At 39.7% G+C, this 276,288-nt stretch overlaps 2 protein-coding genes across 5 annotated transcripts in view; both read right to left on the bottom strand.

Moving 5' to 3' along the window:
• The window catches only part of dhx8 (DEAH (Asp-Glu-Ala-His) box polypeptide 8), a 65,840-nt gene extending 50,322 nt beyond the window's left edge, over positions 1–15,518 (bottom strand). Inside the window, exons 1-22 of the mRNA XM_042508194.1 lie at positions 15,368–15,518; positions 14,976–15,061; positions 14,789–14,861; positions 13,498–13,589; positions 11,920–12,026; positions 11,284–11,718; positions 10,508–10,652; positions 9,936–10,142; positions 9,325–9,412; positions 9,067–9,164; positions 7,952–8,099; positions 6,591–6,772; positions 5,941–6,135; positions 4,989–5,174; positions 4,691–4,901; positions 4,408–4,589; positions 3,693–3,833; positions 3,412–3,567; positions 3,023–3,160; positions 2,673–2,801; positions 1,385–1,581; positions 857–1,036 (exon numbers count right to left, since the gene is read on the bottom strand). Of these exons, the coding sequence (XP_042364128.1) occupies positions 857–1,036; positions 1,385–1,581; positions 2,673–2,801; positions 3,023–3,160; positions 3,412–3,567; positions 3,693–3,833; positions 4,408–4,589; positions 4,691–4,901; positions 4,989–5,174; positions 5,941–6,135; positions 6,591–6,772; positions 7,952–8,099; positions 9,067–9,164; positions 9,325–9,412; positions 9,936–10,142; positions 10,508–10,652; positions 11,284–11,718; positions 11,920–12,026; positions 13,498–13,589; positions 14,789–14,861; positions 14,976–15,061; positions 15,368–15,476 (3,485 nt within the window). The 5' untranslated portion in view covers positions 15,477–15,518. The remainder of the gene's footprint in view (positions 1–856; positions 1,037–1,384; positions 1,582–2,672; positions 2,802–3,022; positions 3,161–3,411; positions 3,568–3,692; positions 3,834–4,407; positions 4,590–4,690; positions 4,902–4,988; positions 5,175–5,940; positions 6,136–6,590; positions 6,773–7,951; positions 8,100–9,066; positions 9,165–9,324; positions 9,413–9,935; positions 10,143–10,507; positions 10,653–11,283; positions 11,719–11,919; positions 12,027–13,497; positions 13,590–14,788; positions 14,862–14,975; positions 15,062–15,367) is intronic.
• A 31,133-nt stretch (positions 15,519–46,651) lies between these two features.
• On the bottom strand, positions 46,652–237,353 carry LOC121958714 (thyroid hormone receptor alpha-B). 4 transcript variants are annotated; one of them, XM_042507811.1, is made up of 12 exons: positions 237,047–237,353; positions 205,876–205,958; positions 155,587–155,665; positions 97,643–98,006; positions 76,919–76,980; positions 76,408–76,464; positions 71,339–71,439; positions 69,066–69,213; positions 67,523–67,728; positions 54,316–54,462; positions 49,504–49,762; positions 46,652–48,167 (listed from the first exon to the last, which is right to left on the bottom strand). In XM_042507811.1, the coding sequence occupies exons 4-12, from the start codon at positions 97,696–97,698 to the stop codon at positions 47,917–47,919; spliced, it is 1,287 nt and encodes a 428-aa protein (XP_042363745.1). In that variant the 5' UTR covers positions 97,699–98,006; positions 155,587–155,665; positions 205,876–205,958; positions 237,047–237,353; the 3' UTR covers positions 46,652–47,916. The 4 variants fall into 4 exon arrangements, with proteins under 4 accessions (XP_042363745.1, XP_042363747.1, XP_042363746.1 ...); XM_042507813.1 differs by lacking the exon at positions 76,408–76,464; XM_042507812.1 differs by lacking the exons at positions 97,643–98,006; positions 155,587–155,665; positions 205,876–205,958; positions 237,047–237,353 and adding an exon at positions 86,036–86,149.
• Between the last annotated feature and the right edge of the window lie 38,935 nt (positions 237,354–276,288).

The following is a 276,288-nucleotide window of genomic DNA, read 5'->3' as shown; positions in this document are numbered from 1 at the left end:
GGGTTTTAAGTAGTAATCAACTTTAACATGTTTATTATGATGTTAGCAGTATTTAATACTTTTAAATGAAAAAACTTATTTTTTAAAATGAGAAATCAACAAAAAACTGTGTGTTCATAAATATGGTAATCAAATACTTAATTACCATAATTATACACTTTTTTTAGGTCGATAAACCAAACAAGGTTTCCACATTATCTCAAAGAAATTCTAAATTGTTACATAGTTAATTATCATATTTATGAACAGATGATTTAAGTTTTAACTCATAAAAAAGGTGTTTTTTTTCATTATTTAGAACTAATTTTTAATTATTAAATTTGAACTCAACACTTCCTGTATGCATTTCAAATTAAAAGCCCTCTAGAGTTTCTGCAGACACAATCCCCTCATTTATTGACTTTTTATATGAAATAAACTAGCTAAAATGTTTTTATATAATCAGTTTAAGTGTGCACGTATTAGAAATATTGTCCCTGTTTTACGTTGCCGTTACACCGCCCTTTTCCGCGGCATCCTTGTCTACCGCTGCTTTGATCAGTGTGTCATTGTTTTTGTCAGTGGGGTCTTGCGGCTTTAAAAAGAGCGCTGGAAACAGCTTCTCAGTTGGAAATCGCCTTCTGACAGCAAAGTAAAGTGTTGAAAATATTCTTAATGTAGCGTATAATTAAAGTGATATTGTTTTGTCTGCTGCTCCAAACTGAAGGTCTGCCCTCTCACGTCTATGTGTGTAACACACTGACTGCGGTTAAGTACCTCAGACAACCCCACTTAAAAACTGTCCTCTTAACCATCGTAAAAAGGACATAAATTCCTTGTTTTTGTGCTGAAAGGTTGAACAGAGATGCTGTCGTACCACTCAGGCTGGCGGTTGAACAGAGCACTGGAGGGGTGGATGTAAACAACTTGCTGGTCTATCAGGGTGCGGTAGCCCTCCTGAGGATCCTTTTTGGCTGCGTTCCTGAAGAAACCGCTGCAGATGGCTTTCTGGACCCGGACGGTTGCTTTGCCACAAGAAACCACGTCCAGTTTATGTCTGAGGAGAAGAGAGCATGTTGGAGGTTCATGAGAAACATTAAGGATAATAAAATAGTTACACACTCAGTTGTTAAAAATGAACCCATACAATAAATGAAATTGAACAAGACAGTTAAAATGTTGATAAACTCATTCTCTCGGCATTCTGTGCACATAAACAATAAAAAAAAAGATATTTTAAATAATGTCTAAATTTAACAGGACTATATTCATTTCAAGGGTCAAAGAAAATGACTTTATAACTCCACCAACACAGAATCTGAATAGTTTCAAACTACAACAGCCTGACTCAATACTCAATTTTGTGGCCTGTGTTCAGAAACTTTTAACCTCAGCAACATCTTACCTGTCCATGATCCCCAGCATCTGTTTGCGGATATCCTGTGCTCGGCGCAGAGAGCGAGCCTGGATGAAGTTCTCGTAACACCAGGGGTTTGAGAACTTGTTGTTCTTCCAGGAGTTATAGACCGCCAGCAGCGTCAGGTGATCTCCCTCAGGCTGGTGAAACTTTGCCTTCTTCTGGTCCGCCAAGGCCTGCTTGTCCTTTAACACAGACAGAAGAGAGAAAAACAATTCAGAAAAACTAGATCTGTCAAAGTTGTATGCCTCCGTAAACCAGTGAAATTACACACACAGTTGACCTTTGAAACACAAACTGTCATTGTTTTATCCTATTAAACATTTGTGTGAAATTATGTCATAACTAGCATATTGATTCTTGCGTTATGGCCAAAAACAAGTTGTTTTTTTGGGTTGAAGTGACCTTCAACCACCAAAATCTAATCAGATCACTGTTGAGTCCAAGTGGATGTTTGTGACAAATCAAAAAAAAATCCCTCAAGGTGTTTTTGAGATATCACATTGAGAATGGGACGTACAGATGGACAACCTGAAAACATAATTCAGGCATAGATATCACCGGTACGGAGAAATAACAACACAAAGTTATTATTATTTTTTATCTTTTTATATATTCATATATTTTTAACAAAAACTATCAAAAAATAAAGAACATTCTCCGCTGATGACGCATATGATGAGACAAATTCACATACTCCGTCTCATTCACATCTCCGGTCAACATGTCAACAGAAAACCACCGCTGTAAACCTGTAAAAGTCAGCTGAACATGCTAAATAAAGACTGTAACTGCAGCCACGGCTCCCTGCTTTTCACAAACACAGACTCAAACTCTGGCTGCATATTTACTGCCTCTTTTGCTCCATTTGCCAAAATAAAACTGGATGTGACTGGCATGCTGTCGCTAAAACTATTTTTCTTGTTGGTCCTAATGGAGACACTGCAGAGTTCTGTCAACTTAAATAGTCAATAAAGAGGCAGAGGACACGTTGAAGGTCCAGTGTGTAGGATTTAGGGGCAACTATGTCAGAAATCATATGAAAATAAGAATCTTTATATCGACGCGGCGAGTGGGTCCTCTCAAAGTCTCATAAACAGACAAAAATAAATTACTGCAACCACGAGAGTTGTGTTCACACAGGCAAAACTGTCTATTACTCTATGCACAGACACAAAGCAAATGAAAACTTTTTTGACAATGACCAGCAATAAAAAAAAACACAGCACAGAAAGTGTTGTTATTTAGTCATATTAACGTTTAGTGGTGGACGTACCTTTGGTCTGTAGAAGACGTTCTGCACAGACAGCATTGACACGATGGTGAGCATCTCCTCACTGCAGCCCAGATGGACGGACATGATCAACATCTTACACAGCATGGGCTCCAGAGGAAACTCGGCCATCTACAGGACAGAAACGAGGAGAGGAAAAGATTATAAGCGGGGCAATTCTGAAAAATGATGATAAGAAGGAAGTGGTGGGGATAACACAAAAACTAAGCAACCAAATACTGGTACATAATTAGATTAATCAAACTTCAAAGTGCATAAATGTGATTTAATATAGATTTATTCTCTTCATCTTCTTAGAGGAGGGAAAACTACTGAGTGAAAGTATTCCTCACCCTCCTGCCGAGCCGTGTGAGTAAGCCTTCATCATCCAGAGCGCCCAGCGTGTAGAGCTGCTCCATGGCTGTGATCAGAGTCTCCATGGGAGGAGCGTCCATGAAGTCAAAGGACAGGAGGTCATTGATGCCCATGGCCTGGTGGAGGAATTTAGGAAGATACAAATGTATCACAACGTTAACGTGAAGGCTAACAAGTTTTGGTCTTTATTTTTTAATAATAAAATGATACTGCACTGCAAACACAAGAGAGGGAAATTCTCCGAAATGAACTAGTTACTTTATTTAGCTGATTCAGTGGCACAATACTGGAAACATGCACACATTTTGACTGCTGTCACAGTGAAAATGGGAATGACATAATCCGAAAATGCTGACTGACTGTTTACCTTCAGAGAGAGCACAGTGCTGGCTAAGTTGGTCCTCTGGATTTCGGGCACGTTGGTGGTCAGCATCTCGTCTCTGTAGGCTCTCTCTGTGTAGAGTCGGTAACATTTCCCCGGGCCTGTTCTGCCGGCTCGACCTGCCCTCTGCTTCGCCTGAGCCTGAAAGAGACATTTTAAAACAATTCAGTACGGTAGCCAACTGCTTCCATATATATCACAAAAAGTTCAGGAAACATTTGGTGCTGTTCTCTCGCAATGTCGAGTACATCATAAAAATGTTGTACCTGTGAGATGGGAGTCACCACCAGCTGGTCGATGCCGGTTTTAGAGTTGTAAACTTTCTGCTTGACAAAACCAGGATCCACGACGTAATAGATTCCATCGATGGTCAGAGACGTCTCTGCGATGTTTGTGGCAATGACAACCTAAAGAAAAAAAAACATTAAAAATGATTCAACATTTTACCAAATAAATAAATACAAGAGCCTATTAAACTCAACCTAAGTCTCCTCTTTTTACACTTAACCACATATTTTAAGAATAGCCTGTAGGTGTTTTAAGTGGCTTTCATGAGACTGTAAAATGAAAACAAACAAAAAAACAATTGTAAGCATGGGTAGGTTCGTATGTTGATCTTGTGTATTACCAGTTGACCTTTTTTCTTTCTCTCTTTTTTTAAATGAGTTGCACAATTACTGTATATTTATGAATCTTATTCGGTAGTTTTTATTTAATTTATTTATCATTACTTTGCTCTTATGAGCAGGGAGGGGATTGTTTTTCTCCAACTTTAAATATTGCAGAATATTTTTAAGGCTTATTATTTATCTATTATTATGACAATTTGTCTTTCTGTGTATAAAAAATCAATTGTAAAATGACACAATTCCCACTGGAGACCAATGAAGATGAATTCTGGTACAGTGCAGCATTGCCATAGAAACTTATTACATATGTATATTTCCATATGTTTGGAGGACTTCAGTTAAATGTAGGCACCTTTCTGCTGCCTGGGGGTGCAGGGTCAAAGATCCTGGTCTGCATCTCACTGGGCAGAGCCGAGTAAACTGGCAGAATAATCAGTTCGGGAACATCAGGCCCGAGAGACTTCATCCTCTCATACAGGATCTCACAGGCCGTGTCGATCTCTTCCTGTCCAGTCAGAAACACCAGGATGTCACCTGGACAGAGAAGAAGAGAGAAACAGATTTTAAGGTGGACTTATGTTTAAATCTACGGGTGAAAGGAACATCTGTGTGTTTTAAAGACGGTAAAATCGTACCAGGAGGTTCAGTCAGATGGATCTGCATGACTGTGATGAGGCTGGCGTCCAGGTAGTCCGTCTCAGGCTCTTTAGTGTAGAGAACCTCCACCGGATACGTCCTTCCCGGGATGGTGAAGATGGGCGCTTCGTAGAAATACTGGGAGAACTTCACGGCATCGAGTGTGGCTGATGTCACAATCAGCTTCATGTCTGTGCGTTTCTGTACAGTCTGAGAGAAACGAAAATAATTTTACTTTCCTGAAAAACCAACTTAGTTCAACTGAAAGTATGAAAAACCTCGACTCATGTTGCTCACCTTCTTGAGTAGACCAAAGAGGACATCAGTGTGGATCGTCCTCTCGTGAGCTTCATCCAACATGATGATGGCGTACTGTCCCAGTTCAGAGTCGATCAGACACTCTCTCAGCAGCATACCGTCTGTCATGTACTTGATCACCGTCTCAGGGCTGGTGCAGTCCTCGAAACGGATGGTGTAACCCACCTGGAGCAAAACGATATTCATATAAGCCCTCTAGTGATAAAACCAAGTATTTTCCAAAACATAAAGTAAGCTGGTCGACATGCTCTCGTCCAAACAAATTGTTACTGACTGGACAATCACTGGTGTTACTCTCATGAGGCCACATCCCCCAAAAATCATTTTTTTCCCATCTGAAGACAGTCTGTCTTTGTGGTGTTCCTCCCCTCCCTACAGTTTGGCAATATTTTACCAAAAAGTTGAACACTTTTCAACTTTTAATTAAACTTTTAATTAGAAAAAAAGATAAATTATCACAGAAGACAATTAGTTTCTGATCTGTCTGTATTGATCAATGTTATTAAGTTTCCAAAAAGACGCGTTGGAGCAGCTCAATGGTTCGCCTCTGGGCAAAGAAGTCAGTCATTTTCATATTAGGTAAGATTGATTCATACTGTGTCCAAATATGACTGCAGGAGCATTAAGGCGTTCGTCTACAGAGCAAACAAACAAGAGGACGATGGTAAACACATGCATGAGAACCGACAGCTTTGTCTGCACAGATGATGAAGTGGGACTGTTACTTTGAGTGACGCTACTCGCCATTGTTGTTATCGTTGTCCTCCTACTCGTCGTAATGTTCACCGTTCTCATAGGATCCGCACAATGCCAGTTTACACGACACATTGATTGAGCAGTACACAGAATTTCCGTTAAGCAATTTTCTTCAATTGCCTTCAGCGCTATAATCATCATCCAATAGGAAATCAATACATGATGAAGAACTCACCTCTTGCCCGAGACAGCAACCGTACTCCTCAGAGACTCTCTTGGCCACTGACATGGCGGCCACACGACGGGGCTGCGTACAGCCGATCTTCCCCCTGGTGGTGTAACCTGCCTCCGCCAAATACTGAGTGATCTGTGTGGTCTTACCGGAGCCCGTCTCTCCAATCACAATCAGGATCTGGTTGTCATGAACAGCCTGTGAGGGATTAACGGAGAGCAAATGTTATTAACTGGCACTTAACTTGCAGCCATTCCCTCTTTTGCATTTTATCTTTATGAGCAACAGAACAAAGCTAACATCCGTTAAAAAGTAATGAAATTAGAGATGATGCATCTCCCTGCGCTGCAGCATTGGTACTGTATTATTTCTTTAGCCACATTTCTGCAGGGGACATCTGAAATCATACTTACAGCACCAGAGAAAATTAAACAAAATTGAAGAAATCTGGTGATTTGCATTTCGCAGATGTTTCCATTCAGCACGTCTCAAAGCATAAATGTGCTTTAAGCATCAACATCTGCTTGTTAAAAGGATAATTACATTTCCAACAGAACCCAATCAGAATTAATTATAAACCCCCATGTGAAGCATTAAACCAAAATCTGTGAACGGTCCCCCTTTGGATTTTTTGTTTCCAAACTGTGACGGACCTGAATGAGCTGCTCCTTCAGCTTGTAGATGGGCAGACTCTCCCTCTGCTCCAGGATGGAGAGCTGCGTCTTCTTTCCATAAGAGGCCTTGTTGCCACCAAAAGCGTGCTTCTTCCACTCTGGGATGTCGTTGGGCATCATGCCAATACCTCTCATGTTAGCGGCAATCTGCCTACCATCAACTGTAAAAGAGGAGAAGAAGAAGAAGCAGAAGCGTGCTTTAAAATTTAGAAAAACTGTGTTCAACACTTCAATTAATGGCACATTCTCACTGCACGGTTCAGCTCCAACGACTCAACTCTCTTTTTTTGCTTTTCTCTATCTCATTTTCCACTGTGGATAGTGCAGCCTCAGTGTAGGCAGGATTTAAAACTGATTGCCATAACAACGCTGCACAAAGCTGAATCTAGAGTCTTATCATGAATTCATGAGCAATAGCCAAAAACATGTTTTCTGAGATCATGGTGTCCTTGATCTTTGACCCCCAAATTCCTATTAGTTCATCCCCGAGTCCAAGACATTTGTGCCAAATTTCAGGAAATTCCTTCACAGCCTTCTTGAGATATTCAATGTTCATGAGGAACATGTGCCTCTGACCTTTGACCTTTACAATACAATCAGTTTATTGTTGAGTCCAAGTGGACGTTTGTGTGAAATCTTAAGAAATTCTGCAGCGTTTCAACTCAATGTTAAAGCTAATTCGCCTGGAACCTTGACCTTAAGGTGATACCAAAAAAGTACCGAGTCCTCAGGTACTATACACAACTTTTAATGACAGAAAACCCCCCAAAAGACACCGCTGAGTTAAGAAGAGCCATGCTGCATCATGCTTTGGAAATTCTGCAAAATCTCATCACATCAGTAGCTACATCACTGTCAGATCTGCACGGTTCTAGCAGGATAATGCCCACTTTTGGAAACTGCCTGGACCACCTGGGGCCATGGAGAGGATACAAGAACACTGAACCGCAGTAAGATTTTTTCATCCGGACAGATACGGAGGCTGCAGGAAGCCAGATTAGCATCTCCAGCACTGGCAAGCCTGAGGGGGCAGCCTGCCATCATGGAGCGAGTTTCGTGTCTGACTCAAACTTGGCTGCGTTTTTGATAACGACGAGCAAACACGCAGATTGTGCTCCAAAATGGATTCAGATATTTAAAGTTTTGCTGCCAAAAGAACAGATAAAACTCAAATATATATTCAAATCAAATCTGAAGACGGAGGATAAGATGATCAGTATGCAAATTTCAAGCTGGCAGATGTTTTTTATTGCATACACAGGGATTTGATAAATTGTACTTCACCGTCAACATCTGTGACTTAGAAATTACTTAATGAGCACATCTAATGGATTTCTTACCGTCTGGCAGCGGGTCGACCCAGTGTTTATTCAGCCCCATGGGGATGGAGTCCATCTCTGCCTCTCGTGCAGCCTGCTTCAGCTCCCGTCTCTCCTTCGCCAGAGCGCTTTGCATCATGGCTGCTTGAGACAGAGAGCCATCTGGATTCTACAGGCAGAGGAAACACAGGGCCACGCTGCTTAACTGTATATTTTATAGACTATAGATGCTCTGAACATATGCACACCCACCGAAAAACATGCTGAACGGCTCCTCAGTCAGTTAGACAAACAAATTATTTTTCCAGACAAGAATTGTTCTACTACATATTTCGGCATCCTCGCTTAAATCATCAGTTGACACCAACGGATCAGATGACATTTCAGACTATTAAAATCGATTCTAAACTGTAGTCTCTCCTCTGCAGAGGCTGACAAGGTCAAACGTGCTGCAAGAGCCCAAAACAGTTTTAGTTTTTGTGCCAGAGGTTGAGGGTGGGTGGGAAGCTAGGAGTAAATTCTATTTGGCATCCGTAACATTCATTGTATTTTGCTCTTATCGTTGAAAATTCAATACAGATATCAGACAAAAAATAAAAAATAAAAATACAGAAACAAAGAAACACAAACCCCCAAAACAAATACAAAAGAAAAAGAATAACCATATGAGTGAATTTGTTTTTTAAGTGGGAAGAAAAGTGGAATGAAGAGCAGACATAAAAAGCTATGCATCCTTTTTTTTACATTTGAATTTAGGCTTTTACAATCATAAAAAAGCAACAGATCTCTGAGGCTATTTAGGCGAGGTCACGCAAATGTATTTAGAAAGCACATTTCATACCCAAAGGCAACCCGAAGTGCTTTACACATTAATCAAATCAAAGTTTATTGTTGTCCAATCACAAAGCATGCCCCAAAGGCCTGTGCAAATAGTAAATTCAATTCGATTTCAATTTGATCTTTTAAGTCCGACGTCACAAATAATAACTAGCCTCAAAGGGCAACACACGACATCACGACACACGAAAGCTGCACGACGTTTCTCCTACTGGAAATGTTTTTTCCTTGTCAGACACAGTACTCCTCTGCGTATTTAGCAAACTTTGTGATAACATGTTCAGACATATGTATCATACCTTTACAATCTTGACGGGGCTCATGTCCATGCTCTGTTTGGTGTGTCCCCTCAGGAATGGGGGCTCCTCTTCAACCAGCTCAATTTCCAAATCTTCATCTGAATGAACGAGTGAACAAGATCAATGAGCAGCAGCACCAGCATATTAAAATACTCGCAGTGACAATGCTAACATGCTATACCCAGTTGTATAAAATCGCAGTAAGGTTGGCCTTAATTTTTTAAACATTTTTAATACTTTAAGCAATGAATTTCTTACCCTCTTCATCATCGACTTTAGGAAGGATCCCTGTCTCGTCGTCAAAATCAGGGAACTCTTCTTTGGAAAGGACGTTGGCAGCAATCATCTGAGGGCAGACAAAGAGTATTTTGATTTTTATATGATTTATTTTGAACATGTAAAAAATAAAATAGAGAAATGATTATACAAACAAGCAGACAGAGTGAAGAGAGTTGCAAACTTACTTAATTCAACCTTTTCTTCTTGAATTTTAATTAACCAGCTTCCTTATTTATTTAAATCTACTCTAATTAACTAAACATATCTGCAGTGACCGACATACCAAAAACCAAACATCTCCGCTTTTACATTATTTACATAAAAACGAGGAAGATAAACTAGGAAAAAATAAACATTAAGTAAATAAATAAATAGTAACTCCTGTAAACACTACTGATGTAAATTAACAGTCCTGCTGACTCTCACATATTTACATTTGTATTTTACACTGATGTTCATTAATAAGCTGTCTCCTTTTTAAATAAAAAAATAAATCACAAGTGATTAAGAGAAGCTCACAAAACAATTCAGAGTTTTTCCTCAAAGATTTATGTGGCCTTAATGTGCAGAAATACACTGTGCAGACTCACCTGTTTTATCTCCCACTTCTCTGGGTCGGAAATTTTGGTGAGCCTCTTGCGCTCCAGCGTGTCGTCCTGCTCCAGCTCGGGGGCGTGGCCCAGGTTCAGGTTGCTCGGCCGGTCGGGGTTCCTCATGGAGATCTCCTCCCCTCCGTCTGGGCCAACGTTTCTCCTCCTGTTGGGGTTCAAGTCTTCTCCAGTCTCCTGATCCACATCCTGGCAGAGAAAAGAAGGAAAATTTAAACCTTTTACATGCTGAAAATTCAAGAGATAACCTGAGAGAAGATCCCAGGACAATAAAACAGTACATACTCTCTGAATATCTCAGGAGAAATTCAGAGCAGCTTAATTACTAATTTAGTTGATAATGACTCACTGGCTCAAACAATTACCTGTTCTGGTATTGAGGGAATATCAGATTCAATTAATCACACACACAATTTTAAATCAATTAAGCACTAATGCAGCAATCAAGATCTCAATTTTCCAACCTGGGTCACTGTCAGATTTCAATTACTCTGTTCTACTTCTGATAAACTTCACAGAAAACAGTTCAGAAAGTTGCTGTTTGCTCTTCTCACCTTCATACTGAGGCTGGTCTTGGAGCCGGTGAATGACAGCACCTTGATTTTGACTCTTTGACCTTTGCTGACGACATCGGCCACATTGGCCACTCTGCCTTCTCTACGCAGCTCGGAAATGTGGACCAGACCCTCCCATCGTTTCCTGCACACATACGACATACAACATGTTTAGTATATATGAATATGCGTGTATGTGTAAATTCAGTGCAACAAATATATGTACATGTATGTTTATATGTACATGTATATTGATATGTGTGTAATCCTGTGTGTTTAATTATGTAAGTGTATGTATATATGTTAGAGATGAAGTTCAAAAAATATTTTACTGATAAGCTGAGAAGGGGAAGGAAATAATGAAATAACGCATCCTCCTACTTCAAACATGTAAGATGCAATTTCTTGTTAATTATTAGAATCTATTTATTGGGTTTTTTATATAGGTTATGATCCATTTCTGTTGTAGCCATTTTGTTTAATTTTTTATCTTTTTCTGTTTGTTTTACATGTTTGAAATAAATATCTATACATCCATCATCGAATGGACAACTTTGCTGGCAGAATAACAATAAAAAAATACATTTTCTTTCTGGTAATTTGCGCTTCTTCGCCATGCTTGTTATCGCAAGAGAAGTCGCAGAACATCACTCAGTGGAAAAGCAGTCATCTTACAACTGTGTTTCACTTAAGTTTTGTGCAAATCTGTTGTGGAAACTACTTCCACACAAAAAGTTCTAGCTTGAAAAATACCCAAGTTTTCCTTTCATACTGACCTTAATCCTTCCAGCTGCACAAAGCATCCAAACTGCATGATACTGGTGACTTTGCCGTTGTAGATGTCACCAACAGAAGGTTCCTCTGGCGGCGGGCGGTCCACATGTTTGTCTTTCCAGCGGTCAGAATCTCTGTCTTGGTCTTTTCTGGGGCTCGGTGAGCGCTCGGACCAGCGAGAAGATTTGTCTCTTCTTTTGCCTCGATCTCTGTCTCTGTCTCTATCTCTATCTCTATCTCGATCTCCGTCTCTATCTCTGTGCCGATCTCTGTCTCTGGAGCGAGATCTGGACCTGGAGCGAGAGCGATGCCGTCTCTTCCTGTCCTTTTCCCGATCTCTGTCTCTGTCTCTGTCTCGATCTCTGTGTCTGTCTTTTTCTCTGCTTCTGCTGCGACTTCTGCTGTGGCGTCTGCTCTTTTCTGACCGGCGAGAATCACTGCGTAAAAAGTGTGATGAAGTAAAAACCATGAGCCACTGATGACATGTTACAAAGAAAAGGTGAATTCACACAATAAATTTCATGGTAGAAGTACATATGTTTGCTGGTGGTGGCATTTTTGTTTCCTATATTTAACAAAGCAACAACATTCACATGTTAACTTTCTATTTTAAGACTGCAAACAAAAATTGGTCTCACCTGCTCTTGCTGCTCTTGGTATCTGTTCCACTGACACTGGGCATAAACATCTCCAGCTCCTTCATGGCATCAGCTGCTACTTTTACGTCATCTTCATCTAGTAGCCTCTGAGAGAGTCAGTCAAATAAAACAATTATCACCACAGAACTATTCAACTTTCACAAGGTAATATCATGTTTAGTTTTCACATCAAATTATTTTTTGATATTGTTCACAAAAGCAGATTTTAATATAAAATTTTAACCACCACAGCAATGCTAAGAGCCTCAACATACTGTACATGACTCCCATTTCATTGTAAAGAATCTTGTTAAAAACTATTTTAAAAACAATTTACCAGATATTTTTAGCTTCCTTGGCTTCGTGAGAGTGACGTCCAAAGTTGTTTCTGTTATCTTATATACAGTTCATAGATCATTTGTTTGACTTATAGATCGCCGCAGACACGAGCATACAGGACATTAATCTTTTTCATCTAATTGAGGCAAACAACACAAAGTGCAATCAAGAGCGCAGTGGTGGTAAACCGTGTAATCCGTGTTTAAAATGCAGGCATCCCACCCGCCTGTTAAGGAATCACTTATCACAGATTGTCAGTGGGAGTGTTTTGAGTCGGCACCAATCATGAACAATCACATTAAGTCCTCTCGTCCCATTTAACCCCAGGCAGCAGTAGTTAAAATGACAAAGTGATTATGAGGAGAAGAGTCAAGTTCAGCTTCTCACATGAGAAAGCTTTGCTTGTGCTGGATGTGCAGAGATGCGACATGCAAACTCACAGGAGTTCATAAAGAATAAACACAATAAGTGAATCACAAATGATATCGGTGGTCTCATTTTTATGCATAAATGTGCAATATCTAATTTTCTGCCGCTGGGAAATCTCTCAATAGAAATAATAACAAAAGATGCTGTCGTTGCAGTCAGTTTCTCTTGGTTTGATTTCCTTCAGTTTTCACTGCTCAGGAGGTTTTTTACCAAGAACTGAATTATCCGCACAGTTCTTTTGCGAAGAAACTGTGAGATTTAAAATATTCAATAAAAGTTTCTCTAATGCTGTTAAGCATGGCAGGGGCTGCTGTTGTGTTGCCACTAACATTTGCTCAGCTTGTTTCTCTGAAATCTTAAGATCCAAACATCAAGTGACTAAAATCCTTAATTTGGTCCATACCTATTGTTCTGTACAACCAGGATCTAATAAGTGTATTGTAGAAATCTGGCTTAAAACTGGATAAAAATTAAATTTATGACAGTTTCCCCGCAGACAGCTAAAACCACGGTGTGTACACACAAAGTTGGATATGACATCGCTGACAGCCAAATTCAGATCCTGTCCTTGATAAAATCCCCAAATTCTCTGAGTTTGAACACAGACGGATAAGTTTGGGAAAATGAAAATACACAACTCACAAAACAAATATCACTGCTCGAGTGATTTTTCAACATATCAAAGCAGAAGCGTTACATGTTGTATCTTTAAGTCTCTGTTTTGGGTGAGTCCATGTGTAAAGATCATTTTTTACATTGATAGTGGAATTACAAACACATACTACCAGATAATGTGTTTAAGTCACGCACCTTTGGTGCTGGATCATTTGGTCGACACAGCGCAGGAAACAGCTCTTTCAACCTTTCCTTTTCCGTCTTCGGCTTGACCAAAGCCTCTGAGGCTGAAACAGACAGTTGATCATAATTTTAATTATTCCCAAGGAAGATTTTTATAGAAATCCCACTATGTGACACTGTACGAGGAAACTACAGGTATGAAGCAGTTACACAGCAATACAGTAAAGGACACACAGTAATTTGACTGAAAATGTCTCAAGGTAAAAGGTGCTTTTTGGCTCTTATAGGGGAACAGAAACTACATTGGGAATTCCATTATGTTATTCCCATTGCCTAAAAAAGTCGAATCAATATTTGTCAACATGAGCTACTCTTTCAAGGTCAGAAACTTGAAGAGGAAGTCTTGAATTTTTGATGTCATAGGGTATAACGTCTCCAGCTGCTCCATAGACAATGAATGGATGCCTGATTTTGTGGACCCACAGAATGTTTGTTTTCTTTTTTGTACCCAACTGAGCATTATTTTATGGCAGTGTTCAGTCCAGAAACAAAACATACAAATACACTGAATATTCCCCTGGCTGCTCGCAGTGCCATCAAGAACCTCTTTCACTGTTCTTTGTCTATGGAGCAGCTCCATACTTAACACCTTATGAATGAATGAATAAATCTTTTTATTTTGGTTACATGCATCATACAAAACAGCTTTTTTCACACATTTTTTCAATCAGTAACTGAAAAAAGGAACAGGCTGAAGCCCAAGTCTTATTTTTGCCTATTTTAAATCAACCAAAGGATGACCCCAAATAACACCACCAAAGAAATGAAATAAATTAATGAAAAATAAATCATTTTATTCTCCCTATGACATTTCAAATTTGAGTTTTAGCACAGTAGGATGTTTAGCTTGCTTATAAATACTTTGGAACTTTCTTAGCACAAGTCCACCTTTTACACCATGTTCAGACAAAACAGTACCCAATCACATGTTTACTAGTTAAAATATGAAATTAAAATGTTCCCCTGTGTAGCAGAGAAATTATTTACTGTGAATATTACATGATATTTTCAATAGTAGCCAACATAACATGATTAAAACGTTTCTTTTGTGAAGTCAAGATTTATTTAAAGTTGACTGATATATTTAACTACAGTACATTTATACTCAATACTATTATTATTAGTAGTAGTAATAGCAATTGGAGTAGTATTGTTATTATAATCTTACCATGTAGCACTTTGAAATTTGTTCCAAATGTAAAGTACAAATAAAATCTATCATTATTATTATTAATGAACTTACCTTTACTCGTAGACGCTTTGGATGGAGGTCGCATTGTCTGAATGAGTCTGAGCAAATTACTGATGAGAGAATCCTACAATAAAAAATAAGAAAACATATTATTTACCAAGTAAAATTAGTTAGCTGTTTACGTTAGCTCGCTACATCACTTTAAGACTGTTAATTAAGTGCTTATCGTTAAACTTACTGTGAATTCTGCTCCATTTTGGAGCAAAAGACCTTTGAATCCATCAAATGTCGGTTGTTTTTCGGCAAGGTCGATGACAAACTCAGCTGCGAAACAACACAACAAACACATTACTTTTGAACAGGACATTAGCAGCCAAGTTAGCTAGCTTTCACGAACTTTGTTGTATTCAGAAAACTAAAGAAATAAAAACCAATGGTTTCTCTCAGTGTTTAGGTAATATAACAAGTAACGTTGCTTTAAGTGCTTAAACTTGTCGTAAAACACACAAGTTTACAGTGTTTACGGACAACTCTGAGGCTAGCTAACAACAGCGAGCCAGTTAGCAAAAGCTAGCTAGCTATCCCGGATTCTCTGTCTCGAGCGGCTACTTTCGGCCACAAAACACTCACCCAAATCTTTGTCACTTATTCCCAGATGGTTGTCAAGCTCCGTGCACACTTTAGACACCAAAGACAGATATTCAAGCTGCGAAAGCTCGTCAACTCCGCCGTCTGCCATTCTCCACGAGTCCTGTTTTGTTCAGAGAAAGTAGACAACGGTAGCCATATTAGATTTGGGCAACTTCCGCTTCCGTCTTTACGTCATGTACGTAACCAGTCTTGCCCCAACTCGCCGCACGATGGCGATAAAATTACTAACAATGAACGTACAGTATCAACAACACTAGTGACTTCAGATGTGGGTTGTTTACTGTAAAATATAAATCGATCATTTAGGATTAATACAGTACGCATCAGTATTTTCAAAATAAAAGCGGAGGTTTATCCTTTTATGACAAAGTAAAATGAAAATAAAGCCTGCTGTCTTTGTCTTCTGAATTGTATATTGCCTTTGTAAATGTTTAATGCAGATTTTAAGCACATTTGGGCAAAGATATGATTGTGTGCAACATCTCCTGCAACTGTGTCCAAAAATATTCACATCTCAACTCATTTCATGCTCCATGTTTTATGTTCTGTCTGTGTACAGCTCCAGCTATAGCCCCTGGGATGCATGGCAAGAGCTACATTATGTCTAGCACAGCCTTGTTTCCTAAATAATTTGTTACAGTGCAATGAAGAATTTATTAACACTGATGGGTTTAAGTTATTTTAGACGTAGAAAAAGCATGTTGCAAATCCCGTTTTGCACAGATGGGATCCACGTGAATTTTACTGTACAGTAGGGGCAAAAGTATGATGACAGGTGTACTGATTTTCATAGTTTGGCCTAGTTCCAGTTCAGTAAAATCTGTTACAGCTTAGATAATATTTAAGACATGGGTGTGCTTCCAACTTTTAGGAAACTTTTTGGGGAAGACCCTTTTCTCTTTTATTGTTACATTGGCCTAATGCACAAAACAAGCCCCATAAAAAATATTTTTAGAGCTACAGTGGTACACAGAGCCCTGATCTCAATGCATCCAACCCCCTTTGGAATCAATTGTGCCCCAGTTGTTCTCGAACTTACTAATCTCTGCAAACAGGCTCCAAATTCTTCCCAGGAGCACCATATTGTATCAATGCCCATGTTTTTCTAATTAAATGTAAGACAATCTGGCTGTAATTTTTAAGGGATAATTCAGATTTTTTTGAAGTGAGGACGTATGAGGGACTTATCCATAGACAATATATTAAACACAGCAGATGTAAGTCGGCACACCCCAAGTTTAGAGAAGCAGGCTGAAATCCGACATGGAAGCTTAGTAATGTATTGCTGTGGTGGGGGGCAGCAACAAAACATATTTTAGCCAGCTAAAAAAAGAGTCATACTCAAAAAAATCAATATCAGTTTAAGTGTATGCTATATTGAGAATATTTTCACAGCTTTGCCTTAATGTCAGACAGTGATTTCTAATTGGAAAATGAAGCCATTATATTGCTCTCTTCAAAGCCAGACTCCTAAAAAAAAAACAAAAAAACAGTCATTTAATACACTGATTGTACACAGGAGCTGCTGGCCCCACATTGCTTAATTGGTTAGTTTGTTTGTGTTATTATGTGACTTTGGTGTTTAAAGTGGTTAGTTCAGATTCACCAAAGTCACAAAAATAGAAAATAACTAGCCGATAGACTCAGCAGTAGACCAGCAGTTTCCCTGTTAAGTGAGTTATAATCACTGTTTTGTCGATGGAGTCTGGTGGCTTGACGAGAGTTGGTGAACTAAAGTGAGATTGTGACTGAGATTTCTCATAAATGGAATATATTATTTACACGCTCAAACAAATAAACAAAATACAACAAAAAAAACGATCATTAATGGGTTATCCATGCCTATGTTAACGCAATCGATATTTTTAAATAGCATTCTCCTAACAAGGGAAAGAAGTTCTGGGAACACTTTAAAATATTTCAGTAAAATTTAATAATGTTAAATCAAACAATGTAGGAATGCTTTCTTTTAAAGTTTAAGAACATTGGAAAACTTTAAAATCTTGCCACAAAAAGTGTTATTGAAACAGTCAGAGGTAATGTTTTCATAACCTAATGGAAATATAAGGGCGATATTCTTGGAACATAAAATTATCTGCCGGCACATCCGCAGCAGTAGTATCTGTACTCCTGCTGCTTCTCCAAACTGAGGGCATGCTAAAAGACATTCACTATATGTACTATGCTGACTATGGATGAGTACCTCATGCAACCCCACCTCAAAATAATTCGAACTATCCCTTTAAGGAGTCCACATACTTTTAGCCATATACATCAAATTCTTATTTAGGAGTCACAAGAGACAAAGTGTTGAGAAAAAAAACAGAATTATTAAGACGTATGAACTCTACTGTGCACAGTTTACAGTCATGAATCAACCCCGTGCAATCTTGAGCACTTAGTGAGGGCCTCCACTATCTGTTTCTATCTTGGCCAGTATACAAAGTGTCACTGCGTACAGTCATGATTCATGGTTTTGTGCTCCCTAACAGGTTTTTGACTCATGGAGACTTGTTTTACTGTGGGAGAGGTGCGGACCAGTAAATCAAGACTGGATCTTGTACCACTTTGTGTGTGCTGTCAGGGTCAACGCAGTGAATTGTATAAGACGTGTGGTGTTTATGTTGGGAGTGCATGTTGGTATGCAGGACGTGGGTGATGTCATTGCTTCCCTTGTCCCGGGATAACCTCCATATACCTCCCCGACTCCATGATCTCATGTACTGGCCCCTCCGATACACACTGTCCTCTGTTTGTTTATTCGACATATTTCCCTCTGTCGGCGTCTAGCTGGCACTCTCCTCTCAGACCCCCTACCTCTAATCTCCTTTTCAAATTTAATCCTCATTACAGAGCCATAAACATGCCACTTATTTACTGTAACAGGCTACTGCTTAATTTCTGATCTAGTAACCCTTTAATGAATTCTTGCATGACTTTGTCTTCCCTCTATTTTATCATTCTTGTATTTAAACCTTTGAACCCTGAGCAAATCTTCTTCTTTCAAAAACAACAGAACTGCAACAGAATTATTATAAATGTTTACACTATTTCCAGGTCATCTTTTTTTTAACTCTCTTTTTCTTTTCATTTTCTTTATTATTTATTTATTTATGACAAATTTAAGGTAATTTTCTTCTACTTTTTACTAATTTTGGAGTCATGTCTACTTCAGTGCTGTCTTCAAGTGTGTTTGAAAGAAATTAATCATATTTGCTCAGCTTTCAAAGGGTTAACCCATGAGATTATGTCTGCGTGCGTCTTGCCACCGTATGTAATCTTAGATAAGCGCTGAACTTTTGCAATCTTTGGTAATTATTTTGCTTCACTTGCTTACATTCCCACTTCCTGCAACTTTAAAAGCATACATTTTACATTTTTATGTCGTCCTATGTTGACTCAGGCAGTAATGGATTCTCTTGGAGAAGCTTCCATCCCAGGAGGTCGTTTTCCTCCACAATCCCACATGATCTTTTCCAAGTCGGTACATTTTTAATTTTTCAAATGCTTCACCCCCTTGTTCTGTCAGAAATACAATCTGGAATTTATTTAGCTGTTGGATGCATGGGTACTGTCTGAGTAAAGACAATATATTTTGACTATAACTCATGAACTCCAGTGTTAATAAACCCCAAATTTATTAAGTCCTTTTGCTGCCAAGATTCATATTAAAATACTGCTAAAAGCTCAGAGCACATACACAATATGGCCAAAAGTATGTAGAAACTTAAAGTGCCTCTTTGACGAGTTTTAAAGTAAATATAAATACTTTACTATGATTAATATCGAATTTAAAATAGTTTTCCCTCATAAAAAGTAGAAAAACATAACTGACAAGGGGCTTAACCTGCACCCAGCAAACTATTGCTGCTTGTGCTAGGTCTCGCCTTTGCGTCAAGGTGGCTAATGTTAGCATTAGCAGAAAAAATTGGAAAACTCCAGCCATACACGTTTAAGTCTCAGTCAGACCCAGACTAAGATGTGGAGGCTATTGTGCACCAAAAAAAACATCCAGAAAGACTCACAAAAAGACCACAAAGCAATGCAAAACTTCTGCAAAGAGACCCAAAAAGACCACAAAATGACACAAAACAACTACAAAAGGCGCAAAATAACCACAGAGATGCAAAGTGACAGCAAACTTGTAACGACTAAAATATTCACCAAAAGCCCATAAGGAAACACAAAAAGCTACAAAGAGAGGCAAAATAGTTGCAGACACAAAAAGACACAAAACAGCTAAAAAGCAATGAAAAACAGCTACAAAGAGACACAAAACAAATACAAAAGACATAAAACAACTACAAAGCGATAAAAAATAAACCACAAAGAGACTCATAAAGGCTATGAGATTGGGCAAAATAACCATAAAGAGACAAAAAAGTACCTAAAATAAACATAAAACATCTGTAAAGAGAATAAATAAGACCACAAAAAGACACAAAATAACTACAAAGAGCAGCAAAAACACCACAAAGAGACAGAAACAACTACAAAGTGATGCAAAATGGCTGCAAAAGACACACCGAGACTCACAACAACTACTAAATGGTGTGAATTAACCACAACGAGACACAAAATAACCACAAATAAACTGCAAAGATTCACAAAAAGACCTCAATGACACATAAAACAACTACAAAGAGATGCAAAACAGCTGCAAACAGACACAAAGAGATTCACCACGACTACAAAATGGGGCAAAACAACTACAAAAAGACAGAAAATGAGCACTAAAAGTTGAAAAACAACTGCAGGCACGTAAACCCTGCAAAAAGATACACACACACACACAAAAACACACACAAAGAAACACAAGATCACAGAGAGATGCATAATTACCACTAACAGATATAAAACAACAACAAAAATGGGTGAAACAACTCTGAAGTCTGTGTGTATTGCACCTACGAGAGGTGGGGGGACCTTCTGCATGTCTGTGCCCAGGGCCCGATTGTCTCATAATCCACCCATGGTTGTAACAAAAGGTTCACAGGGTTCTCATAGGTATCGAAGGTGTAGGCTTTGAGTTATAGCTGAGCATTGGATTTCACCCGTCAATATCGCCACTGCAACACTAGACGCATGCATTGTACCCAAAACACAAAGCCAGGTCCACAAACAAATGTTTTTTTTCACCTCGACTGACCTGCAGAGACCTGACTTCACCCCGTGCAACTACACCAACAGCGAGCCAGGCCTGATCACCCAACATCAGTATTTGGATCTCATCAATGCTCTTGTGGCTGAATGGAAGCAAATCCCAGCAGCCAGGTTTAAACATGTGGTGGAAAGCAGAGCCTGATTAATGCCCATGGCTTCTTAATGAGATGTTCAACAATCACATATGGTGTAATGTTTAAAGTCCCTCTCCACTCAAACGCGTTTTTCTTTTATCTATGTCCACTAAAATGTTCCATTATACTGACTTGTATCAGTGCACGGTTTGTCAGTAATACGAAAGCCAATAATTGTCTTATACAGGAGACACACAGTGAAGATGGAAAAAACTTCAACACAACATCAGGAGAGACACCTGAAAAATCCAGCAGAGAGTGGACTTGCCAGAACGGGGAGCAGATCTAGCATTAGCATAGTTAAAGTTTTGACAAGCAAACATGGTGGAGTGAGCAGCTTTTGGGATGTAGCATCTCTTTGTAATTGTTTTGTCTCATAATAGTTGTTTTGTGTATCTTTGCAGCTGTTTTGCTTTTCTTTCTAGTCGTTTAGTGTCTCTTTGTAGTTCTTTTATGTGTGTTTGTAGTCTTTTTGTATGTCTTTGTAATTGTTTAATGTTTATCTTTATCTGTTATTGTGTCTATCTTTTTGTCTCTTTGCAGTCGTTTTGCATCTCCTCATAGTCATTCTGTCTCTTTGTGATCTTTCTGTGTCTTTGTGGTTGTTTGGTGTTTTTTGTCTCTTTGTAGTTGTTTTGCCTCATTTTAAAGTTTATGTGAGTCTCATTGTGTCTCTTTGTAGCAACTTTAGTGTATATTTGTAGTTGTTTTGTCTCTCTTTGTGGTCAATTTGTGTGTCTTTGCAGTTGTTTTGCACCATTTCATAGCTGTGACTCTCTTTGTGTGTGCTTGCAGCTGATTTGAATCTCCTTGCAATTGTTTAGTGTCTCTTTGTGGTCTTTTTGTGTCTCTTCATGGTTTTTCTTCATGGTCGGCATTTGTTAATTTGAGTAACATTTTTGTATATTGTGCATTTTTCAACACGGGAGAGAGCCAGGAAAACTGTTTTCAATCTTTATGCTAAACTATGCCAACCCCTGACACCAGCTCAAAAATGCCTAAGTATTCTTTCAAGAATTCCCCTAACATGAACTAAGAGGGACAGCCCAAAACCATGAAAAACAACCCAGCAGTGTCCATATACTTTCGGCCATATTTGGAAGTATTCAAAATGTCCATTTCAAATAACATTGTGTAATCGAACAGAACCACGATGTTGAAACAGGTGGCACCATGCTGCTACATTAGATTAAACCTTTTACGATTCATACAGAACTTATTTATTTTTTCTCTCTCTTTTCTCCTACTTTTACTCACGTTGCTACGGATCCAGCCAATGTTTATGAAAAACTTTCTCTCAAATCCACCCCCCTCCCCTTCTTTCCTTTTGCCTCCCCTGAGTGGTGTAGGCTTCCAGGATCATGTGTACATTTTCACCAACGGGGCTGTTTAAGGGCAGTCCTCTCACTGTGCCGTCCTCACCTGACCTGATTTGAGAGGAAGGCAGGGAAATGTATGGGCAACGGGGAGGGGCGGGGGAGTGAGCTCGGGCTTACATAAGAGGCCTCTAATGCATACAGAGCACATGCTACATACGCATGGCTGTCCTTGATGTTCGGTGATGAAACACAAAGAGGGGGAGACTGGGAGGATTAGACAGACTGAGAAATAGAGATGAGAAGCGAGAAAAAGGGAGCTGCTGTTGGAGCAGATCCATGTAAGATTCTTTAGAGTGAAAGAGACAGAGGGGGGAGAGACGAGGGGGGAGAGGTATTAGTAGGCCGTCCCGTCTCCCCTGGGCCCCTCTACTTGGGCTTGCATTCTTGTGCTCCACTGTCCTGGTAAACACACATGTTTCGTTCTTTTTGGCCGTTTTCATGAGGACTAAAGCGGACGAAAACAAAACTGCTGGCTCCCATGCATGTTCAGTACACCATGTACTTTGTGTGCATGCGTGGAGCCGAGCACGTGAGGGAAGCCAGGGGAAAAGTGGGTTGGAAGAAAAAATGGCTGTCTGCAAACAGTCCTAGAGATTCGAGCATATACTGAAATTGACAGCACAGCTGGCTGCAATGTTCTCCCGCTGCTGAGTGGAAAATTCCTGCCATGACGGAGCATGAAGTGTGTGTGTGTGTGTGAGGGGAGAGGGGTGTGTGCGCATGACACACACATGAGAGAGAGAGAGAAAGGAGAGGAGGAGGGTGATCCGACAGGGGGGTGGGGGTGGGGGGGGGCTGGGCTATCGTCCAAGCAGCTAGCGAGGGATTGGTTGGCGGAAAAGCTGCCTTTGTGAGATCACAGCCCCCACAACAGCTTCCACCCACATGGCGGACTTCATGTGAAAAGATCCACCCTGCCCACATCAAGTTAATAAAAAAACACAAACCTGTGTTCTTGAAGAACCTTCAATTCAGTCACGTCACCTTATGCACACTAAGAGACCCAATAACACACTTCTTTAGATGAGTCAGAGCGGACCTTTCACTGGCAGCTATCACCTAAAACTGCACAGAGGTGAGGCATGAATCATAGCTGTCCTATATTTAGTTAAAGGTACAGTTCAACCCAAAATCAAAAACACATATTTTTCTTCTAACCTGTAGTGTTATTCATCTATCTAGGTTTTCTTTGAGTGAGTTGCCAAGTGTTGTAGATATCGACCGCAGACATGTTTGCCTTCTCTCCAATATAATGCAACTACATAGCACTCAGCTTAAAGCTTAAAAAAAAGCAAGAAAAAAAAAACATTTGAAAAAACTCAACTGCAATGTCTCTTTCTAAAAAAAATTACCAAGATGATCTACAGACTTTGTTGTGAGCAGTTTCATGCACAAACTAATTTTTTTCTACCAAACTAAATTCACCAACTGTATCACAACGCAAAAACAGCTTAGCTGAGGAGGATGCCATTAATGTTTACATCTCACACTCCAGCATGAGTAGATGCACACTTCCTTCTGCGCAGTGATACAGTTGGTATATTCCAACACGTTCTCATCGCAAGTTATCACATGTTGCTGCCATGCAGAGGACTAACAGGTCTACATATTACGCTCTTGGTTCTGCACCTGTCGTTGACGTTCTGGGATGCTACTACCATGATGTCAACAAAAGCACATGGTTGGATGACGCTACATGTGGTTATATTTAGGCAACAAAACATGATTAGGATTAGGCAACAAAGGCACAGATGGGTAGGTTTAGGCAAAAGAGGTATATGGTTTGGTGTAGAAAAAAACCATCACATCCACATGTGAGGAAAACACCGGACTCCAGCATACAAGTCTGTGGTTTGTTGGATCCATCCACTGCTCCTCCTGTGCTGCCAAGACAGGTGGCTTTTGGTGCCGGGTTGTTACACCAAATTCCCTGCAAAAGCGGCGGTATTTGACGATGGAATAAGAACAGGCTAATTCATGACAGCGCAACATGTTAATGAGATTCTCCTCAACTGAGCTGTAATATTAGCTAATTCAGTCATGCTAGATAAGCTAGTTTGGGAGAAAACAAAACTGCATGAAACTGCTTGCAACAAGGTCTGTGGATTATCTTGAGTAACCCGGTCATGATTTCTGGAAAGAGACATTGCTGTTGAGCTTTTCAAATGTTTTTTTTTTTTGGCGCTGTCTAGTTTCATTATGTTGGAGAAAAGACAGACATCTCTACAGCGGATATCTCCAACACTCTGCAACTCACACCAAAACAATTTAAATTGATAAATAGCACCACAGGTAAGAGGGAAAATATGTGGTTTTTTGACTCAGGGGTGAGCTATCACTGTAGAGTTTAGACACTAGAAATGTTGTATTTAAAAAAAACCCACTACTTTAAAGCTGCACCAATCAGTGTTTAAGTGCACATTATATAGGAAAAGGGTCCCTCGCAGTGACAAACCCACTGAGAATTATTAGTTGACTCTTTAGTTCCCCTCAGCTCTAAACACTTTAGTGTCTTTTAGCTTTTTGTTTTTCCCTGCTGAAAAAAACCCAGCTTGACCAGCTTGTTTGACCAGTTCAAGGTAACATGCTTAATTTTTTATGGTTTTGCTGGTCGTCTCAGCTTGTGATGGTCACTTCAGCTGGTTTATCCATTAAAATTCATGTTATTGAAACCAAAATAATTTCTTTGAGTATGGAGAAATAATAGTGTCAGGAGGGGGAAGTATGAAAAGCAAAAGAAAAGAAATAAGTTAAGTCTACTGTAATAAAATGTGCATTTAGATAAATGTGCACAGCTAGATAGACTGGACACACCAGCGTGTCTGGCTGGTGGCCCAACCAGTTTTATTCAGCAGGGTTGTTTTATGGCCTGTAGCTTTACCAGTTTGCTTAAATCTTAATGCTTTCATCAGCTCTTTCTGAAATAGTAGACAGCTAATTTAAGCAACAACAAAAAGCTCTGACAAACTAACTGTACGCTATCTGCACTGAAGCAAACGGCACAGTGACAAAGTCATGACTATCTGGTGAACAAAGTTTAGCTGCTACAGAGGGAGATATTTCCCTTGAGTTGGTGGAGACCAAAAAACAGAGCAAAAAGATCAGATCATATCATATTAGGTCAGTCATGTGCCATGAATAACACACATGAAGTTTGTCAATTAAAAAGTTAACTTTGCAAGTCAGTTAAGTCAAAGTTTGTTGTAGTACTATTTAATTTTGCGCAAACTGCTGGGAGCTACATGTTGCCATTAAATATCAACTGTGGGTATTTTCACAGACCATAATGCCCTTGACTTGCAAAATTATCTTTTAGATTGACAAACATCATGTGTCGAATTCATGCAACAATTCAAACTTGAAAAAAAAAAATTCTCTCGCCATTTATTACAGAACATTTTTTTTCTGAAATGTGGTCAAATAATAATGACAAATATATATATATTTTTCAATTTCATTTACTATTATCATTATGTTTGCCATGTAATAGTATTTTACATATGTTCAGCTGTTTCTGCAGATATGAATTTATATTTTTATACCCTCCTGCACAAAGTTTGAACAAAAGGTGTTTGTCTTAAAAAGTATTGAAAAATTATATTTTAATGTTCCTTATTATTCGCTCTTTACCATCTGACCACCAGGTGGAGATAAACTGTCAGACTGGACAGTGTCACCCTCAAGTGACCCTTCACAACCTTTAACCCACATTTTCATTTTTTGTTGTCTTTTGCCACAGTTAAGACTCAAACCTTGAACCTTGTTTTTACCTGAAAACCATGAGAACTCCTCAACCACAAATCCCATGGTGCATTTTCTGCCTCATAAGGTTTTTGGAAAGACATATTACTGCATCTTTGTACTGTACGAGTTTAAGATGTCACAGGGGAGCTGATGAGAGGCTTTCCACAATTTTCTGCGCTGCTGGGCTGCTAATCCAAATTGTCCCATCTTGCAGCAAAAGCATGGATCACACACCAATGACACGAGGATTTACAAGGTAGGGGTAATAATTTGAGGGTTTTTTTCTACCCTGAGAATTTGAGTGTAACAGAACGGGCTGGAGCTCACACACAATCGGCAGAGAGATTTTTTGGGGGAAAAAGCGTGCAGGCCAACAGCCTTCCCATCTGTGGCGACAAATCATTGTGGGTTGAAGAATTAGCAGTCATAGCCTTGTGACCAGCTGTCTCTCACCGGGAAACCTCACAGCGCTCTGAGAGACATCTGATTTGATCTGTCAATAAGTCAGACAGGATGCGGCGTGACGTGTGCTGATGAACTGAGCAGTGCTGCCAGCGCCCGTCTCTCCCCCCGACACTGATTCGATCAGACAAACCTTGTTTACTCCTCATCTGGCCATTATTTCAGCCCACTGACTTTACATCCTTCTGTAACTGTAAAGAACACTGTTTGTCAAATTTATGCAAATATTTTTTTTTCACCAAATGGTGCTCGCATACTGCTGGCAAACATAGCTGTCCTCAATTTAAAGTAGGATTAAGTGCTCATCTTGGATTATGCTACATGGGGACATTTACATTTTTATCTATTATTACTGAAACGTGACTGCAGAAATGTTTTACAGCGTTGATGCAGTGATAACGTAATCTGACGCTCTGCAATAAATATGAGTGCCGTTTCCGAAACAGAGTGTTATATAGTGCCTCTTGTGCAAGAGCTTGTCGACTGTGGATGAACACATCGCTCTGCAGTGGACTGAAGCGTCTACATATTACGCTCTAGGTATCCTTCTGCGTCTGCTGATGTTGTTCCAGGATGCCACGACATCAATGAAAGCACATGCTGACACCGATAGTAAAGTTTAGATAAATGAGGCACACAGTAAGGTGTACAAAAAACACCACATTCAGATAGGAAGCGAACACATGCCGCGCTGGAGGTCGATAGCTCAGAACTGGTCACGGTGTTATACGTTGCCAGATGGACAAACATGAACAAACATCGCCGAAAACACTGCAAAACCGTCAGTATTCGATCATTTCTGAATAAGAACGGGCTGGGAAAAGGCAAAAAGTTATCAATATCTAGAGACAGTGTTTGGGTTGTCTGTTCTGTGCTACTGTAGAAACATGGCGGTGCAACACGGCGATCTCTGTAGACAAGGACCAGCTCCTTATGTAGATACGGCTCATTCTAGGGTTACGAAAACATAGCAATTCTTATTTTCAGGTCATTATAAACTAAAGAGAACATGCTTAATATATTTGATTTCTGCCAATACATCCCCCGACAGCCTACACACTAGAGCTTTAAGAAATCCTAACTATAAGTGTAAATATGATTCTTCGGTCGGCATTTGTCCCGTCATGCCTGTATCTATGTTTAGAGTGTTTTGGCAGGCTGCTCGAGGTAGAGAGGCCTTGTGGGGAACATATATGTTGCGGCACCAGAGTACAGAGAGTTCTGGTGACCTCTCTGAGGTTGCATGAGACGCAAAGCTGTGATGTTAAAGACAGATCTGCAACCTCAGTCTGGAGGTCACCCTTAGCAAGAACAACAAAGTACATTTGTGATGTGTGTGTGACCGCTGGCAGAGCCTCGTCTCCAGAGCTGGACGCAGCACGGCGATCAAAATCAAAATTAATCGTCTTGGTAGTAGGTTACGCATTTATACGTGGTCTGGGAAATGTGAAGTCTCATCATGCGGTTTGAGTAGCCTTTCAATCTTTATATTTCTGTGGTCATATCGTTTCCATCTTCATCGTTATTGCCATGGGCAGTTTATGAGACAATGGAGCCCTGAGCACAGATGCAAGAGGCCCCACCACCAAAACTGGTTTTGATAGTTTATTTTTTGTTGTTTGTTCATTTTTTGTCTATTTGAAGGAAATTTGTGTCCTTGTGGGGCAATTTAATGTGTCTTTGGGTAGGGTATTTTGTGTATTGTTTTGTCATTTTTTGTCTTTTGGGGGTAATTTAGAGTCTCTTTTAGGTTATTTAGTGTATTTTGGGGATAAATGTGTATCCTTTTGAGTCTGTTAAATTTGGGGGTTTTCTTTTTTGGGGGGGTCTTAGTGTTATTTTGTGTGCCTTTAAAGGCATGTTGTGTCTTCTTTTTAGGTTGTTAGGGTTATTTTGTGTGTTTTTCTGGTTGTTTGGGGTCTCTTTGAGATTATTTCCTGACTTTTGGTCATTTTTTTGTACATTTGAGGTTATTTTGCGTCGATTAGAGGGAAGTTGTGCTGTTTTTTATGTCTCTTTGTCTTTGTTTTGTTTTTCTTTCCTATTCCAATATAAGATTGGATTTTTCCCCCTACAAACAGTTTCTGCAACACAAAAAATCCTGAATGTCACTCTAAACGGAGAAAATAGAAATTTTCATACCAGAATTTTGTGCAGCGAGGAATTATGAATATTTGCAATCCAGACAATTGTCTGGATTGCAAATATTGTCTACAATCCAGACAATTTTACTAGCCTGGACTGCAGATATGATACAGAGATATGACAGAGGAATGACATTTCTTATTTATTCCCATGTACAGCGACCTCATCAGTCAACAAAAACTCAATACACAACTGCAGATAACAGAGACAATGAGGTAACAAGAAGACGTTTTTTTTGTGGGTTTAATTTATTAGTCCATTAATGAAAACCCTCCAGCACATGACGCAGCTGGCTGGAGAACTGAGAGCCAATAACAGCCCAAAGAGCCAGTGAGATGTAAATTTAGTCACATATTTATTACATAAATATATAGTAAAATAGACCAGCGACAATTACCATAAAAATATCTTCCTTTAAAACCCTGACCATAAACAAAGATTTGAAAATCACACATTGACATTTACAAACACGCTGATTGTCTGGACCTGTCGTAAGCAGCCCACCACAAAAACCTGACATCACACCACCCACCGGACTGGGAGGAGGACAGGGAGGTAAAGAGGGGGAGAAGGAGGAGGTGGTGGGTGCTCGGGAACAGCAGGGGATCGGGTAATCACAGGGAGGGAGGACAGGTCCAGGTGAGAAGGTGTGATGGAGGTGTGGGTGGTGTGAGAGGAGATCACAGTAGATATTCGGAGGTTTTCCTGCGCAGGTGTGTTGTTTGTTTGAGACAAGACAGAGTGTTTTTATTTAGCCCAGAGCGTCGCCTAAAGCCTGACTGTGTGTCTTCGAAATGAATCCTAAATACTGTTCCTTTGTTTTGCATGACTGTGACGTCATCTGAAACAAAGAGCGAGATGACAGGAACAAAACTTGGAACTTAATATAAGATATATATATATTGTCAGATACTTTTTATTTACCTGGTTCAACCTGCACCAGACACCAGGAGGCTGGGGTTTGTAGTATCAGGGCCTTTAAATAGTATCCTGTATGCTGTCACTCACAGAAACTGAATAAACTTTTAAATACTTTCTGCTACTCTTTGTATAACCCTGAAAATATATGAATATCTGGCACATCTGGATAGAGACTAAAGCAGAGATCTCTACTGTTAGTACAGTGAATGGCCATGTGTTTCCCTGCGTACGGCATCCTGTGTTCACTGTTTTGCAGCAGACGCTAACCTAAGATGTACCTGCAAACTCTGCAATGTTTTACGTGTTACCATCTGGATTTGTATTTCCTTTGGCTTCTTATTCTCTCTAGAAATCTCCATTTGGCATGTCCTGATCCAGGACCGTGACAAACCCAAACATTTCAGTCACTCAAATCCACCAAGGGCAGGACAGAAAGTAATATTCTTAGTAAGATATAAGGTGGTAAAAAGTGTTAGGCGAGTGCAAAGTTACTAAAATGTTTTACTGATCAAGAAAGCCTGTAAAAGTCAACAAGATCAAATTCTGATAGTGAACCGAATTATTTTGCGGGATTGTGACACTCAAAAAAATGTATACATTGACGTAAAGACATCTCTGTCCCAATTTAAGTTTATGGGAAAAAGTATTTTTGGGCTACAGAGCATCACCTGATGGAAACGGGCCACGATGTCAAATTGGCCTCCAAGACTGTAGAAAAGAAGTGGAGGTAACTACCAAAAATTCATCAACTATTTTGTTGAAGCCTCCAGTTTGGCAATTTGATGCTGTAACTTGTTGTTTTTTGGAGTCTGAAATGATCCAAATTGGAGGTTGGATACGCATTTGAACATCTCTATCTGGATTGACAGGTTGCCGTGGTAACGACTTATCAATCACAAGGTAGGAATGGCCTAAAGCATATCCCTTTTAATTCCTACAAAAGATGATTAGTGCAACAAGAATAAAAAAAATCAACTTCTCTGGTCTTTTCCAGATCTTTACAGACTTTTCTTGGTGAATGTTGCTCGGTGCTCGCCTAATACCGATATTAGGTAAGGGACCTTCCTCTGTGGAAGTAGATCCTGATTTTTTTGTACTTTAACATATTTTTTGTCATCTTGTGAGTCGCTCAGATTGCCTTCAACCTTTTTTCCCATACTGAAGTTTATTCACCGCTGAGTGGCTGAAATATGCAGGTTTTAGAGGGGGTCCATCCAGGACCGTTACACGTACAATGACAGTCCTGGATCAGGACGAGTGACAACCTTGCGTCAATCTCTTGCACTTTGTTGTTCCCAGTTGTCTCCAGAGATAATAGGACTCGCCTAGTTTATAGTTTGCACGGAGAGCTGTAACAACAGGTTGACATGCTTTCAACACAACTAACAAAAAACACCTCACATCCATCTTTGGCACCTTTCCTAACCCTCATCCTGAGTGGACAGGTCATGACCCCTGAGTGTCTGCAGAACACATCATAGTTTTCCAGCAGCCTCTGCAGTCACAGTGAAGCAAGGAACTCTTGGAGGAGTGGTATAAAAGTAAGAAAGGTAGCTGTATTAGCTGTTGTAGTGAAGGTTTTTTATAGCTCATTTGCATGTTTATTTTTTGTAGATTCTGTAAAACATCTGCTGGCTTGGAGTCATGAAGTTATACTGTATATATATACTGAGCAGGCTGAACAGGGTCCTTGAGAAAATCCATGAAAACAAGACAATAGAAAAAGGAACAACAAATCAAAACCCCGAGAGAAACTCCACCTCCACAGATTTTGCTCCTCAGCATGCTTCTATTGGTTTCTGAAATATCTAAACACACAAGGCTTGCAAAAATGTGTTTAAATGCACTGTCCAGACCTTCAAACTTTTTTTTATGTTAAATCAAGACAAAGTTAACTCCTGCAAACTGTCAATCAGTACGTTTACATGCACAGTTAAGTGGAGCTACGGTTGTAGCTCAATTGGGCCATTTATTTGGACTATTGTCCTTGACCCAGTACCGGGAGAGAATCAGTTTATTGACAGAAGTATGCCCGACTCCTCCACGGTATAAAGCGATATGCCCCCTTTCAGATAGTTGCTGTTGGACCTTCTTCAGGTTGACCTATTACGTCACATACCAGACAAGTTAGAAAGCGGTAAGCAGGTTCCATGTCAAGTGGTGAAAACATGGATAACTTTTCATACGTACTCTATGCTTTCCTTTGTACCTTTGTCTTCTACAAATTTATGCTGTTTGACTTCCGTGTTAAAAACCAGCACCGGGACTATAGAGCATGCACAGTACGCCCAGGGCAGTTCAGGTCTGACTGCGGCGTATACATAATGGAGTAGTTCGATTTCCGACCATGTTATCTAGGTGTGTTAGTCGGACTTTGACAAATTCGACGTTTTTCGACGAATAACATGTTACATGTATTTTAAAAGTCTAGTTTTAGTCTGACTAACACAATAATTCGGCTTTTTCTAACATCATGTAAACATACTGAGTACTTACGGCCAATTCATTCAGGTTCCACGTAACCTTCATCATTTACATTTTCTTGATTCAACATAAAATAAATTTCCATTTTCTTACCATCTAACTGGACAGTGGGTTATAGAATAGTGAATACAGACACATTGACAGTTCATAGACATTTGTACAACATAACCCCATCTATAAATAAAGTCTGACATGGAAACATCGACCAGCACCAGCTGCTGCATACAAGACATAGAACTTGTCACCAGGTTATCTGCTTTAAAGCGAAACTCTGGTCCTGCTGTTGAAGAAACCACTTTGAAGCTGTTTTACTAAATGTTTTTTTAACACCATACTATAAGCATGCTAAGCTTTCTGTACATGCAACACCGAGTCCTTTCTGTTGTAAACTATGTGAGCAATAAAAGGGTGGTAGAGTAAAGAAGACGTTCCCAGTGGTCATGAAGCCTTAAAGAGGTTGTTGGTGTTGCTGGTGCTGTGTAAAGTGGCTTGGACCTGCTACAGAGTGGATAAGTTGATCCCTTTCTTTAAGGTTTGAGCAGAGAGCATCTCCTCTGGTTTTGCATACAACAGTGGGCTTGTGTACTGTATGTGCCGAGAGAGCTGAAAGTGTATGTGCTCCGAGGGGCGTTTTGACAGAACAGACAAGGGAAGCAGAGGGAGGAAAGAGGACGGACGGAAAGCACCCTTTGAGGCCGGTTTATCAAACCTGAGCAGTTCTGAACCAATTCAAAACCTTATTTTCAACCTGACAAACATTGCATATTTTTCTCAAAAGCACAGATCTCCCCAAACTACACAATATCATAATTTATCTAATCTCTGATCTATATCTCTGATTGATAGACTATAAGTAGAAGAGCTAATTTGTGTACATTCTTAGCTGTCTAGGCATGCGATTATTTTTTCCCCCGTTTATAAAAATATCCTCATGACTTTAAATCTCCTTGTAGATCACCCAAGCAGCACAAAACCGCCACAACACCACCAATAAGTGCTCTTAGTTCTGTCTCGGGATTTGGTCTAACTAGGCAACAGGACAATGATAGTGTCCGCTCAAAGCTATTCATAATGTCAAGTGGCCAGAATGTAGTGCAGAGCAGCTCCATGTGCCTTTGGATACGGGACGGGGTGAGGTCAACCCAAACGCCAGAAAAAATGTTCTTGTATTGTACATTTCTGCAAACCACAGGTATGTTACATTTGCACACTATTGCAGAATTCATACATTTATCTTGTTGTTTTTTTTTACTTGCAATTTGAAGTTTGGCGGCAGATCTCTCCCTGCACGGAAATTAGGGATGTCATGGTAAAGAGAGACATGCAACCATGTCTCAGCAGAGAAAAACCTCTTTTCATGCAACAATTTCTGCAGTTAAAGCAGCAATGTTTCACCAACAACAATCACTTTTCAATCCACATCGTGGCAGGAAACACATTATTGACTTGGCAAAAACAAATGCTCTTAATGGCATTATCCCAGGAGGAATAGCAAACTACTGCTTATAATGGCATTATCCCGACAAGACATGCAGCAAAGTCTGCAAAAACAATTACTTTTTGTGCCACTATCTCAGCAGGAAACACACTGATGTTTTAGCAAATACAACTACTTCTTGTGCACCAAGCAACAAACACAGTGACGACTCCACCAAAAACAACCACATTTATTGCCAAAATCCCGGCAGGGAAAGCGACAATGTCTGGGTAAAAAAAAATAACTGTTTGTGCCATTATCGAAGCAGAAAAAGCAACAACATTTCGCCAAAAAACTTTTCATGCCACAATCCCTGCATATAACACGCTGATATCTAAAAACAAATATTATTTGTGGCACTATCCTGGCAGCAACAATGTCTTGGCAAAAACAGTCACTTTTTATGTCATTATATCGGCATGAAACACATGATGTCTTGGCAAAAAAACAGCTGCTGTTTGTGCCACAGCATGGGCAGGGAAAGCTCTGATGTCCTATAGGAAAAAAACATTTTTCTGCCATTATCTAGGCAAGAACAGCAATATTTTTCAGCCAAAAACATCTGGTTTTCGCTCCATTGTCCTGACAGGAAATGCAGCAATGTTTTGGCAAAAATAACTGCATTTTGTGCCACAATCCCAGCAGGAGAAACTGTAACGTCTCTGCAAAAAAAAACGCCTGTTTTTCGTCACTATCCCGAAATCAAAAGAAAGCAACATCTCAATAAACAACTGCTTTTCATGCCACAGAAACTCATCAATGTCCCGGCAAAAAACAACCGCCTTTCGTGCCAATATTTCAGCAAGAAACCAGCCACGAAAAACACGAGCGTCCGCATTAAGCACTTAACACATCTGACACGCGTCTGCAGCGCTTTACACGATAATAAAGGCAGAACATGTCAATAACAATAGTTTACCTTCTCTGTCACATGACAGCTGATCTCGTCCTCTGCTCGGAGGTTAAGGAGCTCCTAAATGTTACTGTTTCCCCAGTTTTTGTACATTTACGGCCGCTGTTCTTCTGCGTGAATTAGCCGCGATGTTCACAGCTGCTTTTTAAATCTCCCGCTGCGGGTCGCGCGCATAAACACGTCGTCAAAAACGTCACACTCACGCCGCCACATGGTGACGTATTTCCGGCCATGTGATGTAAACTGGCGTGCGGATGCCGCGAGCCGTGGTTGGTGACTCTAAACCAGATTTTGAAAAATGTCCTAAAAAGTGCACCAATGTGAAACCACGATAAAAGGCATAAAAAATTAATTAATAAATAAAATAAGAAAGCTGTTGAGCCGAATGTCACTTTCAAGAAGTTCAATATGGACTCAAATTAAAATGAAATGTAGTATTTTTTTATAATTGTAAATAAAATGTAAAAAAGAAAAAAAGCTGTTTTTAATAAGTTATACAGTTATACAAAAAGCGGCTTTTCCACGATGATTGACAGCCAGTCTGTGGCTCATATTCAACTTAGCTGCTCGCGATTGGTTGGATGGGTGTTTTGGCATCCGGCTCTCAATGACATCACCACTGAAAGATGGCAACACCCGTATCTCAGATATTTTAACCTCACTTATGCATAGCGGGGAGAAGTGGGGGCTCATCGTCCATCTTTCTCTACAGTCTATGGGCAGAGGCGAGACCACTTTGTCCGCACTTTCCATGATCGGATTTATGTACAGAACAGTGAGGCGGCATAACGGAGTGATATTCCCGCCTCGAACAGGCGGTGATCCCATGTACTGTTACTTTATAAACGTTGAAATGAAGCGTATGAAACGCACAAATGTAACGTATTTGTGGTCTGCAGAAACGTACTTGCCTACATTTTGTTGTGGCGACAGGGCAGATGAGGTGGTGTAGTGTAATCTCATGATCAATACAACTCTATATTCACACAGTGTCTCCTACTCAGCCTTCAACACACACTGACGGCTGCCAAACAGTATGTCAACAGTCACAATTTAAACCACAACAGTCTGAGCACAAACTGTGTCATAAACACCTGAGGTGTTGATGGTGCGCCTGGTGAGCAGATTTGGCACTTTGATTACATTATTCAGCTCACTGGGGCTTAAATATTCTCTCCTTTTTTTGTTGTTGTGCTAATGTGGTCACAGAGGGGGAGTTGTCTTAGATTTAGCCATTTAATATCAAGTATTGCGATAACCTAAAAATCACTCTCGGGAGTCCTAAACTGCTAAAACACTAATTCATTTTCACCAAAGAGATCCAACTCTCCACAGCACGCATTCTCTAAGTGCAAGCCTTCATAATAAATCCTCTGGTGCCCTATGAAACAAGCTGGAGAACAATACCTCACAGGAGGGAAACAAAAGCAATCAATAAGGCCATCATTTGGAAAGAGAAACAAAATTGCAAAAGCCTGGAACTGCAGGCGCGGCAGTAATCTGCGGGCAACAGTCCTGGCTTTTTGTGGGAATCCTCGCGGCATCTTTTTTGAGATATTACCCACTCTTGCAATTCTGGTTTCATTTCCTGCAACCCCGCCACCCTCACGTATAAACGGCTCCCCTCGTTTTTTACTCTCCGTTACACAATATTAGTTACATTCTTCAAAGTGAATAAAACGACAGGACTCTGTTTTACAGACTTCTGTCATGTACCGCGGCCTAAAAAGGTGCTTTTTTTAGGGGGGAATTTGGGAGGGAAATCGGGTTGCAAAGCATTTAAACACACACACACACACACACACACACACAGTTCTCTCACATGAACATGGACAGGGACACTCACATGCACACACCTTTAGACATGCACAGCCGTGGATGAGCCATGCCAACCTTTCAGCGCATCACAAAGTTAAACAGTAAGCACACTGAAATAGAAACAGGCCTGTGGACGGAGGAACAAAGCCAGACCGCCCCCGCCCCCCCCCCCCCCCCCCGGTGGACGGTGCCCTGCTTGGACGGCAGCCATGTACTGCTGTATGTACGCCATTAGCCAACTGGGTGAGGGAGAACTGGATATTGCTGCTGGCACTTTGACCGTAAAGGGAGAAAGTGCAAAGACTCGACTGCTGCTGACAGGAAGGGCTGAATTTGCTTTTGAACGCTCTGGCACGTGTTTCTGAGACAAGTCAAAATGTGTTTTGTTTAGGACCAAGCTGGACTTTTGAAGTAAAAAAAGTCAGATTCAAAGTAAATTTAAAAAAATAATAATAGTGTGTTTTCACTGCTGTATGGAAGCCCATTTCCGCCAGTAAGAGGTGAGTTAGGGGGATGGTAGGAATAACAATGGTATCTCCAAATCATGAAAAACAAAAAAATATACTTTTAATTTTAAGTTTATATGCTGTGTAATTAACAGGACAAAATTTAGGGATGACAAAATGAATTATGACAATTATATCATATAATTAATTAATTCAAAATTATGGGATTGCAAGTCAGAAATGTGACTTTATAAATACGGGTTTTGGATTTGTAATTCATGATTTAGAAATAAGCACATTTTTTAATTTTGACATAAAAATATGCAATGGTGTGTAATGAAAATAAATGCACTTACAGCAAGTCAAAAGTATGAGATTGTGAGTTAAATATTTTGTTTTAAATCAATGAAATTCTAAATCAAGATTTTAAAAAAAGTCAATTTTATCTTTAAGACAGCGTGTAATAACCTTTAGATAGTGAGTCTTAATTATGAGGTTAACCTATAGAGTTTGTTTATGAACCACTAAGTCAAAATTTTAACTTCCCTTTTCATATTTTTGGGTAATAGTACCTCCATTACCATTAGCGTGAGATAAGCATCACTAACTAGCTGCTGTTTACCGTCTGTTCAGGGTAACTCCCTGAAGTACTCGTAAACCACCTGGAGCTTATTTCCAATTTTTAGACAAATTTGGAGACTCGATCTCAGAATGTGTTACTCCTTCTGATAAGGTTTTAATTTTTGGTGATTTCGATATCCACTTGAGGCCGTATGATGCGTTTCCATTTGCACCAGGAAGTCGGAATTTCGACTGAAGTCGGATGTCTTGCCGCGTCCAAATGAAACTTGTGTTTATGACATGGGAAATTCGTAAAGTCGCAGAAACCTCACCAACCCTGACCTAAAAATCCACGATGGCTGCTTCGTGCATCAACAGGACTGAAAGCTGTGGTAAGTCAGCACTACTGTCTTATTTGTGTCTCATTAAAACAGTCATACTGTCCAACTTCTATCCGTGGACACGTTACTACGGCGTTTAAACTGGCAAAATACAGCACAACGCATTGTTATCGACTGGTATTGCTACCATAACTAACCTGACTTGAACTGGTATTGCTAAAAACTACTTGGTTTTCCAACTTGTTGCACTGAAACGCAATCAAATCGGGCACAACGTCGTCCTCAGATCTGCCTTCCAAAGTAAACAGGAATGAGAAAACCTTTGTGGCTCGACACTTGTGGTTTCCTCCTGTATCTCTGCGGTCACATCCGTGGCGTCAGATCTCTTTCTTACTAAAATTGAAGCGGCACGAGCCCGTCCTTGTACTGTCGTTAATGTATTTACCAGTCACCACATTGGTCCGTCAACTTTACTGCGCTTGGCGAGCGGCTGCCTGTGGTCCTGGTTATTTTCACTGGCACAACAGGAGCTGTTGACAGTTGTACCAGTCCAGCACTTTCCAGTCTACTGGATTCCAGTCTACTGCTAAAGCTGCATATTTCTCCCACTTAGTCACTGACAATAAAGATAATTCATAGTATCTTTCACTGTAGCCGAACTTCCTTAATGCAATCGTCCTTTGGCCGCTCTCTCTCTCTGGCTCATAATGAATGAATGACGCTTAGTGCTTATAGTTTGCGTCCCTCCTGTCGATGAGAGATTTGCAAACTTTCTGAAAAAGGTTACATCTCTCGAACACTTCGTTTCTTTGTCCCACAAGCACAGGAGCATCTATGCGCCTCCTCCTCTCACGGTTTCTTTCCTTGTCCTTTCTTTCACTCAAGCTTCTCTGTGCTGGACGTCTCGAGACCTCTCCGTCTCTCTCTTGGCTTTCACCGCATCATTCCAGATGTTTGGATCTGCATCTCCGTCCTCCAGGAGACTCAGACTCTCCTCTTTTCTCTCTCTGTTTCTTTTCTCCTGCCTGTATGAATGGTTTGCTTCAGCTTTCCTTCTTGTGTTTGTATCCTCTTTCCAGGTCTCCATGGTGGAGAGGAAGTCATGTGGTTCAAGTCCTAACTGTTTGGCGGCACCTGCAAGTTGCTACAGTCCTCCCTGATCCATAATCTTCACAATATAACTGTTATTTTGTCATCCCGATGCTGTAATTTTACTGCGTGATCTATTCTAAAGAAAGACATCGACCGCATGTCTGTCCGTCCAGAGAGAGCGATCCCTTCTCTGTTGCTCTACTGAGCTTTCTTCCATTTATTTTTAAACTTTTTAACTGTTAAATGGTTTTCATATCTGAATCGAGGGTCTTAGTTTGGAAGGTGTATGCTGTAAAGATTAATTAAGATTAAGGCAAATTTGTGAAGATATAAATAGTCGGGCTGTAATCAACCAGAGAAAACCTATTTAGCTGGTCGACAGGCAAAAAAATCTGCACTTTATTTCTAAATTAAATACATTTCCAAAGGTCACTGAGTGCACTCTACATGGTTGCATTGTGTGTCCACCAAAGCATTTTTTTTTCCTGCCACAGGGCTAGACATTACCATTTGCCCCGGGGCAAGTAAAGTCTGTGCTCAGGCAACTGAAATGCCTCGAGTGAAAAATAAATGTGTTGTCCACTGTTATCCGAAAATAAACTGCACTGTTTCCAGCGGAGCTGCGAGAAGTTAACTCTGGGGTTGAAAATCTCATACACAACGTAACATTACGAACATTAAATATCTCTAACGCTGCGATGCAAGAGAGACTGACTACGCTGGCCATCGAGCTGTTTTGTGTCTTTTTGGAGTCTTAGTAAAATACTCTTCTATTATTATTTATGTTTTCTGATTCAAAATGAGAGTTCAAACATGTTTAACTTTGGGAAAAACGCTGTGCTCGTCACTGTCACTAGCTGTCCAATCACAGTGCAGAGGGGACGTGACAGATACCACAAAAACCGTCCATCACAGTGGACAAAAACAAGCGCTGAACAACAACAGCTGCCGTTATTCAGCTGGGAAAAGAATCGCTTTAGTGGACACACGGCCTCGTTAAAGTTACACCAGCAAACAAGCGACCAATGAGAATTTGGTTGGACAAGAGCATATCGACCAGAAGTTTACAGCCCAAATAAATAAAATTGACTTTTCTTTTCCTGGCGGGAATGGGTTTCCATACGGTGCAGCACCAAATCAAAACAAACACAAACTCCCGAACACTTCCAAACCAGCAGACAGACGCATCACTCTCCCACCTCCACACGTGAAGAAATGTGTTTTCATTTAGGGCTAAGAAAGCAGTGAGGGCATGACTCTGTTTTTGAAGTAGACTCAGGATCCAAATCCTTGAAGCCTGGACGTCTACACCTTTTCAATCTGACACTTGTCAAAGAGCACAGAACAGAAAAAAAGGGCACATTACTGATTTCAAATTGAGAAGACAAGAAAAAAAAGATGAGCTAACAATGGGTTTTCATCTAAGGTTCATCATCATTTATTAGAAAATGTTCTTTTACCTGAGAGAATCCTTCAATAGCTTCCTTTACCCAGTCACAAAAAGTGGTCTGTGTTTGTGTGTGTGCGTGTGTGTGTGTGTGGAGTGGGTCTACGCTGATGCTCTCACGGGTGGGCGCGCATTTTTAAAAGCAATCGATTATTTTCCCACAAAAAAAAAAAGATCTGCAGAGACAAGAAATACGCCAAAAGGTTCACTCACTCACTTATTGCACTTCATTAAAAAGTAATTGTAAACTTTATAATTATTTGTTAACTGTCTTCGCCTAAAGGCTGTTTATTTTCAGGGTTAAACTAATTTAAAAAACATTAAGTGGTGCAAAAGGCATTTGGATTGGGTGCAATTTGTTTTTTTTCATTTTGTCAGAGAAGGTTTTTCCACGTGTCGTGGTTTGGGCCGTTGAAAGTGCATTTTATAATTAAGTGCTCATGTCAAACTGATAGTCAGCAGGTGGTGGATGTTGTACTCAGTGGGATAATGTAATTTTTGAAGATTTGTGATTCTGAATCAAGTCAAATCAGTTTCTAACATCTTAAAAGCAGAAGTAATGGGTAAAGTAAACTTGTTTATACGCTACAAGCATCCCACTGATGGACATCCACCTTCTCAAATACTCTAACGTTACATTAAGTTGGTCGCAGGGAACAAAAATTAAAGCTTCACACACATATTGCAAAAAGGGGGTACATTTCGGGGCTTGTCTAAATCTTGAAAATCGAGGCCTTAACGATCACCAAACAATGAGAGCATCGCATCAAACTTCCAAACGACACACATACACATTCACACACACCACTTTCTGAGCAGTTTACAAAAAAACAGCACATCTCGTAGAATCCTTATTCTCCACAACATCCCCAGTACCCCTCCTACTTGTTCTCGGAGACCCCGGGCTACCGTGAAGAGTAACCGACCCCGAGGACCAGCCAGTCAGCTGGGCCAAAGGCCAGCTCACCCAGGCAGTCCCAACCCTCGCCCACACGGAGCAGCACGGGTCTTCAGGTCACGCTAAGAACCTCTGGAATACAAACCAGGCCGAATTTGATTTCACAAGCGAGACTGGCTCGTTGTTGTTGAGCTTGTCTTTTTCTTTCGGAGGGAGCAGGAGGGAAATTGCATAGACATCTTGCTACTTGCATGTCTTCACAAACTCTACATTTGGCATAGGGGGGGACCAAACACAACCATGAAACCAAAAAACATCACAGACAATCTCCACCCTTGTCCAATGTGTCAACATGTGAGAATAATCCAGGATCATAGTATCTATGGAGGGATGGGCTCGGAAAGCCCCCGCAAAAGCCAGCCTTGAAAACCTTCACTTTGCTTGTTGTGGTCTGCCAAGCGCAATTTGCTCGAGCTAAGGGTGTAATCATAGACCGAAATTACTTTCAGCTTTAACCAGTCGGAGCTGAGAACCAAATATGGTGTTCAGTTAAACTGTCATCATCATCGAAGACTCCATTTACACTTCATGTGTCTCTGAGCAGATTGGATCTCAAAAAAAAGTCAAGAGGCATTTGAGATGGATTGAAATCTGATTGCTCAAAACTCAGGAGGTGTTTTTTAAATGCTTTCAAGCCAGATGTTGAGAAAGTGTGAATGCATTCGTGATTTTTACTCCTGCAAACTGTAATTACATCATGGAAGCAGACTTTAGAGCTTCTGGTGTTTTTTGGGAGTTAAAACAGTACTTTCTTTTGACTGGAGTTGGGCTTGCTGACTTGTACTCGACATAATCAGGCCAACAGAGGCGCAAGCATGTGCGGCTCGGTGTAAAGGAAAGTCATAAATCAGAAGTAGAAAGTACATATTTTTACCTGAAACTCTGTTTATCAGTCTGGATTTTTTGATGTGATTTGCAGAGTTGGAGATATCGACCATAGAGATGTCTGCCTTCTCTCAAATGTAATGGAACTAGACAGCACTCGGTTTGTGGTGCTAAAAGCGCCAAAAAAAAAAACATTTGAAAAACTCAACAGCAATGTCTCTTTCTAGAAATCATGACCCGGTTACACAAGATAATCCACAGACCTTGTTTTGAGCAGCTTCACGTCAGAATTGCTTTTCATGTAGAAACTGCTGACAACAAGATCTGTGGATTATCTTGAGTAAGCGGGTCATGATTTCTGGAAAGAGACATTGCTGCTGAGTCTTTCAAATGTCGTTTCGAGCATCTCAAGCTGAGTGCCATCTACTTCCATAGCAATGCATCGATGTCGGACATCTCTCCGACACTCTGCAACTCACAGCAAAACAATCTAGACTGATTAACAGCACGGCAGGTTCGAGAAAAATTATGGATTTCTGATTTTAGTTAATCTAGATACAAGACACTTGGGATGTAAATGGGGCCTGTGTTAGTCCCTGTAGGAAACTGGTCCAGGTTTGTGACAATCTCGTATCAAAAACTGAGCTGTAAAGATTTTTCGGCTGGCTTCTCGGGGCGAATGGGGAGGCGGACAAATCCATTTTGGCCTTTTCCAACTTTGATGTGGGTGGTGTTGCAGCCACGTTAGCTGACATTCACGCCAAATAATATCTTGCTTACATTCTATACAGGCCTCCCACCTCCCACTTTAACCCATTAAAGCACATCCCTGCTCTCTTAACCTTTAGCCACTGTGGCTGCTGGCAGCACTCACATCAACAGTTGGTAAGATCTGATACCATAGTGAACACACACACGACTCTAGGCATTCATGTGTAGCGTGTCATGTCGTTGTGAGAGTATGAGGGGTACGAATCTATCTCTTTGCAAACAACAGGAGGCACAGGGTTCATGATTAACGTCACGGGGCACTTCTGAATATGGGTCGGCATGCACATGTGAGAGAGTGCACACATACACATGTATGAAGCATTACACATTACTTTGCTTTTTTTTGTTTTTTCTTTACAGGAGAGCGGGATGGAGAGGTTAAATTTGCTGCAATAAATCTCGAGTGTTGTATGTTTTTGTATTTACATCCTTGGTTATGGCCAAAATAAAAATGCAACGAAAATAAAAATCAAAACAGAAAACATACAAAAATACATAACATAGTATTGCACCTTGCAGACGGGCAATATATATATTCTCAGTTTTGTTTTGTTTTGTTTTGTAACGTATGTGTGACACCACTATCTATTCTGCTGGTGTGTGGAAGTTGGGTTGTGGGTGCCGGGCTCAGGTCCAGCCCCCTCCTGTCAGCTACATTCAATACCATAAAACTCTCATCCATTACAAAAGTCGTAATCCCTCAGTCTCTGGGCCATTCACATTTTAAGATTACTGTCTAAAGACTGTGCCTTTAAGTTGGAGAAGTGCTCACATTAGCAGATGGCCTCTAAAGTCTCACAACCGAATAAGATAAAGAGCACAAAAGCTTGAGGGAAGAGTCCTTTTGTAACTTCTACTGATGCGTACACACAAGCACATATTATCTTAACATATACATTTTTAAATCTATATATGCATCTCTGAACTTTCACATGTGCCTGCAAAATATGACTCCTCCCAAGTTCCTTTGAGTTTTGTGTTGTGTGAGGTATGACGAGATTGTTTCAGTTTTTTTTTGTTTTTTTTTGTATTTTTCAGTTTCTGTTGCATTATTTTTCCTGTTTGTGTTTTTTTTCCAAAGTTGTTTTTCATAAAAAAGAAACAAATATATAAAAAAAAGAAAAATTCCTGTTTTGTTGGTTGTAAATTCCTCCTGATAAAAGGGGACGGACAACTTGGACAGATACACAGACAAACAGATCAGTTGGCTTATCAACACAAAGTATAGATGTGAAAAAGAAGTGAAATAGTTTCTATGTTACACTGCACGCATGGTCAAAAAGTGACTACAGCTGTTGTTTTTTCCTTTTTTGTTTTACACAGAGCAGTTTTAAGCGTCAAAAAACAAACAGAAAAATAAGAAAACAATGATAAAATGAAAAAATCTCCAATAATTTTTGTTCAGGAGTCTTTTTTTTAAGTCATCTCTTTTAATTTTTGTTTTGTGGATTTATAATCATTTCATATATCTTTTTTTTTTCTTAATCTAAATCAGACTCAGAAGGTAAAGCAGCATTATAACCCCTACTGTCACACACACATACCCAGTCAGCTCACGAGAACAAAGGACATCGATAGGTTTTCTGTTTTTTTTCTCTTTTTCAGTTCTTTTACAAAGACGTGTTGGAATTCCAAACCTGCATCTCCGGAGTGACGGATCTCTTTCTGATCCGCACCACATGAGAGTTGGAGGTTATCCTTTTGGAGGGAGCTGAGGGGACATTTTGGGGTTGTCAGCTGGCATGGGAGCAGGGGCTCATATGCGGTTGTTGTGGGGAGCCGAAGGGGAGACATAATCCAACGCCGCCGTCTCCCCGTTCCTCCGAGTGTTTGTAATCATCGTCTCTACAACCGGCCACATCGCCCTCTCTCACCCATGTCAATGATGGCAGTGAGGGTCGGGCCCTCGGCTTTTTTTTTGTATCCTGTCCCGCGCTGTCTTTTTGTCTTTTTCCTCTCTCGCATCAGACAAGTCTCTCGTTCCCGTCGCTGCTGCTTTGCCGTTCACATTCATTCGGTGGCGCCACTCTAAAGGGCAGTTACGGCCAGCCTTGTCTCACAAGGTAGAGGCCTGGATCCCGTTTGGTGTCAATGATTCTGGGCCAAACTGGGGGGGGGCGTCCCCTCTCTGCGGGGACAATAGCTTGGGTGCTTAGGGAAGAGGAGAGGAGGAGAGAAGATGACGATGGAAGGGAGGGCTCTGAATTTCAAATGTCACCGGGCTGACTCTTCAGGGCGGCGACGGGAAAACGGTCAGGGAGATTTAATAAGTGCTACACAGCCCTCGTACGCAGGGGTCTCTCTGCACCCCTGGTCGTGTTGGTGAACAGGTGAGGGTCATGTGCTGTTGGTCTAATACTGACAACAGGTCAGGTTTGGGACTGAGCCCACTGCGACTGCCAGCCTCTGTTACACAGAGCAGCCAAAACTCCAAAAAATCTGAAGCCGCCCCACCAAAACTCACCCACTTTTAATCTCTTCACCAAAACTCGCCCTGTTTGAGGTGAGTTTGGGTGGAAGGACTCACCAACTAAAACAAGAGTTGGTTTGATGAGTAAAGGGCTGAAAGGAGGACCGCTGCAGTAGTGCAAAAACTCCCACCAGCCAGGCTGCAATGGGGGCAATGGGTGGGGTGCAATTTAGTCTGAGCTAAGCTCCAGAAAAAAGCGCATTGTCGTGGGTAAGGCAGGGCAGGGGGGTGGATCTCTGATAAGTGGTGACGCTTGTGACGGGGGAAAACGGGGGGATTCTTCCGGGAGTCAGACCAGACTCCACCACTGTGCCCAAAGGTGGCGCTCCAGTTCCTCTCTCCTCCCTGCGTTGCTCCAGACATCGGAGCGCTGCGGCTCGGCCATCCGTGACGACTGCCCATGATCCCTGCCACGTGTTGCTCTGCTTAGGTACTTCTGAGGGGTGCAGATTACCCATCCTGTACAAGTGCCCAGTATCAACTACTGCTTGGCCTTGAATATAAAATAGATTCTCTTAGTCTGTCTTTTCTTTCGCTCTCTTCTCGTTAAGAGTGGTAAACCCAGTTAGATTTGGCTTGGCCCCAGAATTGGAATGAACAGAGCGGGCTTTTACTTTTAATCTAATCAACTTTCTTGAATGGTCGTTTGGCGAAAGCACACTATGATACCTGCCATGGATGTTTGCCGCGAGAAATTACCGTTTTAGTGGTGAGCATTGGTAAAGTGCACGAGACTAAAAGAGCTTTGCCTCTGGAGAAGCTTAATTTCGGTTGAGAACATTCTACCGTTTTACGTCTAATGCACTGTCCATGCATGAAAGAAGCTTATCTAAATGATTTATCAAGATCCGATGGCAGCCATCATGAGCGTACTGTGGAAGATCGCCATGATGCAGAAGGAAAAGGCCCTTTCTCTGCACGCTAATTCATCGGGCGTGGCCACCGAGGGGGTTTCCGGGAACTCTGTCATCTATCCTCTCGTTACTCTCGTGAAAAGGGTGTCAGCTGGGCTGCACATCTGCACTGTCCTTTCACCGCTTCTGTGAGTCAGGTTTCTGTTTTGACAGAAACTGGTAAATCCAAATTTAAAAAGATGACACTTGGTCCCATATAACAAAAAGAGATAACCCGAATGTGATGGGTACCATTCCCTGGAGTCGGTTTAACCCTCCGAGGGGATGGCTGGCCCTCCTGTCTTCAATGGTATTTCATTTCAACCAAGTGATAGCACTGAGGGTGTGTGTGAGTGTGTATAATTGTTTGTGTGTGACGTGAGTGTTTGTCTTTCCAAGTGTGCACCTACGTAAATATCGTGCACAGTTGTGTGTTAACCTACACATGCGCCAACTTGAATGGTGTATGTCTGAGTGTGTCGGCTGCGGGCAGCTGCCCCGTGTCCACAGAGGTGAGGTAGTGCCTGATACCACGGGGGCAGTATTGCTGCCCCAGCCTGGGGGTGTATCCACTTTGAGGTAAATGGTAGCCTTCTTGGCATTTGCCTGCTCTCAGTGGTGCCCATGGTTTAAAAAAAGGCAAATGTGTATGGAAGCCTGGAGGGGCCACACTGAGCTGAGTCCGTGAGGAGAGGACTCGGTACAAACCCTGCAGGTTAGGGCTGTATATTGACACTGCTGCGCAGTGCATACAGTAAAATGAGGCATTCACGTTACTCTGAGGTGAAGTTGTGTTTTCATGTTGTGTGTGTGTGTGTGTGTGTGTGTGTGATGAGCTTTGCCGTCTCGCTGGTGGTTGCTGCTATTGAAAACCTCCTTGGAGGCTGCGTGTGGGAGATTTACTTCTGACCCTGGCTCTGACTCTGCAGTCCAGCTATTAAATCTTGTTTCCACGCTCTCTATCTCCTCCTCTCCCTCCCTCCCTCCTTTCTTTCTTTCTTTCTTTCTTTCTTTCAATGCAGTGCCTCCTAAGAGAGGAGAAGGGCTTAAATGTCATTAACACGTCAGTACGCTGCTGGCACGAGCAGCACGGGCAATAACAAGGCAAGTCTGCTCATATGTGTGAGTGCGTGCGTGTGTGTGTGTGTGTATGTCACAGGAGCCGGTCCGATGACAAAACTGAAGGTAGATATGGAGCCATGGTCTGCACATTGTTTTCAAAGGTAGACAACACAATTTCATAAAACTGGAATAGCCTTATATAAATATAGCACCGGTGTCACTGGGATCTAAGAAGAAGCTCCAGAAACAGCTGTAACGGCTCAGATTGAGTTGAGGAATCGATAAAAGACTATAGGTCTGGTAGCTCTGCTTTACTGCAGCCATTATACACCAAAGTGATGCTTTGAGAGCATCTGCAGAAATTTGAATGTGCAGTGTTTTGCTGATTGTGTTGTGCCTGCATGACTGTGAGCTATAATGTGTCACTGATGTCCATATTTTCTGAATTACCGCCTTAACACTTATTCAGAAATAATACTGAGAGGTGCTAGCCAGCCGGGGAGCTGGAAACATGGGCTTCAAAAGGTGTGTAAATCTGTGACCGCTTAAAAAAAAAAGAGAACCAGACAGGGGGAACGGACCCCTGCAAAGAGCGCTGCTCTGAAGAACTGAGGTGAAACAGGCTGTATGTGTGTATTTGTGTGTGTGTAAGCGGTGTGTGTCGGTGTACGTGTCTTGGCAAATGGCTACAACTCTTACTAGATAAGACATCGTGCTCAGACAGAAGGGCCCCCACACGGATTTTAAAACAGGGGTAAGTAAAAGGAGGAGAAAGAGGTGGAGGAGAGGGTGCTCAAAAAACAAAATCCTCTGTTTGCTTGACTCTCCTGTTGCTGGTGTGTTGTTTCTGTTATTGTTGGTTCCAGTTTTTAAACCACGTACTGTAAATGCGATGTCGGAGAAATGCAGATTCCTGACGAGAGGACTCTCCCTCCATCCTTCCCCTAGAAAAATGATGGCCCTTCCCATCTCCCAGTTTGTCCCAACTTCCTCTTCCCTTTGCGTGGTGGCAACTGTGTGTTTCACACCTCCTGGTCCTCGAAGACCTCCAGGAAGAGCGGCGGGAAGAGTTCGTTGGGACACTCCACCTTCATGTGAAGGAAGCGGCTGGCGTGGCACGCCCCGATCATCCGCAGGTCCGTCACCTTCATCAGGAGCTTCGGCCAGAAGTGAGGAATGTTGTGCTTGCGGTAGTTGATGTAGTGCTCGAACGCCAGCAGGTACGTCTCCTGGCACTTCTCGATCTTGTCCATGCAGGTCAGGCCGGAACGATCTGGTGACGGGAGGAGACGGAGGGAGGGAAGGAGGCGAGACAGGAGGAGATAAGTGGGAGATTTAGAGAGAGGGAGAGAGGAGAGGAGGAGGGGAGAGCGTTTGAAAATGAATGCATGAGAGATCATCAGCTCAGTGTTTTTCTGGCTAAATGTCAACAGTCTTGCTGGAGATTGTGACCGTTTTTCGGCTCGGTGAACTTTTCATGAGTTATTACGGACAATTTCCAATTTACTCAAGTACTGTACTTAAGTGTCAATTTGAGGTACTTGTACTTTACTTGAGAATTTTCTTTTCATGCTGCTTTATACTTTTACTCCTCTATATTTCAAAAGGGAAACATTGTACCTTAACTCATAATCTGACAGCTTTAGTTAAACCACAAATTCATTATTTTTTTCACATAAAAATCATAAAAAGAGTTTACAAAATATCATGTTTTGTTATAAATTACCAAACAGATTATACAGGTACAGATGCAAGGATTAGTTGATCAATCGATCATTTGATTCACAGAAAATTACCAATTATTTTGATAAAGATCTAAGTGAGTTTGTGAATTTTGTTTTGCTTTCTAAATATGATAGCTGTTATTTATTTATGTCTGTCTTTTCCTTTTAGGTACTGTTCTTGTCTTCTTGATTTTAATATAACTTATCCTGTAGTTTTCCTTTTGTATAAAACTGTGATAAATAATGTGTTTAAAAAAAAAAGGACGTCACATTACTCGTAGATCAGCATCATGACAACGGAAACTTTCCACTTTTGCATTTGTATTATATCCATTCAAGCATTAAAAATATCCATTAACAATTGTTTTTATAAAAGTGAAACTTTCCTCCCAACCCCTAATGCATTCCCTGAGAATCCTTAAATTGCTTTTCTTTTTTTTTAACAATAGTGCACAATTATTACATTGCACGATCATACACATCCTCTATTTGCATCCTATGATTTCAAAACCCCGAGCACGTGTCCTAAAACCCCAAAATAAGTCTCATGTTAAAGTTTCTACAAAGCACAAACTAAGAGCTAAAGCTTTTTAATCAAGTTTAGGATGAAATTTAGATTTGCTCTTTTCAGTGCTGAATATGTATGTGGACTTTAATCTTCAGGCCATAATTACATTCTGATTCACAATAGGCTACAGTATAGACTGTGTAAAGCGGCGGGTAATGAATATGGACTGACATGGGATTGTGTCTCCGAGGGCACAGAAGAAATTTACATTTACATTACAATAAGCTGGAACTGTTAGACTGTGAATGTGATGAGCGAGCGAAGTCTCAGTCACAAGTTTTGGAGAAAAAGTCAAAAGTTCGTGCATCAACAACAACCTGAGCTCATGAGCAGCACGGCCTGCAACAGCGCCACCTCCGTGTCGTCCAGGTTGAACTGTGCCAGGCTCTTGCCCAGATCGAAGATGGCGTCCGACACCACGCCCAGCCCGCCGTTCTTCAGCTGCTCGCGCTTCACGGCCATCTCGCCGCTCAGCGTCAGCGTCTCGCTCTCCGGGTCGTAGCGCATGGCGGCTCGCAGGGACATGATCTCCATGCAGCAGCCCTTCAACAGGATGATCTGGTCTTCACAAGGTAGCTGAAGAAAGAAATTAATAATATTAATTAAAGTTATTCTCATCTCTAAACAATTATTTAAACACATTTTACATTTCCTGGCTGAAAAAAACTATAGAGAAAACTAAGGAGGAAATTATGGTGGACAACTTCCCCAAAATGAACATTTTTCCTATGAAAACAGATGATGTGGTTACTGCTTTTTATTTTCTTTGAGTGTTTGGGTTACGGATGTGGAACAGATGGATAAAAAAAGGAGAAGAAAGCAGAAAATGGGAGAGAAGAGACAGAAATGGAGGAGGGTTTGGGTATATGGCCAACTATTTTGATTGTAATTCTATTATTGAGTCTGTTTTTTATTGCGTCTTGTATCTGATTGTTGTTATTTTATTTATAGTGGTAACTTCTGCTCTAAAGTGGTCTCTGTCTCTTCCAGAGACCAGGCGGAAAAACTAAAGGGGACAGAAATTTTCCGAGGAAATATGGCTGTCTGAGTCAGTCTTTGTCTTTTCTAAAAAAAGTATGTATATCAGACAGTATATGCTGATTTATTATTTTTTTATTTGAGGGGCTTATTTATTTCTTGTTTACTTTACTGGTCTTAAATTTAATTTTTATTATTTTTTGATTTTGCCCTTCATTTATTGTTTTTTGTTCATTTTGGTATTTTAATTAAATTTCATGATTATTATTATTATTAACTACAAGAAGATTATTGTACAAAACCTTTCAAAAAAGCACTAAAACCATTAAGGGCAAAAACATAATTAAAAAAATAATGCTAAAAACATTTATAATGGCATACTCGAGGAGAAATAAACAGGATCAAACAGTAATTTGTGAAAAAAAGGTAGTTTCTATTTTTTTCTAATTTCATTTTTTAATTCTTTCAAATATTTTTTTTGCTACTGTGTGCTGCCATTTACAAGTAAATGAGAGTTTAGAGTATAGATGACAAATTGTAAATTCACCAAGTAGTCTGAAAAAAAGATTAATTAAAAAAAATAAATGTAATTGTAATCTAATACAGAGAAAACTTGTAACTAAATTAAAATGTAGCAAATTTAAAAGGACTAACATACTAATCTTTTTTATTTTTGGTCAAAAGTTTATATGTAGAATAAAACATTCATTCTGCTGCTTTTCGTGGCTCATTTCTTGAAATTTTTTTCAGCTTTGTGGCCAAGTTCAAAACATTTATTTAGACAAGTAATCAAATGTAATAGGCTACATTTCTTTGATGAAGTAAATACAATAAATACAGTTATCTGTAATCTACAAAAAAATAATCAAATAAAAAAGCCAAAATGAGATACATTATGTTCTCACACTATTCCTCCAGAGAGAAAAAAACCAGACTAACGCCTCGTTGTACAGACGGAGCGAAAAACAATTAAAAAGAAAACGAATTCTTGTGTTCATTTATAAGTCGACTAGAAATGGATACTGACGCATTTTGATGATCACAGATGTGGTGGAGAGGACGGGAGGGGGAGAAACATGAAGCCGGGCTGAGCGGCGTCCGACATGTTTTTCCACTGATGAACACAGATTATGACTAATACACCCTGATTTACATGGATATTAGAATCTCTGGGTTGAAACCCATTTGATTAAATCTACAGACTCTGCTGTGCTGAATTAAATCTCACCTTAATGTAACTCACTGCTCTTGACTGCTGAGCAGATTAACTGGCATTAATTGTCTTGATTTGTCTTGTAAATGTGTACCTGGAGGGCATGCTTAATTTTTAGTGACTCAATAAAGGCCGGCTTTGTTTCTCTGCATTCTTATCGGTAATTCACCGCAGCGGCGTGAACGGGTCCGTCGAACAGGTTCTCTCCCTCTGAATCCTTCGTCAGATTAAAACTGCTTCTTTCTTAATACATCTATTATACTATGAATAGGAGATAACGTATTAAACACGACTGATTATCTGCTCCGGTGTGTGGAATAAACTCTGCATCCTTATCTGCTGCTGATTTAGTTTCTTCATCTCTAAAATTAATAGAAGATTCAGTTTTGTAGTTTATACTCTCATTTAAATAAAAGCATCCATCATAATGGATCATAATGGTTGCATTCGTAATAATAAAACAAACGGAATGAATTCAACTTTGAAACATGCTGATTAAGAAAAAGTGAAGCCCCCTGCTTTCCAAACTATCTGTGATTTATGCTCTCAAAAAGCCTTAATGTATTACCATCATAACGTTTCCTCTCTGCAGCTGTCCCATCAACAGTAACGCTGCTACCCCGATAATTATCCAATCTGAGGTCTTATTACGAGCAGCAGAGAGAAAAAAAACGTGATTACATGTTGCTAATCAAGGCGGGGCGAACAGGAGAAATCTCTGATTGTCAGCAGCAACAAAAGCTGCGTCTGGTTTTATTTTTAAAGTCAGACGTGAGGTGTGAGCGTGTGAATGATCTGCATATTTACCTGTGCTTTGTGCTTTTTTTTTATTATACAACTTAAATACAAATTAACAACAAGATCCAAAGAAGCAATTAACCATGATTAAATCAGCATGACAGCACACCGTCCTCATCACTAAAAATACGTCCCCGCCACCGCCATGGCAACATCGTAACCTCAAAAGCTGAAGTGCAAAACTGATACAAAATTGATCCTTTTGTTATTATTATTTTTTTTAATTCATTTTTGGCCTTTACTAGACAGGACAGCTATAGTGTGAAAGGTGGAAAGAGAGAGGATGACGTGCAGGAAAGGGCTGAGGGGAGAATCGAACGCGTGTCCAGTACAGTAAGGTCATAGCCTTTGTACGTGGAGCCAGTGGCGGGCCTTTCTTTGTTGTTAAATTTGATGTAAATCAACTGAAATTTAAGGTCCTGTTAGATGTCAGGTGCATGCCTTTCTTTGTGTGCGGGGGAGCAAATGTTGTTCTTTAAAGGCTTTAATGTCGACTGAATCGGAACATTTCTTTGGATCAAAACGTTGTGGATTTCGGAAATTGTTACATCCATCTTTTCTTCAATGAACTTTGACATTTGGACTTTCCAGCGCTGTGGAGTTGACTGTTGATGGAAATGTTTGGATCACATCAGCTGTGCTGGTGAGCTGATGACACGAGACTTGGTAAAAACTTATGTGGCTGAACTGTGTATAAAACATGAGAGGGCTTTTAATTTGAAATGAGGACTTTAAATTTGCCAGTAGAGAACTCCAGTAATAAGTACTCAAACCAGAAATAAGTTAGTACTGCAGGATATCAGGTTCCCACATGTCAAAGTCAATGTTTTTTTTTTAAAGATATTTTTCGTGGCTTTTTTGCCTTTATTATATAGGACAGATATAGCGTGAAAAGGCTAGAGAGAGGATGACATGCAGCAAAGGGTCGAGGTCGGACTCAAACCCGTGACTGCCACGACAAGGACACAGCCTTTGTACGTGGGATGCCCGCTCTTCCAGCTGAGCAACTGGGCGCTGTCAAAAGGTTTTTTAAAATGGATTTTTGATGAGAAGCCTGAAATAAAGTCTGCGGTTCAGACAAGATGAGGAGACTTTCACGTTTTGTTCTACGACATAAAATTAGTTAGTAAATAGACAAAGAACGTCATTATGAAGAGCCACGTCAAACACAGCTTCACAGCCTCGTAGCTATGGCGACGAGCTGTACCGTGGTTCCTTTATAGTCAAGTGATAACTTTTTAATTGTGGTGATTGCATTTAGGCTTCAAAAATCCTGAAAGTGGTGTTCGTTTGTGAAGATTATCTTGCTGAACAAAACGTTCATAAATGTTTATTACTACAGAGCTGTTTTACTGCACTAGCTCAAAATCCAACGGAAAAATCCCATAGGCCTTTTGACAAGTGAACTAGGGTGACACTAGATTTCACATTGGTTAGTTTGTTATTTTTCACTCTGACCAATGATGAAACTTCATCACTCACTCGTTCACACACCAACTTTAGTGTTTATATAGCCTACATGTGAAGTGTGTGGTAGCTTAATCTGTCCACAAAAAAAAAATATTTTTCCGCCAATATCTTAGTTGCAACAAGATTGAGCTAGTGAGGCAGTTTTGTGTTTTTATGAGTTGTATAACATTAGCAATAGCTCAAGAAAACCGGCGGCTTCAACAGGAACTAGACGTCATCTCTGTTGCTATGTCGTTGTGAAGGGTCGGTCTACTTGCTGGAGGAGTAAACTTGGTTTGATTACACGGGACTGACTGTTTTTCAGTTATGAATCAGACCCCACGTATTTCCATGGATACCAGTAGCAAAAAAGTTTGAGAGCATATAGCCCCGCTATATGAAAACATCATTCTACATTTTTTTACTTAGTTGCTCACTATTCTATAAATGCAGTATTACACTTGAGGGTGAGGTGTTTTTAGGTTGTAAATATTGGTTGTAACTCTTGCAGCTTCTTAACAAGAGTAATGGCTAATCCTGCGAGACAAATCGACCTCCTAAATCACACATTTCCTCACCTGACACACTCACAGGACCAGAGAGGCTCGGCTGTGTCTGCTTTGTGTTATTTTTCTTTGCATGTCTCTCCCACACTCGCCCTCTGCCCCCGAGACCATTAGCCAACACTTACCTCAGAGAACATGGGCAGTTTTTTGGCAAAATCGACCACACGGGTGATGGCAGGAGTGATGATCTTGGTGAACTCACTGAAGGCCTCCAGGTCCACCTTGTCTCCGTCTGACGTGGGGGCAACCGGGGACTGGCCGATTTTTTCTGGCTACACGGGGGAAAAAAAACACGGGCTGATTAGAGCGCAGTCGGAAACGACAGCAGACATAAGCAAAGGGGTCAGAACTGAATAGAAGACGAGACCTAACTGTATAACTCATGAACGCTGCTGCTATGCTTCATTTTTACAAAAATTCTGCCTTCAACTGTACACTGATAATCTGGCAGGCCTCACATGTGTTTATTCTTTTGCTTTTTGTTGTTGCTGCTGTTGTGTCGTTTCTTTGTTTGTTTTCTCAGCCTTGACCATCCTAGTGAAGGGGCAGCCTCTTGTTCGGTCATTATTATTGTCAACCGACAGCTTTGGACTGGAGTTCTTTCTTTCTGTTATTTTTTGTAAATGATGTTGAGTGCTTTATGTCTACTGTGTCTGTTGTTTTATTGTTAAAAAAAAAACGTGAAAAATAAAAAAATAATGAAAAATATGAATTGACTAGAGGACAAGCCAAAGTGTTTGTTTTTGGAAACAAATCCAGAAAAATACAAAAACAAAACCAACAATAAACTTAACCTATTAATAAGTAGAAGGACAGTGAGAGCACAGACCTACGCCAAGGCCACATACCCAATCTCACAATGTTAAAAATAATTTGTGTGTCCGGTCTCTTGATTTAGTTGTACTCCAAAATATAATACGTTCTTCCTACACCTTTCCAACAAGTTTTATGAAAATCAGACCAGAGAGTTTTCCTTAATCCCACTGACCAACAAACTAACCAACAAACTAAACCAAAAACACGAAACCAACATGTTTCCAACATGTTTCGAAAACTTTCAATGTATTTAATAGCATAAAAGTACTTTTGATTCTTAAGTACAGCAAATATCTGATACTTTAAGCCTTTTACTCAAGTAATATTCTAAAAGGTGACTTAAGTGTTGCTTAAAGGTTCTTTATTCACCACTGAAAACATCACTGTGACTCCCTCGTCAACACTGTAGAGTCCGCCCGGCTCCGTCGTCACACAGGACCTCTTGTGGGAGCCTAACATCGTCAAAAAAGCACATCAGAGGATGTCCTTCCTGCAGCCGCTGAAGACAATGACCGTGCACTTCTACACGGCGCTCACTGAGTCCATCACCATCTGGTACGCCGCTGCCACTGCCAAGGACAAGGCGCGTTTCATTCGCTCTGCGAGGAAGGTAAGTGACTGCAATCTGTCATCCCCCCAGGACTCCAAGGACCCTCCAGGACCCTGGGGCACGATGGAAAGACTGCAGCTGACCCCTCCCAAACCTGGACACCGACTCTTTGAACCACACCCCTCAGGCAGGAGGCCTCAGGGCCAAAACCTCACGCCACAAAAACAGCTTTTTTAAATCTGCGGCTGGCCTCAATATGACCCCTATGACATTTTTATTTCATTTCTATTTCACTTTAATTTTTATTCAGATATTTTGTAAATATTTTTACAGTATACTTTGTTTTTTTGTTTTTCTCTAAATATACTTATGTCTTGCACTTATCCTCTAAAGCAAATCTCTTGTAGGTTGAAACATAGTTGGCATTATATTCTTTTTAATTCTTATTTCTCTCAAAAATTGTGAGAAATTAGTTGATTCAGAAAAGTATTTTAAAAAGATAGGAAAAAAATTATCTAGGGAAAAAAACTGGGTATTATTAATTATAATAATCAAATATATACAGTTATGTTACAAAATGTTTATACATTTCAAGCACTTTTTCCAGGTTATTTTTGAAAAATTAAAAAAAAAATGTTTATTTAAAAATAATAAAATAATAATAAAAAAAAATATTATTTTTTTTAAATTAATTAATTAATTTATTTTACAAATTTCAGGTTATTGTCTTGCATTATTTACCAATTTCTTGCTAATTTTTGGGTCATTTCTTCTTCCATCGCTCACTGGCATCTTCACATGCTTTTGAAAGAAATCTAGCCAGTTTGCTCAGGTTTTATGTAACATTTAAGTGCTTATACTCTGGAAGAGCAGGACAGCAGAGCAGACTTGTGCTTTGGTAGAACAAAGAAAAGAACAAAGTGCATGGGGAAAGACATAGAGTGCACTACAATACAGCAATATGTGTGTTTTTGGAATTGAAGAAGACAGAAGAATAAAATAAGATTATAGAAAAATCAATAAGAGCGGCAAGGGGCTTAAAGTAAAACATCGCAGAGGAGACAACACAGTTTCAAACAGTTTTATAGCCTTTTTGCTCCTTTCTACAAAGTGCTCACTTGCCTTGGGAGACAAATTAAAACCAATTTATCTGATAAGGACCGCAGATTGTGCTCAGAGAGAGGAATGGGACATGTCACCCGACAGATAACGCTTGCTTAGAGCAGGACTGCAGTGGGGAACTGCAGACCAGTAATACATATGTTTACCGAGTTGTGTGAGGGAAGACTGTGACCATGAAAAATACTGTTCCACGCTCCGGTGAATAAAGCGCGTGTCAAGGCCGTCGTCATTTATTCAAGTCGGGCTGAGATAAAAGTATAGGAATAATCACCTCACACAATGAAGCATCAATCTTCATCGAGAGGGAGACGGATACCGCGGATCTGTGCAAACGTAGCCAACGCTCTGATGTGCAGCTGAGAGCTGAGCCATTACGGAAAATTTAAATAATCGTAGTGCTGTCTTTGAGGGACCGTAACTCTTGTCATGTTAGAGCCAACACAAAGTATTGGTTTCACTGGTGGAGGTCAGCGGCGTTTTTCATTTCAGCGTTGAGAAAACAGATCTCCGGAGAGAGAGGCTGAGGTTCAGAGCTGCTGAAGGCACGCCACCACACTCTAAAGTGGAGGAGGCTTAGAGACAAACCGCGAGATTTAGCTGCACGTCACGAGACAAAACCGATGACAGAAATATGGAGTCCATAACTCAAACTGTTTAAGGTTGCTTATGTTGGAGAATCACATTTTCTTCCTTACCTACAGCGGCACGGAGCCATGAAGGTTTAGGTTTTATTTGTCCAGGTTTTCAAATATCTGAGCCTCTGTATCCACCACAATACAAAAGTGAAAAACGGCATTAAAAAAACAGAACTTTCTCTTTACAGAAACTGTCAATAATCTCCACAGCCCTCCTTTTTAACACGATTTCATACAGAGCATTTCTTTACTTGAATGCAGTCTCGAGACACAGTCATGTTTGTGCATCACCCAGGTTAGCAGGGACAGTCTCTGAATGTGGAAATTTAATTTTTTTTTCATGCAAAGAAAACTTTGTTCAATTGCATGGATGTGACTGCAGAAATCTCAAAGACTGACACCTCAAACCAACGCACCTGTAATTTGGGTGTAGTGACACTTTACAGGGTTCTCACAATTATGCAAAACCTGTTAAAGTCATGGAATTTGGAAATCTCATTTTCCAGGCTTGGAAAAGTAATGCATGTAATGAAACTGTTACAGTAATTTTGTGTTTATAATGTAACGTAACATAACGGCAAATTTATTTTCTGTAGCTTTTGATGTAACGTAGCTCTAATATGAGGCGATGTGTAATGTTTTGCTCTTCATCATGTACGTTTCTTTATTGTTTTCCCCAATGTGACTCAGAGACTCAGTCAGCTGATGATTTTTTTTCTATTCTAAAATGCAAAAATTGTTCGTTAAAGTGGTGTTCCCCGAATCTCTGCCTCACACGTACTACTCAGCTTGGGCAGCTCATTGGCAGAGAGCAGAGGTCAGCAGGCGTTGTGTTTGATTATGTCGCAACGGCAGCAGATTGAACATTCCTCAAGTCCCGTTTTAAGTTTTTGAGATGAAGAATGATTTGTATCGTTTTAAGGGTGAAGTGTGTAAAATTTAGAGGGATTTGGTGGCATCTGGTGCTAAATTGCAGATTGCAACCAGCTAAACTTTTTCCTTGTTAGAATTCCCTCTGTGTTCATTGTTTAGGAGATTTGTACCGTGAATTATCCACAAAGGTCTCCTCTTTTCCAAAACAAACCAACCAGATGATTAAAGTTGCTAAAAAACACTGAATAAAGCAGTTTCACACTACGCTGTCTGGCATCTAAGGGACACGCAGCTTGCTCATCACATGCTAATTTGTGCTCACCCCCTTTCATGATGAGTTAATATGTGCTCACTTTTTACTAATTCAGATGTTCAGGGTTTTTTTTTTTTTTACCAAATTGTCCACAGAGGTCTCCTCCTATCCAAAACAGTGGTTTAAACTGGTAAAAAACACCGAATGAAGCAGTTTCGCATTACAAATCCATGTATTTCCGACACTGTTTGGCAAGTCGCTGTGGGCAGCTCGGCTAACACATGTGGTCACCTTTTTTGCTCCGATAATTTAAGATCCAGATGTCCAGGAGGTTTTCACCATAAGTCCATATTATTCGCAGAGGTCTCTTCCTCTCCAAAACAAACAGAGCAGGTGATTTAAACCGCTGAATAAACTGAATAAAGACGTTTCTCATTACAAATCAGCGTAACTCTAGCGCTGCTTATTGCAGATGGGCTTCTAAGTGCACTGTCCGACACAAATACACAAATGGCCCCTTTATGGAGCAAAAGTTTGATTTGTCTTTTCTGGGCTACTGTAGAAACATGACAGAGCAACATGGTGATCTTCATAACAAGGATCTGGTCCCTATGTAGATATAAATGGCTCATTCTAAGGTAACCAAAACACAACTGTTCTCATTTTCAGGTAATTATACACTAAAGAAAACAAACGTTTTGTATTACATTCCTATATATCCCCTTAAATCCTACACACTGGACCTTAAAATGTATTCCATTCACCTCCATTGCATTGGTGTGGAGGCAGAAATCACAAAACAAGATATTCCAATACGAGGCTGAAAAAACCAAAACTATTTGCATGGCTACATACCCACAAAAGCCATGTGAGAAAATAAGTTTTTTTTTATAACTTGGGTGCAATGACATTCAGGAGAAACTGCCCTTGAAAGTTTTGCTAAGTGAGCATTATTCTAGGTCAGCTTCACTACTTTTAATGAAAGGAGTGTTTAACCATCCATCAGCTGTGTAAGTGGTTTTATAACACATTTAATCTCAATACTACAAGTGTTGGAGCTCAAGCAATTACAAAAATGTGTGTGATTGTGCAAATCTATTTTTGTGAATGTCCTCTACATCCTCATACGGGCTTTCTTATGGACTAATGTGATTTTGCTGTGACTGTTGATGTATGTTTATTAACTGCACGGCCATCTGGGCGGCATCCAGGGAAAACACTTGGCCGTGCCCACAGTGATGGCGAGGGAATATGTGTTTGCTGCATTAGAGGCTGGATGGTCCACACAACTGTATATCCGTGTCTCACCAAACGCTCCCCATGCTCCCATTGGCCGTCTCACCGACATCGCTGTGTGGACGGGTTAAAAACTTTTAAAAGATAAATGAGAAAAAACACTGAATTACTTTAAAAGGACCCAAAGCAACAAAAGAAAAACTGCACTCTGTGTTTGTTGGCCTTAACAAACAGATTAAAACTAGCTTAGGAGGGATATTAACGTCTGATTTTAATTTTTAAAAGGTCATTAAAACATCCTTTTTTCATTTTAGGAAAATCGCCAAAGTCAGTTTTTACTGGATTATCTACAAAGTCTTTATTAGGAATGGCAAGCTCTTTAGGTATTTTGAGACGGAAACCAAAGACCTAACTCTTTGATCCGGCATTATAATTGTTTATTTATGCACAGGAACCAGGTGTGCTGTGTTTAGTGTTAATAGCTGAATGCTAATTTGAAACACCTGCCCAAAGTTAAAATGGTAAAAGAAAAGAAAATACGTCCATAAATCCAAACACGGAAACACAAAACATAAGTGTCTAAAGGGGGACAGACCGTTGTTTAGACGGCCCAAAATTTTGAAGCCCCGTCAGTCTGAAAAAAGTCCAATTGGACTGAAAGCTCATTTACTTCCGACAGTCCGTTAATCCAAAAACAAACAAACATTGATACGAGGTTTCTCAGAGAATACAAATCACTTGAAGTTAGACAAGTAAATTGTAAAAATCTAAAAAAGTAAAAATCTGTAAACCACAGATACATTATATTCGACAACAGTGCTGTGATGAATGTATACTTGGGTTTAAGCACAAAAGACGCCTGGTTATGCTTAAGAAAAGAGCATATTTGGGAACATAAGTGGCTGGGAAAAACTCCACAAAGGGTCAGTAAAAAACACCCGCCATCAGTACCTCAAACACTGACACTGACAAACTGAAACCTTCTGTAGGAGTGTGCATTTTTGGAAAAGAAGGACTTCGAAACAGTGGACGCTTGCTTTTGGGATAATGGGCTGTTGGAGAAATGGGCTTTTAGTCTAGTCTTTTTTTGGACAAATAGGGCTCCAGACTTTTTGGCTGTTGGAACAATGGCATGATATTGTCCACAATGGTATAAGGTGTGAGAATAATGTTGTTTTTCTTTTATTTTGAAAGAGTGTTATAGCTTTAGTTTTTATGTTTTAATCAGTTATATTTTTAATAATATTATAACATTATTAAAATTATATTAAACTTTTTTTTAAAATCACAGGTGTTGATTTTACTCCATTCACATATTGATTTTTAATATTTTTTTTAAAAAAATTATTTTATTATTTTTATTGTTGTATTTTTTAATTACATTTATTGTTTTTATTTATTTAGTTATTTATTGCTATCTGAAGTGCTCTGGGTCGCATACTTGTATGAGTTGTTTCATCAATAAATATAGCACCTTACGCAACAAAATATATAGGTCAGGGAGTCGAAACATTATGAGGAGAGATCGTAAAGCTCCATATGTGTTTCAAATTCCCAAAGTAACCCTTTTCCTTTACACATACACAAAAAAGACACAATATTTTAAAGTGACCCACAAGAGGCTCAACATATTTGGCCTTAGATGAACCCCAGTACACAGTGGGAACTGGCACTTGCTAAATTGGGAGGAGAAAAGGAGGGGGGAGTTTTTTTTTCACTGTCGTCTCATCAGTTATGTGGTGAACTTAAACTGTTGACCTTTCATCAGATGGATTAGTGCTGGAGAGTTTGTTCCAGGCGAGCCGGAGAAGAGAAATGATGTTTTCATCTGGCTCGGATGGTTTGAACTGTACACTCGGTTCATGCTTTATGTGATTAAGATATATTTTAAAGCAGCAGAGATAATTGTATTATGTGCTCTGTACCATATTACAGAACGAAGAAAAAATAACTGAGCAGGAGGATTTATAGAGTTGTTGATCAATACTAACAAATCAACGGCTACTGACAAATCTGGCCTCCAAACTTACCCTTACTCCCAGGACTCCCCACACACTTTCAGGACGCTTTCAACACCGATGAAATATAGACATCTGAACCTCGGGTCATTTTTGCTGATAAATATTGATATCATCTGGAAATAATAAAATGCTCAAACGCACCGTACAGAAATCCGAACTGCATGATGAGTTGATAAGATCACCTCGTGACTGCAGGACCGCGAGCACGTACTCGAAAAATGCTGATGTTTTTTAAACTCTGAATGTCTGTGTTCAACCAAAACCATATGTTCTTAATGCACTGAATCTCTGATTTTTCCATTTAACGTCTGATTAGCTGAGCAGAACATTTCAAATTTTTTTGAAGTGGGGTTGTATGGGGTACCCATTCATAGTCAGTGTATTATTATTATTACTGAAAAGATCACTAGCAGTTTAAGTTCATGATATATTTACAATACTTTCGCTGCTTTACCTTACCATCAGACAGACCTTTTCTTATGGCGCTACATTTTCCCAACAGTAGAACTTCAATATTCCTATAGCTAAACTCTTCTTCTGTAAACTTTGGTTCATAAAATATCCTTTTGTCTCTACAGTGAACGACATTTCTAATTTCTGTCATATTCAGTCTTTATTGGGGTTTTTTGGCAGAAAAAAAGGACTGCATACTGGCAATAATCTGGCGATATCATCCGTATCACGATACAGGGTAAATCAATATGCTGATTTTTAAAAAAATTACTTTTAGAAGCTAGCCGTGCACCCTTTTTGACTCTACCTGTTTCACTGTCCTGTGTTCCTTGTGTTTGTGCTACCATTATGTTATTATTTTATAGTGGAAGGGTCAAATGTAGCGCTGTAGCGGTCGAGGATTTAATCCTTTGAAACCTGGATTTCAATTTACTTTTCTTGTGCTGTGTTCAGACACTTTTCGCAAGCATTTAAATATTTGAACCCAGAGCAAACATTGGAAAAAGGTAATGAGCAACTTGCCAAAAAATGTCCTAGAAAGTGAAATAATTACATATTTATTTATTTTTTTTAAAGTAATTAAAGCACTGTTTATGGGTTATTTCCTTGTTAATTTGTTTCTTTTTTTTCTTTTTATGTATAATTTCAGGTAATTTTCTTATACATTTTACTAATTTCTTGCTGATTGTTAGGTTTTTTCTTCTTTCATTGCAATATGAGGGTAAATGGAAACCAGTCCAATTCTCAATGTAGTGTACACTCTAACTGGTATTGATTCTTTTAGGTGACTAAAATATGTTTTGCTGCTGCCCCCTCTATAGTAGCACGTTACTTAGCGTCCATGATGGACTGTGGATGAGTACCTTCTACAACCCCACTTCAAAAAATCCAAACTATCTCTTTAAGCCAGCCAGTTGAGCTGTGCTTTTGTGCTTTTTTTTGCAAAATGTTGCTGAGACCGACATGAAATAACTCCAGAAAAAGTTAATGAGTTCACAACCTACTGGAAGTGGGAGATTTGTGTGATTTAAAGGGCCGCTAGTTGAGTTTATGCCTCGCTGGAAAACTAAATGAAATACTTGGAGCATAAAGAGCGGCCTGACCTTTGCTAGCGAGACAGTAGCAACAAATGGATAGTTAGAGAGCGTCATGCAAATTGGTAAATAAGAGTGAATTAACAATTTTGCATGCATACTTGAACATTTGTGTGCTCACGTGTGTTGTAGTTATGTCTTTTGCAGTTTTAAATCAGACACATGCAGTCATTTTTTCTTTAGCTTTTGGGGGTTAATCACCAAGAGTTTCCATGTATTGTCTAATTCAAATATCTATCATCAACTATGAGGGACAGAAGTGTAGACATGCACGTACACACACAGCTGTAGCTATACGATCTGACTGTCTTGTAAAAGCTGTTTCCAGACGCCTGACCACAGAGTGAGAGAGAACATTGTGTAACTGTAACTCAGGCCAGTGTGTTCCTGCAGATCTGGAGGCTCAGCTGAAGAGTAGAAGAGTACAATGGGCAAAACACATGACGTTTCAATGATGTGTTGTTTTTTGGTTTTAGCAGCTATGAAAAATCTAAACCACTAAGTCCTTTATTACCAATAAAACATTGTTTACGTGCCAATGTGACGGTGTATTTATCCATGGTCAGTTAACGGCTTAAATTGCATCCTTCCAGAACATGTTTTATGTCACTGATCTGTCAATCCAACTGATGTTTTACAGCAAAAATATATCTTTTAACATTTGCAGTTTCCCGTTTAATTCATGCCAAAAAAAAAGAAAAAAGGTTGTTTTGGAAGTAAAGCGCTTACATCTGGACCTTGGTATGAATTTAGTAGATGATATCATAGATGAATTTAGATCAAAGTGCAGGTGCGGATGTTTGTGTCGTGTCTCATAATGGATATTTAACAAGGACTATATGTATGAGTCCTAGTATGTTTTGTATTTTCATCACAGTTTTTCACACATATTTAATCAATTTAAGGCACTTTCTTAATATTTTTTCTTCCGTCTTCCTCTTCTCTCTGCAGTCTTTCTCTTAACTCGATGCAGAGCTTACTGTAAGTCATTTCGTAATCATCTGCCAGCTAAAGTACAGTGCATGAGGAGCTGTGTCACTGCTGCCGTTTCATAGCTGCCGTCCCCCACAGGACTGACAAGCCTCATCCTGGTTGGCTTAGCGTGAGAATTTAGATATTCAGGGTTCAGTGGCTACAGCCTCCAGAGCCCCGTTAGTGGGTGAAGCCTGTGTAAAATAGAACTGCTTATCCTTTTAGATGAACCGCGCTCAGGGCTAAGATATACAGTGTGTCACAGCAGCACGGGTTACTGTGATAATCGGACTTTTAAATCCTGTTTTTTGCAAGTGCTGCTCTTGAGACAGGCTTTCTGTAACTTTGTGGGGTTAATAAAAAAAAGCTTCATAACCTAAATTCTAAAGCCAACCTAAAAGGGTCTGTTTGTAACTGTTTACATGTATTATTCACTTTTTTTTGCAAAAACTATCAGCGCAAAAATCCACTGTTTACTTCTAGTGGTAACACCAGAAGAAATTGAGAGAAAAGATTTGTTTTTAATGATAACAAATAACAAGAAATTGGTGAAAAAAATGACAACTTAAATCATCATAAATGGAAAGATCTTGTGAATATAATATATGAAATGTAGAAGATTACGAGAATTACAAACCAAATATATATATCTGAAGAAAGAAGAAAGACAAGTATATAACATTAAGTTATTCTGTAACATGAAATTACTCTTTTTATCAACCTATGAAATTGGAATTGGAATATATATTTATATGTATCATTAAAAAAGAAACTATGGCGGCCGGTTGGATCTCGTATTACAGTGAATCGGTAACCTAAATCATGTTTCTGAGAACATTTGAGGTGAGAAATACACAACTCAGTAACAGATTCTTAGTTTATATTTGAACAGCGCTGCTTAGTTTGAATTTGAATAAATGGGGCATTTTAATACATCTCTGAAAATATTTTAGGCAAGACATAGGCAGTGCAGTAACATAATCTTTTTGTAGTTGATCAGCACTGCTTAGTTTTACCGATTTATTGGATTTATAGAGATCGAGAGGGCAGAAGTCCTGACTGATAAAAAAGTGAGAACAGCACATCATCATTTTACACTAAAAACGAAACGTTACTTTTTTTCTTTTAAATAGAGGCCCTTCATTTGGCCGTGAGCTGCGGTCCAGTGCTGCAATGAAATTGTTAACGAGTGCTTAAAACTGGGTAAGCACCTCCGATAATCCGGGGCCAAAGCATGAGGTCAGTGCCTGTCTGTGTTTGTGTGTGACGGGGGAAGACTGATACTACGGCAGAGCTGTCCAGGATAAATCTGAGCTTGTGTGCAGCAGGAAGACAGTTTGAGAGAGAGAAACTCTGGCTGCCAACATCCCTGCCAACGTGCAGATGAGCGCTCATAACCGAGGATTTGCTTTGGCTCAGATAAGGAAGGAGCTCACGGAAAACAGACGGGCGAAAATAGAGGGGAAAGTAAGGGTAGACACAGAGGGACAGAGAGAGAGGAAACAATTGAAGACGGGAAAGAGATTAAAACGAAAATAGAGAAGGTGTGAATGAAAACTATGAAGGGAATTAGGTCTGGTTAAGAGCCCAGAGGGATTAGGATGAATAAAACCCCCCAAACGCCGAGAACGGAGGAATAAAGACACAAGCAGAGAGACTGAAACAGAAACAGACAGCAGGGAATACAGAGCGATACAGTCACAAAGAGCCACGCTGACTGTCAGTTGTGTGAAAAAAAGAGTCGCGGCTCACCCAGATATAATGAAACCTTATCAGTTCTGACTTGGCGTGCATGTTTGTGTGTGGATATAATCCGTATTGTCCTGTTGTTCGGTTCTGATGAGGTTAAAGGCAGGAAAATTGGAGCGCAAACACAAAAGCATACAGTAGTTTACAGTGTGAAATTACCTCCATGGAAACTGTTGACTGTTTTTGTGCTTAAAGGAAAACTTCACCCCCAGAATGATCATTTGTGTATAAATTACACGCTCTGTGTGGCGTTTTACTCGTGAAGACAACTTTTTCCTATTTTATATGCCTTTTTTATGAACCAAGAATACAGAAAGGATTTTAAAGTGGAGTTAAAAGGGGCCATGTTAACAACAGCAAAACTATATCAAATTTTTCAGATTTTTTAATCATGGCAGACCGCCACAAATTAATGACTGTGTGGGAAATCCTGGCATATTTCGGTATGGCTTTGCTGTTGTAAAGCATGGACCCCATTTAATCCAATTTATCACGAAATTTCTTCTTTACAGAGTTATTGTTACTGGGTTACAGCAAAGTCAACCCATCATTGGTGCTTGAATTAACTGAAAGACAGATTAATTTTATCCCCTATGGTTTGCCTTTTTTGTTACTGCTTTTGCATAGTGTCAAAAACGTAAAGGATCACTCAGGTTTGGATCTAATTTTGTTGGTTTTGGCCGGTGTTTCTATCAGATATAATAACATTAACAGCAGAGATCTGCGAGCACTGATATCGACAGAGAGAATTCAGACAGGCAATAAAACGAGCAGTGACACAATCAGACAGGTTTTAAACAAACCCTCACCTAACAGATATGTAACTTATTGGGAAGGTAAAACGAAGGCCAGCTTGGGTTTCTGGGTTTGAACCTGCAAGTCTGCTGAGACCTCTCTGTGCGGACTTCACATGTTCTCCCTGTGCCTGCGTAGGATTTCACCGGCTGCTCCCAAAATCCATACCCAAGCTTTTTCGGTAAAATTGGCAACTCTAAAATTGCCTGTAGGCGTGCATGCGAGTGTGGGTGTCAGCCCTGCCTCTCGGGCCAAAGTCAGCCGGGCTCGTCTCCGACCCCCCACGACCCTCTAAAGGATAAGTGGGTAAAGCTAATGAATGGATGGATTGCTGGAAGAATCTACAAATATAATGTGGAGACATATATCGCAGAGAAAACAATGTGCAACAGCAACCACCGTCACTAATTCAGGGGCGGATTTAGTCCAAAAACAGACATGAGGCAGCTCTGTTTAAAGTACATGTGGTGTTTGCATACGTGGGCGTGTTCACACATGTTTGTGGTGCATACACTCCCTTGCAGAAACGCTTAGAGAACAAAATTGCGGACCCTCACACCCCCTTAGATGCAGGAGGCAGAACTTCAGAAATGATGGTGATGATCTATTAACATTAATAATGATGGAAAAGCGCTGTCATTGGCGTTTTTATTGTGCTGATAAATCATGCTAATTAAAAAACTATATTAAAAAGTAAACGCAATCACAGTAAATTAATGTCCGTAGTGTAATCATTTGTGTGTATAGCTGCAGGTGTTCTTACCAGGAATTTGCGCTTCTGTTTCCACTGTGCGCCCTGAGCATTGGTGTGTCGGTGGGCCTCCGTCACCAGGTGGATCACCTCCCACTCGCTGTCGGTGGGTTCTGGACGGTTCTGGAGGGATTTCACCATTTCCTCCTTCTTGCGCCGCTCCCTGTTCTCTTCTATCAGACGCCGTTTAGCCACCCGCTTTGAGTCATCCAGCACCACTGGGAGGTGGATGGTGGGAGGCAGAAGATGAGAAGGAGGAAAAAAGACCCGCAGAAGGAGAGTCCCGAGGGAAAGAAAGCAAAAACAGGAGGTATGTAATTAGTTTGTGTGTTGCCTCGTCTGCATATCGTCTAGTTGCAGCTTCTATATGAAGTTTATATATAAACCTTCTATATACAGTCCTGACATCTCCCCTGCAATAGCACCGCATCCCATCCTTTGCTTGACACTTCGTTTTAAGCACAGTTCGGACCAAAGATTTGCGACGCGATGAGTTAGACGGTGCATCGTCTCTTATGCAACAACTCTCTGTACTTCTGTTCTGATTTTCAGCTTTTCAGGCTTATTTTGTAGATGAATATGATACTAATAGGGAAATACTTGCTACAGCTGTATTTAGGGATGTCCCAATTGGATCAGAAGTCCTGGTAAACAGAGAGCAAGATTTGCAGCAGATATTCAGATTTTATTGTAATGCTGTTACTCCAACAAGTAGAAAATGATTTTTTTCATGTTCTACTTAAGTTGCCACACCTCTAAAAGTGGAATTCATTTTTTGTTCTTCATTTTTAGTGAACTAGTTTTACTGTAATGCTCTAAAGAGCAGAATTGTGAGTGGTTTTTATTTGTAGCGACTGGGAACGTTACAGTTCAGCTATGACACTAGCTCGAAGAGGAATAGTGATTTATTATTTATTTACAGTATTCTGTACTTTTATTACAATGATACACTAAATGGATTTGACAGGAATTTAAAAAGACACATTTTACTTTGTTGACTTTGTTATTTTGTTGAAAAAAAAAAACAAAAACAAAGAAATGCTGCACTGCACAAAAACAAACGTTGCATTATGTGGATTTAGAGAGCAATTTCTAAAGACATTTCAGTTTGTTTACTTGGTAACTTAAAAGAGGTACTCAATATCAAACTTATCGGATTGAGGGACAAAAAATCTTTATCAGGACATTGTAATACATAGTTGTATTTCAAGTAGTGTAAAACGGCCATTAAAATAAACAAAAGACTTCTGAGCTTTAGAGGGTGATAGGCTGTTGAAAAAGGTGACTTTCCTTAAAAATCAGCAGCCGGAGACTCGAAAAACTGAATCGTAGCTGACACCTTCTGCTGGTGTGAATCCAGCTTCTGCTGCACCTTTTCTCCGCAATGTTCTAAAATGATTTCATCTTGGCACAACTTTTTGGTCTAAATTGAACTACAAGTGCTCAAATTACAATATGAAATATGTCCTTTTAAATGAATCATCTCCTCCACGGTGTGCATTCATCTACAATCTTATTTTCTTTATGTGTATTAATTTGAACGTGTAACACTCACAGTCCATGGCCATGCCCACCGCGATGCACTTCTTGAAGCGGCAGAGCTGACACTGGTTGCGGGTGATCTTGTCGATGATGCAGCAGCCATCGTACTTACAGGAGTAGCTGGGGTGGAGGTTCTTTTGAATGGTCCTACGGAAGAAACCCTGGAGACAGACAGTGAGACAGTCAGTCACGTTTGTTTATGGACAAAGGACAGGAGTATTTATACAGAGAGTCACATAAGGACAGGGTGAAAGGTGTGAGGCTGACGTCAGGAGACAACAAAAACTTTACCACCTTCTGTTGCTGTTTGCTACAGTGTGAATAACACTCTTTCAGGGACACATTTTAATTACCACTGCAGCTTCTTCTGTGTAATAAATTCAGAAATAAGATCTTAAATCTAATTTTGTCTGCACCTGACTTGCAACCAAATCTGAGGCAATTTGCGTAAATGATAACATCCAAGTATTGTAATTCCTGGAAGGCACCAGCGTAGGAGGGAGTTGATCAAATCATTGCTGGAAATGAATTTATATCCATGAAACTAGCCACAGTAATATTAGATTAAAGAGATTCTTTTGCTGAGTGAAGACATCATTGCATTATTGACTGCATGTGCACCGATCAGACAAAACATTAAACCGCTGGCGGGTGAAGTGAATAACATTGATCATCTTGTCAGGATGAAATGTTCTGATGGGAAAACACGTTGATGCTGTCCTGTAGTGTCTGGCAAAGTTAGCGGCAGATCAAAACCTTTCAGTACAGTACCTTTGGAACCAAAAGTAACACCTAAAAACATGCAACTAGACCCTAGAGCGGTTAAATGTTTCCACCGCAGTCAGGACTCCTAACTGTGGGCAGGGTTGTTGTAACTCACTGCTCCGTCCAGCTCTTGCTTTATTTCATTGCTCGCTGATGATACAGAGTGAAGTTTGCACCCTGTTTATTGTCAACAGAACGAGGCTGCATGTCGACATTTTCAGGATAAAAAAGAACAGGCTGGAGTGAGAGTCTCTCCCTATAAGATTTTTAAAAATAAAGATGCATACTGAACTGAACTGAACCGACCTGCATGGCGGAAAACACATCTTTGGAGACCTGTGGGTTGTGAGGTAAAGTACTGGCCTGTCCAGCAGATGTCCGATCAGATTGGGATCTAGTGAATTTGGTGGCCAGGTTAACGCTTTGTGCTCTTTTTTCACATTTTTTGGACCATCCCTGCATTGTGGGAGTTTACTGCTTTACAGTGGTGTTTGGGTGGGTGGACTGCATCAAGCAGCATCCACATAAATCATCCAGTTGTTTCGCAGTAGAACACTGCAAAGTTACAAGATGATCAATGTTAAGTTCATCCACCAGTGTTTGGTTTGGATGCTTTGGCTGATTAATAACTTAAATAATTAGCATTAATCCAATGGCTTGAAGTTGTGGATTTGAAAATAAAAATTGACTTTAAAAAAAGTTTTAGACTTTAGTTTTAGTACTGGCGACCCTCTAACCCACAGACTTAAAAAAACATTGAACAAAGGTTGCATAGTTTGCAATATGGCATTGAAATAATCAGGTTTATGCTTTATTACACACTTGAGACTCTTAAAAATAAACCCATTGTCCGCATATGAGCGGGGATTTTTTTTTTCAAAAACTACTTCCTTTGCAAAGACAATGCTCAGTTGTTTGTGTGTGTGTATGTTTTTTTAAATAAATACATTATTTTTTTTAACTTATCAGGTCCTTCTAATCCCAAACAGCTATTCTAAACAAGAGCTGGGGTCTCAGGAATATAAGTTTCTGTTTGCTTTTAGAGGTGGCCCAATCAATCCTACACGAAACACTGAATGTCTGATATGTCTAATCACAGTCCCTTCAGCGGTGCATTAGATACATGTACCGGACTCACATGTAACTGATCAACAAACATGAACAGAAGCAGACTGACAGCGAGGAAGACAAATGATCCAGCTGAGAGCTGACATGACACACTGACAGGTTTTATATAAATACATTGTCTTACTGTGGCTGCCTGTGACCTCATGTTTACTCTGACTGCTGCAGAGTGTGTGTGTGCATGTGTGTGCATGAGTGTGTGTCTGATATGGAACTGCACATGTGTGTGTGTCTGTAGAAACAGTTGACCTCAGAGGCCTCAAATATGATTTTCTGGCAGATATCATGTGGGTTATGAACACTCCTGTGTCTGAAACTCTTGAGCTGTGTGTGTGTGTGTGTGTGTGTGTGTGTGTGTGTGTGTGTGTGTGTGTGTGTGTGTGTGTGTGTGTGTACCTTGCAGCCCTCGCACGTAATGCAGCGGTAGTGGTAACCTGTGGCCTTGTCGCCACACACCACACATGGCTCATCCTTTTCGAGGTAGCTGGGGATGTACCCTGAGAGAGAGAGAGAGAGAGAGAGAGAGAGAGAGAAGGAAGGCCAAAGATAAAGTCAGACAGAATAATATTGCATATGTTTATTATTTCAGATGCTCTATACACCAAAACACAACACTGGTATCCCATCACTCTCACACTACTACTTCAGGACATCCACATCACCTTCAAATCACATTACGGCTTAGCTCCGCTCTACCTAGCCAGCGTACCCCTCCCTATAAACCCCGACACGATATTTCCACTCATCACCACAGCAGCGGGCTGGAGACTGTGGAAAAACTTGACACTATCCATGCAAAGTTCTTACACTATATCATAAACACATCATGAGCTTCCCCAGCACAGACTGTATAAAAGAGGTGGATGTAACCTCCAAGTCTGAAAAGTGAAGCCATTGTGGAAATTAAACCTGCATTCATTCTAATGGCCTGCAGGGGGCGACTCCACAAAATGAACATCGCGCTGTATTGATGTAGACATGAAACTAGCAATCGAGGCCATAAACTCTTCAGGAAAAATGTTTACTGAGGTGATAAAGTTAGTGAGAAGTTGGGTTGAAGACTTTTATATAATCAGTTCTTTTTGCAGACAGTGGAGTCGCCCCCTGTTGGCCATTAGAAAGAATTCAGATTTAAGGCTACATCCAGTTCTTTTACACAGTCCATGAGTTGCACGAGGACATGGACGACATGATACATATTGTCGGTATTCCACAGACGGTAAGAACTGGCTCCCTCGGGCATGATGCGGCAGGTGATAAGAGGTGTTACTGCATCGCATCGGATCATCAGGAGGTTTTGAATTCACAGTTCCTCTGTGTAATCGTGGACCGTCACCTCACAGAAATCCCTCATACGTCGCCGCTCCCACATATACGGGACTTACCTTTCCATTATCGCTTGCATAACACGCCTATGTCGTCTTTGATTGGAAATAATGACGCTAGTGTGGTGGCTGCAGTACAAATAAAGCTGCTAAAAAAAAATCTTCATGCTTCTTGGAATATTATTACGAGAGGAGAAGTCACATAACATCACTCAGTGGAAACACAGTCCTCTCACAACTGTGTTTTATCAACATTTTGAAAATATCGCTTAATTTTTGCAAAAATCTGTGATGGAAACCTGCCTAGTGAAGAAGACTGTCAGCATACCTACTGTATATGCAAACCATGCACAATTTAAAACACTTAAACAGTCAGCTTTGGGCATGTTTTTTTGAGGAGAAAAATGCATCTAGCATATTTGTCATGCCTCAAGGATACACACTTCTTTGTTCTTTTTTTGGTTTTTTGTTTGTTCACAAGAAAACTAGACAGGGCACCTTGTTCTTTCGATGCAGGAATATTCTAGACACATATTAAGATCTGCCACACCCAGGAAACGGATCTGACCCCGAACAGGATTACCGCTGCAACCGCATCACTCCCTTTACTTTCAAAAGCAAAATCCGTGATTCAAATGTAAACAAAGGCGCGTCACAAAGAGATGGAAATTTGTTTTTGACCGTCGCTCACAGACAAGGACAAACTCTGACAGACAAACACTCGTCCTTTCTAATTACTCTCTAACTGATTGGCGAGTCTTTTAATAGACTAACACTGGACATCAGCGTTTTCCAGTGATGTAAAATGTTTACAATACAAGCAGTGTTTGTTAACTTCGACTTAGGTCAGGTCTTCATTTTGAATTATGACGCACGAAAATTAACATTTTTCATATTTTGTGTGCACTCTTAAATGACATGTAAACACACAAATCTTTGAAGTCACCACATTACATACACAGTCCTTAATGCTATTATAATTGGGCTTCACAGAGTGGAATTTGTTATAATTATGATAATATATAGGTTCTTCCATAAACTTCAGTGGCTCATCTAAATTTACAGTATTTGGATTGCTCTCTCTCTCTCTGTACTCGTCTTCCTCCCTCTGCAGTCGTTCCTCCGCTTTCAACACGGGAATAGGACAGTTTGTTCTTTTTCCATTTGCTGCGTACAAGACCAGTGAGACTGCGGGACTGAGCACAGAGACACAGGAAATAGCAGATTTCCAGTCATTTCATATGATATATAGCACAGGAGCCAGGGTGGGGGGGGCACTGCAAGTCACAGCTTAATACTGAAACACACACATACATACATACACACACACACAGAAACACAAACACAGTCAGAAACACAGCCACTGGCAGCGCTTTGTACTCTGCACATAGTGTACATGTGTGTCTGTTCTCATGACATACATGCTAATGTGTGTGTGTGTGTGTGTGTGTGTGTGTGTGTGTGTTTGCTGAGGCGTGGTGAGAGCTGTGACTGGCAGTGTCAGTTGGGCTCTGCCGTTTGGCTTTGTTACAGATTTTAGAGGAGGAGGAGGGGGAAGAAGGCAAGAAGCGGATGGTGGGAAAAAAAGAAGATAAGAAGTAAAGATGAGTGCCGAAGGGGCACAAGTGACATTTCAGCCAAAACTGATTTATATTAATTGTTGAAAAGCTCTTGAGCTCTTATTTTTTGTCCATCCGGAATCAAAGTTTAGATAGAGAGAGAAAAAACAAACGACTCAAGTCAAAATAGAATTAAAATATGCCGGGAAACGCGTACAAGTGCATTGTCTAATAAAAGACTCTGAGAACAAGAACATGATGCAAAACTACTCTGGGGAGGATGTAGACAGAAAAGGCAGAGACGAGAGCAAAAGGGCCACAAGTGACATTTTGGCCAAAATTGGTTTGTATTTATCGTTAAAAAGCTCGAGTGCCACTTTCGGAATCAAATTATGAATTTAGAGAGAGAGAGAGGGGAAAAAAACCCCTAACAACTCAAGTGAAAATGTATGTAAAAAATGCTGGGAAAAGCTCACAAGTGAATTTACTAATAAAAGAGCAAAAAAACTATGCAAAACTACACGTGGGAGGACACAAGAGGAGAAGAGGTGGAAAAAAGGAAGGAGAAACGAGCGCCAAAGGGGCACAAGTGGCATTTTGGCCAAAATTGAATCATATTAATCATTAAAAAGCTCTTGAGCTCCTCCCATGCATCCAGAAATAAAACACTAATTTAGATGAAGAGAAAAAACTAAAAAACAAGAAAATATGCTGGGAAAAGCGCACAAATGCATTTGCTAATAAAAGAACAAGAAAATAATGCAAAGCTACATGGGGGAGGACGCAGGAGGAGAAGAGGTGGAAAAGACGAAGGAGAGGAGAAACAGGCCAAAGGAGAGATAACGAGGACATCAGAGAACGATCATATAGGAAAAATGTCAGCTCCAGTGGGTTGGCAGGGCGAGCAGCAGCTGGTTCCCCGAGCCAGTCCGCTGAGGCTGTGCTTGGAAGCCAAGCCCAAAATCAATACCGCTGCAGGCTGCAGATCTGTGGCTCCGGCTGCCCGCCCCTCACATGACGGGCCCCGCAACGCCTCCACCAACAAAAACCCGCAGGAAAACGGAAGGAGGTTTTTCTACTGCGGCCGAGTCAAGATAAATATTTTGTCTTCACAAGTTTCCCAACACAACAGTAGCCGTTTCGTTTCATCAAAGTGTGTAAATAGGGGCGGTATGAAAGCGGTCCCCGAAGTAGGCCGTTTCTCAGAGGTCCGTACATGACAACAGCACAGTCAGGGGACATTCGAGACTGTAAACACTGACGACATCAGGGCGCAGGAAACTATACACAAAAAAGCTGGATATGAAACAACAGCTGTTAACCCTTTGAAACCAGAGAAAATTGGCTTGATTTTTTCCAAAAAAAAAAAAAAGAAAGATAAAAAAGCAGCATAAAAAGTAAAAAAAAAAAACCCAACAACCAAAAAAGCATTAAAAAGTATGAAAATATGCTACTATTAATAAATGTGAAAATAATTTTTGTGTAACACATTTTTTATTATAGAATTTTAATAATTATGAAAACAGTTTTTAATTTTTCCCTTTTTTTGTGACAATTTTCCAGTGATTCTCTCTCTTTTTCTCTCTCTCTCTCTAAAAGCTATTTTCAGGTCATTTTCTTGTCATATCTTACTAATTATTGCCAAGTTGCTTATTGCCTCAATTCCAATGTTTTTTTTTTTTTATTAAATCAAATCAATCCGCTCATGTTTCAAAGGTTTAAATGCTTGTGAAAGATGTCTGACTGCAGCAAAAGAAAAACGATTAAGGTTTTAAAGGGTTAAACTGAATCTAGAGCGCCCACTACTGCTGCAGTCACTGCTCCTTTCCGGACCATATTTCTTGTATTTTGTTTTATTTTTTTGTCTAGTTTTTGGGTAATTTCTTCCAAAGTCCCTCATTGCTTCTGCCCATGTTTTTACAAAAATCAAGCCAATTTGCTCAGATTTCAAAGGGTTAATAAAAAAGAAAAAGTCCCTCATCATTTCAACACTAGATTTGATTCAGCCATCATGGAGTAAACAGCATTTTAAATTCATATTTAATATATTTATAGATCAAATTTTTTAACAAACACACGTGAAGTGATTTAAAAGAGTCCGTATCTAATTTTTTAAAAATCTCTTTCAAATATTAAAAGAGTTTTAATTATATATTTTATGTACTTTACTTCAAGTGTATTAAAAAGTACGCCTCTTTACTAAATCAGGATGAAGAGCCGGGAACGAGGCTGAAACACTGACCGATATCAACTTTACACAAGTGCTCTTCAGCGCCGCGGACGCCTGCTGAAGCATCCAAACTCCGTTTGAGGGTCGATCCTCCCACATGAAAACGCTGACATCATTATGTAATTCGATTCTCACAACCAGGCAGACAAATTGTCGTAGTTTCCCGGTTCAGATGGACTGTGGCAGGTAGGATACGCTACAAGATTCCAGCAGTGATGCAGAGAGGCAGACAACACGCTCACTGGGAGGGGAAACATGTGGAGAGGACTGGCCTTGGGAGATGTATTTTATTGCACATTTTCATGTTGGTGTTCCTCCCACCCTGCCTCCATCACTATCTCTCCCTCTTACCTTCTTTACTCGCTTCTTTCAGCTCGGGGGATTTGGAGCTGTCACTCAGACAACGAGCTGCGTCCAACAAGAAAGCAGACAGAGCAGAAGGCTTGCGTTTATTGATGACAGATGCCAAGATGTTTTACTTTTTCTCTTTGGAGGTGACAAATCGAGAGCGTAATGTACACAAGGCAGCGATGAATCATGAACCACTAGCTTCTGTGCAGTCACTCAACTGCATGCATTCACTGTGGTGAGACTGACAGCTACAATATTCCCTTTTCTAAAAAGATCTGGCAAATACAAAAATGTTTCAAATATAGCTGGACAAAATGTTGGGTGAGTGGTGTTTTAAAATGAATGTGTCATTGCACTTAAGGAGCCATTATTCCCCAAAGGAGAGTTTCTAAACAGGTCTAAAAATTCTGACTTCATTCACAGTTTGAGTGTGAAAGTAGAGGTGTGTTTCTTAACTGCCGCTTTAGAAAGTCTCTTCATTAAAACACCAACAACTCCATTAGTTACTCACCAGTCATACTCTTCAACGAACATTGGCTGTTCTTCCTCTTCCTTTTCGGGCCATTGAGCCACCTGAGAGAAGAGGAAAAAGAGACAGCGAGAAATAAGTGCATGTAATAAACTTTTGTTTACACTGTCCGTATACAAAGCACATATGGGACACGCAGAGACGATGGGTGGCTACTAGTTTCGCTGTAGTGTGTCTCTGGTACTTGTTCACAGAAAGTCAGGTCTGATGCTCGAAACATTCATTATCCATTTTGTCAAGTTGGATTTTTTATTTTTACAACGTGAAAAGTCGCATTCAGCAGGTTTCTGGAAATCTATATTCAAGTTGTTTTCCGACATGCCAGAAATCTCCGTAGAACCTCCTGCCACGATAATAATTGTTGGCAGAGTACCGAGGGATCACTGTCTCAACCAATACAGCAAAAACACGACAACCTTTGCTATGTTCCTGGCTGGAGGACTTATGCTGCTTAAATGGAAAGACAGACTTCCTCCAGTTTGTGGATTAGAGATGTTATGCGTCATCTGACCTCAGAAAAACTTTGCTCTGCTACAAAGTGGCTGTGCCCTCAACTTCCACACTATTTGGCAACAAGGATCAGGTAGAAAAGACGGAAGCCTCAGAAAATGTATTTATAGATTATCCTTTCCCCCTTTTTTCTCTCCCCTTCTTATTTTTAGCAGATTAATTTTTTTAGCCTGTTTATTTGCATTTTTGACAACGCCTGCACTCGTGTATAGGCCTGTGGTCTGCATGTCGTTGAAGTGCACATATCCCTGAGTATGGACCAGCATTGTAAATGTGTATGATGCAGTAGGATGGCATTGGCTGTGGGGTTGAAATTTTGTTGAAATGTATCAAACTGTATTTCAAAATTGAAATTGGGATAATCCTAAAAATAATAATAAAAAAAAATAAATAAAAATAAACAAAAGAAGTGTATTGAGGTGTTATGGTCAAAGTTTGGTGCAAATACAACTTTTCTTCAATGAGTTACAGCCAAAAATTGGCTCTCGTCGCGTGTTGTTTTAGCAAACAATGTGATGAGAATAAAATTTGGTGTAGTCTATATTCTGGTCAATATCACCTCCAAGAATATTTATCAAACAACCTAATCTGTTGACATATGCAAGATTGCAGTCAAGAATAACACTGTCTTTCCTCACTGCAAATCTAAAATCTAATACTGCTTTCACAGTTTATTGATTCTTTTCCATGCGCTTGGCTGTATTTTATTTCTTTTGACAGCTGTGCATTCCTACCAACATGAAGCGGTGAGTGAAATTTCCACTATGATTGTTGTTGAGGCACCAAAGATGTAAATCTCACGATGCAATTTTAAAAACTGTCTCTATTAAAAACAGCTGCAAAGTTATTTAATGTTTTGAAGAACATGTCTAGAATAGCATCTTTGCTTTTAACCCTTTTAACCTGGAGCCGAATCACTTTTCTTGTGCTGCATTCAGATGCCTTTCACAATTTAAACCTTTAAACCCTGAGCAAACTGGTTTGATGTTTTTTGAAAATATGGGCCAAAAAGCAATGAGCATCACAACAAGAAATGTTTTGCAAATTGCAAGAAATTAGTACATTTAGAATAATACATTTAGAGAACTAAACTTCTTATTATCATAATTCTAAATTTAAAATGATTTTTAATTAATCAGTTTAATGTTTAAGCTGTTTTTTTCAGGTCATCTCCCTGATTTTTTTGTTCTAATTTTAAGGTACTTTTCTTGCATTTTGAACTAATTTCTTGATAATTTTCGGGTCATTTCTTCTTAAATTGCTTTTCTTTTAAAGGGTTGTTAGGTGAAAATATAAAGTTTGGTGATTAGGGGGTTAGTAACAGCGTTAGAACACAACGATAATTAACAAAGAAAACATTATTACAGATAATTACAAAGAATTATTACAATTCAGACAGCTCATGAAAAAGGAACTTATAGAAAATGTTCTCTTCTAGTTTTTATCACTCTTTATCCCTGCACCAGCAAACCATCTGCTATTTAAATTAAATTTAAAAAAAACAGGAGCATGGTTTTCCACCACTTAAATTTCTAACAGAGGTGTAATGAGGCTGTCTAGACCAACAAGTAAGGCACTTCCGTATGTCACAGTTGGTATTTGGCAGAAAACTTCTTGGGGCGGCTCCCAAACTTAATCCGAGCAGCAGGAAAATGTGTGAAATACAATTAAACCTCCAAAACTACTCTAATTATTAGGGCACACACGGGAGGCCCCCGACAATAACAAAGACCTCCACTCTGTCATGCATCCAGCGTACGCACAGCACCACGCTCAGCAAGCATGTGCACTCAGAAACACACCTCCGACCGCGCTGACACATGTGAAAGGCATGTAAAGCACAGATGGGAGCTGGCTGCTCTGAGGGGAATCATGAAAGCGCAGAGATGGAGGAGAGAGAGAGAGTTAAGTAGAGGAAGAAAAAAAGCTGAAAGGGAGAGAGAGTCAGAGAGTGCTCCTCAGTGCTCGGCGTGTCCAGAGTCCCAGGAGGGCGGCTCTCTGCTCTCAGACGCTCCCTGATAGCCTCCAGCTCTCCTCCTACACCAGGGCCCTTTAATAGCGGCTCCAGGAGAGGGAGCAGGACTCCATTAGCACCAGAAATAAAATGAAGGTCCAGTCTGTTAAGATGCAATACACAGGCCTTTAGGTTATGTCTGCTGTCTGTGAGGGAGTTTGTAGTACAGTATGTTATTTATTATCAGGGGGATGAAAAATCCTCTGTTGTTCTCTCTGATGTTTGTTTGAGTTTTTCCTTTTCTGAATTAAACAATGATAGAAAGTATCACATGTATGGATTATAAAGCACTTATTGTATAGTATGTATTAATATAGTATTTGACTGAGAAAACAGTCCAAATTGAACAAAATTGCACAAAGTGACATGCACAACCCAAGCTTAAGAAAGAGCGAACCACCATAAAGCTACAGATTCTTGTTAGCAGCTAACTCAGTAGCACAGTAAAACACACGTCACCCTAGCTGAAGAGCAAGATGCAGTGCGCCATAGACTTGTGTTAGCAGCTAACTCATCAGAAAAGTACCATACACACCCTGAGCCGAAGGATGAGAAAGCCACTGCACAGTTATAGACTACTGTTAGCAGCTAACTCAGTTGCACAAACTACAAAGGTCCCCTGAATCAAAGAGCAAGCCGTCCCAAAGCCACATACTCTTGTTAGCAGCTTGAAGGTTAGCACAGTAAGATACACACCACCAGCTGAAGAACAAGATAGCTGCTGCACAGCTACAGACTCTCGTTAGCCGCTTACTCAGTAGCACAATAACACACGTCCCCCAAGTCAAAGAGTGAGCTGCTGCAAGGCTACAGATACTTGTTAGCAGCTAACTCCGTAGCACAAAGTGCACAAATTCACCCAGAGCTGACAAACAAGCCACTGCACAACTACAGACTCTGATTAGCAGCTAACTCAGTGGCACAGTAACATACACACTGTGAGCCGAAGAACGAGAGAGCCACAGCGCAGCTATGGACTCCCGTTAGCAGCTAATTCAGTAGCACAAACCACACAGGTCCCACAAGTCAAAGAGCCAGCTGCTGCACAGCTACAGACTCTCTTTAGCTGCTTAACCAGTAGCACAAGAGCCAAAGAGTGAGAGAGCTGCTGTGCAGTGACAGACAGATGCTAACATTAGCACAGAGCACACACTAAAGGCAGTGAGCAGTAACTGTTGGCAGGTCAGGTGGATGATTCTGGTTTAAACGACTGACAGATACGTTGGTTACGGATATTCTGCTTGTGTTTATGATTGTGGCACATGACAGACTTGTTTATTCAGGTATTTATTAGACTTAAAAACCCAAGAGGGCTTGTAGGATAAAGTAAATTCATCACTCAATCACAGGGGATGAACTCAACGGCAATTATATATAATATAATTCTACAAGTTCTCAAGTTAACAGTATTGTTACTAGTAGTAACCAGGGGGTGTGTCAACAGTGTCTCAGAGCAGAGAATACTGTTTACTTTTCACAGTTTTGAAGAGTAATTTCATAACCTTGGCATGTTTTAAATGATTCATCATTTGTGCGTACGCATGGTCTGAGGCAGTTATAAATTTGTTAGTAGAGTATGAACAAATTAAAATGAAAAAACACACTGGTGGATCTCAAGTTCATACACAACATCAGGTGATTGGCTGTTGTCTGCTGTCACACGGTTCAAGTCCTGCAGCAACAAGTACAGAGTGTTGACTGGTAACTGGAGAGGTGCCAGTTCACCTCCCGGGCACAATAGAGCCGCTCTTGAGCAAGGCATCAAACCCCGACCTGCACCCGGGGCGCCTGATGCTTCATCACTCTAACATCTCTCCCAACTGCCTACTCCTAATCCCCCTCAGGGTTTAATAAAGTAATTCTTCTTCTTCATAGTTTGGCATTTCATACAAAGAGGTTATTACGCATCATGAGTGTGTCTGCAGATCAGACTGTCAAATGCAAACTCTGAGACACTAAATATCAATTAGCTTTTTAAAAAAAGGTTTCAATACTAGTTCTTGATTTGATGCGGTCTGATCACGTAGTTCCACCTCTGGGTAGCTCTTCCGTGTCTGTTTAACTTTGCATGTTGGGATGATTCACTTTCGGTGAGTTTAGTATTCATACTGACATCTCTGATTAAATTCTAATTGGCCACTTTAGAATATGTTTCTATGGAACTGGGATGCAGAGATGGAAAAACACGGGCTCAAGCCACTCAGTGCATGAAAACACATTTTTGTTTCCATGCTTTATAATGACGTGATTTTATGCAAAGCGACACATTTGTTCCACGGAGCGATCAAAAGGTCTTATAGACAACATCCAGCGCCTCTAAATGGCCAAAACGTTTCTCTTATAAGTTGGCATGCTGTTTTTTTTTTCTTTCACACCAGCAAACAACGTTCGCCCCTCGGACACATAACAATATAATTGCCTGGTAGGTTCAGTTGTTGCTGTAATTGAGCTTAAATGCCAACTCAAACTGCCCTTCACATTTTACCTTTGCGTCAATTACAGCACTGTCTAGCTCTCAGTTATGGCTCCCTTTGCCCTTTTCACAATACATCAGATAGCTTAACAGGGCATTAAATTAGGTCTTAAATCGCCCACTGTGATAAAGCTTGATTTATTGTGATAGTTGTGCCTTATTAGAAACTAAAGGATTTAATGTTCCCAGGGTTCATACACATTTTTACCAACAAATTTCCACAACTTTTCCATGTAATGGCTTTTTTGAAATATATATCATTTTGAAAAATAAAGAATTCAAAACATGATTAGAACTGAAAACTTCAATAAAGCTTAAGGATTGTTGGTTATTTATGAAAAGGGAAAGGGGATTGGGGGGGGGGGGGGCATTTCGAATGTTTTTCAAGCACTGGGGTGGGACAACGTTTAGGGAAGGGGGAATTAAACTCTAAATAGCTTTATTTGTATTTATTTTACTCTCGATTTTTCAAGAAAAAATGCCCCTTTTTTTACTTCAAAAACCATATTGTCAATTTTTTATTTTATCTTTTTTTTTTTTAAACTTTTGGTGATTGAAAAAAATGTGATTTTTTTTGTCTTCATAAAAATTTTGGATATTTTTTAGAAAAAAGGGTTGGTGATTTTTAAGTAAAAATGTGATGCTTTTTTTTCTTTAAGAATATTTGGCTTTTTTTAAAAAAAGTTTTTCAATTTGGCAAATTTTTCTTTAAAAATCACCAAAAATTACACCATTTATCACAGTCAGAAATAGCAAAACCCAAAATCATCATTGAATTTTCAAATTTCCGACTGTTCTTGAACAAATCATGTGCTATTATAAAGGTTTGGAAAACAAACGTCTGTGACCTTTCCAAAACTTTAGGGTATATTTCGCTTGGGCTGTATGTGTACTTTTCATGGCCTGGAAACTGTTATTTGCTAAATCCATGACTTTTCCAGGTTTTTCATGCCCATATGAACCCTGTGTTCCTGTCATGGTGGGATGTGTTGAAGCATCTCACATGACAACTGTCAGGATGCTCACCTCTGAAGCAACACTTGTTAGCATACAACCGCACTAAAGGTTGCAGGGTGCGTATTTCACAATGTTAAGAAATCAGAGAGCTCTTTGAACATGGCCGTTGCTTCTCATTCACTTTGTGGGCCAAAATTTAATTTGGCCCACAAAGTGAATGAGAAGCAAGTCTGAGAAAAAAAGGCATTAGAGCTGTCACAGCAGCAGAGAGAAAAGGTGGGGTTTTCACTGACTGACATTTAAAGGTAAATACTTCTCCCTCTGCCAGTTGCCTTCCACATCACTCCATTCAGCTGCTGGAGGCGACAAACATCACATTGGCACCTTTGTGACAGTTCAGTCCTCCCATGCAGCAACAAGGCAAACAGGTACTCTTTATTCAGATCTCTGTCACTCCTACGATAAGTACGTCCTCTCTGCATCTCTGCACCGAGATGTTGCATCCCAACAACCTGTCCCTCACAAAACGAGGCCAAAACCTGACACATGTTGAACTTTGTTTACCTGTGCACAGTTTTCAAGAACACATCTGACATATGATAGCACAAAAGCTGTGTAGCAGTACTCGAAATCTGTCTCTTTTTGAAGTTCTCAATCGCTGTTTCGTCTCGCTCTCTTCTCTGACTAAAGCATCTTTATTTAGTTCTTGTCTCAGACCATAACAGCGGATATATCACCAAATGTTAGGTTTGGTTGAAAATTGATACAGCGTAGTACCTGCTTTTTTGTGTGGCAATACAGTATTGATACACACACATCAAATATCGATTTTCTAAAATATATCTTATCAATTTTGCAAATAAATATTAAACTTTTGGTGGCCTACTAGAATAATACAATCAAGCCTTTTTTCGCTCCATTACATAGATTTCGCTGCAAGAAAAAACTTTATCTTGTTAGATAAAACAGATGCTGACAAAATTTACCTTTAGGAATGTAATTTGCAATAGAAAAAAAGGTTATAAATTGCAAAATAATGACCATGTATGTTCTTGGGATATTCAGCATATCCCAAAATGTTTAAAATTGCAATAATATTGTATTGCAGTGAAATTGTATTGTTGTCTCTCTGGTTAATTGCCTATGGAAAAAAACTCCTTTGTGTTTGTTTGTGTTTGCTCGCTCAGGGAAAATGGAAAATTCCCAAAGATAAAATTCACCTCTGCAGTCCCCTTTGATCATTTTATAAAGACATTTCTCTTGGTGTAATTATGCAAACACACACAAACAAACACACAGTATGGCAATAAAAAAGATGAATAAAGAGAAAACTTTGTTTTCTGTGGGTGTTTTTACTCTGCTGCAGGAGTGAGTCCTAAATACAAGGAAATGAGTTGGCATTTTGGCATTCCTGGTTCCTTCATCTAAAACGCAGTACATTTTTGGTTAAAATAAGGTCTTAGGTGAACATCTGGTAAAGACACTTTCAAGCTTTGTTCTATGACATAAAATACTTATAAATGAATAAACAATATGATAAAGTACAAAATAAAATAATAAATACTTACAAAGTACACTTTCACCCCAACTACTCGCAAAATTTTGAAGCTTTTACGGGTCTTAAAAAAAGATGGTTGTTAACAAGTTCAGGATTTCTCACAAATTGTGGCGGCCCGCAATGATGTTTTTGGAGCTGAACTGTTGATTGATAAGAAGCACACCCACCCAGCAACTCAAGCTCCACAAACTGCTGCTGAGGAAAACTTAGTGAGAGCTTCGCCTACACTGCATTCACAACCCCGCGAAAAACTCAGAATTTAGAGAGGGGACACAGAATGATACAAAGGGACACAAACAGACTGTGTAGTTTGTTTATAACCGAACATGAGCTTCAAAAAATGCTTAAAGTGGTAAACAAAATGTGTAAATATCAGAAATGTTTGTTTGCCACAAAGCGTATTTCCTGCACTAAAATCCTATGGAAAAATCCCATTGGCTTTCTGTCGAGGGAGCCAGGACGATGTTAACTGCCAACAGAAAAAATGTCATCCCTGCAGCACTCTGTTTGCCGATGTTTGCATGTTCCACATTTATTGCAAGTGCATCTTGCAGTGTTGGACTCGCACTTTTCTGGTTTAAATCTCGACTGGGCCTCGCCCTGCCTTTTCTCTATCTCAATACACTGGGGTCTTGGTCATGACTTGGTTTCGGTTTAGGTGGTCTTGACTACAACACTGCATGACCGCAAGAGAATTGGCACAGCAATGACACAGTAATGAAATGATAATTCAAATCCCAGCTCTCAGAATAAGCTCCAGCTCTAACCCTCCATTAAAGTCTGATCAATCCCAAAATAGCTCTGATGAAAATATTAGCACCCTTGCAGCTAAAAAAAGAGCTTAGCACTCTTGGCGGAGCCTCAGAAGTGCTTTTTTAGCTGCTCTAAGAGCTCTGAGTGGAAAGAGAAATGGTGTCAAGTGGCCCTAAGCAGCAAAAAGAAAACAAAAACATGACCACAAAAAACACAAAAGCTTCAGTCTGAAAAAGAAAAGTTCTTGTCTGACATGATGGTTTGAAGCACAACTCGAAACAAACAAAAAGAAAACTTTAGATATCGGTGCTTCTGCTAAAACAGGCTGACAGGATCTGACACTGTATCACACAGCCGGTGAACGTGAAGCCACTTAGTGCAAATACAAGCACGCCTGCTTCATGGATGAAAACACCATGCATAATTGAATATTTTTTTGATGGAATGTGAGTTTTTGCAGGTCGGGGCATGACGCCTTGTGCAGCACAGTCATACCACAGAGCGCTTTTTCAATTTCCAGCTCTCGAACTCTTGACGGGATTGCAACACACCGCTGAGTATACAAGGTCCCCGCACACACTGTGCCTCTCCGCAACCTGAGCCAACCCCACAAAAACATGCACATACTGTACTTTCTCTCTGGCCTCTCCAGCACACACACACTGACTCTGTATGAAACTTAAGTTGGCGTGAAAGAGCAAAAATATGATTCCTATGGTTTGATAGTGGTGCAGAATAAGCGCACATGTTGCACAAGTGCACACAGCCCAAAACAAACACAAACACAGAAGAGAAGAGTCAACAAGCCAAAAAGGTGACATGAAAAAGACTTACAGTGCCGACCTGATGACGCAGTGGGACTGTAAAATATGCATGGCTGAGGAGGACTAGTTGAAGTTGCAGATGTAGGCGACTAGCAGCTACACAGCGCTCATGCATACACTCTGTCTTTCTCTCTCTCTCTTTAGCCTGATGTCTCTACCAGTTGTGCTATGTTTAGCCTGCCGACCCACTCAAATACACCCTGCCTCTCCCTCCCTCTTCCTCTAATCTGTGGGACTTTCTTGCTCTGCTGGTAGTACCACCCAGTCTACCCTGATTGGAGGACAGCCAGCGTCTCCACCTGTGACTTTGACAGTGACTGTGGAGTGCGTCTCACATGTAATTGCCAGGCTGTCAGGTAACCGAGCGCTCTCATGAGACCTGACTATTTAAAGACGCAGTGCAGGTTTCATTAAGGCCAAAGCGGCACGCATGACTGCAAAAGATATCAAGGAGCACAGAAAACAGCGATCGACGCCAGTCACAGAGAACTATATGTCCTTACAGATCATTCCCCTGACGTCAGCACATTTACAGGATATATGTGTTAGTCCGTCTCTAAATATTTTCCTAACTGGTTTGTGGTTCCAAACATGCTGGTTCCTGCTGAGGGCCAATATAAAAAAAGGTCACAAATATATATTTATTTTTTTAACCCTTTAAGACCTAAAAACTTGGCTTGATAAAAAAAAAAAAAAAATGCAAAGAAAGCAATAAGCAACCTAAAAAGACCCAAATATTAACAGGAAATTATTTTAAAAAAGTTAGAAAAAACTTAATTTAAATTATAAATAAAAAGTAAATGCAGAAATAAATACATTATCTGTAAAAAGCGCTAAATTAAAATAAAACCATAATAATAAAAAAAACTGGAAAGAAGACAATGAGTGACTTAACAAAAAATGACCCCGAAATTAACCAGAAATTGGCAAAAAGTTTGGAGAAAAATACCAGATTTTCTTTTTAAAGGTAAAAGATCAAAATCCAGAGATGACCTGTACAAAGTGCAAAAAAGAAAAAAAAAAGATGTTAATACGAATTTTTTTTCTGTTACCTAATTTTAAATACATAATTATAATAATTCTAAATGCAGTTTTCTTAATATTTTTTTGCCTATTTTATGATTTTCTAATGATTTTCTCTCTCTCTCTCTTAGCTAACTTTCAGGCAATTTTCTTGTCATTTTTACTTTTTGCTTAAAATTATATTAACTCTGTAAAATAACTTTAAATATAATCAGGATAACTCTATCCTAACTAAAATTTCCTAAATCTACCCATTTCTTGCAATTTGTGGGACATCTCTTGCTAAGTTGTTAATCGCCTTTCTTGCCATGTTTTTGACAGAAATCCAAACAATTTGCTCAGGTGACAGAGAGTTCAATGCTTGTGAACGGTGTCTGAACATGTCATAAGAAAACTGATGCAGATCCAGGTTTAAAAGGGTTAACAAGCCTGAGTCATTTCCTTAAACAGCTGGGCACTGTAGTTTTCAGCAAATGTTGCCTAAACTGGAATAACTTGTACATTTGTTTGGGACTATTTTCAGCTGTGGATTAACACACTTTCAGCACTCCTGTGAGTATTTCTGGCAGCAGGACAGCGTATGTGGTACTGAGTCAAAATAAACCACCGCGTGCGTGCTCATGCTAATGAAGGAACATGTCAGCCAGTGCAATGATGTGGCTCGCTAATGTCTTTTTAATAGTCTTTGGACAACAATGGAGCTCTATGGCACAGAGGAATAAGCTATACATGCACAGACAATGCTTGTTAACAAAAATCGGGTCAACTCTGGTCTTTTTTTTTTTTAAATAAAGTTATGTTCAACCAAATTGCAGGAAAAGCAAAAAACAAAAAATAAAAACAATTTTAATTGTTGTATACAGCTTGTATTTAAATATGTCCCATGGCTGCTACCCTCTTGAAAAAATAAATTACTTATTTTAACTTTAGAAAGTTAGTGTCCCGGCTGCCTTAAATGTTTAAGTGACTAGATTTAAGAAGACAAGTTGAACCATTACAAAATTACCTCAACGCGTCTTCTCAAAATTAATATTGATATTGCAGCTGGCTATTGATGCTTTCACAAAATATTTACGTAATGAGATTTTTGATAAATAATCATCAGTAATGTACATGTAATGACTAAGTGGGTAAAGACAAACCGTAGAGCAGCTAGAATAGTCTGGTAAACTCAGAAAATACACTTCAAGACAACATATAGACAACGATATCCAAGATTTAAGTCTACATCTCGTCTCATATCAGGATATCAATATAATATCGATATGTTGCTCGGACCTAGTTCAGCAGTAATTTGTCTGTCAAGAAGCACCGTCCTAGGTCTGTCTTTATAAAAAATATGTAGCTGTTGATTCTTTTGTCTTAAAGTCCATTTTAGCTCTAGAAGTCCTTTTACAACCCCCAAGGTCTTGTAAAAGAACCGCACCTCTGCAGTTGTTGGCTGTATCGAGGAAGGTTGTAAGGAAGAGTACTGGAGCGTCATTGTGTCTTAAACTGGTGCAACTACAATTATCTACAACTTAGAATCTCACAGACTGAGGAGATGGTTGTGGACTTTAGGAGGAAGGGGTCCAAACCTGTCCCAGTTTCAATTCAAGATGGAACTTCAGCTTGTTAACAAACTGGACTGGGCCGGCCACACGGAGGAACTGTATAAAAAGGGTCAGAGCCGACTTTCTAAGAGGTCTGAGATCCTTTACCATCTGCAGGTTCAAACTGTGCTCCTTCTACCAGACCGTGGTGGCCAGTGCTCTGTGCGGGGAGGAGGAGGAGGAGGAGGAGGAGGAGGAGGAGGAGGAGGAATGCTCGCACAGCAGACTGAAACAGATTTAACAAACTGATCAGGAGGGCGAGCTCCATCATTGGGGCTGAACAGGACATGATTCAGCAGGTGTCAGAGAGGAGGATGCTCCCCGAGCTGAACAAAATAATGAGCACTTCACGCTGGAGGTGGGTCGGCAGAGCAACTTCAGCCGCAGGCTGATACAGGCAAGGTGCAGGACTGAACGCTTGTAGAAAGACATTCCTGCCAGCTGCCACTGAACTGTTTAACTCTTTGAATCCTGGAGTGGCATCAGCTTTTGTTGTGCTGCATTCAGACATCATTCACATGCATTACAACCTTTGAAACCTAAGCAAAAGGTCAAAGTTCCTGGAAAGAAAACAAATTAGGAAAAGAATTACATCTAAAAATCAGTTTTATCTTATCTATATGTATTTGTTGTTACTGTTTTAAATTATAATTTATTTATCTATTTGTTTGTTTTTAACCTTTTAACCTTTTTTTTTTTTTTTTTTTTTTTTACATTTTTTTCTTCTTTTGCTAAATTTCAAGTAACTTCTTTGTAATGTGGAGCTTGTGACTGATAGTTACCATCAGTTTACAAACTGACATAACTATGTTTAAAATATGTCCAAAGAAATTCAAGGCAGGCCAATAATTAATATCAGTAAAATAACAATAATAATAAAAAATAGGATGGAAAAAAAGAGCAAGAAAAAAAAAGACAAGGAAGTCACCCCATTCTCCCAAAACAAGAAAACAAACAAAAGTAAATAAATAAAAACTTCATTTCCAAACAAGAAATTCCAGAAATAAAATCTAAAAAAAAAATCGTGTCTGGTTTGGTGACCTCAGGATTGGTGCTTTTTGCAGATGATGTGGTCCTGTTGGCTTCATCAGGCCGTTACCTTCAGCTCTCACTGGATCGGTTCGCAGCTGAGATGAGAATCAGCACCTCCAAATCCAAGGCCATAGTTCTCAGCCGGATAAAGAGTGGAGTGCCCTCTCCAGATCAGGGATGACATCCTGCCCCAAATGGAGGAGTTAAGTACCTCGGGGTCTTGTTCACGAGTGAGGGACGGATGGAGCGGGAGATCGGTGCAGCGTCTTCAGTAATGCGGACTCTGCACCGGTCTGTCGTGGTGAAGAGGGAGCTGAGCCGAAAGGCAAAGCTCTCGATTTACCGGTCGATCTTCGTTCCTACCCTCGCCTGTGGTTACGAGCTTTGGGTAGTGACCGAAAGAACAAGATCGCGGGTACAAGCAGCCGAAATGAGCTTCCTCCGTAGGGTGGCTGGGCTCTCCCTCAGAGACAGGGTGAGAAGCTCGGTCATCCGGGAGGAGTCGGAGTAGAGCCGCTGCTCCTCCGCGTTGAGAGGAGCCAGATGAGGTGGCTCGGGCATCTAATTAGGATGCCTCCAGGACGCCTCCCTGGTGAGGTGTTCAGGGCACTGGTAGGAGACCCCGGGGAAGACAAAGGACACGCCTTGGGATTCCCCGGGAAGATCTGGACGAAGTGGCTGGGGAGAGGGAAGTCCGGGCTGCTGCCCCCGCGACCTGACCCCGGATAAGTGGTAGAAAATGGATGGACGGATGGATGGCTGGATGGCATATAAACTAAAACTGTCTGCATGGCAAAGTACAACTAGAGGTGAGTGATAAAATATTTTATTGCTTTTAGTGTGAACTGATCCTTTAAGTCAAGAAGAGTGAGAAGCACCTGCTCTGAAGCAAAGGCTCTTTAAACAGACACAACAACACGAAGACACTCAGAATAGTCGAGAGAATTATATCCATAACAGCGTCTGAATGAGGCCCCCTGTCCTATGTTTGAGTGCCACAGTAGCCTATTGTTCAGCATGCATGCTCCAGGCCTACGGCTGGGTCTCTCCCGTCCTATACATCCAGAGCTAATGGACACTTTGTTCCCTCATGTGTCCCGCCACTGTCTAAATTACAGGCTGAGCCAGAGGGGGACATGGCATGCCACTGGGTGAAAGCCAGACAACTCCCTCTGTTCAAATACACAAGTTTACAGCAACCCACACATAACTGATAATAAACATGGAGCTGACACTTCAAATGTATACAGCACACTATATCCGGTACAATGAAGTTTAAAAAAAGACTATACAGCCTCAATGTTTACCTTAAGCCTGTATTTAGCTGCATTTGGTTCACATCATTGTGAACTTTGTGTGCATTTCACTGCCATAAATTTGAGTCTATACTTGTATAAAGTATGTCCCAAGCATATGCATATTGTCGAGTGAAAATTTAATTTAAATTTTTTTAAAACAAAATTATTGATAATATACTTTAGAAAAGGGAAAACAAACCCAACATGATTCAATTTAAAAACACTTGCGCATAAGTGGAAAAACCCCACATTTCTAAATAAAATATTATATATATATATAATTTTGACAATGCAAATGACATGAATTATAGGAAAATGTATTGAAATGACCTTTATTGTATTGAAATGACCTCTTTATCATCTGCTGTATGGATTTTAAGCACTCATGTTGTCTAACCCTAGAAAACAACATTGCCATATTTTTAGGCCACATCACAATACACTATATACATCTTATTATTTTGAAATAAAGTTAAATAAAGTACTGTTTTAATATAGTTGGGAGTGTGTGTGACGCGTGTATGTAAGACTCTTTTTGCGTGTGTGTTTGTGAGAGGGAAAGAAAAATGAAACGCCAAAGCTAGTTGTGCAGCTTGTGCCGGTAACTTAAATATGTGTATATTTGATATCTTCCAGCCCCAGTTTGAATGCTGACAAATGCACATTGTCTCTTTTTATATAAAACCTAAATTTTATTCAATTTTAAACGCATTATTTCATTTGATAAAAAGGAAGTAAAAAGTTGAGATTCTGTGCCTTTATAATCCACTGGGCATAGACTACACTGCTCGCTGTGATGAGACAAAAACGATGTGCAGATAAAGCATCAGTCCGCTGCAGCAGGTGCATCTGAATCTATAGGAGCTCATTTGTATAATGTCACTGACAGGTGGTCCATTTGCACTTGTTTACCTGTAAACACCCGCAGTCATATCACAAACAAAACATTGCATCGATGAATTCTGTGTTTTTCCATCTTGTGCTCTGCAGTGCCCTTCATAATAGCAACTTTTCACGATTTTTTGAGTTATTTAAATGGAAAACACATAAGTTATTCAAGCTGCCGTGTGAGATCATCCGTGCAGTTCATTCACAGTTATTATCCAAATTATGACTCAAGCTCTTTGGCACAAATGCTGCATTAGTGCAGGTACTGTATGCCCAGTGCTTTCAAAAGCCAGAAATCAGTTTTTCCCCCTCTCGTTCTTTCTTTCAACCAGCAGTTTTCTGTAAATGTGGTCACAGCTGTTAAAGAGTGCTGTGGAGATCCCCCCGGCGAAATTTCTTTTGTATGAATCCAGGAACAATAATAATAATAATTGACTGAGGAAACCACAGAAGTAGAATCTTTATTTTATGGAGGAAACTTGCAGCGTTCTGTCAATTACTCTGATTAGCAGTCACTGACTCACACACAAAATCCTGCTGCTCCACTCTCAAATTAGAGCAAATTACAAGTTGAATTTTGGGGTTTTTAACACTTCGAACAACGGCAAATCACCATGGTAACTCAGTGATCTGAGGCGGGGTGATAATGAGTCGAGATTAATCTTTCAAGAACTGTTTAAAAAAAACAAAAACATTCCTGCTGAACATTTTGTAACATGCAATCTAAAACACCACAGGCTCAGAAATTTCCCGGTACGTACACACCTAACACATACTTTATGGACACACCCAAATACTGCATACAGCACATACTGTAAGAACCACACAAAAGGCCTTAATCTATTGACATAAATTGCACTATGCAGGGTAGCTCCCAGCCTGTTAACCCTTAATGGCACCCAGTTTCAAAATCCTTACCTAATATTCAAATCTCCAACGAACAAAGGAACGGTGACGTTATAAAATCTATAGCAGGAGCACAAACAACAATGCTCTTAACCGCGCACGACAGGACATCCTCATGTCAAGGGGAAGGAAGGCTGAATCTTGTTTACGTTTTGCAGACATGTCCTGCATGTGACATGGCAGGAGGAAGGATCACTTTCTTTGTTCGGCATTCAGACGCCTTTGACAAGTATTTAAACCTTTGCAAAAAATAAGTATGTTTAAAAAAAATAATTTAAAAACTTTAAAATTATTTTACATTTTTAAAAAAAATTTCCCCCAGGTAATTTCCTTTTTATTTTTATTTTTTTGTTGTGTTTGTACTTTCCTGTTTGTTGTTTTTCTTCCTGTTTTGTTGATTGTTTTTTTTTTTTGCTTATTTCTCTTTTTCCTTTTCTATTTTTGAGATTTTATGTTGTTTGTTTTGCTAATTTTCAGATCATGTTCTGTTTTCTGTTTATTTTTTAAATTATTTTACCTTCCATTTTGTGTTTCAAATTTTCAGGTAATTTTCTTTTCTTTTCTTTTTTTTACTTTCCTTTTTTGTTGTTGCTTGTTTTATTTTTTGGGGGGTGTTTTTTGGTTGCTCATTTTCCGTTAATTTTTCATGTACTTTTCACTAGCTTCTTGCTAATTTCTGGGTCATCTCTTCTCAAGTTGCTCTTAGTCTTCTGATGTTTTTGAAAGAAATTCATCCATCTGACAGTATTTTAAAGGGTTAAAGCACAGGGAGGCCTCACTTTATGTCGCAGTAGGTGATGAAAACACATTTTAGATACACATATGGCTTATAAAAGGATTCACACTTTCTCTCAATGTGACAAGATGTAAATGTTCTCTTTTTATAGTCGATAGTTCTGTACTTATTTCTGTGTGTGTGTGGTAGATTGATCTTCCTCCCTCTGAACGCACTGATGGGTTCGAGCGTGTTCCCTGACACAGATACTGGGGAGTTATTATCACCCATCTCATGCTATTTACAGCCGAGCAAAACAGGTCGTACCAACGCTGAATATGAAATTCTGATGATACCTCGTCTGACATGTTGAAAGAGGGAACATTATGTTCTAACTCCTTAGCAACGATTCAATCTTATTTGCTAAGTAATTTAATCATTTGAATCGCCTGAGAAAGATTGCACCAACAATTAACTTTGCGCTGTGATCTGGTCCCGTGTGTGTGACTGGAGGCTCTCAGATAAATGCAGCGCATAAAAGCAGGCGGCCTCTTGAAGCACATCGACAACAAAGATTCCTGGATACAACAACACACGCACCACTATGAAGCAAGCCTTTGCTACTGTTAATGCAACACACTGCAAGCAGCCTTGCATCAGCTGTGGTGACATGTTAAGAGAAGTGATGCAAGCTGCAACTTCATATCTGCGTTTGAACTAAATCCAGCATGACACGCACTGTACAACAATTTGTGCATCTTAATGAACCGTCGAGCCAAAAATACCAGGCGAACTGACACAAAACAGCAGGGAACTCTCTGGTTTTAGCAGCTCAGAAACTGGAATTGAGTCTGTAAAATATGATGTTTGACTGTCAGGCCACATTAAGTTGTTGAGTGCATATCAAACAATCTTCAGTCCATAGGTACAGGTGTTCTGTTCTCTGCCTGCACGTCAGTAACCATAGCATCACTTCAAAGAGCCGGTGCAGTTCAAAACAACAGACTGACAACACGCAGAAGGGAGGGGCGGAGGTTTAATAAAATCCACCGTCATGCCCAACACATCACTCATATCTGCTGCAGTCTGAGCCCAATTCTTTGTGCTTTTAATTACCTCTGAGGTGCAAAGCGCTGCACCCACTGCCTGGTACAAGTGTCGGATCACACGTAGGGATTCACCGAAAGCTTGCACCCAGACATGTCATGATATAAAAAAGAGAGGCCGGAGTACGAACTCCTACATCCATGACCGCACCAACTGTCCCCGTCCCCCAGTGGCGGAGCTGCTAATCTCCTGACAGGTGTTCATGTTAGCTGAGGAATCTATCCAGGCTCCACCGGATTGACTTTCTTAACACCAGCTTGTAATACAGCACATGGAGACACAGTGGAGCTGCGCTGTATTTAAGGCAGCCACATAGTCTCTCCACATGGTAGTCAATAAAATAAACTCACACTGATCTGACTATTATTACATAAACTTAAATTTTACAGCAGAGATCATGGACTGTATATAAAGATGGACAGAATGGGGCGCCTGGTGGTTCAGGCTGTTTAGAGGCTGTGTCCTCACTGCAGCAGCGGCGGGTTCGATTCTGGCCTCGACTCTTTGCTGCATGTTGCCCCCCACCCCCCATTCACGCTTAAACTGTCCTGTCGATTAAAGGTCATAAAAGCCAAAAAAAATATTGGCCAATCATAGATGCTGTTTATCTGTCGGCTTATATGTTGTCAAATATACAGGATATGAAAAGATTATTTTTAATGAAACAATGCAGAAAAAGATACTTAGAGTAATTTCTAAAAATTCAAGATGAATGATTCATATAACTATCGGGATTTATTGGTCTGATAACATTCAGCGTCTGATAACAGAGCGTAAAAGCTGCATGATTGAATCTTTTAATCCCCATTCACGTTAGCAAGGCACTAAAGAGGAAGTCAGCAATGTCTCTAGACCGCCTGCTTTACGGGCCCACTGATGTGGACATTTTACACTCTGGATGTTGAAACTTTTTGGCTGCAAACGCCATTTAACAGGAATGACCAGGCCGCACCTCCAACTCTGGATCCAGTTCTCGTTATACATCGATGATTTTAGTTCTAATCCACAGGTGCATACCACGGCTCGACTTCCTGATCGCTCTAGCTCAAAAAATGTGAGTATCCGAGATATATTGGCTTCATTTTTCCACAGGAACTGGAGACATCAGTCATCTATCTTTACATACAGTCATTGTTGGAGACATAAAAAACATTTTAGAGTGGAGAAGTTTGGCTGCTGTCTGGCATAGCCTTCAGGAGCTCCTCTTATCCACTTAGTCTTAAAGTGGTTGTAAACAGAAGTGCTTTGTTTTTTAACTAAATAAACAAGACAATAAACCTCATAAAGAGCTTATTTTTTGGCAGCATGAACAGCCATAATGCATACGTTTAATCCTTTTATTATTTCAATAGCAAAATGGATATTTGTTACTGCTACATAAATAAGCTTTCGACAAAATCCTGCCTGCGGTGTTTAAATTCTGAACAATTTATTAGCATGATAATACAGATTAAACAAAGAAAAAACAATGATGCAGAAGCTTCCTGCACATCTGATCCATATTTATAATCCAGATGCTTTTGTGGAAGAAACATCTGCATTACAACTTAAGTTATTCCCAGATGGAGTTAACTTTTTTTAATTTAAGGGAACTAATGTCCCCTAAATCTGTCATAGTTTTTTCTGAACTAACTGACCTCCCCTCTCTGAGCTAAAGCAGATTGATATGGACTGATAATGCTTCCCCTTTACCCAGAGGCCTCGTCCACACAGAGGGCCCCTTCCTCTAGGAGACAGGCTCCATTCCACTAATATTATGTTTTCATTTATGAGAAGGGGCTTAAACAGTGCCGTGTTTGTTTGTGTTCGGAGCAGCCTGACTGGTTCTGCTTCTCAAGAAACGAGAGAGCAGAGGAGGGGAGGAGCGTCGGGGTCAGATGTAGCTTTAAGCCTCTGAAAAACAATTCAGACGGGAGGAAGAGAGTGGCGGCGAGGAAAAAAAAGAGGGCCGCTACGCTGTTTAGCTTGTCTGGAAAAAATGATCCAGTGAGGTGAAAACAGAGAGCACCATGAGAAAGATTTAGACGATAAAGGAGAGACTGAAAAATAAAGATTCCCTTCTGGATGTCCTCAGAAGACCTCTTCCACTCATAACCCCATTACACAATAACCGAGAGCCGAGCCTGCTTCATTTCAGGGATTTGTTTACATCTGGAAAGACAAAGTGGCGGAGGAGGAGTTGGGGGTTTGGTGTAACTTAAACTACTTTTAACATTACTCAGACTCAGTGCGTCATTAGGCCTGGGCATCCAAGACTTCAGCCCTTAATGTTTATAAATAGCACCATGTGTATATATGTGTGTATATGTATATTTATAGTTTGAAAAATAAGAATAGCCCTAAGGGACTGTTCTTCATGTATCATAGATGGGGGCTGGTTATTGTGTTTTTTACTCAAAGCTACAAATATTTTGCTAATTTTGTAGGACAAAAAAACCCCCAAACCCTTGATAAAGTTTTTTTAAAGAAAAAAAAAGCCAAAATTAATAAAAGCCACCAAAAAATTAAATGGAAAAAAAGTCACAAAAATGTTGCTTTAAAAATCTAAAAAAAACCCAACCCAAAAATAAAATAAAATTTTACAGGGAAAAAAAGCACTTGTTTTCTTTAAGATCACCAAAAAAAAAATAAATAAATAAAAACAATAAATACCTTTTACAAAAATTGTGCTTTTTCTTCTTCATTTTTTTCTTTAAAGAAAAAAGAAAAAAAGGTCCATAACATTGGCGGTGAAATAAATACAAAATACAGCCATTTAAAGTTGGATGTCCCTCCCATAAGCCAAAATGAAAAACATAAGTCCCTCTCGAATGTTAAATAAATTACCAGAGTGCATTAAAAAAAACATTAAAATAAAGGCAATTTATTTTATTTTATCAAAAAGGAGGATCCCCCCCCCAGACCTCCCAACAGAAGTTTGGGCTAAGCACACAATGCCCTCAAATATCCCCCAATGATAGCCACACACAGCCTCCTGAATAAGAAGCTGATTTTGCTCTGGAAACATCAGATTGCTCGTGTATGAAAAAACAAGAAAAACAAAAGCTCGGACTCACCGTTTCTCTTCTCCCTCTGATGGGTTAGGGTCCTGCTCCTTGGGCACGTGTTCCATTCACCTTAATTCCATCCAGCAGCCAATCATGAGAGACTGAGGCAAGCCCCACCCTCGGATGCACACTTGTCATTCGCCGGTCGAGAGGGGTCAGTCAGTGAAACATGACGGGGTCCCGTCCCGGGGTTTTTTTTGGGAGCTTGGGTCGGGGAGGGTGTCCAGAGGGAGTTGAGGTAAGGTTGGTGCGGCGTGGCTCGGTGTGAAAATGTAAAATATGGAGGATGTTGGAGGGCAGGCGGCGGGCCCTGGGGCCGGGGCTGGAGGTGGGTGTCTGTCTCAGGGATGCGGAGGGTGGAGTGGGAGCCAATCTGGAAGAGAACAAAGGATACAGTCAGATAACAGTGTCTCTAGAGCTAAAAACCTATAGTTCAACAGCAGAAAATCAATATTTTTTTGCTATTTTTTTGGCAAATATTCACTGGTTTTGACTTTTGAAATGTGAATATTTGCTATATTTATCATTAATTCTATTATTTAATTTTGATAGCGATTTTGCGATTTACTGGGTGTCTGCGAATATAATCGGCAGATCCTTCTGAATGAAATCCACAAAAGTGAACTCAGTTGTTGCAGAGACACAGACGCTGTGCGTCCAGCATGTATGCATGACAGTAGCAGAGTGACGAGAAGACAATGTGCACATCACATTATCAAGGTGTAACCAGAGTACTCAGGCTATATGGGGACAAACCTCGGACACAATGTCCAATTAAAGTGCTCCCTAACCCCTCTCCCCTCACAAACAAAGAAGTCTTCTCACTCCGCTGTCTCTCCAGACTCCCATAAAGTCAAGGTGGTGGTGAAGACAACAAAAACTCACAATTATTCATCTAGTAAAGTGCCTTATTTTATTGGATCATAATATACAAGGTATGGAATTAATCTGCAGATGCTCCGTTCACAATGATGCCAAACTTCTCTTTGGATTTCGGTTACTCAGCCACGTGGAGGGCCAAAAAGTGGCCTGCAACAGACGGTAAGGCTTATTGCTTTCAGCTGATAGCCAGAAATACTTTTGCTACATAATCTTGTCGATCAAATGCGACCCCTACCGGCTGGCTATGAGGAGTGGGCTGTCAGCAGGAATGACGGAGTAAAACAGTCAATAAAACATGTTACACTGCTAATCACCGCTCATACAAGATGTCTTGGAGAACAATTGGGCTGATTGGTCCAGCCGTTTGCCTTCTATTATAATAACTTTTAGTTGCGGGCCTAACGGTCTCAGTTACGAAAAAGCAATGCTATTACTTCCAATCACTGCAAACACAAAAAGTCCTTGAGCCTATGAATCAAAAATATTCTCAAAACTCTTAAAATGTCACACCAACATGCTAGAATCACTTCCCCTTACATTTTGTTAAGAAATATATTTTAATGAATTACAGATAGGATACAAATCCTTTTTCTTTTCTTTTTTTGCTGAAAATTAAAAAAGTGTTTATTTTATTCATTTAAAAAAAAGTTTTCGCTGGATTTTTTTTTTCTATTTTTGGAAAATTTTAGAATTATTTTTCCCTCTTTTTTAAAACTTTTTTTTTTTCTTTTTTTTTTGAAAATGTTCTTTTCATATTTTTTTGCAATTTGTGGGACATTTCTAGCCAAGATGATTATGGCATTTTCCCCTCATTTAATCAAGTAATGTAACCAGGTCGGAGCATATGCAGCCTGTTCCTGCAGTCTCTTTTACTGTCGTTTATTGTCTTTGGGAGCTATTCTGCTGTAGTGCTGCAATATTATACACTTATAACTTGATTTTCAAATTTCGATGGATTTATGTTAATGACACAAAGACTGATGAATTCTCTAAAAGTGTCTCTGTGAGGAACCTGGCCAGCACCAGCGATTTTAAAACCTGACTCGACTAAATCCAACTGGTACTTCCCAAATCTGAGACTTACAACATGACACGCATGGACACACACAGCTGGCTCGGAAAAGGAAAACATGTCCCCGTGCACCCAGCAGAGGGGGGATTCCTGGGAGTCACACACCAAGGTTAAAACTGGCTACGGTGGCCTGCAGGTCAGAGGCAAAACTTTATCACCTTCAAGAGCTACAACTGGATGTTTCCTGGAAAACTTCTTGGGGAATGTCACCTCTTGCGCAGGGTTAAGTAGCTTTAAGATGAGCAGCTGAATCTGTGTGAAAGAGTGTGTGTGTTTGTGTGTGTAAATACTCAGAGGGTCCTGATCCATTAGCCCTCCCTCCTCTGTTGTCAAAGGAAGGCTTTATTCTTTCCTCCGTTAATCCCTGGTTCAATGCCTTTCTAATCCGGAACAGTGGGATACGGGGCATGAGAATGTCCTTAGACATGACTGATATTATTATTGCTTTTGCTGCTAATAGAGAGATTACAGGCTATATTCAAAACAACCCTTCTGTGCAGGCGGAGGGATTGTTTCGGAGTGATATTAGAGCAGAAGATGACCGATTCACACCCGTAAACTTTCTGTATGGCGCTCATAGCAGCTTGGTAAAAAAATCGAATAAAAAGATTGAAATTATTTGATACCATCTGCCAACTTGCGTTCATTATTTGGACAAAAAAACAGTAGGATGCCATTTGATGATTTTTTTCTTTTAATAGGATCATTTGATGTCAAGATTTGCTCGGTTGGGTTGACTGTGCGTTTTGTTTTTTGTTCTATTGTCTTTTTTAATTTTTAAAAATCCTGAAGAAGAGCGGTGTTTGATATAGTCATATGCATGCACCAATTATTTCTATGCTGCATTTGTGTATTTATCAATAATTTCTGTGTGTGTGGGTGGGGGGGGGGGGGGGATGTTTTTTTCTTATATAAATTATCAATATTGTAAATACAAATTCCATCTATGATAGTCTATTAGAATAATAAAATCAACCGCCTTTTTTCTTTGAGGGACATATTTTTCAGTTGGGAAAAAAGTTAATTAAATATACTGTAATATATGTGATCACAATACTTGGTAAACTGCAAAGATTCCCACAACTAGCAATCATCCATGTGTTCATCCGTTCACAAAAACATACACAAACTCACAAACGCTTGTCAATAATACAGCGGTGCCTCCTGACAACAACCACTTCATGAGTTTTTCAAGTTTTTCTATAAAGTTTGCTCCTGTCACGCGAGTCCGTTTTGAAGTTATGTGTTGTTTATGATTTTCTTACAGGGAAAAAATGTGGCCGCCAAAGGGTGGGGAAATTTTGTGGGCCGACTGGCCGACTGAGCGACCTATGGAGCTGCTGGTCATGGCGAAAAAATTCACATAAACATTACAAGGTTAAATGTCAGGATTTGCTGTTTTTCTCTGTTCCATAAATTTATAAATTGAATACATTTGGGGTTGAAAGTGTTAGCCGAACAAAAGAAAGACATTTTTTTTTGTAAATTTACATTTTATTGTTTTCCTCACGATTCCTGTTATGTGTTCTGCATTTATGGCAGAGTTCTTTATTTTTTTATTTATTTTTTTTAATCTTTTTACTCTTTTTATTGCTATTAATAATTATTGACAGCCATTGCTGCTAGTTTGTTTTTATGGACTTCTTCATCATTTTATTGTGATTGCTTCCATATGTCCTTCTAGTGCACTGAATGTGAATTAATGGCACTGCTGTAAAAGATCTTAATGCTCAGTAAATCCTCTCTGGGTAAACAATCTTTTGATGATTTAAAATATTTTGTACACACAATAATGTTACCTTTTTTAAAATAAAAAATAAAATGAATAAATAGATAAAACAATCAATAATTGCAATAATTGTCGGTGGCAGCCCTCCAATAAAATAACCTTTATCCATTATTTTTATTCATAACAGTAACTGCATATTTTTCTGTGAGATTGAAAGGTAATTGAAAGGTACAATTATCCATTAGTTCCCAGCAGCTTTGACTTTAATGAGCAGACTCAACACCTTTCAGCGTCTTCAGTGTGTTGGAAAAAAAGTGTCACATTTAGTGTCATCGCAGAATGACCGAATCTACAAGTGTGAAAATGCGCTGATGTAAACTCTGACGGCAAGATTTATGAAGCGCTGCAACCTTCGAAGTGTTAAAAAGCCTTTAATGGGCCTATAATGGCAGAACGAATATATTCATGATTCATCGAGAGGTCGAGATAAGAGACGTCGCTGCCTCTGCCAGAGGTGGGGATACCAAGGAGGTTTTATGATATGTTGTGGAAGGAGAGCTAATTACTATGCCAAATATACATAAACAGCCATGTCTGTAATGAAAAGAACATTATTAAAGAACCCCATTCATCATACAACATACAGTGAACACACACAAACAAAGCACTGTCACTGTAAGAAGGTCAGGCTGAGTGGACTGCCGCTCTGACCCCAGCAGGACTAACACTGTGGTGTGATAGTAAATAGGACAGTAATGACATAAACCCCAGAGGCCGTCCACTAATGGACTGAGCCTTATCAGAGGCCGTCTCTCTATCGCATCCACTGCTGCTACAAGTGGCTCGAGCCTCGCTGCCGTTGTTGGTGTTTGTAGCACAAACAATTAGTTGTTTATCAAACTGGTGTGGAGAGGACGGATGAGAAAGGGGGCTCATTGTTTGATAAGCGAGTGATTTAACTGTATGTGCGAAGAAATAAATGGACCTCATTTGGAGAAACGTGTTGCTTTTAGCGAGAAAAAGATCTTTTATGACCTGAAGGTTTATCTCTTTTCTAAAACAGGGTAATGGCATGCTGTGTGGTCACAAAAGGCTCAGGTGGGCAAAAATTTCTAATTCAAAGTTGAACTAAAGGGTTTTTTTTTTGCTTTTTGTATAAAAGGGACAGTTCAGTCCAAAATTAAAAAACAACTTTTTTTTTCTTTCCTATAGTGCTGTTTATCAGTCTATATCGTTTTGGTGTGAGTTGCCGAGTGTTGGAGATATCAAATATTCAAATGCCTGCTTTCTCTCCAATATAATGGAACTAAATGGCAAAAAAATAAATTTGAAAAACTCAATAGCAATGTCTCTTTTCAGAAATCATGACCTTGTTGACCAAGATAATCCACAGACCTGAGCAGTTTCATGTCGAGCTGGGCAATATATTGATATTAAATTGATATTGTCATATGAGACTAGCTATCCTTGTAACATCAAAAGTGTTGTCTTTTCCTGGTATTAAAAGCTGCATTACTGTAAAATAATGTCATTTTCTGAACTTACCAGACAGTTCTAGTTGTTCAGTTATTTGCCTTTAACCACAGAGTCATGATATCCAGATTACTGATGATTTTGTATCACAAATAAATAAATACTTCTGAAAGAACTAACAGTCAACACCACAGTACTGTCGCAATATCGTTATTGAGGTATTAGGTCAAAAATATCATTATGTTGGATTTTCTCCATATTGCCCAACCCTAGTTACATGCAGGAACTATTTTTTTTCTACTGAATTACATCTGCCAAGCGTATAACCTTGGAGAAGGAAGAGTGCATCTACTCATGGACAAGAGGCTCGTACTTGTGACAGTTCGAGATATAAATGTTAATGCCGTCATTTGCAATCTCAATCATGCTAGATGAGCTAGCAGAGGATGTATGCCACTAATGTTTACATCTCCTGCTATCACGAGCATGAGCCTCTAGAAAATGAGTAGATGCACTCTTCCCTCTGTGCGGTGATACAGTTGGCAGATGTAATTTGGCAGAAAGAAAATAGTGCCTGCATGAAACTGCTCACAAAAAACACAATGATTTCTGGACAGAGACACTGCTGTTGATTTTTTCAAATATATTTTTTGGCACTTTGAGCACCATAAGCGTCATCTAGTGTCAATATTTTGGAGAGAAGGCAGGCATCTCTACGCTGATATCTCCAACACTCAACTCACATCAAAACAATGTAAATAAATGTGTATTTTTGATTTTGGGGGTAGGCTGTCCCTTTAAGGAAGCATAAATTGCAATGATACTGCAGCTACTGTGCACATTTTTCCTATTTCAAAAGAGTGTAAAATTGGTTTTGGACATATTTATGGAAGCAGCGTTTAAGCTTTAAGTCTCTGTGTGGGTGTTTCCTTTGGGTTAACTGACCTCTGAGGCCGAGCTGTCAAAGTGCGGTGCAGCACTGACTGGAGTACATCATAGCCCTCGTATAGCCTACAAATGTTGATATAAGACGTTTTTTCCCACTTTTTCCAACCAGCTCACATAGTGTTGTATCATTTCTTTAAAGCATTTAAATTTAGGAGGACCAGATGTGGTGCAAAGTTTGGATTGTGATCATAAAGTTCAAACTAGCAAACTAACTAACTAAAAAGAGGGACAGTAGCGTTTCAAATGTTTATAATCAAAAACTCTCCCTCTCTGCAGGCCATATAGCTGCCCTCACAACTACTGTGTCCTTGTATGTACTCACTCGGCCTCCAACCCACCCAGGAAGTTATGCTTATGTTAATATCCCATATAAGGTCAGGACATGAAAAGAGTTTGTCAAGAGGTCTGGGGCGGAAAAGAGTACATAGCATACTTGAGCTGAAGAAAGAAGACAGTGAGAAAGACAGCAGATAAGGAGGGAACGTGAGAAAGAAAGAAAGGGATAACGTGAGATTGAGATACAGAATTTTATGGAGGAGGGCACGGAGGTGAAGTTGATGAAAGGTGAAGAGAAGACTTGATTTAGGTCAGTGCTGGAAGGAAGACAAAATAAACCTGCTTATCAGAGCTGGAAGACGAATAACAGGAAGAAGACAAGGCGTGTATAAAGGCAGATTTAGGGCGTTCAGCTGGGTTTCAAGCACAAATGCACATAAAGAGATATAAATGTCTGGTATTGTACGTGTTCAGTATCAGTTACGGATTCATTATATAACCATTTATGGTCCGTGAACGTCAGTAAGCAATTAAATGTGAATATGACGCATATCATGCTGTGATTGTATCAGGGAACAAATCATGTGAAACACCATGTGATTCCTTCATTTTAAAGATGCGATGAATGGCTTTAGCAGAGCGTGTTCCCCTGTGACCTTCCACAATACTTTGAAGCGACGGCAACAGAGCGCCAAACTGGATTTATGAAGCCATATTTTGATACAACGAGGAGTTTGTGGCTGGAGTATGGTTACAAAAGGACCGTAGCTGAGATACTCTCATAAACACATCGTATGTATGTGCACATAGACAGAGACTATTAGGTCATACTTGACCCTTTGAAACCTGAGCAAACTGGCTTGATTTCTTAAAAAAAAACCCATGGAAATATGACAATGAGAAAATTAAGAAATGACCTAAAAATTAGCAAGAAATTCATAAAAGATCAAAAATAGGGAATGACTTAACAAAATGCTAAAATAAAATGATAAATAAAGTATATTTATTAAATATATTATATTATATTATTATTGACCTAAACATTAGCAAGAAATTCATAAAAGATCAAAAATAGGGAATGACTTAACAAAATCCTAAAATAAAGTATATTTATGTAACCTAATTTTAAATTTTGTTTTTTGCAATTTCGGTGACATTTTATACTAAGTTGCTGAATGCTTGTTTTGTAAGAAAACTAAAAGGTATTTTAGCCACGTAAAAAATAAAAAATCAATTATAGTTTATATTTGTACACTATATTAAGAGCATTTTCCCTGTTCTTCCTTGGCGCCAGACATCAACTCTCCACAGATAACTAAACTCAAAGTGAAACTTTTCTATGTTCTCTTTAAAGCCAGACTCCATTAACAAAAACAAATGTTTTACCTTGCAGAACATGGGAGTTAAGTACTATAATACTAATATTCAGTATTAAAGTACTAAACATTAAGTATAAAAACACATTAAATTCCTGCCCTTGTCTACAGCCGTATGTTGCTACGCCTCTGTGTCGAACTCCTGCCTGCCTCTCAGTGCTGTATGTACTGTATGTGATACATTGACAACGGATAATACCTCAAACAACCCCACTTCAAAAGATCCGACCTATCCTTAAGTAAAGCACCTTAGGACTTGAAGGATTGACTTATTTAAACTTGAGCAAACACACATATGTGCATATAGACACGAAGGCTCAGAGAGTTTACTGCAAACACACTTTTTATGGACTATTATCTCTGCACATCACCCATATTCCTTTATACTCAATAATACAATAAATATTTAATTATCCCCTTCAATACTTTGCAAATTACTACTTCTAAAACTGTACAAAACACACACACACATATATATACAGTATATATATATACAGTATATATATATATATATATATATATATATATATATATATATATATATATATATATATATGCCCTTTTAATATTTTTTTATTGTTTTTTTTTTCATATTGTATTGGAAATTTTCCAATAATAAATGTTCATTTCTTGATTTTTGGTGCCCTTTGTTTATTTTTATTTTCTTTCCTTATGTTATGTACCAAAACACCAAAGCAAATTCCTTGTATGTAAAAATCTATGTGGTGAAATGTGTGAAATGGTCTTCAACACTAACAGTAGGGAGCAGATTCTGCATTTCTGATGCACAAGACAACATGATAAAGGCTGCAATCAATGAGCATGAATCAAATGAGTGCAATGAAATGTTGACTTGAAAAGTTTGGCATTTTCTGTGAAAACAAATCCAAAGATGTGAGTTCACAGATTTTTTTTTTTTTTTTACAGTAATCTCTTTGTAGATCACACACACACACACACACACACACACACACAAATCCCACATGTCTCAGCCACATGCACCTTGATTCTCTTCCCTTCCAGTACAGCTTCCAAATTTTAATTGGGCCTGCAAAAACTGGCATTTTCCCCCAAGCTGAGTTCACCTTTAATTGCGTGCTCTGAAATACAGACTCTAAAATGCATCAAAAGAATAACTAGTGAATGCACGTTGATGCCTGGAGAAGGTATGCATTAATTAAACATGACCTGCTCCCTTTCTCCTCTGTTCCAGGCCAAAGAGATCGATGCCCCTCTGTTCTTCAGAAAGCCAGGAGAAAAAAGAGGTGGGTGAATTCGTCAGTACAAAGAAGCAGGCCAGTGTGAAATGTAGTTTGACACCGGGAAGAATCATTACGTTCAAGGATATTTGGGGTGTGTGTTTTGATGGAGAGAAATCAATTGAAGGTATTGTTAAAGAAACAGCACTCAAACAATATTTAGGAATTATTGTTCCAGCCAATTAAGTGAGTGGAGACATTTTGATAGCTTCTGAGCTGTGGTACGGGAATAAAGAGCATCTGTAAATGGCATAAAGCAAAAGGACCAAAGTAACTGCATTAAAACAAGCCATTTGTAAATAAAATAGCTTGTTCCAAGGATGCGACATAGTTGGCATATTTTCAGCCTTGGACGCGTGCTGCATAATTGATCCAAGGTTTGAAGGGGCTGTTTTGTTTGAAAAGCAGCGTCTACTTCCCCTTCTCAAACAGATAAAAATCCAAAATCTAGTTCTGGAGTGGAGTATTTGTGCCAAACACCGTTAGTCACCACTCAAATACACACACAAAAAGGCATCCACGTGGCCAACACACAACTCGTCAGTGTATTCAAATCATAACTTCTGTTTTTACACTGAAAGTAAAGAGTGAAGTGGGCTTGTGACCGCAAGGTTTCCGTTCAATCCCCAGAGCAGCAACATAAATCTGGCTGTGGAAACGGCAGCGACCCCTCCCTCATTCACCACTGAGCTCCCTTGAGCAAGGCTCTTAGATCCCAATGGCTCCAGCGGAGCTCCTCAGTGGTCAAAGGATCTGACTCTTGTATCGGGCATTTGTACTGTCAGTGTGTGAATGTTGTCGCTTTCATGTCATGTCTCAGCTTTAAAACCAGTTACTCAAGGTGTGAATGTTCAGTCTATGAGAAAAACTGGACACGTCGGCAAAACCAGACAGTTATGTAGTTGGTCAAAAGCCAAAAAACCGACAGATGAATTCACAAAGAATGGACTGTAGCTACTGCAGTCATGAAGTGTGCATCAATGTGCATCTGCTAACTGCCCCACCTTAAGAAGGGAGTTCACAAAAAATAGTGCCATTATGACATTACAGCATGAACACGCCCGTAAAGTTTTGCATGTGATTGAAAGAAGAGAAGAAGATTGTGAGCTACAGGTCCTGAATAACGAAGTGCAGAGGGATTCCTCAAAACTTTACTTTAAGGTCTGAATGTGACACCCATAAATGTGCTTCTTTTACCACAAACTCTCTCATGAGGCTAATAATTTCATGGGAACTGCTTGTGGCTATGACCACTATGGCTTCAACAAATAATTATTTTCAGGGATTTCCGCACATTTTCCATTTTTGGAGCTAGACTGTTCATTGGGATCGCTGTTGAAATATGTATAGTCTCTGGTTATGCATTGTGGCAAGCTCTCGGCGCGCAGAGCGTACTCTGGGCACAGATGGAGCAGCAGTATGTCAGGTGCATTTAGTGAATCTTAAACATTCACTCCTCTGGGTCTAAAGGTTTGCATTCCACTCATCCATCGATTTGATCTGGTCAGCTCTAAATAGATAAATAGATCAATATTCTCCCTATGAGTAACGCTGAGTTTCACTGCAGATTAATCTTTCCTTTATTTTCTTGACTTGGTCTATAAAATGTCAGAAAAGGTTGTTTGTTTTTTTAAATTAAAAAGGCAAATAAATATGTACATTTAAGTGTTTTTTTTTTTTAACCCGATTATAAAATTGGTTGGCAATTAATTTAATAGTTGACAAATAATTGAAAAATTGTGGCAGCTCTAATTCAGGGCTAATATTTGTGAATTGGACTGTTTTTTCATTCAGGCTGTTTTGCATAAAAAAGGGCAAATGTTGCGCCAAATGTATGCATAAACCAGAAAATATTTACATTTTAAAAGCTGGAATCAGAGAATTTTGGCAAACCAACTGATCAATTATCAAAATTAGTTGGCATTTAATTTAAGGGTTGACAATTAATTGATTCATCATTGCAACTTAAAAGAGGGCTGATCTTTGTGAATTGGGCTATTGTTGCATTCAGGCTTAATTTGCAAGAAAGGGGCAAATTTAGTACCAAATGTACACATATTACATTGATTAAATACTTTTTAATAGCACAGAAGCATCAAGACTCTACAAGGTAATGCAGTTTGGAGTGCATTTCAGCTTTACTGGTGCTTTGAGACTTACTATTTGTCTTATTTGTGCAGGTTTAGCTGCCGCTAAAACCACGCAGTTCTTTTGTGAATTCAACCTTGAGACTAATACTTATTTGCCAATAGCTTCAGTGCAGCGACAGAACTAGAAAAACAGTCCACAGATGAGCATCTGACTTTTCCTCTTTTCCCCTCGCAGCGTGTCTCCTTTCAAGTTTCAGTCCCTTTGTATGTCACAGTTGCACACCAATTTTTGGGAAAAAAAGATGAAGTCTAGTAATTTGGCAGAGAACCTGCATTTTGATTCAGGGCTCTTTTGACCAATTATTTAAATAATCAACTCTGAGGGGGGCAGCCCAGTCCACGAGACACCTGTTAGGGCCACTACTTGGTTTTTGCAGCTGCTGCCGTGTTTCAGCGTGCGGCAGATCACACGTCGGCTCAGAAGTGCCAATTTACAGTGAAGCAAACTTTTATGTTCATGTATTAAAAAAAGGATCTTTGCATGTCTTTGCCAGTGAATGCAGGCGGATATGTGGTAGTAGAAGACGGTTCCAGCCTTTAAAGCTCCTGTGAGGAGGACCCTTGTTAAAATTCACACCATGACTGCAGACGCGGGGTCAGCGCTCCCGACTCCCAGGGGTGGCCGGAGCAATTAGTGGTTAAGTAATGAAACAGGGCCGGGCCCAGTTGTTGATGTGGTGCATGCAGTCTGATGGTGGAAGAAATGGAGTTGGAGAGGAGGGGGAGGTGGGTGTTAGTACCCCGAGGTCGCGAGTAGTCAAAGGCAAAGAGATCATGTTTCATGGTACGTCTGTGCTCGCTCCCTCACCGGGCTAATTACTGTCAGGGGATTATTAATAGGTGCTAATAGGTCAGAACAAAGTGACTAAATGCCGACTTAAAAACCACTTTTTTAATGTGACCTTGTGGCTTTAAGAACACAGACGTCTGCATACACAAAAATGTTAATGTTCAACTTTAATGCATACATGTGAGTAATGATTTGGGGTTTGTCAGGTTCAGGACAAGAACTCATCCAACCGTCTATTTGTTTATTATAGAGGGAGCAGTAACACTTGACTCAGCAGCCACTTGGCGCAGGAAACCGCTCAAGAAAATCGCAAAACATGAATCTCTGCTTTCGAACGGTTTGAACTTTGACCTACTTCGACACAGAGCTCTCAGGCAGCGTTCCTTTCGTCTCATGTGTCCCAAATTTAGATGTCGAACAAGCAAACAATGGTTCCTTTAAATTTTGACACGTTCTTTAGCTTGGTATGTAAGCCCTGTGTATGTATAAGCCTTTATATAGTACACACTCTAATCCCTCAGTGTTGCCCTGCTGAAAATGGGAACACAGTGTCCTACCCTGACTCCGCTGGTAACACTATGTTTCTTACCCTGTTTGCATGTACAGCATGTGGGTTTGGGTGTGCATATAGATACGTCTGCACCAGCCAAGGACACATGGGACATACTGGGGCAGACGGGGCCATGTGCCATTATGTTATTTTCAGTGTTGCCTTTTTCCTGGATTCTGCCTTATCTGTTCCTTTTTTTTTTTTAACCAATTTTCTTTCCTCATCTCCTTTCGCCTTCTTTCAATCCTGTTTTTGCTTTTTTTCTGCAGAGTGTACGTCACCACTTCTCTGGCTGTCTTCGCCACGCTCTTTGGCTTTTTTAAACCGTAATGTTGTCCGTGTGTCACTTTCAAAACTAATGATGATATAACTACAATGATAAGGCTTGGGAAACAAAAACTCCTGGGAAAGTAGAGCCTCTGAGACATTTTTGGCACTTTTGCTCTCCGATTAACATAGTACCGAGATTGCTGGTGCTACAGCAACACTGGAAATACAGAAAAAAGGCAAAAATGTGAACAATCACAGTGGCAGGGGGGAAGGACAAATAATCTACTATTATCTAAATAACCTACCTAATCTGTATATATGTTAATACAATCGAGGCTATATATGAATAAGATGTTTTCTTGCCACAAAAAAATTGCATAAACCCAAATAGACTTGTATTTCAAGGCGTATCTTTAGGGACTTATAATATTTAAAAAACATTTCATTTAAATGTTGTTAATAAAGGAGTGTATGGTTAAGTGCATTCGATTTATTGTTTTTTTGTTGTTTTTTATAACATGGCATCAAATTTGGTTATGGGGACTCGTTAAATTCACTAGTATTGGAAGTGATGACTTAATTTCTCTCAAAATGTAGAGATAGAGTGCAACACGCCATACTTTAAAAACCATGCCAGTAGCCAACGCCTGTGGCATGTAGAAAACATCAGATTTCAGCTAGTCAAAGTTGATTCAAAATTATTTTGGCACTTCATGTCTACCAGAGCTGAAATGTTATATTAACAAATTCAATATTGTCTGTCTGGCTGACTGTTCCTTCTTCATTACCTTACTCACCTTAGAGATATTATCCCATTTAAACACCTTAATATGTAGATCTATTTGACCAAATCATCACGTAAGATCATTATTTAACCTAACATAGACCAAAAGCAGGCTTTAAATAGCTTGCTTAGCTTCAACCTCATAAGCTTGTCTTAGAAAATTAGCCATTGTAACTAATATATTAATAATCAAGGCACAAACCCTTTGCTTAATGAAAGTAACATGCCAAAAGTGAAAACCACATTTGTCTTCCTAAAGGCTCATAATTTTGGTTTGGCAGCTTAGTTCTGTTGGTTATTTGGACGCAAGTTACAAAAAGGCACCTTCACAAGATAAAATGTCAATGGAGAGCAATGAGTGATTTCTCCTCTGGTGTGGGTGGGACTTATTTGTCCTCTGTCTATGACTGTTGGGGCTTTTACATATCTGTGCTCAAGGGCTCATTGTCTAATAATCCATCCATGATTGCAACAAAGCCCCAGAGATGACGATGTTTAAACAGCAAAGCCAGTATAGATAAGTCTGCAGAAAGTTGCATGCAAAGTTGAGATATACAAACAGGCTGAGTGAAGCTCTTCTTAAGCATTTGTTTACCAAGAAGAGACGTTCACACCCAGTAGTTCCCCACAGTTTCCCTCCACAAAGCAGAAGCAAAGTTAGAGGTCGGCTGCCTTGCTCAGTGGCACCTTAACTGTCATCACCAGTAGTTGCAGAAGGCCGGTGGCACGGCGAGGCAGAGCTGGCTGGCGCCTGGCACTAAGACATAAATTTACACCAGACATCTGTATGCTTGCAGGGCAAACTCCCTAACGATGCAGCCAGCCTCTCCTTCCTCCCTCACAACATTACAAAGTGGCTCATTCTAACTGTTCTATTGTCCCATTACATCAGACGACATGAAAATGTTAACGAGTAACATCATGGCAGGCTTATATACATACAACAGATGTTTTGTGCGTGCCATTTGTGCCTTTTTTTCCTCTATTTTATCTCTTTTGTGCATCCTTTAAGGTTGCATTTAGGTTGAAACTAGAGATTATATTCAGTCAGTAATTAAATTACTTGTTAAGCCTTTAAAATGTCAGAAACTAGTGAAAAATGTTTCCAGAGCTCAAGGTGACATCTTGGGATTGCTTTTTTTTGTTCATTTAATCATTCAAAAACAAAATATAATTAGTTTATGATGACATAAAGAAAAGGAAAACAGAATGTTTTCACATTTTAGAAGCTGGAACCGGAAAATCTTAAGTGTTCTTTACGACTCGATTCCAAAAATGTTAGGACGCGGTGTAAAAAGTAAAAAAAACACAATACACTGGGGAAAATATGTATTCATACATTGTTTTTTTGGTCATTAAAAATATTTCCAATGCAGCTAAGCTATAAGTTTGCCAACATTAGCTACCTATAGTAATTTTGGCAGCAAAATAATGTAATTTTGGCTAGCACTTGTTGCTAATATTAGCATAGCTAGCTAACTTATGTAATTTCAGCTAATGTTATCATTAGTTTGCTAACAACATTAGCATAGCTTGCTAGTTACTTGCTGCTTAACTTTAAGCCACCCAACTTTTTCAGTTAGTTACATCACAGTGTGAGATATAGGGTATAATGTAAAAGTGTAACATTTAAATCCATCAAAATGAATAACATAAAGGTAAACAATACAACCTAATATTTAAATGTAACTTAACTTATAATGTTTGGTAAAATAACTTTAGGCAGTAGCCTTAATAACTTGTACTAACCTTATGAGTTTGCTAAAGTTATGCTATTATTGTTAGCAAACCAAGGTAATTTTCAGCTAACACTGAAGTTAGTTTACTAACATTAGCATAGCTAGCTAACTAATGTCATTTCAGTTTGCCAAAGATGTTAGCATAGCGAGCTAACATTGATAAAGTTATAGTCATCTAAAAATATTATGTTTTAGGCATAATAATGAGCAAGCTAACAGTAGCAAACTAGTAAGTTTAGTACTAATAATTACGTTATTTGTTGCGTAATGCTACATTACCTAACTCTCTAAGTTACAGTTATATCAAAATATAATGTTTAAAGTTTCATTAAAAAAGGAATTGTTTTAATGCATAAAATGATATGCAGTAAAGTGGGACTACACAGTAAAAAAGTACTGAACATGCTAACTGAACATTATTTAATACTTGGAGAGGCCTTTGTTTGCACACTTCCTGTATGAAAAAAACAATGTCTCACAGTGGTTTGATGAGATTTTGGCCCGTTCTCACAGTCTTTAAATCTTAAAGATTTTAGGGGTGCCACTTATGAATGTTGAAAAAGATATTTCAAAACTCCAGCAATTAGTGGTCTCAGTTCCCAAATGCTTACCCAGTGTTTCAGTTAAAATAAAATGTGATGTATCACAGTGGTAAACATGCCCTGTTGCAAGTTTTTCAGGCATCAAATTTAGAATAAGTGTATATTCACAAAAAACAACAAAGTTTATAAGTTTGAACAGTAGATGTTTTTGTCTTTGTACTGTATTCAACTGAACATGTCAAAAAGGATTTGCAGATCTTTGCATTTGGTTTTTATTTACGTTTTACAAAGCGTCCTAACACTACATACGACCGAAACCATTAATCAGCTGCTGAAAAAAGTTGCTTAACTTGCTGTCAATTCTCCTAGGATTTGTTTTTAAAGGCTTACATACAGACGGATAAACTGGGCTCAAGGCGGCGGGCAAAAATATACACGTGGATGCTCTGTGACCAGTTTGTGCAACTGTAAAGACTAAACATAAAAAAGTACATTTTGTCATCAGGGGCTAAATGAGGCAACATACATGGAAAAAAGATAAACACCTCGCGTGTCTGCTTATGTGCAATGTGAGCCAAGGCCAAAGATTAAGGTACATCTATAGATAATGTTAACATATTAACTTTTAATGCACTGGCCACTGAGCTTAAAGAAAAAAAAAGAGAAAAACAATCTGCTCTCTCTCTCTCTCTGACGTTCACTTTCTCCTCTCTCGCTCTGCTTCTCTCATCCCTCCTCTTCCCACCCTCCTCTGGCAAGGACAGGCGAAGGTGCTGCCAAGAATGTGACTGCGTTTGGAAAACAAATCCAGCTCACTTGTGTTTTTTTCTTCTCTTTTCCTCCACTTGCAGTTTTGCTTTTTTAAGGTGGATCCATGAATGATGCAGGGCCCAACATCTCCAAACGCTGATTTTTTTCTAATTAGACAGTTGAAACTTTCCGTAAATCATTGCCCAGTGTGTATTTACCTCAGCTAACCCCTGTTCTCTTTCCCGAACACACACTCAGACTGGTTTCCTTGATTTGTGTTTCCTGATCAGCCCACCTTAAAAAAACTGCACTCTATGTGAAACCGCTGGACGCTGTACATCTGTGTGCTTTTCCCGATTGTTTTCCCGGAGATGTCCACTTCCACACACTTGTTCGTTTCCTCACAGCTTAAGGAAGTGTCTCATTCTATCGGGACAACGGGGATAAAGAGAGCTGATCGCTATAGAGGACAAAAAGTTACAGGGCATTTAAGGGTCTCTGAGGAGGGGCTTTGACGTGTATACAGCTGCTGTCTCTTAATCTGTCATTACATTACATCAGCTGGAATACTTGCAATTGAAAAAAAAGGCTGCATGCTAAAATGTGCAGGATTGAAGTTAGAAAGTTTTGATTTAAGCTGAAAATGTACCTCGTTTTGAGGTTGGTTTCTCAAGCGTACACAAGCACGCAAACACATTTCCAACATTTTTTACAGAAAGTTTGTTGAGTTTGTTAGATTAGTGACCTTCTCAAAAGATGATGTACCAAGTTCACCTCTCTTTTATAAACTGCAGTTGTTGACTATTTTTGACATTCATTTTCATTTGTTTACATTTGTTTTTAAAGTGAGTTACAAGGCTCCAGATTTACCTCAAAGATTTAGATACTATTTTGTTAAAAACTCTCAATTCCATAATTATAGTACTAGACAGACTCAGAATCTTCATATTCCTTTACATAACTCTTCCCATGGTCAGTTTTCTATCAAATATCGTGGAGTTATCTTGAAATAAAAATAAAAATGTTAATTTACTGAACTCTTCTGTATAATTGTCTGTGTACAAAAAGAGACTTCGAAAAGCTCTGCTGTCAAAAACATCTTATTCGATCAAGAATGATCCTTCTATAAACTGATGTTCACACCTTCAAAATGATTGTTTGCACTTTTATTTCTTTAACCCTATACTTGTACTGTGAGATTCTGAATTTTTAGCAACTAAACTATGTTCTGATTGCTTTCATGTTACTATTCTAATGTTTTATGGGTGTGGCGTTCATATAAATCAGCCAGTAATGGTTTCTACCAAACCCCCACATGCACCTCTATATGGTTTGTCCCCATTGTGCTTTGTATTATGTGAAACAAATAAACAAAAAAACTAAACCAACAAATGCAAAGTTATGTTGTATCATGGGTACAAATGTTTTGAGGCAGCAGTCATGCCATATTTAATTTTGAGAAATGTGTGAGTGTGTGTGTGTGTGTGTGTCTGCATGTGCAGGTGGTATAATTAGATGGGCTTGCAGAGCAGGGAATTCCATTTTCAGTGTGTGTTTTACTTTATTAATGTGTTAGTTAGTGTTTAGTTGCGTGTGTATCCAATGTTAGGCAGATTGAGCTGGCAACGACAACACAGCAGTCCAGAGGAGAGCTGGTGTGTGTGTGTGTGTGTGTGGTGTGTCTGGGCCCTGAGCCTAACCTGCAGCAAACAAACACACACACACACACACACACACACACACACACACGCACACACACACACACACACACACACACACACAGAGGCTGTGACTGCATGGGTAACTTTGGTCCAACTGTGCCAGCAATCTGGGCAATCACTCTGCAGCGCCCTCCCTCCTGCTTCCCTCCCCTCGTGTCTCCGCTGCACACATGCACACACACACAGGTGCTGTTGCCATGCCAACAGCCCGGGGAGGGTCTCCTTTTCCCACATTAGGGATGGAGCAACAGGGAAAGCCCTGGAAAAGGCCACAGCAAGGACAGGTTCATCAAAAATACATCAAAAACAATATCAACTTCCTATTATAGCTGGGAATATTTAGATGTTAGACACTGTGAGGGGAGACTAGATATGGTCTTAGATTTTGGTTATTGATAGTGTATGTGTTGTGTTTTCCTGGTTTTAAAAGGTGGCATTATTTACAGTAAAGTGATGTAATTTGAGCCAATTGGCTGCGGAGGTCACTGCTCCAGGTAACATTACGTTGACAGCTTTGTTTCAGGCTTCTCATTGGCCTAAATCTTCTTCTTCTTCTTTGAGTAGTTTTAAGGTTACGATTATACTGCCGCGTGCTAGCTTGGCATGCTCTTGACACTGCTTTAACTGTGTTTCTGCGTTTTCATTTGGACAGAGGTTTTGTTTTCTTTATAACAGCGCTTGTATGGACGAGAATCATTTTGAGAAAAAAAGCAGAGGTAAACCAAATCAAAACTCCCCGTGTCCATGTGGACTACGGCGTACACTTTCTCTGCTTTGTCTCTTAAGTGTCCTCTATGTTTTATATTTCACACTGCACTATAAACAAGAACAAAACCTTTCTGTATTATTGCAAAGTAGCCTGAAAACAACTGTCCCAAAAGCTTGCATTTTTATGTCAGGTTCTGCTAGTCTGTGTTCTGAATTAAGTTATTAATTCACAAAATCTGAATTGAAAATTGTTTTAAAGGTCCATCTCCACAGCATCATGGGAATCAGCTAACACTGAGTGCATGTTGAGCTCACATCCCAAATGGCTATATTTTCCTTTCTGCCAACACTTCACACGTGAAAACTGAACATATACATCTATTGACGGTCCATTCTACTGTAAAAGTACACATACGCATGCACTGATTTTAAATGAGTTTGCTTCACATAAATGCACTCAAAGATTGTCTTCTCCCAAATTGGTTTTGAAACAACAGCAATTGTTTACATGTGTGTGCACGTGCACATCTAGCTTTGGCCTGGCAGTAAATATGTGTGTGTGTGTGTGTGTGTGTGTGTGTGTGTGTGTGTTGCACGCTCAGTTTCTTGGAGTTTACAAACAGGGCTGGGATCCAGGCACCAGCCTCTGCTCAAATAAACTAAACCAGATTTGCGTCAGGCGTATAAACAACGGCACAAATAAAATGATATGAATAAATATGTGCAAATTTATAAAGCAAAATAGCAAAGCCTCAACAAATTGGGACAGGTTTATGTTTGAGGCAGAGAGGAGCATTAAGATGCAGCCCACAGCTCGTGTGGTTTCTTTACTGAAGCAGGTCTGTGTGTGTTTGTCTCGGGGAATATATTAGCTGCTGATTGTAACACTTAGGACAAGAAAAACTCTGGACACGGCCGAGGGATGTGGCTTCAGCTCTGGCTTTACGTAAAAGTCCACAGACAGCCCACATCCAGGTGGGCCCAGGAGGTTCAGCAGCCTGATTATGAGGCCACTAAGCATGTACAGATTCTTGTGTAAGGGCACAAATATAACCACTGGCGAGAGAAAAACCTTTGCACTTTAAGTTGACCTTTCTACCTCATGTTGTTTAACTTGTGCTCAGTATGGGGCAACATCTCCAGCTGTTTGGCCTACATACAGCAGGTCCAGGCTCTGCAAGATACCATATGTATCCAAGCAGCAGAACTTGGGCGAGCGCCTGTCACACACACGTATAATGCTAACTGGCCTCCCGCCGCCACGTATAAGGTGACACCTGGTGACAACGCCGAGGCTGCTCTGACCATATTGAGAGCACCAGCGAGAAGCTCGCTCCGCGGAGGAGTGAACTGTGTGTCAGTTAATCAGGTCATGTGTGTCCCAGTTTAAAAGGACAGATGTACGGATGTATAGGCGAGGGAGTACACTTTAGACTTTTTATCCCGTCCAGTCGGCCTGGTTTGACCCGAGGCACTGGAGGCATCTTTGGTGTCGTTTAGACGTTGTTTTGTTCCCCCCACATTGCAGACAGTTCAAGTTCTTAATTCATCATGTGCTCAAAAAGTACAGAGAAACAGTCTGTGGCACTGAAAATCTTAAGTGTCACGCTCGCTGCAACAATGCTCATTAAATATGTATGAAAAAGAAAAAGAAGATCACGCAAGTAAAAACTAAATGAGTACCAAACATAAAGTAGTGCATCTTCAAATAAATATAAATAAAATATAACATAAATAAAATATAAAAGTGATAGCGTAATGGGAAATTTCCAGACGAAGACCCTTGTATCATATTTTAAATAGTGTAGGTAGCCTAAACTTGTTTACATGAAGAGTCAGCATCTTCTTTCATGTTTTTCTCTGCTTTATTTGTCATTATTTAACTTAACTGCTTTACGTTTCATTTTTTCATACTGCAATAAAACACAAGTAAGAGCTTCCTGTATTACTGCAAAGCAGCTTGCATATTTTTTATATCAAGCTTTGCATGTTTGTCTTCTGGATTATTAAAATGAAATTTCCCAAAACTAAGAGTAAAAAACATCAAAAGCATCATAATAAGCAGCTAATACTGAGTGCATTTTACAGCTCACAGCACAAACGCCTGTGTTTTCCTCACAGTCAAGAAGGTGCATTTAGCAAGAAGAAAAATAAACAAAAAACATTAAAGGGTAAGTCTAACCCTTTTTACGCAGACTCTTCACGAGATTCCCATGGAGCACTGGGATAACTGTTCCTTTAAGGGTACTTTCGCCATACTGGACTTGAGTGTAGGTGAAAACGTTTTAAAGACACGTGCACAAAGCTGCAGGCACACGCACACACGCACGCACACACACACACACACACACACACACACACACACACACACACACACACACACACACACACACACTCTATACCCCATGTCACCTCTCTCCACCCCCTCAAGTCTTTCCATTCATCTCCACATCTCAGCCATCTCTGTAATGAGCAATAAAACACACACTGTAAAGAGACCACAGACACACATACACACTCACTCACTCACAAAGGACCAACACGGTCATTTCTTACATGTCCCCCCACCGATCCCTCCCACCCCATGGTGTAATGAAGCCTACAATGCTTGGTGAGGCCCCCAGGCGCTGCAGAGCCCAAACTACACCCCCCTCACACTATAATCTCAATCTTCTCCTGGACTGGATGCAGCAGAATCCGTGAAAGACGAGAAGGTGGTAAAGAAAGAGCGGGGACGAAAAGGTGGAGCCAAAAGGCCGGAAGGTGATTTTCTTGGCACAGAGTCTGGTTGGGGTACCAAGGGCCATGGGCCCCCGGTTCCCACTGGCTCCCACCCGAGCGCCTGTGTGGTCCTGGATGTGATTAGCGCTGGGACCTCGTCATACACAACGGACACACACAAGGTATAGCTGCCCGCATGTGAGCGCTAACAGAGGCTAGCATTTAAAGTTAAATTTCACACACACACACACACACACACACACACACACACACACACACACACACACACACACACACACGTGCAGCAAGAGTGCACTGATCAGATATTCACTTAATGTGTCACTAAAAGTGTCAGAGCAGATCAAGAGAACAAGCAGCTGACAGTTTTTGGACTCGTAAACAAAAGGTGGTGATAAGAAACAGAACAAAACGATCGGACGGTGAAAGCGGACGAGGAGACGCAGAGGACAGGGAGAGCCAAGGCTGTCAGAGTTTTGAGTTTTCATTGCAAACATCCCCGAGGAATAAAATGAGTAGAGTACATACAGATTCAGTCCTAAGGCAACAGACACAGTACAGTATGTTCACGATGAGAGAGATGTTTTTCCGCAGCGTGTGTGAGTTCACTCAGAGTTTGCCGCCGGTGTGTGTTTGCCTAGAGAACTCCAGGCAAATGGTGTCCATGTGGCAGTCCATACATCACATGTCCACGTCGTGAATGTGTGTTAATGATTAAAAAACGACAGAAATGTGTTGGACATCGGGATGAGTTTTCTGCTGCCTAAACGTGAATCTCTGTCAGTGTCACAGTTGGGAGTAATGGCGAATGGATCCGAGCGTGCTCCTTCAGGATGTGTGTTCAGACAGGCTCCACCTGTCTTACAAATGCCTCAGGAATCGACATGTGACTCTGTGTGTGCTCGTGATATATCATCTGTCATCAGCGCTTGTTCCCCTCAAATTAACTGTATGACGCCCAGATGCGCCATTTCATAAATTTAACACATTTAGGTCAGAGGTGAAAATCCAGGACTCACTTTCCCCTCGCTACCACAACAGCACTTTTGATTCATGCACATATTAGTTTCCAAATTGAGCGTGAAGCCACATGACTCCGATGCCAAAATGAAATAAAGTACATGTGGCAAACATTGAAGGAGCCGAGCTGTGCTGCTTCGTCAGACATTAGGAGGAGGGGCGGAGGGCAGGGCGGGCTGTCAGCAGGCCGTCACCGTCACCTCCGCTTTGTGTTTCTGCCTTGGTGGGTTGGAATCTGCGTAATGATGAAGTAGACTCAATAAAATAAGTGTTGGAGCTATGTGGCAGAGGTTGGCCCAGTATGTGTGTTTGTGTGAACACTCTGTAAACACATTCGATTGTGTAGAATTGGTGTGAATGTGCATACTGTGGAGTGTGTTGCATGTAGATTCACATATTGGAGTGTGGGGGTGTGTGGGACACAAACACAAACCACACTGCTTTTGTCAAACATCTTTTTCAGACACGTCTGGAGACAAGTTTTGTCTTGTATTATTTTTGCCCATAAAAATTAAAATGAACTAATTCTTAAGATAACACCTTCCTCTTCTCCCCCACTTAAAGGCTAGAATATTATTAAGGCTGTGCGATATGATGAAATGTATCGTCTGATGATAAAAAATGTCTATTGTTTCATAGTTTACGTCGACACACTTGTGAAAGTTGCATATGAGACCAGATAGCTGCAAACCCTAATGTGACGTCAGTGATAACAACAAGTAAAAACGTTTTGCTGCTGTCCACGTCCACAACAGTACATAGCTAAGCTTCTGTTTACAGACTCGCGCCTGCTTCTCCAAACTGGGGGCGTGCCGACTGACTGAGATACACTGACTACTATGGATGAGTACCTAATGCAACCCGACTTCAAAAGATCCAAACTATTCCTTTAACTTCAACAGAGATAAACTTTCCCCTCTTCAGCAGATGAAAGCTGAAGCCACCGCCGTCTGTCAAACTCTGCACATACATCATTCTGCACGATGAAGGTCAAACATCCACGAGAAGCAACAATAAGCGAAAACACATTTTTGAGTGAAGGAGGACATTAACACTCAGAGGCAGTTAAACACTTTACTGTATAGGTTTTAGTCCAGCTTCTAACACTGGACTCTCCAAAAAAGGTTTTAAAATACCATAAACATTTCATAGACTTTGATGACTAAACAAGAAAATACCATCTGGTATTTAGCTAATTTGCCATATGATCACAATGCAAGGCTACATACAAAGAGTAGACAAAGCTCAAATATGATAAAAGTCATGATTGTTTATGGTTCCACGCTACATTACACAGAGAAAACAGCAGCCCGCATTTCCTCTTAACCTTCTTTGCCTTCTCCCTCTCCCCTCAGTCTGTTTCACCTTTCCGGCTATGTCCATGTCACAACACGGCGTGTTAAAAACAGCTTGTTAGCTTTTAATTGCAGCTTGCTGTCAATTATTAAAGTGCGCCAATGCAACTTTTAAAAAAAAAGAATACAGCAAATTAACCTACAAGTTAAAAGCTAAATTCCTAAGCAATGAAACATACCTCCAACAGATTTTATATGCTGAGTTTTACTGCTACAGTCCTTTAATGTTAGCCAACTTAGAGAGATGTGGCTGAATAACAGACTTTACATAGTTAATTCACTGACTTAATCACTCCTCTTTGCTTGCGCTTATGTTTTTCAATAGCATTTTACTATATCTTGACCTTCACAGGGTGTGTACATGTATTGCACTTTTTTAAAGATATATTTGAACCAAAATTTAAGACTGAGTTTTGTTTTTTTCTTATTCGGGCATTGCAGGTAAGTGTGAAGGTTAGTATATGTGTGCCTGTCACCTTGCTATATGTTGTATTTTTTTGTTTTGGTACTGTGTTTTTGAATGCATGTTGCTTGAAGTCTGGCACTTGGTCTCTACGTTCTCATAAAGCCCTGACCTCACCTGAGCGCTGTGGGTGTGCACACCTTTAAATGTGCAGAATACTAAAAATAAGAAGAAAATCACAAAATACAGGCAGAAAAACACTTCTGGTGGGCCATAAGTGAGACAGATTTGGAGACGGATAGCTTGTGTATGACTCTGTACACAGTTAAAAACAAATCAAAGTTGTATGTTTGCAAAATTTCATGAATTTAAAAATAGACAAATTGAAAGCAAGTAGATGTGGATTAATGTAAAAAGGAAATGAGCAGTAATTTAATATATTAATGCCATCTGAAGATAAAAGAAAAATTGGCATGACAAAACTGCAAATACAAAAAATCTCAGGTTTGTATTTTAATTAACCTGCATGGTGGATGAAAAGCCTCCTGGACAAATGAAACATTATGTGCGCTCAGATAGATCTTGTCTGAGCAGTTGATGCCCTGGAGGGGGAAGCGAGCGAGCACCGCATATGCGCTGCTCGACAGGGACAAAAATGAGGATGAACTATAGCGGGACGGTCCTGTTTGACCAGATACAGAACAGCCGTTATGGAACACAGATGGCAGCGAGGCTCCTTCACACTTCACAGACTCTGTGTTCAAAATAGGAAAACATACACAAACACACCTTCAAACGTTCCCATCGCACATACATTAAATTGTGCAGGCGCCAACATGCATTAGGCGCAGACAAACATGCAGAGAGACACAGGCCCACGCTTAGCGTATGCACACGAGAAGGTCCGAGGGGTTCAGTGCACTTAAGTTCACTGTGCTGCTGCAGGCTGTTTAAGGCCGCTGAAGAAACAAGTGCACCCAGCACGCACACACACACACGCACACACACACACACAAAAAAATAACTATTAAGCACTGTGTCAGTCTGGCCTGCTGACCCCTGCATGCTCACACCCACAGGCGCATCTCAATCAAAAGAGGACGCCTAAGTAATACACAGAGAAGAGACGCAAACAAAGAAGACAAAGATAGAGATGCTGCATGGCTGACTTGACACATGATCTGTGTATGTGTTTGATTTACAGCATGTATGGGTGCACACAGGCGTGCGCGCACACACACACACACACACACACACACACACACACACACACACACACACACACACACATATGCGCACACCCACACATGCACACACACACGCACACACACACACACACACGTACATATATATACACAATAGGGGAAGGAATGCTGTCTGTCTCAACTTTCCAGCTGTGTGGGTGAACAGGTGCAAATAATAATTCACCCCTACACACCTACACATTCATTCTGTCTTTATTTGTTGGCCACCTTCTATGTGGAACATTTGTCTTATAAATGTGTTTTCCAACAACTTTTGTTAATGAATCACGCATTCATTTTTCACTAGAATAAACACCTGCGTACCTAAAAGTTATTAAAGGTTATGAGTGTGGGTCCAAGGCTTATTTAAAAGGGATGGCGTTTTAATGTTAGTGAAAAAGAAAAACAGACCAGGAACATCAATTCAACAAGTTTGTGTGTATGATTTAACCTCTGAAACTATAGCATGCTGCCTTTTTCCGCCTTTATGCCAAACTATCACTATCATAAAAAAGAGTGAGAACCACCCCCTACAGAATGAGAGCCATCCCCTAAAGAGTGAAAACTATCCCCTAAAAACAGCACACATGGGAACAAATACTCCCAAACTAGAGTTAAAACAGCCAGTTACTCAATCAGTCAAAACGTCTGCATTGTACATTTCCACAAACCATGGACACACTTTGTTTGAACGTTTCATACATATTGCATCAACACTTCGAAAGTGACTTAGTTTTGATAACATGTATATGAGCTGAATTGGTCATCAGGATGTTGGACCACCATTCAAGACCAACAGACAAGTCACTGCTGCATTTCCAGTGACATTTCTAGTGACATGAAAAACTGGCATTTTAAGCCAAATTGTTAGCAAAATCTTCATATATTCCTAAAATCTTTATTTTCATAATACCATAACTAAGTGGTTTTTTTGTGCCACACATAACCACAATGTTGTTAAAATGTAAAAAAAAATAAAATCAATAAATAGTAACATTCAAATGTTCTATTCATGGTTTACAGAAACGTACAATGCTGTCTTTTATTCTGGCAATGGGGCTGAGCAAAAACACTGGACAATTTATATTTTACTCAGCTGTCTAACACACTAAACAATCTGTTAACTGAAGAAACAGGGGACTGGGATAGTATGAAACAGTAACACACTCCACTGGTGTTTTCCAAACAGAAATAAGGAAACTGGTAAAATGCTCAAAGTAGAAATCAGAAGTCCTTTTTTACAGTTCTATAGATCCAGTATTGTGAAGACATTTTTTGTCTACAATTCCTTCTGCTCCTAATGGCAACAAAATCCACAGTCTACAATCATGCAAAAAATATTTTAACGGTTTATTTTCAACAGAATTCCCTCTCTGTGCCCTTGACAGTGTTTTCTTGCTGAGCTGCAGTGGCACTGGAAAATAACCTCATTAACATCTGATAAAAATGTGTTTCAGCTGAGAACAACGGCTGTTGATTTTGTTCCCCATCACTTACAAGGGAACTTTAAAAGTACAGGATGTTTTAGTATGAACAGAAAGAACTAGAGCAAGCAAAACCTGTTTCAAAGTACATAATGGCATGTGAATGTTGTTGAAATATGTGTGAACCTATCCTTTAATTTATCTCCTGTACATCTGATAGCCTGTTAATTGCAAATCTTCCTAGCCAAAACAGCAGCATCATTGTGTTACACAAATGAACACATACTGAACATTGACAGATGGAAATCAAGTGAGCAAAGGAGGAAAAACATTCAAACACATGCCACGCATTACAATCATACCAACAGCAGATTCAGAGGCAAGTTTTACCCAAAGATAGCAATGCAGAATGTAGAGCACAGAGGTGAGAGTGGGATTCTGCCATAGCATGCACGCTGCTATTGTTGAAATAATTACCTAATATATCAATTGGACAGACACATGAAAGCTGTTGTGACTCAAAGGCAATCAATTAACTACTGTAACTGGCTAGTCTAGGCCACACACTGTGCAATGGCAGATCCAGTATCCAGATCACAGCCAGCAGCCTCTCCCACAGCTCTCATTAGTCGAGTGGGACTCAGCCAGAGCCAGGGCCGACGTAAAAAGCTCGAAAACCTGAGATCAAAAGCGGCCTTTGTGTTGCTGAAATGGTTAACTCACATCTCTGGGAATAAAGTTCAAGAAGTGGGCTATTATTCTTTGCTGCGTTACAGCCGAACACAAGTGACATAAATAGTGAATAAGCTCTGCCTTGCTCCATTAAGCCCAGCGGTGGAGCACGGAGCTACTGGGAGTCTAGGTTTGACTACGGCACTGGAACAGCATCATAGACAGAGTATGATGATATGTTGCCATGGGATGCTACGCTACATCGGCACAAGTAGGATTTGTTCTACTTAGGCTGAGCAAAGTTTTCTGCAATCATCTCTAAAAAAAGCCTATTGCTGCTGACGGAAGAACAGCATTGGGAGTATACAAAGCAGTTAGGGAGCGCAGCACAGTGGAGGGAAATTATAAATGTCTGTATAACGTCCTGAGAGGGATGTGTACACGTAACACTGAGGCATAGTCCAAAGTGCATTTTCTATTTTGGCATTTTTGAATGTTTGTGCCATTTAAGGAAAAAAAATGTTTTATGCCTCTGCACTGGCGATAGCCATGGTAAACATTATATCTCAGGAATGCCTTGAAGGAATTTCTTCAAATTTGGCACAACCATTCACTTGGGTTTAACTATGAACTGATTCAATTTTGGTGATCATAGGTGAAGGTCAGTAAGACCTCAAGGGATTTTTTTCAAATTCGGCAGATACGTTGATGTACGATACTTTGACTTAAGGATATACTGATTAAAATTTAGTGGTCAAAGTGCAAGGTAATTGGGAACTTGTGTCCCCCTTATTCTCTCAAATATGACATCTCAGGGACATCTTGAGGGAATTTCTTCAAATTTGGCACAAACATGATGAGCTGATTCAGTTTTGGTGGTCATGGATCACGGTCATCATGACCTTGTCTGTCTGATTCTTGAGAGTGCAACATCTCAAGAACACCTTGAGGGATTTTTTAAATGTATTTATTTTATTTTGGCACCAACTTCCAATTTGATGGTTAAAGCTCAAGGTAACTGTGTCCTTATGTCTATCTCCTTCTGGTGAATGTGATATCTCAGGAACAACTTGAGGGAATTTCTTCAAATTTGGCACCAACATCCACTTGGACTGAACAACTAAGTGCTTGGATTTTAGGGGTTAGGGTCACTGTGACCTCCCATCGTTTTTGTAAATGTGATATCTCAAGAGGGCCTTGATGAAGTTTCCTCAAATTTGACACAAATGTCCACTTGCACTAAAGCATGAACTAATGTGAATTTGGTGTTTAAAGGTCAAAGTTCAAGTTGACTGCAACCTCAAAAAAACATGGTTTTGGCCAGAACTCAAGAATTCACTTGTTATTCATGACATCATTCCACATAAATGTCTGATAGGATAAAATTATGAGTTGATGACATTTTATATCCAAAAGGTCAAGTCAGCGTCACTTTGGCATCATAATGTTCTGCAAAACACTTCTGGCCATAACTCAACGTTATAACCCAGGAGCAGAAGGGGAGACATTTCAGATAGACGAATTGGTGACAATAATCTCGGGTGTCCACCTTGAAACTTTGTTGATCGTAAAGTATGCACAAGGCTGCAATTCTAGTATTCTAGTAACAATGCACAGACCTGAACAACTCTGTCCTGACGAGATCTACTCTAACAAGATGAGAAGGATCCAGGCAAGATAATATTTACAGAAGTTTACTGAAGCTAATTGTGCCCAAAGCCAAATTAAACATTTAGAAAACAGAACAGGATGTTTAACTTTGACAATGCCCTCACGACAGGAAACTGTAAAAATATTGATACACACACACAAAAAAAACTGCATTCTCCATACCCCTAAAAAATAATAATTCATTCTTAAAATAATTTGACAGGCAGCATCACTTTGGAAACCAATGTTGCTGCAGCCCAAACAGTTGGTTCAGCATCCAATCAGGTGACAGAGATGAAAGACAGAGAGGGCCAAGGAGGGAGATGAGCAGAGAGATTGTGACAAGGAGGAAGAGGAGGAGGAGGAGGAGGAGGAGGAGGAGGAGGAGGAGCACATACACGGGGAAACCTACTCGAATATTCTGTGCCATGTCAAGAGTGAATGATAAACAACTTGTGCTGCCGCGCACACATCGGTGAATGTATGTATACACGTGTCTTCTCATTCACATTGCATTAGTGCGCATGAAGAATTGTCTGACAGACCTGGAACAGCAAGACTTTCTGGGTCATCCAGTCTGCAGCACAGACACCTGGTGTGTGTTTGAAGTATGTACAGTATGTGTGAGGAGGGAAAGAAAAACAATATGTCTATTAAATCACTTGATGTTGGACAAAGTTACCCGAGGACAGGCTTACTAGGGGCCCATTGTAGCCTATTTAGGCAGATACCATGTAGGCAATGTCTCTAGTTTTTTTTTTTGTTTTTTTTTTTTTTTACAGTTTTCAGTCTTTGTTTTATGTGCATTTTTTGTTTCTACAGTTTATAAGATCAATTAAAGGCACATTTTTGAAAAAAATCTTTAAAAATATTTAATCAACTAAAAAAAAGACTTCCTTTCCTGTTTTATGAGGTAGCTAACAGTTGAGAGATGACAGGAAATCACAGTTGTGACCTCTTGGCAACCCTGACTTTCATATTTAATTAAATTTATTATTAAAGGACCAATTACGATCTTTAGTCAGTCGGGTGAGAATATGTATGTTGCACGTGCCATGTAAAAATCAGCCCGTGCAATGAAAGAAAGTAGCGTCCATGGGACACTGTGGTTGTGAGACAGAGCTGCTATTTTTTTTGAAGTGGGGCTTGTTTGTATGTGAGGTGAATAAACAGCACATCGCTATGCTACCTGGTAGTTATAGATCATGCGTCAGTGAGACAACGCCTGAATGTGGGCGATGGATATGTTTAAAAAATGCAGCACAGTGACGTACAGACATGTCACAAACCTGATGTACATCGCAGACCTGTCGATGCATGTTGGACTCAGTCAGTCACTGTTAGGAGACTCCAGTCTGCAGTTCACACACTTCACCAATAAACTAGAGAATTGTAGAGTGACACCGAGCTTCACGATCCAGAGAGTCTCTCTCTATCTCCCTAAAAATACTTGTGTACCACACATGTCGCCTGTGCCCCAGTAAGACATGAAGAACACTTAAGTTAAAGTTTACACTTCTTTGTTATGAATTGATGGTTCTTATAATACATGAGTGTAGTCGGTGCTACAGCCCCCTCAGCAGCACACTTCACTACTTCTTCTGCGTCCTTGCTAATTGCATTAATACTAACAATGGAATAATAAATAAATAAAGATATTTAGAACTCTGACTTTCTGCATTTTTTAAGTACTATATTCATTTGAAAGGTCATACAAAATGACTTTTTTAAATCTCCAAACACTGAAGTTGAACAGTCTCAAACAGCAATGGATTTACTCGATACTTTAATACTTTGTTAAAAATAACTTTCAACCTCTGTAGCGCCGATGCAAAGAAAGCTAACATACAGGCCTTCAGGCTGTAAGACAATTAAAAATATTAACTCTAAGGCAACTGCTTATGCCGCTTTATTCTTTAATCCTGTGACCTTGTTTGACTTAGCACATCTATATATTGGGGAAGAGCCCTTTGCCCCTCCGTGTCCTAATCTAAATTAAAAACTTTTCCATTTTCTTGTGCCTGCCATTGATTAAGATCCTTTACTTCCCTTTTATGTCCTTTATTAAATTTATGGCAGTAATCTACTGATTCTAAATTATTTTACTGTGTTTTAATTTATTTTTGCTTGTGTCTGTTGTTCTAATGCATTAATTTGCCTCATGTAATGCATTTTACGTGGCCTGTATGTTTAAATGATGCTATAAAAACACCAGGCAGCATCTTCCATTAAATTCTAGCATTTTGACAATAAAAGCCAAACATTTTAATTATCTATTTTATCTGAATCTACAACCAATAAAGTGCTTTTAAAGCCCCCATTAAAAGATGCATCAAGAATCCAGCATCTGAAGAGATAACAAAATAAACATTAAATTAACCGTAAGTGGCCTTGAGTTTGTTTTTTGGGGCCGTGCTACCCCTGCGACTATTCAGATGTAAATGTTAAAGGAGCCCATTATGTTGCGGATGCAGCCCCACTCTAACAGCTGCACCCAAAGACAAACAGGCCGCCTCAGCAGCCTTATCACAAACAGCAGGCCTCTGCCAGCTGCCTGGAGCTCAAGTGACCTGTCATTAGACTAATGGGCTGTCGATTAATGTTAACATGCCAACAGAGCTCATATCTGCAAGATCTACAGGTTAGTGCAGAGCCATTAAAAATATAACTGACTAGCGTTGCTTTTCCCTGCTGGTGGCCTTCTACCTTTTCTCAATTACACAATAATCCGTCTTTTTCTTTTGTCATGAGTCTGCCACGTTTACAAGTCACGGATAAAATCAGACAATCCAGGGTGGGTCTTTTATAGGGCATCTTAAATTTCTGTTTTGTTTCATGTTACTATGTCACTCCTCCCTGATGCAAAGAAACAGAAATGAGATCTACACAAAATATGTCGCCTGAGGACAAATCTGATCCATAACATAATCTATAACACACCCTCTATTTAGGCCGGATCATTTGATCGTGTTACGTCTACATCAGGTCACAGTGGCACCACTGCTGTCTCTGCTGCTGCAGAAAACTGGCACCAGGAGAGGATATTAGGTAAAATATGCATAATGGATGATTAATTTACTCCACTAAATCAATCCTAATGTTCATATTTCAGCTGACAAAGCTAGTACTTTGTTTAAATTTCTGTTACTTTCTATGTGATTTTCCATACATTTAACATATCTTCTTTGGAAAAAGACTAACGCTATTAGAAAATGGCACCATTATCATCATGATTAAAATCCATTCATCTATTTTCTGCAGCTCTAGATGGTGGCAGCAGGCTAAAGCAAGGCAACCCGGACGTCCCTCTCTAACTGCCCTCTCCATCTCTTCATGGGGGATCTCGAGGTGTCCCCATGCCAGACAGGATACATAATCCCTCCAACATGTTCTTGGTCTGTCCCAGATGGGCGTGCCTGGAAAACAGTGGGAGGCGTACAGGAGGCATCCCCATCAGATGCTCGAGTCACCTCAACTGGCTCCTTTCACCGTCTCCGTTTAACTCTTTTGGTCACTACCCAAATCTCAAAAACAGATCACCAGTAAGTGACATCACTGTGGCTATGTCCGCTTCTTGCATACAGTCTAGCTTTTTTCCTGCATCTGGACACTCTAAACATCACGGTTTCAAAGCTCTGGAGCAATGTCAGCTGTCACAATTGGCTGAGCAAAGCGCCAGTAATTTGTAGTGAGCGGGCAGAACTGTCTGCTATCACAGACCATGATAAAGGCTTCCCAAAATTCTCTTTTGGTGCCAAATGTAAACCAAAAACACAGCAGACATACTGAACTGACTGCATGCTAGAGAGATGCTTTTGCATGGGCGCTACCTACTGTGGAAATATCCCCTCTTAAGAGGATTGGGAATTCAAGCCAGGCCTTTTCTGCTGAATAAAATATCACAGCTAGAGGGGTCCGGTTAAATGCTTAGCTCTGCACTGTGGTGTGGTGTTGGTGGAGGCCTGTGTGTGAGACTCAGCTAAGAGGCACCACGTTCACCTTTTGATGTCAGTGAGCAATGGTGTTAAGTAAAAAATGTGACAGTAACAGCTGACGGATGACAACAACACCAGGTATGTTGCTTCACGGGGGCTGACATCAGCATCGAGATTTAATCTTCCACAACAGCAACACCTCAGACGAAATCTAGTTTGCCACAGCGAGGGGGGAAAGACACAGAGCGCTTGTTTTATGTTTTAGCAGTCTGAAGACATTTGGGAAAACTATGAGGAGTGATTCTGACTGATGCTGATAGTCAGTTTGTAGTATAGTTTTTACTGAAGCGGTTTTGACTTTCAGTGAACATCAAATGCACTCTCACGGCGAGGAACTGAATCAGGCAACAGTGTGAGAATACAGTACTTTATGAAACAAAGCTTGTTTTTTATTTGGTAAATTCGGGTTACGCTGCCTGTGCCAACTCAAACTCTCAGTACAGTACGGTATACTTCAATGTCAGCGTGCAGTGTTTGACATTATTGCCGTTTCCTTCCCGTCTATTAGAAATAACCTACTCCCTGATTTATTCATGACAGCAGGGAAATTAATCAGTGGGTGTCTGGCTTAACCCGGGTGAGACCTGAGCCGACCCACGACGGCGCTGCGTTCACACACCTTGAACAACCTCTAATTTCTAGAATACCTTCAGTAATTTTTCTGTAGACATCAAATTTCGTCTGTCAGGTCTATATTCGTGTTAATAGATCTTTATGAAATGTCACAGGAATCAAGTTTGTAAGGCAACAACTTTTGTTTCAGACTTCCATTTATTCCTTTGGGTTTGGGTGCATTTAGGGATATGAAAATACTTCACAGAAAGGCTATATTAACTAACAATTGCTTATTAAGGTATAATCATTTAAGTAATGGTTAATTAACAGCTAACTAATGTGTAATCATAGCTTTGTATTTTTATTAGATTTTATTTTTAATTCCTTAAAAAAATAGTTTTAAGTTGAGTGTGGGTTTGCACATTTCACAGTAAATTAATATTATTATTATTTTAATTATATTTTTTGGGGTATTTTATTAGATTTTACAAAAATAGACAGATGAAAGTTCATTAAAACAATTATGCCCATTTTCCTCTACTGACTTAATGCTACCCTCCACAACCACCCTTTACACTGGTGCATGGGTAATTAAAGAAAATAATGATAATAATAATAATTTCACATTAATGCATAAGAGACCAAATAAACACATTAAAGAAAAAAACATCTAAACACTAGTGAATAGAAACTTTAGTAACTTAAATAACTGATAAATTAATATCATAGTTAACATTAACACCATTAGTAAATGATTAGGTCCTACTAGTCACATGCTTGACTGTTCGTGCTTATTGCTGCATTAACTAATGTTAATTAACAAACACCTGTTTTAAAGTGTTCACAGTCGACAGAAACTTTAACAAGACCAGATTAGAGCTTAATGTCCAAACTTCTGATTTTTCAAACCTATAGTTGCTATTTTTTGTACTGTTGAAAAATGAGTGATGGTCCTTCCTAGAAGATCAGACAAGTTCAGAAATCTCTGATGCTGACAATGTACAAAACAAAAAACGCACATCACAAAGACGACTGACAGAGGTTTAAAAAACATCAGGGAGAATTGAGCGCCATATTAGGGGTGAAACTACAAAAAAAGTTCTAGGTGGAGTTAGCCTTTAAATTGCCTAAAGCAAATATGTATAACTGAGGATGTTTGAGCAAGTAAATGAGGCAGCCCTTTGTCTAACTGAACTTTTTTCTTTCTTTAAAACATTCTCTTTTATGTTTGCACAACTCCTATTCTGCATCTCAAGACTCCTTGTGAAGGAGTAAAATATTGAAGTCTCCATGGATATGCAGCGCTAAAGAGTGAATAAATGATAGGGAGCGGGAGCGTTGAGAAATAATTATTAATAAACTGCCAGGAGCAAAATGACATATTTAGCTTATTTCACTTTCAGATTAAAATCTAGTACCTGCATTGGCAGCTGCTGCAGAATTCTTTTTTAAGAAAGCCGACTGGATGTCCTGAAAACCACCAATTATAAACCAACACATTCGGATATAGTTAGCCATATAGATGTTTTTGGACAAGTTTTTATTGTAAAGTTTTTCTTTTTGCTGTGTAATTGGGCTGTAAAGAAAATATATGTGTGTGTGTGTGTGTGTGTTTGATCTCATTGAAGTGTTAGGCGGCTCTTTGAATGCAGCACCCCTATGGGGATGTTATTTACCGAGCGTTTGAACATCTATGCATTATTTGTGAAGCTGATATAACGACTGCAGCAGGACACTCCTGGTGCCTCTGTTGGCTAAGCAATCAACCATAACCCATTACCCGTATTAATTGAGGGATTTAACGGGAAAATCAGTAAACTGTGACTTCATACGACTCACAAACTGCACCACAGATAAAACTGTTCGACTGCAAAAAAAAAAATTATGAAGACAGGCTTTGCCAAAATCCTGTATGCTCACTAATCTCTTCAACAAAGAATATTTAGGACACCAGAGGATATATGAAGATTTCACGTTAGGCTCATTCTCCGCGCTTTCCATAATGTGTATGCTTAAAAAAACCCTCTGGCAACAAGAGCTGATCAACATGAAAATATCAATATAACTTAAGAAAAAATGTTAAAATAACACATACGAGTTGTGTACAATCCTGTAGATGTTTTTATAAATTGTAACATAACGGATATTTATTTCGGCACCATAAAGCCCGGATAAAAAAAGATTCAGACCCAAGCTTGGTGACTCATAATCACGGCCCTGGAGGCTTCTCTGCGACCAAACAAGCAGTCTAAACAGATAACCTAGATAGCGCACAGCATCCCCTCGTCTGTCACACTCAAACACACACTACACACGATCACGCGAGGTAACACAGGATACGCGCCGGCCTCTCTGCGCCGTTAACTAACAGAGTCAGACATGCATGGTCGACGTCAGATGGGAAACATTAAAATAACATGGGACCTTAGGGGACCAGGAAAAGAGGATTGGAGCCATCTTGCGTCCCCTCACGGTCCCTCGGCGGTGGTAAGCGGAGCACATGTGTCCCCTCGCTGACCTCTGTCTGCTGCAGCTAATCACATTGTATGTGGCTATATAATTACCTTGCTCATTAGTCAAAACCCCAGGGTTATCTTTATTAACTGTCACGCAGGCTGCTTTGGAGAACGGGCACATGTCGCTGTTGTGTCTATGTTTAATTAATTGCACATGAATGGGTGCCATCCACAGCTGTTCATGGCTCGTGAACATCGTCGTCCGTCACCTAATAGCCCCGTAAGATAATTAATACGAGGGCCTTTGTGGTATCTAATGCTGGTTTTTTACATTACATAAAAGTCACAACAAAATCAGGTGATGAGTTATATGGGCTCCACATGCTTTGTGTTTGCTTTTTATGAGACCGCCAACAGGATGCTCAAGAATTAACTACAAAACATAAACTAGCAGGTCACATGTTCAGTCTCGGTTCTTAGTGTTAATTTCATTCTGCGGACACATGACTTTGTGCAAACGCATACTTGCAAAACATTTTCATGGTCGTCTTGTGAATGACTATGGGCATAACGTCCAGAAGAAGCAGATGTCACTTGTACAATTGTCCTATAAAAGTAATAAATGCCACCTTTGTGAAACTTTTTAGAGCTCAAGTTTGTTTTTTGAGCAAATCTGAAAAATCTTTTTACTGACAGTGATAGTAAATTTAATACATTTAGATACAGGATTGCTGACTGGAACAGAAAATGATAATGGTTGCAGCGGTTTCAAGGTATACCCTGGTAGGAAAATTACGGTAATCACACTGTGTATATTTGCTTATCTACATTACTAAAAAACTTTTTACACATACATCCATTTTAAAAACTGGTTTCAATTATGGTAATAAATACATGTTCAACTTAAAAAAACTTCTGTTATCATTCCTTTAAGGGTCATTGTAGCCGATAATGATAACTCTGTAATACTGTGACTCTGATGCTGTTTGTTGGAATCCTGACACGACACCTGCACAGTAAATAACGACAACATAATAGCCCAATAACGTAAAGGTGCCATTTCAACGAGCAATGAAATTTTAATTTGACCAGAATTGACAACAAAATGTGTCTCTCCATTTTTTCTGTTTATGTATGTATGTACCTTGCTTTCTGTTTAGGCGCTGAAAATAAGTAAATAAATTAAATAAATAAATACAAACCGTTAAGTGCTGCATCTAAGTCTCATAACGGTTGGGAAAACCCTGCTGTGTATTTTGGCATCAAGTTGGCTAAAACTTTGATGACATTCTCATGTAAACAAACCCATGCAAACACAACAGGCAATATTTACATACTTATAATAATTATAACAGCATTATCTTGACAAGCCTACTTGCAGCTCTATACATCTCAATAGTTAAAATGCACAGGGGCTTCTGGTCACTCTGTGTTTTATATTCTGAGCTGTGTTTGTCCTTGTGCGTCCTGTGACCTTGCTGCGGGGCCGACAGTTCTCCTCCCACCTGTCATGTATCTATGTCGAGCTTTAACAGTGCTGGAGGAGGGTCCCATAAAACTTAATGCTCACATACACATTCCTCTCATGCTGCAGATACACACCCTCTCTATAACCCCCCACATATACTGCACAAGTGCCACAACTTAAACAAATTTTGGGTGTGTCCGGATAAAAAGTCGTAACCTAGCTCTTTTGTCTCAGTGACATCATTGTTTGTGTTATTTATCATAAACCAGTTTATCTCTGGCAACCGGGGTTTCTATATTAACGATAACATGGCAGAATATATACCAGTAATATTTAAATAACAAAGGACGGGAAAAAGAAATAGCAGTCATATATGTTCAGTAGCAGGGGATCTATATCTAAGCACGGCTATAATAAAAATACATGCGTAACATTTAAGGTGATAACCTCAGTTTAATGTTTTGTTCTTGGTTTGCAGTTTTTAATTAATTATTACTTCTTTAGGAGAGTCTGTATTCCAAATATATTGTTTTGAGTGATAGCTTTTATTAAATAAGAAAGTATTTCGTGTTGCTTTAAGGCCCTCAGAAACTTAGTTCCAAGTCTTTAATACTTTATAGCATTTTTTGACCAAGAAGATGTGAAAAAAATGTGGCCGCAGGACAAGACAGAAGAATGGGTCGCACAGTATCCTTTCATCTCTCAGATAGCCTACTTTCATCTCATCCGATAGTAATATTCAGGTGGATGAGGAGGAGGAGGAGGAGGAGGAGGACCGCACACAGACAGAAGACAAAAATGTGGGGACAGAGAGGAGGACAGCTCAGATATGGGCCGAGAGTAGCTGCAGCCAGATAGGTAAGAAAGACCAGGTAGGAAATGTCTCATTTAATTTAGTCTTGTATTGCATTTTTTTTTTGCAAAAATAAAAAACAAAATGCATCAGACTCAGTTTGGAAGGTTTTTTTGGTTAACGGTGTAAAAAACACATACGATAAAACTGACTCAGTGTGAGAGGCGCTGTCATTCAAACACCTGGACTTTTGGACATCTGTATCAACGCAGCAAAGCACTGATGGGGAGCAGAGACACCTCGGTCCTGTTTGTGTGTACCGGCTCCAGTTAATTGAATGTCCTGCTGGGCCTGAGGCAATATGTGTTGCTTTACCGCTGCTATTGATCCCAGCCAGGTCTCTCTATTAAACCTGCCTGCTATACTGTCTCCTACAGCAGAATCACGCTCGTACATCCACGCATGCCGACACACACCGGCATAAAAGCACAATTTCTTTGCAACGTGCTGCAGAGAAAATAAAAGAAAAATGGTGCAAACACAAGAGTTGAATTAGATGAAAAAAAAGGAGAACAAGAAAAGTATCCACACTGGATGTATCCTTTTGAGCCATTAAACCAAAGCCATTAAATCAATTTCCTCTAATCTGGACAGGGCCATCCCAGAGCAGGAAATGCCAGCCAGTAAGCTTCTCCAGGGAAAAGCAGCTATTGTGCCTGCACACAGAGCATAAACTGAAGATCTGATTTAATAAAATGCCCTTTTTTCCTCTCTCTCTGCTGGAGGAAGGTGTCTGATCTCTTCTTTCATTCTTTTGTTCCCTAATTCTATCTATCTCTCTCGTACCCTCACTTTTGTGACTCTGCAGCAAATCACACACCTCATTAATAAGAACAAGGTGTTCCTGATTAATACAGTCACCAAATTAATAGGATACTTACAAGCCTGACAGGAAGGGGAATTGGCAGCTTGATTGCAACATGTGCTCAAGCATGTACAGCACTGTTTGTGTCTAAAAGGGAAGAAAAATGCAGCGATATTAACCTGCCAACAATAATCAGCTCCAGCTCTTTAAATGAAAGACTTTTGTTATCAGAGACGCCGAAAAAGTTGGTGATACTATACTGTTATTAAGCATCCAACAAAGACAGTGAAAGCAGATGTTGAGCTTTAATTTAAAACGCAGTCCTTTGCCACATGGGAGCAATTTTAAGTTTGATGAAACACCAGTCTGAGATGCTGGGGAGCGTTTCACACCAGTGCAGAGATCACTGCTCTGTTTAGAGTTGAAATAACTGGCAGCTAATTAGAAGACTGTTTGATCACTCAGCCGTTTTTTCATCTGATTACAAAAAGACAAAGGGGATGTTATTGTAATTAACCCTTTGAAACTTGGGCAAATTGATTCATCTCAATAACCTGGGAAGAAAGCAATGAGCAACTTGAGAAGAAATAAAAAAAAATAGCAAGAAATTAATCAAATAAAAGTACGAGAAAACTACCTGAAATTAGAGGTAATAAAAATAAATAAATAAATAAAAACAAGGCAATTATCTGGAAAAAACTGATTAAAAATAATAATCTTAATGAGTAATCATTTACGTTTTTTTAGGGCAAAAAAGCCCAATACTAGCCAGTTTTGTACCTTAAAAATGTGAGAAGTTGATGCAACTCAGTATCAGAATATTGTTTAATATTTGATCAGTGCTGTTTAGTTTTGCAGTTTTATCGAAGTTTGGTGGTTTGATGGAGAGAGAGAGGCTGCTTCCTCTCTTGATCCATGTCTTTCCTCTTTGTGTCAGTGGTAGTGGGCATATAAAAATGTACCATGTGTAGTTTGAGGAACAGCCCTCGGCAGGCAAAGATTCCTGCAGGGAGATCTGAGCACAAGTCAGATGGATGGAAGTTTACCACAGTTCATTTACACACACTACCCACGTTGTTATGACTCCAAGCTGGTAGAAAAACCTCAAAGTACCCTTTAATGAAACCAACCTGGAATTACTTGCAAAGGTTTTCTCCCAGAGCTGGTGTTAATGTCAGAGGTGGTGCACAGTGGTGTCTGTTTCTCCCCGAGGCCTGAGGCTGCGTTTCACTCATTTCTGCAGAATTTCTCTCCGAAACTCATTCCCGTGACCTACACACCACGTTCCCGCCTGACAACCTCGTTCGCGCTGTTGTTTTGCGATTCTTTTTGTTATGATGTTACTTCACCATGCAAATGCATAATCACCTGCAGTAATACTGTGACACTTTGGGCAGGATGATAATGGCTTCTGTCATTCAATCCTCTCTCGCCTTTCGTGTTTGTTTGTGTGTGTGTGTGTGTGTGTGTGTGTGTATGTGTAGGGAATATGCCTTTATCCTGTGCCGGTCCATTACCTGACAATGGTCGAGTGTGGGGAGGACATTACCAGAGAGACATTTGTTCGGTGTGTGACAATGCTCTGCTGTGAAAGGTGAGACTAAAATTCTCATCACGCGCTCACTCAGATAAGTTTCCTTTTTTTCTGATCCATCTGTGTGCGCATCCATGTGTGTTTCTACAGCTTTAAACATCACCTCACACTCCCTTCAATTACTACCAATTTATGTAAACGTGTCTCTCGTTATGTCATTATTTCTGCAACTAAGGGTGCTTTCACACAGAGCCTGTTTGGTTTGGTTAAAAAAGAGTTTGCGCTGTTAGTGCACTTCATTTGGGCTGGTGTGAAAGCGGTCAATGGAACATGATGCGAACCAAACAAGTGGGCTGAGACCACATGAAAAAGTGGGTCTCAATCTACTTTCAAACCGACTTTGTGCGGTTTGTTTGTAGTGTGAAAGAAAACGAAACAACAGAGCTCTGATGGGGCTGAAAAAATAACAACTTGACTAAAAATAACCGGTGTGAGTTGAAGCCCAAACACAGCCTATTATCACAAAACATCCTCAACACGAGCCCGAGGACGCCTGACCTCCAAATAAAGAAGTAGTCAACTTCTAACGTCTGGGACGCATCGGCTGTGTGGCAGCATAAGCCAATCGCATCGAAAATATACCTGCTCTGCGGATCACCGGCTCTCCACAAGGTATTTTCCTACCAGAGAAGCTCTTTGCTGCTGCTAGGAGAAGAAAACAAGACAAGTTTTTTTCTGGTGCTAAAACAGACAATGATATCAATCAATAGCCTATATAATATCTATAGGCTAATTCATGCTGGATTTACATTTTAAATAAATAATACTTCATAAATTAAGCCCAGAGTGCTTAACCTATTTATTTATTTAAGATTTTAAAAGAAAAGATTTTTTTCCCCTTCACAGCTCGAGGAATCAGGCCAATCAGTGAACATTTTGGACCTGAACTCAGCCTGAACCACCGGGCTTTCCAGGACCCGTCAGGTTCGGGTTGTGATTGAGAACCCTACAAGATAACCACAGGATTTTACGATAGCAGATATCTGAATTTAGCATGATATCAACAGCTTAACCAATAATAATAACAAATCTATTTTCTGATCATGAAATCTGTCTGTGATTTCATAACTGATCCTGATAAAGGCCAGCATCGCCGCGTGAGGCACGCGTATCAGTGTAGAGGCAGCACACTTCTGCATTATTATTAGTTATTGATACAGTTATTCATACAGTCATTTTCCTCTACTGAGTGAAGTTTTTCAAATCTTGAGCTCATTAAAACTGCATTGCCTCTGTGCCGCTCTTTGTGACACCAAAAAAAACAGAATTATAAGCACTATGAGCATTAAAGCGCTGCATAAATTTCTGTCTGTCACTGGGTTTTGATTTTCCCACGAGGGTCTTGATGATTCAGTATGTCAAATGCCAAAACTGTACAATCAAAGAGCTTCTGTCAGTCAGAGGAACCTCATGTTTACTTCTCTTGGTTTGTTTGTGTGAACAGGAACCGAACCAGAACTAAAATGCAAAAATGCTCTAAAAACAGCGACGGATGAACTGCAGAGGTTGCACTCTCACACCAAACTCTTCCCAGTTTCGTTATCCTCTCAGCTCTCTTGTTGCTGCACCAACACGTGCTCCTCACCACAACTTCCTGGAGCAGCTGATTGGCTAAAAGTGGTACATACCCCCGACACGCCCACTCTGCAATGCTCACTGAGGTTCCTGGCGCCAATTCCAAGCCTTTCTGCTCGAGCAATTAGAGGTTTACATCTCTGTGTGACTCCGAGCACACACACACACACACACACACACACGCACACACACAAACACCCCCCCACTGGTATTAAAAAAATACACACACACGGACACACAGTCAGCACATTAGCACACGTCAGACCTGGGCTGTGCTGCGGAGGACAGCTGCCAAGAGTGACTGGCTGAGTCAAAACACATCGCTCACACCTACACACTGAGTGTTTTTATTCCACTGCTGTTTCATTGATAGGCTCTCTGTAATATGAGGTGCTAAATGCGGGAAAGCGTCAGAGATTGCTCGAAAAGGGAGCAATGATGCACAGGAAATTAAAATCCTGAGTTCTCCCTCACGGGTGGAAGAAGTTTTTCTGATCCGCAGCTTTTTCATGCTTCATGTGGCTTTTCCAAGAGCCCGCCCTTTTAACCACACACTTAACCCATAGTGGGAACTTCATCACAGACCACCTATAAGAGCTCTCCATCTTCACACCGCTAAGCCGCTGATGTACGGCGAATGTAAGACTGAATGACAGGCAAAAGCTTGTGGACACAGAAAGAGGGTTAGATAGTAAGAGAAGCTAAAATTAGGGGGAGGTTTGGGGACGCCGTGCAGCTCGTTCTGCTTAGCTGTCTTTTATACAGGCTGAAATTAAATCGCGGAAATGTAAAACTGCAGTTTTATATGATGAGTAAACACAAGGCTGCAGCGGCAGATGGCACACAGGGGGAATTCCAGCTCTGCCCTTCTGGTCGTCCGCCCTAAAGCACTCAACAACGTAAACCCTCGACTTTAATCCGAGAGAAATGAAGGAAAATAAACCTGACCGGAGAACACGAGTTATAAAAAAGATATTAAACTTATGTTTTTTGGCTCTGACAGCTGCAGTACTCTGACTCCCTGCAGCAGAGACACTCCACTTGTTTGCTTAGGGGACACTTTTTACAAAACGACAGCAGCCCTACACATTTTTCCAGGACTTCAGGACATTTTCAAGGATTTTAGGATGTTTCTAGAATTTCAGTACATTTTTTGGATTTGAGGATCTCTCCAGGACTTAAGGACATTTCTAGGACTTTAAGACATTTCTGGGATTTTAGGTCATTCCAAGGATTTTAGCATGTTTCTAGGAATTTAGGACATTTCTGGGATTTTAGGACATTTTAGGATTTTGGGAAATTTCAAGATTGAAGTATGTTTCTAGAATTTCAGGACATTTTTATTAATTCATTATGTCTCCAGGACTTAAGGACATTTTTAGGATTTTAGGACATGTCTTGGATTTAAGGACATCTCTAGAATTTTAAGATGTTTTTTAAGATCTTAAGACATTTCTTGGATTTTAGGATTGAGCAGGTATATTGGCATGTTTCTAGGAATTTAGGACGTTTCTAGAAAAATTGAGGACGCTTCCAGGATTTTATAATGTTTCTCAGATTGTAGGATGTTTTAGGATTTTAGGATGTCCATCATATTGTAGGACATTTCTCTGATCTTAGGATGTTTTGAGGATTTCAGGACATTCAAGGACTTTAAGATGTTTCTGAGATTTTAGGACATTAGGAGCTTAACTAGGATGTCTGTCAGGGGTGTGGAGGATCCTCCACTGGCACTTTTTTTGATAAACAAGCTCTATTTTGATGCTGCTTTATGCATTCTGGTACCTAATGAATACTAAAAGTACAAAACCAATTCCCACTATGAATGACTATGAATATTTACTTTTATTGTGAATTATACACAATGGTTGGGGGCCAACCGGCACCCTGTCGAGGCCCAGATGTGGCCAACGGGCTGTAAGTTGGGTATCATTAGCCCCATGGAAAGGAATACAACAGTCAGAAAAGCTGCTAATGGCTCAGCTTGTTTGTTTTCGTTGTGTTTTAGAGTCACTTGATAGAGGTTAAAGTTTTAGGCTATAATGCACCGAGCGGAACTCCGGGCCCCGCTGCCAGGAAATGACCCTAATCTTTCCGAGCAGGACTGGCTCCAGAGGTGGTAATGCGTTTCCCCTGAGTCAGAGAGAGCGAGGTGGTGGTGCGGCAGAGAGCAGCAGTGTGTGGTAACACAGTGGAAGGGCCATCCATTGATTATGGTAATTAACAGAGAGGAAACGTGCCTTGTTGTTTCTGCAGCGGCGCAGAGGAGAAATGAAGGAGAGAGTCTGGCTGGGAAAAAGAGAGGGCAGATGTGACGGGAAAACATAACAAGGCAAATGAAAAGAAAGGATAGAGAAGGGTGAGGAGAGGTGGAAGTTAAAATATAATGAGATGGGTGAGCTGCGAGAACAAACAAAAAAAGACAGAAATTGAAGAATACTTTCGGAAAACAAACTGATTAAACATTAAATTAAAGGAGATTTCACTGCAAATTTATGGCATGAAACATTTTCAACAGCAGCAGAAGTCCATAAACGTCTTTGGGATAAATTATCTGGGGAGCATGAATGTCTTAAGAAAAAATAGTGCCAACCTATCTCTTAGATGTCAAGAGGTAGGTTTTCTACCTTTTAAACAAAAGTTTTCTTTGGTCATTTAGCACCAATTTCAAAAGTATTTGCGTCTCTCGACTGCAGAGACGGCCTAGTTTTATGTGACGGCTCTCTTTATTTTTCTTTAAATTCTGTCTTTGGATCTTCACGCCCGCTCTCCTGCCAGCGAAGAGTCTCCTGGTGGCAAAAGGGGGTTCATCGTACTCTTTCCACTAACTGTTAAGATATTTCAGAACAGAGTGGTGAACCGACTAACCGGCCACGAACTGCCAGCCCTGAAGCCGGAGCGCAAGCATCCTAACAACATTATATCACATAGCCGGTAATTACTGAATCAAAGCTCAGTTGTTTAAATTCACAGAGCAGCAGCAGTGCAACTGGATCAAGGTCCAAGTCTGAATCCTGTTGCTAAATAAAGCAAGTAACATAGTGTTCAGTACAGCATGTGCTTTTAAATGCACACTTCCTTTCCACTCAAACACATATATTTCATATTTTACATCATAAAATGCAAGCTGAAGCTTTGTGCCGGTGCCCAGCAATCTTCAGAAGTGTTCCAGGACGATATAAATTTAACAAGTCTCGAGGCCACTTGTTCGTCTTTCTTTTTTAGTTTCCAGTCCTTGTTTTATTTCAATAACTCACAAGCTGGCAAGGCTGCTCTGAGGCCGGGAGGGAAGAGAGAAGGAGGAGGAAGAGAGGAAGAGGGACGGTGAGGAGAAGAAAAGACAGGAGAGAAAGGGGAGCCAAAGCCCAGCGGCTCACTGCATAAAACCTCTTACCCAGTCTCTTGGGTAGTGTGTGTGTGTGTGCGTGTGTCTGTGTGTGTGTGCGCGCGCACTCATAATGGTGGTAATTAGCTGATCAAACAGATAGACAGTGGACCAGTCTCATGTGGTGGGTGGGCTCTAATAATCCAGATCATTAGGTATGAGTGTATGTGGTTTATATGTGTCTTGTATGAATGCGTCTGTACATGTGCGGAGTTAAGTCGGTGAAATCTGCCGTTAAGCCTTAACATTGTTGGATACTACAGCCACCGCGGCGCACTAATCAGTCTCTGTGACTGTGATGTTGTTTTTTGTTAATGGTCTGTGTCACCGGAGGGAAAAAAAGCTTTTCTCAACATGCATTTAGTTTTTTCATTAAAATTTTAGTGTGGAAAATGCAGCAATAAAGAGGTTTTTTTCAAATACACTTTCTGTTTCTAATGTAGAGAAATAATTGTGTCCTGCTACTTTTTGCTGTTAAAGGCATCCAATTCAACAGAAAGCCCCAAAATAAAGAATAAAATTAGCTCTGTTATTGAGGGGTATGTCGCTGAAATGATCCTTGTCCAGACAAAGGGCACTTTTTCCACTAATGAAACTACATGTTTTTAATGGCTGTAGCATGCCCTAAAAGGTGAATACTATATGTCTTGTACATAATTTTATGCACATTTTACTTGCCAAAAATAGTTTGATTCTTGTAAAAAAAAAAAAAAACAACACGACAACTTAAAATAAAGTTTTAACAGCAGGCTTTATGCAGGAAGCAATATACAAAACAAAAAAATCTAAGGAAGAAAATTTTGATTGTTTTCTTGTCTATTTCTTGTGTCATATTCTTTCAAATTCACATTTCATTTTGCCAAAATTTCTGAAATTTGAACACACTCATAACATGTAATATAACCGCCCTGCTGCTGGAAACGAATGCTGACAGATTTTGGAGCAGAGAGGAGGAAAAACCTTCTGCTTAGAAGTGATGAATTTACAGCTCACAGCAACTTAATTCAACAAAGTCTCTGGCTTTTGTTTGAAATCTTGTGTCACTAAAAATGTTGCATTATTCCAACGTATTGTTAGCGCAGTTAGCCTGTTCACTATATTACATGAATGCCGTTTACATGACATCTGAATGTCCTGCTGAGCCCGTTCAACCTTTGAAACATGACATGAAAAACTGTCATACAGACAGAAAGTAGAAAGTAATGGCGTGGGATCCGAGTTCACGCCTGAATATGCTCGTCATGTTGGGACTGACCAGACGCAGGCCTGCAAATTAAATTAGGCCCCAACTGCTAGTTAAAGAAACCAGGCTCTAACTTATATAAGCGGCCCACACCAGGAGTAAAATCCACCTCCCACTGTATCCCACTGAGCGGGATAAAAGTCCTCTCAGCATGTGTCACCTGTCCCATCGCCGCCACGTCCCTCTAATGACATTTACAAGCTGACTGATGGGACAATGACCAGATTGCTGTGTTCGTGCTCGGCCGTTTGATCAGCAGAGACCCACCCTGTCGCTGCTCTGATGTCATTCATGGTGGCAAAATACCGCACGTGTTGACATGTCTGGAAAAAAAAAACATTGCTCCCTGATCTAATAGAAGGAGAAAGAACTGCAACATGATTTGACAGCGAAACAAGGATTCCTTTATGCAGTTAACCCAAATGTATGTTTTTAAACACATAATATTTGTTCCTGACGATTCAGATGCCATTTTTGGGTAAAATACAGCGTGTGAATATTTACATTTTGTCACACTTGAAGTCCTACGGGATTGTAAATTGTAGAAGAAACAAACATGCTAAAAAAAACTTGCATATACTGTAAGTCACTTTTTTTGGGTCCTCTCCAAGTCCTAATAAGCCTCCCCTGTTTCTGAACAGCATCAGTGTGTTTCTGTTTGTGAAGTGCGACGATGGCGGGCATTTGAGGAGGAACGAGACGAACCAGCAGATAAGCAGGGAGAGGATGTGGACGAGTCATTACACCCGACACTGCCACAGCAGGAGAGAGAGGGAGACAGCGAGCGACAGGGAGATGAAGGGAGGCCCATTTGTTCCAGTTCATTATCTGATGTGATTGAGCTCAAAGAGAGAAATTTCTGATGACAGCCTGAGCCTCTGACCTCAAAGGGATTTTGTATGGAAAAGCAAAAACAAAACAAACAATAATTACTGCGCTATAAATTATCAGCAAGGATTCTGGCACGCCGTAAAGCCTCACACAGTGTAACCCATTTCTGTGACACAATGTTGCAGAAAACTGCAACCTGTCTGCAATTACTGCAACCAAATTGTTGTCCAATTAGAGAGAGAAAGACTGGTATGCATGCTCAATCATCCATATTCTACTGCTGTCAACAAATCCCATGAAAAGACCGTGAAAAAAAAAAAAAAAAAACATGTTGGGCTGTGAGAAAATACCCATACATGAGGATATTACAACATTATGTTTTGTGATATTAAATCAATTCTCAAACTACTGTGTCAATTTTTGTATTTAATAGTTTGCAAAGATTTGTGGCAGCGGTTTATTTGGTGTTTAAGCCCCAAACCACTAGATCTATCAGTACTGTAATCTATCTTTAGACATTCGACTCCTTCACTCCAACATAACAACATGTCACAAGAGTAAACACAAAGAATCCATGAAACAAGCAGAGTAATGAAAAACACAGTTAAAAAAAAAAAAAAAAAGGTCTTAAAGCCACAATACATTCACCGGACACTATTTGGTACACCCTGCTAGTCGTGGGTTGGTCCCCCTTTTGCCTTCAGAACTGCCTTAACTCTTCGTTGCATAGATGCCTTACCTTAAGCACACACACTGTTAAAAAAAGGCAATTTTCAAGGTATTCCAGGACTTAATTTTTCCCCCTCAAAATGAAAGTACTTCACTCACTTCACGGACCTTATGCTAACTATGACGTACAGTCTGTGTTGTGATGAAGTCCAACATGACATATTTGTTGAGGTTGGCAGTTCAGCATAATAAGATGCCACTAAAACATTTTAAAGTATTGCCATGCTACATGCCACTTCAATTACTTTATGTGTACTGCATAAAGTACTCTTTTGGTACCAGTATCACTTGCTGTAGTAATTCCTTAAACACTACTCAGCCCTAGTTCTCTGTGCATTCAAAACCTAATATGTCTTTTTTTCCTCTGTGCAAAATCTATTAAAAACACATCACTGAGCCACACTTGCACTGGGAGACATGTTTCTTCATTACCATGAACTCACACTGTAGTTTATTTTGTTAGTAAACCTCAGAAACACCATCCTGCTGCTGTCAACACTCACATACGCACCACCTTTGGATTCATCTGCAGCTCAAAACAGTCCCCCCAAAAAAGCACTCTTTACGCCTATTGAGTAACATTTCCTTTAAACGACATAGCCCAGTTGTTTTAGAGACAAACTAAATATATCAGTAAATTATATATATTTTGACCATTTCGTAAGTGGGAACTAACCATAGGCTTAAGGCTCAGTGCCACAAATGGTAGAGGTTAGAAGGTATTGAGAGATGGAATTGGATTGCTGGTTTTGGTCAAATTAAGGGAAAAAAAAAGAAAACAACACACCAGCCTTATCTTTGTCATCCCTGTGAAAACTGGAGTGGCATCACTTTTCTGGGGCTTTTATGCTTTCAGACGCCCTTTACAAGTATTTAGATTTAAACCTTTGACACCAGAGCAAATTGGTGCAATTTCTTTCAAAAGCACGTGAAAATAGGCAATTAATAACTTGGCACAAAATGTTCCACAAAGTGCAAAAAAAAAAAAAAAAAAAAAAAAAAAAGTTTATTTTGAAAAAACATTTTTTAAAAAAGCTTGAGAAAATAGTAGGGGATAACTTTTTATAATAATAATAGTAATTAAATATCCAAAATTACATTATGTTTATGCTTATTTTTGGGTAATTCATCTTTTGCCGCTTATTGCTTTTGTCCCATGTTTTCAATCATTCACGTAATTGTTCACGTTTCAAAGTAATAATGGATAATGTAGCCGTCTCTCATAACCTTAGGTGCAAAAGTCCTGGTGTCTCCTCTGGCAAAAAGCAAAATGTATGGAACTTTGAGCCGGAAAACATTTAAATATGTTGACAAGAGAGAAAGGAGCAATGCAGCCGAGGCGGAGCAGCTCATTAATGCAAACCGAGTCCGCAAATAGAAGGTGAAAAAGACCCAAAAAAAGCATTTGAAAATGGGGCGGGGCTGACGGAGCTGACATCCACATATATAAATCAAAACGCCACAGGAAAATGAATGGTCTTCAACCACCACAAAATAGGGCCTCACTTGTGTATGACAGCTGCGAGTGACCGCACTCACTCCAAAACATCAGCAGAAACGAGTGAAGTGCGGCGGTCAGCGGCGGGCCGGCACTGCGTACTTTCTGTGCTAATGTATTCGATGTCTCGTTAACTAACGCCTGTCAGAGTAAGAAAAAAAAAAACCCTCACTTCAGTCACTGTGAGCGTGCAGGCCGGCCACACAGAACACACTCTTTCTCTGCCCGGACCCACTCTGTTTGCCAGGAAACCATTCCCTCTGAGCTGTAAGCAAATAGCCCCTGAGCGGTGGGGGAGCCGGTGATCAATGAGCTGTGGACAGGGTGGCAGCAGACAGCTAGTTAGTTCAGCTGATAATGCTCTGACAGAGAGCAGCAAAGACACTTTCAGGCTGATGAAGCAAAGATCCCCTGTGTACGTCCGTGTCTCTGTGGTTGGTACAAGCTGGACGAGTGACAAGACCCCCTGCCTGCCTGCCTGCGTTTACGTGGGTTTCTCAGGGGTGTGCGTCCAACAAACTCTGTGAGTTTAAATCTTTCTGTGATTCATTGTTAATGTTGGCAAGACATTTTCTTTCAAGCCTTTCATGTGTTGTTGTTCGTATTCATCTTAAAGAGACAATTTGAACCAAAATCGGTAATACATAGCAAAAAAATAGTTCCTACTACAAGGTTTGTGGATTATCTTGAGTAACCAGGTTATGATTTCTGGAAAGAGACATTGCAGTTGAATTATTGAAATATATTTTTTGGTGCTTTGAGCTAGGGCTGTGCGATATGATGATATATATTGTCTGATGATGAAAAACAAAAAAGTCTGTTTTGTTTGATCCTTTGATATTATGCTATATTGTTTATTTCGTTGAAGTCATCTGATAATGCTTTGTGTCCAAACAAACTGGACTATGGATTCAGCACAAGACGCTGACACCGACTGGCCTGCTCAAAACGAGGAGGCGCTCGTACCCAACAGAACTTCTGTCGTGTGGGCGTGGTTTGGGTATGAACTGTGAGACACAGGAATGGGTGATTATATGAATATACTCGATATATTGCAGCCTGTTCCATGTACGATGTTTAAAATGACTCAATAACGAACCTCAGCGATAAAATGTCTCGTTCTGTATACCATTGCTATCATGTCTTTCTCTTGGCTAGAAATGTATCTAAATATGTGCAAATCTACTATCGGTTTCACAAATTTTTAAACAATTAAGGCAAAATCTTGTCAAATCCTATTCTTTAAGACATAAAGAGGAGAGAAAACAGATTAGATCAGACTGAGAAAATAGATCTGATTTGTTTGTCTCTCAGGGCTTCCTTACTTTTACGTTACTGATTAAATTAAGCTATTTCTTGTGTGAATGTGTATAGTTATGTGTGCAAATGGATGTGTGTGCGATCATCAGTGCCTTGGTGGCCTTTTCCTGCCGTTAACGCGCAAGCCTTCGCAGGCGAGTGTGTGTTCTGCACAGTCATGTGAAAAAGACGGACAGAGAGGAGAGTGGCAGTCACACCGTGTGCTCTCCTTCAACACTCCTGTGACGAGCGAGCGTGACGAGGAAGGAAAGAGAGCACCGAGGCCTTACCCTGCTGTGACATTACTATGCACAAAAACAAAATTAATGGTCGGCTCTAAGAGAAATAGAAAACGTCTAACGTCACCTGCAGAAACGTTGGGAGAAGAAAGTCTTTTTTAATGAACAGCTTCTCTGTCAGAGGTGAGCAGGTTGAGCTAAATTGGAAGACAGTTCCCAGGATGCCTCAGATGTACAGATTTTGCCCTGAACAGAGCTCACCTGTCATTATTTTCCACTGAAATCAGCCCTGTAGTCATTTAAGTTAACCCTTTGAAACCTAAATTGGTGTGATTTCTTTCAAAAACATTGAAAGAAAGCAATGAGCAGTGAAAAAAGAAATGACCCAAAATAATCAAGAAAGTGGTAAAAAAGTAATAAATAAAGTAATAAATTTTTCCTAGCTTTTTTTTTTTTATTAGAAATTGGACTGCAAGAAAATGACATCAAAATTAGGAGGGAAAATAATTTAAAAAGGATTTGACTTGTAAAAAGTGCTTCAAATCATAATACCTTTGTAAGTTAATTTTAGAAATGTAATTGTTATGATTAGAAATACAGGTTTTCCACTAGCTTTTTTCTTTGCCTCCCAAGACATTTTTTCCTAGCTTTTTAAAAATAATTTTCTAAATCGACTAATTTCCTCAGCTCTCTCTTGCCGAGCTGTTAATTGCCTTTTTCCCCATGTTTTTGAAAGAAATCACACCAATTTGCTAAGAACGCAAAGGTTTAAAAGCTTGTGAAAGGCATCTGAAAGCACCACAAGAAAAGTGATGTCGCTCCAGGTTTCAAAGTCACGTCTGTGTTCGCTGAGTGGGCACATAACTCATTACTAAATTTCTAGGATGAAAAAAACAGGACAGGTGCAGAGTGCGTCTTTTCTAACACTCCTACCCAGACGCCACTGCTTTGTGTTTACACGTGAGAAAACTTCTGCAGTCAAACTAGGTGATCACGTCTTGCTTAACCCCTTGACTACTCCCTCCCCTGTCTTTCAAGGACACTGTAAGCACTGTAATTATGACACACTTGAGACACACGGAGAACATATGAGGTCAGGGGGAGTCCGCAGCGTCTATGTGTACACGTGGATTATCCACCTGTGCAGCTGTAGGCAGTAAGAAAGCAAAGTACACAAGTTGGAGGAACATATAATGGGCTCTGGATGTACTGCATTCCTTCCTATGCAGCAGTGAGTGCACGCACGCAGAGATAACAAACCAAAGAGCACTGATGTTACACACCAGTAATTGTTGTCTTCTGAATACAGTTGCACCAGTGATTCGCTGTACATTTGCAGGGGTTATTTGGGTTATTTGCTTCATTGCCAGCGATAGTGCATCCGGCTTTTTAACGGGTAAGAAAATAGGAGAGATTAAGTGTAATTTTCCACTAGCAAAGAGGCTCTTTTTTTTCTCAAGCGGAAAATATGTTGTTTTACTGCTGTGCAGGAGCCTCGGGGCTTTATTTACAGAAAGCTACACAGCCAAAACAGGTAAAAGTTAAGAGGTTTGGATCCTGATTGACACCTAGTGTTTCCAAATTCTGAACCAGTGAGGGCTAATGTTTAAGTGCTCGTTTATGTTCAACATTACATACGGAGATGGATGGAGCCTTTGTCTATTCTTTATGTCTGTATTTGTGAATTTCTGGGAGGACTAACACTGGAGATGGTGGGAGCAGTGCCGCTACACCATGCACGCAACTGCTTAAAACAAAGAGTAGCGTTGAAGTCAAGAGTGCTCACTGCATACTGCAGCATCAGCCTTTAAGGTACCGGTCCTGATGCTGTATTATTTGACTGTTATAACCTGTCGACGGTGCTATGCGCTACATTGGAAATAGTTTACGTTATTAGGAGATGTATGAATTATTGCAGCCCAAATGGAGTTACAGCTGACACTTATTATTCAGCTCCTGCTGAGCTGTAATGTGCATAGGTGCGAGTCACCATCTGTTGTATGTTTCTATGCGGCACAAACTGCCCTCTGGGACAAATACTTAAACTGAACTGAACTGAACTGAAAAATATGTGGACCAAACATCCCCAGAAACACACTGACCAGCAAAAAAAGGAATAGAAAACAAAAGAGAACAAGTGTTTTACTTGAAGCAATCTCAGTCAACTCTGGGGTCTCTGACTGATAATTCGAAATCTCCAACTTTTGAGGGGCAGCCCGAACTTCCAACAACTTCCTCCGCCCTCGCCTCGTTTTTTGTTGTCTAAAACGTTTGACTCCACCCTCTAGTGCCATCTGTTGGCTGTATTTATGCTTCCATAAAAGGACGCATGAAAGGATATGGACATTGACGTTTACAATGTTTGAAAAAGATGCATCTATTTATATAAACAAAGAATAAATGGCCTTAAATCTCTGGATAGTGATGAGACAACGCAGATTAAATTACTTAAACTGTGCCGCAGATTAATTCAGTGGGTTGGATTCAATGCCGCCAAGATGAACATTTCTTTGTTTTTATGTCAGAAGAGAAGATGGATGAAATGTGATATATATATATATATGTATAAATGCATCATACATCTGTGCAGTTTTAGAAATTCACTGCTGCTGTTGACATGACCAAATTCCCAGTTCTTACTTTACCGCCTGTGTGCAATTAAACACACTATATATACACATGGCTGCATACAACCACCAAAAAAATGTGCATGCCACACTGTTTATACGCACATGTGTGTGAGGTGTGTGCATGCATGTGTGTGTGTGTGAGTGTGTGTGTGTGTGTGTGTGTGTGTGTGTGTGCTGCAGCAGCTATGTCAGCAGCAGCCCTGTAGCACCAGGTGAGATTTATGAGGTGTAAAGAATGCTTGCCTCTAGTGATGGGAGACTGATCCCACCTTCTCGCCTGCCTGTGCCCCTAACTAACACCTCGCCTGGCTCCTCCTAAAGACGTGCACTGACACACACACAGCTGCACTGTAAACGCACAGTACCCACGGATACGTGCACGGTGACCCCTGAACCCTAAAGTGTGAGTCTAATGTCTGCACCGCCCCCATCTCTGCTCTGAGAGACTCGCTTCCTGCAGCAAAACACACCTTCTAATATATCCCCCTTTACCCCAGTTCCACCCCTTACAACCATTTTTTCCCCCCGTTCACGAAATCTCTCCTCCTTCTGTAGAGAAATCGCACATATTCTGGCCTTTGTCGAACCAAAGAGCACACTGTCCGGCGGGGGAGAGAAATGCTCGACTTGAAAGCGGCTCTGAAAGGTCACTGCAGGAGCCAGTGAGAAGGGAGCACGTTTCACAGCTTTTACAAGCATCATGAATCATCGAGGCTTCTCACTTTACGGGCTGACATTGTAGATGCTCTCGCCCCTGACACAAAGTATAGAGTTGCATTTTCTCTTGCAGTTGCTACATATTCTATAGCTTAAGCAAGCAAGTAAACGCATAGGTATATATTTTGGATGCAGCATTTGTACCTTGGGATGTTGGTATCGTGTTTTTTTGGCACTGATCTGATTCCATATTATGAGTATCTGCTGATACTGAGCCTGATCTCATATTTACCTAAGTGTTTTTAAAGCTGGAGTGTGATACTTTTGTCTCCCTCCTCTGGCAGTGAGAGTGATCACACGAACACTGTCAACACATGCGTGTAAGGTATGCCTGCAGGTGAGTTTGGTGCATCTCCCCGCCGTCAGGAGAGCTCTCTTTTAATCGGTTTTTAACTAAAATCCTTTCCTGAATGCAAGTTTTTATATGAAGCATCCACTCCAGGAACTTCTCTTGGATGCTTATAGGATTTTCTGCCATACTCCAAGCTACCGTTCTAACTTCGATCCAATATCTTTAAAATAATGTATAAAAGATACTTAATATCATTTTTGATACCACGGGGAAAAACTGACATTGTGGGAATGCAGTTTTTAAGAGGGATTCAAGACTGCCTGCTGCCAACAGTGAAGGGAAAAAACATGTACTAACATTAATAAGTTAGAAAATCCAAAATACATTAAAAATGTCAAATTGGTGATCCAACACTCAATTAAATCTGACACCTTTCACACACTGCACAACAGCATAAAATACCATACATGAAGACTGACTGGCAACAACAAACATTTACTCAAAGCAGCTGTAACTCTGGTCAAACTAGGTCAATTACCTTTCTTACTGTAAAGGGGTCAGAGGTCAGCAACTTGAATGTCAATTATTTACCAAAGATTCATAACTCATCATATCACAGGCAAATATTTACAACAGTAACACTGACTTTTCACATCCTCTTCCACATGCTGCATTGATCGTCACACACAAAGAGGGGCTGCAACAACACTGACAGCTCGCTGCATGTTCTCACTCTGTGTCCAGTACCCCCACTTCAACCTGCGGCTGACACCAGTCCGCTTTGGTCCAGTGTGAGCCCTCCACCAATAAAGCCGTTCTCACCAAACATCTGTCCAAACAACTCTGGGGGTTATTCCCGCCTTACTCTGCCCGAGCTGCTATGCATTATCTGCCTCTGCTGCTTCCCTAATGCTGCGGGGACTTAGAGCGGGATTAAAGCACAATTATGCGCTTCCGCATTCGCTCCAGCTGTGAGGAGCAAGAGGGGGAGAGCCATTCAAAAAAAGGTTGATTGCTGAAGATGCTTTGTGGAGTCGTAGAAACAGAATTTACAGAAGAGTCTCTGAATCTGAAATCAGCATATTGTGCTACATCACACCAGACATCTGAGGGTTATTTCAATTTCCTGTCTTGCAGAAAAACCTCTTACTTAAAACCACCTCACACGACAAATGAATCAATGTGTGAGGCAACAGTGTCAAATATAAATCAGCTGAACTAAGTGAAAAAGGAACTACTACAAGAAATGAATGAGTGTCTACTATTAGTTTTACTTTGTGGCTTACCGTTAGAGGGTTAAAAAAACATTTTAAGGGATTAAACCGAGTAAATCAAACTGAAACTGTATGCAGTGGAAGTGAAACCCTAATAATACCTGCAATAACTCAGTCGGAGTCAGTGAACATGCACTACAGCAGGGAGACTCAACTTGCTTTGCATGGGGGCCACTTTTGGAAAATGACAGGAAGCCAGGGGCCCGTCACAGCAGCAGCAGGATTTTAGGATGTTTCTAGGATATTAGGATGTTTGCAAGATTATTGGACGTTTCTAGAATTTTTAGATGTTTTTAAAAGCCTTAGACATTATTAGGCTTTTGGGACATTCCTCGGATTTTAGCATGTTTAAAGGATTTTAGGACGTTTCTAGGATTTGGGGGAATTTCTAAAATGTCAGGAAGTTCCTTGAACTTTAAGGATGTTTGTAGGGTTTTGGGACATTTCTCTGATATTAGGACATTCTTAGTAGTTTAGGACACTAGGGGCTTAACTAGGACCTCTGTAGGTGTGTGCTAGGGATCATCCACTGGCAGTCTTTTGATAAACAAGCTCTGTTTTGAAGCTACTTTATACACTCTGGCACCTTTTGTAAAGTAAAAGCATAAAAACAATGCCTAGTGTGAATCACATCATTCTTATTGTGAATTAGAAAATGTTCAGGGGGGCCATCCGGCACCCTTTTGGGGGCCAGATTTGGCCTGCGGGCTGTAAGTTGAGCATCACTAATCTATAAAGCTGAGTGAGGCGGAGCTTCAGTGTGTGAGCATATGAGGCTCAGATCATACACAACAAATCACTGTGCACAATTAAAGGATGAGGATGGTGCAAAGGATGAAGAAAATGAAACATTATCCAAACCAGCCGCTTGCTGAGTCTATGATGCACACACACACAAACACACAAACACACACACACACACACACACACACACAATAAACATACATGAGCTAAACACATGGAGAAGATGGGCATAGAACATAACGTACCAGTCATATTGTATGTGTTTGTGTGCGGTTAATGATTTCCTCGGGCCTCCTGCGTTGTGTGGTCTGCCGTGTCTCCGCCCTGCAAGAAATAAAAAGAGGATTGTTAGGGTGGGTGAGCGGCAGAGACAGAGGGTGGAGGGAGGAGGAAGGGAGGGATATAGCATATAGAAAACAAACAAGGCCGTACAGTACAAAGGGCAGCAAGGACAGCCACCCGCCTCCTGCTGCAATCCCCCTCTTTTCCCTCTGTCCTCATTCTTCATGCTAACTTCTGCTTCTCTCTTCCTCCTTCATCTGCTCCCTTCATCTTTCTTCTCAATTCAAAGACCTTGTTTTCACTCCCTGCCTCTTTCTCTCCTTTATTCCACTTCCGCTCCATCGACTTCTTCCCTCGCTTCTCTCTCCCCTCACCCCCTCCTCTGTGAAAATCTAACTCTTGCCTCAGAAGCCTCGGCCTGTTTACCTCACAGTCAGACATGAAAGCCAAACATTTATCTATGGGCCTGCGTCACAGTCATGCTATAATGGGAGCAGAAACATCCTCCTACAGCTAGCATTACTGGATTTAATGTCAGCACTGGAGCTGGAGACTGACAGACTGACATCAGGCAGACGTTAGCATGCACGCCACAGACATCTGCTACCTGTAGGGTCACACTTTGATGTTAACTAGCCTGTCATCTCAGATGAGACGCTGATGCAGCACTTTTGTGATTTCCATATAGTAAACAATTAGGGGAATATACTAATTTGCTTTCTTTTAGAGTGAAATGAGAGAAAAATATATCAATATCATATCTGTGCGCTAAGTTTGGAGCTGGAGTCATTGCATGTTTAACCTAGCTTAGCCTTAACACTGGGCACAGGGAAAGCAACTAACATCTCTGTCAAAGTGGGAAAAATACACAATAACAATACAAGATTGTAGCCCAGATTTTCTGCTTACAGGTACTTTTGAATTCCCCAGATCAGCTAAGCTAGCTGCGCTAATACCAGCTATAAATTTCTAAATTTCAATCTGGTTAATGACTTAATAATGTACTTATTTGCTTACTGACTGAGAGTGAAATGAGGAAAAACATATCAAAATCATGGCTGTGTGCAAAGTATGGAGCTGCAGTCATCAAATGTTAAGCCTTGCTTGGCATCAAGATTAGGCACAGAGAAAACAGCTAACATCTCTGTGAAAGAGATAAAAATGCATTAACTAACAACTCTAAAAATTTCTTATGCCTAATTAAAAATACACAGATTTAGCCAAGATTTTCTGTTTGCCAATAGTTTTTGGAAGCCCAAGATAAGCTAAACTCTAGCTGCGCTATTATCAGCTATGAATTGCCAAATTTACATTCTGTTAACAACTAGGGGAACATACTTGTCCACTTTCTTTCAGAAGAGTAAAATGGGGGGGCGGGGGGCAGTCATGGTGTATGCATGGAGCTGTCATCATGTTTTGCTTAGCATAATGACTGTAGGCACGGAAAAACGACTAACATCTCTGTGAAAGTGAGAAAAATGAACCAACTAATGATTTTAAAAATGTCTTATGCCTGATTAACACTACACGACTTTAGTTCTGATTCTCGCTTGCCCACAGGTTATGGAGCTTCCTAAAAAAGCTCTGGATCAAAATCAAATTGGTGTTGGCTCAGTAGTCGCCAATCAGCGCTTGAGAATTATGTGTGAACTCTCCGGAAATCTGGCATGGTCAATATCTGGACCTGTCAGGGATTTTGTCGGCGAGCGACAGCCAATGAGAGGCCAAGACACGAGTTATAGCGACAAGTGGTGCTTTCCAAATTGTCTCTGTATGTGTGTTTCTCTGAGAGGGTGAGAGAGAAAGTGACAGAGAGGGGAAGAGACGGTGGAAGGTGGACTATTGCATGCTACATTTCTGTTATTAGCCTAAAAAGTAATTCAGATCATTGATTTGTTTTGACGTGGATATTTTCTAGTAAGGATCCCTCCCAACACCAGGTTGTGGTTCAATCTGCACTTGGTATGATATACTCATTGGAATTCCTCGCTGTAAAATTTCAGATTGCTGATTATTAGTATTTTCTAGAAAGATCTTCTGCGACGTCCAGGAAGTTATGCAATGTGAAAACTGCGATGAATTCAAGAATCCGGACTTTGCCTGCTACTCTTCCTCTTCCACATCCTCACCCACATAGAAAAGAGCAAAACACCACAATAATAATAAAACATAAATAACACCGGAGACATTACCAGAGCTTCTGAAAGAACACTGAAGGGAGGGTGTTTTTGTCTGGGTGTTGAGTTGAAATATCAACAATGTTTCTCCAGAATCACATACTCCACCTTTAATTAGTTTGCTTCTGGCATTTTCTGTTATGTCGGGACAAAGCCAGGCCAGCTGTTTCCCCCTTTATTCCACTCTGGATGGCAGGGTGCCAACAGGCAAGTTAGATTTAAGACTTTTTAATGATGGTAAATTATTTAAACAAAACTCAGTGTTATTGTTTTGAGATTATACAGTGTAACCTGGAAAAACCTTCATCAAATCCTGCTTCTTATGTCTTAGAATTTTTAAGACTTTTGAATGATTGATTTGAGAAATTGTTAATGCCAAATAAAGGCAGATTTTTTAATTAATTTAATGCCTTTTATGACTCAGGGGGAACCCTGCATGCTAAGCTAAGCTGACCACCAGCTGGTTTTAGCTTCATAGTTAATGGACAGATATGAAAAAGTCATTATCGTCTCATTTAACTCTCAGCAGGAGAGTGAAAAAGCATATTTCCAAAAAAATATCAAACAATTCCTTTAAACATCTACGCTGTCTTTCAACCCAGATCATTCAAAACAAGACAGCTGATTTTTAATCACCATAATTTAATTGTTAATTTATCAAACCAAAATACCTGTTGTGGTGCCAACAAAAAAACAAACAATCATTAATATCAAAAGTTATACGCTTGAAAACGAGCTTTAGTTCCTGTCAGGTCCTATTAATCTCAAAATTAAATACTACTCTCTGTACCTCAAAACACACCCATTACCTAGTGAGGTCCATTACAAAAATGACACGTTTATATTAAAAAACTTGACAGTAATGACAGAATGTATCTAAGCGCTTACAGGCAATTTCTCCTTGCTACAATTCATTACGGTTTGTGTCTCAATACAAACTCCACATGAACAATAATGCGCAGAAGCATCAGCTGGCACGCCGGCCACAACAGACTTGCCACACAACTACAAAGACAATGAGACAGAAAGAGAGACTAAATAAGAAACAGATGACGGGAAGAAATAAACAAAAAAAAAGAAATTGTGAGAAAATCTGTGAAAGTGGGAAAGAGGAAGAACAGAAACCTGCCTTTAAGTATTTTGAGACAGGAAGGAAAAGAGGAAGCTGTTAAAAGTCTATATGGTCCCATCGGAGGGGAAGTGCCGTAAGGAATGCATGTGCACGTGTCTATAAGTGGGTGTGTTGTGAAACAGTGTTGTAATACTTTATTTTTTTTACGATTAATTTACATATCTGTGTGTGGAGGGGTCAGGTCAGTGTTTGCATGCTTTGTGGACTGCGTATCACGGTGCATTGGCTTTCATTACCAACCGCAAGCCCAAAATAACTCATCACTGCAATCTATATGCTTGGGTAGACTGGCTTTAAAACGACATTGACTTTTTCATTGGTGTTCTCTTATTAACTCAGCTGCTCTTAGCCTACTTCCAGCATATTTATCTGTGTACATTCAGGAACAAAAATGAAAATAGCTATGCTCTCTGTTCACAGAATTTGCTCTTATTGTCTGTACCTAGGGTTCGTACGGATTTTGGCATAAGAGCCTTTTATAGCAGCTCCATACGTGAAATCTTGTATGCACGACTTGGTTCCTCCAGACCTTCTCAAAGCACAGTTGCAGGTCTTTTAAATGTCATCTTCTTTGTATATGTGAGTGTGTATCTTAACTGGTCTTCTAATTTTTGTTATTTTTATGGTTTACTTGTAGCATACATTACCATACTTTTTTGTCAATTCCTTGTAGTAACTTCATTTTTTGTTCAATTCGTGTTTTATTTAGCTTGTTTTTGAGTTTCCTATCTATCTATCTTATTTATATTATCGATTTATTTATTTAGTTTATCTGATAAGGACAATGCAAATCAACACAGTACTACTTCAGCTTGTTATAAACAAGCTGTGGTGACTGATGTTTTGCATATAGAGATTATAGCTATCGCTAGTTCCTTTGTTAAGAAAAAAGAAGGTACATGCAATGAAGTCCATACCATAACAATTATGGTAAAAAGGTAAATACTCAAGATTACATAGAATTACAACATACAGTTGCAGTAGAAAAAAAAAGATAATTAAAAATGCTCACATCTCTGATTTTGCTTCAGCTAACCTATACAACTGTTGTTAATAATCTTAATATCTTGATTAAATCTGGCTTCAGACTCCCTCAGTCACACAGTGGCATCATGAAACTAGGAGACAGCCTAATGGCTTAAGTGAAGGGGGGTTAGGGTCTATGAGAGACCTAAATGTACCTCAGTTTTTGGTGTAGATGGTGTTTTTTTCTCTATTTTCTCTTAATTTTGATTACTGTAATTATTGTCAATTTTTTAAATTTATTTTTATTTATTATTATTTTTGTTTTGGTTTTGCTGATTTTTAATTTAAGATGTCTCTGAGAATGTGTTGAGCGCTGTGGTCTAAAACTCAAAAATCTACTTGATTTTATATTTTTGTATATGTTGTCCGTCTGTAACTTATGCATCTGCCTGTCTTGGCCGGCACTCATGAAAAATACATTTCTAATCTCATGAGGTTTTCTGGTTAAATAAAGGAATAAAATAAGATGTATGCTGTGGGATTACCCTACTTCAATTGATGGTATGTGTGGAAAATGTGATGAAAAAGACATGGGTGGGTTTCAAATTCCACACGAGGGGAACTCCCCCTCCATCTGAACATAAAGACGTACATTTTTCCCTGTAGAAGTGCTGTGCAGGAGAGGGATGGATGGATAAGTTTTATGGATGAAAGTGTAAGAGCTGCTGACTAATTTTGCTAATAGATAAGGCCAGAGGTCACGCCGAATTTACACAGGGGATCTGCAGGCTCAGTCAGACGGCGGATTAACAGTGAGGCGGTGAAATGGATTGTGTCCGCATTTGAATGAAAAGTGCATCGGAGGAATATGGGTCACATACGCCACAGAGACACCAGATCAACTCGCTGAAGACAACACGTTAAGATGGGAGGTCAACTATTTAGCCCCCTGTGCTGACAGTGTGTGAAAGGGGCCGACTCAAATCTACGCCTACGCACCGCGGAGCAAAACAAGACGATAGAGGGCTGAAGGCCGAGCAGCACTCAGTTCAGAGCTTTGGATGCTTCAAAGTGAAGTCTCGTCATTTCGCTAACTCCTTTGAGCAATGCTATCGCCACTGCCAGTGTGCCCTTTTCACCATCCTGCCGACATGAATAGCTCCCTTTGTCGCAGTGAAATTCCACTGGCAAGTCTCTAATTAGCTGGAGGGCTCTTCCCCTGCAGACCGGCGTGGGCAAAAAAAAAAAAAAAAGACACAAGGAGAGAGGTAGCTCGCTGCGAGAGGGAACTGGGCAAACAATAAGGAGTCTGAATGGAGACGCAGTCATATGATGCCCTCCTGCTGGTGCTAAAACTAACTAATTTGAGTGCTCTGAAAAGAGGGGCGGAAAAAGAGTGTGTGAGTGAGAATGAGTTTCAGTGTGCGTGCTGTGCTGGTTTTCATGGCAGGAATCTGACAAGTGGTTAACCAGCATCGGGTTGTCAACACTAGTGCGAATCCTTCAGTTGGTATTTACAGTGAATTGTTGGGGAGTGGCTGACCTGCAAAAATGTAACAACTATTCTGCTCGGAGATTGGCTGAATGTCTGAGTCATGCTCATTAGTAATGTGACCTGTTTCAATTCTTCTGATAGAATTTAAAGGGGAACTCCACCGATTTTGCACATGCAGATCAGTTTACCCCTCATGGAGGGTGTTATTCACGGAGGGAGAAAATCTTGTTAGGCCTGAGAGCTCAAATATGAAGCAGAAAACCTCCGTTACAAACTGGATGCTTGACGTTTGAAAGATGAGGCATTTAACCCTTTAAAACCTGAGCAAACTGGTCTTTGTAAAAACATGGAGGAAAACAAAATCATGGCATGAAATGTCCCATACATTTCAAGAAATCAGAAAAAGGTGACAAGAAAATGACCTCAAAATTATTTGGAAAAACATCTCTGTCAACAGAATCCCATCAACTGCTGACACAAGTCATTTTATTGTGAAATATTTGCGGGACCGTGTTGTTGACAATGCAGGAGCTTGCACGACTTCATAATTGAGTGGAATACGTGCTTCTAAATGTGGAAATACCGTAATCATAGCAGCAGGCAGCTCTGCAGAAGCATTACAGCAACATCGCTGCCAGTGTAAACTTGCTGTCACACGCTGTTTACGCGTGCATTGTGCTCCAGGGATCAGTCTCTCTACGAAAGATGCTAATGAGCTGCATTTTGGGAAATGTAGGATTCTGTGATTTTTAAAGCTGAGTCATGCTAAGGAATAAATGTCAGGATTTGCTGCTTTGTTTTTGACCAGTGGCCCTTTAAATTGTAAAATTTGTATCAATAATGCAACTTTCACAAATATTTAATTTTTAAAAAGCAACTTTAAGTTTATCCTATATCCGTGATGCATTAATGAGTCTTTTATTATATAAGCAAATATACAGTGGTCTTATGTGTTTTCTGTACACTAAGTGATAGACGTTGCTGGCCCGGTATATATGCTGATGGGTGTCTTATGTCAAGTTTGATTTCAGGAGCGTTGGTGCAGCATGTGATCACATGCCTGTGCTATATTTGCACAGACTGGTTAGGTATCTTATAGTGTACCGAAGCTGATCCTGGCTCAAAGTCAGATAATGTTCAACAGAACATGAGGGGTGTCTACAGCATGGCAGGGCCCTCAGTTAAGTATGGCAAGGGTCATGCATATGATCAACAGCTTTATAATGGATTTTGTTGTTTTCTTTGCAATATACTGGATTTTCGTTGACTAAAACCTGTGAAAACATACAATCAATTAAAGGTTCGTTGCCCAAAAATCCCCTGACACTGACATCTGTAGCACTGCTGATTCATGGACAAGAAAGTAACAGCAGAGCAGGTTGTAAATGAGCAACTTCCTATTTCCTGTTAACAAAGCGACCACAGGTGCTACAAGTAAACAATACGTGGTTGAGAGGTTTCACAAGGAAACTGGGTCATGATCAATATTGCGTCGCAAAGTGCAAGGCTAAGCTGAGGTGCTGTAGATGAAAACTTTGAAGCAATAGAAAGACAGTTTTTAATCATGGGGAAAATTAAATAAGAAATGTGCAAAATAATGTACCGTTAGTCTTGAATAGTACATAAACAGATGAGGACGTTGTTTTTGACCCGTCAAAATGCCGAACCAAAAAAGGTAGTATGGCAGTTTGAGACCTACATCATGAGGAGATCAAGTTCACCAGGAGGTTGATCAAAAGTGCAGGAGGCGTTTAGGGGTCTGGTGTCAAAATGCAATTCAAGTTGTCATTTGACCTTATGGCACCAAGTCATAAAGCTTCTTAACAGGAATATCTAATAATACGATAGCTCTGTATAAGACTGGAAGTGTTCCAGAGAGCAAAACAGGGAGGAGGGTTTAACAAGATCCATTAGAGGCCAAGCCTCGTGCTCACCGTGACTGATTGAGTGATGTCTATCCGACTAAGCCTGACCTTGAAGTCCCGACATCACCACCACATCTTTACATTTTCAAAGAAGTCTGTGAAACCGGCCTTCAATTCAGTTCAGGATGTTATAACAATCTCACTTAAAGCGCTTGTCAAAGTTATTTATGGGATCATGTCATTTAAGGATTTCAGAGATTTTTGTGTGAGTGTTTGCCCCACTATTTTTAAATCCAACAATTCAGACAAGCATAAAGTAGCACAAATCAATTTCTTGACTCTTTAATAAATGCATCACAGTTGTAAGCCTTAAGGAAACTTAAGGGGATACACTCCAGGCCTTTAGGGTAATAATTTTAACTTATAGATATCGCCATGAAACTTCCCTAGTTCACTACTTACAGTAAGACAATCATTTTTTATTTTACAAGTCAAAAGTGCATTATGTAATTAAATATGCACTTTTTGCATTCATTTCCAAAATAGAAATCTGTATTACAACATACACCAGAATGTGTATTTTGGATGTTTTCTTTTCAAAGGTCTGAAAGACGACTTGTTGTGGAAGCAGAATAGCCCAAAATTAACCAGTGCATGTAAAAACACCTGGAGTGTCTCACCACAAAAGTTCTACATTTTCAAAGCAGTGAGGCACGCTGCAGGAGAGGCTTGTTTTGTAGGTTAGGTGCTTCACCTACTTCCTCTACGTATCTAAAAAAACAGCACCAATAAGATCTCACCAGATAAAATACCCACAGTGGAGTTAAGAGAGTCTAAAACAGCAGCAGAAAACGTCCTCCCACTTCAGAGGACGCTCAACTGAAAACATCTTGAGGGTAAATTCTGTCTGTGGGCCCCAAGTTCACCACTACACCCCCCCCTCTCTGGTGGCAAATGTAAGGCTTTGAACTACAGGCAGGGAGGGGTGTGTGGAATTCGCTGGCCTGTCAGGACTATGAATGATGGTGGATGGAAAAGATCAGATCCTGCCTCGCTGTTCTGCCTCCGGGGAAAAGATCTTCTGACGATGCAGACCGAGCCGTGCAAGGCTAAACATGGCAAGTCATAAAGAGCTCTGACTCCGGGGGTGCAACGTGTCATCTTAACATACAAAGGCCCCAATTACACCTGCAATTTCAGCAAAAGACATCATCATCATCAACCGTGCGACTGGCAGTTTTAGACGGCTTGCCTCCAGAAATACTTTGAGGTGCTCTCTTAACAATACGTTTTTTAAGTGGGGTAGTCTTGAGAAGTCAAGGAGGAGAGATAATGAGTGCACTGCAATGGTTTTTGGTTATCTATAATTTCAGCAAAAATGTCAGCCAAGATTCCAGTCGTCTACTTTACATCAGCACATTGCATCATGGATATTCTCTGGAAAAAACAATCTGTAGTGGCCTGGCATACAGCAGATCTCCCCTGTCAATGGCGAGTTCGCATGAAAACAAGGCCCCATTGTGGCACTTTGGTTTTTTTAATGCTTCTCATTACCACCTTCACACCTTCTCCTCTTTACTTTGCACTTAACCTTGGCCCATCTTACTTAGACAAAATAAGCAGTAAATTAAATCTTACATCCGACGTGTCTTGTGAACGTAACTAGAAGAAGCCAACAAACCAGTGGCACAAAACACTATCAAACTATTGCTGTAATTAATGGCATCAGTGCCAGCAGCTTGAGGCATCACAAACGTGTCTAACAAGAGTGTGAGCAAGACAACAAGAGAAAAAAAGTAGTACATTCTTGGCTTCAGGAGAGTGTTGTGCAATCAGTGTCATGTATACAAGCGTGTAATTTATCATAAAAGCTTAACATGAGAAACCAACTGTTCATCATTAACGTGGAGGAAGAGCAGACACGATAAATGTCTTAAAATATGCATCCAGAGTGAAAACAGAAGTCACGTTGATGCTATTACAGGCACAAAAGAGGCATTCATTGTTTACTAAAGTGCGAATACAATCTCGCAACTGGAACCCCCAAAACACACCCTCTTCACCAGAAAAAACGCAGAGTGAGTACATTCACTGAGATTTAAGTACAATCAAGTCTCATTGAAGGAATTTAACACACATTTTGTTTAAAGATGCAGATAAGGCTCGCAGAATCAATGACTTTTTAAAATCACTTCTTAAAATCCATTTTTATAGACTTGCTTTTATGTGGCATTGTCTCTTTTTAATTTATGTTTTATTTTTTCTTTTAACTTATCTTTTTATTCTGTCTCTATCCTGCTTATTATTACGAGGAGAAATAACATTTTCTGTTTGCTGCCTTTATAATGCTATTGTATTTTTCCTAACATGTTTCCATCTCTAATCATTTGTGTAATTCCACCTTAATTCTTGTCTGGCCTTCGTTCAATATTATTGTTTGGCTTTTAATCATTATGGTCTCTGTGGTTTCTTGCCTCTGCTTTCTTTGTCGAAGAACTTTGAACACTGTTTTTGAGGGTGCTATATAAATAAAGTTATCATTATTACAAGTTTAAATGGATTTTTGCTGCAGATGAGGTTAATCTTTTCAGCTCGCAATACAGTCACCATTAAAGGAATACTTCACCTGCCAAATAATCTTAGGAATATCAATTCCTTGCCCTGTTTCACATAAAATTTCCAACTAATCCAACTTTCCCTTTCTTTAGAGTCGCACAATTACAAAAAACCCAAAGGACTGAGGCAGTGGTAGACCAGCAGCTCCCGTGTTCAGCGAGGTACCACAAACACAAACCAGGCTGCACAACAAAAACAGAATTCCAGGATGTTAAAAAGTTTGGGTCAAAAATGAAAAAGCATTTGAGATTTTTGTGAATGTAATATATTATTAATCTGTAAAATGGAATTACATTAGGCAAAGAGTGTATTATAACTGGTTCTAGACTCAAAACTGGAAGTTAAGGACTTGACTAATCATGACTATGAACTTACTTGTGGATTAAAAAACAATAACTGAGCGACTACTGGTAATTCAGGTACCATCATTATCATTCGGGAGATGAAGTATTCCATTAACATGCGTGACTCGGACCTGAATTATCGTTATATGTATCAACTTTATCCTTTTAGACCACATTCATTTTGTAATGAGTGCTGCTTAAAAACATCCAAGCCCACAGCAGCGACAGCAATAACAATAATGCTTTGAAGAATGGACTCCGGGGGTTAGTTATTAACAAACTGGCTTTTTGTGCTGAATTAAAATGTCTGTATATGAGGATGTACTTACAATGTTGGTCACATTTGACCTCGTTGCCTGTAAAGGCATCATCATCCTCCAACCGCAACATGATGGGCATTGCATGACAGCAGTGCACACACGTAAACATTTCCTTTTGGGAAATATGTTTTGCTCATCTGGAACTGATGTAAGTGAGGGACAAAAAATTGTTCCTTCATGCTATTTTAGCTGTTTCATGGCGGTCAAAACAAAGCATGTTGTGGCTTTGAATGCATTCTTATACTTTTCCCGTAAAGCTGGAGATGTGTAGCTTTAAACATCAGGAATCAATTCTCAAGACATGTGCGGCGAGTGAAACTTTGGATGAAACTATTAAGTCACACATGCGTGGACGTGAATGCCCAAAACCCTCACACACACACACACACACACACACACACACACACACACACACACACACACACACACACACACACACACACAACAGCATTTGTCCTCCTGGCCATCTGTGTGTCATTCTATTCAGAGTGGGGAAAAAAAGGGGGGGGGGGACGGCCAGGGGTGACAGCATGTTCAGAGTGTCACTCCAAGGGCAGTCGTTTTGTCCCGGTGAAAGACTGGATTCACTATATGAGCGGTCATAAAATGCACAGCACTCGGGAGGAAGATGATCGAAGAGAGATGAAGAGGAGGAGGATAAGGAGAGAGACGAAGACGATAGAAGGACTGGGAGACCGAGGGACACAAGGCCTCGTTGATGAGAGGCTCCACAGCTGGATGGTTCAAGGAGACAGCAGTGGAGGGGGAGTGAGAAGGCAAACGGAGAAGACAGTGGAACGAGGCTTGTCAGAATGAAAATTTACTGTTGGTCAAGCTGCAAATAGCTTTGCTCCAGTGCCCTCGACACTGTATTTGCATGAAATATGTGTTGAGAAAGAGACGCGCAGGGTGAGGAAAGATCAAGGAAACTAGAGCCCTTGAAATCCTTATTCGTAGATGAGCACGAGATGGAGAGCGTTTGGTGGTTTTTCTGGCTCAGTTGTAGCAGATAAACTGTATGAAATATGTGTGAAATGTCCTGTGCAGTGAAAAGTATTCAAACAAAATTAATTTGTCAGTAAAACTTGTGCTATTTGTTTCTTTAAGTGCCTTACTTTCATTGGCTTTATACTGTTATTTAAAAATATGTCAGTATAATTTTTCTAACAGTTTTGGGATTTCTTTAACGCTTTGAAACCTGGATCAGCATTAGTTTCTTGCCATGTTTTTAAAAGAAATCAAACCAATATGCTCAGGTTTTAAAGGGTTAAATGAAAGCTTTAAGAGGAATTTAATCATTTACACCAATTTTTAAGAGCTATACCCTGATGCCTTTTTAAAAAACTGTCTAGATGCCTGCACTATTGAGCAGACATAAAGGATGGTCTCAAAACGCCCTTACAAGGTTACAAAATCAATAAAATACATCCTGTCAAAAACAGACGAGACAGAAAATGACATTAGTATGTATGTCCCAAAAATCCAATATTTATATATTTTGTTTTTAAAGGTTCAGAACGGCACAGAGACCACGATGATCCTGTTCATCGCAACCGTTATGTAAAGCATAAATTACCCCATATATTAAATCTTGTATGCAAATATATTTGCCCTGCCTATAGATTCTCAAGGCTCTGTTGATGCTCAAGAGAAACCGGTTTGATTGATTTTAATTTGCCAGTTTGGACATGCTGTTCTGCTGCTTGAAGAGGAACAGAGCAGTCGTTGTGGCAGTTATTTTCCCAGATGGGTCTTCCCCTAACAGTCAGTTCAGTTGTGTTTCAAATTAAAGTTGTCTACAAAATGCTCCAAAAATGTAATCCTTGTATGTTCTTAGAGCAAACGTCTGCGATACATTAAGGGAATTAAAGACGAAGAAGCCCAAACTGAACATGATGCTCGCTGCAATTGTTGCAAACATGGCGCCAAAAATCCATTCTAGGTGAAAACAAAGTTACTATAATTGCAGCTCAGTGGCCAGAAGAAAATGTTGGCATTGTATGTTTCTGAAAACTATACGGATACATTGAATATTTTCATATGTTTCATATCATCATTTCTAAAATGAGGTAGTTCTGATTACAGTATATAAGCTGACTCTGTCTTCAGGAGGTGCAGGAGATGGTGGATGGCGTGACACCTAACAGGACAACTGCATAGCTGCAGACCACTGTTCAAGACCAACAAACAACAAAACTTATGGTTTTTTGGGAGCCTTGGCAGCATTTCCAGCTGTGACTATGACACCAAAAGTGGGGTTTTAAGCAACACCTTCTCACTCAAAACTTGTCAAATACTGATGCTGGGACAGTGGCACTAAACATCAACAAAAAATCTCACCAGCCTAAAAATCCCTCAGTTTTGATTCTGTTCACGGTTACTTTAACTGATAATAATAATAATAATAATAATAATAAAGACTGTTATCTTACTGCAATAATCTCATTCTGTTGCAACCCTAATAATGTAACAACATAAATCATATACCTCAATAGAGTAACATGCTACACACAACTTTAATAAAACAATGTTGACGATTGACTTTTGGTTTCAAATGAGACAAACAACGGTCTCATGGGTGAAAGTCTGGAGTTTGTTTGACCCATCCACCACCCGTCTTGCCCTGTGCTGACATTTTTGCTCTTTATACTACAACAGTTGCTTGGTGCACCAAAGAAAGCATGTGTGCCTCTGTGTAAAGGTATCTGGCACCATGGGCCTCTGCCAACATATAATTCAGTTAGGAGTGGGACTGGGTTTCATATTTTAAGTTAAAACATGATATTTTCTTAACCATAACCAAATGTTTTGTGTGCATAAACATATCCACATGTTGACCACAATATTGCTGAAACAAAAGAAATATAAAAACTGAACATGTCTACTACATTATAACATACAAATGTAGCATGAACGTAGTTTACAGAATGTACAAAACCAACATTTATAGTGGCGTTTGGGTTAATAATTGATAGAAATACCAAAACCATTCATTTGTTTCCGTTTGTATGTTATTTTCATAACTTTGACCACCATTCCTGACCGACGTTCCTGGTCAACAGCTTGTTGTTTATATTTAGTAACTTAAGCTGGTAACCTTAACTGACTCTATATGTGCTTTGTAAACAAACCTGACTCCTCTCCATCTTTTCAAACCATAAAGGTTTATGAGCTTCCCTCCTCCATGACAGAAGAGGAAGGAAGAAGCTCAACAGGTGCATGACAACAGCTGGGCCCCACCAAAGCTCAAGACATGCATTAAATCACCGCGGCCTCCGTCCATGCACCGCCCAGCCCAGAACAGAAGCTATCATCGTGGAGGCTAAATGCGATTAGTGTCCAGTGGTAATCTAGGGCCTATTCATTCCTGCTTAGAGTAGGTGACACATTTGATTCAGAGGATTAGTCCACCTCTCCTCATGGTGCGAGGGGAGGGGAAATCAAAGGGCCCACATAGGGGGAGAGGTGAAAAAAGGAAGGAACTGCGTGGAAGGAGAGGAAGGAATATCAAAGAGGCAGAAAAGGGGAGCAGGAGCCATGAGCCCAACACTCTTCCATAATTAAAGCAGACAGTTCCTTTGTGCAGCCATGTCATTAACATAACCCAGCACACTGCAGGGGCCTATGGGTGCAGCTCGTTCTTTAGTTAGTGCCTTCAGAACATACGTGATGAGAGGCCGCGAGACACGAGCAGCAATCTGATGCGTCACATTTCACCGCATGATGAGTTTAACATTCAAAACTTTTAATGACTGTAACTTAATGAGTGCGTTTAACCTTTAGGTGCATAATCGCAAACTCATCACAGCAATCACGTGTGTCCTTATATATGAGCCAGTGGAATTTAGTGCGCAATCATGCATGTGTACACACATAAATACACACTCTGCTACTGCTCGCCGTGTTTATCAAACCCCCCGTTAGAACGCTGGCATTTCATGACACAATAAGCGGCATTTAGGAGTTAGTGGCTGAGATCATCCAACACCGAGAGTCCATGTGACTCACCAATTGATGTCACATGTGGCTACAGGACTGTTGTCTATGAGTCTCTATGTGTCCCTGGCCTATATGCAACCGTTTTTACTGCTAAGATCTACTCTTGCTTTGAATGTCATATTCCTTGTTCTACTGAACAAATAAGCAATGAAGACACACACACACACACACACACACACACACACTCAAACACACTCTTGACATTGAGAGCTATAACACAACTCATTAGAGCAGAACTCATCCTTAAGTGTCTCCGTCTGGGTTCAAGGAGTGGACATGCACACAGATGCTCGGCCGCAGAATCAAACTGTTAGCTCATAATACAATATGATTACATACATGATGTTAACACAACACAGCTCATTCTCCAAAATTAAGATATTCTGCAAGAAATTTAAAGGTCCAGTGTGTGGGTTTTAGGGGGATTCACTGGCAGAAATTGAATATTATATAATAAGTATGTTGTCTTCAGTGTATAATGCTCTGAAAGTAAGAATTGTTGCAGTTCCAGTGTTTTTATCAGTTTTAATTTGCTGTTTAAAACCTCCTGAACATCGGGATCTTATATTATCAGAGCTAAAAGGTGAGCATACATGGCTGCTACTGACATGCCACACAGCAAAGGAGATACCCTGATTTTGAACATGACACTGCTTTATTCAGTGTTTTTACTGGTTTAAATCCTCTGTTTTGTTTGTTTTGGAGAGGAGAAAACCTCTGTGGATAGGCCCTGGGTGAACAGCCCATCTGTGGTGAACCAAACAGCATAGAAGAAACACTGATTTGTACCATTAAACTGATTTATTTTGTGTTTTTACCGGTTTTAATCACCTGGTTTGTTCATTTGGAGAGTAGAAAAAATCTGTGGATAATTTGGTTCCCAGTAAAAACCTCTGTAACCTCTAAATCTCAGCAGCAATTAGAGAAAATAGCAGCACACATTAGCAGGTGCAAGGCTAATGGCCGTCTTCATACCAAACAACACTGCAGAAATAATAATTTGCAACATAAAATTCTTTATTCACTGTTTTTACCGTTTCAAACGCAGAAATCCTTAGTTTTGGAGAATAAGAGACTTCTACGGACAAAAAAGCAGTAATCATGAGAAGTCTCAGCTGATGGAAATCTGCAATAATAACCATTAGATGCCAATTAATCTCTAAATCTTACACACTGCTCCTTTAACTGTGATGCATCTCCACGTGTGCAGCTAAAGATAAACATCTTCAAATGTCAAAAAATAATTGTAAAAGAAAGAACCAATTACACTGTTGTAAGTTGCGAGTTTAACAGAGGTTCACAGATAGCAAAGATGAAACAGCTGAGATGAAACCACAACCCAAAAGACACACCGCCTAAGCCTTAAAAACACACAGCAATATCTGTGGCAACATTTAAATGTCAAGCTGCCATTAAACAGCTGAATGTTTACAGAACAGAAAAAGAACAGCCAAGAGTTCAAATGTCGGCAACAAAGGAAGAAAAACAGCTTCAGTATGGCAACACGGTGCTTTTGTGTGAAGTACTGCAGGAGAACATATCACTGTATACAGCGATATTGATTATTTGTTCCACCTGCAGTGCATACGCAGACACAAAGACAAACACACCAGGAGTTGCATCATGTCCATTTTTAAATCTCAGCTATGCAGTCAGATATTTTGAGGGACGGCCCGTTATTGTGTTCAGTGTTCGGCTGTGCCCCCTGCACAGAGAGCAGAGGAGGGCAGCTGAGACAAGCAGAGGAGCTTCAACAGGTTCACGTGTAATTTCCACTTGCAGGACCCAGCAGGCCGCAATACAGACACATTTGTACTTTGTCCAGAATTTGTTGGAAATACTGGTAACGGTAAATCTCATAAGTGCACTTGCCTGTTTGGTTAATCTTCACAGACTGTACACACTGAAACTCACTGTACATCTAAGGGCCTGCGTCGTCATTCTTTTTTAAATTGTAAAAATGATCTTACTTTAACCCTTTGAAACCTGTGCAAAAGGGCTTAATTTCTTCAAAAACATGGAGAGAAGGAAAAAGAAATTGAAAAAAAAAAGTAAAAAGTACAAGAATATTACTTGAAAAATAACAGAAAAACAAGAAGAAAAAAAGAAAATAAATTGTGGGAATAAGGAAATTTTGCTCTTTTTTTTTTTTTAGAAAATTGGAAAAAAAAGAAAGTACAAAGTACATGAACATTACTTTAAAAATGACCAAAAAGCAAATCTAACAAAAAAGAGAGAAGTGATTAAAGTCATTATCAGTCATTTTCTTGGTCCAGTAAGTGGGACAATTTATTTTTAAAATTCATCTCATTTCAGAAATGTTGTCTTTTAGATATTAATCGTATGTATTGCTGCGACTCATTTTAAGAAAGACCAGTTCATGGATACATGCTGAACAATAAATGTCAATAAAAAAAATCTGATCATAAAAATCTCAATCTACTAATTTCCTGTGATTTCCAAGTTGCTTGTTGTTTTTTCCCCATGTTTTTAAAAGATATCACACTGGTCAGGGTTCCAAAGTTTAAATACTTGTGTAAGGTGTCAGAATTCAGCACGAGGAAAGTGATGTCGACTTCAAAAGGCTAACAGACTTGGACGATGTTAACCCTGAAAGAATCCTGACAACAGCCAAAACAAACCAAAACTGACCTATTTCACCGAATTTCAGTCACGTAATTCAAGTGTCATCTTGTTGGCCTGTCATATCAACAGAAATGTTCAAATTTCTTATATATTTATTTCGATATGATTGCGCAATGCTAACTGCAGCACATCTATAGCTACATTAAGTGAAACATCACGGTCACCTGACAGGAAGTTAAACCCCAACAAATTAAATGTCACCAAAATATCATTGCATTAATAAATCCCATATTTGAAGGTCACTACACACTGAAGTCACTGATAGGGCTCTGTGTCAAACCTTAATACGTTTAACTAAAATGTGTCCCAAAGCACGACGTTTTAAAACCTTTCACAGTCAAAAAGATGGCAGTGAGTGTCTTTTAAAATTTGTTATCGTGTTCACTTGTTCATGAATTTAATAGTTCCTGAAGTAAATCATATTTTTGCCAATTCAATACCACTTTATCTACTCAAAGTACTCGTGTGGCTGTTTGTGTTGAGACCTTTAAGGTCTTTTATCAAATGAAAAAGTAAACCTCTTCGTCCACACAAACAGCGTTTGTGTGTAGATATTCCATTTTCCATCTCTGCATGAAAATCCACAGCGGTGGCATAATGTGAGTCCTACGAGGTTTCTCTCTCTTGTCAGGTTTTGCATGTGCAAGCTTTGTAATCTGGTCCCCACAGATGCGACTACACAGAGGCAGAGACAGGCGAGCAGGAGACTGAATTTAGAGTGTTAATGAGCAAAAAAAAAAAAGAGAAAAGAAATACTGTCAAAGAGCAACAGTATGACAGAGCGAGTGAAGTTTGAGTCAGAAAGGATGATGAAGGGAGAGAAGTGCGGAAATGCAGCGAGGAGCTGTAAGAGTGAAAACAAAGGTGAGAGACAGAAAAGAGTGAGAATCTTTATGTCACTTCCTGGCTACCAGCAGACTAGCATTAGTTTTTGTGAATATTTCTTTAATCTGCTTTTCTGAGAAGTCTTTCTGGAGTTTACAATGAACAACAGCACCACAGTGATGACCCATTCATGATGATAACAAAATTCAAAACAACACAGTGGGGCAGGGATGACGTTTTTCTTGTAGGTTTCTTGTTTCTGCTTTTCTTGTATAAAATATGCAACAAAAAAATAAGACCTCATATATGAAATTATGTATGAGTGAAAATTTAAAAAATACCAGAATTAAATCAAAATTATATTTAAATTGAAATTAACCTTTTCATACACTTATATTTATTTTTAATTTTTGGGGGATTTTTCTTTACAATTCAAGATCAAAACTTGAACTTTCTTTCAAATTTAATTTTTTCAAATTTTTTTTTTTTAAATTAACACATCAGATGCGTGTAGAGAAAGATTAAGAGAACACAGAACAAAATAAATAAAATGTTATGTTAGCTCATCGGTAAATCATAAAGATTTACAAGGATTTATTTTACACATCGTTGTACAGTGACTGTTGAGGTTTTTCTGCATCCATGACCTCCACTCACTTTCTTCTAATGTCTCTTTTTTAATTTTTTTTCTCTTTTTGCTGTCTGAGCCCTCCCTGTCCTGCTGTAGTTACAGCCATGTCTGGTGTCACCTCAGCCACAGGACTGATCCCCGTCTGTCAAGTTACAAGACGTTTAACCCTTGACTGATTGGCTCTACCGAAGGTTAAGAAATCTGCCTGCTAGCACCTGTAAAGCTTGTGTTAATCAGCGAGCTTTAGAGGTGCTGGGGCTTTTGTAACCTGTGGCCACAGTCAGGGTAAACTGTTTTCCTGTTTACAGTCTCTCCGTGCTAAGCTACAAGTTTCAAGGCTGTAGTTTCATGTTTGTGCTCTTTGTACGAAAGCTAATAAGCGAATCTCCAAAAATTTCTTCTGAAAGCTGCTTGAAGTGACATATGCTGTTTGCCTGTCACAATTTTTTTAACTTTTGAACCCAAAGCAGACTGATTTCTTTTGAAAACATGTTAAAAAAAATTAGTATAAAATTAGTATATTAAGAAAATTATTTTTGAAAAACTAGAAGAAAATGTATACATATATTTTATATTATTTATATCTTAATTTATAAAATATATTTATTGATAATTATTTTAATTGCATATTTGAAATTATGTAACAGAATTATTTGAATTTTATGAAAATTTTTCATGCTTGCTTGGTATTTTACTTTCTTTTCTTCTATGTATATATCCTTTTAAATTTATTTATAAATTAATAAATTTGTCTTGTACTTTTTACTGTACTTCTAATTCTGATTTTCAGGTTATTTTCTTGTACTTTTGACTTATTTCTTACTAATTTTTGGGCCTTTTTTTCCTTTGTTGCTCGTTGTCTTTTTTCCCTGTTTTTGAAAGAAATCAAGCCATTTTTCTCAGGTTTCAAAGGATTAAAAAAAACAAACATTACATTGTTTTATAATAACATGGAGTATATGATCCATGTTAAGAAAAATGGGGTGATTTGTGGGATATACTGTTGAGCACTGTAATGGTGCTGGGCTGCATAACAAGTTTTTTTATCATTGAAATCACTTTAATGAGTTTTTTGTTTGTTTTTTTTTTTACTTCTGTAACAGAAACTGGAAGTTTCACTTTCTCTAACAGCACAGAGAGAAACTGCGGTACCCTTCTGGGTTGAGGTCCGACCATCACTATGCCCACTGCTCTCTCTCTCACATTAGTCAAACAAATACAGAGCAGTGGCAAACAGTGGCACAGAAAACGTCTGCACTGTGCCAGGAAATACAAAGCAAACCAATCAAAACCATTGTGGTGTCTGAACAGCCTCGACGGCTTTTGTGTGCAGCCTTTAGCGAAGAAATTCTGCCCGTGGAGTGAGATTATTTTAACCTGCTGCCAATACAAATAAATTTTGCTTCAGATGTTTGCTGCAATCTGCCACAACTGGCCTTATTTCAATACAGTGATATTTATTTTTGGAAAATTCCTAAAATAACAGCCAAATGGGCAAGATGAGCCTTGTGATGCACCTTTTTTATTATTTTAAAAGGACACAAAATACATCTTTTTCATCTTGCCTGTGGTGTTGTTCATGAGATTTTTTTGGTGTGAGTTGCTGACTGTTGAAGATATCGGCCGTGGAGATGTTTGTCGTCTTTCCAATATAATGGAACTAGATGGCACTCAGCTTGTGGCACTCAGAGTGGCAAAATAATACATTTGAATCACGAATCATGACTCGGTTACTGAAGATAATCCACAGAATTTGTTGTGTAGGAGCTATTTTCTTTCTACAGAACTACACCTGCCAACACCACGCAAAGGGAGCCTGCACCTCCTTATTGACGAGTGGCGGTGACAGCATGAGACGTAAACATTAAAGGTGTCCTCCTTAACTGAGCTGTAACCTTAGCTAGCACAGCGGCCCAAAGTGAGCTTTTTACTGAATATATTCAAATGAGTCCCTCATTTACGACTAAGTTTTATAAAAAACAAGAACAGTATAAGACACCAGAAGGCCAAAAAGAGATAAATAACAGATTCTGAGACATTTTATACAAAATAATAATCATACCCTAGTTTTACGTTTGTTTACCACCATATTTTTATACTTATACACGTTTACTTTTAAATTTGCATATCAAGGTAACCCCACTGACAGATGCACAGCTGCTCTTTATGTTTGTCCTTATCCTGTTTTTTTTTTAACACACCTTTTCTCTTAAGTTCTTCATTACTCTTTCTGATCTGAAACAGCTTCTGAATACAAGCAGGAAGAAATTCATTGTTTTACTTCGTACATTATTTGTGCAGTTTTAAAATCAGCTATGTCACACATTTTTTAAGCATATATCTTTTTGGCATTATATGGGTCCGACAAATAATTACTTAATCTAAAGAAAAGGTTATTGATTTTGAAAACATCAGCTGCAGCCTAAACACCCCATGAGTCAGCAACGAAACTGTGCGAGTGCGCGACACTGACTGAGTCCTTTCACCTCAAGAATCTTACCTAACCCTCTCCGTATGTGCTGAGACTCTGCCTCAGGCCATAGATAACATCTTACGCAGCACACCCTGCTGTATGTTAGAATAACACCAACCGCTTTGCCTGATGATAAACGCTTTCATTTCACAGCCGCGTTATAAAAGCTGAAGTCTGTAGCGGACACACCCTTATTTGTCTTAGCCTTGCTCCGGCTCTTAATGCCACCCTACTGTGCACAGTCCATGTTCAGTACATTATGTACTTAAACATGGCATTGCACTTTGCTTCAGCTGCAGACTCAGTAATCTTCTCCCCCCTCTCTCTCTCGCTCTAAGACTCAGACTCAGGACAGAGATAAGAAAAGGTATCGACCTCTCTGCCCGTTCGTCTGTGAACTGTGATGCGAGAGTTCACTGTCCCCGCCGGAGAGGAGACACCGGCGGATCTATACCCCCGACACAGAGAGATCTTCATCACGTCAAGCCACAAGTGCAGGTCTGAACCAACTGCACATCAGATGGAGTAACAGCCGGCCGCAGCCTTTTAGCGTCTAACGTTATTATAACAGGTGGTGGGGGTGGAAAGTCATCTGAAGGATGATGAAAGTGACCCGTTGACTCACGTAAAATCAGTCTCTTTGACAACTCTGTGGATATTTCAAAGAGACAAAGCCTTTGCTCCCATTACTGGAAAAGTAGATGTTTCCTGAATCACAGCTCTGGATGAAACAGCATTCTGACCCATATCAAGACATTTAAATGAATAAATCTAAATATAATACACCCATTTGTTTTCTTTTACCAAGAGCGAGATGATCAATATCTGCTCTGACAGTGTAACTTTTTATACTTATGTGTTTTAGTTGTTTTGTAATGTATGTGTGTGTGTTTTTATTCAGATTGATCTGATTTTTGTTTTGTTTAATTCTTGTTTGATTTGATCAAGCTGCATCCAGGGTTCCTGCAGCTTGAGGCAAGGTAGATTTAAGACTTTTTAAGATTTTTTTTTTTTTAATGCCACTCAGAATTAAGTTTACAAGAAATTTTCTAATAACCAAAATTGAAGGCGGACTATTTTATTTTGCCCAAATGTTTATTTTAACATAAAACATGACTTGTTTTTCTCCAGTGAAAACTTTAATTTAATGCCAAATGCTGAAAAAAAAAACCCCAACCCTTTTTAAAGTGAAACACATGGACGACAATGAACAAATTACATTATCATAAAAGTGGCAATTTTGTGTTTTTAACTCATGTCAGATTTCACTGCTTGGATTCCCATCATGATGGTAATTTATTAAATTATTTAATTAAAACCAAAAAAAGAAAAAAAGAAAAAAGATGTTACCAAGTATTATGAGATTTAACTATGCAGTGTCAGAATTATTAAAATAAAATCCTACTTCCCATGTTTGAGCGTGGAAGTCACTGAAGTCATTACCAGTTAAGGCCTTATTTTTAGATTACTGAATTCAATGACTTTTAAGACTTTTTAAGGATTGGCAGGAACCCTGAAATACCAAGAAATCAAGAATATTCATGTTTAAGCATTTTTTGGGCAAGTTAAAACAAATAAATACATCTAAACATAGCAATCTGATGTCTGTGTCTAAAGTACAGAACCGGAGTCAAGACATGTTAAGTTTGGAAATTTCTCTCAAAGACTTCAGATATTTTAGTCGATATTAGCTTATCAAAGATACATCGGTAAACAATAAGTGACAAGAAATGCAAAAAGTATGGTTGAGGTAATTTACAAACAGTGTCTCTATTACACACTTTGTCCAACAGAAAGCACTGGCAGCTTTTCAATTGTTAAATATGCTTTCATTGCACATCTCGGTCACAATTTATCAAGATTAGGATAGTAATTTTATCTGAGCAAAAAGACTGGAAGCAGGTGGAAACAGCTGGCCTGGCTCCCCTTAAAAATCACATTTTGTTTCTGCTTACAATTAGTCCATTTTAGAGTTTGCAGACATATTTTTTCACTTTGGACAAAGCCACATTAGTCACGTCAATTTTATTTATATAGCGCCAAATCCTAAATTCTCTCAGGACATATTTCATATAGAGCAAGTCTGGAGCATACTCTTCTAATTTAGAGACCCGCGATTCAAATGATTCCCACCACAGCAGGCATATGGTGAATACTATAATCAAATACCCATATGTCCAGTATATTGAAGGCACTTTAATTCATCCCTTTAATAGTACCTCTAAACTACACTGGCCACCAAGAGATCCCTTCATAATGCAATTTAATGAGTTTTAAAATGAAATTTAAAATCCACCGGCATCTAATCAGATTTACAGTCTCGTTTAATATTCTTTGATAAAATAACTCCTGAATTATTCCCATTTTAAACTTTTTTATTTAGGCGTAGTCCACACCAACACACCAACACAGGCATTTTTGTAAATGGTGTTTTCACCTTTGCTCTCTAAAAAAAAAAAAAAAGAAATAGGGTTGCATAATAATATCAACATGTCATCAGTATTGGCCAATATCTGACTCTGTAGATCACAAAAATTAGGTTGGAAAAAAAGTGCATATATCTGTATCGGATATCAGCCAAATGAATTGTTATATATTGGCATGCTGGCAATAAAATAAATAATTAAATAAATAAACCGTGCATGCCTAAATAATTCCCGTTCACACACTGTCATAAGAAATTGATGTCGAAATGAAAATGTAAAAATACAACTGAAGCACAAATGCATGCCAAACCAACAGGGGCTGATCTAACCTCAACCCTAAAGTCACACAAAGAAGATGTTGATCAATCACACATCTGAAAAAAGTTATCATCATTTCATCAGATGTCTTCTGACACCTCTATTCCTCCGTACTGTCGAAGTAAATGTTCATTTATGTCTAAACATGTAGAAAGTCCTGTTCGAAAGTTTAGAAACAGCATTATTTTGGTCATGTCTGCCATCGCACGAAATGTCACCTCATTTATGACGCCTAACAAAAGAGATAACGACGCATTTTAACCTAACAAACAGCGATTCTTCACACCGGATGGATTTTGGTGGTTTATTTTCAATAGCCACTATCACACTGTTTTACTGCATCGCTGTTCTGTATATAATGTCTGACTGCTGAAAGGGGGGACAGCAACGAGGTCTGTGTATAATGTAAAGCCGGAAAGACGCGACCACGGATGGGGACATAGGATGTTTTGTATACATATTTGGTTGATGACCACATGCCAGAGATGTAAAAGGCAGCTGTAAACAATTAAGGGCTAATTCAAAGAAGAAAAACAGCGGCCATAAATGTCCTTGAATTAGGAAAACAGAAGGATTCAGGAGCTCTGCAGCCTCTTAGCAGATCAGCCGCCATACTTCAGAGTAGGTAAATGATTGACATGTTCTGTCTTTGTTATCGTTTACAAAGCACTGCTGATGCATGTTACACTGGAGGCCGACGCTGTTGTGTTACATATCACGGATCGTGGATGCAGTGATACAGTGTATAATCACACACTGGAGTGGAATGAAGGCTCCGTCGGTTGGGTCTGTGCAAAAGTGCAGGGGCGTTTTAAAAAGGGGGCAAAAACACAAAGAAAAAGCTACACAACCAAATATACCTGTGTACGTGTGGACAAGGCCTTAAGCACAATCCTTGCTTGGTTAAACATCTGAGAAATTTGGCTTCTTCTGTTAAATGACAAAGAAAGCATCTGTGGGAAGATATATTTGTATTCCCAAAAGTCAGGTAAAGATAAAAAAGCTGCTATACCCAAATTTAAATATCAAACAGCAAACACACAACACCCAGCTTTACCCAAACACTGCCACTGTAATTCATTGTGCATCTTATATGGAGCATTTCCTGTCACCCTGAATTTGTACTTAATATCCTATAATAAAAAAAAACAAGTATCGTAAATAAACTCTGTAGTAAACAGACAGCCGTATTAGTTTCCCAGCAGCAGCACAGCTACTGAAAGACATTTCAGAGCTTAATTGCAGCTTGTTGAAGCAGCCACATTTTCCCAGCTGATCTGGACTAACTTTGACTTTCTAATAAGTTCAGGCCAATTCCCACCTCCCTCCTCTTCTCTCTCCTCACCAGATAAGCGTTACAACAGTGGAGTGGAGATCTGGCGGGGGAACAGACAGGCGCCTGACAGGCAGCGGGGAAAAAAAGCGGCTGTTCTGGCAAGCCTCGCACTATGACCGATGGCTCTGCCAAATTCTCTGATTGTTTGATGCTGCTGCTTTTTTAAAAAACCAGAGCGACAAACAGAGCTGTCAGCCGCAGCACAGATACAGTACTGTGTTTCTGTACAAGGTAGCAAGGCGGCTAACCAATGACATCCTGTCGAGATGCAGCACTCAATACTGTACATCTGCATTGTTTAGGTTTTTAACCACATAGCAGAGATTTCATTTCACCATGAGACACTGGATTAGTTTTGTCATCCAGTTATCTTGGGAAAAGGCTTTTTTATTATACAAATAAAATGGAAAATCTACCATGTCCCTTCTAATTTGGTTTCTTTAGTACCAGTACAGAACAATTGTCTGTAGAGCCAGTAGATCAAATGTCATATAAAGTTTAAGTTCTGCTGCTGCCTTTAAAAAAATGAAATTAAAAACCTCTACTCATAGTACTGTACTGACTGTCATATTTTATATAGTCAAAGTTTCTATTGAGGTTATACAATAAAGCTTCAAACATCTGCCGTCATATTTTATAATGTCATAAGGCGGAAAAAAAACCCCAGAGTTACCACCTTGCAGTTGTATGCCTCTGGAAATGAGTCAAGTTTCAGTTTGCATCCATGTCTGACTCATAACAGTAAACAATGCTTCAAAACCTACTGCACACACGCATCTTCAATCGGACAGCTCAGACGATCTATACAATCAGAAAAGTTTCAAGGTGGATACCCAAGATTAGTCTCACCAATTCAGTACCTGACCAGATGTCTCCCCTGCTGTTCCTGAGATATTGCTATCAGTCATAGCCAACCTCACAAACAACAAGAACAAACAAGTTAAAAGCAGCAACCCTTCCTTCAACAATCACACTGTACAACACTGAACATAATAACAATAATAATAATAATAAAATTCATAATAATAATAATCAGACTTATATAGTGCTTTTATGTGTCCTAAAAGACGCTTTACATAGGAGATATGACAGCATGAGACAAAATAAAGAAAATGAAACTCTTAAATGTAGTCAAAAATAAATAAACCAATAAAGTGAAGATTCAAACTCAATTGAGTTTATTCGGGAATAAAAACATGGGGGTTGTGTGGGGGGATGAGCTGGAGAAGGCGAGGAAATAAAAGAAAGATAGCAATGTTTTCGGGGTTCTTCTGTTGTACCTTGTTGTTTTTAAGCCATTTTACATGTACTCATAGTAGTGTGTAAGTGAATGATGCATGGTGTGTGTGTGTGAGTATAAATTAATGGGTGCAGGTACTGTATGTATACAGAAATGTATAGTTTGATATGTTTTCTTTCTATATCATGTAAAAGCTTATATAGTTATAGTTCTTCTTGTAATATAAATGTCTGTATCTTTTCAGTTGTAAGCTGCAAGCAAAGAGTGGACGTTTGTGCCAAATTTGAGGAAATTCCCCCAAGGAATTCTTGGCCATGGCTGTCAACAGTTTGAGGGCTTTAAAAAAACCTTAATTAAAATAAAGTGGTTAATTACATGAAATCAGTTAGTCTATTTTTAAATTAGTTGGGCCTTCTTTCATAAATAATTACTCATGGTGCTGCTGGATGGGAGCTAACTATCCAACACACAACAGATAATATCACTGCTGTTTTGTGCAATTTCCACCAAACAGGAAGAAACCACAGGCCTCCTGACCTCCTTACCAGAGGCTGCTCCAATGCAACAGGTCCAGTCTTCCAGCCTGTGCTGGTTAGTCTGGTTTCCAGTAGGGCCTCCTGTGTGCAATGCTACAAGTCTACTCTCCACTTTGGGCTCCCGTAGCTGAGCCTTTTGCATTAAGTCTTGCCCTGTCTGCAACTGTGCAGAAATATGGGGTTTAAATCTAATGAACAGATATACAGAGGAAAATAAAGACTGCAGCAATCGAATGCTGATTTAAACTTTGAATGTCAACGTTATGAATGAAGCTTCAAACTATTCAGTACAGTCACATCCACTCCCACAGTGGACCTTCCCCTTGACAGAAAATGTGATGCCATTGACTTGCTACATAATTAATGGCTCAAAATACGAGCTACTATGTTTTGGCTGGATAAAGTATCTCCTACAGGGCGACACTCCTTGTGTGAGTAACTGTACGCTCGCCTTTTGTGCTTAGAACTGGAGATGTGTCAGCTATAAGATCTGATGTGATATAATCTGTGAAAAAGTGGAAAGACTTTCTGCCAACCCGGCTCTGGTGGCACGAGTCACAGCACACTGAAGTTTGCTACAGGTGTAATAAAAATCTGATAATGGAAATTGTTTCGAGAATATAAAATAATTATATAGTTGAAGGCTGAGCAATGTTAAGCGGGTCATGACTAAAATGTCTCCCAGAGTATTTTAGATGTGAAAACACAGACAGATATTCAAAGACATGAGACAACAACCACAACAGCCCCGGAGGACATTCTGTGGTAATTGGCATGAATACATTACAGCTAAAACGTAATACTGCAGAGCAGCTAAAAGACTTCTAACCGCCTGATGCAACAGCTTCCACTGCAGTGTAAAAGGCCTTTGTGCTGCCTGAAGATCAGGAGGAACTGCCAGTTTGTTTCAGTTCATTCATGATGGCAGATTTCTGTTTGGGCCAGGGTTTATTTATTTATTTTTTGCCCTCAGAAATCAGCAGAGTGAGATAGTTTTAAGTTGCGATAACTGTTGCTAGAAGCAGCAGATTTTTCAAAAAAGAATACATTACCGATCACCGATCAACTCATGTTACCTTGGATTCATGAAGAAAACTTTTCTCACAAGCCTCCACGGTAAACAAAAAGACAAATATTCTGAGCTTAACAGGGACCACATTTAACAACAGCAAAACTAAATCAAATCATCTGTTTATAAACTAAACTCATTTGAATTCTTGAAGAATACCTTGTTTTTCTCACATTTCCACAGTGAACGAAGATCCCAAAAAAGCAAATATTCTGAGGTTAAACATGGACCCCTATGACTTAAACCCACCAAGAATTTTCTCTGTTTTTGGATTCTTCAGTCACCATGTAGGCATACGAGAAAAACAAAGTATTATTTTTCAATTCAATTCAAGCAACCAAGTAATTATCATTTTGCAGGTTAAGTGTTCCTTTAAAACAACCTGCACAGCTGTGTTGATCTCACCGACACTTGTCTCCATTTACACGTCCCCATTCTTAATCCTGACAGGTCAATTGTGTCCAGAACAGCCGTCAATGAGCACAACACCAGACGTATTTGAATAGCTGAATAAATTGGAGATGCGGGCGGTGGTTCAGAGGTCTGGAGACAGACTGGCTTTGTGTGAAACGTCCACGGACAAACACACTGCTGTGAGCGTCTCTATAGGGCAACTGAACTCTAGATGACAGATCAAACAAGACAACTTCTAATGCAATAACGACGGGGAAAACTGTGACTCCTAAACAAGTTAGGAAAGGTTCTTTACACGTGTTTGGCTTTCAAGATGGACCACAATGGGCTTAGACTGGATAAACACACAGAGTTTATATTCACTGTAAATTGACTGGGAACAGAGGGCGCTGATGGATGGATTAGGACAGCTTTAGCCGTTGAAAACAGAAACCAGGCTCACTTCACTGTAACAATGGATGTGCTTTGACAGAAAAACTTGTGATGTCCAAAGCCCTTCAAGCTCTCTTTCAATCCCTCGCAGCCTAAATGTTTGATGCCTTTGTGAAACGCTCAATTAATGCACAGCCATAAAAAGATGTGTGTATGACGAGGACTGAGTCCCCATTGAAAATATGGTAATTATAAGCTCAGTGATTTTTGTCTTTTTTTGACTTCATTTTGGCGCCTGGGGATTAATTCTGATGTTATTTTTAAATGCAGATCAGAAATACTATTCTGTAAGTGTTTACAGCGGTATGAGCAAATTCAAGATGCAATGAAAAATATGACATTTTCAACGTGACAGTGGGAGCTGGCGAGCATAGCAAGACAACACATCCGTTCTGCACATGTGCTCCCCTCCTTCAGAGGAGCCACCAAACTGGGAATGTGAACCAGACCAAACACAATGGACAACCAAAGACGCTCACTGTAGAAGGATGGACGAGCCAGGCGGGAGGGGGTGAGGCTGGCGCCGCGGCTAAACTCACTAAATCACTGGACTAATTTGCAACAGGCTTGTCATCTGAGCATCTCACACGTGCACAAAAACACCGTCTCAACAGCTCCATACATGCACATAAAGCCACATTAAAGCAGAGCAGCGTCCTTGTGTTGACAGAGCTTACACCGCAGCAGTGCAGTGAATCAATTAAAAGCAGTTTGTTAATCAGCACGTGTCGGTCAGACATGATGTATTGGAGAATGAACAGGGACTGAGTGGATGAGCGAATGAGAAGAGAGGGTCATGCAGAGGTAGAGGGAAGGCTGCTGAGTCATGGCGGGGGGGGGGGGGCTGAAATGAAGAGAGGAAGAGAGAAAGCAATCCTCGAGTGGCTTTGGGCTCCAGGATAGACAACATCTGTAGAACAAATTTCTTTCCACACTGCTTTTTTTTTGTCTCACAAAAGGAAAGGCAGAGCAGGGATGAGCTCAAGGAACAAAAAAAACCTAGAGTGCAGCTGCCGAATGCAAAGCGATGCACATCTATGGATAGATACAAAACTAGCGCAAGCTTTTTCTAAGCGGTTTATGACCTAAAAATATTTAAGATCTTTTCTTCATGCGTGCCTCTTAAAAGCAAAATGACGTATAGCCTGAAAACAGAACGGCTGGGCAATTTCCCAGCGGCCTTAAAGAGATAAAGTATGTTACACCAAATAAGCTTGATAAGTTTTGAAACATTTGGCACACTTTCTCTGATTTTCTTCTTCTGTAATAATAGGGAAGTACTGAACTTACAATATCTGGGGTATCAGCCTGCAGAGGGAATTGGAGGATGCTTTGATTGTACTTTATTAGGGAGTAGGGTGACTCTAATTTATGTTCAGCTGCCTTTTTTTCTGTTTTTTTTTTGTCTCTTATGTAAATTTTTCATTAAAGATAAACTTCACCCAAAAAAATGATCACTTGTGTAACAGTTACTCACCCCATGTTACACTGAATTTGTGAAGAAAGCTGGTTTTCTTGCATGAATTCATGATGAACAAAGACTCAGAAAACAGAAAATTCTTGGTGAGTTAAAGTAATAGGGGTCCATGTTTAAGAACAGCAAAACTAAATCAAAACATCTGTTCACAAACTCTTACACAACTTGCACAGTATGATGCCAGTCTCATTTACACAGTCATAGAGAGCAGATACGTTTTACTTTTAGTTTAGACTTGGATTATACTGCGAGAGTTATGTGAGAGTTTGTAAACAGACATTTTGACAGAATTTTGCTGACATTAAACCCGAAACCTTTTGACTTTTAGTCTAAAAGAATTTTCCCATTTTTTGGATTCTTCTGCAAGATAAAGAAAGCTTTCTTCACAAATTCAACATAACACCGGTGATTAATTGATATACAAATGGTCGTCGGGGGTGAAGTATTACTTTAATCTGTCTAGAGGGCCTGTCACATTTGCATTATTACATATAATTTGCAAACATAGTATGTTTCTGTGACAGAAAGGCATGTAATATATTAGACTCCTTGAAGACAAAAGTATTTAAATGCAATCAGCCCTCACAAAGAGAGTAATGTGGGTCACAAGGGTTAGATAAACGCTGCTGGAGAATTTATCAGGAAGTGACAAACACAAGGCAAACTGTAAGTAACGGCGTGAGAAAATGACGGACAGAAAGACAGCAAGACAAAAGCTCTCTGACAGTCAGCTAAACCTCCTCAGGACAGGTTGTCAGTGTCCTGAGTCCCCCCCCCCCCTTCCCTCCACATACACAAACACTCCCCGGGGTCAACATGTGGGGTGACAGACGCAGAGCGAAGGGGCCCAGGGTGCTGCAGCAGCCTGTAGTTGATTTAGGATTTTTGAACGCAGGCCAAAATTCCTGAAGGAACAGAGAGAGAGAGAGAGAGAGCGAGAGAGAGAGAGAAGAGCGAGAGAGAGAGAGCGAGAGAAAGAGAGAGAAAGAGAAAGAGAGAGAGAGAGAGAGAGCGAGAGAAGAGAGAGAGAGAGAGCGAGAGAAAGAGAGAGAGAGAGAGCGAGAGAAAGAGAGAGCGAGAGAGCGAGAGAAAGAGAGACAGAGAGAGAGAGAGAGAGAGAGTGGGGGTGCAGCCATAAAAACCAGCCCAGTAATAAAAAAAAAGAGAGGGAAAAAAGGCAATGTGGTGAATATGATGTGTGTGTGTGTGTGTGTGTGTGTGTGTGTGTGTGTGTGTGTGTGTGTGTTCATGTATGAGCGCAGACATGCTGGCGTTGCTATGGTGAAACGGGATACCCTGTTAAATATTTTCCTTCTTAAGATGTATGTGACTATGACCACTTTCTAAGCGACATTCTCATGCAGTTGTGTGTGTGTCTGTGTGTGTGTGTGTGTGTGTGTGTGTGTGTGTGTGTGTGTGTGTGTGTGTATCACTGTGTGTTAGCATACAAGCAAAAAAGATATTCAAAGGAGGTTTGTAGAGGTAAAGCACAAATAGAGCAAAGGGCAAGAGGGGAGATCAGGGTCAAGGGTGTGTTTGAGAGTGAAAACATGCGAGGAAAACAAACTGAAGAGACAAAAAAATAGGCGAAAAACAGGGTCATAAAACGGGTTACAGTGCCGCTTAAGAAGGGCTGGGTGTCAGCTGATGATTTAGCCTCTTCAAGCCCTGAATGTGCAGGCGTTTGGAGGAGAGATACACGCCACCAGGGAAGCGGCCAGTGCCTCACAATGCCTGAGGCAAAGTGCTCAAGATGAAATTAAAGATATCGCAGAGAGCAACCAGGTTTCTTTGGGGAGGCTGTTGAAGAAAACTGGCTACAACCCTTCATTCATGTTTTACAAACTGGTGTGGTGCAAGCTTAGGGCAAAATTTCTCGAATATTTGCACGAGTTCATGCTGTTTAATAGGCAAATAACAAGCAAAAGGCAGCCTTAAAGAGTGCAGGTTTTCTTTGTGACATACTGCACTTGAGGCTTAAATCTTGCAGTTATTTTTCATGCTGTAATAACAACAGCAAAGGACAACAGTTCCCGTCTCTATGCATTTCACCTTTATCTAAGGCTAAGCAAACACCACTCCCCTCCCTCCATCCATCCATGTAAGCTCCACTATAACCTGTTGGATCAGAGGGCAAACAGTTTGTTTAAGAACCTACAAAACTCCTCTTCCCGAGAATGAGTCACCCACCACGAGGTTAAGACTTCTCATTTCTCTCGCTCAGCCACCAGAAAACTTGCTTTTGCTAAAAATTCAGCAGAAACACTCTAAGCTCCAGGCAGCTACAGAGGAGATGTTTACAAAAGGTTTATGATGTAAACATGCCTTGAAAATCTCTGTCGCTCTCCCAAACTGTAGTTGTTATTGTCCTTTACTTAATAGATTATGATGCGCAACATTTTTTGTTTTATTCTTTAAATAGTATGCTCTTGTACACTAAAAAAAGAGAATTGTTAACCAAATATTTCCAAGCAGTTGTATTAATCAAACTTTATTACTTGATATAAAAATTGCAATTCATTTAGTAACAATTGTCTTTTTTCAGTGTACGAGTCAAAAGACAGAGTGTGATATATTTTCATGGTAATAATTTGCAATTTGAGGCAATTTACATGAAACCAACTTACAGCCCTCTACAGGTAACAAGGCAGACAGTGATTATAGCCACCTGTGGTCAAAAACTAGAAAGCAGGTGCAGCTTCAACAAATTATGACAATATGCATTACATAATATTGTAAAAGAAAAAAAAAAGCCACGCAAAAAGCCATTCAGTGGATAAGGTATCCAATCGATCCACTGATTGTGGCTAGAAGACACTAAATATTAACATGTCTGTCAACTCTTTATTAAATTTGTGCGCTGATCAATAGTGTAAGGTACTATTGACATTTGATACAGATATTGGTACCCAAATCTGTAAAAAGAAAAATGTAATTTCAAGTCGTAAAAGTATAGGTCAAAACTATATACTATATACTATACAGTTACTTATTCAGGTAAACTTTTTTGTCGAGTGAAAAGCTCCGAGTACATTTAAGTTCCTGCTAGTACGCAGCAAGGCAGTATATGAATGTCTAAGGCTTTTATTTTGAAAGGTAAGAATGGAGGCACTGCCATGGACCATGCAGGAAGCAATAAAGTGTTTGCCATCTTGGCTCAGATTACAGAGCCTGCATAATTTTATTTTACTACCTTCATAAGCAAGGGCGCGACTCATAACCCTCAGCTTCGTCTATTTAGAGCATTATATACACTTCACAAAATCCCTTCCTCCCTCTCCCCTCCCAAACTTGTCCCCACAACCTCCAGTCTGTTAGTCTTTCACCGGGGTGAATAGCATGAGAACGCCGCTGTTTGTTTCCCAGAATGAGCGTTGCCTGCATCAAGGTTTGAAAAGTGCAACCACAGATGTAACCGCCACCGACTCGCCACTGGTGACTTGAACAAGCTGCGTGAGTGATGTGGTCGCACTCTCTTTCTTTCTCTCTATACTTAAAGGAACATTCTCACTCACTGAAATTCGGTGCCAGTTGATTAAACCTGTGCAGCACTCACTAGTACCAACATAATACTATTATTACCCTTGAAAATATCGCAATCTAACCAAGTAGCTAAGTGACTAATCTGACAAAACGTGGTGAGGCTCATGAGCTAGTTCTTAACGACGGGAATGTTGGCCAGTGATTAACTTGATTATAAAATAAAAAAAAGGAAAGGAAAAAAAATGATTAACGTGTTAATGCTGACAGCCCTAATTTTAAATTGTCCAAAAAGAAAAAAAAACAAAAACAGAATCAAATTGAAGTTCAAATATGGGAGGTTGGGTGGCGATTATTCTGCACGTTGAACAAAAACTGACATGCTAGCTGATCATTCACGTACTCCTGCCCCTCCCTTGTTCCTAACGACCAAAACAGCCAAACTGCAGATATGTCAATAAGTCTAATAACAGAGCGAATGTAAGTGCACTTTCTATCAGCTCTGCCCACCAGCTGAGTCACAATCGTCAAGGGAAAAATGTGTTTTTGGAGGCGAGAATGTGAACTGTAAAGAAAATCACAGCGCTGTGATTTCTTTTAACCTCTGCTGCTCGTTAACTGATGTAGCATCTTGCTTCTGACAGTGTTGATGTTTTGTCTCTATTTGAATCTGTTTTTTATGGATCTGGCCTCACCATGCACTGGTCTGGATCAGTCCTCGTTATAAAAAAATGAATTTTGCACTTTGGGTAGGTTTTCCACGGCTGTGTTTCCACTTGAAGAGTGAAGGAGAGGGTTTCACACTGCGCTACAGTCTCCCACACTTGGAAAGGCACCAACCTCATCCATCTTAAACTTTACAAGTTTTAACACTAATTAATTTTAAGCCAACAATCTGTAACAGGTATCTGTTTTTATAGAAACATTCATAAACGTTAGCTCTATTTGTGGACAGACGATTCTTTAGCAGACCTCCGTGATGGTTACAGATGTGGCTGCACTTAACTCATGTTACTTCCTTGATGGAAATCATAAATACATCAAGTCTTAACACCCAAACACTAACCCTTAATATAAACACATAAATCTAGAGTAAATCTGAGAATACTGGTCCTTTTTAATTCTTGGTTGTGCGCTCGTATGTACCTCCGTGTTGGTTTTAGCTCAGACTTGCAGTGATCCTCTCGCCCCTGGCTGAGTGTTCAAACAGGAACCGGCTTGGTGAGTCTGTCTCACACTGAGCCCCTCTTTTTTTTTCTTCCTCTTTATCAGCACCTTCTATTTTTAGCACCTTTGCTGCAGCGGCGCAGCTTAGTACAGTATGTTCCGTAAAACACAGTCCTCTCCTGACCACATCCCCAGGCATGCCTCTGCAGTCGTCTCCCACTGCTGCATGCATGAGTGTTTATTATGGAGACAGGAGGAGTCGCGCTCACAGTGACACACATATAAATGGACTCACACAGCCTTGGGCGCACACACACATAGACACAGATGCAGGGGCACACAGACAGTGATGAACACACAGGGACACATTCAGAGACACTACACAAGGACACAAACACATTAAGGGATGCAAACAGACAAGGACACACATATAGAGTCAAGCATAGAGTGATATACACATGGACACAGGCTGGGATTGAAAGGGACACACAAATGAGACTGTATGTCAGGGGACACTCAACATGCTTTGCTTGGGGGCCACTTTTGTAAAATGACAGGAGGCCAGGGTCCCTTCGCAGCACACCAATACATCTTTCTAGGATTTTAGGACGTTTCTAGGATTTTAGGATGTCTCTAGCATTTCCGGACACTTCTAAGATTTCAGGACATTTCCAGGATTTTAGGACATTTCTAGGATTTTTTTGGGACGTTTCAAGGATTTTACAATATTTTAAGAATTTTAGGAGTTTCTAGGATTTTAGGAGATTTCCTGGGGGGTCGGGTATGTTGCAACATGTGATGGCCCGCTATCGCAGCAGCTACAATCCATACAGTCTGCAGTGTGGAGAAGTCGAGTGTGGTGCTTTTATCAAAGTTCCACGTGCCACGATTTCACAAACAAATTTAAAAAATTGTTGTTGTTTGTTGTTGTTTGTTGTTTCTGGAACTGACTGGTTGCATTTGCATGGACAGTATTGGGCGTAGAAACAGGAGAAAGTAGAAAATTAAAAAGAATTATCTGAAATACTCTATTGGTTACATTATCACTTTAAAGATACTGGTAGTGGTATTGTAGATCTAAACTAATACCCAGCCCTATAAGTTACACACACTTTTGTCCACAGTACACAGAAGGAACCACGGAGTCAAACCACCGTCAACCTTCTGACCCTGCTGAGTGTTGGCTCGTGTTTTCTGTTCGAGATATTACAAATGACTTCCACCGCTCACAGCTGTTCAACAGAAAATGTCTCGGTGAAATCACAGTGGGTGCTGTCAGAGTCGGGCGCTCACTTCACTTCTCATGATTTTTCTCTAGATGACATCAAAAACTAGTCTTACCTCTTTGCTGTTCAGCTCAAAGACAAACTTGTTCACATTGACTGAGATGCACAGCGTTATAGGAACAGTCACTTCTATCTGCTGGAAGCACACAGACCGGGACAAGGTCACAGGGACATTAAAATCGTGGCACTTGATTGATATGACCTAAGCAGCCTTGCTCAGACTCAGGCAGCGTGTCAGCGGATCACAGGTCGAGGCTACATGTCTTCACAGTATAGCACACTGTGACTCGGGATGTGTGATCAGCATCTAAATGCTTTGTTTGCTTAGTTTGGGTCTTTCGCATGTGAATTTGTGGAGGATATTAACTGGAGGTGGTAAATTATGCAATGCTATTATCCTTCAGAAATGGTGTTCAAAAACATTTGACAAAGATGTGCAATGGAGGCAGGATATTTTACAGTTTAACAATATACTGCAGGGTCAAAATGACATCAGTGCACTCAAAGAGTAAACTTCACGGGGAGATTAATAACTCTAAATAACTCCATGCATCTAAAAAATAATCTAAAAATAAACTTTTCATCCGTGAATATTAGACAACATACAGGCAGACACCAATAAATCTATGATGGGCCAATATCGGCTGCTAAAACTGTCTGACAGAAATATCTGTCAGGCTCAAACATTTACTAATTGCATGAATTGTTCAGGCCTGGAAAATAAGATTGTGAACTTTTCCAGATTGTGAACTTTTCCAGGTTTTAAATGACCGTGGGAACCAAGTTATCAATACTGCAGTTATACAGATAACTATATTAACTTTCAGCACTATGATCGTGATATGAAATTTTCATAGTTTCATGGCTGTGACTCTTCATAGATCAAAACAATACAAGCCATTTAAAGCAGTTTGTCAAAAAAAAAAAAAATAAACCACTCAAGCTATTTTATCTAAGCCCAGTAATTTAATTGGAATAAGTAACGGTTAACAATGACAAAAATTCTCTTTGACGTATTAAAGATAAGAGACAAAAAGAGGGAATTTGTGCCTATTTGACAGACAGCCAAACAAAGTTTGTAATAACAGATTTTTACACACACACACACACACACACACACACACACACACACACACACACATAGGTGTGTCTGACCACACTGGCACAACTTCAGCTAAACTAACCTTGACAGACTTGGCTGAAGTTCTACACAAGCAGTGCTTTGCCAAAAGGCACGTGGGTAATTTGTGTAATAATGATGCAACACCTCAGCTGGCAGCGCAGAGCGACATCAAACAACAACAAACTAGAACAATAATCGCAAAGTAACAACAAGTGAGAATAAGCAGAGAAATATTCAGCGGAGACGTCTTCCAGTCATTTGAGTCTAATATGTATGATAATATGAATCTGTCCTCAGCAGTGCTGCATCGCTCTGATATTATTAATGATATCACTCATGCTGTCAAATCTAATGTTCAACCAACCATCACAATGTGAAATAAAAAAGAGGTGTGATTTCTTATCAAACTTTATTACACGGTCTATAAAAGTCCACCAGACCTCTGCCAACAGTGTTGGAGGGAAAACATCCCAAAATGGCTTTACCAGGGCACGTATGGCGCGTTGGAACGAGCCCGATAGCTTATAGATTGCATCTTTAATGAGAGGGTGAAGAACACGGATCACTGAACTGGAAGTTGTCCAAATGTACGGTACAAAAGGCGGGCTGATGCATTCCTGTGCCCATCCTCTCTGTACCTGCTGGAAAGATTTATTCAAATATAATAAACGTGTTTGTGCATGCACGCATCTGTATGCATCGGGAGATTTTTGTATGAAAGACAGTTTCATACAGGGCTCATACACATTTTTACCAACACATTTTCATGACTTTTCCACATACTTATGTTAAGAGACTCTCCCACATGTAAATCCAGTCTGCACTCTAGCAGTAACCGTTGAGAGCATGTGGAGTTAAAAGCGTCCACTGTATGTAGCCAACCAACGTTCCTAACCCCCGGGCGTTTTAATACTCTTCCCTCTTCTCCGTCTTTATTGGAGTCCTCTAAAGTTCACTTCATTTGTGTGGCAAAAGAGTAGGAGGACTGGAATATTTGTGGCCCGACAACAAAAGAGCTGGAATGCCCTTCTCTAAACTGGTTAATGCTGCCCACCACTCTCTGCCCTCTTCTCCCTCTCCTCGTTCTCAAATGTTCTGTTCTTTGTGTTGCGTTCTCTGCTTCTTTCTGTGTCTTTGCCCCCTCTAGGAACGGCGGTCTGGTCTCGATTATGGAAATGCACGCCGTATCCAGAGCTTTGTAACCTTGTTTACAGCAATTTGGACATAATAAACATGCTGACTGCAGATATAGTGGCTTTTGTTTTGAGTTTCTGAGAGGTGCCTGTGGCCACAAAGAGCGCCCTTCTTTGAAATTAACACCGCCTCTTTGCACCCGCACCTCTTGGGTTGAGATTATCGCTTGGTGGAGCGCTCACTATCAGATCAGCATAGATACATGCTTCTATATGTAGACGTCAACACCCAGTATAGAACTGTATGTGCCAGCGTGTTCTTACATGCACTCCCTCAGAGCATGAGCAGCAAAATGTCCTACTTTCTCTGTGTGTACGCACTGTACTGTACAGCGCTACTGATGTGTTACTCATTAAACTTGTAAACCAGCTCAGCCTTTATGTCCTCAGCTAAAGGTAAAAGACCCTTCGAGGTCTTAGTCTGCGCCCTACATGGTATCTTATCTATAATCCCGTACAGCTGAGCGCTGATAGGGCGAGACGGAGCGCAAACACATGCAAGAAAAGGCGTTAGCTGTGGGCTATGCAGTGGCAGACTGGACTGTATGTGACATATATATAATGTGGTGAAGACCAACTGTTTGTGCAGGAACTTGTGTTCATATCACTCTCTGCTGCACCTGTTCTGAGCCTCAACTGACACCGCCTTGAGTAAAGATTAGGCAAGGGGGGAGGAGACGCACGGGGAGGGAAAGCAGGACAAACTGTAATGTAAAGATGTGGCCCCTCATAACTATAAGAGGGTCTACACGTTGAGCATAAACACAGCTGCCGTACACATACACAAAACTGCTCTACATCCTCTGCTGTTATAACACATCAGTGACATCAGCGTGACTTACTGAAGTGTGACCGGATTTATGCATTTAGCATTAAATCTTCACATGACCGGCCACATAAAATGACTCGCAGCACGTAGTGAATCAGCGACTAGTAACTGTTGAGGTTTTCTAGTTGTGCACAAAGTTGGGATCCTTGTTTGTTTGCCACTATTGTGCAAATATTATTGATTCTTTTCATCTGCAGATGAATGTTTAATAATCCAGAGAGAAAGGACGTGTCAGAAACAATGTTTCAAAATAATTTGGTGACTGTTGGATGAAAGCGGTAACCCACTTCAGTGCTTTACTGTATGGTAATTACAATCACAACAAAGGGAGGCTGTCCTCACCAAGAAGTTTGTTCAAATACAACAAAGCATGTGGCTGGGGCGGCACAGCTCGCTCTTCACATCCTGTCGGTTTGCAACAGCCAGCGCTGCTTTTGTTCACCCTTGATCACGAACATAGAGTTTTTTTAGGGAGTGAGAGAGTTTGGATGACATTTGCATCAACATGTGTGCATTTTTTTTCCACCTGTTTGCTTATTCACGTATATTTTTTTCTTTTGATTTTGACATGTTGTGCAATTTCTATCAGAATCTGAATTTTTGAACTGTGACTTGGTGTGAGTCTTTTTTTTCGCTTCTTCTGATTTGTTTGTATGATTATTTGATGTAAATACATTGATAATCTTGATACTTATTACTACTTGTTAATACGTGTTTGAAATCACGAGACTATGATCTCTGCATGTCTTTCACACAATCCTTGAAAGCACATCAGAAAACTCTAATATGTTTAAGATTAATCTTTTAAAAAAAAAAAAAAAAACCCATTCATTACGTCTACAAGCAGGACAACATTGTTTGTAAGTGTCTTCCAAAAAGGAAGATAAATAAATTAAATAAGTAAACCATTACGAGAATATTTTGATGAGCATTTCATCACTTTTCTAGACATTTAACTGATCTGTTTATCTATAAAATGACACAGAAAACTGTCAAAATGCCCATCACAAGTTTTGACATCACAAGGAGATGTCTTCAAATAGTCAAAATGACCAAATAACACAACTCACTCGTATAAAATCAGTAAAAAGGTAGATAATTATCACTCTGAAGAAACCAGAACCAGCAAATAATGATGCAGGGCTTCAAATAAGGATTCTTATTATTCCAATCTAACCAAATTCTCACATTACAGAAGCAAAATTTTGGCCACTTATATCAAAGAAATGTGTCTTGAATCAATTATTAAACTACTTGCAGATTCATTTCTGTCAGTCAACTAATGGACCAATTATCACAGCTTTATGCTTATTTAGCAAAGTGTTTAAAACTCAAATGATAAAATGATCTACTTATCATACCGGCACTAGCTGCTGCACTAACAAATCACACAGATGGACACTTAAACTGCTGTCAGAGCACAACAGATATGAGGCAGCCATAACAATAGCCGTTTTTTCAAATGAACAGTAATAAAAGCACTCAAGCTCTAATGTATTATTATTGCTCGTCTTATACACAAGTCACAGATGGGACGAATGTAAATGGATTACCTTGACAGTGTTCACTGCAGGCGCTGACGGTTTACCATGATGTGATAACGGCCCTGCACATGGCGCCTTAATTTATAAGCCCTTTAGCTACGTTTCATTACAATATATCAGATATCCCATCATGCCCTGTAATTACAAAGCTGGTACATTAAACAACCCCCTCAGACTTCAGGAGAATGTAACTGCCACTGCAGGTTCAAAGCAGCAGACAGGTAACACCAGGGGCCCCCAGCGGTGTAATGTCTCAGGGGATTTTATATTACACTAATGACATATGATAAAAATCTATGTAAACATGGAGCTATCTGGATCAACAGCTAGGAAAACTTTAGCTAATATACAAAACTACAAAGCTTAAGGGATGTAGAACAGTGACGTTAAACTGAAAGCCCGCGGGCCAAATCTGGCTCCTGATAGGGTGCCTGGAAGCCCCCCAGCTGTTTTCCAATTCACAATAAAAAATAGAGTGATTCCCACTGGGAATTGTTTTTGTACTTTTAGTATACAAAAGGTGCCAAAAAGCATTAAACAATATCAAAATAGAGGATGTTTATCGAAAGAAGTGCCAGTGGAGGATCCCCTGCACCCCGGACATTGGTCCTATTAAGGCTCCTAAGGTCCTAAAATTCTGAAATCCGAGAAATGTCCAAAAATCCTCAGAACATCCAAAATCCTAGAAATGTTCTCAAATCCTAGAAATGTCCTAAAATTCTAAAAAATGTGCAAAAATCCAACAAACTGCCTGAAATCCTAGAAAAGTCCTCAAGTCCTAGAAATGTCCTACAATCCGAAAAAGGCCATAAAATCCTAGAAATGCCCTAAAATGTGCTAAAATCCTTGAATCGGCCCTGGCCTCCTGTCATTTAACAAAAGTGGCCCCCAAGCTACGCAAGTTGAGTATCCCTGCTGTCGAAAATGTCAATGGCTGTGTGAATAAATGAGCTTGTCTTCCTGTCAGAGTAGCCGTCACTGCAGTGTGAGGAAACGGGAGCTTCCAGAGAAACTTGTGAACTTAAAACAAAGTGTCCAGTCTGGTTTGCTAAAAGAAGTCACTCATTGTTAGTCTGAAACTGGATAACGCTCGATACAATCATATCTGTTTCACACCACGATATCCAGTTGGACGTGTGACAGGAGCTGCAGCGGCGGCCAGCGATTCAGAGAGGCCTGATGTGGAAGACATACATTCATGTTGCATATCGCCGAGCTGTGATCACAGGTTCCAAAAGCAGGAGTCAGAGGGTTCAGACGCTCAGACGGCAAATTGCTTTTTCTTTCCCCGACAATTTCTCTTGCAAACATTTCAGCCGTCATCACGCGGCACACTGTAATCGATATGTCAATCTTCCTTTCTGTCGCGGCCTGAATCCACATGAATCTCACAGCATGAAAGATACACTTTAAAAAATGAAAGTCAGCTCTGCGTACCAGCAGCACAGCTGTGCAGCCTGTGTCCTTTGAGCTGCTGCAGATTTGAAATGAATGTCAGAGTTGAGAGGGAACATGACTTCTTATTTTTTTGTTGTGCGCTGAGACTCAGGCATGAATTTCTGATGGCTCGACTGAAGGTTGAACACATCAATCTTTTAAACTGACTCAAAGGTTCCCACGTGGAGTTTTTGGGTCAGACTGGTCCGTCGACATGATAATATCAACACTGATATATCGCTGTTGTTGTGTCATGCTGTCAAATAAGTAACAAGAAATTTCCGTAGACACGCCCGACATGTCAGACATAACAGACATGTCAATGATATGTTTGAGGTAGTTTTGAAATAGTGCTGCTTACACAGTTTGACCTCCTCAGAGCACTGACAAGTTTATCTTCAGCTGCTTCATGGTAGCAATAACAAAATATATCACATAAATATTGATGCAGCATGAGCCTGAAAAGCTCTACTGTTGGCCTGGATCTCATTTTTCACACAGGTGGTAGTTAGGATCATAGACAAACAGGTTTCTGTTTTTGAGCGTCAAAAGCACAGCTGCATGTACTTTAGTCAATTGATCAATTAGTTAATCGACAGGAAACGACCATGATATATACCGGTGCCATTTTGGAAGCAAAAATCTGAAAGTGACAAGTGAGGAGCGAGTATACAATTAAAATTTTCCCCAACAATAGATTGTTTCTACAATATTTGGTTGCATTGATCAACTTCAAGGTGTTTCCATGACTGGAAAACTGCCTGGGTTGCGTGGGAACCCTGCTTTTGAATGTGGATTACTCTCAGTGCAAACAAGTTGCAGTAAACAAGGAATCAAGGTTTTATACAAATGTGATGTTAAAGAATGCAATTTACAGAAAACCTAAACACACATCCAGCCTTTGGAGACATCATATACGCTCTGGCTGCACCTTCGCACTCTGCACCGGAGCAACAATCAACTCGAGTTAAAAAACAGACGCAGCTCTGAGAGGTAAGCAATGATTACCAGGAACAATATCACCACAAACACTTCTCTGACAACTGTGGTTTCCACTCAACCGCCTGACCCCAAACAGAGAGTCTGTCTTTAATACAGAGAATCACATAAGAATGAATGAAATACAGAGCATCAACAGAAAGCTGCAAAAGAGGAACATTTTCAGCTTAGCTGAGTGGAGGCAAAAACCACTTCCTTTCAGTGAATGAGAGAGCCGTCCAAGAAACCGCACGGTTTCACAAAATACCACCCACGCTATCTTTACGCCGCTGCAACCTAATATTACAGCTGCACCTTGTTTATCCTGAACAACAATAAAACCATATGGCAGAAAGCAGAGGGCACTCGGGCTTTACAACAAACAGCCCCATCACGTTACATCGTCACGCCTCCTGGCTACAAGCTCAGGTAAAGCCACCAATCACAGCATTAACACAACCACAAATTAAGCTGCGCAAAGACAGACTAATTCAACCTGGTATTAGACAGAGCCGTCATTCAGCATGTGTTTGCTCAGTTCTTGGAAATGTCATTTAGCAGCACGCTTGGTAATTGTCTTTTTAAATTAATCCCTAGCTTCTTTTCAGAGTGAAAAAACGATATTCTGTCTAGACATCTAAGAGCCTCGAGGCAGGTTATTAAGTTAGTTTATTGATTACCCAGAAAAATTGCTTATTCAAATGTCACTAACAGAAAAGAAAACAGCATTTATATAGCAACAGCTCACATCCGTCTGACTGTAATGGTTTCATTTTAAATGTCATTGTGTCTCTTTTCTGCACAGCATTAACGGCCATAAAGCTTACTCCTTCCGGTTAGTGCCAGGCAGGGCTTGAACGGCCATCTGAGAAATTCAATTCACTCAAATTGAAATTGAGGTTTAGTACGGAAGCTGTCCAAAAGCGTGCGCTGGGATTACCCAACCAGGTGGTGAGTCACACTGTCGGAGAATAAAAGTAATTCAACCGCTGGCTCTGAGCCCGCTCACAGTTTGCCCGTCCCCAGCACTCCCTGGTTGGAGATAAATGTCAGCAGAGCTCGGAGATTATCTGTGTATGAATTCAAATGTATTTCGACTTTGTGTGTGTTTGTATTTGTCTGTGTGCATGTGGATGTTTGTACATATTTGTCCATTTGATTATGTGTGCGCATGTTTGTATTTGCGTCCGTGAATGTGTGCCCAGGTGGGGGTGTGTGTGCTCGTTTGTGTTTATGTGTGTGTGTGCCAGAGCGGGAAAGTGATTCTCCTGATAGGCGTGACAGATGGGCAGGGAGTGGTTCAGCTCGTTCCCTCCGCCACCCGAGAAGCAGGAGGGCGGGACGTGTGCGCCGGTGCAGCGTCCGTGCTCACCTCTCATCCCTCTGACAGAAGCCACTTTGTATTGATTCATGAACTGGGCCCTTAAAAAGGCCGGCTAATTGCTGATGTGAAGTTACTCCGCACAGAACAACAGAAGAGTGAGTCTACTATAAATGAAGTGAGGTTCTGTTGTGGATGTTTTATCAGCAGAGACAAAACAAAACACTCATTTTCAGCCTGCACTGATCGTCACTGTCATTGGTTCAAATGACAAATGACCAGAAGTATCATCTAACAAGTTTTTATATTTCTATCAACTTTGACTTTTACTTCACTACATTTCACCTGATTATCTAAGTTACAACAAAATAGAGAAGGTAGGAAGGGACAAATGGAAAATTGAAGGAATAGGAGGGATGGAAAAACTGGATTTTGTTCTTTAAATCCTTTTACTCGTTTAAAAAAACTTGTTTTTTACGTGTACCATAACATCCACTTTTAAGGTGTTATGAAGAAGTCATAATTCTAAAAATTTTGGCCCCTTGGTTTTTTATTAACAGCATTTACGAATACGTTTACTTTCAATACTTAAGTACAATTATTTTTTAATACTTATGTACAGTAATTATGAGATATTTTTCAGACTTTTACTCAAGTAATATTCTAATATGTGACTAACTTCTATCAAAGTCAATTTCTTCTGTACTTGCCACTGCAAATGGCAACAATTTTTATCAGCACACCCCGTTAAAGGAATAATTCACCCCCCCAAGTGATCATTCATGATCAAATACTCACTCCATGTTACACTGAATTTGTGAAGAAAACTTTTTCTCACATACCTACAATAGAAGAATCCAAAACTCCAAAAACAGAGAAAATCCTCGATGTATTGAAGTCATAGGGGTCCACATTTAACAACAGCAAAACTTGATTAAAACACAGCATGTGCAGTATAACACAAGTCTTTTTTATGCAGTGGTATGCTCAGTATTTCCCAGACAGCCCTCTCCGATGGGGAACTGAACGTACAGTAAAACTTCATTTAACTTTCTTCGAAGCCAGACTCCACTGACAAAAACAGTAATTTTACTTCACCGAAAATAGGAGCTGCTGGTCTACCACTGCCTCAATCAGATAGTTTGTTGTTTTTATTTTGTGACTTTGGTGATTTTTTTAGGGTAAACTCAGATTCACCAAAGTCACGCAACAACACAAACAAACTACCAATCCAGGCAACCATAGACCAGCAGCTCCAGGAATCAGCAAAGTAAAATTCATGTTTTTGTCAATGGAGTCTGGCTTTGAAGAGCGCAACAACTGAGTTTAACTTCCTGTTCAGTTCCCTGTCAGAGGGTCAGTCTGTTTGGGAAGCAATGAGCATACGACTGGATAAATGACACTTTGATTATTCTGAGGGAGCTGTGTGAGAGTCTGTACAGAAATGTTTTGATAAAGTTTTGCAGTTTTTTAGTGTGGACCCTTATAAATTCAAATGTACGAAGAATTTTCTGTTTTTGGATTCTTTGTTGACTGTGTATGCAGACAAGAAAAATAAAGTTTTCATCACAAACTCAACGTAACACAGGGTGCCTTATTGATAAACAAATGGTTGTTAGGGGGTTAAAGTATTCCTTTATCGCTGTGAGGCAGCAAGACACATAACATCACATCACCCACAGAGACGGGTGTTATGGGTAGTCATAGTCTGCTGAGCATTAAATGCACACACCACACAAATCTGACTGACATGTGGTGCAGACCTGAGCCTTACACAAGTTGTGATTGATTCAAGTTCTTCGAAGGAGACAGCTTCAAAAACGGAAAAAAAACTTGCTCTCGCGTGGCATCAGATATAGCCACGTCAATTTCAAAGAGGACCCGTTCACATCCACATATGTGCAGCATATAGAAACACGCTCAAGCCGTATGTCACTTGCCAGAGGCCAAAATAAAACTTGGCTCTTGTGAGCCGGTGTCTGCACCCTGCCAAAGACCAAAGCACCACTCTCCAATACCTAAAATCAGGAGTGAACTCAGTGATCTCTGGTGAAAGGTTCTCACTGAATGCGTCACGATTCTGTTGTTGGAGCCTCCGGGTTAGACGTTCATACATGTCAAATATCGATGATTTATGCATATTTAATTAAGGTTCTGAATTATGACTTCCAGCATTTGGAACAAGTAGCTCATAAAAATAATGTCAGCATTTCATATGCAGTTCATCACATTTCAAGGTTGCAGATGCAGCTTGTCAGCATTAATCAGGCTTACCGTGTCTGCTTTATCAGCCAACAAAAAGTGATTAGGGATTTCTTTGAGTTTAAGCTTTTAAAACTAATTCAGTTCTTCATTTATTTCCAATAAAGTGCCGTGAAACCCTGACAATCACTGCTTTAACCGTTTGACAACTGAACAGTCTGTCTTGGTTTCATTCAATAAAGAAAATGGGAGAAAGGCAATGAGCTATGATAGAAGAATTGTCCCAAAACTTTGCAAGATATTAGTAAAAAGTACAAGAAAAATACCTGAAAATAAGCAAAAAAATAGACAAATATATAAATAAAATTAAAAACATATATAAAAAAGAAAAGAAAGTAAGGAAACAAATGTACATGGTGGAAAAGAGGCTTAAAAATATTTTATAATTTTGTAACATAATTTTAAATGTGTAATTATGATAATTATGAATAATGTTTTTCCTTTACCTTTTTTCTTTTTTTTCCCTTACACATTTGCCCTCGCTTTCTTAAATATTATTTTCTAAATCTAATTATTTCTTGCACTTTTTGGAACACTGCTCAACAAATTTGCTCAGCTTTAAAAGATTTAAACACTTATGAACGGTATCTGAAACTAACGCAAAAAAAGTGATGTTGCTTCAGGTTTCAAAGGGTTAACCTGCTGCACCTCGGCCTTGAGTACACATATCAATCACCAAAATGCAACATGAAAAGCATCATAAGTCAACATGACACTGCTGTGAAGCAAAGGTACGACTTGTCACTGACGCGCAGCATGTTAGCCTCCGGATAGTGTCGATGGCGAAAGGGAAAAGACCATATTCATGATTGTGCAAGACAACGCTCTTCAGGAAGCTGTTCACTGCTACAGTGGCTCGCTGCAAGCAGATGTGAAGAAAAACTGCCAAAAAAACCTGTTGTCACAAAGGTGACAAAGGGATTGTTTTTTAAAAAAAATAATCCAAACTGTAATGAGTTTCATAGAACATATTCAAAAGTGTACATGATTATGCAAAAGAGAATGAGAAAATGCAAAGTCTCCTTGCACACAATTTGATTTGTAAATGAAGGTTGGTACAACACGTAAACCTGCTAATGTCTACGTATATGTGACACTCTGGTGCTGTGCAGGTGACAGAGAGAAAGCTGTGTGCATACATCTGGAAAGATGAGGGAAAGCTCTCAGAAAAGAAAGCTGCAGCTTTTTGGTATTTGGATTGGATCATTTTCAAGCTGAGTCTTGACAGGCAAAAAGCACAGGAAGCTGATAAACATGTCAGAGAGCTGAACTTATGTGGACGAACTAGCTCAGAGATTATGACAAGCAGGGAGACAATGCAAGAGATTTACTTTATAAAAGCCTGATTTATAAAAGGGCTGGTTAAAAAAACAAAAATACATATTTTCCTTCTCACCCCTTGTGTTATTTATCAGTTTAGATTGTTTTGGTGTGAGTTGCAGTGTGCTGAAGATATCAGCCATAGAGATGTCTGCCTTCTCTCTAATGTAATGGAACTAGATGGCCCTTGGCTTGTGCTGCTCAACGCACCAACAGAATACAATTGACAAACTCAACAGCAATGTCTCTTTCCAGAAGTCATGACCTGGTTACTCAAGATAAACCACAGACCTTGTTGTGAGCAGTTTCATGAAGGAACTATTTTCTTTCTACTGAACTACACCCACCAGGAGACAAACGCACTTGAAGCACTGCATGCTGAGTGCCATCTAGTTCCATTATATTTGAGAGAAGACAGACATCTCTACGGCTGTTATCTCCAAAACTCTGCAACTCATACCAAAACAATCAAGACCGGTGATACTCAACTTATGGACCGAGGGCCAAATCTGGCCCCTACTAGGGTGCCGGGTGTCCTTCCCGAAAAAAGTTGTAATTCCCAATAAAAATAAAGTGATTCGCACTGTGTATTGTTTTTGTACTTTTGGTACACATAAGGTGCCAGAGTGCATAAAAGAACATCAAAATAGAGCTTGTTTATATATAGTGCCAGTGGAGGATCCCCCGCACCCCAAACAGAGGTCCTATCTAAGCCTCAAATGTCCTGAAATCCTAGAAATGTCCAAAAAACCTAGTAAAGGTCCTAAAATTCTTCAAACATATGAAAATCCTAGAAAGACCCTACAATCTTAGAGATGCCCTACAGTCACTGAAATGTCCTAATGTCCTAGAAACATCCTTAAATCCAAGAAACATCCTCAAGTCTTGTGACATGTAAGGGGCTGCTGTAACTGGCCCCTGGCCTCCCGTCACTTGTGGCCCCCAGGCAAAGCAAGTTGAGCATCCCTGTTCTAAACTGAAACATGTTACTACTGGTAAGAAAACAAAATATGCATTTTTGATTCTTGGGTGAACTGTCTCTTTAAAGTACTCATATGAACTGTGGAGTGTGTAGATCTCTACATGTGTGTCATGTGTGCAGTGGGGGTGTTGCAGGTGCAAAAGCAGCAGACCGTGATGGATGTTGGGCATAGGAAGGCAGAGACAGAATGAACACATGGCCCAGCTTTTAAATCCTACAGGGCCCAGGTGAGCCTAATCAGGTGTCGACCCTCCTATGTTGGCTAACCGTCTGATGAGGTCACCCAGGACATCCTCCAAGACAGTGGGAGGGGCCGTGACACATATGTGCAGTGCAGCTCAGATGTACTATACATACAGGATCTGATATCTGCACCTGTGGAAATGAGACACTGTGTTCCAGCACGGAAAAATAAAACCGACCCCACCTTCCCACCAGCCTTTTGACTTGACACTATCAAGGTATCAGCGTAACTATACCCCCACCGATCCCACTGATGTCGGTTCACAGTTAATTATGTGCTGAGACAGGACTTGGCAGAACATATGTCAGCCTCCCAGAGGTGTACGCAAAGCTACGAAAACATCTCTTACCTTTGTGGTCAGTTGTCTTCACTTGAGCGTTGTTTCTTTACATTTCATCCCGGCTTTCATCCCAACGCAGCTCTCAGGGAACTCTGAAATCAGAACACAAAATCTGTGATTCCTTCATTTCGGTGCCAACAGGAGAAAAAACATCCACCGGGCCAAACACTCCAGAGAGTGAAAAGGCTTACGGGAAAGGATCCTGCGAGACATGGTGTTGGCCAAATCCTACACATAGCCACAGCTCTACACAGGGAAATCCACATGGCCACTGATGCATGCGTGCACTGCCAAGTCAAGGATGACATGGGAGGAGTCTCAGAGTTCAACAGAGGAAAATCCCCGAAGGAGGTGCAAGGTTTTCTTGTCTATGCAAAGCAATGTTAGATTTTCATGTGACCAGCTTACCACTAAAAGGCTTAGTAGTCTAATCCTTTAGCCAAATGAAGTGTCTAACTTAAGGCTTAGGCTGGCCAGAGGAATCAAAGGGAAGTTTATAGTATGAACCTCGCTAGACGTTCAAAGAGCCAGGAGCACACACAGGAATGCATTCATGGTTACAGGTATTAATCATCTCCTTGGCTACCTCACTCTTCATGCAACAACGCTCATTATTTACACACGCACTTCGATAAAAGAAAGGCTGGAGGCAATATTGAGGAGACAGGTTTCATTAGCACTTATACTTCAACTGTAGATGTCACAATTCTGGCAGCAAAATGGAATAATTAGCCGTCACGCCTTGACAAACATCATCAAGGTGAGGACAAGAACTGCGCTTGCCAGCGTGTGAATGTGCAGAGTGGATAGCCCATGCATGCTCAGCATACCTGTGCAGAAACTTTAACCCAAAAATTCACATAATAGCCTCGGCCTTGATGTTATGTACTGTTTGACTAAACTGCATTTGATCTTTGTGCATCACATTCAATCGCGTTACACTGAACAGGACAGAATCTGGACGCCGTGCGTTGGATCAAATAAAGTGACTGGCAGAGGCAAATTGAGTAATGCTTCACATCTGTTTTCCCATGCGTAAACATTTGCACAGGCACATAAACACTAAACACAGTGACATTCTGTATACACAAATTCACATGAAAAACACATGTTTAAACAAACATGGTTCAGAAATGGATGTGAAAACAATGAGATTAGAACTGCAGCAAACTTTACATTTTCTACACTTTGTCATTAGTTGATTAAATCATCAAGTTATGGGTGTAAAGATGAACTGATAAAGGAGTGAGAGACTTTGCTACTTTGATACACAGCTGCAGATCTGAAACAAATTCTGCATGAAATTAGGAAATAAATTAATACAGCTGTCAAAATCTTTCCAAATAATTCCCTGTGCGTCAGTGTGTGTGACTCTCTACTCTCATGCTGGCTCACTATGTTCTCGTGTCAAAAATCTGCTTCAGGTCACTCAGAATATTCCCACACCGAGAGAAAAATCAGAGTGCTATGTACAGCTTTGTGCACTCCACGTCCGTACTTTGTTTGTTTTATATCCGTCGTCTCATAAAAAACAATGCGCTGCAAACCCTTTGCACCGACTTTGATGCATTTTGTTGTATTTGTTGGAAAAATGTCAAATACGAGCCAAGAGATGGAGTCATCAAGTAGCAAGGATGACTTTGTGGTCCTCTCACTTCCATCCGAGCCCAAGAAGGCCTCCAGAGCAAAAAGTGATTTTTGATAAAGGTGATGCAGAATCGTACTGATGGTTTCCAGGTCTATTTCAGGTCAGCGGTCCAACTTTGATACAGTGTGAACAAAACAGGAATCATACATCAAAGCGAAGACCACCAACTCATCCTGGGCAGCGGCTGGCAGCATGTTTAAGGTAGGGACACAAAAACACATAGCTCGACTTACGATCGATTTATCTGGGTGAGTTATTCCGAATTCAGTCGGACTAACATGTTTATATGTATCTTAAAAGCCCAGTTTTAGTCAGGCTAATGCAAGAATTTGACTTTTTCTTACATCATGTAAACATACTGGCTAACCCAGGAACAGATGGAAATGATACGAGTCTGCAGCATTTTTGTGAAATATTCATCCTACTTTGAAAGACAAGCTAAAAAACCTATCCACGGTATCACTGCCCGTGTTTACAAATGCCCATGTTTGCCTACATGCACATACTCTTTGTACTTTAACCATCGTGCTGCAAGCTTCTGCACATCCCCCAGTAAATATTTTGCACATTCCTTTGCAAAACTGTGCAGCTCCTTCACTTTAAATACTTGTTTCTTATAGTTTGCATCTTTTTTATCGTTAAACCTTTGAAACTTGGGCTGCTTTTAGTCATCTTGGGCTGCTTTTAGACACCTTTCACAAGTATTTAAACCTTTTCATTGTTTGTCTTTTCATTTAAAAAAAACCAGGTAATTTTTTCTTACTTTTTTACTAACTTCTTGCTAAGTTTTGGGCCATTTCTTCTTTTGCTGCTTATTCCCTACTTCCCATGTTTTTGAAAGAAGTCAAGCATATTGCCCAGGTTTAAAAGGTTAAGCACAAAAACAACAAGACAAATTCCTTGTACATGCAAATCTACTTGACAATAAAACTGCTTTCTGATTCTGACTGTTTATGAGGCAGGAGACATCATTTTCTTTGACATATTTAATTCAATATTTGGATCATACTAAATTAATAATATACCTCATTTGTCACCAAAGGGGAAATTATTCTTTTCACTGTTATTTTTCTTGATTTACTGGTGCACACACACTCACACACACATTAAATGCATAAGAGATGTCAGAATGATGGTTCCCCACGACACTGTATCCTGAGCAGCTAGGGATTCGGTGCCTTGTTCAAGGGAAAATACGGTCCATCCAGGACCTGAGCTTCAACCTATGACCAACACAATCTGCTTCTGAATCACAGAACACCAAAACATATCATTATAAATGTATCTGTAGGGTAAAGTATCTGATCTTGGACTGTTTATCTGGATACGTACGGTGTTGAAAGGAAGGATACACACCTCTACAAGTGGTTAAATTATTTTTGCAACAATACAAACGCTTGTGGCAAGTAAAGACAAGCCCAAAAGATTTCACAATGTATTTCATTAACTTCCTGTCATTCAAGCTCTGATGAGACATAAAAAAATCTACACACACACACACACACACACACACACACACACACACACACACACACACACACACAAACACAATGGCATTATGTAATGACGGTCTGTGTGTTTGGCACACGGGTTGAGTCATTATCTCATGACATTCAGCCAAGTAGCACCACGACATTCTCACCTGTCCACCTGAGCTGTCAGACGGCGGACACGGGGACACTCCAATGTTGACACTCAGTCTCACAGCTGTCTAACAAATCAAGCTGTCCTTCGGTGTAGCTTTCTGTCAAACGATGGAGTTAAACATTAACCCTTTGAAACTTCAGCACATTGGTTTGAGGTTTTTTTTATTCACATAGGAAGAAGGCAATGAGCATCTTTTAAAAAACTGAAGCAAAAATTAGCAAGAAATTAGTAAAAAAAAAAAGTTATAAGAAAATTACCTAAAAACTTTAAAAAGAAACAAAAAAACTACAAAATAACAACAGGGAAATGTGCTAGTGCTAGAAGAAAATTTAAAAAATAATAAAATAAAATAACACTAAAACTGAAATGGTTTTCTGGACATAACAATTTTTTTTCGATCATTTTTTTTGTCACCTTTTGCTTATTGTTGGTAATTTGCAGGACCTTTCTTGCTGATACGCTCATTGCCTTTTTCCCTGTTTTGAAATGAGTAAAAATGTTAAACAAAATTACCTACAAATTTGCACTCACAAAAAAGTTAATTAGTTGAAAAAACAACTGATTCAAAATTATAATAATTCTGTAAAATAAATAATCATGATTTACAGTTTTCAAAATATTTTCTGAATCTAGTCAGGTCTTGCAATTTGCAGGGATTTTTTTTTGATAAATTATACCAATTTTCTCTGGCCTCAAAGGGTTGAATACTTGTGAATGGCGTCTCAATGCAGCAAAAGGAAACTAATGTCAATCCCGGTGTTCAAAGGTTATAATACTGCATATATTGAAAAACATGGTCTCAGTTGCAGTAACCACTTAACTGCGATGGTTTCTAAAGTCTATTCTCCCTCACATTTTAAAGGCAGCAAAGCTTTTTGAAGGGCTTTTTATTTCTGTCAGAATGCACTGGAGAGGTCGGGTTATAAATGGATATTTAGTTGAGAGACCGAGGCGCGACCTTTTCATAGCTCGGTTCAAAGGTGAAGTACTCAGGTCGCTTACAGCAATGCTACTAGTTTGTTTTCATTACCGGCGATGGCGATTCAGTGCGGCCATGCATCTGATTCTCCGGCTAATCCATATGCTAAGCCAGCTCTCAACCACTCGGGGAGGGATAAATATGCATCGGCAGAGGCGGGACAGATAAGAGGGCCAGCTGCTTGGAGTCGGGGTTAAACCTGACAGCACTCAAGCTCATCTACAGGATATCCTCCGTTTTATTTTAATCAGACAGAGAGAGACAGACAGAGACAGATACAGGCGAGGATTGTTGATCACTAATGATTCAGTCCTGTTCAGAAGCCAGTTGAACAGCTAAAACCGCCTGTTATTGAGCAGCAAGACGAAGTATCGCAACCTTCATACTTTCATTGGTAAAGATCTAAATGTGTCCATGTGCTGCCATCAAATGTCAAACTAGATTTGTACTCTTTACCTTACAGATTGCTTCCCCCCCCCTTTTTTTTTTTTTTTTACTTTTTTACACTATTTTATTTTAAAGCAACAATTAGCAATAACAAAAATTAATTGGCAGCTATTCTGCTCACTGAAGAGGTGTCTGTAATTTATTTTTAAGCTTCTCAAATGTAGGAATTTTCTGTTTTCTCTTGAACATCATCAAGTTTTTGGACATATGCATGTACATTTAAATGTGTATATGCAGTGTATTTTTGTATTGGATAAACTATTCAGTGGTTCAAACAGTGATAACAGTTTAGTGGCCTTTTGTTTTATTTATTTCTGTATCTTAATTATTATTGTTTTTTTAATCTATTCAATTATTATTTTTTTCTGAAATGATTCTTTTTTTTAGTATAAGTATCATAACTCATAAAATAATACCGTAAGTAAACATAATTATTTCAGTGATTTGTTTAAGCAAATAAAAGATTAGAAGGGAACAGAGTATGAGCCTTTTTCACTAATATCCCTGCCTTTGCCCGATAATGAAGTGTAATCACTGACAATCAATCAGACGAGGAAGTAAAGACGGGAAATACAGTTAAAGGACAGATGGATGCTCTGATAGATTCTGGTAATCGAGAAGAAAGAGACCGGATTTTTTTTGTGTACGGCATAACATGCCACTCTGGTTTCTTGACGTGCTTCAGTGCACAACAACAGACAGACAGCCACAAAGAAGAAAGAATATTTGTTGTTCCTTGAAGCCTATTTACAACCATGAATCTCACCACAATCTAAATGTACTATTAAGATGGGGAAAAACCCCATTTCGTCTTTGTTTATGGAATAAACAGATGAGATACAAACACTATTAATTAGTAAGCTTTAGAGGAACTGGAATGCAGATTTCTAAATAAAAAACAGGCTAACTATTTTCTCTGCCTATAATCTCTATGCTAGGATAAGCCTGTTTTCTGGATTATTTTATGTTAAAATTAACTTTTCATATAGTGCATAATATAAAAGCCAAAAGTGATATATCTGTGATGGTTTGATATTGGCTGACTCAATTGGCATTTTGTTTGTATCAGGTATCCTAAGTCCTTTGTTAATAAATAACTTAATTTTTATTTTTTTGCCTCCCTTTCCCTTTATAAACTGGGTCGTAACATCCATGTTTACCACGCAGAAAAAAGACCAAGTTTAATTTTTTAGAAATCTTTTGGGGTCTGAGAAAGAAAACAAATGTGGATATTTTTGAAAAATGTATCTAAACCTCTGAACCCTTACCAAATAAATAAATAAATATCTTTCATAAACATTGGAAAAAAGGCAATAAGCAAGTTGGTAAGAAATGTTCCACAAACTGCAAAAATTAGTACAATAATTTTAAAAAAGCTAGGGGGAAATGTCTAGGGAGAAAATAGAGAAAGCAAAAAAATGAAATTAAAAAGTTAGGATTTTTTCTTTTAATAGCTAATTCTAATAATAAAATTTAAAAATGTTACAGAACTGTTGGAAAGAAAATGTTGAACTGTTCTCTTAAAAAGTTTTGTTTGTAGCCTTAATGAAACTAGACTGGCAAGCTCCTCCCAGCTGACAGCAGATAAATCACTGGTAATGTGTTTTTCCAAATGAGTGTAAATGAGTGGGAAGCATCTACAGAGCTTTGCTGCAGTTATTGACAGGAGACAGAATCATCTGTGCGGCAGCCAACATTAAACAATGTCACAAAATGTCACGTAACAAGATGTTGAGCTCTAAAGGACGGCCTTAAAATCCCGGCAGCCACAGTAAATCTTTACGTCCGCTGTTAAGGAAAAAGGACAGTGAGTCTGAGGGAAAAACAGAGGGAATGCCTATCACTTGCTGCACTCAAAGCATTCTTGGACAAGCCACACAAAAGGTGAAATTTATGGGCTATTGGATGGACCATATGTTTCATTTTTTTAAAGGAGTGTTCAAGGACAAACAGCTGAATCCACAGTGAAAGCTGAATCTCTTTGAAATGCTAAACTGAGAGCACTAGACTTGTTTATTTTTTTAAAATACTGTTTCACTTGAAGTTGAAGATGCATTGTTCACCTTGTCGTATCAACGTATCTCTCAATTTCAATAAGTCTAAAAAAGAAAGGTTGTCTCACGTTCAGGCCAAAATGGTATTTAAATATTTATATAAGCTCTGCAGCCATCCTCTTGAAAGTGAGAGACATATTTTCTGTAAATACCTGTCTGCTCATTTCATCAAGCCAAAAATAAGAAAACTTCCCCTCGTGTGTCTCCATGCATTTATGTTCTCTCTCTCCCTATGAGCTTGACAGAGTGTGTCAAACAGATCGTCATGCCAGTCCTGCACACCAAAAATTTTGTAGGCAGACTGTGATGCTTAATCTCGACAACAAAAAAAAAAAAGAATCTCTCTTGTAAGATGACAGCATCTCCCGAAACTAGACTGCAGCCATTGTTAATCTTTTTAGACAAATCTGACATTCGGGACAGAGCTGTTTGTCAAAAGCTTCATATTAGAAGCAACATCACGCTCTTCCATTTTTAAATAAAACAGGACCATACGCAGGAAAAATGCTGTAGTCTGGTTATACTTTTAAGATGTTTTTCCATGTTTTCCTCCTTTAAAGCTGCAACAAGTAGTCAATTCATTAATCGGCACTACTTCTTATATTATTCATTATTTTTGTCAATTTTTAAAGCAAAAATGCCCATAAAAATGATACTAAGCCCTTCCAGTGTAAAGGTTTTCTGTTTTGTATCATTGTAAACTGAATATTTTGGGGTTTTGGACTATCAGTCGGACAAAACAAGACATTTGAGAACTTATTCTCGAGCTGTCAGAAATAGTAACAGCTGTGCGTCTCCTCTGCTATTGTTATTTAAAAGGTGCATTGCACACACTTTTGTTTTAACCTTTTTATGGGAAATGCAACATTTGAATGTTACACCATGCCCTTAGGGCTTGCAAGCTTCTGTACACACTGAATCTGCTAAATGCACGCTTTTGTTATCTGTTACATCATGTCGGCTGTGGCTGAAAGGACGAAACCACTTAAAAGATGGGCGAGTACTTATCTATCTCCCTTGTTTGTACTCTTCCAACAGAAAGCACAGGTTTTATATCGTGATATTTACTGGAAATGGCGCGGCCTCCAACAGCAGAAAGGCTGCAACAAGCAATGCTCATTAACAGAAACTTGCAGCTCCTCAGAGATCCCCCTTTCAGCCAGCCGACACCTTAATCTGGTTATTGAGGAGGTATTATATGGGTAACACTTCCTTTCAGTTTTAAGAATTAACCTTTACTTGTCCATTGTTGTGCTTTCAAAGCGAGTGGCAATTAAGCCTCGCCAGTCTTGTTTGCCCGAGCGAAAGTTGAATTCAACTGGTTGTATTTCTGTGTTTAATAAGGACAATAGGTGAGAATTTAACTTTTGTGGGTTTCTATTGCTTAATTATTCATTTGAGAAGCTAAAAATAAATAGCACTGTCCCTGTTGCACATTTACACCATCATATACTGTACACCCAGGTAAAAATTCAGGATGGTATGAGGGTATAAAATATTATATAAGTCTATTGTGTAACAGATTATAGTTCATCAGATTTTATATTTTAGATGACTTGTTATCCATTACTTGGGTCCTCAGTAGAACCAGGTTTCCATCCCCATCCCTACAAATCAATCAGTTAATTGAGAAAAGTAAAAGGCCAAATTGTCTTTCTGCCAAGAGTATGATTTTGCATAATTTTTTACACTTATCCTCCTCATTAAATAATGTTCTCGCTGTGTTTGAGTTCCCTGCAGAATGGGTTCTTGGGGGGAAACGCAGTCTGTTCATGAGAGCTGCTGTCATGCCCTCCACCGGGACTTTCGAACAGAAGTGGGCTAAGTGCTCTCCATGCCAGAGAAAAGCCTCCAACAGGAAATGTTGCAGGCTCTCTGACACTTTGCCAAACCACCCGCTGAATCACATCCATGTATTTGCATATTATGCAAATCAGCCAGAGTTACTTGAGTGTAACTGAGAGTACATGTGTGTTCATCTATGTGAGGGAGCGCGCCTTCCCAAATCAGCTTAATACAGTATCCACCGTGACACATTAGCATCACTCATGTCAGATGTGTGACAGACAGACTCGGACTTTCATCCTGATGCTGATGCTCCTGCACAGCCAGAACAAAGTTTACTTCCTCCCTATTTTGACTTTGTTTCAGATTTATCCATTAATGCTCATTCCAGGTCTAATCCAATTCATTGTTCCTCCACGGCTCTCTGTATAGAATAAGACATTTCCACACAGGATTAATCCAGTGTGCTTCACTTTTAGAGCAATCTGCTGGTTTGCATAGTTTAAAAGCTTAGCTGTTACAAGAAGGCCTCAGACGCACACTCTCACTCACACACACACACACACACACACACACACACACACACACACGGTGCTGTAACTGAGCCAACCTGGAGATTGATCGGCTGGGCTGAGTCCAAATTAAAGCCCGTCCTCTGCAGACATGCCAAGCATAATAACTCTCTCCTCTCTTTGCACTTTTCCTTGGACAGGCAGGGTGAGGGGAGAGAAAGAGACAGAGAGAAACAAATGCACTAGAGGAAGAGAAAAGCGAGAAAAAGAGGAAGAGAAAGAGGTGCAATTGGATAATGTCTTGACACCCATCGTAGAAAAAAGGACTGCCTGGCTCTCAGATGTCTGACCCATTTTCTGCTCTCTCCCTCTCCTCCTTTCTCTCTAATTTCCTTCCTTCCTCTAATCTACAGTAAAGAAGCTCTCTAAATCAGAGTCATTGGAGCCGCAGCGTTTCTATGAAAACGCAGCACCACAGGACCCAAACCTACACACTGAAAACACACAAAACAGAAATACCCACACACATCTGATCTACACTTTGGAGCCGCGATAACTGGAACGAGAAACCAGAGAATATAAGATCATTGCCAGTTGAAGCATAGCGTGGTCTGTGTGGGCTTTTATTGAAATGTGTGTGTGTGTTTGTGTGTGACAGGCCCGTGTTCTGTATGTGTTCAACAGTATGCATAATGAGAGGCCTGTGCTCCGACAGAGACGGTTCAATAATCAATTATTCACTTGCTGGAAATACACTGGTGCTCATTTCTAATAATGAAATCAGATCACTGCTGTTAGATGCAAAGACAAAAATATATATTTATGGTATTTCTGAAGATTTGAATTGAGGCACATTAGGCCATGATGATGGATAAACTTAAGAGCAATTACATGCAATAATGAGGGGGAATTTCCCCTGGTAGCTTAGGGCATATTAGCATTTTCACATTATGGAATAATCTATGGCTTTATATGTTCGAGCATATGGCGTACAGCGTGGTTACAGCATCACTGCATGCTATAACTACATCTTCACTGCAATACATTAAACACAAAAGAGGCGTAAAGACCAGAAAATGTAGGGCATTCAGCAATGCAAAAGCAGCAAAGCACTCTTATTGAAAACGATTATAAAAAGCTACACAGCTCTCTGATCTACGGCTGTAATCGACTAAAGAAAATCTTGATTGACTGAAATCCTTCGTACTCTTAAACCAATCGATTGGTTGATGGGGGGGAAAAAATCTGGCGATTAACTCCAGATTAACTAAATCTCCACTGCACACTGAGTGCACTCTACCTGGTTGCACTGTGTGCCCACTTAAGTGGATTCTGTCAAGGCTCGACATCAATTGATGGTTCACCCAAAAAATGAAAATTCAGTCATTATCTTCACGCTCTCATGCCAATTGAAAGTCAGGTGAAGTTTTATAGTCCACAAAACACCAAACAGTTGACCAGAAGTTTACAGTCCTAGTCTTATCAGGTCCTAATGCAAAAAGTCTCATAATTCTGAAACTCCTTCACAATAAAAGCATCTTTATGTTTTGCTAGTTGAAAACTTTTACTGTGAAGCAGCATCAGCAGCAGGACATGTTTACATCAGCAGTTACTTAACGCAGCTCAGTGAGGATGATATCAAAGAGATCACATTACAGTAATGCTGGATTACACGCTGCATAGTTTCCTGTTGATCTCTTCTGCATGTGAAGGCAATATGGATCATGCCAAATACTATTACTTGAGTGGCAATTAATAAATTTAAATATCTTGATGGCTATTGCTGAAATATTTATCATGAATAGAATCAGAAATACTGACAAAAATATTATTGTTCTACCCCTGTTAATATTTCATTTGGAGATTGTCAGATGAAGAGAAATATGCTTCACCATTGTTGATTTGTTGTGATTATATTTTCACGACGGTGGGAACCACTTTAAATTCACAATGCCATGCTCCTACTAAATGAGGTACAGATTGGGACTTTCCATAAAAGTTTAGGTTTTTTTCATTATAATCAGTATTGAAGCTTGTGGATTTTAATAAAACATGACTATTTTTTTTTTTTATATTTGTCACTGAAAATGAGCATCACGTCAACCACCCCCAGACACTTTAACAGCATACTAAAATACAAAGTCAAGTAAACAAATGTTTGGAAACTTGTAAGTCATTCTAAAACCTTAACGTATGACTTCGGAGCCACGCAGGTTAATGTACAGCGGGCGTCTGCAGCGTCGGGTCTTACAGTAGCAGACATGCTTAAGTGACAATCTGTGGAAGAACAAGGGGAAGGACTACAGCAGGCAGAGGGCAAGGAAGGCCAAGGGTCGCCTTCGGTCAGCTAATCCCCCCATGTCAGATAAGGGTCTGCCAACACTCCCGTGCTTAGCACACTAACACACACTAACACACACACAAACATATATACACATAGAGGAATAACAAGGGGAAGCAATGGAGTGTAAACGATGTACTTTCACATGATACCCCACACAAACACGCACACACACAGAATACATTATCTAACATGATCCGTGTGCGTTCTCTCCCTTTATGTTGCGTCCTCGCTCTGATGTTATCTGTTTATACCCCTCGCACTCTCTCCCGCACATAAACACGAAATAGGAGGTCGGAGGGGTCAGCGCTGCCTGCTTTGGCACAGAGAAGGACTGCAGATGTGAAAGTAGGGAACGCTCGCACTGGGGACCAGCTGGAGTCCGTCCAACCTGGACAAGGGTCATGGACACAACTGAGAAAACACCAGCAACCAGCATTTGGAGCCACTTCTTGGGGGCCGACCAGCTTGTAACCCTCGTCTGTCAACCTGGGCCTGCGTCCAGCCAAATCTGCTATGAACGCTCCGCAGGCCAATTTGATTGTTTTGACTGTTCATTTTCACACCTTTTGGAAAATTTTAATCCATATTCATAGTCGCCTAGTAAAATGTTTCAATCTGTTGTCCAATCAAATGTATAAATGTAAAAAAAAAGCATTTTATCTTCTGAAGCTGTTGTATGTTTTTGGAAAGATTAGGATCGGTAGATATTATAAAATAATATAAAGAATTGTTCATTTATGCATGGCCAGGGAGGGTCAATATACAGCATACACAATTCAAATTGTTTCCTAACAACTCATTCTTGACATTTAAATGTTAGTTTAAGATAACACTTTGAAAAAAGTCAAAATAAAGCACATTCATCTATAAGGTTAAACACTGTCCAAAATGTATTCTATTGATTTATTTAGTACTTAAACTGCCTTTAAAGAGCTGCCTGCTTTATCACTTTTATAACTTTTACTTGCTTTATTGTCATTGACCTCTGTGTTTGCACTTTGTTTTAGTGTGTTGTTGTTGAAATCATTAATCATGTTTTTCAATAGCTAAATCAAGCTTTAAATGCTGCTTAGAAGTGTGGCATCTTGCACTGTGCATTATGAACACTGCATATTATCCTACAAAACACCAAACATAAATGACATTTATTTGGTGTTTAACGTCCTGATTCATCTCCATTCAAAAACACACTCACACACTAGCTCTTGTCTGCAAGAATGTGCACGCATATTGACACACATGGACTCTCACACACATATGTCAAGCCTCGTCATAACCGACAACAGCTGCAGAGTTGTACCGGTCTCATGCTCAGGGTGCCATCAATTGAGTCTGAGAGCGCAAATGTGTTTGAGTGTGTGTGTGTGTGTGTGTGTGTGAGTGAGAGAGTGAGAGAGAGAGAGAGAGAGAGAGAGAGAGCGAGAGAGAGAAAGGAGAAACGCTGGTTAGACTCACATGCTGATACGAACTCCACTTGATTTACTCCGGGTCAAATAAATTTAGCCGATTATTTATTCTGTTGCAGACTACAGAGGGTAGTTCCAGGGTTCAATTTTCATTTAGTTTGTTTTTGGTCTTCAAAAATTAAAAAATATGTCTGAAAATACACATTAGCATGAATCCAACATGCTATTAACAAAGATAAATCAGCCTAATCCTAGAAAACAAACATTTAAGTGACAGTACAAAACATGATGTTAGTATTGATCCAAGTGTTTTTTCAGTTATCCAGGTCATAGTAATTATACGCGCTATATTGTAACAGACTGGATTGCTTGTTGAGAACTGAAGAAGCCCCTCTGATGAGAGATGAGACGTCTTCAAGAAACTCAGAAAGTTCAGTTGCCTACGATACATCAAGTGTACAGACATTTTGGTGAGCTACAATGGATCATTTCTAAAAGACACTGACACACGGTCCACCTCAGAAAAAGCCAGCGACAGTGCAGAGAGGGAGATTAAGGCACCTTGCCATGCTACATCTGCTGCTGATTTAGAAACTACAGGCAAGCACAACAGAAGAGAATTATCTCAAATCCAATTCAATTTTTACAATAAATGCAGTAGGGGGTCCCTGCTCCATCTCTCTTTGAGCTAAGGGGTCCTTAAATGTTGAAAAGCCCTGGTCTAGTCGACTAAATGTGCATTTCCCTTGCATTAACTAAAATTAACTTTTCATTTTGTCAACTATAGAATAAAAATAAGAATTTTATTTCATCAAAATACATAAATTACACATCAAAGTCAAAATAAATGAAAAATGTTTTGTTGTAATTAATGACGAGCTTAACAACTGTTTTGATATGGGATGTTGTTCAGTTATACAGGAGTGTTGGCAGCTCTTCGCTCCCCACCGTGTCGTCGTGCATTAAAAACAAAGTCAAACAGTGGTTGAGAACAGCGTTCAACACTCACTGGAGACAGTTTAGACAGGGCTGTACAAACAGGGAGCGGTCTGGGTTAAAAATGAACTGTAAGCACCTTTGTGTATAGCATTGCGCAAACACAGAGAACCTAATGCAACATATGTTCTTACAAGCTAGTGATCTGTGCAAACTAGAGCGATAACATCAACTAAGAATAGCTGCATGTATATGTTCGTGAACATGAACTTGTGTGCATGTGATTCTCCTGGTGTGAATGCATGTCTGAAAAACCATGCATGTCAGCTGGTGTGTGCAAAGCTTGCATGCAGCTCTCCTGAATTTTTTTGTCCAGTGTTGCCATGCCAAGGCTACAGTACTGCAAGGCAGTAGTGTACACTAATCACAGAGTGACCGTCTCACACTTTGCCGATTGAGTTTCCTGTTATCCGGGCCAGCTATGGTGAAGGAAACATGAGCCTGTACTCTACAGCAAACCCATGGACACTGCAGAAATACAGTGCTCACACAAACAGCCCTGCATAAGCATTAACACACAACACAGCTTGTGCTCCATGCCAAAACATGCAAGTGTCAGGATTCCCACACATTTTCATGGACAAATTTTCAACACTTTTTCATGACTTTTCATGGACCCCCATTTTTTTTCCTTGCCTCACTTGCCCAACATTTTTCAAACACAAGATTCAAACCCCTATTCAAACATGATTTCGGCGTTCCCAATGAGTTGAAGGACTGTGTAATTTGGAAATCCAACAATAATTTCTTTTTCAGTTTCTAGCTATGAAAAGCATAGTTATTTTTGACAGTTTTTTAAGAAAATGTGCATTCTAAACCAGTCTTCTTTTAAAAAAAAAAAAACCTATATAAAAATTTTAAAAAATAACTTACATTTTTCAAAGGAACAAAAACTGCCTTTATGTTTAACATTTTCCATAAAAATCGCCACGAAATTTCAAAAACAAAAACAAAGTCACCAAAAGTTTTTTTCAATAAAGCATCATCATCATCATCAGCTACAGAAATAAATTTAACATTATGCTACATTAATGTAACTTAATTTTTTACACACAACAAGTTTCCATGATTTTTTTAAAAAAAACTTTCAGTGATTTTTTATAAGTTCCATCACTTTTCTGGACTTTTCCAGGTTTTCCATGCCCATGGGAACCCTGAGTGTGTTAAAGTAAAGATGTTACTTTTAATACCAATAAGATATCAAGTTTGACTACGCTACTGTCTCCTGTACGCAAGAGTTTGTTGATTGGCTGCAGTTGAGACAACTCAGATGAGGAATGTGTACGCCTGCCAGATCAGCAAGTCTCTCAATACTTTTACAAAGACAAACGCACGCATGCACACACACAGCCTCTGGGCGCTTGGCGTTAACTAGGCATTCTGGACCTCCCAGTGTGTAGCTCTCCATGTAGACTTGGCCAGCAACACTAACAGGTAGAGATGAAACACACTACCTGGCTCAGGTAAAGTGCACAACAAATCCCAGGATTAATGATGCGTTCCAAATGGACAGCAATATTTAGGTTGTGTGTAGGATAGGGGACTTCCTATAGTTAATGACTGTTTACATGACCCATTTTGCTCCCAAACTACGTAAAGTTTTCTTCTTACTTCTTTCATCATAAGAAACACCATGTTCTTGTGCAGCAGCCTTCTCGATGAGGATATAATTATGTTTGATTTTTTTTTATTAAGGGCCGCCTGCCAGCGCAAAAGCGGTTACACTATCTTTTGATTATTTGCTCGAGCAGAACAACTTTCCCTCTCCACAATCCAGTACACACCTTTCATATGAGTCATAGCCTGAATACATTAAAAAAATCCCTCTGAAGCAAGAATTCAAATGATTAGAACAAATTTGACACCTGGTATGAAAAGAATATCAACTGACATTTGAGTACGTCTCTTTTCAGTACTTTATAAAACAGTTTAAGCTCCAGTGTGTAGGATTTAGGGGAATATATTGACAGACACAGATTTTAATACTCATAACTACACTTTCTTTAGTGTATTATCACCTTAAACTAAGAATGGTTACATTACAATGAGTCGTTTATATCTTCATAGAAAGCTTGTCCTCTCTGACCAAGTCCGCCACATTATGTCTATTGTAGCCCGCAACAGAAAAACCAAACACTGGCTCTATGGTTATTCATGTTTTCGCTACCATAGTTTTCTTTGCATGCAGGAGATTCCAGTTGTTCTCTATATGCAACTTGACCACGACATGCCACTTAATCCTGCACACTAGACCGTTAACAACAAATAATGAATCATTATTAACAATAAGAGGTCCAGTGTGTAGAATTTAAGAGGATATATTGGCAGAAATGGAACATAATATACTTATGAATGTTTCCTTTAGTGTAAAATCACCTGAAAAATAATAATATTTCATTACCTTGAATTAGAATAAGCTGTTTCCCACGCCATGTTTCCATTGTAGCCCAGAACGGACAAACCAAACACTGGCTGTAGTTAGGGCCACTTGCTTTTCATGTTGGCCATTGTGGTAAGACAAAAAGTGTCTCAAATACACCAATTTGTTTTATGATAAACTGCTTTATTAAGTGTTTTAAATGGTAGCATACACCTGGTTTGTTTGTTTTGGAGAGGAGAGACCTCCGTGGACACTTCAGCTCCCGGTAAAAACTTTCTGAAAAATAAAAATGAAAGGAATTCTAACTGGGAGAAATTTCAGCTAGTTGAAACCTGCACGCCTCATTGCTAGACGCCACTAAATCCCCCTACATCTGACAGTCTGCTGCTTTAATCTCCCTAACAGTTATCCCATTTTGTCTTCTCTTTAAGCAGCTCTTTAAGGTTGGAAAACTCAACTTATTCCACACTGTCTGACAGTATTATGTCATTAGGGCTGCAGGTCATAAAAGGTCATTAGGTCATAAAGAAATCCTTCCTAAATATAAAAAATAAAAAGATTAAAACAACAGAGATATTTCATTCACTATGGCTGCAGAACATTTTGTTATAACAGGTTTAAAAGGTTAAATCCGTATGGACAGCGTGCATCAGCAAATAAAGCCTGCAGATATACTTTAGATTATTTTAATCTATTTTCAAAAAGGTCACTTTAACTGTTCTTAGCAGTTTTATATTGATATTAATTTATGTAAAAAAAATAAATTAAGCACTAAAAATCCTAAAAGCTCAGATTTATTTTATCATATCTCATTAACCACTCCTTTTTATGAGATCATCTTTTAACCACTGTCATCATACAATAGAAAATAAACTAGAAAACTGCTGGTCTCAAATGACAAATGTGTCAGTTTGTGAGCATGCAGGAACGTGAGATAATAATCAAGAGAAGACAACAAATAAAGAGAGATTTATCACACGCAGCGTTGGCATCGCAGTGCCAACTATCTGAGGGTGACTCACTTGTGTTTCCTGTTACCAACATGCCCCTCCGCACACCGCAGCGTACCCACCTGCAGCTGTAATATAATGGCAAGCAATTTCCGCCACAATTATTACTTGATCACGCAGTGAATGTCAAACTATTTCCCGCACTGATTCACACACAGGAAGGTTCAGTGTGAACGAAAAGGACTGACCTGACTCAACAAGTGGCTGACTTCACTTTCACTCAAAAGCAATATACTCAAAATAATCACAGGAAGGGAAACAAGAGCCCAGCTTTCAGAAAGATTTGAAAATAATGTCAGAAAGTTTCCTCAAACAGAAAAGTGCTTGGTGGGCAGTAACGGAGAGGCCCAGGGGAGAGTGGGTCACCGTTAGTCACACTACAAAGGAGCCCAACTAAACTATGAAGTGATCTTTAACCTCACAGACAGCCATAACATAAACTAAAGTCTAGTTCTTCAGCCAGGGGGACATCACACAAACACACACTTGTTGCTACACTCAGACAGGGTTGTGACTCCACCAGCGAGAAAACAAAACTATGCTGAAATCCAGTTTATTGCTTGACAGTGTATGGTAAGTGTGGTAATTCGTGGCCAAAATTTTTATAAGGTTACTTGGCAGGAGTGTATATCATATAAATTCCTGGATATTGAATGTCCATCTGCAATTTTCTGCAGCGTATCACATGTCACAGTTAAGCTATGTCAAATAACTGAGCATGATTTGTTTTTCTGGATTACTCATCTTAAGTGTTATTGTCATGTTCCAGTCACATCTCACACAGTGGAGAGGCAATGGTTCATTTTATTTTGTTTAAAACACCAGACAAAGGTTACACGCCATGACATTTATGAACATGCTGGCAGTGGGGAAATTAGCCACAGAAACTTTACTTAGGTCTTTGCAGTACACGTGAGGGGGATCTAATATTTCATACCTTCCTGAAAATTCAGCAGGGGATACTACATCCTAAGACTAATAAACTGGACTAAAAAAACACAAGAGAAACCCACAAAATTTTAATAAAATTAATATTCTTACATCCATTTTCCTTGTTAAACAGATAAATACAACCGTACACCTTTTGAATTCAACTTGACAAATGACAAGATTTAATTTCCTCTTTAACTTATCATAAAACACACTTCATTTAAATCAGACCCAAACCATCTTGGTTACTCTTGCTAGTAATCTACTTAGTTAGTCCACTGTTCCAACAATCACCAGCTCCGGTTTGGTTGAAATAAATCCTTAATTCACCAAGTCAGATGCTAAAAAAACATGCTGCTATTCCCCACAGTCTCTCTCTGTTGGCCGCCATTGTTTTCTCATTTCAAAATGAAAATCCGTTTGCCGCCAAGCAGTGGTGGGTGGGGATTAACTAATGTCAATTGTGCACGTTAATTTTCATTAAACTGTCATAACCAGAACCAGGCTAATGACAAAATAGCCTATCTGCTGCTAAGCACTGTTAAATCCATTAAAACATATTAACAAGTAAAAAAGAGAGCTGCCTCTGGGACTTTCTGAAACGCATTGTGCCGCACTATGAAATCACAAGTATTGTCTAGGTTTAGTGCAATCAGCTCCGGCAGCGGCATCGCAGTCAGAAAATTGCAAAGCTACACCCGGTGGAATTCAGGGGTTACAGAGAGGCTTACACGCAGTCTGCATCGTGTGTGTGAGCCCAGCTTGAATAGCCGGTACAAATTATTTAAAGCTAAATGTATCACAAAAAGTAGCGAGAAGCGGTGGCTCAATGTAACTGAGTAGATGTACATATATTATCGCCAATGTACTCAAGTTAAAGTAAAAACTATTCTGAAAACAACTACCCTTAGAGGTACAATGTACGAAGAACATTAAGCAAGTGTCATGAAGTAAAAACAAGGTCTTACTAACCACCAGTGCTTTGAAGTACAGTCCTGAGAACTTAAATGTTTCTGTTCTGAAGGCTAACTGTATAACCAGGGGCCGTATTCACGAAGACTCCTGGAACTAACAGTTTCTCCTAGTGAGGAAATTCTAGGAAACTCTGAGAATGATGACATTTTTTCTAAGAATTTAAGTAAAGAATAAATCCTGGTAAAGACAACAGATATTCTCAAAGGATCTTAGCCCTTAAGAGAGCTCCTAGGGTGAAAAGCTGTTGCTGCCTGGCTCTTGACGAACACTTGAAATCATGAATCATATCAGTCTAGTTTTAGCCTCTCTTCACTGGTTACCTGTCAGTTTCAGAATTGATTTTAAGGTTTTACTTTTCACTTTTACAGCACTTCATGGTTTAGCCGTTGGCTACATTGTTGAGATGCTGCTGTCCTATGAGTCAGGGGGCAGCCTCAGATCCTCAGGCAGGGCTCTGCTGGCTGATCTTCAGTCCCGGGTCAAAACTAAAGGTGACCGGGTATTTGCAGTCAAGGCCCCTCAAGCTCTGGAACTCCCTGCCTGAGGATCTGAGGCTTACAGAATTATTAAATTACTTCTTATAATGTTTCACTTAAAAAAGCCATTTATTAATTTTAGCAATTTTAAACATGTCTTATTTTTTTATCATCATTATTGTTATCTTATACTACTCTTATACATCGGGTATTGTATTCTTTTATTTTTGCTTTAGTCTAATTGTCTAATTTAATTTGCCTTAGTGCAATCCTTTGGGCACAAAGCTGCCAAATTTGCTTATAGGTGATATTTATGTGATTGCTGCGTTGGCTGTTTCTTTGTTTTTTTTAAATTGCCTGATTCATTTTGCTTAAACAATGCATTGATTTAAATCTGGGATCGGCCTTGTAAAGCACTCTGTAACTTTAAAAAATAAAGCTTATTATTATTATTATTATTAATATTTACTATTTTATTAGGGGTGTAAAAGTTTCTTAATAAGAGGAGAAAATTAGACAATTAGTTAATGAAATGCTAAAGATTAGATGGTGAGGGATAACGTTTGTGTTCGATATGATGAGAGATGCGCTCACATTTCCCACCCAACTCAATAACGACAGAATGCCAGAAATAAAGTCATCACAACACTAACATTTTTGACAGAGGGGGAAATGCTGTGGTGTGATCACACAAACAACGCTTTCAGTCTCATATTATGATGGAGTTCAATTAATTTCCACTGAGCTGAATTCAAAGCTTGCACGTTTACAAAAGGGCATGTTTGTGACAACCAATCACATCTGTTAAAAGAATGAATCACACCCTTGCAACAGGGTCAACCACACCTCTTCATGAAGAAAAGTTTGTTTCCTTGCTTAGAGTTTTCGGAGAATTATCCTAAATCCCTCCTAAGCTATGACTCCTGGCTAGAAGTTTTTAGTCTAAGTTAGGAGCTCTCTGAGAGTATCCTAAACTGTTTGTGAAAACAGCCCCAGAGGTCTCAATTTTGGTCTTGTAATTCTGCAGCTATTTATTAGCAAGCACCGTAGTTGTTGGTGCCATGTGTGGTGGCCTTAACCCCAATGGCAGTAAAATAAAAATACAATGATCAAGAGGTGGAGTTTTGTAGAAGCTTGCCAAACCATCAGTCGTTGGAACAAGTCCATGCAAATTTCCTCAAGCATGACAGATTACAAAACAGGGAGCCATAAAACCCCAGCCTTTCTCCTGCATAGCCAACTATTTATCCAGCTCCAAATTCATGGGTATTTAGGAGGAATCTGAGCAATGGACACTTTGTGAGAGATGTTTGACATCATCTAAAACCCTTGTTTACAATAAAAAGGAATCCTGGTAAAGTTTTATTTGCAGCAGCAGTGCGGACACAGCATTAAGCTCACTCTGATTGGATATTAAAAAAAGGTCAAACTGTACTGTACTCATGGATTTTTTTCTCCCCACAGTTATGAAATGCTGACCTATATACAGTACATGCTGGAAGAGCCGGGTAGCCATAGTGGGACTTGGGTCTCAGCCAAATTTTTAATTGTGGGGTTTTATAAGCATCTCTTTGCCCAGAGTTATTCATTACCTTAGCAGATAGAATGTTGAAACGTGGAAAAGTGTTACAACAGATTTGTTCTTTTGCCTCTTATCACGTGTTTTAACACTATTGACTTAATCATTAAAGCCATCAACTATGCTATCCTCTACAGGAGGTGTTTGACTGTGGTAAAATGATTTGTGTACTTTATATATACACACACACAGTACAGCAAATACAATATTGCACTATGTACACAATTTTAAAGTAAAAAGTCCAAACATCTTTCTGTTCCAGCTTGTCTATTTAATGTTTTTCTGTGTTTTATATGATTGTGAATGGAATATTTAGAGTTTTTTAACAGTTTGATTTGATATGGTTCAGACAAAACAAAGAATAAACTTGGGGTTTTTTTCCCACAACTTGACCAATTTGTCCAATGTAGATGATAGTAACAAACCCTCTGGACCTCCTGATGTCATCAACGTTACACAAAAGAAGACAAGAGTCTAGTGGATTATAACTCGGGTGTACAGGGGCATGAGGGGAAAAGTAGCACTGAATAAAAAGCAGAGTGAAAAGTTTTTTATCTCTAATTAATTAGTGCCTTAATTCAATTAAAATTAGCTGAATAAATCAGTTGAAAGAATCGTGGAAGCGCTCTCTGGTCCTTCTCATTCCTTAAGGGTGCAAAATGGTTCAGTCTGCTGCATTAGGATTTGTCTATAAAAACAGCTTGACCCATGTTAGTTACTGTTTATACTGCTGGAGCACCAATGCACGCTGTCATAAAATGTAGTGGAATACTTGGCACCCATATCCAAGAAAGAAGGAATGAAAGCCAACGGATTTTGTAAAGAAAATAAAAAATCAAATAAGTGCGTGAGAGACATGGATCAAGAGAGAAAGGCTAGAAGGGCCCACAGTGATGGCTTATGCATAGACCCCAGAATCTGGTGCTACGCCCTTTTATATACATATATCTATGTATGTGCAGGTTTATACAACATATAACAAAACAGTTAACATTGCATCTTCCGAAAACAAACAATTCAGAATAAATCTTCAATTTTATTACATTTATTTTGAATTCTCTTGTCTCGAACACCCACATACAAACTCACTCGTAATCACACACATTAATTCCTCTTGGGAACTCTGATTATAAACTGATTATCTTCCGGCCCGGGGGCACAGATACTGAAATTGTTATTGCCAGTTTAATCTCAAATCCACACGAAGGGAATCCCTCTGTACGCCACAACGCCTCAGTGTTTATGACACAGTAGAAAAAGTAGCCACTTTATTGTCTTGGGAACCAGTTGTTTAATATGTCTGCAAATGTGTAATGACTTAATTTCTATTCCACTGCATAAATTGAGGCAGCACTCACAAGAGAGAGAGAAAGAAAAAGAGAAGGAGAGAGTGAGTGAGTTAGCAGTTTAGTGCCAGCAAATGTCGGATGGGCTCCTCCTCGTAAAGTGCTCCGCTTCACCCTGGCAAAAATAAACCTCACGGACCTCGGTGCCAAGCATTCCCGTTGATGAAAAGCCAGTTGTGAGTGGCCCCAGTTGTACCCGGGTCGAGCCAAGCTGACTGGTGTTAATAAGAAAGAAGTGCGGCTTGTGTAAAGCGGCCCTGCTACTCTCTCTGGCCAATAAAGGAAACTGTATTTTATAAATTATTATTTTTCCTTGTAATCTGGAGGCTGCTGAGACACATGCTGGCTGAGAGACAGAGAGCAACAGAGAGTAACCACGGTTCAATGGCACAGAGAAACAGAAAAGACAAGGGGGAGCCTCTGGTAACCATCTGCATGGAAACCACGGCTCAACAGAAACAACTGAAGAAAAATGACTTAAGAATAAAGCAAGACCTAACCTACTACAACAGTGGTTCCCATCCAGCCATGGGGTCCAGATTTCTCATTAGTCCTTAGTTTAAGATCTGCACATCTGTTGGAAAAAATAAAATAAAATCTCCAGTTTGGAAGTCATGGTTGTTTTTTTTTTTAAAAAAAGTCTTTTTCAAAAAATTCAGCATTTTTTTTCTTTCCTTTTTTTTTTTTTTAAGAAAACATGCCTTCCAAACCTGTGGGCCCGTCGAAAATAATAATCACCAAAGATGACACAATTCATCACAGCTAGAAACTGTAAAAATAGGATTTTCAAATTTCACACAGTCCTTGATCGCATCACACTTCATGCATATATTTTTGTAGCTTTGGGGAAGGTAAAAAACAGCCACACCACCTGCTCTGATAAATAAAGAACAGTCCCTTAGACTTAAAAAGGAGCCACATACTACCAATAACAGTGTGTAATTCAGAATGAACCTGCGACCAACTTTTGGACTGCAACCCAGCAGTTGGGAACCACTGTACAAAGAGAACACAAAGGGAGGGGCTACCAAAAACAAAAACCACATCACTGACAACCAGCCACAAACTTGGAGCGTGCAGTCTGATATCTGATGTCATGTGTTTGTGTGTCAGAGGGATGGGACGCTCCAGTATCTCAAAGACAGCAGGACCTCCAGCGGTCTGTGTGAAGACCGGTGCAGAGTGCACTGATAATCTCTTGTCGTGTCCACCATGACAGCATGCTTATCAGCAGTGGAGCTTCACGGGCCTCCGATTGCAACACAAACTCGCTCCGACATCACACTGAAAGGTTAGCCTCATTCTTCTCCGATAATGAGGTTCGAATTGCCGGTGAGGACACGCTCATTATTCTGCGTGCCAGAAATTACAGCAGGAAACAGCATGGAATTTCCTTTATGCCAGACAAGACAGAGGACACACATTACTCCTCATTATTACCCATATATATATCTCTTCATAAAGAGATCAGCTGACCTGACCTACTTTATGAAGAGTTTAATAACTTTTCCTCAATAGATTCCATGTGAGTGCACGTGTGGTCATTTAACCTCCACTTGTATTAGAGCTGAACGATGAGTCCATAAATGGACAGATGATAATCAACAACACTTTTTGATAGATTAATCACAAAAATGGGCCAAATTATGTGGTTCTAACATCTCAAATGTCCATATTTAGGGCTTTGACATTGTACAAGTATTTCTGGGTTGGCTGCACAAATTAAGCTAGATATAGAGGTGACTGACTATTTTTGAGGCTCATACAGACAGGCATTTCTTAATTAAGCACATAATAGTCACAAATATGCCCGACATGAGCTGGCTGTAGCTCCTGCAATTTACATATGTAGTGCTTTTACATTATAGACCTAGTATTTGGGGTTGGCCTCACATAATAAGCTATATGAGGATCACGATGGGCTCTGGGAACTTCTGATGGGCATTTTTCACTATTTTCTGACATTTCAAAGCCCAAACATTAATTTATCAATAATAAAAACAGTCAATAACCAGAGTGATACTGGAGTTTTTAGGCTGATACTGACAGACATTTGGGAGTTTAAAGAATCTTATAACAAATCAGCCAATAGTCACAACTTTTAACATAAAACAAATAATCTTGATAGAGATCCCTTGGATTCGTTTTGCTTTCGATATTATACAATCTTATGAAAGCTGGGAATTTTGCAGCATAAAAATCAACATGTCAGTCAATGCTCTCTGTTGAGCAAATTATGTAATGGTAGCTGTAAAACGGGTCAGGCATGAAAAAAAAAGTAAGCACTGACAAGGGACTTGTGTGTTTAATTTTGGCTTAGGTGAGAGAAACACACACAACACGGCGCTTTTCTATCCCAAAGTTATTGTAAATAAAACGTTTTGATTGCGATGCGGTCCACATAATAGACTTGTAAATAATACAGGTCTATAGCGGCTAGCTGCAAGGGGGCACATCTCCACCTGCCGTGGCAGAGTCAGACATACTTCATCAATAAACTGATTCTCCCCCAATGCTTGTATACTGGGACAAGGACAGTAGTCCAATTAAATGTCCTAATCGAGCTATAACCGTAGTTCAACTAAACTGTTTATCTAACGTACTGAGTTTAAGTGCCGAATAAAGAAAAAGACCGAAAGCAGTTGAAGCAACAAGCTGCACTGTAACTGCAACTGTATGTTTTCCCATCAGATCTGGATTTAGTGAAACAAGAAGAGGCTTGTGAGAGACAGAGGGCCTTGAGGCAGTGACTACCCAAATCAGCAGGTCACTCTGAAGTCATTAGTGTTTGGACTCTATTAATTAGCATGAAACATGATATAGGTCACATATACAGACGCCTGTTTGTCTGTTTGTCATCTGAGCATAGAGAGCAGTTTATTTGCTCAAATAAAAATAAGCTGAATCACACATTCCTATGCAAGCGCTCTCTGATAAAGATGTCTTTGTGCGGCTAAATACAGTATGTTAGTAAACACAAGCTATACTCTATGCGACCACAAAATCTCTATTAGCCCAGTTCTAGTGCAGAAACCTGTGATGATCAGATGACTTCTTGTGGTTGGCTGCATTCACCCCGGCTGAATAGATTCTATGAAACAACCTACAAGTCTACATCATATGGGTGCTGTAATCTAATTAGTCATAGGCGAAAACACAGACAACGTGGTGAAGTGCCTTGGGGCCCAGCCTCTATCCGATGAGCAACAGTCAACTGAGGTCAAGCAGAATGTAAAGGCAAGACAATAACAGGGATGTTATTCTAGGATGTGCATCTATGGAGGAAACAGCAACATTAGAACAAGTCACATGTAGTGGTGACCTCGGCTAATCAGCTACAAATAAGTCTCCTTTCCTTTCTTAGCTAGGACTCCCTTATAAAAAAAGTTCCTTAAGTTTCATGCAGGTTCCCCACTCTTTAAAAAATCATTTTCCAGGATCTTTTCTCAGAGTTCTTCCTGACAGTACAGGCAAGCACTTGGTTGCAAATTTAAATCAGATAATTAACTGAGATGTGTAGTTTTAACACATTTAACCTTAGTTTCATTCCTCCTTTTTTATGATGCAGGTAAAGTGTTTTAGGTTCATTACAGGTGACGGTTACAACAACTGATTTAAGTCAATTTGAAAACGTCTTTTACAGCCCAATGGCATCACGTGATGAACCCCCAAGATGCACCTACCAGGTTTGGCCACTACAACAAATGGCACACTTCCTAAAGGACCTGGTTTAAGGCAAGGCCCCATTCTTTACTATGAAATTTGGTAAATGGCGCACAAAGCCAAAAAAGTTCAACCTCAAAAGGTGTAAAATTACCTGGATGTTCAGAGCAAGTGCACTAACTTTTACCTGCTGCTAACTTGGATGGGGATAAAATAATTTTCTAAAGTTTCAAAATATTATCGAACCAGATGGACAAAATCCAAATCTCAAATTGGCTTCAAAGCCTGTCACTGTTTCTTGGGGCTTGTCATGAAAAGCGAGATTGACGGACATGGGAGCTTAAATAAAAAATGGATTTTTTTTCCCTTCCGCTTTGCATCTGCTAAACCTGCTTTAAGTGGCAAAACAATCGAGATTCAAACAGCTCAGCTAGGTTTATGTAGTTCGATTGGAGACTAAAATACAATTGAAATTTCCTGTACAGCATTGATTATTTCCAGGCTATCTAGTCATTTAAATCCATTTCTAGGTATTTCCATGACTGGAAACGTAGTCTCCAAATTCTCCAATTTTTTAGGTTGTGCAGGAACTCTACAGTGGGACAAAACTATTTGAAGAGTAAACAAAAATACCTGGGCCCCAGCTCCAATAAGGGATGTCATGAGTTATTCAGATTGACATATAGGCAAACAATGTAGCTGCTCCCTCGGGACAATCACTGCCATGCTGAGGACATTCCTTAAACAGAGATATATCATTCGCAGATGTTTCATTAAAACTGACAAATACATACAAACATCTAGTCAACTGCATCTCTATTTAATTTCCAAATTTATCCTAAGAGACAAATAGGGGAGGCAAATCCTACGACCACCCGACTCACCAGACTGACTGCAGGAATAGCTCTCGACATATTGGCCTACCCAGCATGCTCTCCGCCTCTCCAGACAGCTCTGACATCATTATATAGCAGATACAGACCAGGACATCAGCTGCACAGCCAAGGTTATATAAGAAGACGCTCTATGTTTCTAAGCATTAAGCGCCGCTGCCCCGCCATGGGGAATAGGAGGGGATGGGAGTAGACGAGCAGAGAGAGAGGGAGAGGAGCTGAGGGGAGGAGGTGGGGTGAGAAGAAGGAAAAGGAGCGAGGAGGCCAGGAAGAAAGACGGACAGAAACAGGGTCACAAAAAGAGAGGCCCACTGGGGTGCTCGCTGCTGGGAGAGACTGAGGAAGGTCACCTCTGGCCCCCTAAAAGAGCCCCAGCCGACAGGAAGAGTGGAGAGGAGAAAGAGAGGACCAGGTCACATGGGGCTACACCCATCCACCTTCTGTGTGTTCTCATGTACAACACTCTTACATCACGCAGTATTTCCTATATGCTCTCCTTTCAGGCATGGAAAAAAATATTTACCATACAGGAAAAAAGCTTTTCTTTGAGTTTTTTTTTCTGATAATAGACCGTTTGTTTACATACGTTTTTGCTGACGCTTTGTCTATATAAAATCGCATCCGTACAGAATGTTTATACTTGACTGGTGGATTTGTCTGGGCTAATAATCAACCAGGGGAGAGAACACTGCGATTTAAACGGGTGGCTAATGATTAATGAACAGTGGGCATCTGGGGCCATACCAGATGATCCGACATAAATTAGCTTTGCATGTGGGGTTTTGTAAAAAATCCAGAGACTCTAATGGGGGTTTGCAGCACATATATTTACATAAAAATGACAGAAATGTTATTTATTAACAAAATGCATGCAATCTTCCCGACACCTTTGCACTTGGGTACTTTTGGAGGAATCAATAACAGTATCCTCTTTAAAAGACAGTATATCTTCATTGACAACGACTGCAAGAAAGATGTTTTGTGCCTAATTTACTGTATGCCTACTGTAAAATGAGAAAAAGTCTGCAAAGACATCCTAAATTTAATTATTTAGACATCTAAAGGTCAAAATTAGACTGCTTTGCACTTAAATAATCTTGGAGGAATCAATAACAGTATATCTTTCTATAAACCAATATAACTTAATTGAGAAAGGCTGCAAAAAAAGATGTTTTGGGTGTAATTTACTATATTCCTACTGTAAAATTAGAAAAAAAGTTTATAAAGACATAATTTATACAATTAACAGTCAAAACTAGACACCTTGGCCCTCGCATACTTATTGAGGGATCAATAACAGTATATCCTACTTAAAAAACAGCACAATTTAAATGAGAAAGGCTGTGAAAAAAAGACACTTGTGCCTAATTTACTGTATTCCTACTGTGAAATGATAAAGTTTGCAAAGACATCCCAAGTCTAATAATTCAGACGTCCAACAGTCAAAACAAAAACAGTATAACTTAACTATGATGGCTGTAAGAAAGATGTTTTGTGTGTAATTTACTATATTCCTACTGCAAAATGAGAAAAAGTTCATTAAGACATCTCAAGTCTAACAATTTAGACATCTAACAGTTAAAACTATTTATTTCACAGGCTACAATGTTGACGGGAAAATCCATACACTATGCTTTTTAAAATAAGCCTCAGTACGCCAGAGGAAATGCTTCTGTTGCCAGCTTGATGGATTCATCTGCAGGAGCATACTGCTTTTAGACTGTCACTTTCTATCAGCACAGTGCGAAGATACTACTGTGAAAATGAATGCGACTGAGAAAGGAGACCCTGAAAAGGCTCTGGGCAGAGTGGTTACATTGAGTGATTTAATTATTACACCGCTGTAATGTGGCGATGAGGGACTTCGCACACAAACAGCTGCAAACGCACTGAACAAACTGTCACCATTATATCCATGATCTGCTGCACTGAGATTATTTTCACTGGGGGATTTTCACATGGTCACAGTGAATGATTGTCAGTGCTGCCTGTCGGCAGTCAGTCAGGGCAACGGGACATTGGTGCTGTGTTATTAAAGTGTTTCTTGGCAACATTAAGCATCTCCACTTATTCATAATCAGTGCAGTCATGTCAAGGCAACTTCCTGGGTAGTGTTGTCTTTGCTGCAGAGAGCTATTGTGTTGTACTGTATTTTTTTAAGGAATGTTTATCTAAAACACACCGAAACACACACAGTTGTAACCAACTGAGTCAGAGCGTTTGTGGTAATTTAATACCCAACCCAGACAGTTTTAATGCAGTGCACACTGTGCCTCCCTAGAACACTTTGTTCTGATATTGGCAATTTGTGATACATATGAACTCACTGCCTCTGACAGTGGTTCTCTGGCATGCAGGGGACACATGTTGCACTGCAGTCATATGAGCATGACACACAAAAATTAACCCTAAATGCCATGTGAGCATCACAGGGAGCATCATACACAATGATACAGATAAGCACAATTATCTCGCCACTATAAGAGCTTTAAAACTGAATATCAGCATCAGTCAGAAATGAACATTTCTTCCAAGACAGTTAAAATTCTACAACTTTAATGAGTAAAATTGGTGATATTTACTTGGTTTTGGCTTTTGTAAGCATCATCAAAGTCTGTTCAAGTAGGATTTTACTGATTTGATTTTGCATTGTATTTTAGGTCTGTATCTGCCACTAGTGAGCCATAATGCTAAGAGTAGGTTTAGTATATTAATTCCTCTACATGAGAGACTTGATGTTGTCTGAAAATAGGTGGAAAACAAATGTGCACATATCAGTATTCGCAAAAATTCACGGTACGATAATAGTCTCAGAAAATGTTGCGGTATCACAATATTACAGAAATATTATTATAATCAGTCTGCACCAAGATGGAAAAATGTATTCGCATATATCGCCATAGGCAAAAATTAGTGAAGAAATTCTCACATATCGGATATCTGCAAAAATCAAATATAATGCATCCCTACAAAGATACACTACATTTCCATGCTGGAGATGCTGGAAAGTTATGAATATTGATCTCAGTGCTCCTACAGTTTAAGGCAAGTTAGATTACTTTTTAAGGATTTATGGAATTTAATTTGAGACCAATTTTGCACCAACATAACTGAAAGAAAAAAAAGTGTGAACCAACATCAATAATTAAACATCCATAGGAATTTGGTCCTTTATTAAAAAGCATTTTAAATAAATAAATGAAGTTACCTTTTTAAAAAAAAAATTTACAATTCAATGTCAGAAAAAAAACCATAAAATCCCATACACTATGCCTGAGCAATTTTAGGACTTCTGAAAGTTTTATTTAAGACATTTTAGTACCAATTGAGGCTTTATATTATATTAATCAATTCAAAGCTTTCTGAGGCTTTTTAATAATCCCCCAGAACCTTAAGAGATGCATGAAAGATATAAATGTCACTCTGAATTAAGAAATATTCATGCCAGTGCAAAAGGTGAACTATGTGAGTTCACTTGGGGTTGTTTCCCTCTCATTACAGCCTGACCTTAGTTACAGTAATCATATGGATCAATATTAATATCATAAGCACCAGAATATTGATGATATGGTCACAAATAAGATGCAAATATGCATTAAAGCCTCATTTCTGCAGCTCAAGGAGAAAACGGGGACAACAGAATTAGGGTCAAGTGAGTATACTGCAAGCCTCCCTGTAGCATATTCCCCATACATGGTGGGTGTATCATAGCTGTATCGATCCGTCTAGCTCCGTGCACGTGCGTTATTGGACCATGCGCGCGCCAGCCAGAGTGCAGCAGGCATAAATCCAAGTTCGGGCCTGTATGTGCAGCACGTATAGTACAGACTTAACACACAATAAGGCAGCATGACCGCTGCACAGTCACATCCGGCATTGTTACCGTTTAATTGCCGGCTAACCGGAGGGAAACGTCAACAATAGTGTCGGAATGGCTGCAGACCAACGAGGTTAGACCCTGCCTACTGTACAGGACACCGTGTGTTGCTTGGCTGCTGCTCTGATCTGTCAAACCAGCCCAGGCTACACAAGCTAGCACCGCCAAACAACTGCACACACACACAAACACACCACGCTGTGAAACGGGTTCAGCCTGATAACGACACTTACCGTCGGTTACCCCCACGCGGTCCGGACACCAGTTCGGCTTGGATTTTGGGGCGCTGGGCGGAAATGAAGCGGGAGAAAGTCAGCGGGGCTCCTCCGATTTCTGCACAAGTGTAGCGGCTACACGTCCCCCCCTCCTCGCTCCCGAAGCCCAGTCAGTCCTCCAGTCCGCTAAGCTGCTGCTGCCAAAATTATCTCCCTCCTCGCACACAGCTCCCCCGTCCTTCCTGCAAAGCGCCTTTTTGCGTGGAAATGTGTAGTTTTGTTTCCCCTGTTTTTGTGTTTGCTTGCCTTCCAGTAGCGTTTGGATGGGCTGCAGAGACAGGAGGGAAAGAAGCGAAAAAGAAATACTACACGGTCGCTCCGCCCTCCGCTTATGTGGTGTACAGTAAGGGGAGCTAACCACTTATTAAAACTATCTACCGCTCTCTACAGGACCACCACTGTAAAGCACAAACTGTACACACAAACACATGTCGGGACGCGAAATGCGGAACATCCCCTGCCTCCGGTCGTCTCTGCTTTCCTTATTTATTGACTTCATCATCACTGCGCCCGAGCCCCCTCCTTCCTCCTGCCTCCTCTTCCTCCTCCTCCCTGTGGGAAGGTGAGATAAGTCCACCCGAGACATTACAGATTTAGTGAGGATCGAGCTGTTAATACTGGAAAAAGAGACACCTATCAATATCATTGGCAATATCTAAATACTATTCATCATATTAGATTTCTCCTGATTGGTTTCACTGTGGTCAAGCCCTTACTTAAATGGTAATTTAAAAAAAAAACAACAACAACAAATAGTGTTAACACTTTGAAACATGATCAAATTGGTTAGATTTCTTTCAAAAACATGGAGAGATGGCAGTAAGCTACATAACAAGAAATTGCTCCAAAATTAACCAGAATTTGGTGAAAATAATAAAATAAATAATAAAAAAAATTAAACAAAAACAAATGTAAACAACACACACAAGCACAGAAAATTACATAATTATACATAATATATAAACATAATTATATATATAATTATTATGTAATTTTCTGGACATCTTCTCAACTTTTTCTAGTACTACTTCTCCATGTTCTGGAAAGCAATCAACCCAATTAACTCAGGCTTCAAGGGGTTAAATAGCTTGTGAAAGGCAACTGAATACAGCACAAAAAAAAGATGTCAATCCAGGTTTCAAAGGGTTAAATAATAAGCAAAATAATCAATTAATTGTCAATTGACAGGAAAATAAGCTTGGTAAACTAAATAATATTCAAAATAATAACAGCAAAAATGCTGAACTTTTCCCCGTTTCAGCTTCTGTAATGTGATTTCCTGCCGTTCTCTATCACTGTAAATTAAATTATTTTCAAAAGTCAATTTATTGTTCAGTCTCTAAAATGTCAGAAAATAGTACAAAAATACCTTTACAGTTTCTTAAACTGTCTTCTGCTTTTCAACCCCTTGATTATGACAATATATAGTAACTTTCACAGCTGGTCTTTTTTTAGAAAGGCCACTCTAATAAAACATGTTCTTTGTTAAAATTATGAAACAAACAATGGTTGCCAGCATTAGCAAGCATAGCTAACGTTTTAGCAAGCTGTCATTTTTCCAGGATTGTGCTAAGTGGCAGACACAACTAATCCTACACTTAGTCCTGCCCTTAAATGCAGTCGGGCCAAACGTAGCGTAGCATCGGCCAGCTCAAACAAAGGTCCCACAACTACACAGCTGTAGGCTACTACAGAGACTCTCACACTGTCGTTTCAGATTAGCACGATGCGTAAAATGTTACCTGGAGAGGCTGGAAAAACATAAACACGCAAGAGGAGAGAGGGGTTAAGACTGTGTGCTGATGGCGTAAGAGCTGCGGAGTTGGATTACTCTGATCAGCATGCATGGGAATGAATTGCAAAATATTTGTCTCTTTTCCCTGACTTTCTTAATAAGTCGCTTAATTTGTCGTCTGATTGTTTTTTAGGCCATGTTTAAACAAGAACGGCCCTCCTACAAACAGAAAAGTCTTTCCTATGCCTATGAGTTTTTAAAAAAAATCCATGCTCACGTGATGACATTGTGCAAAAGATCCTTGTGTACACGGATCTGCAAAAACAACCGAAAACGCCGCAGTATGCATGCCAGGCCAGTAGTTAGAAGTGTAATTTTGTAATGACACACCATAAAGGAACACCACACATGCACAAAGTGTGGCCCTGACGTCACCGTTCTCACAAGATCTGCACATTGCCAGTTTACACGGCGACAGAAGGGGTTGCGTTTCCAGAAGATTACACTCTGAAACCAGTTTCAGAAGATGCCGTTATCGTAACGAAAAGGCCAAGCCGCAACAAAAGTTCAACGTTTCATGCAAGAACCTGAGCCATTTAATCAGCCACTTTGAAATAAAGATGTTGAGAGGGTCTGAAAAGTTGCTATATCTATAAAGTGGTCACGTTGGCAACACTGTTACCCAAAATGGTGACAATTCATTTCATGACAAGCAGACAATTTTTAAAGCAACTTTTTGAAGATATTGGAAGTTTGTTGCCCCAACAATTAATCGAAAAACAATCAATCAGTGTAAGTAATCCATACTTTCTGCCCCAGTATTGATATGTTTCATACTATGTTTTGATAGAAGAACAGAATCTGTGACTGTTAGCATACAGTATTGATTTTGAAGGCAATGCTTTGCAACATGGTGTTTGTCATCAAAGAATATACAAAGGCAGAGTTTATCAGGGCTGACTCTGATCACTCTAAATGATCTTTTTTCCCGCAATAATCCTTTACTTCCTTTACATCTTCATGCTTATATAATGACTACAATCATTTACATATGGGACCATGTGCAGTTTAAACTATAAATGTTACTAGTTGATGCACCATGCCAGATTATATGTTAAAGCTACTTCACATCTGCAATCCCTCAGCAGGCCAGAACATATACACAGCACAATGATATGATAATATACATTTATACAAGAATATGAGGAAAAAAAGACACTCACAAGAAAAATAATACACACAAAAACATATGGTATAAAGGGATACAAAGAAGAAGACACAAGCTAGACAATAAAAGACAGGACAGACAATGAATCTGTGCACATACAAATAGATGGACAGGAAGAAGTCAAGAAAATATATCTATTTTGATCGAAATAACAGTTGGAACAACAAATTATTCAAAATTACCATAAGTGCAACAAATAGGCCGCACGCTGACATCCTGAGAACATCTCAAACACTGACGTCAATGCAGACCAGGAATTTCTTAACGTACAGTAAAATTACGTTTTTTTCATTCGTATGTCACATCTTCTTTTGAGTAAACATTTTAAAGAACGTAGTGCAGGCTGAGCTTATGAAATGAAGTTCAATAGGATTGCTTCAGCTATGTTTTCAAAGACTTCCCCTCCCTCTCATCAGAAGAAATTCTGTGCTGAGCGAATGTATTCTGACTGTAGCCTCCGAACAGTCAGATATTTCTGTCCAACTAATCTGGCAGACAAATATTCAGGAAATCGTCAGCTGTGAAAGTGGCACAATCTTCTGGCACTGATTGTCCAAAAGTGTGACATTTACGTTTGATGGTTTCAATCGCTGAAGGGAAGGGGGGCTGATGACAGAGAATGAAGGTCTGCTGCAGCACACACATAAAAGACTCTGCTTCTTATCTAAAACCATTACTGATGTCTGTGTGTGTGCCCGTACTAGCCTCCAATGTCTCACTCTGTGGGAGTGTACAAAATACATCATCCTGGCACAGGAAGTTGCTATATGTTGGTGTTGTTTGTTTTATTTCCACAGAAAAAGAGCAGATCAATTAAATAAGTTCTGTCCGCTGGCAGACTAATCAAAAGACAGGACATGTTGGGAACTGTCACGTGCTAATGACTTTATATTATGCATCTGGTCGTGTTGTTGTGTGTCCCCCTTTAAAGTGTCCGCTGCCTGCATTGCATGATTCGCAGGGTTGTATTTGGGGTCTAAATGTCATCAGTCTCAGTTGCCATGACAACTGTAAAGGATACCAATTACTGACAGACACCAATTACCAGATTCCACACAGGTCATCGGATTGTAAGAATACATTACAGATCATCAGAGGAGATTTTATATTTGAATCACGACAGACAGGACAAACTGAATTTCCCAGCTTAAATGCACAATAAATTCAAAGTCACGATGAAATAAAAAATCTTGCCAAGCCACGATGGAGAAATATGTCCTTATACAGTTGTCAGTGTTATTGAAAACAATGATAGCCCCTTTATTCAGTTAAATCATCTCTAACAGTGCAGTCAAAGTCACTCCACATGAGAGTGATAGGACAGGTCTCTAGTCTTCAGCCACAATAGAGGCTCTATAAGTGTAAGCGAAATGCTACCCTCACGTTTATCACAGTCTTCATATTAGTTTACCATGTTATCATTAGAAAATTAATATCTTTAATCAGCCCCAAATACAAAGTATAGCTTACAACGATGGGAAAGTCGTTAGGTGTTCATATTTGGTCATAAACTAGTGGGGGATATTCAACATTTCTAAGGTGTTAAATGAAAAGTCAGAGGATCTGTAAAGTTACTACAATTCATTCTTTGGGGAACATTAATGTTTGTACCACATTTCGTGGCCACCTACCAATCACTGTCACGATATTTTACTATGTGGCGAAAAATGTCAAACTCATGTTGACAAAACAGTACAAGTCAGGGGATTACCAAAGTCATCAAGCATTTCCTGGCAATCCGCCCACATATTTGTTGGTGATTCAGTGTGGACCAAAGTGTGACATTACCAACACAGAAGCCACACTGCGACTAACAACCTGGACCGATCCTTTAAAGGGACAATTCACCCCACAGTCAAAAATACATATTTCCCTCTTATCTGTAGTACTGTTTATCAGTCTAGATTGTTATGGTATGAGTTGCTGAGTGTTTGGAGGGCTAAAACATTGTCATATTTAGTGTATGAATTCTTGAGTTATGGCCAAAAACATGTTTTTTGAGGTTGCAATGACGTTTTGACCAACAAAATCTAATCTGTTCATCGTTAAGTCCAACAGAACGATGTTCTCCTTAAGGCTGTTTTGAGATATCCTGTTCACAAGAATAAGCACACCAGGTCACAGGGACCTTGAACTGTGACCACCAAAATCTTATCGGTTCATCATTTATACATGTTTTTATATATTTATTTTTTTGCCATATTTAGAGTAATTCCCTCATGGCATTCCTGAGATAATGTGTTCATAAGAATAGGACCTACAACCCAAAAACAAAGCCTCCAGCCATGACTGTCGCCAGCAGGGAGGCATAAAAATGAGCCAAAACTGGTGTTGCAAACCCCGGCCTCATGGGTCCAATCAAGCATATTAATAAACACTTGTCCACCACCCCAACCATACTTTTGGCTGCATTTTATAAATGTCACTCCCACATTGGCCCTGAGCGTTGGCACTTGGCCGCAAGTCGTAAACTGCAGATTCCTCCAAGTGAACGTTATTCCTACAGAGACTGGTCTACAGAGTTGATGGATATGTTGATGAATGCAAGGATGTACAGATGGATAATAGCCCTTCTACATGAATGCATTCCCACTACAGACTGGATAAAAAATATGCATATAGCATCTGGGAACTTTGATTTAGGTTTATATTCACCACCATAAGTGAAGCCAAAAAGTGTTTGATCATAGGAAAGTACTGGCACAGTCAAATCAGTCTGCAGTGTTTTCTGCAGCGTCTTATGATTTTTTGATTTGCTATGAGTTGCTCTTCTCTATTGGCTGCCTGTAAGCTTAAACTGATGCAATATATTTGGTGCTTAAGTGCTAAAACAGCAATGCTAAAACTAGAATTGCTGCCTTTCAGTTGTATGGCTCCGCACGGTCAACACGAACTTAGAGTTTACATTCATGTCTGAGAAAACGTGGATGCTTCATAAACAACCTTCCTCCGGCAGCACAGAAGATCTATAACATAGCACAGTTTCAAGGTGGACACCCGAGATTAGTGTCACCTATTCAGTATCTGACCAAATGTCTCTTCTGTTCTCCTGAGTTATGATGTTGAGTAATATACAGAAGTGTTTTTGCAGAGTAAAATGATGTCACAGTAAAGCTGACTGTTGACCTATTGGATATAAAGTTCCAGACAATTAGACATTTGTGTGAAATCTTAGCATATGAGTTCTTCAGTTAGAGCGAAAAACACATTTTGTGAGATCACAGTGACCTTGAAATTTGACCTATGACCACCAAAATCTAATCAGTTTATCGTTGAGTTTGGTTGAACCTTTTTTAGCCAAATTTAAAGAAATTCCTTCAAGTTGTTCTTGTGATATTGCATTCACGAGAATGAGAGGGACAACCCAAAAACATAAAGCCTCCAGCAACAGCTATCGCCGGCGCAGAGGCATAAAAAATCTGGTGAAACAGACTGCAACAATTTCTCTTCTCCTGTGCTTTTAATTTGCCTGATGTCATTGTGGCTGTAATTGTTTTTTAGTGCACTACATATGCAAGTGTGTATACTGTTAATAGTCTTAACTTTCCTGTGAAGCGCAGTTTATTATCCTTGGAACAAAGTGTGTTATATAAATAAACTTGCTCTATTGGTAGGGTTGTAAATCATTGTCAGGCTGTAATAACATTCATAAACACAGTAAAATCAGGCCAACACACAGTACACATGCTTCAAACATTTAATATCCTTCCACCATTTACATCTAATTCCACTGTTAGCTTGCAAAATGCCCCAAAAACAGCCTTGGCATTTCTTAAAGTACATACGAGGGCAAACTTGGCATTTCCAGCTTTAATCCCACCCCTCCTTTTTGCATTGTATTTTAAGTGCTGCACTTGATACTATACATGATGTAAGAGATTTGCTTCCATTTGGTAGCAGGATTTAAACATTGGATCAAAACAATGAAAACACAATCTGTGTGTTATGAACTGGATTAACCCTTTTTATATTCCTCGGCTCTGATCCTACAGCAGTGCCCTGTATTTTGTCTGTCCGCTAACTGTCAAGTACTTAATACCACATTTACCCACAGTTGTGTGCATCATTAGTTTAGATTATACTTAGATTACATTTCTTTGGATTATAAATATTTTATTAGTTCATTCTTTAATGCACACAGTTGAGCATTTAACACTGATGGACCAAAGCAACGTGCATTAGTTGTTGTTATTCATCATTCAAAGGACACCATTAAAGCACTCTTACCAGCCTTATGAGTAAAAGGAAAAATAATATTCACTGCTTTGTTATCACACATCCTTTAATTGTAAATGTGAAACCTACACTGATTCGAAACAGTCTGCTATAGTGCTATTTACTAGGCCATTATCTGTTATCTATTTATATAACTGTAAACAGGCCCTGCTAAATTTACTCTGCATGTTTTGTACACTAAAGTTGAAGTGTTTGGTTGGCATTTATTTAACAAGTCCCTCCAATTCCATGGCAAAATGTCATTTTCTGCACTTTCTAGAATAATACACAGTGGCATTTTCTGATGGTTTGGTTGGGTTAAAGGTGTTGTATGTAACTGAGAAAATGCATGTTATTAGTGACAGAGTGACAGACCATTAGGTGAACTAAAGCCAAGCATATACTGTTTCATTTTGAGCCACATGACTCATTTGAGAGTTTGGCTCAATCTCAGCTGCGTCGGGCATCGTTTCCCATGCAGCCATCTGAAAATGACCAGACTGGATGTTCAGGTTGGTCGAGCTGTTTCATCGGTTTTAAATGCTTGTGAAAGGCACTCAACAATGCACAAGAAAAGTGATGCGGATCCAGAGTTTGAAAGATTAGCACAGGTAAAAGGATGCATACAGAACATTTAAGAGCTTTGTTAAGGTTTGGGAGAATTGATAGCTGTGGTTAAAATGACTGCTTTAAGGTTAGAGGACCTCCATTGTCATAGCTGCAGTAACAACCACCTGGTAATGATCTAGTAATGATTACAGTTAAAAAACAAAACTGACTCGGAGTTGGAAGCTTGAAATGAACAGCGGTCTAATGTTTTGCTGATCCATTCTACCACCCTGAAACCTGCTCTGACGTTTTTACTTTATAAAAATCATCATTGACTTGCATTTTTGTGCCCATCATAATTACAACAGCTACTAAAGAGCTTCATCAGTTTAAGTAAACCTATGTTGTTTGAAGGCATTTGCTGTCATTCCTCCTGGTAGAACAGTTTCATTTATTTGTTTAGGCGACTTAAATATTTTTCTGGTTGAATTCAATTTTTATATAGATACTAGGGTTTAGCCAAATACGCCGATGAAACAAATATCCCACACAGATAATGTACTTTTTCCGAGTATCGTATGAGTAAACACATACATTGTTCTGTAAATATTTGTCTAATAAATTCTAAGTATAGCATCTTCAGATCAAAACACGTCAATGTCAGGCTTTGAATTTCTTCCAGCTGGTTGAAGAGATACAAAGACACAGAAAATGGTGTGCTCGCTCATCAACAAAAAAAAATCAACCAAAAAAATGAATTTTCTGATTTCCAAGTACTAATAGTATCTGCTAGTTTGCACACTCAAGAGAGGCATTTCCCCAAAACGAAGTATGCAATAATAATCATCTAACTGAAGAGTTCCCCATCTAATGATTTTTGATTCTGAGGAGTATGAGCAAAGTGTCCTCGTGGAGCTGAGTGTGCAGATTCATTATCATTTTTATTGCAACTTCCAATGAGAAATCCATCTCCAAAAATGATTACATGCAAACAGAAAACCAATAACTTAAAATAGATTAAATCAAACCGCTTGTTCAGGACAGAAATTGTCACACTTGAGAGATAGAAGGTTGAAACAAGTGGTTTAGAGTGGTCTTTAGAGGCACCAGTCTCCTGCCCTCAATTTACTTTCATTTCCTGAACCTTTGTGCTTATATTCTTGACTCTCACTGATTGTGTGCTACTTTCTTGGTTTGACAACAAAAGAGATGGTAGGCTGCACCTTTGACATTTACCAGCAGCTCCACATAATGAAAGACCACAAATGAGTCATCTAAGCCTCTCCGAATATGAACGTAGAACCCTTTTAACTAAATCTCTTAAAGAGCCTGATGTGTGCGGTTCGACATGTAACATTTTCCAATTAGCCCATACGTCTTTCAGCATGATATCCCCTTTGTCCAAATGCAAACAAGTGAGAGTTAATCTAACAAATGGCTGTCAAAGCCTGATACTGGAGAGGCTCTGCTCTGAATAATGGATTATTCCATCTACAGCTTGTCCTCTGCCTTAATGGCACCAGTACCTACTCCAGTCCATGATAAAGTTCTCTGTTGATTGGAGTTAACATGTTGTTTTCTGGCTTATACAGATACTGCAGTGTTAAAGGTTATGTGGCAATTCATTATTAATCAACTACAAAACTAACTGTGACTGAACCTGTGAAATTATTTTTGTTTTGTTTTTGTCAAGTAGGTCAGACTTTAAGCGATCTTGTTTTGGAAAAGCTTTGACTCTTTGAAACCTTTGGCTTTATATCTGTCAAAAACAGACAGCAATGAGCAATAAAAGAAAAAATGCCCTCAAAATAAGCAAGAAATTAGTAAAAAGTACAAGGAAATGATCTAAAAAATTATTTTAAATTGTTTGAAAAACAACAACAAAAAAACATGAAAAAGTAAGTGAAAAACAAAAACAAGTAAATAATCCAGAGAGCACTGAGGGCACAGCAAGTTAAAGTGTGCAGGATTTAGGGGGATATACAATATATTAGCACAATGGGAATGTAAGATAATAAGTATGTTTGCTTTAGTGTATTAAGTAAGATATATATAAAAAGATAACAACTTAAAAGAAATATCAAGAACTTTTATGACCGAATTAATGGCTACATTTATTTTTCAATATTATTTTTGGATTACTATCTTGAGTAACCGGGTAATGATTTCTAGAAAGAAACATTGCTGTTGAGTTTTTCAAATGTATTTTGTTTGGCACTTTGAGCACCACAAGCCAAGTGCCATTAGTTCCATTGTACTGGAGAAAAAGCAGACGTCTCTGCAGCCAATATCTCCACCACTGTGCAACTCACACCACGATAATCTAGACTGACAAACAGTAATACAGGTAAGAGGGAAAATACGTGTTTTTGATTTAAAGGTAAAGTGTCTTTAACACTTTTCCCACACACAACATTCATTAGATCTCATGAAGAGCACTCAGTATGAAATTTAACTCTGATTAGACACCACGCCGTGATGTAAAAACAGGTAAATATGTCCATTGATTTCAGTCTGGTGCTGTTATTCAGCACAATTTGCCTCTTTAAAATAATTTCTCATTAAACAAGGTTTTATTTAATATCACAGCAGTGCTTTCAGATGATTAAGCACACATACTGCTGAGACCAGCTGCTTTCTTGCTCTTAACAAACAAAAAGTTATTACACAGGGGGAAATAACATAACCCCTGCTGACCACAGTCGCGCTGCAAACACACAAAAACAAATCATGCATCTGAAGCAGCCTTTACTCTTCAGGTAGCTTGGAGGACGTAAGCCCAACTTTGTGACCATTGTTTCTATACGTAATTGCAGATGTCGCGTAACAATGTTCAAAGCAACGTGACATGCTTATTTCTGTGCTGTCATACAAAGCTGCTAAAATGTACTGAAGTTCATTTAAAACCAGGACTCATTATAAATCCTTCTATCATGTTGTTAATGGCTGACTTACTTACTTACAGCTATGAAATGAATGTATCTAAAACACAGCTCAGTTGTACAGTATGACAGTTTGTCCTCTCCACTGTTTTCCAGAAAAATGTTTGTTTTTACCACCCCCTTGGCATTTTCATCTCCCCGATAAGATCAGTTATTGTTTCTGTGCCCTTCCTTTATCATTGTTGTATTTGGTGGTTTGAAGGAAGAATATCTGAGCGTTCTTTCTCAGTTCTTTGCTGCCCTAAACAACACACTGAGAGCTTCCAGGGAAAAGAATAAGAGCTGGCTGAGACCAGTAGTGTAAATGAGGCCAAATGATTTAACCTCGGCCAACTCTCCAGACTCTACTCCAGGCAGCATTGCCTCATACTGGAGAATGCTCGCCCTCGAAATGTACTTCTCACTGTCATAATACCACACAAAGATGAAGTGGATATATTTTATATAGTACTTTCTATACCATGAAACAAGCTAATATGGCTGTAAGTATGGGTTTGTTGTGCGCCATTATGTCATGGTCATGTGAGGCTATTAAAACGAGGTCATTACTATAATTTGTAGCTGATTTAATAAATTCATTAAAAATGTGCTTCTTTGGGTCTAATGCTGCCCCTCTGTGTCCCGCCCCCAGCACTATCTGATTGGTTACACGTCACAACCCTGCTGGCCAGAGAAGTTGTTAGACGCTGATATTTGACTGAAATTAGGTTGTGATGCCAAGTTACCAAAATTCACTGTCAGGGCAACGTCTAATATCAATGTCAATTTGACACAGAGTACTGACAACAGATGACATTATTTTACTGTTTAAAGTTGAGTTGTTAGACAACCAAAGTTCAGCGCCTTTCAAACGTCTCATGCCAACGTCATCTTGACGCACAAAAGCATAACTTAGTTGTAGGGTGTGGAGACTAAAATCCAACAATGGCATTAGGTCACACTGTTAACATACACATCCTGAAATTCTGAAGATCCTAATTAAGACACACCAGGTGGCACTGACTTAAATTAAGTCAACCATCTTGCATAGTCAGCACTACTCAGAGAAGAGTTTAAATCTAAATATAAGATTGTCTGACTAACTTAGAAATATTTTTTACAGTGCACTATTTTTCACGTCTCGACCATGTTCCTCCAGGCCAGTGCTTTTGTATTATTTAAGCTACCCATCTAGTTCTACACTAATTGCCAACTTGACATTCAGATATATCGATGAAACTTTTACAGTATATTACAGATCAGGGAGTGGGAACTACTGTACTATTGATCACAAGCAACATGGCCTTTGGCTTAGCAGCTTTTTTGACCCAAACAAACTTCTGGAGTAAAGAGTCTTTCATCCAAGCCTCTTAAAGAGGCTCCAACATAGTTAATGATACACATCATTCAAACTGCCCATTTTTCAGAAACCTATAGAGCACAAACGCTCTCATAACGTTCCCATAAAGATTTGCTTGTAATAACAGAAAGAGCAGTCAAGCTTCATTCAACCTGCTTTGAGGAAATGTCCCATTACTCACACAAAGAGCTGCAATCTTTTACATAAGCTATTCAGGTTATTGAAATGTGAGTGTGTGTAGGCAAAGGTATCGTGTGGGAGAAAAGGCTATTCTCTTAAAGCCATAGAGCAAAGAAGATGCTGAAAAATATGATTTACAGACACTGCAGACTGAGATAAAGTAAAATCAGTGATACAAAGTTGGACATGAGATTGTTTACATCCACATTTTCCTCTTGTTGATGCGTGCTAAAAATCTTCCTCCAGAACAGCAGAATAGTGTGAAACTATTGGCAGGAGTATGCGTGCATCACCTACCTCATCATTTGTGCTCATGCATAAGACAAAAAGGTGACTCGCTCATAATAAAACAGCTCCAAAGTGCTCCTGGAGAATCAAACGCTCCACAGACAGAAGCTGCCTTATAGAGTCCAAACTTGCCTGGGTCCAGACCTCTGAGTCCGCCCACTGAGACTGACTTGACGGACTCGTCTGGTATCATGACATGAAACACCAGTTTCTCAGCTAAAATAAAAACCACCAACAAACACAGTGGGTGGGCCTAATGCCATTGTCAAGCACTGTCAAGCAGTGCGTCAGAACGAATGAGGAGTAATAGCAACTGGAGCTGCTATGATTAGGCCACATTTAGACGGGAACGGCCCTACGAAAACCGGAAAAGTCTTTCCTAAGACGCTCTCAAATGATAACATTGTGAGTACAATGCTCGTGTACATGGATACGGGAATACGACCAAAAATGCTTTAGTTTGCATGCCAGGTTAGTAGTGTGCGATATAACTTTGTAATTCCATTCATAGAAGAAAAAGCACATCTGCGAAGTGCGGCTGTGACATCATCATTCTCAGAGGTTTCGCGCATTGCCAGTTTACACAGCGACATGGGCTGTGTTTCCAAAAGATTACACTCTGGAGCCCAGTTTTAAAAGTTTGTGTTTTCAGGCAAGAACCCTTGCCGTATAAATGGCCCCTTACTCGATAAGTTGATCTGGCAATTGTAGGAAATTAGTCGGTAACAACTTTAATAACCATAAAATTCTTTTAGTTATTTATCAAGCAACAAAGCAAACAGTTTCTGGTATAATGTTATAAAGCTATGATTTATCTGATAAAATACATATCATAACTGATTATCACAAAAAATAAAGTATTATCTATTTATTGAACAGCATGTCCCAATTATAATCCCCCGTTGCCATGACAACAGAGCTCAGGTTGAACTAGAGACCCCATCATGAGACTAACAAGCCAGGGCTAACTCCTAAACTGTGTCATCCTGCTCCACCTTAAAGTGAGGTCAGTGACCAGTTGTAGAATCAGAGGCCGTTCATGACATTTCTTTGTGATACCACCGTGTTTGTTTAATGTATTCTGTTTTATGTGTTTGAAACTATGTCTTACTCTCCCACAGTTTCATCGTAGTACCTGTGGGTGTGTTTTCCACCACAGCCTCCCTCCTGCAGCGTTTCATCACAACATGATTTATATCTGGATTTAGACACAAACAGCGTATCTTTGCAACATATCCACTAACTCATTTTCCAAACTCCTCTGCTGTTCACACTCGCCTCGGCTCTTTGTGCCGCGCTCCTGAGGAAGCTGACTCATGTTCATCATCGCAGTGGGACATTTGCATTTCAGGCCTATTTTTCATCCGATCTATTTTTCCTCCTCAAAGGAGAGGCACTTTGATGTCCCTCAAATCTCATTATGGCTGGGGCTCAGCACCAGCAAAGACTGATTTCCTCTGGTTTTGCAGTGGCGGGGAAGAAATGAGGGAGGCAAAATCCCTGTGGAGCAAAATACAAATGGATACGGCCTGTCGCGAGGGGAACTCTTTGAAACGCACAGCGCCAACAGCCTCATTCCATCGTGGAGGCGGACCCTTTTTAGCGGTGATTAGCCAGACCCGGTGTGATAGTGAGATGTAGAAGTTACCTAAAATCAGTTACAGCGGCTCAGACAGATGCAATGAGAATCTCCACACACACACTGACCTTATTTTATACCAAATCACTGGAGTTTTTTATACTGTACCAGAACTTTAACGCTGACGTCATCTATAGGTTTATACTGGTAGCAGATTAATGACTGAGTTGAATGTGAAAGGGTTTGCTTTTAGGGACAAACCCACTGAGAATTATCACTCATCTGCACAGTTCTCCTCAGAAATGTTACATGTTAAGGACAGAAAAAGTCACATTCATCACAGTGAGAAGTAAACAATCACCTTATAATCTTACAACAGAATAAGATGTAGAAACAGCAGAAATCATTTCCAAATATTAAAAACAAGCCAAGACTTAAAATACCTAGTATACCTATAATATTATATATGACTCAAGCATAGAGTGGGTATTTCTTGCTATTTGGTTGGATGATGGGGAAATGCCAGACTGTGGCTGCTACAGAAGTTAAGTCAAGTCAAGTCAAGTCAGTTTTATTTATATAGCCCATTATCACAAAACATGGTTTGCCTCAGAGGGCTTTACAGTGTACGACATCCCTCTGCCCTTAGACCCTCACATCACCCAAGGAAAAACTCCCCAAAAAGAACCCCTGTAACGGGGAAAAAAAAAGAGGAAGAAACCTCAGGAAGAGCGGTAGAGGATAGTGAGGGATCCCTCTTCCAGGACGGACAGACGAGCAGTAGATGTCGTAAATAGCAAGTGAAATACAATCATGGCAAAAAAGGAAAGAAAAGAGAGGGGGGGGGGGGGAGAGAGGGGGGGGGGGGGGGGGGCACAGAATAATAGAAACAGATGCATGTCATATTACAATAATGGTAGGTGTGAAATTAGTAATTGCTCTCTATGATGATGTTGATAGAGATGATAACAGTCTCATGCATATGTGAAAGGGGGTTGTCCAAAGGCAAGATCACAGCATCGGCGCAACCAGGACCAGACCACGATCAGGGCGAGCGGGGGGCACAGAATCAGTACAGCCACAGCACGAGCACAACCAAAGGCAGAGTCACAGCATCAGCACAGCTATCACCACGGTCAGGCACAGTCAAGGTTACGGCCAGGATCCAGGGAAACTAGGAAACAAGGGAGAGGAACGCTCCCGAGAGGCAGCAGGATTAGCGTAGTGCATTTCAACAGACCCAGGCTCTGTAATCGCGAGCCCCAGGTAGTGAGAGTACCACATGGCTATCACAGAGCTAAGCTAAGCTTGCACATGGCAATGCAGTAAACAGACATGCATGATTTCTGATGGCGGCATTGAGAGAAGGAAAGGAGCTCAGCGTATCAGAGGAAGTCCCCCGGCAGGTTAAACCTATGTCAGCCTCACTATGGGCTGGTCCAGGCAGCCTGAGCCAGCCCTAATTATAAGCTTTATCAAAGAGGAAGGTCTTAAGTCTACCCTTAAAAGTTGAAACGGTGTCTGCCTCCCTGACCGAAAATGGAAGATGGTTCCATAGAGAGGAGCATGGTAGCTGAAGGCTCTGGTTCCTAACCTAATTTTGGAAATTTTGGGAACCACAAGTAACCCTGCGTTTTCAGAGCGCAGTGATCTTGAGGGTTGGTAAGGAACTAGAGCTGTGACAGATAGGATGGAGCCTGACCATTTAGAGCTTTGTACGTAAGGAGGAGGATTTTAAATTCAATCCTGGATTTCACAGTTAAGAGTGAAAAAGTAATTAATGACTGATAAGGTCTACTGTAAGGATACATGGATACAATTCTTCCAGACCTGACGGCGTTGCATAAACGCCTCCATGTGTTATAGTCTACTGTTAATGAACTATTTCACTGTTGGGGAGATGGTCTTTTAATAAAATGAGGCCATTTTGCAGCAGAAAGATGCAAAAACTTAAATTGGTGCAACATGACCAGAGAAAACAGAGAAAAAGGACGCCTTTGCTCAAGAGGAAATCCTACAACTACCAGAATGCACCATACTTTACCAATAAACGCTCCCACAATGTGTACTCGTACATGTAAGACAATTGTGACCAGCCAGCAAGAAACAATCTCATATTAAAGTTAAAGTGTAAGCTAAAATGTGTTTTGATGAGTGTTACTCCAACCACCTTGAAATACCCAACCACCATGCAAAATATCCAATTTTCAGCCTGTTATTTGGTAAAGGTTACTCTTTATGTATCATTTAGGACTGCTAAAATGCCAAATTAGTGATGATGCCAGGCTAAAACGCAGCAATATTGATGTGTCTTACATTTAAAATGGAGTAATATGGATGTAGCTTTAAAGAGGCATTTAGGAGGACTCCCAGGGGTGGGATAAGACACTGTGTGTGGGGGTCCCAGAGGCCTGAGGTGTGAACATTAAACAGAGAGAAATCATTAGTGCAGCGAGAGACGCCCAGTCGGAGGTCCACACCAGCTGGAACATCAATGAAGGAACGGAGACCGGGCCAATCAATAATTAACCAGCGTATTTCTCCCACTTAAATCTGTCCGTAATGAAGGTGGGCGGTAAAATCTAAAATTACATATATACACCAAGTATCATTACATTCAATTTCCATCCATCAACCCATTACTCACAACAATCAACTTGCATCTGTCAGCAGCAGTAATTACACAGCGTGGGTCAATTGGAGAAATGATTGCAGAGATAAACTCTCATCTGACTGCGTGATCCGACTTTGGCATGAGATTTTATTTGTGTCCGATTGTTTGCAACTGTATAGTGTGTTTATGTCCACCCAGCTGCCAAACTCCGCTTTTGGACCATGAAGTTTAACTTATCACATGTCAGGAACATCCACCAAGCGTGAACATCAACACATGCGGTCGGACCGCAAAGATTTGGAGACGCGGTCAAGCTGTTTCTCCTGGTCCCTGTGGGGCCGCGGGTTCGTCCAGAGACTTACAGCGGGGAGGACAAACATTTATTCTGCGCTGTCATTTTAATGGGGAGAACACAATACAAGTCAGAGTTGATGGGAGAGGCCTGTTCATCAACACGTCGCAAAAAATGTGTAGCAGAGCACTAATGGCTGCAAAATAATGGGTCTCTTACACACTTTTCCCCTCTCCTCAGTGAATCCTCTCCTGCCAGAATACCCAATTATGTGTACAATCTTTGTTCCTCCATTTTACACAGAGACAAAGTGTGTGTGTGTGTGTGCGTCACATGTCCCTTTTTTCATCTATTGTGCGGCAGTCTAAGACACACAAAGTTTACATTCGATAGATTCTGGTCTGGACACAATCCCGGTGTTGATCGACCCTCTTCGCCGTGACTGACAGGATGATTTGCGCTGCGGTGGGCTTTCAGTAAGCAACGTCAACATGTGAATCAAAGGTCACATGGTCATGCTCTTACATTGAGACAACACACACACACACGCAAGCAACTCTGAAGAAGATGAGAAGTGAGAGGAGGGAAACAAAAGGAGAGAAAGATGTGTAGCAAAGACTAAACAGAGCAGAGAGGAGACTTATGGGAAAATCATCGGCAACAAAGGAATGAAAAGACTTGTGGCTGGGGATCAAGCAAAAGCACACAGAGAAGGTCTTCTGCAGTGTAATGTTTCAAAAGGAATGCTTTATTCAGAGTGCTGCTGGCATTGATACCGAACAGAAGTCTGTGTCTGTGCATGTAGTTGATATTCCTAAACTGTAATGCTTTTGTACAATAGAGAGCCCGTGGGTGGGTGGACAATAAATATGTAAGGGCATTGTTTTTCTTTCAGTCTGTGCTACAATAACAGAGAGAAAAAAATATCTGGAAAAGAGCCACTTGATTATTAAAGACAGTTTTGATATGTGAATTTGTGAGTCCTGCATTATCGGCACAGAGGACAGAAGACAAAATGCAAGAAAGATGAGCGTGCGGTGGTTTTAAAATGAAAATCAAACGTGTGACAAATTGTTCCTGACCTGATGTTGCAGTGAGAAAATTGTCTTATGAGGGCTTTTGACCCTTTTCTTTAGCTCTCCCTCAAGAAATAATCAATGCAGTAATTCATAAGCATGCATGCTTTCTCAGCAGTAGGTGGATTGTTCACAGCTTCTGTTAGAGTATTTTCTAAAGTGTTTATGAACAGTTTCTATGAATAGTAATTACTATGGTATTGTTTTTAGGGGTAGACCGATATTGGTTTTCAGAGCCACTGCTGATATCGATTATTAGTAGAAAATGAGACAGATAACTGATATTTGGAACCAATATGCATTTACAATAAAAACAAGAAAAGTCACAATAAAAAATAAGCTAAAAAGACATAAAAATTTCCTAAAAAAGTGCTTAAAAAATATAAAAATTTTGAAACCGAATTTTAAATATCTTTGGAAAAATTATAATTTTCTAAATCTACTACTCTTCTACTTGCAATTTGTGGAACATTTCTTGCCAAGTTGCTAGTTGTTTTTTTCTCAACATGTTTGAAAGAAATCACACCAATTTGCTCAAAGGTTTAAATGCTTGTAAAAGGTGTCTGAAAAAGGGTTCAAATGCAGGATAGTCAATATATAAGCTTTTGGCTTCTGCCTGAGCCTTTTCTGTCACCACTAAATACATAGACTGTTGATTTTGTCTATACCGTTTGAATTGTTTGTACTTGTTTTATGTGTGATGACTAAATAAAGGCACAGAAACAGACTGTTTCTTGTGACATTTTGTGTCAGAGTTTACGCTGAGGTGACCCGAATAAACAGAGATGACGCACTGTCTCTCACCTGCTTGAAAAAGTTTATATTCCTGTATTTTCTAATTAGCAGCTCTGACACAAAGAAACATACTGTATTTTTCACCACAAAGCTGTTTCTGTTGCTGCAGGCTTTTAAATAGAAGTGCAATAACTGAGGCCTGAACTATACATCACATCTACTGCCAAACTGCCAGATGGGGCTCGCCATGTTCGAATGGACAAAAGAGATTCAGATTTCTTTGAACATGCTTCTGTAACCTTCTCCGGGTGCAACTGCAGTAATTTATGTGTTGACACAGAGCTGGTAATGGAAGTGTAATTGAAAAGCAGAAGAGAAGTGCAGCTCTGAAGATAATATTTCAGTCGGCATCTGTCTATAATCGAGCGCTGTCTGAGAGGCAAAAAATGACACCTTGATATAACAGCAGGAACAACTGTTTCAAAGCCTAGTATTAAGGAATCCAGCTGCATTGTTTGCCCCCAACATTAGCCATGCAGTCATGTGAAGCTATGCATACAAATAGCAAATGTAATAGGCAGTCCGTCATTTATCGTCGCCCGACGGAGGAGCAAGTCAGAATACACAAACAGCGTTTTAGTGCATCAGAACCAAGCGCCTGATAACACCTTCACACCAGATGTAAACATGTTGCTATTCTTCAGGGAGAAGGTCGATGGCCATTGTTGGGTGATGGAGTTACAGAAAACACTTCAGAATAATAGTGTTGGTTTTTTTTTCCAGCAATGATGTGGGTGAGAAGTTTGTCAAGAAAACTTTCAGAGATATAACACAACACAAAGGCTGGCAGGATCTGCAGAAGGTCGTCTGAACAACAGCGGATAAAATACAATTTAGACCCGAAAGATTTCAGATTTTTAGAGCAGAGAAACACTTATTGGTAAAAGTCTCCTTTTGAAAGTTGATGAATGAGTGTGCAGCGACTGACAGATGTTGATAAACTGTCACTCTGTTAAAATCTACATGACTTCTCCTCTGCTGAGCATGACAGCTCAGGTGAAAATATATTTGAAGAGGAATGAAGTCAGGAAGGTGCTTTGTGATTTATTTTTCTACAAGTGTGTTTTGGGACTGTAGAGACGCCCTGTGCTCTGTGTAAATATGATTTAAAGTTTAAAGTTAGTAACTTTTATGAAAACTAACTTTACTGAAACTGTCACTATATTCACATAGCACTATATGAAATATGCTTTTTGGCATTACCGCACATGAAGAGAAACAAACAATCAGAGCGGAGGAGTCTTTAACACAGCTGTCAATCACATCAATCACTGCTCATCAACTGCCAGCTCGTTCCCATGCTGAAGTCATCAAATATCGCCGCTTTGACAGCGATTATGGCGCAAGAACCTGATGTCAAAAGCCACCTTTCGCATCCGCATGATATGCACTTTAATGGCATCAGCTGAGAATACAGCTGGACAGAATCGGCCGCAGTGTTAATAAACGCTGCCGGACCGCCAGAGGGCACCTTCCATGGCAGCATGATACATGCACAAAAAGGTGTCACCAAACAGTCACTAAAACTATGGGACAGTTTAAATCGGTCAACTTGTGTGCGTGTGTGTGTGTGTGTGTGTGTGTCAATCACATGACTGCAACCAAACTATATATAACTATACATTATGTTGTATGAAAAGACCTAAAATATTTACTGTAAACTAATTATACATTCATTGTTTGTGTAAGAATTATTCTGCCCCAAACTTTCTGATCCATAAGTGATTGATCACAGTATTTCAGCTGTAAAAAATGTTTCTAGCTAGTCTTTTAAACTCGTCGTCCTGCAGCACTCCCATTCAAAAGCCTCTCCGAAGCTCTTAATCATGACAACAAATGACCCGATGTGTACAGCTCTGTGTGCTGCAAAATTCAGCCTGCTGCAATCACTCACTCTGTAGGCAACCAAGAGTTGTGTGCTGTGAGCAGGGTATCTGTGGTGTTCATCCACAATGTGCTTATGTGTCCATGGCGACAGAGATCATGGCAAACAGAGCAAGAAACGATCACAAACACTAAAGACCGTGCTTTTGTTTGGAGGGTCAGAGGACAGAGAAGAACAGTGAAAACTGCACTGAATTAAAATGGAGCCATTGTTTGTCTGAGCGCCGAGGCATCAACAGTCTTCAGTGTGATTCACTTCACCATTGTGAACTTACTGTTTACTTACTATTATTCTGTGATGCCAGCACTGTTAAGCCTTGACTTGAAATGTCAAATCTTCTTGGCTAAAGGCTACTAAGTACAAAATATGTCTCAATACGAATCAATCGTAGCTTCAGCTGCACGTGGGTGACATTATAATGCCTCAAAAGTTTAAATTCTTACATGTAAATGCACTAAATAGCCTTTCAAGCCGAAAGGACTCTCTGGGTCGTATCCCATCATACCTTTAAGTGCCCCTCATCTCTTTTCAAGCAGCTATAGAAGCTTCTTGATCGCCTGTGTTTTGGCTCCTGGGCTCCTCTGCATACTAATGTTGCCGTTTGATAGAACATACAGCCTCCAGATTCCCTCTGCTATCACCTTTCTTCTTCTGCCAAGCACGGCGCCATCTAATACATGGGCTGAGTTTGTGACTGACAACTGGAGAAAGAGAGAGCATGATAACAGACAATCACAAGTATGTCTGTGTTGTTTTGTGTGTATCTATACAATACGAGTGTGTGCGAGCACAAAGGCATGTCCAAGACTGCTTTCCCCCTGCAATGCGTCAGGATCCCACATGCAAACCAGTTCCTGGCAGCACTTACAAGGCCTGTATGTTCTGCAGAAACGTGCCTCAAACACATGCCAGCCGTTCTGCCTGGGAGCTGGCATGGCTGTGAAGACAATTCAGAATATTTTTGGTCCATGTGAGTGTGTGTGTGTATGTGCGAGAGTGAGACAAAGAGCGTTGGCTGGTATAGTGGTGTACTATAGGGAGATCACTTCACTGTGTAGCTGTGCTGTGCCCACAAGGGAATGCACACAGTCACATAGAAACATGCAGCCTGGAACACACACGGCATTGTTCTCCGCTCGAAGCTGAGCTGATTAGAAGGTGTGAGAGCACAGGCTGTATGCAGTGAAACTCACAAGTGATCTAACAATTAGTCAAGGGAGAATTTTAATTTTGATAATTGAGCTGGTGGTTCTCAATTTTTTCCCCCTGTCATCACACTGTGCAGTTTATTTTTTTATTATCTATTAACAATATTGGGCTAATTAAAGATTTAAAAAAAAAAAAAAAAGAATTGCATGATTTATTTCATCTGAATTTGGTTTCTCTTGTGCAAATAAACAAGACTATGAGCTCACAGCCATGCCAGCAGCTCTGTACGAAACAGTCCAGTTGTGTTCAGTTCCTTACACATTAGTTATTTTTTTGCGTTTCCATTGTCAAAAGTTGTTGATGGTACCAATTAGGGCTGTATCCGACTCAGATTTATGCCAATCGAACCAGATTTTGATGTTCAATTCAAATTTTCAACGATTGCAGATCTCAAATGCACAACATATTCTGCCAATACCAGATATCAACAAAAACCACAGACTGTATCATATTAACTCATTGTGAGCTGTAAATTCATCACTTCATCATCTTACACTACAGTCGCTCTCTCTCTCTGCCTTCATGTCCGCAGCTGCAGCTGCGGACATGAAGGCAGCGAAAGTCCAGAGCACTCGCATAAGGTGGTATTTCAGGCAATTCGAAAAAGCCATGTTTCGCAAAACTGCAAAGGAAACACTTTTTTGCTTTTATAGGTCACATGATGCTATGGCTATGAATTTGTCCGTAGGAACGGACTCCTTCATGATGCAGCAGGCACTACAAGCTGTTATTGCATCGCATAATTCTTCAAAAGTTGAGGGGATCATCTAGAGGTTTTGAATCCACAATTCCTCTGTGAAATCGTGGACTATCACCTCCCAGAAATCACGCATAAGGAGCTTGCCTTTTGATTTGAAATTATGACGGCTAGTGCGGTGGCTGCCATAGAAATAAACCTGCTAATGTTTTGAACATCTATCACTATGCTTCTTGTAATATTATACCAAGATGACAAGTCACATAACATCACTCAATGGAAACGCAGTTTTGTTTTATCAACATTTCGGAAATATTGCGGAAGTTTTGCTCAAATCTGTAATGGAAGCCATCCCTAAAGTCAAGTAAAGCACAGCTAAAAATGCTAAAACTTTGTAGAGTTTTTAGACACAAAACTCTTCTTCACAGTGAAAGTGAACCCTTAAGCATGACAGGCTTTGAAATATTTTCTTGACTTCAGTTTTGATTGACGTGTATTTGTTCAGTGAGCATCACCTGTCAAAAATTTATCTATCTTATACAAATGTTTGCTGCCTGAAGCCTTGCTTGTATAGAGGCATCCGTTTGTTGTTTTGACATGAATCTTATTATTTAAGTTCCTCTCTGCATCCTCCAGAGCAGCCCAGCCCACATTCAGAACGACTGAACTGATCATTCGAGTCATTTATTGAAAATGCACAACAATCTCTGTTTTTCGCTTTTGTATTTCATTGTAAAACTGATTTTGGACAGTTGGTCAGACAAAAAACATAATTTCAAGATGATATATTGAAAATTTGATGGGTTCCCTTTCTCAATTTTCTGACATGACATTGATGGAACTGTCAATCTGTCAACTAAAAGCATTAAAAAGGCTGATAATGACAACTTTAAGTGGCAGCGCTAGCAGAGCAGAAGAACTTCATGACCTTAATCATCATCACACACCTGCTAACGATTTCTCCATAACCGCACACACACACATCCAAACAACATACATAAAGTTTGTAGAAACAGCCGACACACTATACAACATGTTTAAGCCCACATCTCTGTGGTGTTTACTGTTTACACATTCATGGCACAAACAGCACACAGAGACAAGAGTGCCTCCTCACACACACAGTCTACGCCGTAAATGTAAGTCGCTCATCATATTCACACCAACACTACAAAAAACAAGGTCGCTGGCTGCGCTGATTCGGCGACGCAGAGGATCAAAGCACTGCTCCATGCGAGTCTCTTGGAGACTGGCGCTGCAGGTGCAGAGGATTTACCGCAGCGAGGAGGCTGATAAGTCCTGCTCAATATTCATGGCCAAGGAGAACAAAATGAGTACATGTCCTCCAAAAAAGACTTCCTGCCTCCATGTTCACAGCAGCTGCGAAATGAGTCAGAAAAATCCTCCCATTTTGAACCTAAGCCGCCCTGGTGCTCATGTTTGTGCACTGTGGACCAATGGGCTCGCTCCGGTGGGGAATCCTTAAGAAGTTTGTCTTGATGACAGGTTTAAAAAATCTCATTATGCAAAGTTGTTGAAGATTTTTGAGGATGACTACTTACGAGTTGTGGTTATGTTAACAGCTCTGCTTGCTTGTGTCATTAATATGTTAGCTGAAGCCAGTGGCACAATTGGGGGCACGGACTACTGACAGAAGAAGAAAAATATTTTAAAAAGCAAGTTTTATGCAGAAAAGTCAAAATTTTATGAGAATAAAGCTGCAGAAAAATGTCACAATATTACAGCTATAAAAGGGTTAAGCTCATTTTACTAACATTATAAGATCATGATATGTTTTAAGAAAAAAAAGTACTTAATTTTATGCCTTTTATTGTCATATTACTTTTTTTCTCACTACGACACAACTTATTCACTTTTTAAATTACAAATTTATTCTGAAAACGTTTCCAAACATCCAAGGGTAGCTTTTGTACATGCCGTGGAAGTACACAGCGGTGGTAAATGAAATATTTATATTCTCCGCATTAGGTACATTAGTCATTAATCCAGCCAGCCTTAAGTAACAGTACAAAATTAAATATATAAAACTGCACAGCCTGACATAGCAAGACCAAACTGCAAATGCGAGTTAGTCTGGAACACTTGGTTTATTTTTGATTTATGATGGGTGTTATCAGAAGGTTATAAACATATGATGAACCACTTAGCGACCAGTGGCCAGGTCTGCCTACTGCACATGGCAAATCATAGTACAGCAGGGTGGGAAAAATCAGGGCGGCAGAAAAATGTAAACACACTACAGCATGGGGTACAGCAGGGATGAGCTGGTAAATTAAACTTTTGACAAATCCTGTCGAAAGAGCAGCAAACACATGCATCTACTCATGGACGAGAGGCTCGTGACTATAACATTAGCTAGCAGTAGATGCATGCTTCCTTTTTGGTGCATTTAACATGACATGTCGAGTGTCATCTAGTACCATTACTTTGGAGAGAAGGCAGACTTTACGGCCGTTATTGCCATCAAAACAATCTAGATAAATTATGAGCACTACAGGAGGAAAAATATGTATTTTAGGTTTTAGATGAACTGTCCCTTTCAGTGCAGCTGATTGTGAATATACCCCACACTTCATTCAATAGCAATGCAATAATGGCTTCAACAGAACATTTCACATCAGCTGCTTTTTAGTTGTTTCCGAAAATGCCTTACTGACAGTTGCGACTAGCCTGACAGGTCTCGGGCCACTGAAAAATCTGTCCAAATAAATGAGGACTACACACATCTGCCGGAGGAAATAAAAACATCCCTTGCAAGCGTAAACATGCTCAAAAACGTACAAAAGGTTTGTGTAAAAAATATTGTTTATAGTATGAATCTATACTCCACGGCAGAATTATACTACAATAATAATACTACAGTACTGGTAATAGTACAGAAAACTGCACAGCCTCTAAAGCCATCCTGAAGCACAGGCGCAAATACCAACATTAGAGGTTACAAACAAATTTTCAGTGGTTGAGAAAACCATTTCCTGTGCTTTTAGGGAGTGTGTGAGCACCAGGTGAAGACAGGGATCACTCTGTATTGATTCCTGCTTGTTCTGGAGTCTCATCACAGTCGAAGGTGCTGGAGCTCAGCCAAGGAACAATGGCTGCTCCACTACATTCATTTGGCAGACCCTTTAATCCAAAATGGCTTTTATTTTCCGAATAAGTACGCATTGGTTACAATTTGAGCTTCGGTGTTTTTCTTTAAGATGCTTCAACACTAGAACCAATCATCTGAACTAAAAAATAAATGGCCGACCTGCTCTCCCAACTGACCTGCAAAAACATCTCTCCCTCCTCAAACACACAAGAATGCCACCGCGCAGTCGGCTGATTTCTCAGAGGAAGTCCGAGCCCTCGGCAAATTGATGAAGCTGTTGTGTTCCAAGATGGCTGTCAGTCACTCACTCATTGACCTCAACAAGTCTTTGTGTTGAGGTTTATGGAAGATCTGCTCATCCGGTGATTGCTGAGGACCCGTGAGTTGGACAGAAAAGACCCTTGGGAGAGATGGGTTGCTGGAGTGGCTTTGATTGAAAAGTGTTTTCTGCAGCTGAAAGTGTTATTCCTTGCTTGGCCCAAAGTGAAATACATCTATCAGTGTTGACAGTCAACAAGGCAGTCAAGCAATTACGCTAATGGGTACAACAGTCTGCAAGTGGACAAGAGCAAAGACAAGAAACATCTGTACACACTGCTGTCGTCGTTCTTTCATCCTCTTATCTGAACTGACATTTGGCCTCATGCAAGACACTGTAAATAAGAACATTTTTCTTTTATTTCTCGTATCCGCAATTTGTTTTTACAAACTGACCAGAGCTGAATGTAATTAAGTACATTTACTCAAGTACTGTACTTAAGGGAAATAGTATGCTTTTTACTATACACCTTTCAATAACGATAACTAATATCGATAACTAATTCGCAAATTTTGATTTTTGTGCACAAACCAAAAATATGAAAATATACAGTGCAGCTGAAACAATTAGTCGATTCAAGAGAAAATTAATTGGCAACTATTTTTATGATTTAAGTCATTTTTCATGCAAAAACATTTCATGGTTCCATCTTCTAATAAAAACTGTATGTATGACGACTATGACGCTTTTCCTTGTAATTATTTTAATCATTTTGATTTATCAAATTTATTTCAACCTGCATGCATACTTCCACTGTTAATACTTCACTAAATTTCCCTTAAATCACAACAATGCTATTGGTGACTTATTAACAAGTGGGATTCATCATTCAGCACACCTTTGAAATTTGGATGGTTAAGAATGTTTGGTGCATCTGCAGTTGACTTCTCTTTAATATTCAATAATCACAAAATTCAGAGAAAGTATAAGATACGTTTAAGAGAGTGTTGCTGCATGAGGCCTAACGTCTCAATCGCAGACCATCCTCTGGTAAAGATTAGGATACAAATCAAACAATTAGTGAATTTGCTCACACATAAATGTGCATCATTTACCAACCGCAAACCGTCTTGACAGTAATGATGATTGATACAGAGAGCTGGAGAGTCCAAAATAAAGGAAGCTATTAACTGAGTAAAAGCATCTTCAGCTGGAGTAGAAACTTCTTTACAAAAGAGATCAGAACCAGACACCAACTTTATGCAAATTGGGTGGAAGCACATTGAGACCGAACCCTTTTTTCTTTTGTTTTTTAACATCATGAGTAGTGCACCCTGCTCCAGTCTCAGAGTAATTCAGTAATGTTCAATGCATCTTTTTTTTTTCACTTCTTGCAAACATAACTCTACTTCAGAAGTCCGGTTTTGCATCCTTATTTAGACTTTTGTTTGGGCATTCATGACCTAGTTCTTTCAACTTTTTTTCCCAGCAGTCTCATGGGGATTGGCCAGCATTTACCTGTGCTATTATAGATCAACTGGCACACGCTTTCAATTTCCAAAGAGAATGGGATTCATTATTTTAAGAACCCAGGTGCTAACAATTTGTGCATCATGAATCTGACGTAGACGAAAGAAATACTTGATATTGGTGAATGAGGCCTGTTGTATCTCTTTGGAATCTAGCAGGGAACTTACCACATCATTTCCCTTTCTCACTACACGTTTCCTTTCCATGTCACCGAAAGGTAAAAAACCTTACAAGATCCTCAGAGGGGTAAAACAAAGTCAGGAGACGTGATGCAACAAAGGCTGCGATCCCACTTCAAACTCATAACGCATCCAAGACCATCCAAGCAAACTTAACCCACTCATCCGTTTTCCTCATCTTCGATTCACCTGCCGTTCACGTAGAAAGCAACTCATATGATTTCCTATCATGTCGCATGCCTGGAAGCACAGCTGTCATAAACCTCATCTGTGACCTGAAGCCAAAACCGACACAGCCTGTGCCATTCCATCACTAGTTGTGCCGAGCGCCCATTTCTCCCCAGATGTCTCTTATTCCGCACAAGTCTAAGAAAATAAGACACTGAAAGCAGAGGAGGAAAAGCTGTAGAGGTATGCAAGCAGCAAGAATGTGAGCTCTAATTTCTCATGTGTGCTGTTGCCAAAGCAAATGTCTTTGTTGTTGGGAAGTGTTCCCTTGTTTAGCTCTGAGCGATTCCAACGGAGATTTCATTTATTATCATCAAATATACCATGTAATGAACACTATGGGTATAAATAAACATACAGTAGGGAGGATGCCAAACGCAAGAACTCGACACCACAAAGGCATGCAATACTCGCTGGGATGATTCACTGTCTCATTTTTACAGTTAAACACAGAAGAGGATAGCATAGCAGCGTCTCATATGGCTGACACAATGGATATTAAAGCACTGATTGAATCCCAGTTTGCTACGTGTGATATGCATGCTTAGAAACTGAGGGAGCTCCAGTCAGTACAGTATACAGTCCTCGCTGACATTGGATTGTCCTCAAAAGGACTGCCCTCGGTGTGCGCTTCCCTGAGAAATAAAGGGTCAGCGACTCGGAGCAGATAAAGGGCCCAGTGTGTTAACAGGTCATCCCGGTGCACAGTGCGACACAGTCAGACCCTGTTGTGCTCATCTGACCCCCCTTTTGCTCACTCGAGCGTTACTCTTTCTTCTTCCGAGCCAAAACCTGCAGTTCACCTACTTCCTTCTCTTCATGCCCCACTCCCACCAGAATAAAATAGTCTAAAATCTTTTATAATACTAGTAGCACTTTACATGTGCAAGAAAGGGGTTTTTTATTTTGATTCTACAAAAACAACAAAGTAAAAAATATTTTTAGATGGCTCTTAACACAATTTCACTTCATGCACCATTTGTTTTTTCAACAAAATAATAAAGTAGAATATGTCTTTAGAAATTGCGCTCAAATCCACTTATCAAAGCACAGAACACCATGAATGATAGAAACACAATTCCACTTCGGAGTCATGTTATAGCTGAACTTTAACATTGCCAGTCACAACAAATAAAAAATGGTCACAATGCTGCTTATTACAGTATCATAGTTAAACTAGTTCACTAAAAATCAAAGTGGAGTAGCAGCTTAAGCTGAACATGAAAAAAAATCATTTTCTACTTATTGGAGTAGCAGCATTAAAATAAAACCTGAAAATCTGCCGCAAATCGTGCTCTCCTTTAACAACACCTATGTGACGGTGGACGTACACAACAGGATCGAGAAGGGCACGTGCTCAAAATAACTGATACCAATTGGTTTTAAAATGCACTGATCAGGCTCCATACCTTCCAATGCCATCGGGGCAACCCTTGTAATTATATATCATAAGACTAATAATACTTCAGAAACCGTGTGACATGGAGATTTTCTGGAAATTTATAGATAAAGTGACACATGCAAATGACAGTTTTTGTTTGGTCCAGAGAATTAAATGCCTGAAATATCAAAGCAGTGGGGGTGAACTGTAGCTTACCTGGTGGGATGTGCACGTCATATAGGCCGAGTTTGATTCCAACCTGTGGTCCTTTGCTGTGTGACATTTCCCTCCATTTCTAATCAAGCTCTGTTTTTGTCATTTCCCTGTTGTTATTTTGTTTGTTTTATTACTTTGCTTTTTTGTTCATTATTTGTTTGTTTTGCTAATTTTTAGGTAATTTTCTTGTACTTTTTACTAATTTAAGGTCATTTCTTCTTAGGCTGCTCATTGCCGTTAACCCCCCCTTTTTCCCATAGAAATAAAGACAAACTGCCCAGGTTTCAAAGGGTTAAAACGCTGACCACAATGGCTTTTATATTCAGAGATTATAGGGGATTGCTAACACTGGAAAACTCTTAGGTCTGATAAATTCCTTCTGTATGCATCATCATATGGCCCAACCATGAACCTCAGGTAAGATTCTTTCCACTCTGTTTCTCGCAGAGAGAAATAAAAAGTCTATACGTATGCAGTAAACTGCATATGCTGCTGATGTGTGTCTCTCTCCCGGCACTGCTGCAGACTCTTGGCACAGCGTGAGCCTCCATCACACTGTCCAAAGCTCCCATTGTTGGCTCCTTCCCTAACCCTGGATGCTGCATCCCTCTCAAATCACACCAATGAAACGACAGTGTGCCAAAAGCGAAAGGAGAAGCAATTTTCCAATCACACATACTGTAAACTTACCTCCCCCGCATATCTCAATTTCTCTGTTTTGCCAGCTTCTCTGTTTCTCCTGCAATGCAGGCATTTTGAAAAGGCTGGCAGCATGCGGGCCCATTGCTCTGGAGCGGGTCCAGTAAGTGATTAGAGGAGGGACTGAGAGCATCCCTGTGGCTGATTAATGTCCAAGTGTAAATCATCGTGAAGAGAAAGAAAAAGAGGGAGTGACAAGGTCAAACAAAAAGGAGCAGATGAGGCTGCATGTTTAAGGAATAAGTAAACACTGAGGTGGATGTTTACTACAGATTAAATCACCAGCAGAGACACAGAATTTAACATTGGAGCTTTTTTCAATTTTGCTGGGTACTTTCTAACTCTACACATGAAAATGTGCCCTGAGGCAGTTCATCTGATTTGCATGAAGTGCAGCAAAATAACACCTGATGTTGAGCAATTAAAGCTGGAGTGCGGGACTCCAAATAAATAAATCAATGTTCTGTCAATCGAGCCCCTGCCAAACACATTCATACAGTGCTAATTATGCCTATCACTGACAGGGAAAGCTCTCTGTATGTCTTACAACCCCTTGTTGGTATTTTGAGGGGCCTGTGTGTAAGATTTAGGGGGAAATGTTGGCATTAATATATGCATTTCTATCACTGCCGATTAAAGCCAATAGGATCTAGAGTCGATAAATACCATTGACTACCGCAGTCATTTCTCCTAAGAGTGAATGCTCATTGTAACCTTTCCAAAAACCCCTTAACACCTAGATCGACATCTGTTTTCTTGTGCTGTGTCCAGATGTCTTTCACAAGCACTTAAACCTCTGAAACCTCAGACTATTGGTTTAATTTCTTTTCAAAATGCTGGGATTAAGGGGTGCCCAGTAGCTCAGTTGGTGGAGTGGGCAACAGAGGCAACGTCCTCGCCACAGCGGCCACGGGTTTAATTCCAATCTCAGCCCTTTGCTGTTCATCATCCCCTCTCTATCCCCCTTTCATGCTGTCCTATCAAATAAAGGCAAAAGGAAAAAAAATCTTTAGAACGAAAGAGAGCGATAATGAGCAACTTGGTAAGAAATGCCCTGCAAACTGCAAAAAATCAGTAAAAGGCCAAAAAAATCATCTGAAAATATTATTAAATATTATAGAGAAACATGTGGAAACTGTATTTGTAATTCTCTTAATTATACATTTAAAATAATTTTAAATAAGAATATATATATATATATATATATATATATATATATATATATGTTTATATATATGCATATGTTTTGTTATTGCTTATTTTCAGGGGTTTTTTTTCTAACTTTTTACTAATTTCTTGCTGTTTTTTGGGCTAATTCTTGCCAAGATGCTTGTCGCTGTCTTTGAATATTTTTGAAATAAAACAAGCCATTTTGTTCAGGTATCAAAGGGTTATTTACAAAAGCCTGAGCGAGACATTTGCTTGTTTTTTTAAAATCTGTGGCGGCTTTTCTGCACTGGTGCATCGAAGTGATGCGATTTACATCAACCAGCAGATGTAGCAGATGGGAGCAGGACGGGGTGAGAGACTGCAGCAAGGGAGCAGCAGATAATGGTATAGACGAAAATCCTAAAAGCGCTCAAGAAAAGTGGATGCTCCAGATAAAAAAAACTTGTTCAGAGGAAGGATTTCAAAAAGAAAAAAAAAAAGATTTTACGACGGTGCTCCTCGGAGGGAGATACAGCGAGCTCAGCTGCAGGCATACGTCATGCAGTGAGCACGTGTCAGCAGTGTTTGTGTAATCACTCTCACTGCCAGAGGGGGGAGAGAAAAGTAGCACACTTGAGCTTTAAAGACATGTGATGTGTCTCATAAACAATGCAGTGCAAAATTAAGTGTTCTCTGCTGCTGAACGTGCAAGACTGTATTCTTGTTCAAGAGGAAAACACTTTTCGGAACCACAACTGTTCATTGTTCCTGTAAGCGGAAATATTAACCTAATTTTGTTAGCTGGTATTGTCAGCTCAACAAAAATATCAATAACCACCTGGAGTTATGAAAAAACAATGTGGGCTTACTTAATTATTTAATTGGTTGCTTCAGTTATTGGCATGAAAGTGGACCAGCTGTGAAATGTCAAACATCAGGAAAACAACAAAACCGGTTGTAATTGAGGGAGTCAGTTTTCACCAGGACATCGCTGTATTTGCTGCCACAACATTGCCATAAAAAGTGGCTTTTTTTAACCAAGATAAGGACATTGGCCACTCTTTTGTCATATTTCACAGATATACAGGTCTGACCGGAGTAAGGGCTGGTTTTGATAAATTTTGTAATATGTATATGTACTTTTCGCTCAAAAGCCAGAGTTGGGTGTGTGGATGTTTGTGTGCTTGCAATTTTTTATTTTATTTTTTTGCTCTTTTTGTTTTCTTTTTTTCTTTTATTCTCACTTTTTCTAATTAACTGTATGTGTAAAACTTTGATGTTTCTTATTAACATTGCTCTTTTCCTTGTATAAAAGACAGAGAAAAAATGTACATCCGCACATTTGTTATGTGGATCCACATTGTTCTCAATTTTTTAAAAAGTACCATAAAAAATGTAAAGTTTCAATGTACCCACTACATAAAAATGAACAAACGCCAATATATCAGTGGTTTGCAGAAACATACAATGCCAACATTTTTCCTGGCGACTGGTTGGTTTATTAGGACTAATTTCCAACTTTATAATTTTACTGTTCAGAGGCTTAATTTTATTTTTTGGCAGCTTTCGCAGTTTTTGGTGTGTGAGTGCGTGTCTGTGTGTATGTGCGTGAGTCTGTTCCCCCAAATAAAAGATAGGACCGTGCATGTATTTTTTATGCGTTAAGAAAATGGACATTTGTATGCATGCTGACTGCTGGTTCCCTAAAATAAAAGCTCCTCAAGGCAAAATATCAGCAAACCCCAAAACAGGCACAGCAACAAAAAATTCCAGCTGGTCCAAAATCAAAAACACTTTACTGCTAAGCTTTAACACTGCCGCCGCAGCAGAAAGAATCTGACAATTCATTAAAACCGGTGTTCTCCTCTTCGCCTCCTGTCTTCAATATCTCTTCTTTCCAAAGCCCACATTGATATTTCCAGCTGCCTTTTATTGGTTTTGTTGGCAGTACGGGCTCTACGGATGATTTCAGAAAGGGCAACGTGAGAAAATCAAAGCCTCACTGATCTGCGGTTCCACACAGAAGCCTTGATATTTTTTTACAGCCTAATATCACGGTGACCCTTGTCAGATGTCAGGGTCAGCTTATGTCTACAGGTATTCTGTGTGTGTGCAAAGGCTCAGAGGACGGATCTCAGAGGGAGGCAGAACAAGACGAGAGTGTTTTAAAATATGAAAGTCAGCCATTGCTACTGTGGTTAGGAATCAGTGGTTGAATGTATCTAAGTACATCAACTCAAGTACTGTACTTAAGTGCAAAATCAAGATACTTTCACTGTATTTTTTATTACAAATCAAACAACGCATCAATTTATTAGAAAATAATTAGGATTATTTCATGACAAAAAACAATATTTAGTCACAGTTCTGAATAAAAGAGAGAAATTAGCTCAACCTCAACTCACTACATAAGTAGATATATAAGTATTACATAATACAACAACATTTTATTTAACTTGACTATAACAGTATTTCATTCAACTTTAATTAACAGCAGTTTATGTGACTTTATTTTATGGCAGTATCCACTTTATTTGTAACTGCAGCCCATTTAATAATTTTGTATTCTAATAGTTAATAGTAATTTAGATTAGTCTTCAAATTATCAAGATATATATTGTTTATCGTGCTATAGCCTAAAAATATCTTGATATTATTTTGTAGCTGGGATATTCTTCTTTAAGTCAATAATCTGGATATTTCCTCCACAACTGGTAGTCTCAGGGCTTGTGTCAGGGTTGCCAACTTGTCAGGATACATCACTTTCCCACTTCCCAGCATCAACACACATCAAGTTGTCACAGCAGCAGTAGTCTGTATGACATGTCTGGTATGTGGTCTGGGGATCAAATACCATGATGCAACACAGCTGGAGTCTGTTGCACCCAATATTGTCAGTGCAGAAAATAAAATGGGACTCAAGGCACAAAGATTACTCTGCTGTAACTGCTTATCACCAATGGTTTCTCCATAAAGAAAATGAATTAAAGATTAATTTGGAAATTTGTTGCTTTTAGGCCAGCATCTGCCAGAGTATTTCAGGGTTGAGCTGAGCAAGGCTGCGTTGGATAAACTGGTTAAAGTGCACCAATGTGTTTCCATCTTCCCATCTGTTCAATTATAAAAGTGTAGTATGTACATATGTGATCTTGACCACTTTGTTTGTACGCATCCTTTGAAAGAAATGGTCCGCGATAGCTGTTTAGTGGTAATTGAGTGGCTAAGTGGCTGAGGACATCCTGCCAAGTCAGCAACAGAGCAGGAAAGAGGAAAGAGGTTCGGCTCTGGGGGACAGCGGCTACATTACCCCCCCACTCCTCCTGCATATTAAATATTAAACATCCATCCACATTATTGTCAACAGAGGAGAAAAATGTGGACAAATTACAGGAATGGACGATAGATCAGGTGGCCAATATTACCCATCAAGTGCTGTGTTAGGCAGCAGAGGTAGAGTATTGTGAAACGTGTCAATGCTCACTTTAAAAATCATACATTTTTCAACTCAGCCAGGCAGGTGTGGAGAATTCATGACTTGTTTTAACCCACAGAATTATTACACAAATAAGATGTTAAATTTCCTGTCAGGCAGTGAACATATCCATTTGGGAATCCACCGGAAAAGCTTTAGCTCCTGTTCCCTATAGTTTCCGGGTTTTAATGTGGCATTAGATGCATCTGTTTCTCATGAATATCTAATGTCACATTAAAGTGAGAGAAATCCCTCAACAGTTTTACAACCAGAGCGTCTGCCCAAAGACTGCATGCAGCATTCTGAGTGAGCATCGATTAGATGGGCTGATGTATACTTATGTAGTGCATCATTTATGTCCGCCTACTCAGTCTGGAATTCAACATCTAAAAGGTCACACAGATAATGGGTTATATTCCTGAAAACAGACATGAATTCAATACTAAACAGCGCAAAAAAACAACAAAAGCAGGAAGTTAAAGGAGATAACTTCTTGCAGGAGATGTGGTCAAACCTTTCTCTGCGTAGCATGCAATCAGCTTGGGCAGTATCACGGTATTACAGTATACCAGGGTATTAAGAAATCCCAAAGATAGTGTTTGTATTCCCTGTCACAAAAACATGCTCTTCTATGAAACTCACTGGGACTCATTCATGAGAAGCAAGCGGAAAGAATTTATCTATCTCTCTATCTACTCCCTATATCATGTTATGTTATTTAATGTTTTATATTTTAATATTTATTTATCATTTTCATTTGTGCTGTTATCCTTTGATTTAACTTCTTATTGACAGTTTAAGTATTTTACTTAATCTTTATTATTACTATTGTCATTAGATTTATTTATTTATTACCTTTCTATTTATGGGTTTTATCCTGTCTCTTGATTTTCCTCACTTATGGTATAATTTCTTCAGTTCCTGTTTGAATGTATTGTCTTTTGTGTTTTTATTCACATGCTTCTGTGCAATTAATTTTTAAAAAAGCTGTTCATGCACACTACTGACCTTCACATTTTGCTTTATCTTCTGAAAGTATTATATCAGGCAATTCGACTGCCACAATTCGGAGTCAGGTACAGCCCTACCATACACCTCGGTCAAATTTCAGAAAGGTATAAAGGTATGAAATATGACATAACTACCTTCCTATTCTCCACATCAATAATTTGTGAATTGCATTAATGCAAACAAATGTGCCTGTGATTTGGTGGTATGTTAATAAAGACCAACCAAAACCAACACTAATAGACCAGGTGATATTACAATTAACTGTAAAATGGACAGTTATGTAATAAAAAGGTGCATCGACTGTGTCAGATTTAATTCAAGCCTATTTATTTCTGTACTAGGTTGCTAAATTGAGCAAGAGAGTATTCATTGCAGAACACAGACATAATTGGTCCGGTGTTGTATAATTACAGTAATTCAGATAATTATCTGGCCATGGTGTATTGATTGCATCTTGGCACTCATTTTTAAAATATTTCAATTAACCTGTGCTGAATAATGCCAGGCACGGTGAAAAAGACAGAGCTGGCTGAAGGAAAAGGCAGCTCTTACAAACTAGGTATTTACACTATTATCAAAATCCATATTTGAAATGTTCATAAATTTGTCACTAAAAATACATTTTGCAGACACATGCAGGGAAGGTAAACGGATTTAAATAGATGTGATAATTTTAAAAATACATACGAACAGACACATCTGTTCCATGATGTATGCACTTTAGGGCGACTCGTTACACATGTGGAAGCAAATATTTCCATACGTGAGGCACAGTATAAAAATGAACATAAATGTAATACTGCCTTGAAGTAGATCTGGCTTTAAAGGATGACTTAAGTTTATTACAACTTGAGTTGTTTTTTTGTTTTTGTTTTTGGTCTTTAAATAATCTTTACCCATATATTAAATATATAATAATTATAATGAATAATGATAATGATAATGATAATGATAATGATAATGATAATAATAATAATAATAATAAATAAGAAGAAGAAGAAGAAGAGTTATTTTTATTGTAAGTACACAGTAAGTAAGAACTATATAATAACTATATCAGACCAATAAGACCGATTTTAGTTTTTCAGGGTCAATACTAATACTGATTATTAGTAGCTAATAAGAAAGATAACCAATTTTCGGAACCAATATGCAATAACAATAAAAATGAAAATATTTCTGTCAAAATTTAAAATTTAAAACATAAACTCCATCACAAAACCCAAACAGCAATTGATTTATTATTTGTGTGAGCGGTCCTTGAAAAATCTGCAAACACCACAAACCAAACACTCGTTCTGTTCTGAACAGGCATGTTCTCAGGGGTACATCATAATAAGCCTTACAGTGTTTCTTAAACCTGAACACCGGGAGATTTTTCTCTATTTCTAAGTGAACGTATGAGTCATGAAAATGTACCTGCTTCTGGATGTTGAAACCAGGCTGCAGAAAATTGTGCTCTTCCCAGCAGCTAATTAAATGAGCTCTGCAGTGTTATGGCTGTGTTTTTCTGTAAATTGGGCTGTCCATTAAGAGGTTTGTGTTCAACCATGTGTGTTCGCCGCTCTCTGCGCCGCTTACACCTGTGTGTGGGAGTTTCTGCTGAGAGACAATGAACACAGTGTACATGAGTGTGCTGTACATTCAAATTAACTTCACGGCAGCCAACAGACTATTTTTCTTTCAAGTGGCACTTCGCTCTTTTTTTTTTTTTTTTTTTTTAACAGAAAAATCTTATCAGCTTGGTTTCGATCTTCTTATCAGAGTCATAAAATATTCTGTAACCTCAAGACAGCTGCATCCAAGTTCAGGGGCTCAAGGTCTGAATTTCAAGACTGAATACATTATAAGGGCTGCAAGGCCACTCTCATTTCAAAAGCTCCACTGTACGCAGCGAAAAACTTTGAAGGACAAAAGTGGTGTGTCCTCTGCAACCCTCAGCATCCCATAACCCACTAAAATGTTAGAAATTTCATGTGTTCTTGTCATATTTCTGGGTATTAAGATTTATGTGTGTCATTTAAATAAATAAATACACAGAATTATCTGATTCCGGTCCAGTAAAATTATCCACTGACAGATGAAGACAGGCATAAACTAAATTGGTCTTGTTAGCAGCCTTGACATTTTGTTCATCAGCGTTACATGAATATATGATCCAATTAAGTTGGCAAATCGTTGGCATATTGTATAAGGCATACATCATTCATACCTAATAATAGTCGTGTCATGAAACCTAATCAGTGCATCTTATTTGCCTCCTACTTCATCTGTCTTTGCGTGATCTTTGCAATGACTTCTGCCATGAAGGACCGAACCAGAGAAACTCAACTTGCTTTGAATGGGGGCCACTCCTGTAAAATGACGCAGTAGGAGTGACTGTTTCTAAGATTTAGGACATTTCGAGGACTTTAGGACATTTCTTGGATTTCAGGATGTTTCTTATATTTTTAATGTTTCTAGGACTTGAAAACATTTCTAGGATTTTAGACCATTTCAAGGATTTAAAGACATTTCTCAGATTCTAGGATGTTTCTTTGATTTTAGGATATTTCAAGAATTTTAGCACGTTTTAAGGACTTTAATACATTTCTTTGGTTTTAGAACATTTTAAGAATTGTAAGGTGTTTTTGGGGATTTTAAAATGATTCTCAGATTTTTGGACATTTCTAGGATTTAAGAACGTTTCAAGGATTTTGGGAATTTCCAGGATTTTAGGACATTTCTAAAACATTAGGACATCAGGGGCTCAGATACGACCTTTATCAGGGGGTGCGGGGGATCCTCTTTTGGCACTTTGTTTGATAAACAAACTCTAGTTTAATGCTATTTTTTGCATTCTGGCACCTTATGTAAAATGCAATTACAAAATGAATTCCAAATGTAAATACTTAATTTTTATTGTGAATTAGAAAATTGGTTGAGGGGACACCTAGCACCCTATCAGGGGCCAGATTTGGCCCGTGGGCCATTGAGTTTTACCAGACTGAACAATTTTCTTAATGTTCTTAAGGGGAGTAGGGAGAGAAACAAAAAACATATAAGAAAAAACAAGCTGCACCTCCTGAAAGCTGTAAAGACAAAACTGGACGCACCACCTCCTGTTCATGTCGAACAACAACAACATTTAACTCCTTTCCTTAATGTCCCCATTACAGTGAAGGGCCACTGTAAATCTAATGCTCTCTGCTCCTTTCACAGGAGCAAAGTAAATATCAGGAAATGATTACTTGGAAATAAGTGCCATTTATTTGTCGTGTCAACAAATGCAGGGAAACATATAGCCCCGGCGGCACAGTGCATTGTGGGAACTTGGCAACTGGTCTCTCTGCTATCAGCAT

The sequence above is a fragment of the Plectropomus leopardus genome, chromosome 19, assembly GCF_008729295.1.
Source record: "Plectropomus leopardus isolate mb chromosome 19, YSFRI_Pleo_2.0, whole genome shotgun sequence".
Taxonomy (NCBI): Eukaryota; Metazoa; Chordata; class Actinopteri; order Perciformes; family Serranidae; genus Plectropomus; species Plectropomus leopardus.
The sequence above is the reverse complement of the archived record's forward strand: the minus strand, read 5'-3'. Positions and strand labels throughout refer to the sequence as shown.

What these genes read in the sequence shown, in the direction of transcription:
- LOC121958714 (XM_042507811.1), bottom strand. Translation starts at nt 97,698, where the DNA reads ATGGAACACGTGCCCAAGGAGCAGGACCCTAACCCATCAGAGGGAGAA. An exon ending in TTCGTTGAAGAGTATGACTG is followed by an intron (nt 76,465 to 76,918) that starts GTGAGTAACTAA and finishes TGTTGGACGCAG; the next exon opens with CTCGTTGTCTGAGTGACAGC. An exon ending in AACAGAAGCGCAAATTCCTG is followed by an intron (nt 54,463 to 67,522) that starts GTAAGAACACCT and finishes TCCCCCGTGTAG; the next exon opens with CCAGAAAAAATCGGCCAGTC.